This window comes from Meleagris gallopavo, chromosome 4, assembly GCF_905368555.1.
Source record: "Meleagris gallopavo chromosome 4, MGAL_WU_HG_1.1, whole genome shotgun sequence".
Taxonomy (NCBI): Eukaryota; Metazoa; Chordata; class Aves; order Galliformes; family Phasianidae; genus Meleagris; species Meleagris gallopavo.
This window is the reverse complement of record NC_139407.1, coordinates 4,666,061-4,893,154: the sequence shown is the minus strand read 5'-3', so window position 1 is coordinate 4,893,154 and position 227,094 is coordinate 4,666,061. Positions and strand designations below refer to the sequence as shown.

The following is a 227,094-nucleotide window of genomic DNA, read 5'->3' as shown; positions in this document are numbered from 1 at the left end:
ATTAACTGTTTTTTTAAATGAGTGACTAGCTTTGTTTTGGATCCGTAACCGTGTTGCATATTTACCATTCACTACATCCAGATGGTATTCCATAGGGTATATGTTTCTTGTAGCAATTTTATAGTGTAGATTTTCCCTCTCAGGATTGCTATACTGAGCAAGTTTGAAGTCATATCTATCTATCTATCATATATAGTATTCTATTATATGTGTGTGTATATATATATTTTAACTCACCAGCGGATCTGTTGATCGTAGTGAAACATATTCTTCTGAATACAGACTGAAATAACTGAAATACAGTTCTATCACGTTAAAAGAGACTCCTTGACTCTGTTGTGTGACTCATCATCTTTGTAGTAGGAAGTATTTCTAAACAGTTGGCTTACAATGCAGTTTAATACTGTTAGCACAATATTTGTTTGAGATTATCGGTATAAATGGTTTTCTTTAATTTAAATTATTATGGATTCGTAAAATTCCTAATGAATTTAGTAGAGATTAGCCATTGTGTGCACTGTGCATATTGGCTGGCTTGAGTGGTGTAGCATTTAAACTTTGCATGTAAAACATGAAATGGATGCCTTCTGAAACTGTCAAGCTGTGATAAAGGCACTACTTGAGGTATATTCAGATCAACATAACCAAGTGTAAGCTTTTATATGCAAGACATCTCACTTCAGGATGTCTAAGTGTTTAGAAGCAACGTTGCTTAGCAGATTTTTCTGTTTTCAAAATGAAAAAGCTCTGCTTTGAAGCTCAAGTCCAAAGAAACAACCACTTCTCAAAATATGAGATTTAGAGTAGGAAGTACTTTTAAAGTTAACTAAACATTAAATACACAATATAGAAAAATACCACAGTCATAAAACCACGACAAGATCTCATCAGAAATAAAAGCATTTGCCATAATTTGCTCTCCTACAATGAAATGAAGTTGCCATCATGGAAGTTATTCTTTCTTGACAGTATACATCTATGTGTTTTGGAATAAGTCATACCTTAGTCATTGGTTTCTTCCTACAAGCCTACTAGAAATGACTTGAAAACACAGAGAAATGTATACTAGTGCCATAATTTTATTAGATTTTATCAGTAATTTATAAACATAAAGCATGTTACTTAGCAATAAAGTTTTTTTAAAGATATCCAGGACTGTGTGTTTGCCTGCATTATTGGGCGCTTAGCTTAGCACTCAGTTATTCTCTGCATGTAAATGATCTCAATATTCGATATGTAGGAAAATGGAAATACTAGTAGAGGTACTTAAGAAAATAGGAAAGTGGAAAGAAGGATCACATACAACTCATGAAATCTTTTTAAGAAATCAATAATCGTGTACCTAAATAAAAGGCAGAATCCGACCTCAGTGCAGACACATGTATTTAAAGGCACAAGGGCATTGATCAACATAATTAGATGCTTAACTGGGCATGATAGTCCTTGAATGTGAATGTGCGTGCAATACACAGTGTGGAAAGGTAACCTCCTCTGTTTCAGAATGCTTTGTTTTCTCACTTCAGACGTTTTATGTTATTGAAGAGTATAGATTCTGTAACAAGGACAATCGTGGCAAAATTTCAGAACTAGATGCAAACAAAATTCAGTCAGCAGAATAAATAAAACAAAAGCCTAAATCTAGGTGATATGGAACAAAAAGAAGTAATGATAAACAGGATAGCCCTGAGGACCTCCAGTCACTTTTTCAGATAATTTATTCTCAGTGGTAGTCATGCATTTAAATTGCGTCCTGCAATTGCAGAGTGAAATTGTTCCTTATTTCAGCGTGCCAATCTACAGAAGGCTTTGCTCAAAGCAGCAATAGAACACAAAGGAATGGAAGCTGTCCTCCCCTTGACGTCTAGCACATTAGGAGGGAAAATTTTGTGACCACCTGGCAGCTGCAGTAGGGGCTGGAGCTCCTGTAGCATCTCTAAATGGAGAGCATTAAGCCTTAGGATATACTTAACGCATTAGCAGTGGATGTGCTGCTCTTCACCTCCCAGCACAACCTGTCTGCTAGCTGTCATGCTGCTGGGGAACCACAGCCGTGCGACAGTCAAGTGCTCAGGAGCTGCCAGAGGGTCTTGTCTGCATGTGGCCAGCTGTTACGGATAGCAGCAGTAGTTGTGTTTCTGACTGTCAGCACTGCAAAAACACTTAAATACGTGAGGAGTCTACCAAAGTTGTCTGTACATCCAAGCCATCTTAATTTCGTATCGTACAGACATCAGCTGTTGTCTCCTTGGTGCAGCCAAAGCATGTTGATGTGCAATTGCCTCCATCAGAAAGTATGTTAACTTTTGATGACTTTGATGACTATAAAGGCAATGTTAGTGAGGCTCTGTGCAGCTCATTTATTTGGTCAGAGGTTGCTCCTGGAGTGAGTATCTCAGGGATCTGCTGCTGAGCAAGCATCCTCCTTCAGCTTCCAGGAGGGACCCAGCAGCTACTGAGGGACTTGCATGGGAAAAGGAGAACGTTTGTTTTCTGTGGAAAATTATTGGGGTGGAAATTGCTGGGTTCCAATGGAAAGATGGAGAGATTTGAATTGGGCAGATAGCTGACCAGTTTGCCTTCTTCCCTTCCTTACTGTCTCTGTCCATACATTTTTTTATACCTAATAAATTTTCCATGAGCAGACCTCACTTTCTGCACTGTGTTCAAAAACTAGTCATGCTGGGTCTTTTGCCTTTCTTGACTGTGCAAGCCTGTGGATAGTTGCAGAGCAAAGTTTGCCTTCTGTTATACATTCAGTTTTAGGAGGAAGATCTGATATCTTTTCCTTTTTTCTAAGAGTTGTACCACTAGCCACAAATGTAGGAAATGCTTGATACTTAACACAGTGGATGTCCCACTTATTTATCTACTTTAGAGCTAACATTCCAATGTAGTAGTTTCTCTCCAACAGCAAAAGGAGTAAGAAAAGAAAAGAAAAAATTATACATCTTATATTAGTCTGCACTCTCACAATTCCACAGTTAGCAGCAGCAGGGCTCTAGCACAAAAGTGGCGTCTCAGAACGGTGGTGAGGCTTGCACGGGACTGGAGTCATGCTGTACTGCCACTTGCTAGGTGCACATCTTGGTTTATATTCCAAAGTGTGCACTACCAACATTTACATACTATTTAAGATAAAGTCTGTAAGCAGCAGTGGGCTGCTGTTATGTGCTCAGAATGCAGATAAGGAAGCTGCTATAAAGAAAAAAGTGTGCTTTTGTGTGTGTTAAAAAAAAAAAATCTAAAGGATGTTATTTTCATGTTTTTGCTTGTGTAATTAACATGGCTGTACTTCAAAGAACAACTGCAATTTACAAATCCTTTTTTCCTTAGTATAGCCAAATAATAATGAACAAAAGATGTGTAGAAAAAAGGAAATAACTTCTATTGCTTCTCAAAAAAGTGATTATGTATGCAGAGAAAAACAGAGAGACACTGTAAACTAATCACTGAATTTAATATTTTTATTCAGCTTAGATGGCTGCAAGGGTCCAAAAGAATACTTAACTTCTCTTTCTGCTGGGATCGTAAAACTCATGTAACATTGCATTTTTCCCCATATAATGTCAATATGAACTCTACTATAAAAATATCTCAGTGGTACTTGGCAAAAATAATATCACACTGAGCAATGTAAAGAACAATAAAGAGAAAAGTACCTTGGTGACTCTAGCCTTCTGTCTCACTAGCTCTCAATAATGCATAGGCATCTAAAAGTCTTCTCAAGATATGTAGAAAGACCTGAACATTAAAATGAAACTTAGATCATTTTCTAGCCCATGTTGCAGTTTAGAAAGCCCCCATTCAGCTGTCGCCTTCCACCCAAACTTCCCAAATCAAACAGGATCCCCTCCTTACCTGACCAAGCACTTGCCTCAGTTCTCACTTGATACACCCATACAGCTGCCACCTGACTTTCTGAACCCTGACAAAGATCCAGGATGTAGGTCAGGTGATGTTACATCCTTTAGGGGTCCTTCCCAGAACCTGTGCTCTAGGTGTGCTCCTTGCAATGCTGATCATGGTGACTCTCCTTCCTACTCCAGACTTGCCAGGGAGCAGATGAACGGAGGGTTGTGTTCTTTGTTGTTTACATGACAAAGCTGTCATGCAAGCAAAACATTTCTCTGGGAATCTAGATGGGTCCCTCTGCTGTAATTCTAGGCCTAAAAACCAATTTCATTTCCTGAAGTTTAACAGATAAAACTTTTCCTTGGGGGAAAGAGGGAGAAGGAGGGGAAAGAAAAAAAGCTGTTTTTTTCCTTCTTCATCTTCCTGTGAAATAATGAGGAGGAAGCACACATTTTCTGTAATTGATAGATTGCCAGGAGAGTAATTAAAATATCTGGATATATGGCACTGCTCAATTATTTCTAGTTATTGTGCACTTCAGCTCCCAAATGTTTATGATTTTACATGATTTGTTTTTGCACACACGTACATACTTTCCATTTTATGTGCTCAATCTGGGGAATCCCAGTACAGCAGCACAGAAACTAATTATTTCTTAAAGCTGATGTGGCATCATGCACAATTGATACTGATGGGTGATGAGGTTATAATTTTCATGTGATTAAGCTGATTGCAAAAGCAGAGTCGTCTGTCAGGGAGTAAGGGAATCCTAACATTATAATTGACTGACGGCCATAAGCTCATCCAATTGTCTTGTCATAATCATATTGGTTGTCTCTTTCTAGTAGGACTGAAAGTTTGATAGAAATTGATTTGTCTTTTTAACTTGCTCCCAAGCATAAACATGAAGTTGTGGTAATATGAGTGCTTTCTCAGGCAGTGGTGATAAAACTTCCTCAGGCCTAGTCATGTGGAAGCTGGATCTTTGTCATCAGAGCCTCTTCTGTCAGAACTTTCCTAGAATGGGAGGCTTGCACTGATACTTTTATATATCTGAGTTATTGACCTATTTTGGACATAATAGGAAAATATTTCCCCTTTTGGAAAATGCAAAGGTATAGAATGAGGAAAAGAATATGATAAAATGTGTAATGAAGCAGACTGGCTTTTCTGCATTTGTCAAAGCCTCACTTGGAGTATTCTTATAAGAATTTAACATTATCACTGGGATTACCAAGTGAAATACTCAAAAGAGTATTATATCCTGATGCCAGGATATTTTCAACACTGCTATTTTGAGGATGCAAGTTGCAACGAAGTTAACCTGTTCACTGCTTTTTCAATGTGCAGAAAGTGCAAGACCCACATCCAGCACTTGCAACCTTTAACCTTCAAGCACAGTATAAGGTGCTCAGCTTTATCCACTGTTCATTTTTCTAGCACTACTACAAATACAAAAGTAGTTCCTCTGTAGGCTTATCTGTAAACTTTCATTGTCATATCCAGGTGCACAAACTGTAATTTTCACAAGTCTGAGAAAAGGGGTATTTTTTCTTTAGTTCCATTTTATAGATAGAATATCTGGGATGCGGAACAGCATCAGGATTATTTCCTCCTGAAGCAGCTTCTGGCTTTTTATTTAATCGTCTTTCCAATAGTTAGCATGGCAAACTTTATGCGTTGAAAACACAGTTCTAGTGAGCTTTAGTCACAGTTGTGACTCTGCAACTCAGACTCCACAGTCTCAGGATGAATGTTGATATTATATATATATGTTGCTAACTGATCATGAAGTTTAATTTAAAGGACTAGTCAAACATTACACCAGAGGTGTTTTCCACTTCACATTAGAGCATTGCTCTGCAGTTATGTCTCCGGTCACTTAAATACCTAAGCCAGCAGATCTGCATTAGTATGTCATTCCCACTTTGGCTCACAAGGAACTGTTTTGTTTAGCTTCAGTGGAGCTTGATGTCATCCAGCTTAAGTATCTGTGCACAGTGTCGCATTGTGCTACGCAGATGTGTCCTGCATCAGATGCAGCAGCAGAATCCAGCTCTGCATGATGCCATTTAACTCCTGTGTTCACAGGAGTAGCTTCTGTCTCGTGAATGTCCTTGTCTTTGTTCGTTACACATATCCTAACCCTCATAATGCAAGGGCTGATAGATGGCATGTCCACCTGTATAGTTAACAGCGTGCATAAATTAGTTCAAAACGAGGTATAGGAAGGTTTGATTTTCATGCATTTCTGCAGGCATTTTGACTTGAAAATACTGACCTTGTTCAGTAGGGTTTCTGGAAGAAACCGTGCAGCCAGGAAGTTCTGATCCTTTTCACCCAGTTTATTCCTTGTTCTAATCCTCTTCTTACTAAAATCTACTTACTCCACTGCTTACTGTGTTAATGCCATCTTGCTCACGCCGTCTTCTCTCTGCTTCTTATGTGAATCCTGTCTCTTTCCTAGCAGTTGTCCCCGTTCCCTAATAGGCTAAAATAAATCCAAGAACATTTCTCTGAAAGGATGTGAAATGTAAAACCTTTCCAATGCATTCAATGCATTTGAAATACAACTTGCCTTACTTTGACAATCATTAATCTGAAGGTATTGAACTTTAAATATAATTATAGCACAAGCATCAAGCTGTGAGATTTCATATTTTTCTTTTGCTTTGGTTTTTTAAATATGTATTCTCAAAGAAATTTACTTGATCCTATAAACCCATCTTTGACAGGTCTGGTGTAGCTCTGTGCAGAGCCCTGATGATACATCAAGCCCTGGGAGGGCAGCCCCTGAAACAGAGCAGGGTTTAGACATTGATCCCCAACTCACTTGTGCTTAGCATCCAAGGGGAAGTAAATCTTGTCATTCTTATTCATTGGTCATCCTGTGTCTTGCTTCTTAATTCATTTCCGCTCATCCTTCACCTCCCTGTCTGGGAGCACAAGAGATTGTCCGCGTTAGAATCCCTGTGCTTCACAGAAAACCTGGTATTCTCTGCTCTGAGCACTTCAGAGCTCCTTTGCTTCCTCAGGTAGATGCATAGGTCGTCCCATGGTCCAGACAGTGGCTTCTGTTCACTTCAGCTCTGCTGTTGTGCTCTCATGAGTGTGTATTTGGCCTGAGTTTCTTCGTTTTGCTTGCTTCTTTCTTTAATTTTTTGTTAGATGATCTTCAGGGTAGGCTCTCTTAACAAATTCTTCTGAAAAAACAAAGTATATGATCTTTTCACATGCTTGCTGCATGTAGCATCTTAAAAAGATCCCCATTAAGCTAGTTAAGAGACCTTTATCACTTACCACTGTCAAAGCATGTTTTTCAAGACCATCATTCACTGTGATGTTTTTCATACATCCTATATGCTGAGAGCTGGTATTAAATTAACTAGACAATAACTGTGTGCTGCATAGTAGCAATCTGTCATCCTTCAGTGGTTCTCAACTACTTTACAGATACACTGAACTTATTTGTGTAGAGTGAAAATGACATTATTCTTCTAAGAACACTCTCTGAAAAGGCTATCTTCTGCTATTAGTGGGAGAGGCATTATTTTCTGACAAAGAAGATCTTAACTTACATAACCTGATCTTCTACTATTAAAATGCGCCTAACCTCCATTTACTTCACAATGAAAATAATAGGATGGCAAAATCAATACTGACAGTTCAAGGCAAAAGAAAATCTAGCTAAGGGCTTTCCTCATTTCTGCTTCCCCTTTAAAGGTAATATATGGTATGAATGTGTTTGCTCTTCAGTCGTAGGACTTTCAAAAGCAAAAAGTTTTGGTATCACAGGCTAGAGGTCAGTGCATGTACCCAAATCTGCTTCAGTAGTAAGTATACACCATGCTGACCCATGAGGTTTCTGATTTTTTGCACGTCTTTATCACCTACATTGCAAATACACACTTTATTGTGCTATTTCAGGCAGTGCTAGGAGCCTTACTCTCCAAAAAGTGATTTTGTTTTCCTGGCTCTGGTTTGAGAGATCATCATGATACTTTTGTCAGTCTGGGTAAAGTGACCAGCTATTCTCTGTGGCTATTCCATGAATAGTTCTGATATTCTAATATTTTAATCTTTTTATTTCTCTCAAAAAACTTTCTTCATTTCTGTCTTCATTTCCTTTCAGTCTCTTAGCGATGTATAGCTAGACGTAGTGCTGTGTCTATTTTAATATGTGACTAATCTTTTCAGACCCATTTCCACCTCTGTCTCTGCACTACAATTGCTAGATGTATTATACCGTGGAATATGGTATGCAGCAGTCCATCAATCCTCTTTAGTCATCTAAAGGCAAAATATATAGTAATTGCTTAATAAATCTGCCATTTCTTTATCTCAATCTCCAATCCTCTATTTGCATTTTTAGTAGTTTTATCTTTAGGGCTGGGTGGTCATCTAACCAGGTCAGGATGATGATAGCTAACTTTTATAGTACAGAAAGCAATAGGATTCTATGGTGAATTAATATTTTTTATTAATAATAGGCAGTAAATCTTGATAGAATTGTTAATGTCGTGCATAGCTCCAGCCCCTGAAGAGCTGCTCTTAACTAATTGCTTTGAAGGCACCTAAAAGTTTTAGCCAAGGAAAAGAAAAAAGAAAAAACACGAAGGCTCTGAGCTTGTTTATCACAGTCTTGTCTTATACTATATTCTGTGCAGCATCAGGTTAAGAGTATGCCGTTACTTCTTTGAAATTTAATTTTCTACTTATCATTTGCCTTCTGAACTGGCTGTCCAAGTTGTGTGCTATGGAGGTTTTGCAAGAAAACATTTATTGCTGATCCTACTTATATGTGCTGCTTTTCATTTCTGAACAGGAATTTCTACGGGTAGATCTTCAGATTCAGTAATGAGCATTTTCAGAACCATAATTAATATTTTATTAACTAAACTGTTTGTTTGTTTGTTTGTTTTTGTAAACACGTTTGTTGCATCCTGCTCACCCTCCTCCTCAGATGAGAAGGTCAAAGTCAGTTCCAAGTCCCCATCTTTATCCTGAGGGAGCTCCATAGCTTGAGCTCCTAGGTGTCTAAAAGAATTCCAAAAATTGCAGCATAAATGCTGTACTGGATAATTCTAAGAAGTAGCTTCCTCCATAGGATTGCATCTAATTTCTGATTACTATAAATCTCGTAAGGCTATGACAATTGACACTGGGACTTTGGGCCATCACAAATCTTGTAAAATCCTCTCCTTACACTTTGCCCTTGCTGGAATAACTACACAGAAATTAAAAAAAAAAAAAAAAAAAAAAAATCCTTAAAAAGCAAATAAGACACAAATTCAAATCAAGACAATGATTGCCTGCACTTCTGAAGGGCTGTTGTTAAATATTGTATATGTTTTCCTCTATTTACTTGGCTTAATAAATATCTAGAAAATATTAAGAGAAATCTGTGAAGGACTACTACTGAGCTGTTGGAAGGTATTGCTGCTTGCTACTGTTACAGTCTACAGCACAATCTTGGAAAGATATACAGTCCTTCATTTATTTTGAATTGTGTGCCAAAGCAAGAGGAATAATCAATTTAGAGAATGCAAGAACACAGATGTGACACACAGGCTCAGTCTTTTGCTGTGGGGAATCTGGGAGATTGTATTCCTAAGACAGCAGAGGTACATATGGGAATATAGAGTGGAAGAGTTACTGTTTTATCTTTTCCATTTTCAAAACAATGGGAAGCATATAAATAAGGCAAAAACTGTCTCAGTGAAACATGAACAAATGTTTCTTCGTGGGATCTTATGGTACTTTTTATTTTAAACATAAAATGGACCAAATGATGAGTGTGAGACACGAATCAGGCTTCCTGGGGTGTGTGATCCAACCCATGCTGGATGCAAATAGGGAGGCGACTTCAGATCTTTAAGGAAAATATTTTGATGGTGACAAACAAGCACAGCAAGGAAAAAAAATGTATTATGTACAGAGGAAAGAGATTCTAAGACTACAGATCTTAAAGCATATTCAAGAACACTTAATCTAAACTTATGACAGAAGTGCTGATTGGAAGGTAGGAAAGCCACAACCACTTAATGTACTGTCTCTTAGAGAACTAGGTATGCAAAATAGAATCCAAGGTCTTAATGCAGCGAGATTGCTGTGTGTTTATCTCCCCCTCTTACAACACAAAAACAGTCTCTTACTTTCTTCAGCTTGATTCTGATTCACATGGGGACCTCTAATTCCTTTCCATTTTCAGACTGTTCAAGTTTTACAAAAATTTTCATTGCTTCTACTCTTGATTATTCAATATTACTTGATAAAATTGGTCTCTTCTGCCCTATTTCTTTTTAACTTCAGCCTGGCTGAGTTCCAGTTATCTCCAATTCCCTTTGCACTCTCTTTTAAAAGATTTCTTTTACACTGTAGAATTTTGATCACATTTCATTATTTTACATTCTTTCAAAGGTACTTGTATTAAAAGAAATAACTTTGTTTCTTGTGATAGTGCTTGCACTTGTATTTGTGTCGAATGACAGTGCTTTATTTAAGCATTCCCGAATTTGAAATTTACCTGTTCCTATTTCTCCTCTTATATCCAAGTTTCTCATGGCTAACCTTCATCCATGTTTCCTAAGTAGCAAACAGAAATATGAGTTCTATGGTCTTTGAAAGCAGAAATCCTTCTGATTTATTCAGGAGCAGGATGGAAACTTTCTGTAGATGTCCCTGGATTTATCTCCATGTTCCACAGCTGCTGTTCTTCTCCCATAAACTCCCTCTGCATTTTTCACAGGTCTCCTGAAACTTCTCATCTTCTCCAGACACAGAATGGCATACATGATTCATCAAAGAGGCAAGGTGAACATGTAAGAAACTGCCCTGTATTTCTTGTTGTATATTGTCCTTTTCCGTTACCTTTCACCCTCTTCCTGCATTATCTTTTACTATGCATCTGATAAAAAGTGCACTCTGGTGTTTTTTGTTCCATATGACGTTTGTCTTTCAGTCAATCTTTGATACGTGCAGATGTATGTGTTTTTTTTTTTAATTTTGTTTATGTTCTTTAAAGTAGTTAGTGAAATGCTTTCATGGAGGAGAAAAGGCGAGCCAGTCTTTGCTATCTGTGTAGCAAGGCTGATGTCTGTAGATAAAGCATGAATGACTTCACAATAAAAATATGAGGTCTGTTAATGGCTGTGTTTCTGCAATGATGGCTCTAGTAAAAGCCTGAAACTGCTGTGAATAAAACAAAATAAAAATATATCCATTTTATTTTCTGTCCTGTACTGACATGCCATTTCTGGGAAGAGATTTAAATTGTTAGGTGTCAACTATGAATATGAAGATGGAGTATAATACAGAAGATTCAAGAAGTATTTGGAAATCTTTCTTTTCTACATGACCTTGTCTGAGATTGGTAAGGAGTATCTTAAATCAACATGAGCCAATCAGCATCACTTTGGGACAATTCTGCATTTGAAAGCATCTGTTTGGAGTTGTTTGTCTTCAAGTGGGAGCACCCAGGAGTGGTTTATTGACTGAAGACTTGGCCTGGCAGAAAAGGAGCTTGATACAGGAGATGGGGGGATTATACCATTGTATCCTGCGAAGGCAAGATACAAGATGGCATCTTCCTGCTTTCTCCTACCTGCTGACTTAAATTTTCAAGGCCTGGAAGACAGGAGTCTTGCTGAGATTCCAAAGCCAGAAGCTGTCACTCCAAAAGAGCAGGCTCGACTGCGTTGGACTATGAGTAAGGGTCATCATTAGTCAATCGTCCAGTGAACAACACAACCTCCAGGACCCAGCACTACAGAAAATCAGCACCTAACATCATGACATGCCTCTCTTTCCCCATTTTTTATATCTTTATCTTTTTTTTTTTTATTATTCTTTGTAGTAGCCATTGCCTAATATTGTCCTACCTGTAAGGCTTATTAATCGTAACTAGGAAATTAGCCAATTTTACCTCCAAGTCTTTGTTGTTAAGAAGGCACTTCATAAATGGATGTGTATTATTCCTCTGAGTCTCCAACGATTCCATTGTGGTAGTGAGCCCTACTGACTGTGGAGGCATGGCTCAGCAGACAGAGAAACATTCAGCTTCCTCGAAACCTACTGAGTGGGACAAGACACATCTTTGTGAACCAACCTAATTCTAGTTAACTCTGAATCTGTGTTGATTCTATTTATTTATTTATTGGTTGCTGCCGATGTTTTGTTTGCTCTGTGTGTGTGTGCGCGTGTGTATGTGATTTGCATTTTTTAGCTTTTTATTTTTTTTAATTTACAAAAAAAAAAGGAAACAACCAACTAACTGAGGACATGAAAATGTCACAAGAATCATAAACTAATTCAGAGATCAGCTACAGAAGTGCCAAATGTGCCAGGTAGCCTCAACATGGAAAGAAAAGTTGGTTCTAGTGAAAGGCAAGGCTTTCTTTGGCTTCAGCAGAGCCAGCATTTCACCTGAGAAGCCAAGTACCATTCCTGATTGTTCTGGGGCACCCAGAATGGGAATGGGACATTTATCTAAGGCATTCTTAGACACTGCAGCCAATTACACTATTTGATATATTAGCTTGCACTGTAGAAAAGTAATTCGGTGGTGAATGGTTATTATATGTAGGATACAGGTATCCTATGCTGGTAAATAAACTCAAATTATGAGTTTCAAAACAACTCGTTTCCATGGCGGCCTCAGGAGTTTGATTCCTTCTTACCAGTCTCATTGCTGAAAGAGTAAGTTCATTCTTAAGGCTTTTGAAAAGTGAAAGCACTTTGTATGGAGGTTTTCTTAAGCCTAGGAACACCTCTAAGAAGGCAGGATCCATTTGCTGACTGCTTGCTGCCATCCCTGCTGAGATTTTTCTAGACAAGCAGCAACAGTGGGAAGGTTCAGATCAGAAATCAGGTTGCACTCAGATCATGAGTGATTTAAAAAGGCTGACTTGAATGTGGTTTGGACACATAAATAAAATGTGTTAGCTGCCCAGTGTAGAAGGGATTTGAGCACAGAACACGCTGTATGCTGCCCCTGTATAATTACTGAAGACACACTACAGAATAGTCATTGTCACTGTACACTCTAGACAGTGTGTAGTATGGACAGAGTTGATGCAACTTGAACAATAGGGATGTGGGTTGGTCCTCATTGTGTTACCAGGATCACGTTGTGGAGAACACAGGAGAATGTAAATGTATTACAATGTTCAGATGTATTAAATCTAATATTCCATAGGCTGGGTGAGGAAAAGAATTGGACAATTATGAAGCATATGTTTCTTTTAAGAGAGCTTGTAAAACAGACATGAACATAGAAAATGGCATCCTTTAAGGATACAGATTGCATATAGACATTACCTTAACTGTGGACCAGAATGTCCATCTGGAGCATTTTTTACTTGTTTATTTCCAGTTCAGATCGTATATATTGATGTCTGAGAGTTTCTTTACACTTGTCAGTCTGTAGTGTCTCCTCCTGTTGATTTCTGGGTTTTTTGGTTTTTTTTTTTGTGTGTGCAGTTCTTTTCCAGCTGTGATTTGTGGTCACCTGCATGTTTTTCTGACAGGTACTAAGAGTAAGTCAGAACTTATCAAGCACTTCTATGCTTTCCTTTTGCTGAAGACTTCACTGATCATAATGACCTGCTTCTTCAGAAAGCAGAATACAATTTGGGTGTGCATGCCAACAATAATTGTACTTGTCAAAAGAAACAGATAATGTTATAACTACCCAAAATTTAATCACAGGAAATACGATAATTCATAAGGGAAATCATGTTGTACAATTTCTTTCATTTCATGGAATTTAGCGTAGATCAGGGGGAAAAAAGTATGCAGAATACTACAGAATGGCAATTACTTGCAGAGCTTTTAAAATGTCTTGGTGATTCCTGATGATGAAATTACTTGAGATTTCAACAATAAAAACAACAGGAGAAGTTGAAATAAAAAATGATTATAGTTAGTTATTGCATAACATACCTAATTTTATTCAATTTAGAAGTGCTTTATCTTTTTCTGTAAAGATATGTGCTGTTGGGAGCACATATAATGTAGCATTTCAGCTGTGGAGAATGAGATTCTGTTCTGTCTTTAGTACAACTCTGGACTAATCCATTAAATCAGATTTGCTGCTTGTTGATGACTGTATAAGTGAGGTCTGGATCTGGGCCAGATTATGCATACTAAAATCTACCACGATTTTTAATTTTGATTTACAATAATGACGTTCAAATTACTTTTTAAACAGCTGATCATCAGTCCGTTGCTCTCAAAGTTAAGTAAATAAGTGATCCCAAACACAACAAAAACAGTTAACTTACAAATAAATGAACAGGAAACAACAGTTTATCGAGGAACGAGTTATGAAAATAAGATTTTTTTCATTTTCATATTCTTAGCTGACATTTTCGTAGTAACTAAAGCATGTTCTTAAGGAGTTGTTTGAAGAAATGGGTTAATTCTGTGAAGCTTGTTCCTTATAGCCTGATTGCAAATGTGTGAGCCTGGAGGTAGGTGCAGAACTCTGAGGCTCACTGAGGGCATGAGGAGCCTGGGTTGGCACAGTGGCAACTCCAAGCCCCAGCTTGTGTGCTGCCTGTGAGCATCCTGGTGAGCCCTTCTCCTTCGCTGGTATCCTTGCACCTAGTTGCACTCTGGGTGCTGGACACATGCTGCTAATGATGCTGAGTGGTTCATTTAAAGCATGTATAAAAACTACCTGTAGCACTGACTTTAAGCATGGAAGAAGAGCCAGTACTTTGTTTATCATAGTGCTCCTCTTGCAAATACAAAGAAAATCAATATGTTGTTATGTCCTGGAATGATCTCCTTGAATTCAGTCAATGCATAACATGGTTATTTTCTGAGACTTAGGATAGAGAAGACAGTTCCAATTTTGCTTTATGTTTACTGATTTCAGGATTTTGCCCTGCAAAAGGGAAAACTGAGCAATCCAACATCCTCCTGAGATCTTTATAGTTAGCAGTACCTGTCTGGAAATAGAGAGCTGCAGGGTAGACGGGCAGGCTCTGCAGAAGAGAAAAGGGAAGCTCAAAGCAGAGGAAATGGCCAGTAGCAGGAGACTTTACAGTGAAAGGCTGTAGCAGAAATGCTAAGTCACAGCCTGAAGCAGTGATTGAGCACCTGGTGGGAAGGCAGGGCCAACCCAGGACTGCTCACATATAGCTGCAGCTGAGTGACTGGAAGGTTGGAGCCAGGATCCACCCCTTCCCAGACCTTGTTTAAGGTTTGGCAGTGGAAGTGAAGGTATCCCACTGGATATAGCTGTAGCCTAGGACTTTGCTACCCTACTATTGTTGCTATGCTTCCCAACACCTTATAGTGTTACACAGGCCAAGGCAATGGCAACCGCAATGTTGAAAATGAAGATTTTAATAACCACAGTTCAGAATAACGACAAAGAAGCTTATCAGCAGTGCTATGTAACAGTCATGACAGGAGGTTCTTTGGACTCAAGACCCTGTGATATATAAAGTGAGAAAGAATTCTGTGGATTATCTTACCAGATTCTGGTTTTGTTCAACACTGTCAAATGCAGAAGATGCAGAGTAGGATCTTTTTTCTAGTTTGATTTTTTACTGTTAGATATGAAATGTAAGCATATGTACGTAAAATTGTTCTGTTGACTGGTGTATATAAATGCTAATGTGATCAAAATAACCCACCGTGTTTAATATTTCAAGGGCATTGTACAAAGTGTCCTCTTCAGAAACAAACCCTCCAGCAGTATACAATGACTTAAAGCTGTTAAGATAATACAAGCCTAAGGAATCCAGCAAATCATTTTGAAGAAACCAGCTCTTTATATTGAAATTTCATGTATCTAGCAGTCATCTAACAGTTGAGAGCTCTGTAAGTGTACTAATTATCAGAAGAGTTTGACAGCTCTGTAAATTTTTTTCTTTGTGGGTCTCTATAGTGTATTAATAAGGTGATTCATAAAACAAGTCAGCTACGGATCTGGAGTTAGTAGTATCTGGACTAAGAGAAAATATTTCAATCACTTCCTACAGAGTCAGATTTGCTATTGCATTTTAGGGGATACTCTTCTCAAGATAAATGCTCCACTGTACTGTAGACTGTTAAATCAGATTGGTCTGATTTATCACAAATACATTTCACAATGCAATAGAATTTATCCTAGGATGTTATTTTATTTTAAGGTGGAAGTTTCTTCAGCCCTATGGAAATGTGTAGGAAGGGATTAGGAAGATTGAAGTTATGTCATTTTACTACTTCTCACTGGATTGTTAAGAACTCTTTTGCTTAATATTTAGGATCTTGTTTTGCAAATAGAAGTCTGTATTGCTCTATAATTTTTCCATAATTTCATTCAGCATTTGAGTACTCTAGCTTTAAGCTTGATAGGTAACATTTCTACTATTTCTTCTTTCATCATTTCAACCAGTGTTGGTGACTCATGAAATGGCTGTGAGTAATGCATCTGATGCTGCCATACTGTTGGTAGTGCTCATCTGCTGCAAAATTTGGTGTAGTTACTGGGGTGTAAAAAATGGAGAATGGAAATTGAGAAGAGTGTATCTGTGATTTGTAAATGCATTATGTGTTTCATGAACCATGCTCTATGCTTTTTAAATGGCAGCATTTAATTCTAGTCAAATACCACAGGAAACAGATCCAGTAATCAAAATGTTTTAACTAGAAACCTCTTTCCTGACTCAATGAGAGAAAGACTGTAGTCTTCCTTTGTCCTTCCAGTTTTCCTATCTGGGTTTGGAGAGGGAATAAGACCATCAAACACTGCAAGAGTATAGAGAGATCAAAACTGGTTTCTAAGAGATCTCAACAGTTTGGAAGGATATTCAACTGCAGCACTGAGAGACAAAGTGAATTTGGGACATCATCAGTGTATGGGAACTGTTGAGTCACAGCCTGAACCACTGATTGATCACCTGAGGCAAGCACTGAGTCAGCCCTGGGAGCACAGGTGAAGGCAATTCAGCTGTGTGACCAGAAGGGGTGGAGCCTGGCTGCACCTCTCCTAGACCCCAATTAAGGGCTGACTGCCATTGGGGAAGGGTCTTTTTCTGGAGATCCCTCCTTTTGAGTTTTCTACTGTGAGCCTAGGCTACAGGTGAGCATTTCATTTTTTATTGTTTTTGTTTTTTATTATCCACTACAATAACTTTTTAAGCTATAAACCTGTAAAATACTATCCTAACCGTTCCACTCTTCTGACTGTACATTTGTTAATTGTACAATCAGTTAATCCATTAAAACTTTCTCCCATCTATTACATAAAGCAACAGAGTAAGAGCAGCTCACTTAGAACTACATCTCCTAAATTCAGTAGTAAAAAGAGAAACACCCTCTTTCTTTTTTTTTCTTTCTTTTTTTTTTTTTTTCTATTCCTAATACCTGCAGGAAGTAGATAAGTGAAAACTTCATGTCTTCTCTGTCCATTCATATCTATCCTTCTATACCTTTTAATTGCTTTAATACTTCAGGAAATTGTCCTGCATTGAACGGTTTTTTCTTCTTTTCAAACTTCACAAGAGTTATATACAGTGTTCTCCAGCCTCTTTCGTATGGGAACTGGTTTAAATGAGACGGCATCTTTCTCTGGAGAATAACATATTGCTAAATGAAAGTGAATGATGTCTGAACTTGTCTAGAAGGAGTTGAGGGAGCTAAAGAGGAGTACAGTGTTTGAGATGAATGATCAGCACATTAGACCTGAGAAAGTGAGATGTAGATATGGTGGTATATTAATCAGGGGAGTTTTCTGTTTTTCCCCCCTTTGTGATAAAGATATTGAGCTCCTTCATGAGCGTACTGGAGAGAATCTGAAGGCTGTGATGTGATGAAGGGCCTGAAGCACCTCTGTAAAGAGGAAAAACTGAGATAGTTGGGTCTGCTTTTCCTGGAGAAGAGGAAGCTCAGATGAATCTTATCTATGTCTATAAATTCCCAAAGGGAACTTCAAAAGAAAGTGAAGTCAGGCTCTTTTCACTAGTGACCAGAGCAGGTGATGGGCTGAAACACAGGACATTCTGTCTGAACAACAGAAGGAACTTGTGTGCTATGCAGGCAATAGAGCTCTGGCACAGGCTGCCTTAGAAGCTGTGGGATCTCTCTTCTCCTTGAGGATCTCCAAAAGGCACCCAGACATGGACCTGGGCAGCTGTTCTGTGTGTCTCTGCTTGAGCAGAGTGGGCTGGGCTAGGGGTCTTCTAGCAGTCCCTGCTAACAACAGCCATCCTGCGGCCAGAGAAGAGAATAGGGGAGAAATGCAAGATGAGCATTTAAGCATGTAATAGATGTAGAAATAATGTTAAATAGTGTTAATGTGTATGTACATGGAAAGGGATGAATATGCGTTCATATTTCCTTCAGCATTTGGGAGTTGGTGATGTTAGTTAAAAGTTGTAGCTTTTGAATTAGGAATGTTTAGAATAAAACCAGGCCTCCAAACAACCCTGTACATTTTAGAAGTTCAGAATCGAGTCTTAATCCAATGTAATTCCATCTAAGATTGACTTGCACCTGGCCTTGAATCCCTGATCATCACCAGCCACTACAGGAGGAGAATTTCTTAATCTATATAATTCATGTATTGAACACCAAATCACTACGTTTATAGGTGGAAATAAATCACAGGAAAAAAAAAAAAACCTGATAGAAAAAATATCACAAAAGATCAAAACAAAACAAAAAAATAAAGACTGGAGAGTTAAAAACAAAAACTCTAAGGAGGTAATGGAAAACCCATATTTCAGGACTGTGGTTCTAAACCTTTCCATTTGTTGATGGAAAACCACAAGAAAGATAAAGCAAATTTTATAGTCTCATTCTCTAAGATATATTCTTTGCAGGTAGTATTAACCTAGATGAAGAGAGCCAAATGCAATTTTAACTAGACAAAGACTTCATTCCGTTCTAAGTGGTAGATGGGGTAGGGATAAGCCACTTTCCTCGATGTAGTGACAGAAGCAGCTCATTCTGTAGAACAAAATTATCTATTATGATGCTAGTTAGCTATAGACACTTAATGTGGTGTTTTGGGTAGAGCTGTGTGAAGCTTTGCTATCAGAGCTCTGTGACATGTTGCACGGGTTTAAATACAAAAGCAGAGCTCTTAAGTTGGCACTGACCCAGGACAAGCAAGGCCAGTGTTTGTTAGTCTCCAAACCTGCTAAAAGCAGTGCAATGGTGTGACACTCATGCACCAGGATACTCTGCACAAAAGCAGCCTTTCTCGAGCAAATACGAGAGAATCAGGTTGGACATGGAACAGGGAGATGTTAGCACGTTGCAGCATCAGCTCCAAGACTTTGAAGGATCTTCCTGTGCTGCTTTTGCTAATCTATGTGTTATGCCTTTGAGACCTCTGTGTTTGCTTCCACACGTGCTCATCATCCCAGCACGTACCACTAGGCTCCAGCAACTGTCCCACATGTTAAATGACATAAGTGTTCTGTTTTTTTTTCCCTGCTCCTCTGTTGTTTCTGCTCTGCGACATTGTTGTAGTCAGAGCTGTGCTTTCACATGACTGGTGTGAGATCCTCTAAACGTAATTTTTAATTGAGTGACATATTTTGGCATTCTTGAACATTGAATGTTTCTCTTTTTCATCATCTCAGCATACTCCCTAAACTCAAACTTGGTTTGGTAATCCATATCGCTCCTCTGTGTGCAGTGAATTCTTCTTGTATCTCCTATCAATATTTTTTCTTTTATTGATAAGTGCTATGTCAGGTTTCTAAAAAAATAAACAAATAAATAAATGGAGAAGAATTTTTTTCTTCGAATAGAAAAAGACAAAAAAAAAAAAAAGACAAAAAAAGTCAAATCACACTAAGTTATAAAAAATCCTGAAAATGATGTCCCATTAAGGGGCAAAACAAACTGTGCAAGACTAATGAGTTATAGTCTTTTCTTTCAAATAGAATATTGGATTTTTTGCTTGCAGATTTGATTTGCTGGTATGCATGTAACACAAAATTCAGGATAAACTCTTTTGTATGTAGCTATGTAAGAAATTTAGGTAATGGCTATTGGTCTTGAGATAAGATCTATGGAAACTTAACTTCAGAGATACCAATTTCTTTATCTATTCCGTATTTTAAAAAGTTCTTAGGTTTCACAAGTTATAGCAGTGACCTAACATTTTTATACATGGTTGTCATGCAAAGCAGGAACATTAAATGTTTGATTATATCTAATTGGTTATTTTGAACTAATGAATAGTCATTGAGAAGTTTAATTTCACAGAGTTCAATAGAGATTTTTCTTTGTCTTGACAAATTGAAGGTTACCTTTCTCTATGTGCCCTCCTATCCCTCAGGGCCCCAGCATAATTTTCCCATAACTTTGGTAAGAAAAAAATATTCTATGGTCCTTACACATACAAGATTAATATGCATGTTTAAATCATGATTGTAAACCATCATCATCAGGATGTTAAGTGCTCTTAAGACTATGGACTAAGAGAGGAATTTGCTAATTTCAGTCAGTTAAAATAGCTGGACAGCTAGGACAAGAATGAGAGGGAACAGATGCAATTTATCTCTCAAACAGATCAGTCTAATGCATGTGTAGGTTCACTGATTTAGTTGGACTTATTTCTGCTTAGGTATAAAGTAGTGCATGGAAATTAGAGTCAAATACAGTCTTTTACACTCTTAGGAAAGTTCTTTTTTTTTTAACTGAAGAAAATTAAAAGTCACAAGACAAGTTAGAAAAGGAGAAATAGAAGATAAAATCATACTAAGCACTCCATGCTCTGTTATCTTATTGTCCTGTTGAGAGAAAGAAACTAGAGCGAAGAAAAACAGGCTTTGATAAAGGAAAAAAAAAATGCAGTCAGAATAGAAAGAGATAGATGGTGTATATAGCCAGGTAATTGTCCATACTGGAAGGTACTACGCAATCTTTTCTTTGTAAGTGTTTATAAACCTTCTGATAAACATCCTTGTGTAGAATATCATCTCACAACTATTTATTAAACAAAACCTTTAGGATCAAATTGTTAGCTTAAATTCTATTATGAATTGAGAAAGATGGGACTGCTTTCTCTGCAAATCATAGTTATTTCCCAAGTTGACTTCTAGTTCCCTGAAGGAAAGTAAATTGTTTTGGATCTAGCCTGCCTCCGTATCTCGAGTGAACCAATTCAGTATGATTTACTGATCTAATGACTCGTTTGTTCTGTTTGGCTAAACTTCATGTTTGTCTTGGTGAGAAATTCCACAAGCTTTCACCTTTAGGCTTTCAGGGAATATAACCTGCTCACAAAATATACCAAGAACTGTTTCAAAATGAGTATTCCAGTTGTGCACAGTATTTGTTGATTTATCAGAGCAGAGACTGTGCGTTGGAAACCATTGTATATTGAGTTATTGGTCATTCAGTTGTGGAAAATAAAAGAAATATAGCATCTAACAAGTCTGGAAGAGACTGGACTGTGGGATATTATTATGACCTGCAGAAATAAAGCAGTTAACTAGCAATATGAAAAAAATCTGTTTTGCTCACAATCTGGGGGTAAAAATTGGGAGTGTATGCTTTTAGCGTAAGACAATATGCTGAAGCTCTTTTAAGCTTTCTCAGAATTGCAGATTCACAGGATGTCTTGGGTTGAAAGGACCTTGAAGGTCATTTAGTTCCAGCCCTGCTATCATGGGCAAGTTTGCCACCTAATAGACCAGAGTCTCATCCAACCTGCCCTTGAATGCCTTCAGGGATGGGGCATCCACAGCTTCTCTGGGCAAACCTCAGATTTTTTTCTCATATCTAAACTGAAGCCATTAACCCTTGTCCTATCACTGTGCTCCCAGATATGTAGTCCTTTCCTAGCTTTCCTGTAGGTCTACCTTTAGGCACAGGAAGGCCACAATAGGGTCTCCGTGAAACCACGTCTGGGCAGAACAAGCCCAGCTCTTTTGAACTGTCAGAGGTGCTCCAGCCCTCAGAATACTGATTTTTTTTTTTTTTTCTTAAAAATGATGCTGCATCTTCATGCATCTGTTCCACTTTTCATCTTAAAAATTATTTTATGCGATGTTTCTCTCTCTCACATTTGACTTTGTTGTGAGGAAAGCTATATTCTTTGATGTTCTGCATCTTTTGAATGTTCCACGAGGTACTTGAAATATTCAACACAGAGGAAACATTTTCAAATGGACTATGGAGGTGAAAAATTGCTTGTACTTGTGGCTGGGCCCAGTGGGGACCATCAGAAGACATGCCTTCTTATAAAGTAGTAGTAAAATGTTAATGGGATAAATGGGCTTTTAAAGACCAATGGTAGTCCTTTATATATTTTTAAAGAAAAAATAGTTTGTTTAAAATATTTTTACAAGAAGTAGTCTAACAAACATTGAAAATCAAAACTGTTTGGATTTTCCCAAGTGCATTTTTAAAAATTACAGCATTTACAAGATACGTAAAATGGAGGAAGTCACTTGAGAAGTTGAACCTAAGTGGATTTACTGAAATAATTGCAAGATATTAATAAAGATAATTAAATGTAACTTAAAGAATCAGATGAACTGCCTTGAATGAGTAACTTCTGACTGACAGTTGATTTGTTTCCAAATTATGCCCACTAATGTCTTAAGAGCAGTAACTGCAACGTGATCAGTGGTGCTTACATATTAAATAGAATTCACAAGCTCTTAACTTAATTTCTCTTGGGCTGTCTAACCAGGTTGGAATGCCATGCTGGCCACTGGCAGCTGCTGTAAAACTTGAAAGAATACAGATGGAAGTGAAATATTGTGACAATAAGAAAATATGGCATGAAAGGAAAAAAAAATACAATAGGCTGTTCAATTAGAACATGCCCAGTTCTAGTAGAACCGGTTGCCCTGAGCCAAGTTCAGTGTACATCTGGAGATGAAGGTAGTCTGTGGATGTATTTATAAGGGATCTTTTTAATTTTTAAGTTTAGATTCAACATAAATAAGAAGCAAACAAAATTTATCATTCTCATGGTTTCTGTGCAAATTATCCAAGATATGCCCAGTAATGACAGAAAGACTGGATTTATTTTTCAAGTGCTGAAATAGGGTAATGAACTAGTTTTACCTGAAATAATAATCACAGAAGACTATTGCCATGAAAGCATCCTTTTAGTAATAATTATCTTATTCAGTTAGAAATTCAATAGCCTTAGTGATAGGATTTAAACTTAAATTGCTCCTACTGCTGCCTACAAAATGACTTTCAAAATATCACTGTATATTAATATTGTATCACTATAATGTCACTCTAGATATATCTAGATATAATATCCCAAGACCTTACTCTTAAGTTAGACTCTTTGGTTCTGAAGTGATAAAATTCTCTGTGAAACAGATAAGCAAATATTAAAAAATAAATACTATGAAAATAATGAATAATTAATGTATTTTCAGATCTTGATGGCTTTACACTCAAAACTAGTTCTTTTCGTTTAAAATTCTGGTTTTATAGGGGGGAAAAAAGCACACTGCGTAAGTTCTAGCAGTATTCCTTTCATCTAGAAAACCTGAATAACTGTTTAATATTAATATGCATGTTTTATATGTATGTTATTGACTTCATAGTGAGTTACAAAACTCAAACTTCTTAAATTCATACCTTGACCACCAGACCAGTTCACATACTATTAATATAGACATGTTAAATAAGGAAATACTGAAACTGAAGGAGAAAATCAAACCAAACTTGGAAGTTAAACTGGCTAGGGATATTTCTACTAGCTTTAAGCTATTTCCAAATGCTGTATGGAAAAGAAAAACAGATAATGAAAATTTTCCTAAAATGTAAATAACTGTTATTATAGAGAGCAATGCTGTTCTGATATTTCTCACCATTTGATAATAAATGTTTCCAGTTATGGTAAGAAAAGGAAAGAATCAGATGTCTTATTTCTGGTCACAACTTTCCAACTTCCCTTATTCCATCTCTTCGCCGTTGCTTCTTAAAGGAGATAAATTACTTTGTCCTTGCCTTGCACATGACTGTTATCTCAAGCAGTGGCATACATGGGACTGCCCGTGAAAGTAAAAACCACCTGTATCAGGTGGTAGAACTGGAATTCCATCATCTTAAAATGAGTATTACTCAGAAGAATGAATATATAAATAGGCTTTAATGAGAGACAGAAAATGACCAAAGATGAAACGATGAGCAGTAAACATCAAAAATGTAAGTGCAGCGTTTCTCTAAGTTGATACTGCTTTTCAAGGTATCTCTTTTCTCTTTTTTTTAATCTTGATATAGCACACCTTATGTGCTGACTGTCCAGGTAAGAAGCTATTGAATGACAAGTCTGCCAGTGCTGAAACTGATCTTATGAGGAGACTAATGGAAAGAAGGCTAAACCGTTTTTGCTGTGCTTGAGTACTTCTGGAGATCTGTCATTTTTTCAGCTCTATTAAGTCAAATCTGGGAAGATCACTTAAAGTGTCTTGATCAGAGGGATAGGGTTGAAGGTCTGGTATTTTGGCACTAGCACATTTTAGAGGAGTGTGTTTAGCACAACTTCTTTGGGAGATGAAACAGCAGCTTAGTACCGGAAGTTGTTAGAGACCAATGCCTTCAGGCAGAAGTTGAACAAAAGACCAACGCTTTGGTGTGCCTCAGTTGGGGAACCCAGATTCACTCAATCTGCTTGCAGAACAAGTTTTTTTCTCAAGGATGAACTTGGTCTATGACTTTTCAACAGCCATACTATGTTCTCTAGGGATGAGGCACGCGCTAGATTTAGTGTTGCTCTTCTTTAGTTTTCCTTTTGGTGAATTTATGATGAAGAGTGAATGTGGTTTTTGCTTAAATTTTTTTGCTTAAAATACTACCTGGAGGAAACTGGCTAAAAATGTTCTGCCATTCTGTGTGAAATTTGCCAAAACCAGAAATAACGATGTCTGACTATATGGACTGCACATATTCTCCATTAAAGACATTCCCATTGCCAATAACATGGTTTGTTATGCACATAGATCTATTGATTTAGCCTGTAGAAGTAGTCCTGTTTTCTTGGTATCCGTGAAACAATTGTGCTTGCATTTCAAGTGGCCTACAAAGCTGATGAGTGCTCGTTGTCATTACTTGAATTCCAGCTTCTGTTGTCTTCTAAGGAGCACATTTGCACAGGAGACTGCGAGACTTGCATGCTTAGCATTGTGTTGCTGCAGTGTAATGGCACTACTTGCATTCTTACTGCACTGATATAGGAGGGAAATGAGGTGCTGGGAGGAAGTTCAGATGCAAATACAGACCAACACAAAAAACAAACAAACAAAAAACAACAACAAAAAACTTGTACTGAGATGAGAATGTTTATTGCTGTTAGAATTGACTGCCACCCTTCCCTTAGCTTCTCAAAGAACAGCAGTCCTAAAACTCACGAGCATCACACTGGAGTGCCAGAAGAGCTTTGGGTAACTCTAAGGGCATAATTTCTAACATCTGCAAGATTTCCAGGAGCAAGACTTTTACAGGTATTACAGTCCAAGAAACGAAGAGAAACACCCATTGTCAAGTGCCATCCACTTTAATAATTAATAGCTTAAGTAGAAGCAGAATGAAAACATCAATGCTAGGACACAGTGCAGGTATAGGAATGGAGTTTTAGAGCTGCAAGCTGAGTTATTACATCTTGACTGGTCTCAAAAAAAAAAAAAAAAAGATTTTCAGAAATCACTAGGGGGCACTGCTCCCCTAAATACATTAGGAAAAAGGAACTTGAAGTGCAATCCTATCAGGTTTTCTCAGTGATAGGGACACGCGCATGGGTCTGCTTGGAGTTTGCTGTTTCTTGAAGTAAATACTAAAAGGTAAAAGACACCGATAATTGCCCGTGCGTCACATTCCTCTGCCTGTTTGATCTGCATGAATTCAATTTAAAACTGATTTTAGAAATTCTGGTTTCTCCTTAAAAAAGGAGTTTTTCTGTTTGTTGAGGAAGTTGGATGTTTAATGTCTTTTTCTTGATTTCTTGTCAACCCAAGAAGGTTGTTATTAAAAATCTTACTCCTGCTTAGAATTCAGTGATGCCCTAAGCCTGCCACATTCTTACTCTTCGTTGCCAGAATTAATTATTAATTTTAGTCAATCCTTGTCTAATTCGTTATCCATATATTTTTGAAGAAAATTACTATGTAGTGTTTTTTTTGCTTCAAGAAACAAAATATAAAACTTTTCCAAATATTGAATATATGTTCATGGTTAACTCTTCAGATCCTAACTCAAACGTGTACTTCAATTCTTTGCAAGGACCTTGGCACTCTTTATAGGACAAAATATACTTAATTTATAGTCCATAAAGCAATTGGTAAGGCAATTCGCACAGGGCTAGGGAAATGGAGGAGTGAAGAAGAGGGGAAGACAGAGTGTTGACACTACAAAGCATGAAATGATATTATAAGTCAAAAGTAATTGATTGCAGTATCCATGGTTCAGTTTAGTCTGCTATCACCTCTTAGGAAAACTCATCCTATAAAACAACATAGGATTAGAACAATCACTTCAGTCAATATACACATGCTTTTTCAGGCTAGGAAAAACATAGAGAACAAATTATGTTTTAACTAACAAGTTCTGTTACAAGAAAAGCATTAACTGCATGTTCCATAGCTGCCTGTTTCTTTATACCTGTCCTGCACATGGCTTAGGATCAGGGATAATCGGATTCAAACATAATTCAAGTCCTCAATGATTAGTGCAGGCTGCTAGCATATTTAATGTAGCCTGGCATACATCAATCAGTGTACCAGTTCCTTTAATGTTCTACGTGGAAGTTATAATTTGATTCAGTTATTCCAATTCCATGAACTCTTTTCAGAACAATTTCTGGACAGGAAATGTCAAGATGAAAATTTCATATGCACAAGCTCTATGACACTGTCTGAAAACGTCTGCACAGTGTCCATCAAAATACCTCCTATCACCCTAGCTTCCATTTTGGTCTGAGAACTAATGTCAATTCAAAAACTGTGCAGCTAATTTTCATGCTCCTGAGATAGTTTCAGTGAAATGTCGGAAATTAGAAAGCTCTATGTCATTCTCTCTGCCAAGAGCACTTCAGATGACAGCATGATTGTTCTGAGTCTCTCACAAAAAGAAAGGATGGACTCAGCATCAGGACCCTGTTGACCACATACAGTGCTGGTTCATGTCAATGTAACGTGATGGGAGTGACCAAGAGTGGGGCTGTTCCTCATTCTTGATTAAGATGAGGTCTTCTGTCGTGTGACCAAACTGTTCCTATCCTGCAATTCTTAAAAATAACCTTGTTATTAGGAACAGATGGCTCTTTGATAGAGTGCTCATAAACACAAGGCTAGATGCTATGCAGTATTTTGGAAAAAACAGGGCAGTGTTTTCTTAGAATTTGGCAGTATTTGTATATTTTTAATAAACGTAGCGTAATCCCTCCTTCAAGGATGTTCATGTCTCAGGGGTTGGATTCTCAAAGATGCAGACAATTATTAAACTCTTCCTTAACTCTTCCTTCCGCTGCGAGTCAGGATTGCATATGAAAACTGAGTATCCACAGAATCCAGAGCTGTGCATATACCAGCAAGTGAAAAAGCCTTGGAGAATCATCCTTTTTTTTTTTTTCCCCTCTCTTATAGTTCCATTATAACTTCTGGTATTTGGAGGGACTAGGCTGAATATCTTAAGTTTCTCTGAAACACCAGCAGCCTACTGTAGGTGCACACCGGACCTTGGGGAGGCCTTTTATGTTACTGATTTTAACCTATGATATAGGGGAGTTCTGTGCCCTGTGCCAGGTCTGAAGGTAGAAGGAACTCTGAGATCCTTGGTGTTTATTTTGGTGACGTGAAATACAGAAACTTAAAAATAGAAAAGCCCACACATAATATCAAAGGATCAGCCTTACTAAATGTAAATAGTAACAACTGATTTTGGTGACACAGATATGGAAAAATTACAATTTAAGTAATTTAAATCTTTGAAAGTGCTATGGTGTTTATTAACTACTATTTTACCGTAATAAAATAGAAAACTATTGGGCAGTAAATATAATAAAATATCCAAACATGAACTCTTTGAGCTATTAATTGCGGATTAATTTGCAGTCTGGTATATAGCCTAACTGCATGTGGAGGGAGAGGTAAACAGAGAAAGGAAGGTTTGTTGACTGGGTCCATAAATATCTGCACTTCTCTTTAGCTTTGATGGTGTTTTTTGGAGGAAATGGGATCCTGTCTGCTCAATCTGGTCTGTAGCTCAGTGTATTACCAGAAACGTGACACAACAACTTCACTGCAATTTGGGGCAGCATCTCACCGTACCAAAACATGCTGTAGAGAAACTATAGCATCCCTATTCTAAACCACAGACTGTAGTAGAAATATTAAACTTGTGACCTTATTCATCTAGTCAAATCTACTTGGATTAAAGTCTGAATAAAGTACAAACTTTGAAGGACTATGCTCATTCACATGTATATGTGAAAGGGGAAGAGCTGAGTAATGCCTTCTAGTTTTTTACTGATTTTTTTTTTTTTTTTTCATTCATGATTATGGAATTTTTTAAAGGCAGCACTTACTTTTAAGGACTTTGAACACTAAAGAAGAATTGAAACAGTACAATTGATTTATAAAATCAGTTTTAGAACACGGACTTGAACCAATTTTAAGACTGTAGTTTTTTTTTTTAACAGACAAACATCTTTAATCCACCTTTTTAAAGCACATATTTAACAAACATTTATTCAAAAACAATATATGCACAGCTATTTGGTATAGTATAGGTCTACATTAAGAAGACATGGTTTCCTAAATACGTGGAGAAGTCACTGTATTAGAGGAATATAGATTTGAGATTGGATTTACGTAATTCTCCCTGTAGTATCTTGTGCCCTTTGAGACATGTTATCCTGAAGGAAAATCAACATTATGTAAAGGGTGTGCAAGTATCTAACAGATTTTAAATAAGGAAACTGCCTTCCAGTCTCCTTATTATGTGTATATAAAAAAAAACAAACCATACTTTTCACGTATTACTTCATGTCTAATCTACATGGAAAGTCTATGCCCTAGAAATTCCTACAGAAAATGTCAGGTCTCTGAGCAGGCTCTGTAGTTGAACTACAGCTTCTACAATCCATCATGATCTCCTTTGAGGTTTAGACGTACACCTGGTCCACAGAGACTGGAAATCTGATTAACTTGGTCTTTGAAATATAGCAACTATATATTGCAGACAATTAATTCTGACCAACCTGGAAACTTACTGCTCAGTTACTTTTTGACAAAATGGAATTTTTCAATTCGGTTAATTAAAGTGATTAATTTTTATTATGCTATATGAAAATCCACACTTCATAAGCAGAACTAGTATCCCATAGGAAAAAAAAAACAAACAGATTTTACAGAAAAAAAAACCTAACAACATCTAACTGGATTATCCCTAGCATGTCGTGTAGCTAGGTCACCCTTTCCTAAATTCCTTAGCTATGTTTTATTTTTCTTTTTATTTCTTTCTCCTTTGGACTGTCGTGTTTCAGACTTGTCCACGTACTGAAGGAGCTGAAAAAGTTAAAATAGTAACAAGAATGATCAAATAGCAAAATATTGCCTTAGTTCCTAAGTGTCTGATTAAAAGATTAATTGTGAAACACTGCTGCCTATTCAAGATGAGCAAATGACAGGCTAGATACAGACAGATTTGGCTGGATGCTGCAGTAACTTACAGTTATGAATACTGCCAATATGTTCCCTATGGTTTTACCAAACCCAGTAATCTGGAAGAAGAGATCTAGTCTACAGCAGTGTTGTTTGTGTTGTATCCTTCTCATTTCACAGCAATTTTCCACTTCTGAAATAGATCAAATATACGATTGATTATTTATTATGTTAAAGATACGGCCAAAGCAGTCAGCTGAAAAAAAAGTGAGGGGAGAAAAGAAGAAAGAGATCAAACTAAATAAAAGAATGACCCGATGTTTGTATTCTGGAAACCATACAGAGGGCAATGAATTGGAAGGAAGTAATTCTGAAAGACAAAAAGTGACAAAGATGAGAAAGGTATAGGTGGTTTTAATACATGATATTTCTGTAAGCAGGGCCCGTGAGGCAATAAGTTATTGAAAAGATTTCGTCCTGCAGTGACCACTCATATTTTAAAATCAGATGTAAGTGCCCAGAAGTTTTTCTGAGTTATATCATAAAAATCCAAGCTTAATATTTGCGATGATCTGTTTCATTTAAGATCATGTAGTAAGTTAAAATGTTGCAGCACATACTTGTGAGGGGAAAAAAAAAAAAAAATAGCTTAAAAGACCTAGACTTTATATCACAGCTATTTGTAAAGGAATTGCACATAATAGCCCTGTCTTGACTCTAAATGATTTAGTAATAAGCTAAGATATATAGCATGTGCAATAGTGCCTACAGGACTAAAGCATAATAATGTAATGGATTCCAATGTGTACTCTCATCAAATTAGGTGTTTTATTAGAAATGGTCTTGGCTCCAACTGGTTTTGAAGAAGAAAAATATGCCAGTAAAGTAAAACCATGTAATTATGAAATATCTTCTGAAAGTATAGAAACAGAGCCAAAGAATAGATGTGGTTTGTGATCTGACTGTAAAAGTGAGTAAGATTCATCCTCCTCTGTTGCAGTACAAGTTCCTTTAACACTTACACTTGCTCTTAAATATAATATAAAAGAAAATGATGATTTTTATTATTATTATGGTTGTATCAATAAATCTTCATAATAGCAGTCCCTAAATTCCAGTAAATTCCAGAGCAGATCTCTCTTGAATACATCTAGTCCTCCAGACTTACATCAAGGTAAAGGTTTGTTTTAAGTGGATGATGAATAGTGGGTTCAAGCAGACTGTAAACTGCATCACTGTTTCTAGCTAATTCCAAAGTTTAATTAATCAACCTACAGTTAGTCAAATAAAGCATTTCAGGTCAACCCATCATCTTTACAACATACAGGGTCCTTGCTGGGGAAGGCCTTTGTGCTGTTGTTAGTACAAGGAAATGTGCTTATGTTTGATCCATTAACGTTTACTTTTCTCTTTTTTTATTCCCTTAAATCTTATTTAAATTTGGAAGGATTTCCTTCTTTCACGGGCACGAAGCTATGCCAAATTAATATCTATTTTCTGTAGGTACTCATTTTTGTTCTCCAAGAATATTTTCCTAATTTATTTTGTTTAAATACATGTAACTTTTTCTTCGTAAATAGAATTGTGCAGAATGTTGAAAAAAGACAAACGCTGCAATGCTAGAATTTTATTTGGCATTTAATCATTGTGGCGTTTGTCATCTCATGTATAGGCTTAAGCCATTGTTAAAAGAGACATTTTAGGATTTTAAGAACCCAGCCTCTTCAAAATAAGATGTAAAAGCAGACAATGGCTTGTGGTCAGGGAGAGTAAACATTAGAGAGGAGATTGATTAGCATGCCAAAAGAACTTTGCTAAAATGAGGAGACTACAATGGGGCTGAAAATCTCCAGCTGTGAGAAACTGTCAGGAAGGAGGAAAAAGTAGTAAATGCAGAATCAAAAAGGACCCCCACCTGTTTAATCAGCCGTAGTGATTAGAATAATTCATGGATTTTTCAAATTGTGTGATGAGCAGGCTTTTCTTAAGAGATGCTAGTGAGATCCATAGTAAGGAAAAGCAGGAGAGGTGGTTTTGGAGTGGATCAGAGGAGAGAAAACGGAGAAAAAAAGTTTTCTGCGGATATGTCACGTGTGTTTTTCATTTTTATTTTCATTGTTATTGAAAATTAGGAAGACCTAGCCTGCATAATAACTACCTGGCATGGGATTTGTCAAAAAGTGTTTCATTATATACTTTATCCTTAAGTTTTGGTTGTAATAGCAACGATCACCTGGATAAGTTATACAAGCGGATTTTCAGTAGCATTGCTCAACTCCATGCCTCTTTTTCTAGCAATTTTATAATATATTTCAGACCCAAACATCACAATTAAAGGACTTTTTTTTTTAATGAATCTGGCAACGATTAACTTTTCATGTCATAGTTTCATCCACAGTATCAAATTATTATTTCCTATATATTATTTCCTATTATGTCCTACCTCTGATTAGGAAAGGATTCTGTTTTTTACAGAACTACTGGAATGGATAGGTGAGAAGTCTTCTCAGTTTATAATTAATAAACATTATCAAAAGAAATTTGACATGCAAGATCAATCTTGCCAGTGGGACATCATCTGTTACTATGCTCTAAATTTTAAAACACAATAAATTGTTTGCGGGATATGAAGAGCATTTTACATTTTTGAATATCTGAAAATACTAAATTTAATTACAGCTTTTCCTATAGATTTAACCTTAGCTTTTGCTGGCAATAACTGAAAATACTCAGTAGTTGAAGTAGGAAATGAAGATCCAGAGAAGGTATTATCTTGAATAGGTTCTGGTCACTGCTGCTGGGTTCTAGCTAGGTTGAAGAGGTTCTACACTAAATGCTAAAGTTAGTGTAGAAATTAAAGGATAAGTTTATGCAGTTTGTATTATATAAAAAGCGAGATCCTTCTGTGTTTAGAAGCCCTGGATGTTGAACTCAAAGTCATAAAAACTCTTCTGTTTGTGCAAGCTTGAGTTCCGTTCCAGTATACAGCTATGTGAGGCACTAATTCTTCCACTGATGGGGCTGTACAGAGTTGCAGAACAAAGACAAAAGATGTCAGGCAGAGTTGTCATCTCCATGAGCAGCTCTTCTCCTTTCCGTTTCTAAACTTTTGAGGAAGTAGCCCAGCCCTGTCTTGAGATGGTCTTGTGCCCCTATCCTGGACAAGCCTATCCATCAATTCTGACGGCTACATAAACTGTCAATAATACTGTATGGATGTGTACTTCATGCTAATCACCTGAGTTCTTGTGCTGCCTGGATCCTTGTTTGTGCTTTCTGACAGTAGTTGTGTCAGTAGAGATGCACAGACAGTTAGCAATCTAATTACATTCCTGAAGAATGGGGACCTGGGAGCATCTCAGAGCATTCACTCAAAAGGGTAAATATTAAGGATTAATTTGCAATAAAAACAGAAGAATAGAGAAAGTCATAGAAGTCTAAATGTATTAAATTTTGAGGTCTGCCTCGGTCTGAAATTGAAGATGTAAGTCAAAGAATATTACTGGAGATGAATATTTCACACGATTCAAGACAAATCTCACAAGCCAAGGTGAAGCTGAGGTGTAGCTGGTAACCTTGATTTCTCATCAAGGTTGATGATAAATCATTATGAACACTGTATTATTATAAAGAGGGCCAAAGAATGGGAAGTGCCCTTTGTGCAGAAGGAATGTAGCAAGCAGAAAAGTGAAGAAACAGGTATTTAAAACTTGCGTAACGAAGATCAAAGCCATGTAGCTGGTTAGCTCAGCTGTCACAGCAATGACAAGGAAAAAGGAGGAGTTTAAGGCTTTGTAACCATTCTGTTTTACAATTTTTATTAAAACGTGATCATCATTTTATGAACTCTTGAATATTTACACAACTCTTTGGAAGAGTCTCAGATTTGCTAGCATTTGCTTTTGAGAAGCTGTGGAGAACAAGTAGGGTACCAGACAACTGTCGAAAAAGCAAATTAAAAGGGTTCTTTAAAAAGTGCCTTCAGAAAGAATGAGGGTGGGTCAAGAGGGGACAAGAAAATTAAACTCCTAGAAATTGAGAGTTGGAAAACAGAAAACACAGGACTAGGTAATTCAGACACTATTTCTAAGCATCTGGATGGTAACAAGAAGATGCATAGCAGACTGCGTAGATTTGACACAAGAAATCATATAGAGCCAAACTATTTTTAGGAAGCAATCCTGCTGTAATCAACAGTGGGTAGGTATAAGCAAGGTATTCTAGTCTTCAGAGCACTGATGATGAAGAAACAGGAATTACTGATTTGAAAGGTGGAACAGAATAGTAGAGAACGGAGATCTCAAAACCATGGCGTAAAATTGAAAGAAGAGGGTAAAAATATGGTTTAAAAAAAAAAAATTACAGGGAGGAAATGTTTGATGGAAATCAAATAGCTTCTAATATGGCAAAAAATTCAGAACAAAGGAAGATAGCAATTTGTTTTTCATGTTTACAGTGAAGAGGATTCACTATAAGAAATTACAAGCTTAAACTGCAATAAGAAAAACTAATTTCAAGTATCGAAAACATGTCCTAAAGTTAGACTAGTAAAGTCACTGACATAGATTTAGTGTGCAGTTTCCATCACTGACAGACTCTGCTGACGGTCTAAGAATGGATTTAGATCGACGTATGCCAGGATTGACAAGTTTAAGCTGGTTTTGCTTGTGGGCTGTGGGATGGCTAGATGTTCCCTTGAGATTTTCTCCAGCAAAAAATTTTTACATCATTTTTATCGTCTGTAAGGGCCACATCATTATATTTGCATGAGCTTCAGGCATTAGTGCCTTTCATTTGCAGAAGGGGGGGGTCAAGCACTTTTGAGACAGTTTTCCAGGCTGCACATTTCTTTGTATTTCTTAATAATTTCTCAGCGTTTCCTCTGTTTCATTAAGATGTACGTATAAACTTTTCTTCCAGTGCAGCTCTTGGCATCCCAATTACAGATTCCAGCACCCTTTTACATATTGTGTGTATTCTCCCCCTTTTTCCACTCTCCATCATTTTCTACATGTGTTTATGACCATCACTAAATTTTGGATGTGTAAAATTGCCAGTGACAGCATCTCCCCTACTATCTCTCTGTGGACTCCACCAACTAGCCAGCTTTAATATTTGAAAAATCTGTCTTTCTGAACACTTGGAAAATATATGTTGAATTTTGAAATTGAGAAGACTTTTTTTTTTTTTTTTTAACTAATAACAGCGATATTTCTTAACAGTACAATGATGAAAACAGCTGTAACTCAGAGTTTCTATGATCTTAGCTTAAAATTATGTAACTGTTACCATTAGTATGACTCTCTTATCGCTACTGCAGAACTGGATTCCCTGTCAAATCTTAAAGATACCATTGTTAGGCACATCAGTATGTAACAACGCAGATGTACTTTCTGTGAGAATTGTACTTAGATTTGAAGTACAGGAAAGAATAACTCTCAAGATACAAAAATTAGATCTTTGAAGAGTAGTGAAATTATTAAGAAGAAAACTTCTTAGTTCTGCATCTTCAAAATGCCATTTCAATCAAGCATCATTTTTTGTGCGCTCGAAGAAATGGAATTACCAACTTGTCTTAAGTCCTTGATCAGAATGAGGCTCTTAAACCAATTATGTGAAGATCAGAGTGCTTAAAATTATAAGGAATACATTTAGAATTATTAAAGGCTTCAAATAGCTTGGTTCAGGCAAAATTACGTATAATTGATCACTTAGTATGTGTTGTCAGGAGAACCTGCAGTCATAGGTGTGGAAGAGCGCTTTTTAGACAAATCACAACTAAACTTTTGTAAAACCCAAACTGTATCAGAGCTTCCTCTTCTAGGAAACTTTACTGAAAATAAATCCCAACCACTTTTATTCCTGTTCTAGAGAAAGATCTACAGAAAGATGCACCGTAAGTTAAAAGTACTGAATAACACTGCCCTAACTGATAAAGTGGAATGCAGACGAAGGAAAACCAAAATGGATTACCTGGATTACTAAGTGAATGAAGGCACAAAATAAAGGGTTGGGATCTTCTTCAAAAGTTTTAATAGTTTAAAAAAAAAAAAAAAAAGAGAAATGAGAGAGGATAAATCATCAGGAGTAAAGAAATCTTTGCCAAAGGGCACAGGGACTTAAAGGAAATTAACATTAAGATTGACAAACACAAACTGGATTGTCAGAAAATGATTGTATAAGGGACTGACTCTATAACCCCCCTGAGAACAACATGAATGTTCTATTGATTCTTATTTAGCCTCTGTCCAGTCCTTCCATCCCTTTGCTTTGAATTTTATGATTCATTTATTAGAAAATATAATATTATTCTGGGTAGGTTGCATTTTCAGTCAGGCACATAAATCCTAATCTTGCAGTCATCCTCTGCATCTCTCTGGTGATAAGATTCTCATTGATTTCAGTGACACAGGTTTAGGAACGGAATGGTACATATTACGTAGTGTAAGATGCAGGCTAGTGGATTCAATTCATACTTCACTACCAGATTAGGACCAAACTAAAAATTTGGTAGGCTCAATCATAATCCCATATTCACATCTCTTCACATAAAGTGGCATTATTTCTGCTGATCAAATCTAAGAATGTCTTGATGGACCTGGAGATAGCTTCAGGTCTGAAAGTAGCTGTTTTTACTGTGAAGGATACTTTCAGATGCTGTGCTAGGAGTGCTGTATTCCAGTCATGTAGATCTAGCAGCCTTGACTTGCACCCAGTCTCTTACACATCCCATCAGCAGGACCAGGATACAGAGGGATGAGACAGTTCCTGGATTAAGGCAAAGTCAAAGAACTGCTTGCCAATTGCTCTTGCAGACAAAAAAAAAAAAAGCCCTGAAGAAAAATAATTTGCTGCTAGTTAAAAATGTTAATTGGTAATCTAGATAGTGAGAAAGAAGAAGATAAATATTGGTAAGGATGTTTCTTCCTTCCCTTAGCTAGGCTCCACTTCATTGAAAATGAAGCCCCAACAAGCAGAATGGGAATGGAGAGCAGTGCAGTCAGTCGTGGTTTCTCCCTGTGGTTCCTTTTCATACAGCCTCTCTGATCCTGCATGGCTTCTTCAAGGGCCACTGTTCTCCAGGAAGATGTACTCTACCACGGGTTCTCCTCAGGCCACAGTTCCTCTGGATATGACCTCTGTCATCTGTGGGCTGCAGTGAGTATCGTGGGGTGCCTTCTCCTTTCTCTGCCCTCGCATTCACTCCTTCCTCACCCTGTTTCCACCTTTTGGTACTATCCATGTGCTCCCAGAGGCCCTACCAGCCCGGCAGGTGGCTGGGTGCTGGGATGTGGGACGGCCCAGACACCCAGATACTGCTGCAGAACCCATTGCTGACGTGAAGAGAGGAGCTCTGCTCAACAAATGCGGGAAAGTCGGTGAAATAGGTCAACGGGCTGCAGATTGAACTCGAAATTAAACATGGAGTGAGCCACGCCGCGGAGGGAATTGAACTAGTTATGCAGCTGGCTCATTTCTAAATTAGATTTAAGTGCTTCGGGAAGAAAGAGAGACGTCCCTGCATCCCGAGTCCAGGCATGGCTGCAATGCGAAGTCCACACGGGCAGGGGAGAACGCACAGAGGATAGCACGGATAACGCAGGCAGCACTCAGAGGCGACTGGCGAGCCCCAACCACGGGAAGCGTTATCCCGAAATCACTTAAAGTTTATCAAGACCGTAAGCCGTCCAAGGACTGTCGCAGACTTAATTTGGGAAGCGAGGTACCGGCGCAGCTGGAGAAAACTTCCAGCGTCGCAAACCCGAAGACGCCGACGGAGGACAGGGGCCGGACCCCCCTCGGAGCCGGGAGCCGCGCGAGCCGCCCCGCTCAGCGCCCTCCCGCAGACCGTTAGCCCAGGCGCGGGGCGGGGAGGCGCGGGGCGGGGCCGGAGGCGGGCGGAGCGCGCGGCGCGGCGCGGGGCTGCAGACGGCGGCGCGGGCAGGGAGCGGGGCCGCCTTTCCGGCCGCGGCGAGGAGCGCAGTTGCGGGGCTTGCGGCAAGGTGACGGGCTGGGCGGCTGCCGCGGCCTCTCTCTCCGTCTCTCCCGCTTCCCGGCGATTCGGGCTCCCTCTCCCCGCTTCCCCTCCCGCATCTCTGCCCCTCTCGGGTGGGCGCGCCGTTCCCGTCCCTGCCGGCCGCCCGCGGGTGGTTAACCGACCGCTCCTCGTGTCTCCTCTCGCCCAGATGCTGAAGGCGGCGGCCCTGGTGTGCGTGTGCGCGGCAGCCTGGTGCAGCCCGGCGCTGGCGGCGGCGGCGGCGGCCGGGGGCAGAGCGGACAACGGCAATTTTCTGGACGATAAACAATGGCTCACCACCATCTCCCAGTACGACAAGGAGGTCGGGCAGTGGAACAAATTCCGAGACGTAAGTTCAGCCTTTGCCGCGGCCCGAGGGCAACGGCGAGGGCTGGGGGCGACCGCAACTTTCTCCCCCTTTTTCTCCCCCAATCCCCAGCGTTATTTTTGCGCCTGTGATGCCCGGTGATGCCCGGGCACGGCGGCAGTAGGGGGGAGCCCTGGCCGCACAGCTCCCGGTGCGCCGCCGCTGAGCGGGATGCGCCGTGCGGGGCGCCGCGCTCGGAACGGGGCTGCGTGCTGCTTTCGCCGCGTCCCCCGCCCCGTGCTGGGGCTGCTCTCCCGGGCGGGGCTATCGCGACCCACCCCCCCCTCGCCGCCGTGCTCACCTTGCAGCGAAGCGCAGAGCCCCGCGGGCGACCCGGGGGTGTGAGAACGGTGAGGTCAGCTGAGCGACTTGCGGGAATCGGTGTCCGGAGCGTGCGTGTGGAACCTCTCTGACCCGCTGCTCCTCGGTTACGAAAGCCGGAGCCCGCAGATGACCCTCGTCCTTGAGGGTGCCTCGCTGCCGTGCGTGGTTTGTGGCGAGTTTAGTAAAATGGAATGGATTTTCAAAAGTCCGTCTTGCTTCTTATTGTGAAAAACGTTTTCCCTTCATCTTCCAGTGCTCTGTGCTCCGGCGTGTCCGCTTTGGATATCTGAATTCCGAGCGGGAGAAGTAATTTTCTTCTCAGCCTCCTCGAGTTGCTTACTGGGATCCTTGGGTTTGGTTTGCAACTTCTGTGTCAACAGGTTTCTCGTGCTGCGGCTGCCGGTGGCCGCGGTTTGCTGCAGGGAGCTGAAGGCAGCGCCTCTGAGAAGCAGCAGTTCTGCTCGTAGAGCTGGAACACGCTTGTGGCATTCTTGTCCTACAGCTCTATACGTATCCCACGTGTGGGATGCAAACTTGGCTATTTGTGTTAGCTAACCGGGGAAGAAGAGTTACTGTTGGAGTTGTGGGAGAGCTATTCCCACAGTAGTTCGCATCGAACAGAATAATTCAGTGTTTGGGAACACTCACGTTAGTGGTCTCATATTTCTGTTTGCATCAGGTAGCTTGAAATCTAAAAATGCATGTGAAAAACGGTCAGCTCAGCATACTTTGGGACCATCCTTTTTTGGAAAGAAAGAAAAACCACGCAGCATGCAGTGCTACATAAATATTTTAGGATGAAACGGTGCTGCTGAAAAGCACCAAAATAAGTGCATGAGTTATGTTTTATAATTGGGTGAAGTCATTTATGCAAGGACTGCCCTGCAAGGCTGAAGAGGCTAAGTGCTGTCTGATGCCTGTCTCCCGGGTGCCCGCTGACATACACTGTAATGCTGGATATTAGCCAGATAATTTATTCTGTGACAAGTAGGTGTCCCCAAGGGCTTTGGGAGTGACTGCTCTGAGAAAGTGCTGCATACTGATTCTGCGGAAGCCACTTACAAATAGGCTGCCTTATTTATTTCTACGCTGTGGAAGTTTTGTTAGACTGGTGCTTCAGAGAGGAGTCAGCTTGTACTTATGCAGAATGCTTATATCCTATTGATTACTACTTGATCCTCATACTCCACAAGGTGATCCCTTTTACAGCATGGATGATTTTCAGTAATTCATAGCTGTAAAAAAAAAAAAAAAAAAAAAAAAAGAAAATTATGAGTGAATCTGCCTGCACAAGCATTTGCTCAAGAAAAAATATATTTCAAGATGTGCTGATCAATTACCATCTGTAAATATAAGATGGTGGAGACATTTTATTAACGTTCTGTAGTTTAGATAGTTAGTAAATCTTCATGTGTGGCTGTAATTTGTTGGTTTTGAGTTTGTGGGGAAGTAGCTGCCCTGCAGAGTTGCAACAAATGTATGCCAGGCCCGTGTCTGTAATTTATTCTCTGTTCGCTGAACAGGGTATTTTGTGGGCTTTAAGTACCCTACAGATGCACGGGTGAGATGGAATTCTGGTGTGAAAAGAAGTGTTTAACGGCTTAACTTCAGGCTTAGCTGACAAGACTGATTAATGTGGAAGATAATGACCCTGACTTCTGGCTCATTGGCTCAGTTTCTTAAGAGTTTTAGGTCACAGTGAGAAAGAATATAGTTATTGAGAAAGGGAACTCCTACAAAAACTAAGCCACAATATGATTACTTATTATGTTAAATTTAGAGCAAAACTAAAACCCAACAACCTTAACATTCTATAAAATGTCAGACTTACCAGCAAAGTTTGATATTAACGTGATGCTAATATTAGCAGACATCTCTTCAGTACTTTGTTCAGGCAAAACTGTAATGACTCTTCAGCTCTCTTGAAAGATCTTGATCATTCTGACAAATCTTTTGAAAATAATAAAACAAGTCTAGGCAAGGATTATGCTTTTCTTTGCCTAAATATGGATCAGTGGGAAGCTGGGCGCTCGTTAGAGACTGTCTTTTCACATCTTTAGACTTGGTGGGACGAGTGCAGGGGAAGTGTATTCGTCATGTCAGAGATCAGCTCCTCCAACTTGTACCTGTGAAGTTAACACTTTGAGTCCTGCTTATTTTTTGCTCATAGGTGCTCGGTAGGAAGATATTTTAACCGTATCTGCTTGTTCCTGTAGTGCAGTTGCTGAGTACCAGCAGCTCTTTAGTCTGTCACTAAACAAATAAGTCTCGGAGTTGATGGGTTTTCTTTACGACTTTTCAAACTGCCTGGTAAGGCTGCTTTGGCTGCCAGTCGGATGTCCTGCCTACCCCCTGTGCTTATATTCCTTGTTTGGATTTGAAGTTCTTTGATGAATGCTGTGCTGAGGGAGTCTTACTTCACGTTTTGTTATATCGGTAATTCTTTGTGGTCTCATCTACGAAGGCTGGAGTAGATACATATTTTATATTGAAAAACTGTGGTTTTTCTAAAGTGAAGATTATTCCTCCTTAAAATAGAATTGGTTAATGGTCTTGCATGGTGGCCCTGTTCATGTGTTCTTCAGGAAGATTGCATAATAAATATCCTACGTGCTAGATTTCACTTGCTGCTGAAGAGGACCATTCTTTCTTATTTGGCTGGCTTATTAGTGATTTATAGTTACTCGTTTCAGTGGGGAGATAATTTAAACTTGTGAATCAAAGATGTGCTAGGTATTTTGAAAGGAAACATGCTTGTCAGATATAAACAAACTGCAAAGAAGTCCACTGTGGCACAGTTACGCAGGGTGACTGGTACGTGCCTTGGTATTTATTTGACCAGTGAAAACTGGAAGCTTATTTACATTTATCCCTTAAAGAAGTTGCTTTTCTTTTAATAGCAATGAATGAAGAAAAGCTTCTTAAGAAATTTCTGATTCCTGTGACTATGGTAAAATACTTTTCTCCTGTGTAGTCCAGAGGCCTCCAATCTGGCTGAATGCTGGCCCTCAGTTTTCTTTTATTGTGAACAGTATTTATTGTTACTTACATATTGCTTAGTGATTCTTTATATATTACTTGTGAGTATTGACTTCATTTGCCGCATGTGCTTTGGTCCAGGTCTGTTTTTTGTCTATGTTTTTTTTTTTCTTATTGCTTCTATTGATCTTTTCCAGTCTGTCTGTGAAAAGGTAATGGTCTGTCAGCTTTTGATGCCAGTACGCAATTAATGCAGAAGGGGTTATGTCATGATATAAAAATGTTAGTTTCTTTAAAGGTACAAACTGCTGAACTTAGTTGTGAAACTAGCTGCTCTACAATCTGTTCAGTGATAGACTAGGGTGATAGGCTTTTTTTCTTTTTCAGTTGAAAGTAGATTTCAAAAAGTAGTTTTGCTGCTTCTGTCATCTAGGACTAAAATATAGCCAGCAGCCAGTTGTGGTCTTAAAGTGAGCTTTTGCTTGAAAATAAAAGGATTGCAGATAGTATGTAGGTCACTAATATGCACATGATAGAAGGGAAAGGAATGAAAAAAAGGATCATGAAAGTATTTTAGAGAAGGTCAGATTTCAGGATTGGGTAGTACAGCACTCATCAGTCTTTCATTGCTAGTATTAACTCATTCATTTGCTGTCAAAATTGGTTCATGAAGATATCTCTTCCTCTGTTAGTGGGGGGTGAGCTCTTATGTTACATCTTATTCTGTGTATTTATAGAAACATGGAAAAGAAATGAATTGCAGAGCAGGAATGATCAACTTCTTCATTAAGTTGCCATAGATTTAAGTTAGAGGAAGGGTAAAAGGATGAGCAGTAAAACACTTCAAGTTCCTTTTTGTATAAGGGCACTGAGACTCAGTACCTATTTTTTCTCCATGAGCCAGTTGGGTATTGGACAACTGGTTATCAGCTATTCTGAAATGGTGTCAGTCTTTGCGGGGTTTTGCTTTTTTATTTGCTTTCTCCTTGAATTTACTTGGTATAGACTTTTATTAATGTGGCAAAGGATGAAAAACTTCAGAAACCTTGGAGATCTTAGAGGAAGAGTGAGTGTTTTATACCTTCAGCAATGATAGCTACTTTTGAAATGGAACTCATAGAGTAAGAACTGACCATGGTTTTCTTAACAGTAAAATACAGGAACATATTAGGAATTTGCATGAAAGTTAAGGAAATTTTAAGAAGCTTGTTGACTGAACATGGGAAGTTGCATTGGAAATCTTAACTTTTGGTTCCTTATGCATTTTTAGATAAAGGCTTCTAATTTTTCTGTGTGTAGCTTTTGCTTGATCTCAAATACAGGTTGCTTTTTTTGTTTGTTTTCCTCTAGTCTTTTTTTGCTGCTTGTTTCTGGTAACGAGTGTTGTTTGTCTATAGAGTTTGCTAGCCTCAAACTATTGTTAATACTGAGCTCCGTCTCTTGGAAGGCATTAGCTTGGAAGCTCTTTATATAGCTAACATTGAGGAGTTAAGTAAACTGTAATGTGCTTTTCCTTAGACTGGCCTCATAATCTAAGGGAAAGCTGATAACATCGTTTCATCTTATCTTTATCTCCTTTCTGTGAAGAATAATCTTTATTTTATTTGCGGTAGGTTGTTTAGTGGGTATGGATACCCACTGTTCTCTTGTCTTACCATTAAATCTTATTGGGATTGACTGTATCCATCTGTGCTTATTATGGTGTAGTATAAATAGATTTGTAATACACTAATAGGTGGTAACAGTAATAGCAACTGCATGGGCTGTCTTTGCTTTATAATCAGGATGGAAAGATGGCTGGTGCAAGAGGTATATTATTAGGGGAAGACGAATGTAGAAAACAGCAGAATCTAAGTGCAATTAGAGTATCTTTGCTTTTAGAAACCATCTGTTCTTTATTTTTTATGTTTTTCCATGTCCTGTTACTTCATAATCTGTGAAGCATTTGAAACAACTAGCTGTGGAAGGGAAGAGTAATGTTTGGTTCAATTTCTTTACAGTTCTTGGCCAATTTTCAAGTTTAACTCTTTCTTTTACTAGGTACTTAAATTTAAAGTAACACCCACCGAGAGCTGCTGGATACCTACAATTCCCATTCATGAAATAAGGAAAGCAATCTCCTTCCAGTTAATAGATGATTATTTTTTTCATAGGTACTTTTAGAGCAACTCCTGAATTTTCAAGCATAAGGAGACTTTAATTCTAGGCAAAGTATTTATTTATTTTTCTTATCAGTACGTATACTTTTTTGTTCAATACTTTCAATTATGCTTTATGGATATCTTCCTATTGTGGGTATTTCTAATAATATTGAGTTGACAAACAGGTCTATGCTGTTGTGTAGATACATCTTTCAATCTGATGTAACCACCCTCCTTGGAGATACTCAAATGGTGTCTGGATGTGGTCCTGCTTGAGCAGGGGTTGGCTCAGATGACTTCCATAGGACCCTGCAAACCTCAGCCACTCTGTGAGTCTGCAATATCAGAATGCATTAATAGCCACAGATGAGCAGCTTATTTTTCTGCATCCGGTGCAGCCAATCTCACTTTCATTACATTTAATGCCGAAACCTGTCTTTTTTGCTGTAGACACAAATAAGAAGGCAGTGATTGTAAATAATGATATGTGTAGCTCATTCTGAAAGTAATGCCTTCTATTTATTTCCATGGAAACTTCAACAAATACAGAGAGCGTAACAACACTATTAAAGCAAATTCTCAGCTACAAAGCTTTTTTTTTTTTTTTTTTTTTTTTTTTTTTTTTTTTACATTATCACCACCATTAGCTATATATTTTTGCCAGAGATTAATGAGACCATGCATATCACACTTGTAACAATCTACACCAGCGGAGGTTTTTTCACAGCTGCTACGATGCCCTCACTGCCCACCACCTCACTGTGCTAATATAGAATCCATTTTTGGTCTCCATAAATGTTCAACAAGCATTGATGAATGTCAGTGGGTGCAGTTTTTTCCTCATTTCGTGTGTGCTTTCATGTCAGGCATGAATTTGTCAGACTGCCCCTTTGCTACCATCTGTAACAAGGCAAGAAAATGGAATGGAATGCTAATGGGAAGGTTCAGCCTCTACTGCTGTACCACCAACATTCACCTCTGGTGTTGCAGGCCAACGTAATAAAATAAGAGACATTCCTTTCAGAGCAGCCCTCATACTACATGGTATTAAGTGTTATTTTTGTATGTCTTGAAGTTAAATGTCTTGAAGAGAGACTTGTGCTAGTAATTTTGGTGATGAACACTCTACTGAACATCCTTACCTGGTGTGAACAGCCTTTAGTTGCTAGATTTTTTTTGATGATTTTTTGCTCTTGCTTTTTCATTTCTCTTCATTTCATACTGTTCCCTTACAATAGTTAAAATTACTAGGAGAATTAATGGGTTATGTGAGAAAGGTGGTGCAGTGTGTGGTGGGAGTTAGGGACAGAACACGAAGGTCTGATGTAAAATTCTAACCTATGACAAAACCTTTACATTTCAGTGAGAATATTTTCACTCTGTTGATAACTTCACAAGTTAAGAGAATGGGTTTAAAAGATACCAGAATGTTTGGATGGCTTGCGTTTTCCTGGATTATGGAAACACTTCTCTTAATATGCTGTATACTAAAGGCTGTCCAGACTTTGATTTTTTTTCTTCTTGCAGGAAAAAAAGCTATTTGTTTATTTTCTCAAGTGATGTGTAGTCATTGATTCGAAGTAGGCTGTTCATTCTCAGTCTGTTCATCATCTCTCTCAAAAAAGTCTGCAAGTCATCAAATAATTCTACATATTGCACTTATCCTTAAGCTTGCCTACAGCTGAAAATAAACTCCGTTGACATTTGTTGAGTTTGCACTGATGGTGAATTTCATTCTGTTGTTTGACCCGTGTAACAGTGATAAGGACAGAATTTATTCCTCTGTGTATGCTTCTGAGTATGGAAAATACCCTGTGTTTTGACAGCTATTTGTTGAAATTGTATTAATATGCAAAGTATAGGAGATATATTTATTGATGCTTGTCTCTTTGAGGATTTGGTGGTTGTGTTCATGACTATAAGATCAGTGTTGCAGAAAACCCAAACGATGATTCTTGTAAACAGAATCAGTCCACTGGTATGCAGAGTATCAACACTAGGAATCCATTGTATAATTTCAGCCTTAGGCAGAAGAATACATTAGCCAATTTGGTCACATTTCATTTGGAAGCCAGTGGGAAGCCAGTGTGGAACACTGAGAACCCTTTTCATTCATAAAATGTAGGGCCAAAAGGGACTATTGGACCTGATAACATGCCTATAATAGCTCATTAACTTATATCCAGACATTGTATTAAATCTGGAAATTCTAGTTGGGCAAATTCTAGTTAGGCTTTAGGAGGCTGTGTGCCACTGGCATAGATTAAGACTTGACTTCTAGGGGAAGTGGTGATCTAAGCAGCATATCTATGATGTTTTGCAGCAGGATGAGGGAGAATGACATTTAAATTCATGCCAGTTTGATCTGGGGTGTTTCCTCCTTTGGCCCAAATATGACAGTGACTTGAAATGGTGCTTCATTTGTCTTTCTTACACTTCACTTTCCTACCACCTTCATGTCATTGTCTTGTGTATAGTGTCAGTAATTCATGTTAAATGATGTCAATGAAAAAGAATCACAACAAATGTTGGAGTACAAACTGGTTTAAATCCTGAGGAAGATGGGGAAATGGCTATCAGATTGCCCAGTGTACTGCAAATAGGATGTGTTTTCTCATGTGAACTGGATTAAAGCACGCTAACTGCGTATCTATTTTTCAGAACCTTAGTAAATCTTGCATGTCCCTTCTAAGCTGTTAAACTTTTAAATTTTTCATCTTTGTCCTTATTTCAATTTACTTTCAAAGTTGAATATATTTAACTTAACTCAGAAATTTTGGGCAGGAAGTTACAGTTTTGGTACTTGGGGAACGTGTGAATAGGATTACTTCACACTGTTAAGAAAAAGATTCAGTTATGCTAGGAAAGCAGAGTAAGGGATTCTACTTGTGGTGTGATATTCCATGCCTGCTCAAAAGAACATATTATCTCAAAGAATGCGGAGATGCATGGCCAAAACTTCATTGAATTTGTCACAAGCAGTACCTTGATGAAGTTAAAACATAACATGATGATGGGACTTTGCTCTGAGATTTACAGTTGTAATCTCATAACAGAAGGAGAAATCACATCTGGAATTAGACTGATCTGTGTAGTTTTGTACTATGGACTAAACTAATACAGATGTAGAAAACTTCAAAGTGTTTCCAAGTTCTTCGTTAGAACAGAATGTGACCTAATGTATATGATGGAATAGATTGGGATTCCATACTGCCTTAATCTGCAGGGACCTCCACATTGTGTTTAGACAAAAGTTGTGGTACCTTTCTGTCTCTTTTTTCATATTCTGAATGCTTGCAGTTCTATTTTTAATGATCCTGCATAAAGATGATAGTTTCCTAGGGTGTGTGACGCTCTTGTTTCTTTTCCTTCAGATTTCCTGGGTTGGAGTTGCAGTATAACTTTGTAAGTTGGAGACATGAATAACATTTTTTTCCCCCGAAGATTTCAAATACTAAAGTTACAGAATATTTGAAGTTCAGTACATGGAGAGTTGAGCTCTCGTGTTTTTAAAATTAAATAGGAATGCATGCCTTGTTCATGTGCCTTCACGTAAGGTTAGGCCAGATTGGTGACAATTGATGGGAATTCTACTCTGTGTCTCATGTTGCGGAGCAAAATACTCAATATTAGAAGTGTTTCACAGATCAGCCTCATCGTGTCTGCTGTTCTTATCTTACCCTCAAGTTTTCTGTTGATCATGGAGAATTTGTTTGCTGTACACTGAGAGTGATGTGTATTTAACTAGGCTTGTGAAGTGCAGAATAAAATGGTAATTATTGGTTAATATCTTTGTTATGGGTCGCAGTTGTCTGAAGTGACTTATTAGTTGGCTGGAAAAAATACCTGATTTCTTTACATGTCTTTATGTATCTCATAAGAACATGACAAGTATGACTACAAATATCTAGAGATTTACAAGAAAATGTTTGTGTCAAACTCCAGTTTTCATAGAAAGGTAGTAGAAGGTATCAAACATGTCCTAATGAAATTCATCAAATTATTCTGTGAAGCAAAACTGGAGACACCAGCAGTGCTTATCTGTTCTAAAATGTGATACTGTCTTACATAGTTCATGTCAAGCAGGTTGGCTTTTAATTTGAACGTGAGGGGATCTAGAAGTTTTAGGAAGAGTTAGACTGTGACTTTCCCTGTTTGACTGTAGCTGAACAATTCAACAGCATGAATGTCAGGAAGCATTTATCTTAAAAGATAGCAAGCTACTATCATATGTTAATAGTAATAAAGTTCAACGTGCAAATAACACCCTTTTAAGATTTATTTTCACAACTATTTCTGCTTTAAAAATTTTATTTTAGTGCAGGCAAGGGGTAGTAATTCACACTCGTTTAAAGATCTGAAACGTTCTAGTACAGTTCTAGTGGCAGCTAAAATTCCTATAGGTGTAAAATTATGCACATTCTTTATACAACTGATTTGAAATATATCAGTGTTCAGCTTTTACTTATGCTGGTATAAAACATAACTTAGCTTGAAAATCAAGTAGATGTATTTTCAGTTTTGACAACTGATTTTTTTTCAGTTCCTTTAGCCAAACAGCTTGCTCATTAGACCAAAAAACCTGCCAAGAGTAATCAAGCATAGGGATGAAACAAAAGACATTGTGATTTACTGTTTTATGCGTGGCATTTATCAAGAGAAGTGCTTGAATGAGGGTAAGAAAAAAAAAAAGGAAAAAAGCAGGAAAAAGTCTTCATAATGTGGAATTAATGACTATCATAAAATTTGAATACCTCAATGACGTGCAGTCAGCTAACTGTATAGTGCATGAGTTGTTGTAGGAATTCTTTCAAATAGCATATTTTTAAGGAATTTTGCAGAATGTCCTATTAAATTGGACTAGAGTCCAGTTTGCGTGGAGTCTTTCCTTTTTCATTTGAGGTCACTGAGAACATGTTCACCAATGTTTGTGAGAGGTGGTGTATGTCTTTAATTATGCCAGCATGTTTGTTTAAAATCTTTATATCAAAACTGAAGCTACGAAATAGACTTCTGAATATATTATGCCACTTTGAAAAACAGAAAGAAATTGAATCATAGAGTCACAGAATAACCCGAGTTGGACGGGGTCCATAAGGATCGTTGAGTCCAACTCCTGGCTCAGCCTAGGACCACCCAAAAAACAGGCCGTATGGCCAAGAGCTTTGTCCAGATGCTTTTTGAGCTCCGGCGGCTTGGGGCTATGCCCGCTGCCCTGGGGAGCCTGTTGCAGTGCCTGACCACCCCCTGACAAAGAACCTGTCCAATCTGACCCTCCCTTGATACAGCTCGGTGCTGTTCCTTGAGCTCTGTGGCTGTCACACAGAGCAGAGCTCAGCACTGCCCTCCACTTCCTGTGAGGAGCTGCAGCTGCCATCAGGCCTCCCCTCAGCTTGTCTGCTGAGCTGAGCAAACCAAAGGGCCTCCATCACTCCTCGTACATCTTCCTCTCTAGATCCTTCATCAGCTTTGTAGCTCTCCTTTGGATGCTCTCTGACAGCTTTATGTCTTTTTTTTTACTGTGGTGCCCAAAACTGCAAGCAGTATTGAGGCTACACTAGTGCACTTGTAGATAGGAGCAGTCCCTTCCTCAGCTGGCTGGCGGTGTTGTGCTTGATGCGTTTCAGGCTATGGTTGGCCTTCCTGGCTGCCTGGCCACAGTGGGAAGACTGAAATTTGTTGCTACTTCTTGGAGCACAGTGAAAACAGTCCCACTTTATTTCCGTAAGCTACTGCGTTTGACTGGGGATGGGAGGGGGTTAGTTCTTTTTTTTTAAAGCAAATTACTTTCATGAGTAAATTCCTCACTTCGTTGCTCATTTGATAGAAAACAATCTTTTGATTTCACTGACCTGAATCAAAATATTTTGTTTGGGGCAGTTTGTCTGATACGGTTTCTGCATGTATATTTATAGCCCGTGTCCACTGCTTTGCTGCGTTGCTTCCTGGAGGTGTAGGTATGTGCCTCTGTGCTGCCTTACGCCTTGGTGCAGGCTTCTCCAATGAGATGCATATTGTATGACACACTCTGCTTACCCCTTAGCTGAATCATGTGCTGCAGTGTGCAAAACAGTGCCGAGATTCAATTAAATGAGAGGGTGGCAAATACTTAGGAAAAGGAAAATCACACAAACTTTAAAAAAAAAAAAAAGAAAAAGAAAGAAAGCTCTGGCATGCATTGCAAGATAATGTTACTGAGACTAGATTTTCAGGCTGGGTTAGGAAGACCATTTATATAGATAATATTATTAAAACTAAAGCTGAATAACCTATTTTGTGAGAGGTATTAAGGTATTTGCTTCATGGCTTAATTCTGTGGGAAATTAGTGGAGTTCATGGTAAAGCTAAGCAGTGGGAAGGATTTACCTCCTTTTTTTTTTTTTTAAATCTGAAACAGATTTATTTGAATTTTCTTTAGCGATCTGATTCTGGACTAGATTAATCATCTAACATAGTAATTTGAGATGCCTGAAGTAAGGCACAAAACTATGGGCAGTGCTTTATTATGGTTTGAGGAGTGTATTACTTTTTGTGTCAAAAATCTCTTGTGAACTTACTGGAATGTACCAAGAAATCAGAGGTCGAATTCAAATTAGAACCTTGACTAACTAAGAAATATCATATTATAATTCAGAGGGTTAAGTTCTTGGAAATCTACAGTCTATTTTCTGTTCTTATGATGATGCACTTAGTCCGCTTGTCTTATGAATTCTGAAGATTTGTTATACTTGTCCTGGGTTTATTTTCTTACAAAGTAACTGGGTCTCTTGATGTTTCCAGTGTTTGTGGTTTAAACTTCAAGGAAGAATTCAGAACTGGAATATTTTTCTCCTTTCTGGCAGTAGAAAGTGTAAATCTTGAGGTCTTGTTTCTTGCCTCTGCAAGTTCCTTAAAGGACTTCAATGAATGTTGTGCTTAGTTTAAGTCCAGCACCCATAACAAGAAGGCGTTCTTTTCCTTTGCTTCTGTGTATGTAGCCTTTTATGGAAAAACAAAACAACAACAACAACAAAACATTTTCTGCTTCTTTGTGTGTTTTTTCTTGTGGTTGTTTGTTTGTTTGTTTGTTTTTAGGAGTTAAATTGTTACAAATTTCTATTATAATATGCAGGGAAAACATCCTAAGGACAATGCAGGTTATTCAATGGGAAAAAGGTTTAAGGACTGATCCAGTTATATGGGATTAAGAAGAGGTTAAGGGCTCTGCTCCAGTGGTATAAAATTAGTTAGGGACCTAATAGTATGATTTAGCTGTGTGATGTTTAAATGATTTTGGCTTGAGCTACTTAGGAACAAGCATTTGAAATGACTGGCATCTCTGCTGCAAGTAGATTTATGCGACCAGGGAGAATCCTGAGATGATCTGCAAATACTATGTCCTAGTTTTCTAAGAACAATGAAGTGTTCTATTTGTTGAATATAAAATAGTTTTACCACACCTAAATAACCTTGGCTTTAAAGTTAAAAATAGATGCCACAAATATGAAAGAGGTAACCAGTGTTGTCTTTTGATTTACTGTTTCTCTAATGATTCGATACACATATTCATTTTACTCTTTTTTTATTTTTTGTTTTTTAATACAAACTGCAATTAAATCAACACTCTGGGAGAAGACTTTGAGAATAGAGGTCTCTTAGAGGAAAAAGTCTCCATGGTTTTATGATTGCATGAAAAGAACAGAATACCATGTTTCAGGATTTCTTGCTGTGAGCATGCAACAGCACGGTTTGTGAGAACAAGTTTACCCGAAGGCCTATCTTACCCTGAGTTCTTATCTCATCTGTGTCTGGTTTTCCTAACTAGACAAGCTACTATGCATGCTTATTTAGGAAAAGGAAATTTACTTGACAGATTTCAGGTTTGTTTCCAGGAGTCCATGAAAGCTTTTCCTTGAAAGCTTTGAGATGTTCATAAACTCCAACTCGTAGTTTTTACAGTGGTCATTAATGCATAATTGCCACATCCTTTAGCTACGAAGGATGAAGAGATCTAGATGATTGTTAATATAGCGTTTAAACATTAAGATTCATTTGTAGTCCAGTATCACTGATGGATATAATTGATGTCAATCCTAGTTCTGCCACTTGGTTTTCTGAGATGAACCGAACTATCAGTGTAATCATACTTGTTATTCTACACTATAAATTTGAGTTTCTCATGTCCTGAGTACTCTGTTTTTTTTATCCAGCAAAAAGATTAGGCTTGTGGTTACCGTAAGGTGTAGAGTTTGGAATCAGTTGCTCTGATTCCTTTTTGTTAAGACTTATTGTCTGGCCTGAGGTTTTGTTGTTGTTGTTGACTTCATTTGCATCTAGTATAAATAAAGCTGCTGTTGGTGGTCTTCATATTTATGTCTTGTTACTTTCCATAAAACCTTTAATAAAATCAACTTTTTTCAAGATAGGTGACGTTTAATTAAAAAAAAGATTATTTTCAAGTGCCAACATATTATGAGAATACGTGTGAATTTTTGCACATACTGTTGGAGAAAGATGTACAAAAGTGTTCATTTACTGAACACTTCCTTAAGACTTTGGTAGTGAATCCTGTGCTTGGAAGCTGGAAAGAAGGCAATATTGTGTAGTCAGCAGCACTTAGTTTTCCCATTGATACTTTTAAGGTTTTGCTCATTTTGACAGCGTTTAGATGGTATTCTCATCTTACAGCCAAAGGTTCATTTCTTAGGTGTTTTGGTGATACTACCAAGGTATGTGAAGTTTTGAAACTTGGTGTGTTGACTAAAACCCAACCTTCTTATTTTTTTGTTTAGGTTAAAAATGTATCCTTTATTTTGGTCGATCATTAGCAGAGCTCTGTGGAATATGTAATGATTTATTATTTCTTATTGAAATATAATTTACTGTGAAGATTGAAGCATTCTGTGACTTACGCTTCTTGAAATAGTTCAGAGTGATTTAGTTGGATTACTCATGTTTTGTGTTGTTGAACATAAATTTTAGAGCAGAAAGAAAACAAAAGTCGGAGGCAATGATCACGAGGTAGTCAAGCAAGCTAAGCCATTCTATTTTGGTGGTAGTAAAGATTGGTGTATTACTGTAGCTGTCCAATTGTGCTACTACTTTAATGTAATCTACATGGTTTTGAAATAACTTTCCAAAGATCAGCTCTAAATTAGCATTTAAAAGAAATGGTTGCATTTCTTTGACTTCCACAATAATTTCATTTACTGAAGAACAACAGGTTTTATCCGTAATTGTTAGTTGTGTGGGAAATCAGATATTAAATTTAATGGAACCAGCAGAAATATTCAGAATCATGTTCTTGGTCTGATTTTGCAGAGGCTTAAGATTATTTTTTTTCTGCACTGCTTGATGTGTATGTGTGCATAGTATTGTTTGTTACAAGATGACTCTGGACACTTCAGAAAGGTAAAATTTCCCTGCTTTGGAAAGATTAATTGTAGTGCCATTTTCTTTGACAACCTAGTTTATGGTTTAGTATGCTACAATAAGGAAAATAAACTACTTGAAAAGCAGTGTCTGAAATCTATTTATTTTTTTTTTCTTCTGGAAAATATTAGTATTATTGCTTTTGAGGATCAATGAAACTTGCAAATTTCTTTTAGTTCAGCTATATATGTAATGTAACTATCCCAAGCATAATTTGTGGGGGAATTTGCTGTGTAGGAAAAATATTGCTCTAGTGCTTGGTGATATGAGATCAACTGTTTAGAAACTAGCAGATTAAATTGTAGGTAACTATTTGTAGATACACTCTTCCTGGGCAAATGCTGATTATTCAATATTACAAACTTTATTCAAGAGGAATATACAAAAACAAACTGAAAACATATGCCTTTTCAGTAGTTGGTATAGGTCATCTTTTGGGACAGCTTTGAGAATTTCATGTTTAGAAAGAAACCTGAAAGGGAGATTATATTCAAATTTTTACAAATGCTCCCTCTCATATTTAACATTAAACAGCAATTTATGTTTTTTTTTTTAGAGAAATCTTTAAGTTCACTTGGCAAGCTAGCTTGCAGGACATAAACTTTTAATAACTTCCCTTATTTATGAACCAGCTTAAGCAGTTATTACTTTAGCTAGAGATTCCTTAGACAGCATTAGCTGTCTGTTGATATATGCAGAGGACAGGCACTCCTTGACTATGGAAGAGTGTGCTACTAATAAAAAAAAATAAAAAACTGCACAAAACCAGTCATTTGGGGAAAATTATGGTGGTTTTAAAAATGTGGACCTCCTTTGAAAGAAAGTTCTTTGTTTAGGGAGGCTGGCTTGAAAGGACAGAATTAGAGACTCACACAATATTTGAATTAATATATATTTTTTTCATAAAACGGTATTTTTCTGTATAGCTTGCAGCATTTTAGAGGGAATGATGAAACAAAATGACATCAAGGAACCATTCTTGGTGATGTGGTTGCTAACTTCTATTTGCAAGGTGTGAAGGGAGGGCTGAGCTAGTTGTAGAATTGTGGTTTCAAAAACAGATCTGCCCAGAAATGTAATGATAAGAATGAGAAACATAAGAGGGAAGTATTCAAATTAAAATTTAGTTGGAAGGAACAGCTTCAGAATAATAATGCTCTATAGACTGCAACTGTGCCCACCCAAAAACTGCACTTTCAGTGAAGGTGAGATGTTGTGGAACGTGGATGATTGACTAAGTTAGGGAGTTGTGTCCTGAATGCAGTCCTGCTGGGCATTCCCATCTGGAAGAAGAAAGAAATGGCTGAGACCCTTTTCAGACTCTCTTTGTTTTCCTGCAAAAGATGTTAAGGATACAGAAACGGTACAAATACAGTGCAAGACCTCTAAAAAAAACACTTTTTTTTCCAAAGCAGTCAAAGCAGAAACAGTGCAAACAAAATGCTTGCAAAGATAGTGTTTAACCTAATTAGGGCCACTCATTCTTTTATTTATGTATTTATCAATCTGTTTATTTTGGCATGGATATGGCTGTCTCAATATAAATGCCCTTTTTTTTAAGACCAGAAACATTCAATGTGCATTTTGGAAGTCATATATTCACCATGTGTCAAACTTGGTTTTGCTTTTCTAAAGATAGATTTTCATGTTTCTCATTCCTTAGGTCTACTGATGAATTCACCTGAAGATGAAAATTGACTTAAAGGCATGTAGGAAGCAATTGGTTTTTAGGAAATAAGCTTATCCTGTAGGATTTGTTTTGTCTAGTTATTTTTATTAAAAAAAAAAAAAAAGGCAAGTCAGGCATGTGTGAAGTCTGCACTGTAAAAAGATGATCGACACGGAAATATTTGAGACTCTAAGAGTCATTTTATTGGTCATAAGCAGTAGATATACTTGGTAGGAAAAGTTGCATGTTCAGAGGCTTAAGTGTTGTGCAGCAGCAACTGGAAAAATATCATCAGAGCCACTGTTTGTACCTTGAAGGGTTGTCACGGGTCATGTGGTAAATTCAAGGTAGAATGAAAATGATGTGTTTTATCAACTGGCAGAAAAAATAATGAAAAATACATGATGAAAGCTATTGAGTGAAAACGACATATGTGATACGTAGCTATTTATGCTCCACTAATGTTACGTGCTCCCAACTCTTCCAATTTTCTATCAAAGTTAAAATTTATTTGCAGTTGATGCATTTCATAGTTGTTTCTGTCAGTGTGCTTTTCCCTTCACTCCTCCCCCAGTATCACTGATTCAGTGATAGGCATATTTCTGGCTGCATTTTTAAAGTCAGTATCATGTGTTAGATTTACTCAGGAGTAAAATAAGAAGGCAAGTACGTGGCTGCAGCAGGAGCAGGGTGTATATGCGTGAACATGATGAATTTTTTTCAACATAGAAGTCCTGTGACTGCTAATTATAGGACTGGGAAATTATTATTCTTCTGTAAACTAGAAGAGAAAACAGATGAGGCCAACTGTTTCACTTTTTCTTTAATTCTCATTGTGGAGCTAAGTTTGAAGAAAGGATGTTCTGGATTCTTTTTATTGGATGGGAAGTACAGATGAAGCTTGTAGGAAAGTCAAAAGCATGTTTTATTTTATTTTTTCTGTTGCAGTTAAAATTTCTATAACACGTTACTATAGAACTACTTACAAGGACTTTTGCTTAAATAAATATTTCTTATTCCTTTAATTTGGGAAAGTCGTCAATGCTTAAATCAGCTTGTGGTAAATGGATAGTATGTCATCCTTTCCATCTAATTTTTAATAATAGGAGAGAGAAGTTTGGAATGACTTGTCTCCTTAAATTAAAATGGAAACTCCTAATGCAAGTCTTTGTCATTTGCTCAGAGAAATATTTGTCAGCAGAACATGAGTCACTCCTCTGGGTATTAATTTCTACTGAGCACTTCTTCTGTTAGTGATGGAAACTTATCTTGGGGTTTTACTTCAAAGAGTGAAATAAGCAACTGATTGAGGTGATGTTTTGTTGGAATCACAAACCATCTACTGAATCAAATCGTGATTATAAAATGGCTGTCAACAGTATGTGTATATGAACATTAGCGTAGTGAAAGTAGGGATGGGGAGGAAAGTACAATTCTGTAGCAGTTCCTTCTGATACCTTCCCTGTGGAAGGACTTACAGAGTATCTGTGCAGCAAAATATTCTCAGGAGCTGGATTATAAATGAAGAGATGGTGGTAAAAATGAAAATATAGACATAGTGTAGCTGTAATGCAGAACTGTAAGCAGACTGATTAATACTTCTTCTGAACAAAGCCTACAAAAAGCGCTGCATACCTACACCTTTGTAGTTGTAGTACTTGAACTTGGTATGCAGAAATTAGATATTTCTGTGGTACTTTGCTTGAAATACGTGGTCACATAACAGTTTTTTATGTGGAATAGCATAATGTGAAGATAATCATCAGTATCTCTGCTTGAGGTGTCCTTGCACAACAGTTAGCACACTTGCTTGTACACAGCAGTTAGTTAATTCAACCACAGTCATTGGGAAAAAAAAAGAACAACTGTCTGTTCTGGCCATCAGAATGTTTGTTAATGTAGCTTTCTGAAACAAAAGTTCCATGACAGTACTGTAAAAACAAATTGTTGGTGTTCAGTAGCTATGAGGCAAGACACTGTTTTTATCTGTAAGCTATGTAATTAGCTCACGAATTTTTAATCCTGAAACTTGAAAGTTACTTCAGTTGTTTATGTATCTATTTTCTTTAGTTGGTAACTATATTTCTAATTCAAGTAAAGAAGACAGAGTGGTATTTTATTTAAAAAGAAAAAGAAAAAGAAACCAAAGCAAAACAAACATGGCAAGTTTCATGAATTTTGCTTTCTCTTTCAAGAATACTTCAGAGCTGTCTGACTGCTCATGAGCACCAGAGAAAGAACCCAAGACCCCATGCAGATCAGTGTTCATTAATCAACTATGCTGCTGTAGCATTTCTGTTGTTTCAGCTGAGACTCAATTCAGGACCCCCAAGGTTTAGAAGTGATTTTTGTTCTTATTTCTGTTTTTTTCCCTGAGTACATTCTTTCTTGAATTACTTTTTTTTTTTTTTTTTTAAATATACCAAGCAAATTAGGTAAGAGAAGAAGGATCCATAGGACAAATTCCTTCTTATTCTTTCAGCCACAGTTAACCTGAGCTATTAACTTAAGGAGTAAGAGCAATAAGAAGGTTTAGATTGAGATAGGAAAATAAAAGAATATGTTAATTGAGTAACAGAGCAGAGAGATGGGTTTTTCCTAATCTATTTCTGACAGTGAGAAGAGACATGAGAAAACTTCAAACAAACTAAGGGGAAGCATTGTCTGAGATGCTGCTTTTGTCCTTTGCTATGTATGCATGTAGTATTTAAGTACCTTGCCTTTTTAACAGCAAAGTGAGAGAAGCCTCTTCCCATCCATATGCTGGTTCAAAGTTTTCAAAGGAAAAAACGATCTCTGGGAAATAAAGAAATGAGTTCAAATTCCTTTTAGAAGTACAATTTTTTGTACTGCTGCGTATTCTCTTTTCCTGTAGGGACAGATTAGGAGCTTGACACCAAAGTATTGAAACAAGATCGTGCTCACGTGGAAAAGCATGTGACTGGACATAGCTATCACTGCTGCATGACAGCTTTATGAAAATTATTTAAGACAAACTTCAGGTTCTTTAAGTATGTTTATAATACTTGTAATAGAACTGCAGTAACAGGAATTACCCATTAACGTTGCAGTTACCTTTCTGTTTTGTTAAACATGCTCCTGGATGTTACTTTTTTCCTCCTTCTCCACTGTGGCACTAACTGGAAACCGAGAAATTAAGTAAGACATTTATCATTTAAGCCTTTCAACTTTGATTAATGTGACAGTTGAAAAGGGAGAAATTTTTGGAGAAGTTTCTGTCTCCTGAAAGGTCATCCCTTTTCTACGTGATTTGAATTGTAATTAGAAGCAAGAGTTCTTTAAAAGGAGAGTGAGCTTAATGGGTACTACTTTTGATTAAAAGGGCAAATCTGATACCAGTACAAATTCTGCTACCCAAGTGTCTCGGCTTCCTTCTCAAGAGGCCTTTTTCCTTTCTTTCTCCTTTATTTTTTTAATTTTTTTTTCCCCTCCCATTTGAGCCTTTTAGAACCTTGTGTAAGTTGCTTTTTCCCTCCATCCTAATTGAGAATACAGTCCAGGCAGTGGTAAATTGCTAACATGATCATCAGAGGAGTGAAAAGCCTTCAAGCTGTGTAGATGACCATGCCGGTTTTGCTGACCAGCTGTTACTGTATCTGTCTTAATTCAGAAGCTGTGGGTTTTGCAGGGTCCGTAGTAACAATGCTGTGTAAAAACTTTTCCAGGCTGAATAACTGTAGGTAAGGTTTCCTATATTTTCACTGTAGATTGTTGTTGTAATTCTAGCGTTGCCTTTCTTCATTTTAATTGTTTCTGTGGATAAATTTCCCTGTGATCTAAATCTCAAGTACTTGGAAGCTTCATTAGATGGCTTTGTGTTAGGAAGAAAGTGTCCAGGGGTAGGGCAAGAGGAATTTTCTCTAAAGAATGTCAGGAAAGATACCTTGTTATTCCTCGTGACATGTAAATCTATCGCCTTAAGAATCAGACAGTGGAAAAAGTTTGAGGAAGGAGGAAAGATCTGTCTTGTACATTCCATGTATCTTTATATATTCATGGCTTTGACTAGACTGGGAAGACCTTTTAATGCCAGAGCATTTATTGTGATTCCTTTAAGCATCAGAAACTTCTTTCCTGTTCTTTCCCTCATCAATTCCTTTCATTACATTTCATCATAGAATCACAGAATGGCCTGGGTTGAAAAGGACCAGAATGATCATCTAGTTTCAACCCCTCTGCTATGTGCAGCCACCAGACCAGGCTGCCCAGAGCCACATCCAGCCTGGCCTTGAATGCCTCCAGGGATGGGGCATGCACAGCCTCCTTGGGCAACCTGTTCCAGTGCCTCACCACCCTTTATGTGAAAATTTCTGATATTTCTCTTCTCTAAGGCATCTAAGTTGAGTGATATTTACACCAGACCAGTGGAAAATAAACCTTGAATGCAGGATTTGAGACTGGATATATAAACTGGCTTTGCTTAGAATCAGCAGGTAATTTAAATTAGTTATTGCTGTATTGTAAGTGAATATATTGATGTCTTTTGCCTGCTTAAAACAAAATATTTTTGCTAGCTTGCAAAAATCTGATTCTGATGGAGTTGGAATTACTGTGATACTGCCTACCCACCTCTATTCTCCATGTACGTAGATTTGGAAAAGTTCAATTCTCTTAGGGTAAATTTTGCAATATGTAAGTAAAGAAAACCTGTTCATTACTGTCCATCAAGAATTACTTGCTTTATGTATCTTGAAAATAATCAAGGCTGCATTTCTTAACTGAATAATTGGATGCAAAACTGAGATACTGAGAAAGTTGAAATTTTTTCTTTACCAGTAATGGTTGAGAAGTTAGAAGCTCAGCATAAACTGCTTTTCTTCACACTTCCTCCAGTATAGATGGAGACAGATTTTAAAAGTTTGTTGTTCTGCTGTGGTGTTTGAGTTGCCCTTTTAAGGTGGTCACTTTTTTCCATCAGGAAAGCTGTCTGCCCTAGATGCTCTGTGTAGATCAAACATGTTTAGATGACTCAATTTATGTGTAGTTTTTCTGGGATAGATTAATTTATGCAGGAGACCAACATGGAGATTATAGATGTTTTGTACAAGTGGAGGTAGAAATAACTTTTTTTTTTTTTTTTTTGTGAATTAAGACTGTAATAAAGTAAAGAACCTGCATGCTTATAGACTATTTTAGATATTGTAATGAAGCGTGATACTTTAGGGGAAAAACTAAAAGCCTGATACGTCATGTCATTCTGTACTTAGCTGACCTTTCTCTAAAACTTGTTATTCCAAAGATCTACTGAGGCATGAAAGTAAAAACTCTGTTTGTTTGTTCCTCCATTAGGCGTAAGGTTTTTCACTAAGAATAAGGTAAACTTTAAAAGCTATACTCTGCAGGGACATTTCAAGATTGGTATTTCGTTTCTGTCTTCTGCTCTTAATAAGGTTATTGATAAACGGTACTCTTTTATGACCACATCTGTGTTGGAGAAGATGCATTGTGTACTTCTGATTTTTTTTTTCTTCCAATTATTTAATAATTTGCATATCTAGATGTGGAATATTGCATCCTATTTTCTGTTCTGTGTAGAATTGATAGAAGAAGAGTATTGCTTGAAATTCTTGGAAATCTGTGGGTTGTTTTAGTGGGCTTTAGATTGGACTTGGAAAACGAAGTTCTATTCAGTACATGAGTTGATAGGAAAGTATCCTATTCAACCCCCACTTCCCACACAATTACAGTACTTTCTCTGAAGTATGTTTATGCATATATATATATACATACATATATATATATTGGCAAGAATTCTTTTCTTGTAGTATTGCTGCAATATCTGCAGACCTGGTGCTGCTTTCTCCAGGGAGGTATGCAGTGACATTTTCAGGACAATATAATTTAGGGAAGTGTAGCTCTATTACCCTGAATTGCTCTCCTATTGCTCAGCTAACTACATCCGTTCATCCATTCATTTACAATAGTTGCAGGGAGAACTTTCAGGGAGTAACAGATTGCGAGATCATATGTAAATTCTACAGAAAATAAGGCAATGAAAACAGATGATGAAGGGAAAATTACAAAAATAGTAGTAAGATGCATGCATGTCCATGTGTAGGTAAAGCTGTTCAGCAAAAAAAAAAGGAAAAGTTGAAGATAAATTAAGCAAGCAAAACAGATTTTCATATGACATACAAAATGCCATATTTGTTTATTTAGGAATGCTGAGATGTTTTTTAAAATAAAGTTGCTGCTCTGTATACGAATTAAAAATGTGAATCTTGTGACTTTGCACCACAGCTGTTTACTTTTGAGCCCGGAGGAAAAGAGCCTGGCGCTGGATGTGCACATGCCTGCACACAGACAAGGGTTGGGAGTTCCCCAAATGCTTAAAAACACTGAGGAGATGGATACGATCACTATTTGCAGCCTGTTTTCCTAAGTGAACCATCTTTTATGCTAATAAAAAATATATTTTTTTTCTTACATAGCCTTACGTGAGAGGCAGTGACAGTTCAAAAGGAAAAATGTTCTGACTGTAGGATCCTACCTAAAATGCTTTGTTGTGGAATGAAGCATGAGACTTGAAAGGGTTTTTGGTGACTCGTCAGCACCTGAAACTTCTGGACATTCTTGATCTGTCAGCCAAAAAGAAGAGGCAGCTCTCTCTGAGTGTAACTAAAGTTCTCATACAAACATACACTGAATTTGTTTCTTCTAGTTTGCCAAAAAGTATTTTATTATGCACTATGAGAGCCTGTCCTCGCTTTAGACCACAGGATAGATTTGGGAAAATATTCTTAGAAATAAGAGTCATAGATGATTTTATATGAATGGTCTGCGTAAAATACCTTTTAAAAATCATTTAAATACACTTAATGGAAGCTCTATCTAATTTAATATTTGATGAAACAGTGCAAGGAAAGAAATTCTGAGCAGTTGGGAATAACTAAGTGCTGGTGGGAATTAAAAACATTGCTCTGCTTTGTGCAGAGGAATTAAGATAATGTTTATTACTTACTCAGAATTCCAGAGAATAACTGGTAGTGTACATTGGAAGAAAATTTTAGAGTTTAAATCGTTTTTTCTTTAATATTCCTTCAGATAAGTTGGGCACCTTCCATTATTTTCAGTGTCCCAGCAGCTTTTTAGGAAAGTTCTACTGCAAATTAACACCAGAAAGTGTTAAGTGTATATGAGGTTCAGTTGCAGCTGATAGTTTTAAGTTGCAGCCAGCTTGCTCTTTAATGCTGTTGGCACATCGCTTGTTGAGAGTAAGTATAGAATAGGTTCTGAGTAGATTTACTCCCATCCTCCTTTCGAGGGAAATTGAAAAACATGCTGTATCTGTCAGCAGTATTTCTTTCAGAACTCGTGTTTATTATTTTTAAAAACATCTGGTATATTTTCATAGTAATTTACAAGTAATTGAAAATACAATTGTTTTATTTTCGGAAGAGTTAATCCACCCTAACAAGAGGACTGTTCTTGTGTTTATCTGTTGTGTTCTAGAATTCTGCTGCAAAATGGTTTCACTCTCAAGTCTGGCTACTGTGTATTGAATGCAACTTCAGGCCTTAGACTTAAAACTTCACCTTTGTCAGCACAGTTTAATGTTAAATTTGCTAACTTTTGACAAGCCTTCAGCTCTTCTTGCAATCCATTTTGTCACATAAAGCTCAGGCATCCGTTTTTTTTCTTCCAGAAGTGTATTTTGTCCACTGAGTTTTAATTATTCTCTAATCCCTTTGAAAGTGTTTAACTCTGTTCTGAAGATTTCTGGAAGTAACTTCTATCTAGAATGCTCACATCCTCTTAACAGCAACCTGGAAAATAAAGTTTGCTTTGTTAAGATGGGAAGTTTTCCTTCTTTTCTGTATACCGAACAGAAACTGCCTTTGTGTATTTCTGTTTTGTCTTCACTACTTTGGATGAAAAACATATCCTGTATCCTCATTACAGCCAGAAGTCTAGTATGGTTACTTTGCTGCTCATGAAAGCTTTGTTCAAATTAAGCCACTTAGTACCGGTCTTCTTTTTTTTTTTTTTTTTTTGCTTTTCTAGGGAGCCTCTTGTAAAGACAATATAATTATGCAGAAAGTACACTAATGACTGGGCTGGTATAAAACTATTAAAGGGCAGCCTCAAATTTCTAAATGATCATAAACAGGACTAATTCCCTAATTATTCTAGGCATAATTACTCCTCTGTAATACAGAGCTAAATTATTTCTCTTCTTTGTAAATGTTTCAACTGTTGCTTCTTATAAAGGACAAAGGGGTTCTGAAATATCTCCAGTTTTATTGACACAGATTAGAAGTTTAATGATTAAGGACATGCAATGTGCCTCTACTGTTTACAATTGTTTCATTATATTGAGATTTTTTGTTAGCAAATAATCCTTGTACGCATGCAATGGCTTACCAGTTGAAGTAAGATCTTGCTGGCTCTAGTGAGTGTGTTTACTGTTAAACTGGACTACTTACTTCTAGATAGCAGAATTGAGAGTGTTCCAACCATGTCAATATAATTTCTTCATATTGTCTTTAAATACTGCAGAGAAGTTTTCTTGGGGGGGAAAAACCTCTGAAATTTATGAAATAAATATTTGGAAAAGCTTATCAAACCTGTGCCTCTTTTGAGTAAATTTACAGTAATGTGGGACTTAGTGCTTTGCACTCTTCTCTAAAGTATATCCAAATAATCAGTAATGCTGAGATGAACTCAGTACTACTTTTGTATCTCACTTCACTGGCCTTTTTATTACTCCATATTATTGTAAATGAGTATGAACTTTAAAGGAAAGAACAGATTACTTTTGGCTCTATGTGGAGGATTCATTTTCTTCAGAAGTTTGTATCTGTTCAAGAAGAAAACTTGACCATGACAAACTCCTAGGCAAAGGAAGGAAAACAGTACTGAATTTCTCTTGAAGTCAGAAAAATGTATGGATGATTTCAGCATGCAGTTTAAAAAAATATTTTTGTTTATGCCGGAATTCATGGCACACTCAAAAAAGCCTTGAATTCAGGACTAATTGAACAGTCTGTCCACCCATCATCTGTTAGGCATTTATGGTATGGAATTCTATATCTATAGATACTTCCATATCTATAGATAATCTGTGTCTATAGTGTGGAATTCTGAAGAAGGAGTTGATGATGTATTTATTTGTTTATTTATTTATTTATCTTGGTTGTTGCCTTTTTTGGTTCTCATTTTTTTTTTCCCAGTAGCTTTTGTATACATATTTTTACTACATGGAAACAAGATGTATTTTATATATTAAAAAAATATTACATGGAAAAGAAAGGCACTGTTAAACTTTGGTATCCAAAATCTGTTTTTCTTATGACCAAGGACTGTTTATTTTTTTAGAACATACACTAGGGTATCAAAACTTCTTGAGATAGAAATGCAAAATCCACAAAGGCAATTCTCCTGTCATTTCAAAATAAGAAAAAGTCACATAAGCGCAGCAGATTATATTACAGGCTTTATCAACATTGCATCAGTTCTTTCCTTCGTGAATATTTTACCATACAAATCAAAATAATTGCACACTGGTGAAAGTGATACAAGTGAAAAGATGCTGTTCATCTCCGATATACATTAAATGACTGCAGCTAAAGATAATTAGTTCATTGCTCTATTGATAATTCCCCAATTCATCTATAAAGCATATTCAGGAAGACTTTTGGCAGCATACTCATTGCAGGCTGTATTAAACTCTGTAATTGGCTCAGTGCAATACTAGTCCTGTTGCACTTCAGTCACTGCAAATCTTATTTTTTCACATAGTTGTGTGTAAAGTCCCTTTCCTTGGCTATATTATAATGAATACAACAAGCAAGTATTTAGAATTACTACTTTAGTTGGTAAATGAACATTAGAGTGTTACAGACATTCTCATCTTGCTTTTAGTCTTTTTCAAAAGCTCAGGCAGCTGCCTCTGTGTATTTGCTTTGTGTGCCAGGCAGAATTGGCAGCTTGAGTGTTTGCAATCAGAATACTTTTTTTGTCAGACATGGAAATAATAGGGCTGTGGGATTGCTAGAATATTCGCTGGATAAACTGCTAAGGTTAATGTCATTTACTGAAAATGCAAGCTTTATTTGCTGACTCTTGAAATCTTGAGTCCTTTTCAATTTTGCTATACTAGGAACTCTCTGTACTGAAGAAAGCCCTTTTGAGACTGTCTAGCCAATTGGTCTCAAAAAGGGACAGCATGCTCATGGGTTTGAGGAGAAGTACCCAGTTGCTGCATATATTTGTTTCTTACCTCTGGAGAAAATGTATGTATGTATATACATCTTGTTTTGTTGCATGCTGGTCAGCTTGATGTGCCACTTTTCTGAGAACTGTATCATCAAATAATGCTTAGTAGACCAGTATATATCTAAAGCAGAAAATGAGATTTGGTATATTGTGTGGTATTTCTGTGCAGCACAGTAAGACCTGATTCACTGCAGAGATATGAAAATGCTTCCTTCTTCATTTGACAATTCAGTAGCTGTCGTTTTTAATTTTTGTTCTGTCCTGCTGTTTGTTCCATCAAACTCTACCAAAAAAAAACAAAAACAAAACCAAACACCATACTGAATCAAATTCTCTGCACTTAGAAATGTTCAGGTGCAACAGTCTGCTTTGAAAAAGTAGATCAATCATTGATACAAACAAATGCTTTTGAGAAATTCCAGGAATTTTCCTTGGAGTTGTGTTTTGCTTTGCTCTGACTTGCTGTAGTTCACTGGCTAAAACCAGCCTGTTATGTCTTGGAAAACTGTCTGTCTTCCTTCCTCCTCCTTTTTTTTTTTCTTTCTAGAAAATTAAAGAAGTTACATTCTTAGGTTTGGAAAAATGTCTTCTATCTGGCCAAATTCTGATCTGTTCCAGTGGTTTATGAAGGTATTCTATATAACGGTGGGAACAGCAACATGAGAACAGCTGTAGTTGTATGTCACAATGTATGTGAAGGATGAAGAACTGAAAAAATATTAGTAATGTGAACCTACTGTGTTTTAATTTTACTCAGGCCCGTGTGTATTCTTGTTCCCTCCTCTAAACGTAGCTGGGGCTGGAGTTGACCACCAGGGGGCAAAACAAACATACATACTCCCCTTTTTATGTTAGTGAAGGTCAACTACAATTGCTCAACTTCGTCCCCTTAGTAATTGAAAACAGGTTTTCAAGACAAATATTTATTTTTGCTGAGGAAGCTTAGTTGTCTTTATTCATCATGCGGCCACAGTAGTCAGAAAAAAAACACTCTGAAACAGCGAATAATTGCTTTCAAGGAATAATAGAAAATGTGAACAAGCTAGTTGTGCATCTTACTAATGGCTGGGTTTCAGTGGCATGTGTAATCAAATCCATAATGTCTTACCTATTGCTTAAGGAGATGATTGGTATAGTCACCATTTACTAGTTTAAATTGCTTTCTGTCATATTGTATTAACAAACGTATTTTAATTTTTAACTTGGTTTTCCTTTAAAGAATTTATTTCCTATTTACCGGAACCGAATGATCAAATGATATATGTAATATGTAATAAAATACCTTTAATGTTGGAATGGAAACTTATAGCGATACACAGTTTTCTGTATACCTATTATTTACAGTAGGAATTTGTTAACAGTTCACATCCCTGTTTTAGAATAGGTGAGTCTACATTCTTGTGCATGTTTATGTTTAAATTTGGGATTTTTGTATGTAGTCAATTTTTTTTAATCAGACCTTCAGTATGGCCTGGATCAAACCACTGAAAACAGATTAGATGTTGCAGGATGGAAGGAAGTGTTTTGACAGGTTCTGTACTGAGTAACCTCTGACAAGCAGGAATCTTGGCATTCTAGTGTTTTCTGCAAAAAAATGATTTACGTGGTCAGTATTCTTATCATACAATTTATATGTCATTACTTGTCAACATTTCTAAAATGATTTTATCTCTTGTGTTTTCTTGGAGATTCATTTGATCTTGTAGAAAAATCTGAACTGCGTTCATTTAGAATTACCATTTTTTTAATAATGAAACCACTAAATAGTTGAAAAATGATCCTGACAGTAAACTAAGCATTAGACAACTTAAACTGGATGTGTTCTATAGGCTCTATGTTGTAACGTAATCATGTTTTCGTTCCGTCTGGTGGAGGAAGACTTTGAACTTTTACATCAGAGGCTGTGAATTTCATTTTGAACGATATATACATGTGCCTACTAATGAGTCTTATAAGACCATTTTTTGACCAATAACTTTGTATTTTAGGATTGACAGTAAAATTAGAAGACCTTGAACATCTGATAATTTAAAACAGATTGAATGCAAGTTTGGAAAATTATATGCAATGCATTTATTACTAGTTTTTTGTTTGTTTGTTTGTTTGTTTTGGTAGGGGTTTGATACTTTTTCACAACATCTTTACAATATCCTTTAAGTTTCACAAAGCTTTTATTTTGAAAGATGGAGCAGGCTGTATGAATGTGTCACTGTGTGGAGATACAGCCCTGAGTCATTAAAAGAGTGACCCAACTTGGTGTAGTCTGCAGACTTAATGGAGAATGAGTGCACCCTTAGTAAGTTTGCAGAGGGCACCAAGTTGGGAGGAAGTGTTGATCTGCCAGAGGAGAGAAAGGCACTACAGAGGGACCTGGATAGACCGGATCAGTGGGCCAAGGTTAACTGAGTGAGTTTCAAATAGGGCCAAGTGTCAGGTCCTGTATTTTGGCCACAACAACCCCAGGCAGCCCTACAGGCTTGGGGAAGAGTGGCTGGAAAGCTGCCTGATGGAAAGGGACCTTGGTATACTGATGGACAGTCAGCTGAATATGAGCCAGCAGTGTGCCCAGGTGGCCAAGAAGGCCAATGGCATCCTGGCTTGGATCAGGAATGGAGTGGTGAGCAGGACCAGGGAAGTCATCCTGCCCCTGTACTCGGCACTGGTGAGGCCTCACCTCGAGCGCTGTGTTCAGTTTTGGGCACCTCAGTACAGAAAGGACATGGAGGTACTGGAGCAGGTGCAAAGAAGGGCAACAAGGCTGGTGAAGGGCTTGGAGAATATGGCCTATGAGGAGAGACTGAAGGAACTGGGGCTGTTTGGTCTGGGGAAGAGGAGGCTGAGGGGAGACCTTAATGCTTTCTTCCAGTTCTGGAAAGGTGCTCACAGCAAGAGTGGGGTTGGTCTCTTCTCACTGGTGACAGGACGAGGGGAAATGACCTCAAGTTGTGCCAGTGGAGGTTTAGGTTGGATATCAGGAAACACTTCTTTACAGAAAGGGTTCTTAAACCCTGGAATAGGCTCCCCAGAGAGGTAGAGTCACCATGCCTGGATGTTTTTAAAAACCGTTTGGATGTTCAGGGACATGATTTAGCAGAGGGTTGTTAGAGTAGTATGGTTAGGTTGTGGTTGGACTTGGTGATCTTTAAGATCTTTCCCAACCTGAGCAATTCTGTGATTCCGTGATGCTATGAAGAAATCCAGCAAAGCAAAATACTAAAATCCTTTACAACGAGCAAAATTACAAGCTTCAAGAATTTATTTCACAAAGAAAAGATGTGTATTCTCTTTCTCATGCGTTCAAAACTGACTTTAAGGCTATTTCAGATGCTCTTCTGCGTTTCCTTTATGATGTGACTCAGGAGATTGACAGGTGTTCTGGAGCAGGTCAATTTAATGCTCAGAGAAGGAACAATCTGTGATAAGCCTATAAACCGTAAGCAGAGGAAAAAAAAAGATCTGTATTGTGTAACATTTATAGATTACTGCATTGCATCTTGTATGACAGAAATCTAATCAATAAGTGTTATTATTCAAGACTTAGTTACTGTTTGAAAGAAGTAGAATACTGCTCAGTCATTTGCTTTCCATTTTTTTCTTGGGAGAGTGTCTGTTTACCTGCATGCAAGTGAGAAGGTGAAGTTATCTTACAGAAGCTTATCTAAGCACAGTGGCTTCACATTTGTAAACAGCTAAAGTCTACCTTACTGCTCTTTAACCTTCCCCCCCACCCCCTCCTGAACAGAATAGAGGGAGAAAATGTGATGAGGAGAGGTTGATTAAAATAAGGACCAAAAAGTCCATCACAAGGTTACCTCCTCAGGCAAAGCAGGCTTGGTGTGGGGAGGTAAGTGTAATTAATTACCTACTGCTATTAACAATCTAAAGCAGTGAGAAACTAGCAGCGAATTAAAAGCACTTTACCCCATCCATTGGCCTTGCCAGGGCAGAGTAGAGGGGCAAGATCACCTCCCTTGACTTGCTGGCCATGCTTCATATGATGTGGCCCAGGATATGGTTGGCATTCTGGGCTGTGAGGGCACATTGCTGGTACATTGCTCCAACTTATCATCCACCAGTACCCGTAAGTTCTTTTGAGCAGGGTTGTGCTCAATCCTTAGATCCCCCAGCTTTACTGACTGTGGAGGTTGCTGTGCTTGGATTTATTGAACCTCCTGAAAGTCTCCTGGGCTTGGTGCTTGAGACTGTCTAGATCTCTCTGGATGACATCCTGTCTGTCAGACATTTTGTCTGCAGCATACAGTTTAGTGTCATCTGCAAACTTGCTCAAGTTGCACGCAATCCCACTACCAATGTCACTGATGAAAATACTAAAGTAGATTGGTTCCAATACTGATCCCTGAAGGACACCATTCCGATCTCCCTCTCAACACTGAGACATTGACCACCACTCTCTGGGCATGATCTTGCAACCAATTCCTTATCCATCAAACATTCTACCCATCAAAACCATATCTTTCAATATATTCAATTCAAAAAGAAAAATGTTGTGGGGGACCATGTCAAAGGCCTTACTGAAGTCCAGATCGATGACATCAGTGGCTCTGATGCAGTTATACCAACATAGAAGGCCTCTAGGTTGGTCAAGCAAGACTTGCTGTTGATGAAACCATGCTGGTTGTCCCTTATCACCTCCCAGTCTTCCACATGCTTTAGCATAGCTTCCAGGAGGATCTGATCCATGATCTTTCCTGGCACGGAGGTGATGCTAACAGGTCAGTGGTTCCCAGGGTCATCCTTTCTCTCCTTCTTAAACAGTGGTTGTAGTATTGTCTTTTTTCCAGTCGCCAGGGACTTTACCTGACTGCCATGGGGGTAACACCTTCTTGGACGTTCTAGTTGATGTACCTGCAGTCTTCCTTACTCTTTGTGTCCCTTGTCAAGTCCAGTTCCAGTTGGACTTTGGCCTTCCTGACTACCCCTACTTAATGTGGCAGCATCCTAGAGTACTGGAATGTCTTACACCTCTTAGTACTCTGTTTGGGAGGAGTACCCTGTCCCTGCTTCCACTGCTTGTGCATTTTCTTCTTGCTCTCCAGTTTGACCACCAGGTTTTGATTCAACTGTGCTGGTCTCTTTCCTTCCATTCCTGGCTTCCTCTACTTGGGGATGGGGAGGTCTTGTGCCCTAAGGGAAGCTTCCTTCAAGATCTTTCAGCTCTGCTCCACTCCCTTGTCCTTGAGGACAGTTTCCCAGCGATTCCATCCCTCTGGTGGGGCTGCTGGGCTCCAGATGTTTATCCTCAGTGCATTCCAGGAGCCTCCTGGATTGTCATATAGCTTGCTGTGCTATTTTTCTAGCAGATGTCAGGATGGTTGAAGTCCCCCAGCAGGATGAGAGCCTGTGATCGTCCTGCCTCCTGTAGCTGGAGGAAGAAGGCTTCATCAGCAGGCTTTGTTTGATAAGGCGGCCTTTAGTAGAAACCAACCACAGTGCTCTCTTTGTTGCCTCAGTCTCTATCACCCTTAAGCTTTTGCCTTGCTTGTGGCCTTTCTTCAAGGGCAGCTCTTCACACACTGTTTGTTTCTTGATTTAGGAGGTAAGGCTTCCTGCACTCCTGCCTTGCCTGTCCCTTCTGAACAGCTTGCAACTTTCAATAGCAACACTCCAGTCATAGGAATCATCCCACCCAGTTTCAAATTTGGCAGCTATGTCATGGTTTTCTACTAGCATAATGTCTTCTAACTCCTCATTTGTTTCCCAACCTGTGTGGGTATAGAGCCACTTCAGCTGGGCAGCTGGCCTCCTTGCAGGATAACTCATTAATTCCTTTTAAGTTTCCCTGTTGCCTTCTCCTGCTGCCCTATGGTAAGTGGCAGATGTGGTAAGTGGCAGTGGTAAATGTTCTGTTCACACCCCATCAGAAGAATTGATACAGATGTATTTCCTTTCTCAGCTCTTTCTATTCCAAATAAGAGTTCTCACTGCAACTGGATAAGGTAAATGACTGTTCAAGGATGGAATGGAGTGGGGCAGGAGGAAAAAGAGGAAAGCTTTTCAGTAATCTAATTCCTTATGAGATTACTCTAGTTTATAACAAATCGAAACTGCCTTGAATATAATATTGACAACTTGACCCTCGATGACTCAGAATGTGTATTTTGTCCCTGTGGTAAAAATCTATAAAAACATGATATTTTCAGATAATTCTGAGCTATTTAGTCTTCTGTCATTATGAACATATGTTTATGTGACACGGCATTTCTTCTGAAGGTAATTTTGTTTGTTTAACAAGCTGTCTTGTGTTCAGCATTATTTTGGTAATAGGCAATTAGTGCATTATAGACTGCACCTTAATGAATTATTATTATGGGGAAAAGAGTCTTCATTCAATTCACAACTGTCTTTTGCTTCTTAATGGAATCAAATTTGCAGTTATACTTGTTCAGCTGTTGTCTCTCTATAGTCTTCAAAGTGGATCATTTTTCATAAAATCTGGTTGGCCTATTTGATCTCATAGATCAAACAGGATTTAAAGTTTCAGATCTTACAGAAGAAGAAAGAATCCCATCATTGATGGACATACACACATACACATACACATACACAGGGTTGCCTATTACTTTAGTATAGTGCTGGCTATTGGCAGACTGTTTTGCTTCTACTCCAGTCTGGACTTTTTCAAGAGTCACTTGCAACTGATTTTCTAATAAAACGCTCCTGCACCTGATACTTCTGCAGAATAGTAGCTAAACTATCTGTAGTGATGTCTTTGGCAAATTTTCTCTAAAAGTAGCAGAGTTGAGTGAAGAAGAAAGATTAATTTTGTATCCTACTTTTTTTCTTGCCTGTCAAAGATATTCAATCCTAGTATCAAAGATTATGTTTGTATGTAATGTTTAGATTCTCATCAGATTGCTTGTAAGCTTTTGTATTTTGGTTTGTTCTTTCAGACTTATCTTCATCTTATAACCAAATTGTTAAAGTTATAAGAGGAATCAGATAAAAGGCATTGAATAAGATAAAGTATGTGACTTACATATGTCATATTGAAGGGCTCTGGAAACATAGCAGTACAAGACATCAGTGTTGAGAAATGGCTTTACTTGATGTTCATTACATGCACATTATAAAGCTGCTTACCTGTGTATATGTAAGAAGAAATATATGTTAGGCAAACAATATATGTATGCAGTTAAGATACTTAGAGTACAACTCAGCTAAGCACAAATATCTAGTTTCAGTTGAGTTGTTGTAAATTATTCTGCTCTACCTCACAGTGCAGGAGCAGAGATCTCCCTTAGATGCTCTGTGGTATGTGACAGTGCTGTGCAGATGTGTGGAATCTCCTAGGTAACACAATGTTTAGGCAGCTACATCCCACCTCAAGTGCTAATATGAACTTTTAATAAGGGAAGCAACAGAAGAGAAGTCTGAAAAGCAAACTTTAAATTGCAGTGGGAAATCTGAATATCATTTGTGCTTCTGTATCTAATGCCAAACGTACAGATTGAATTAAAAATAGGTGGTCGTTAGTACTTTTTCCTTGAAACATTCTGACTGGTTAGAAATTTCTTATACTTTAGGGTACTGTTAACTAATAGTATTGTGGCTCAATTTACAGCCTTCATTGGTTTGTTATTGAGTTTACAGAGGCATTTAATAGCCATCAATCAAAGGTTTTTCTCCTTCCACAGTCCTTAAAATTAGCTCCTGGTACCAGTGGTATGAAACAAATTATGAATCTCCTTGTTACTGCTTTGCTTATGGAATTTCTTCTGTTTTATCAATAAACTCCTGAATGTCAAGTCTGCTAGTTCTATTGTTTTTTCATTACAAATGAACAAGTTATATTGAGTCCTGTATCTTACAATGTCATCACCCTCTTCTTTATATATTCATTGATAGATATCCCATTTGACTAGAACTGCCCTTCTTGTTCATAGGTTCATGGCTTTGAATGTGACTTGATTGAACTAGACGCTGTCTGTTTGCACCCAGCTTACACAACTTCCATCTCTGTAGATGTGCATCACTGCCTTGTCTTCTACATTAATTCTTTCTTACTCTTGCTTCAGCTTTTTGTTTTATTTGTTTATAGATATTGAAAAGACAATAATTGTTTATGGACAGGAACATAATATCCATAACATCTTGCAAAGAAATAAATTGGATGGCTTCCTGAACGTAATTCTGTTTCTATATCATCACTTCATTGTTTGCTGTGTCACTTCTGTTCTATTGTAGTACCTCAATTAAAAGTTTGTTTCTCATATTGTGTACATTATAATAATTGAGATGTATGAAAAATGAGGAAGTGATACATAAGTCAAGCCAAATGTTTAACTATCTCAGCAACTTATTACAGAAGGTTGATAGTTACAACATATAGAACAGCAGATACGTGCACAGAAGTAAGTGGAGTTCCTTGAAATAGCTTTTCCATACTCTTGATTCATAAATTTTAAAAAATGCGTATTGTTGTGGTAACTTTTCTATATTTGTATATCATAAATATAGATGCTCCCTCCCAAAAAAGTAGATTGTAGTAGATTGGACTGGACTAGTAGTTTGCTCTTCTACTTAGGTTATTTACAAGTCTCCTTTGTATTTTTTCTTGATATCAAACTTTTTTGAATTGCTGTATTACTGCTACAATGCTCAGGATAGACATATGCAGCAAATCAGGTTAAAAAACAAAATGAATTTCTGTAGAAGCACATTTTACAGTGATCTTGTCCATTATACTTAAGGGTGTATTTCCCTTTTTCCTTTCATCACAATAATTTGAGCTGAAATTTTAAACACTGTTGCATGTTTTTAAGTGTTTTACTCTAGCTAAATGCTCTTTGTTCTCTTCACAGTTTCTTGATCTTCAAAAAAAAAAAACCAAAAATAAAGTGCTACGAAATTTTCCGATAATGTAGGGAGGGAGCAGTGAATTCAGAAGGGAAAGAAAGATGAAAAAATGCCAAATGAGTTAATTAAAACTAGAATTGTGATAGTTAAATGGCCTATTAAATTCAGTGTAAAAGAATCTGAAGTAATGAATTTATTAACAAAACCTTAGCAAATATAGTGGGCCTTCAAAGTGGTGAGCTGAAGATTTTGGAATAATGGTGGATAGAACTCCTTAAACTTAGGGATGACATGCTGTCTCTTTAGTTTTGTAACATACTGGATATGCATATGAGGCTTAATTTTGGAATGCAGTCTTCACGTGCTTTGAAATTATACCTTATTTAGGTTTGCTATAGAGGTAGTTGGAGCTGATGTTACAGAATTGCTTCGGAGATACCAAGGGGAGGGGAAAAAGGGGATATCATTTGGGAAGTGGGGATGGCTAAAAGAACATGCAGGCAGGTACTGGAGTTTTGGGGCTAACTGATGCTGTGTGAGCAGTGTTCAGTAACACCTAAGACACTGGTGTGTTATCAGTGTGATTTCAGTCATAAATGTGAAACACACCACTATACAGATTGCTATGAAGAAAATAAACTTCACCTGATCTAGTGCTTGATCTAGTGGTAGGCAATCTTGCTTGCAGCAGGGCAATTGGAACTAGTAGATCTTCTCATTCCCTTTTATGGTTCTTTGATCATGTTCCAGAATCAGTGAACCGTGTTAAAACTTCAAAACTTAAATGGCCTTGTAGATACAAGTTCAAGTTTTGCCTTCATATCTTCTCCTGCAGTAAACAGATTTACCTGGTACTGCGTGTTTTTCACATTTAAGTGTGAAAACCAAATCTGAATTTGCCCCAATTTAGGCAAATGACAAAAGATTAAACCCCAGAGGCACAATCACAAATCAGTCATATGTCAGAGCTATCTTGGACTCTAGTCTGTATTCACATACTCCATCAGAGGTTGTTTGTGATTAATGTCAGTTTAACAATGGTGAAAACGGAACCACCTGATACACTGCCAGCTTTTCTCCCCTGCCTCCTCCCAGAAAGGGTTCCATAGCTCAAAGAAGGACAGCAGAGCAATAAAAGTCACCCTCCTGCTTGTAATAATGCCACGAAAGGTAGAAGTATGACGGAAATGGCGATATAGCATGCAGAACATTAATTCCACCTCATCAGGGCCACAGAACACCAAAATACCTTCTTGATGATGATTCAGTTGTTTCATAAGAACACTGAACAACAGAGGGAAGCTCAAGTTGATATTATGCTTTGATATACTTTAATTTTAGGTAGTCTTGTCTGGAGCACAAAGTTGGATTCAGTGGTCCCTGTGGGTCCCTTCCAACTCAGTTCATGATTTTATGTCTTTCCTCAAAAAGGCTAAAGGAAATTTTTGAAACTTTGAGTCATTTTTTGTCTTCCTTGTTTCTTCCATGTTTGCTTCCTCAACTATGCTGAGATGAAACCTGCTGCAAGGAACAATACCTCCATTCTGTCTCAGCAGCACTTTTCAAACTTCGATTAGGTGCTGTGGTCATATGTTGCTCATAAATGACTGAAGGCAAAGATTGCTTCTTGCGGGCTACAATTTAACTTCTAATTTAGAAGAATTAGATGATGAATTAGTGCTGAATTGTTCTGCTGTGTGTACTGCTCTCTTAAAAGGACAGTTATCCATTTAATCAGTGTTAGCTGAGGTGAATACTTCCAGTCCTCTGTTTTACTCAGTTTGCATTACTTCTTTTCTTCTTTTACTACATGTTCTCTATATTTTTTGACCAAGACAGCTGGGGTCAAGGCAGGTAGCTTATTTCACTTTGTATATACTTAAATAAATTAGTAAAACAAGTTTTTGATGTGCTTAATTGTAGTGTAATCTTTTAAAAATGTTGTTATCCTTTTTCTATTGCAAAATAAGCACTTGGATTTGGTAAACTGGTGAAATGAAAATGTCTGAGCCATGTTTTGAATTCCAGTATGTCAAGATATGTAAAAAAAGCCATTGTGAAATAATGTTATTTCTGTATAGAAACTTGCTGAATACTTGAAGATGTTGAATTGAGAATGGAAGAAGTTCTGAAATTACGTTGTTGGATAAGACCAGAAGTTTTTTCCTTCATTTTTTTTGAAAATTAAGATATAATCACACCACATCTACGATGAGGTTTCATGCTCTTTACTGCACAGCAGAGTATAGGAGGAAACTTCAGATTATTTGCAGTACTTGGCAGATTCTTACTTTACATAAACTTTGCCATTACAGAGCTTGAGCTGTGAAACTTCCACCATGATGAATGGTGTGTTGCAGAGTCGTGTGTCTGATCAGGTTCAGGAATTCTTCCTTGCTATGTACTTACCTATTAAGGCTACTGTGTACCCTGGTTCTTTTGCCAGGAGTGTAATCCTAGTAAAACTGCAATTTTAGAGACTTCATTCTTTTCACTGTTAGCTGTGATTTATTTATTTCTTTGTTTATTTTGATGCTGTGAATTCATAATTCTAGTTTCAGCTGCTTTTTGTCAGTGAACTGAAAACACTGGAGACTCAAGGCTTTTGTTTATAACTGCAATTGCAATATAATGCTGTTGAAATTACATTTGAGCATTCTCTTGTGTTTACACTCTTCTTTCTCTTGGTTTGTGGGGTAATTCCACTGAATGGAGAAGGGAGGGCAACATAATGGGACTGCTTATTGCTGTGAATAAAGTTTCAGTTCATTTTGTTGCATATGTTGTTTTTTTTTCCTGCAAGTAGTCCAATTAACATGCATCCAAAATTCAGATTATGACTTACAGAACATAGACATGACTATCTCCTGCATCACACATGTTCATTGCATTGTTATGAAAATAACTCGTCTCAAAGCTATGATGTTTTTAAAAAGTAACCACAGATACTGATTTCTTCTTCTTTCTTTAAAAAAAAATAACAACAAGAAATTGTTTGACAAGGAAGATGTTAGTCTCTCAAGAGCATCAGTGAAACTAGTTTTTTATGAAGAGACTGTTGAATAAAATGTGATGCCGAAGATAAAAGTTTTAAATTTTTTTTCTCTGCTTCTTTTGTTGGTTAGTAGTCCTGCACCAAGTAACAGAAAAGTAAAAGTTTCTCCACCAACTGTGGTTTTTGTATTGGGCAGGCTTCTTCCAAAAGAAATACATTAAGATTGCTATAAAAATTTTATGTTAATTTACATCTAAGATGCTGGCTGACAAGAGAGAAAAAAGAAAAAAAATGTCAAATTATATGTTAGCAACTATTAAAAAGCAGTAAAAAGCAGTTTTAAAAGCAGTAAAATAAATTGAAAAACTTAGTTCCTGTATAATTCTATATGGTACCTTGCTCATATTGTCACTCTTCTTTCCTCTCGTCAAGATATAGTAGAAAGAGAAGAAATACTAAGAACAGAAAAATTAGTAGCCCACTGTATGAAAAAGGTGGATTCTCAAAAGAAGCTGCTTAATATTTTAGGACTCTCCATCTGAAGGATAAAACAGTGAAGAATGGTCATTGGTCTGCTTTTTTTTCCCTTCTGAAAAACTGAGCGTGTATCTGTCTGTGTAGCTATCTGTTCTTGGGTCTGATTGGAGATGGAGCCAGAAAACTAGGATTTTATAAGGATGTCTTTTTGAAGTTTAATGTTGTAGTCTTTATTTTATAATAACAATCATCTTCTGTAGAAACATGATCAGTTTCCAGTGCAAAGCATGCACATTTTGCCCTTACAAGAACTGCGTTGCCAGAGGAAGTTTGACCAAAGGCCCACAACTGTCAGATATGGCAGCAAGGTGAATTTACTAAATCCACGTTGGATGGCAGAAAGGAACTCAGAGCGTGGAGTGTTATGAGTTTTTATTTAGCAGTCATTTCAGTGATACAAAATAAAATGCAACCTTTCTTGAGGCTGTAAAAATTCCACAATTGGTGGCATATATTAAAAAACTATTACATAAATTAAGATGCAAAATTATTTAGGTTGGAAAAGACCCATAAGATCGTCAAGTCCAAACATCATCTGCCACTACCATTCCACTACTGCAGCATGTCTATAAATGCCACATCTCTTAAGTAACTCCAGGGATGGGGTCTTCACCCCTTTCCTGTGCAGCCTCTTTCAATGCCTTAACGTCTCTTTCTATGAAGAAATTCCTCTTGACATCTAAACTAAACCTCTCCTGTTGCGACTTCAGGCCATTTCCTTGTGTGCTGTCACTTGTCACCAGAGAAAAGAGGCTGACACTCTCATCACTGCAACCTCCTTTAGCCTCCTCTTCTCCAAAGTCCTCTCAGCTTCTCCTATTTCTTGATTTCTAGAAGAAATATGGTTACTATATAGAGATATTTTAAAGTAGTTTTGTTCCTTTTGCTTTGAATAAGTTTGTGCCACATGTCACCCTAATTCCTCCTTTCCTTCTTTAATGCCCTTAGAAGATTTTGCAAAAATAATGAGTCTTTAATATATCTGGAATCTTGGTTTGTATCTATTTGTTGGTATATAGGAGAGCTGACACTACTCCGTCATATTGGAGATGAATTGGAAAGTTTGGTGCCTATTGGGTGATACATTTTTGTGAGTGTTTCTTACTATTTACTTTCTGAAGTATTACTCTTATTATTCTGATACTTCTCTGGTAAAACTGCAGAAAAGCAGTTCTGAATCAGGCCAGTGGAATTTTAAGTGTGCATTTTATGCTCGTTTGCCTCCACAACTAAGATTACACCACAATGTAGTGCTGCTAGGTAGACTCATGGTAAAAGCATGAGGATTTGATGCATAATTCTGATAAGCAACTAGTTTATTGCAGAACTGAAGTGACAGAGAAGGAAATACTGCACATTATTTCTAGAGGTTAGTTTTATGGTAGATCAGATTTGACTAAGAAATGCCATCAGCATTGCTTCTGCTGCATTGAGCCATCATTTTCTACAAGGATAGTAGTTTTTACTACTGAAGGCCTGTTCTGTTATGTTCTTTCTAATTGATAGCTGTGAAAACTGTAAGATAAATCAGAATCAAATATTATGTCAACATTTCCAGAAAAGATCATACAAAGAGGACTGACTGAAAAAGCCTGATTCTTTTTCCATGTATATACTGTAGTTCTTCTAGAATCAAAGTAGAGTTAAACAAACATGACGAGTTATCCATCATATTTTTTTATTCACTGAAACTATTAGTATCTCTGTTTGTAACTGTGAGGCTGTAGCTGGTTTCTGCTTGAGCGGTCTTCTCAGTTCTGAGTTTTCCTTGGGCAGGGATTTTAGATTCGTACTGGCAATCAAATGTATGATATCTTATTGCATTTGAAGTGTCGTTTTAAATAAAAATTGTTTAGAAAAATGCTTCATTTCAATAGTGAAAGCATTATAGAATGAGAAACAGAGAAAGTGTGTTTTCAGTGTTAAAATTCAGAATAATATGAAAAATGTAACTAAACTTATACTGAATGTGTGAAAAGCAACTTGGTATATTTAGTTGTACTTTCAAAGTCTCTTTTCCTGCATATATTGTGTTCAATCATCAAGACAAATTTTATTTGTAATATGAGTAAAGAAACTAATGGTGAAGTCTAGTCTGAAGGTCAGGAAAATCTTTGGAAAACCTTTTATTGGCTTTAGCATAATGCTTTAATGGTACTTAAAGTAATAGATGTGAGATAAATGTAGGGATTGGTTTATAGGTACTAAAAAAAAAGTGCATTTAATTTGGTCTTTTTTCCCTTTACTTCAGCTTAGACTTTAAAATAAGCTTCAGTAAAGTACTGAAGCAAATTTTAGAGCAGAAAAGACAAAACTGCTTGGAGAGGAAGAACAGGTCAGTATAGAGTACTTATAGCAGCGCTTAATTCAGAAGCTAACAGAGTGAAAGACTAAGAAAAGGTTGAAGTTCACAAGTTGCCTTCTATTTGGAAAGGTACCAAAATACATTGCTCTGTAGGCTGTACAGATGAAACTGATCCCATTCTCAGACAGAATATGGCAGATTTTAGTGCTCAGTAGTATAATTCTATTTCAAGGCTAATTGAAGGTACTCACTGTACTTGAAACATAGCAGAATCTCAAGAATACAGAATGTAATTTCCTAATTGGACATCAAAAAAAGCTAATCTTCTATTTTTATATGGAAAGAGTTATTTCAGTTGTAATTATAGCTACCAAGAATTTAGTCAAACAGTCAAGGCTTCGGTGTTAAGTCCCATAGAAGAAAAAAGGCTTCAAGCAGCACAGTTCTTTCTAATACAGCATTTCTGCACAAGCTCTACACTGACTTTGTGTGTCACGTACTGAAGCATCAGCAGTTTCCTGCAGCAACTGGCATTATCCTTTGTCAGTCATCCTGGCAAGGACCAAATCTCCTCAGTTTGAGATTAAAGGCAATAATAACCTGCGGTAGGACCTGAGGAGCTGAGATAACAGTGGATTGGAAAGGAGATGTTAGGGTGCAATAAGGTTGTGAAAGTAGGACAACATAATTTCTTTAACTATTAGATATCCATTTATATTGTCTGGTGTTTCTAGAAATAGTTCTAAGTCATTACCAGAAATTTTATATTCATAGAATCCTTTCTGTAAATATCTTAAGTGATAAGGGACTCAAAGACACATGGCCAACCTCTTTCCAGTGGTCTATGGGGACAGGACAAGGGGAAGTGGCCATAAACTGGAGAATAGGAAGTTCCGCACCAGAATGTGAAAGAATTTCTTCACAGTAAGGGTGACGGAGCACTGGAACAGGCTGCCCAAAGGAGGTTGTGGATTCTGTTTCTCTGGAGATATTCAAGAACTGCTTGGACGCCTACCTGTGCAGCCTGCTGTAGGGAGCCTGCTTTGCAGAGTGGTTGGACTCAGTGATCTCTGAAGGTCCCTTCCAGCCCCTACAATTCTGTGATTCTGTGACTTCTGAAGGCCATGCAGCCCAACTCCCCCAGCAGTGAATAGGGACAGCACAGCTACATCAGGCTGCCTAGGACTTTATCCAGCCTCACCTTGAAAGTCTCCAGGGACAGGGCATCAATCACATCACTGGGCAACCTGTTCCAGTGCCTCAGCACCCTCCCTGTAAAAAATTGTTTCCTTATATCCAACCTGAATCTACCCTCCCTGAGCTTAAAGCCATTTCCCCCTTATTCTGTCTCCACAGACCCTGCTAAAGAGTCTATCCCCTTCTTTCCTGTAGCTCCGCTTTGGATACTGACAGGCTGCTCTGAGGTCAGCTCTCAGCCTTCTCTTCTCCAGGCTGAACAGCCCCAGCTCTCTCAGTCTGTCTTCACAAGATAGATGTTCCATTCCACGGATCATTTTTGTAGCCCTTCTCTGGACACACTCCAACAGGTCCATGTCCCTCCTGTGCTGAGGACTCCACATCTGGATGCAGTACTCCAGGTGAGGCTTCACCAGTGCAGAATAGAGGGGCAGGACCACTTCCCTCACCCTGCTGGCCACACTGCTTTTGATGCAGCCCAGGATACAGTTGGCTTTCTAGGGTTTGAGGGCACATTGCTGGCTCTTGTCCTGCTTACCATTCACCAGTACACCCAGGTCTTTTTCAACAGGGCTGACCTCAATCCTTTCATCGCCCAGTTTGTGTTGGTAATGGGGTAATGGGGTCTGCCTTGATCAGGTGCAAGACTTCACACTTGGATTTCTTAAACCTCATGAGGTTCACCTGGGCCCATTGCTGGAGCTTGTCCAGGTTGCTCTGGATGTCATCCCATCTCTCTGGTGTGTCAACCTCACCCCACAACTTGGTGTCATAAGCAAACTTGCTGAGGGTGCGTTCAACCCCACCGTTGATGTCATTGATGAACATATTAAAGAGCATTGGAGCCAGCACCAACCCCTGGGAGACACCACTTGTCACCGATCTCCATCCAAACGTGGAGCCATTGATGACTGCTCTCTGAACTTGATCCTGCAGCCAGTTCTTCATCCATCCACCCATGAAATCCATACTTTTCCAATTTGTAGAGGAGGATGTTGTGGGTTACCATGTCAAAGGCCATAGTGAAGTTGAGATAGGTGACATCAGAGGCTCTTCCCTTGTCCATCGATGCAGTGACACCATCACAGAAGGCCACTAGGTTGGTTAATTGGTTGTTTAATAAGAACCAAGCTTATTGATAAACCTAGCTTCTCAGTTTCATGTGAATTAAACTAATCCTTCAATAGAATGAATCAATAAATGGGAGTTAAATATTTGAAAAGTCACGTCTCTCTGAAATCAGTTAAAATACTACTTCTTATCTCCTCAATTTGTAAAGAAATGCTGAAGGCTGTAAAATTAGATCAGTTATTTTTCCAGTTTTGATAATGATTTTGATACAGTAAGCAATTTTTTTTATTAATTAGACCATAGGACTCACTGGATTCCCCCACTGTCTGGCCCTCATTTTCCTACCTGTACTGTACACCTCTTCACTTTTAAGAGATAGTTGCATGTTTCTCATTTTCAGCTCCACCTGAATTAGTGTACTTTATATTATAAGATGTGTGTCTAGTCTTCTGCTCCTGTATAGGGCCCATGTGATTTAATTGTAAATGTTTATACTTTAAGGAAATCAGATTTTTGGCAAAGGATCTGCAATAAGGGATAGAAAATAATTTAGGCAGTACTGATTACTTGATGTTACACCCAAAATTCTTTGGGTGTTTAAAGCTGAAAGTAGAAACTACTGCATTTTATTGGAATAAAATTTGCTAATGATGGTGCTGTGCTTAACAGACTCCTAGGCATCTAGTTTTAGATAACCATCAAAAGATATTAGCTTTTACAGAAAATAAATACCAGGAAAGCAGAGAGTATGGAGAAAGAAAGAAACATAAGATTAATGGGGCAGTGTGTCATAAAAATGAAATAAGCAAAATGTGCTTTTCAAATAAAAAATAAAAATGTTAAGGAAAATTCATTAGATGAATAATAACTTAGAGACTAGGTGATCAGTACAGTAAATTCTGAAAATGTGATAATGTCCATTTAGTGTTAAGGTGCTGCTGAAGCAGTGTTAATAGACTTTTTGTCTTTCAGAAGACTGATGTCAGTGTCAAATTTATAGCAGTTTTTCCATTAGCAGTATTATCCTAACAAAGGGAAGGGGATTTTCTTTGCTCACACCCGGTCTGCTGAGATTTCTCACTGCAGAACTTTGTCCTGTTACGCATTTGGAATGTCTGAAATTGGAGAGGATCCATTACAACTTTCAGGGAGCCACTTAGAAATAGGCTCTTTCTTGCTCCCTGTCTTACTGTTTTACAAGGGATGCATTGTGGAGCATCTTATGGTACAAACAGTCAAAGTTGATTGGAGTTTCCCATACAAAGCAGGAGCTTCATACCAGCCTGCATGTGAAGATGTCATATACTCTTTCAGAACAATGCAGTCACTAATGATCTACAAGAAGGTGGTCAATTAGTTTGAGTTAAATTGCACGTAAGAGTAATTTCTTCAAGAAATTCAGCACTTGGTGACATGCTTGTGCATTACAAATCTAATGAAATACAGATATTTCAAACTTTGTTTGGTGCTTAAAATTCCTCTGCTGAGCTGCCTTTGAACACGTTCAGTTCTTTTTTTCTTCAGGCTTCATCAGTGAAAGTTAGTACTTTAAGGGTTTAACAGATTATGTTCTCTTAGAGCTGCATGCTGAATTGCTCTTTTTCTGAATAACTGCTTTTCCCAGCAATAGGACTGAGGCCACAGTCTTTGGTCTTATCAAAAATGACCATTTGCTCTTATTTTCATTGGAGGACAGCCTTTTTGGAGAAAGTTCTTTGTTACTTTCCCTGAAGAAGGCTATTCATGTGCAGCAGCATTGACGATTAATATGTGGTGATGAAAGATATTAGTAAAAAGTGTACAATACCAGAGTGTGTTTTTGTCCAATCAACCCATACTCAATAGAGCGATGAAGAATGAAGTTAAGGGTAGGAACTGTATTACCCATAATAAAAGAAACAACTGAGCAAACAGAGAAAAGAAAATGAAAATAGGATGTGTATAAATAAAAAGGAATGAAGGGGCCAAAAACGATACCTGGCTGACATACAGAAGCTGCTTTAGGGCTATTCCAAAGTGCAGCTAGAATTTGGGCTAGATTAGCTGGTATGGAAATGAAAGGGCAGAAGGGGAGTCTGCATACATCACGTAATAAAGATTGTAAGCTATGCCTGGAAATATTAGTAGAGAAAAGAGCTGGACCTGAGTTGTTTTCTGATATTAGTAAATCTACTACTACCATTTGAAAGGTCAAGTAAGGTCACTGTATCTCAGCTATTTTATAGTTCCTGCTTATGTGTGTTAGGTGAAGGGTGTTCCCACTCCTTTATGTTTCACTGTGACACCCAGGTTTTCTTAGGAAGTAACTAAAAAAAGCTAATCAATGAAATTTAAAAACAAAAATCTTAGAAGTTTAGGATATAATGTGTCATGGGCAATGTTTACTTCATGTGAGGTTCTATTTTTAGTGCTGTCTGTCATGTCGAAATAAAAAGAAATCTACAAGTGTTCAGGATAGCCAGAGCACTTTAATTTTGCTCGGTGCTGTAATGGTGTATCAGAGAAGAAAACATCCGGAGTTTCTTTCAAATTAATTTTCTTTTGCTTGGGATATCATTTGTTTTTCGTCAACCTTTGATCTCTGGTTGTTTCACATGGGTTCGGTTTAAACTTCTTGTCTTGTTTATAGGTGTGGCATCATCACAATGCATTCTGTCAGAAATTTAAATTTTATTTAATTTCATTTGGAATAGTTGTTGTCAATGCAAAAAGTAATTAGACCATACAGTGTTAAAGTGCTATTTATTTAATATCTGCAAAGCAGGATGAAGGAAAGTCAGAAGACAAGTGTTTCTTAAGGAATGAATAGAAGCAATTAAATGAAAGTCGTGCTAGAACTAGTGTTTGAGAAACTGAAAAGCCAGAGAGATTTTTGAGATGGAAAAAAGGTATCATAATACTATATTAATTTATTAGCTAATACAGAACTTTTATTGGGAAGAAATAGGCAAAGTTTATAGTAGGGCAAGTAATTAGTGGTATCGCGAATTTTGGATTTCATTTTTAAGGCTGTAGCTGTGAAGTGCATTTCCTGTGGTGATTAAAACTAAAGCCTACATTTCTTGTTTGGCACAGGGGACATAGTTAAGCTTGCAAATATTTTCCTAAGAAATGATCTCTGGCTGAGTTTTCTTTAAACAAACAAACAGACAAAGGCAGGTATGAAATTCCTTTTCCAGTTGCAGGGTAACTACTTCTTTAACATGAAGCAGGAGATCTCCAAACTTACCTACCCAAACGATGGAACCCAATTCCAGTGGTGACATGCAAGGTTAGAATACTGCTGTAGAATGGATACTGCTCAAATTCAGTTTTCTTAAGCCACAAGTTACATCATTCAGATTGTATTCAATAAGATGCAATTCATGCAGATCTCATGATGATATCTAAATTTGCTAATTTTTTAGCAAATATAAAAATGGGAACAAATCAGAAATGGGAACTTGTTAATTGTTTCAGTTGTTCTGGACTTAAGTGATTGCAGTCTCACTATTAAGTTGCTTATATGATGCATTTTTTACTTTGTCATGAGCAATAAGATTACTTAATTTTTCAGATTCATCTAAATAGTGATAATCAGTTTCCTTTGATATGAACACACAGTCTCAAAGTCATCTGTGGTACATGTGAACAAGAATGTAGAAGATGTAGCGATGACTCTACTTTCTACTCAGAGCTCTGACTGCTTCAAATATTGGAAAAGCAGTCTATTGAGTTGGTTTTCAGAGGAGTGTAGGGATTATTTGCAGAGAGAAGGAAGCATAGTAGTGTTTTGGTTTTTTTTTTTTTCCTTCTTTTGCTGTCTGATTGTGTTTACTACTTTGCAGGAAAGCAAACAGATATTAATCCAGGAACTTTATGCTTGTATTTCAGCTGTCAAGGTCAGTTCCTAACTACGTTACAGCACTGTGTACCTTGGATGCAGCCCATCTTTCCCACCGAGAGCTCAAAAGATCTCAGGGTTTGAGCCAGTGGACTTAATAAGGGAGATCTTAATGCTGACTGCAGTTACTGATACAGATCCAGCCTTTAGCCCATTTTTTAACCTGCTTAGGGTATTCTTCATTTTCTGTATCATCTGGGAACAGTAGCTGTTCCTTAATAAGTATGGTTGTTGCTCACCTCGTTATTTTATTACTCACTGCAAGGGATGTATTTCTCCCTGTTCTGGCCTTTTTCCTGTAATGCCATTCTGCTACTGCAAGAAAAATCACTTTTCAGCCCAGAAGAAAACAGTTATTCATCAACCATATAAAATTTAGTCTCATGCTACTGAAATCAATGTACTTTGTATAAGCGGTTCTGGTTGGGGGAATTTCTTAGTTCAACTGCTGCATATTTTCTTTTGACTTCTCGTGTTCCTCATACAAGCTTAGGCAGCCAAAAACTCCAAAAGTCTTCAAAGCAATACTTTCAGACATGTACAACAGAGGCGTTTATCTGTTTATTTTGCTTTAATGCAAGCCATGTCTTCACAGTTTCTTGTGCTTTTCATTATACTTGCACTTCTGCGCTGTCTTAAGTCTAAATGTTTTGATAGGAAAAGTGTTGTGATTTTTGAGTAATACCTAATGCAATGACATAGTGTCTTGATTTGAGAGCTGCGGGAGAAAAATAGATTTAAATTTCTAAATGCTAAACCATTTTAGTCCATCTTTTAAATACTCCTCTTTGAACCTGTTTCTCTGGATTGTGAGTCGCTGACGAGGTTCAGTTGACTCGCAATTGGAGTCATTCAGTTCTAACAAAACTGGCTGGTTCTTTTGATTTCCTTTCATTGTGGGATCTGTTAATCAATTAAAACAGGGCAAATGGTCTTTTTCATTCTTTCCGTGGTTATTTATTGTATCAGTGTGTTCAATCTGTTTGACTGATATTTCTTAGTTGTATTGCAGAATGCTGCATCTTGTTTCATTCACAGAATAAGATGAAATAACACAGGTTCTTGTCATTGGGAACTATTTCAGATAATCCAGTCCATAGGTAAACCTACAAAGAACCAGAGATTAGGTTCTGTCAAGGAATATGTGATCTTCCGTATGAACAGATACTGCCAAAACAATTTTGAGGAAGCTTTTAAATTTTTATTAGTATTTTTTAAAGGTTTGGAGTAGCAGCATGCTTGACGTCGTAGCTAAAGCAATTCAATTTAAAAAATGCTCCAGTTCAGCATTCTTATTCTATCTAAATATGAATTACAAACTGAAGTTTTGGTTAGAGCTGTAGAGTGGAAATAGTCTTACATTTGTTCTTGCCCTGTTGCCAAATTAGTATCCTGTTGTCATTGTAGTAGTTTTACTGGAAATTAAGATATCACTTCTAAAATGCACAAGCAAGATTTTATGCACTTAGTGTTCATGCAGATACAGGTAGAGATTGTTTCTAAAAACAGAAAAATATTAGAGGTAAATATTTTATTAATACTGATCTGTGCATAAAATAGGAATGAGAAAATGTTAAATAGCATGTTTTGAAAAAGCAAGTACCAATAAAGCTCTGTATTGTTAGTTGTGGTTTCAGCAATGTACATATGCTTCACTGTTAAATAATTGAATGCTTATATTTAACATATAATTCTCTCTCAATACATTGTAGACATATATACATATTAACAATTCTGAGTTGAAGAAGAAAGAGTACACTCAGCATTCTGCTACGTCATGCAGTACCTGTTACTCTGGGTTTGTGCCAGATTGGTGGAGCAGAAGATTTTAGTAAGTTGTGAAATGGCTGTAGAAGGGATTCACAGAAAATATACCATTAGCTTTAAGCCCTTCCCAGCATGTCGTGGGATGACAGGATGTTTTTCCAGTTACAGATGTTGTAGATAAATAACTATGTACATTGAGAAATGCCATGTGTGCTAGTAGTTTAGAATGTCATTCCAAGTATCTTCCCTCAATCTTATGGAGAAATTTTGAACCATTCCATATATTAGTATTATTCTGTATTTAAACTATCTTATGATTTCACATGAATGAATAATATTTCCAGTATGATGCCTTGTTATCATGTTTGTGCTGTGGCTAGGAATTAGGAAAATTTGAATATCTGCCTCTATTTTTATGCAAGACTGACCAAAGGCAAAACACAGCTACCAGGTTATTCATTCAGATGTGTAAAGTATTTTGTACGCTTTATTCCTAGATTTGTAATTTCCCCAGAGCTCAGTAACAGGCTTTGTAACAAATGAGCTACAAACTGCTGCATTAGATGTAAAATATTTGCATTATATATAAATAAATTCTTCCTGTAGTGGGCAAAGATAGCAATGACTTCCCAAGTGAAACTAGCTAAAGTGGGCTTCCTCTTGCATTTTCAATGACAATTATTAAATTTGCATCTCTGTCTGAGAAAAGCAGCATTTGCAGATAATGAAAGAAATGTTTATATTCTTCTCACCTGTAAAGCAGTGCATATATGTTACTCAGAACTAGGTTCATGCTGTGGGATCAGATCTGCTGTTCTCTTTACAAGTTCTCAGCCGTTTGAGTAGTATGGCTTATCTGTCTTACTGATTCTTTATGTGGATGCTGTATAAATAAGAAGAAAATGTAATGGTGAGGATACGATGGCTTCTTTGAGGATTGTTTCTTCACACAGAAATTTTTCTTGCTTTATTCTACTTAATTACTGCATTGAAACTGTGATATTCAGAGTTTCTTGATCATGGGACTGTTGGTGGGAATATTAGCTCAAAGGTGCTAATGGTGCAAAATGTCTTTCCATGTATTCTAGAACTCTGTAATCTGATCCTCTTGAATTCCTTGTTTCACATATACAGCTATGCCTGTCAGGAGCAGTTTCTCTTATTTAATTTAAAAATAAATTTGTTTCTTCAGTAACAAGATAATGCACAAAAATTAATGAGGAAGATGGTTCCAGAAAGAGAAAAACAAATACATTAATGAACAAAAACTTCTTTATATTATGAATTCTAAGCTCTATTAAAGAGTGAAGAAAAATAATAGAAAAGATAATGATATTCCTTAGTTTGTCCTTAAATATGGAACCTCATTTCTTGTAACGGTTGGATTCTGTTTACCATCAACTCTTAAGTATGTACGTACATACAGAAGGTAATACTACTGTTCAGTTACCTTTTGCATCTGTAGCTCAACTTTGGGGATGCAGAAGTGGAATGTACTTACTTTGTACATAAGGATGTGACCCCAGCCTAGCATCTTGGGATATGCAGTAGCCTGCAGGCAGGGCTATGTACTTTTACCTCACATTTCACAGGTCCTAGACAGGATGGGGGAAGCAGTAGCCTTTGATGGGTGAATTCTGTAAAGAAATACAACACAATACTACCTTTCAGTAAATGCAAACTTGTTCTTTCTTTTTTACCCACAGTAGAAACTTTGGGACCAGACTGAGTGTAGCGTCAAAAGTTAAAAATGATAATGAGGTGCTCAGATACCTCATTTTCTATTGGAGTGATCGGGTAATTTTTTACAGCTACATATTGGGAGACAAAATGATTTTCCTAAGGACTTGGAGTAGGTATTTGTCTTTTAAATAAGATATATCAGAATCAGTGCTCTTAGAATACCTATGGTAACATTTTTCAATAACTGGAATTAGATAATTTAAGGATTATAATGGTATTTCAACCATCAAAATCTTGTTGCAGTATGTCAGTGATCAAAATTTATTGTTATGTATCTGATAATCTTGTGAAATGAGTTTATTTATCTCCCTAAAATTCTCAGTGCACTTGCATTTTTTGCTTTTTTTTTTCTTTTCTGTGTATTAAAAAATACTTTCTTAGTCTTATCTAACATAAAATTCTGTTCTTACACATCTTATAAACCTATTGCCAGTAGAATCAGTAAAGCATGCTAATAACTTCCATCAGAAAATACATCATTTTTGTATTATTGGTTTGGTTGCGTACAAGCAAAGCCATATAATGGCTGTTGAAGACAATGCGTGTTAAATGTTCATCCCATTTTTCATAGTCAGTTGTAATGACTGCTTTTTGTACACTTTTTGGTTTGTATGTAATCAGCATCATATACTCATCAGGCGTGCTGATTCATGGTATTTTTAAGCTTTTGTATCATTGAGGAGTCTTTACATAGCATAATTGGAAAAGGACCAATAGGGGCAAGAGGGCATAAAAAGGCTTTGAACTTGATGGTTTTATTGAGAAATTAAAATCATAACTCGTGAGAGTCCCTGTTTTGAATCAAAGAACAGTTCGCCTATACTGTGAATAACCTTGAGGTACAACAACTATATATATGCATTGGTAGGTAGGTAGATCTACACTGAGTATTTCGTCTTGAAAGTCAAGTGCCTGGAAGTGCATTCCAGGCAAGTGTTTTTCATTGATCTTTACAGGGACTGAGGTGGGACTGTTTGGCTTGTAGCTCCCTTGATCTACCTTCTTATGTTTTATTTTTTAATAAGCTAGATTTTGTTTTCTTAAGAACACCCTGACGTAGCTCACCATAGCTGATAGCCTCACAGTAATCTTGGCCATTTCTTGCAGAACAGTTGGGTCCATTGTCTTCACCCTAAAAGAAGTGATATGAACTCTCTGTGTAGTCTGTTCTTTATTGTTATACCACTGTCGTCTGCCCTTCTGCAGACTATGCCATTGTATACAGAACTCAGGAATAAGTTTTTGTTGTTGTTACCAATGGTTTGTGCATTAGTGAATAGACATCTGTGTCATCTATTTTCATCTATTGTCTCAACTCTGGACTTTACTCTTGTAGTACAATTAATTTAACGTCCTCCTCACATGTTGAATCTTGACAGCATAGCAGGACGAGCGCGACCAAAATTTTTTATTTGTTTATAAGGAAAAGGTGATTCTTATTTATTTAATTTTTATGTATAGTAATCTCTTGGATATGCACTTCTAAAGAAATAATGCTTTCTAATTTTTATAGGAATCTAGCAGGTTCAGCTTTAGTATTAATTCATTCCTCTTCAAAAAGTTTTCCAGTATTCTCTCAGTACTTGTGAATATAAGCTTTAGTGAGCATTTGGTATTTCCTGGCAAATAGTTACAAAGCTGTGCTGTAGAAACCTGCTGTTATTAATGCTGATAGTAGCAAATAGACTGCCTCCACAGAAATCCTTCTGAATGAGATCTGTGAAACAGAGGGAGCTGAAAAGTGGTGGCTCTTAGCCCAGCCTCATCAACAGTACTAGAAGTGTGAGGCAAAGAAAAGGGAGCGGGAGGCACATTGAGCACAGGGAAGTTGGTGCCAGAGTTGCTAGAAGCAGTTTCTGATTTTAATCGTGTTGTGCCAGTCCCATGAATGCAGGCCTTGCGGGTGGCATGGCCCTCAAGCCATGAGCAGCAAAGGAAGCTGACAGCAGCCTCCCTGGAGGCTGGCACTGAACGACAAACTAACATCCTTTCACTTGTCATTCCAGTGCTCTACTAGAGGCTAGATGCCAGAAAAATAGGAAGGGAATGTATAACAAGACTCAGTCTCACCTAATGGCATACAGAATTTGTTCCAGAGCAGCAGAGTCATGGTTGATCATCGTTTTGGAAATAGTTCTCTCATGCTGATTGTTTCATATATGGGCTGATCCTTAAGATTACCTGATTCGAAGGTATAAATATTGGATACGAATTGCCACTGCCATTATCTGTGTCTGAGGTGTTTTGTGCACTGAGCTGCTTCTTCTAGGTAAACTAACTGTATTTCTCGTGGGAGACACGAGACGTAAGCCACAGAAAAAGTGTCAAATCTGGCAATAGTCAGCTTTCTATGCCACCCTGTAAAAATCTTAGGTTTTTTTTTGTTAAGTCAAAGAATCATAGAATGGCCTGGGTTGAAAAGGACCACAATGCTCATCTAGTTTCAACCCCCTGCTGTGTGCAAGGTCGCCAACCAGCAGACCAGGCTGCCCAGAGCCACATCCAGCCTGGCCTTGGATGCCTGCAGGGATGGGGCATCCACAACCTCCTTGGGCAACCTGTTCCAATGCCTCACCACCCTCTGTGTGAAAAACTTCCTCCTGACCTATATCTCCCTCCCTCTCCCTGCTGGCCACCCCTTTTTTAATGCAGCCCAGAACACAGTTGGCCTTCCAGGCTGCAAGCGCACGCTGCTGGATCATGTCCAGCTTCTCATCCATCAGGACCCTCAGGTCCTTCTCTGCAGGGCTGCTGACAAGGGTTTCTTCTCTCAGTTTGTATAAATACCTGGGATAAATCCAAGCAATACATACATTTTTCTTTAAATGTTGTAGCTCTATCATCATGACCCTGACTTAGCATAATGCTTAAAAGTGCATAATTTTTAGACATGGCTATCAGCCCCGTGATACACAGCTAATATTAGTGCAGTGTGTATGCTTTAGATAGAGACTTTAATGAATTCCATATAGTTTCAAGAAGAGCACTAAGGATGAATTTTCTATTTAAAATACCTAGCTATCTTTACATAGGTAACATTGGAAAAGCATTATGGTTATTGTGACAAATTTGTGACTTTATTCCATATTGCTTCAATACCTTCAGGCCCTTGAATGTGCCCAGGACAAATCTAAGAAATCCCTGAAGAAAATAAGAAGTTAGACTCTTTCCTGAGAGGTTTCTTTTTGCGTTGATTCGAGGTTCAAGGATTGGCTAGATACTGTAACACTATTTGCCTTTCACTGTTAACTGTGTATTTGTTCATTCTGTTTTTAGTACTAATCTTACATTACAGTAATGAAAAGTGAGGCTTTGTAAATTCATGTTATTCCTCTGATGATATCCCAAAAAGAATATTGAACATTATAATAGTCAACATTTTATTACTGAAGGTCAGGAAAGGTCTGAATGTAACAGGAAACCACTTTTTTAGTGGGTTAAGTAGCTGTAGGAATATTTGTAAAAGCATCAAACTGAAATTTATTGAACCAAGTGCCTTACTCAAGAACGAGACTCAATTGACTACTCTCCCTGTTTGTAGAGGTGTGTGAAGGTTTTGTTTTACTGTAGTCAGTAGTGGATTTTGTTTAAGTAATAGGTGATGTGAAAATTTTAACTCTTCAGGAAAATCAATAGAGGTATGTGATATTTTTGTTTAGTATATCGAAATAGGTTTGTGTTGACATTTAATTCAATGTATTAAAAAAGACCTCAGATTTTCAAATAGAAGGTTTGATTTCTGTCAGTTGATACAGGGCAAAGTGACACACTTGAATGACATGCTTAATTCACTTGTAAAATAAAGAAGTGCTTGGATAGACATATTGGATTTATCCAGTTTTCTTCATTACTCTTCACATTTTTTATTTGATTGTTGCTGAAAATTCTGTAGCAGCAGGAGTAATGGAAAAAGTCGGGGAAAAAAAGTAGGAAAAGTGGGATAATAGGAATGGCATAGAATGCTTTTATAAACAGAAATGTGTCAGGTAGGGCTCTTGGTTCTAGAAATATCTGTCTGAGATTATGTTTGGGATTTGTGAATTTGCCTGTGGTATGAAGACGGTTAACAAGAATCGATTTATTGTCTTTTCCAGTACAAAATGAAGGCTAGTAAGAAGGCTAGTAAAATGATCTGAGTGTGTTACAGACCATGGGTGAAACCTCTGTCCTCTTAGTCTTATGTTCTACTTATGCTAACTTCTCAGCATTCTAATTGCAAGTAATATCTGAATAGGTTAATTTTGGGCAAACATTACTGCTTTAGCAGAAATTGATGGAGGATCCAGCTCTTTCTGAATAAATCTTACAGTAGCACTCTTTAGTCTAAACAAAGTTCATGAAGAAAAAAATGATGAAAATGATGTATTTTACTGTTTTAATAGCACTTCCATTATAACTTCTTTCTTTAAGATATACAAAATAAAAATGTATCTCTTTTTATTAGTCCAGTATTCGGCTATATTGTATGTAACATAACAATTGTAGGAAGAAAACCTACATAGAAACTTCATAGAAAATCCCAGTGTATTTGATGCAACAGAGAGAGGACTATCATGGCCATTTTGAGAAAAATCTGAGCTCCAGAGAATAAAAGATAAAGTGAAAATTATTATTAGATGCTTTAGAAAAACACAGAAGGAAGGTAACAGAAAATTGAGGATTTTCTGCTCCTACCCGCTATTCCTATATAAAGCAACTAAATGTAATGTATGTATTTCAAATTAAGTGAAAAAGAAATTAAACAATAGCCAGTAAAGATATTCACATATCATGCTTTTTGCAAGAATTGGAAGTTTTACCAATACAGTATGATTCATGGAGGAGCATTACATTAGAGCTGCCACAAAGCTGTTGAAACTACCTCTGTAGTTTACTATCAGGAGGAATAAAATTGGAAAACACTGTCATAATTGTGATTTCTACTCATCTCTTCCAGTGTTTTAAACTCATTTTATTTGCGGTATTTATTTACATAGTAATTAAAAAGGCATTTATCATTGTTAATCTATGCAGCATTGAGTAAAGGAATGCACAAGTATGCATTTATAACTTTGATTCTACTCTGTACTTCCAGATTCTGCTCATTTATCTCTTTGCGTTTCAAAGGAATTTTCCCATAAAAACAGTTTTTACTAATAAAACATAATCAGTGAAAGACAGCTTAGGATGCAACCACTTTTTTTCCCTCTTTGAAGTAAAATTATTGTCCCACTAAAAACCAAAGAGCTTTTTGTTCTTGTAAATGTACTTGCTGTTTGATCATTCTTTTAGCTGTGATTATGTGGTTTTGACAACTGTGTGAGCTCACATTTTCTCAGTAGTTCTAATTTTTGTAAACTGAGGTTTCTTGGTGATCTTTCAGCCAGTTGGATAGGACTCCTGGATAAAACACTAAGTGATCATGGTAGTTAGTGAAGCCAAATTTATTCATAAATTCAAATGAGTACAGTCTCACGTAATTAGAAGGATATTTGATGTTTAGGAAAATGATTTGTAGAAAATCGAGTTAATTAGAATTATTTAATGGCAGATTTTACAGTTGAAAATTGTAAAACAGAATATCTTTCTAAAATTCATTTATGATTGTTTAGAATTTCATTATATTCAATTAATAGCGATGTTGGAGCTTTGGGTTTGAAAAATTAATGATGTAATTAAGATTTCAATATCTCAGAGTACAATAAAGCTACTGTAATATTTTATAAGCAGAACTAGAAACATATCCTATATAAGTGCTTTGAGAAATAACTATTTTCAGTGTTAGCAAGTAGTGTTTGTGTAACTTTTTACCTGATGAGTGCAAATGACCTCTGAAAAACACTGTTTTATTCTATGTGTGTAATTTGTCCCATTATGATGACTGTAATCTTTTTCTCATTTGTTTTCACTGCTTGCCTTTTCTAGGAAGTAGAGGTTGGTATATATCTTGTCTTTTATGATCAAATGACTTTTGGATGTACATACTGATTTATTATATTTTACTAAATGTAGGTTGTTTCTCCTTCTCCAGGATGATTATTTTCGCACATGGAGTCCGGGTAAACCATTTGATCAAGGTAAGATTCTGCTACTATTTTATGTTTTTTTTGGATGGTTTAAGATTAAAATACTTACAAATGTGTTCCTGTTTTAGAATAACTCTGCAACTGTGAGTTTGTTATCTTCTCACTCTTCAAATGACTGTTATGAAAAGGGACCAGAAGTTGATTTGTAACCTAATTGTTTTACATCTATGACTTTTGCAAGCTTTTATTGATTAGAGGCTGAAAGAGGGCAGTAGCAGACTAGCTTAAAGTTTCTCTTATCTAAACAAGTTAATGGGATTTGGGTCTTGTTTTGTTTTACGCATATACTTAAAACCAGCCACCCCTCTTCTGATGGAGGCCTTCTGAGGTGCAAGAACATGCTGCTGGCTCGTGTTCAGTTTTTCATCCACCAGGTCCTTCTCTGCAGGGCTGCTGTCAAGGAGTTCTTTTCCTAGTCTGTATATGTGTTTGGGATAACTCTGACCCAAGTGCAAAACCCTGCAGTTTGCTATGTTGAACCTCATTAGGTTCACGCAAGCCCACCGTTTGAGCTTGTTGAGGTCCCTCTGGATGGCATCCCTTCCTTCTTACATGTCAGCTGCACCAGTTAGCTTGGTGTCACTGGCAGAATTGCTTAGGGTGCACTTGAGTCCATCATCAGTGTCATTGATGAAGATGTTGAAGAGCACTGCTCCCAAGACAGACCCCTGTGGGACACCACTCATCACTGGCCTCCATCTGGACATAGTGCCATTCACCACAACCCTCTGTCTACAGCCTTCCAACCAATTCCTTATCCACTGAATAGTCCACCCCTCAGATCTGTACCTCTCCAATTTGGAGATAAGGATGTGGTGGGAGACCATGTAAAGTGCCTTGCACAAGTCCAGGTAGATGACATCAGTTGCCTTCCCTTTGTCCACTGATTTCATCACTTTACCATAGAAGTCCACCAGACTGGTCAGGCATGACCTTCCCTTGGTAAAACCATGCTGGCTGTCTGAGATCACCCGTGGTGAGGCTCCCCAGCCTGTAGTTATCTGGATCCTCCTTTCTTGTCAATGGGAGTGATGTTACCTTTTTTTTTCTTTTTTTTTTTTTTTTGTCCCAGGAACTTCACCCAACAGCTATGACTTTTCAAATACAATGGAGAGCAGCTCAGCAACCACATCGGCCAGCTCCTTTAGGACCCTGGGATGATGTATGTCATCCAGACCCATAGACTTGTATACACTCAGTCTCATGAGGCAGTCTTGGACTTGCTCTGCCCTTACAGCAGAGGGGATTTACTCCCCCAGTTCCGACCTACAGGCCTAGGGATGTGAGGTTCAGGGACATGAGACATATATGAGAATCCTGGCTGCTAGTGAAGACTGAGGCAAAAAAACTCATTTAGTACCTCAGCCTTCTCCATATCTGTCGTAGCCAGTTCTCCCTTCTCATTTACCAAAGGAGGTACGCTCTCTGCCTCTTCTGCCCAACGTACCTATAGAATCCCTTCTTGTTGTTTTTAACATCCCTAGCCAAGTTCAGTTCCATCTTCACCTTGGCTTTCCTAATCCTCTCTCTGCAAGTCTGGAAAGCATCCCTGTATTCTCCCCAGGTGGCATGCCCTTGTTCCCATAGCCAGTACAACTCTTTCTTTTCCCTCAGCCTGACGCAGATCTTTGCCAAGCCATACTGGTTTCCTGCCTCCCCTGCCTGCTTTCTTATTCAGAGGAACAGAGTGCTCTCAAAAAGGCATCTATAAAGAGTGGCCAACGTTCTCCCTCTCCTTTGTCTCTAAGGACAGCTTCCCAGGAGATTTCATCCAGCAATTCCTTCAGCACACTAAAGTTCACTCTCCCAAAGTTCAGGGTCCTGACCCCACTCTTTCCCAGGCCCACGTTCCCTGAGATCACAAACTCAGCGAGGGCATAGTTGATGTAGCCTAGGCTGCCTCCAATCTTAATGCCTTTAATGATCTCCTCTGCATTAGTGAGTACTAGATCCAGCAGCACTTCACCTCTGGTCAGTCTATCCAGTACTTGAACCAGAAAGTTACCATCCATGGACTCAGTAATCTCCTGGATTTATTGCAACTTGCTACGTGGTTTTCCCAGTAGGTATCTGGGTGGTTTAAATCTCCCCATCAGGACAAGTACCTGGAAGTGGGATCCATCCTGCAGCTGAAGGAAGAAGGCCTTGTCAGCAAGCTCACCTTGATCAGGTGCCCTTTATTAGTCCTATCCCTAATTCTAACCCACAGGCTCTCTACCTGCTCCTCACCATTTTTCACGGGGAGCTCCTCACATTCTATCCACTCTTGTAACACAAAGGGCAACTCCCCCACCTTTCTTACCTAGCCTATCCTTTCTAAAAAGGCAGTATCCCTCTACAGTGGTATTCCAGTTACAGGAGTAGTCATACCATGCTTCCATGATAGTAATTTTCCAAGCACGTCGTGGTGTCCAACTCATCCTGCTTATTTCCCATGCTGCATACATTAGTGTAAAGACACTTCAGCTGGGCTTTCTGACATGCCGCCTCCCTCAAACCCCTGGGAGGAGCCTGAGATTTTCCCCTGCTGCTTCCTAGAGGAACAAGAGAAGATTTCAGATGAGGGGTTGGCAACATTACTTCCTCTGAGGAGTCTCTGCAAGATCCCACAGGACAGTTGAGAGGTTTTTCCCTGTAATCTCCTGGTATGACAGCAATCCTAAGCCCTCCTCTGGCCATCTTGACTCTCTTCCCCTGTTGGATCTACTTTCTCAACTCTAGTGAGCCTCATTGTATCCCTTTCCCCCTTCCTATCTTGTTTAAAGCTCTTTCAATGTGCGCTGTTAGCTCTTAGAACTAGGATCTGTTTCTCTCTTAGAGACAAATGATGCCTGTCTGCAGCCATTAGACCAGTGCCAATAAATTGTCCTGTGATCAAAAACCCAAAGTTCCTGTGGTGGTACCAGCCTCTCAGCCACTTCTTCATTACCTGGATTTTCCTAGCCTGCTCTGTGTCCCTTTAAAACCAAGAAGCCAACAGTAAAATCAAAACAACTGAAAAACTTTGAAGCCTTTCTAAAATGAGAAGAACTACAGCTATGATATGTAATAGCAGGTATTGTAAAGAAATGGCATAGTAACAAACTGTAAGTACTCTTCATCCATGTTTAATTAAATTCTAGTACAAGTGGTCGTAGCATTGCCCAGTAGCTAACTACCTTAGTAAGGAAATGAAGCCCAAAGCTGGCTTTCCACAAGGTGACTTAAAAAAGGAAGTTAAATTTTGACTGTATGAGAACAAGAGAGAATGTTATTACTGGACAGACTTTGCTTGTCAGATTCTAATTGGATGGCAGTACTCTTCTGTTGAGATTGTCTTAGCTAGTGCCAATATGGTGTGGAAAAATAAAACCCTGAAAATGTATTGTTTGACTTGTTGAATAGTTTTGATCTTTTATTGGCATTTTTCAATTTTTTTTTTTTTTTTTACTTGTTTGATAAATTATGACCATGTCTCTTACAGTAGGACTTCCCACCAGGTTTGTCACTTTGAATTTGTCACTTCAATTCAGGTTTACTATTTGAATATAGCAGGCTTGTTTTGACGGCCTGTGTGGGAGAGGTAAGAGAGGAAGGGAGGACAGGTTTGTGTTATTTATCACTGCTTTCTGAATTGTGGTGATTTTTGTCTGGATTGGTGGAAATTTATAAGTTTTTAGTTCAGATCTGTGGCAGACAGATAGTGCTGATTTCACAAACTGTAGTTCTCTCTTCACTGTATGCTAATACATTAGGAAGGTTCTTGATTTTGGTCCTCCGACTCCTCAAAGAAAGATTTGCTTTCTCTTGATCAATGACTCCTTTTCATTGAAGGACATTCATCTCAGAAGCAGGCTTTTCACTTCACTAGAAAGTACCTTTGGGCTTTTTTCTTCTTCTTTGGCTTTTGACAGGGAGGTGTGGTGTGTGGATTTGCTTTTTGTGTAAGAACAGTAATAAATAATACTTTGATTAATGATTTAATGGTAGCAGTGCCATTGATCAGAAGACACTGAGTAGAATGCACTGTAAATTTTGCTAGTGATTTATTTAGTTATCACATACCTACTATTTTTTTTTCTAACTGGCTGTTGGTTTTGCTGAAAATGTTGAAGATGGAAGCTTCTACATGCTCAGGTTGTTATGTTACTCTGAGTTCTTTGGGAATCCTGATGCTAACATTTGTAGAATACTTGCCTGAATTTAGCAACAGGCCAACTAAGAAGACATGTTAAGGTTATTTTCTATACTTTGTTAGCAAAATGCACTGTATATTGGGTGGTGAATATTTCAAAAGCATGGCTACAGATTTCAGATTTCTGTTTTCATAAACTTGTTAACTGAAAATTAACACTGAAGAACAAAATGCAAGTGCTGATTTATTCTTTTATCTACATTTTACTACCTGATTTACAACTGAATAATAAGCAGTGCTAGCTGGGCACTGTTTTTAATAATAATAGGTATGCCAAAATTCTGATATATAAGCAGTTTTGTCTTAATTTTTCAATCTTTTGCAAAAAGATTATCAGGTATTTTTACCTGCCAGCGCAGACCTTTTCAGTTTTAATAACATAATAGTTCTCCTACAATTTTTGTCAGTGAATTAACCTCAGCAGGAAACACTTAGCCTGAATTTAGCAATTATGCTGAACTGAGCTATATGTTAAAAGATCTGCAGTTTCTAACAGTTTCCTATACTCTGTCACACAGATATTCTTTATGAACAGTGGCTTGTGTGGTGGTGGTGGTTGGTTTTGGTTATGAGAGTGCATAAATGACATCGTGCCCTTGAGTAGAACTGGGAATAGTACTGAAAGATAGAAGGTTTCCCAGTCAATATCTTGTTCTCCATGTTGTCAGAATTCGCTTCCCTGTACTTTTGGAAGCGATTTTTGGAAACACAGCAAAACACAGAAAACAAAATATACAGTTACTATATACATGTTCGCACATCTGAAGCTCTCTCTCTTTAGATGAGAAAAATGACTGTGTGGTGTTTTGTGGGAAGAGCCATTCGTACTTTGTAAGTGAGGGAACCTAAGGAATCAGTGGCTTAGGAGTGAATGTAATGTTTATGGCTAAAGAAATCATGTCTCTTAGGATTCCCTGTGTTTGCCAATAAAAGAAATACGACAGTGATTCTCAGCACATTTCTTAGACTTGTATCATGAGACAGGGAGACCGTCATAATGAGAAGTTTTTGTAGTCTACCAGCACTCGCTTCTTCCTAAGTATTATTCCAGGACTGCGCTGTAAACAAGACTCCACTTGTCTAAAGTTTAAAGTTGACAAAGTTTGAAGTCAAATAAGATCTAACTATAAATTCTGTTTTTCACCTCAAGAACCAGGCATGTAGATGGGATTTTTCCATCTTTTGAATGAGACATCATGAGTGCCTGGCTGCGGAGTTGTGTGCTCTGCTGGGGCAGGTTGCAGGCCCTGCAGTTCATGGGGCAAAATCTTCACAAAGGGCTTCCCCTTGATTCTCTTACAGCTGTGCAACTCTCCATCTTTCTGCTACTCTCCATCAAGTGAGAGTATTCCATGAGAAAAGTATTCTCCCAAGTGAAAGCATGAAACTCCTGAGTGCAGAAACATTTTTTTTTTTCAAATGTAAACTTACAGTAAGAGACTGGAATTGCAATAAAAAACTACGTTGAGACAGGAGCAGTAACAATTTCACTAAAAGTCTGCTGCATCACAGTTTGAAATAGTAATGATAGAGATAGATGATACAGGCAGTGTGTCAACATGTTATGGGCAGACAGGTTTTCTGAGGTTAGAAATAGTTTCCTAATCTTCTCCATTGGCTTTTGCTTCTTTTCATTGTATTGTGTCAGTATCTGACTTTTCAGAAGCTTGCTATAAGTCTGTGAAAGCATTGAATAAGCAGGTCTTCTTGAAATTGAAGCTCTGAACTCCAACTCTGCTTTCTATTTTCTGTGGGGAAAAAAAAATGAATTATAGGAACTACTGGTGCTTCTACAGATTTTTTTTTTATTATTATTTTTTGATGCCTTAAGTTTTAGCAGTTTTACACAACGAAATTACAAGTCGAATTTAGTAATTGAAAAACCTAGTCATGAAGAAGTATGAATACTTTCAAACTGCATAAAGCCCTGCTGCCCATATGTAATAGGGGCAGTGGTGGAATATTCAGCTTTCTATGCGTGTTTTCAAATTGTTGCCGGTTATTTTTAAAAGACGTTTGATCTGTTTTCTCTCAACCCCACCCTTGTCTTTCAGGCTTTGGTGTAAGTTTTTGGTACTCATGTGCCTCCTTGTCAGTGTCACCACTCATCATACAAATGTCTTCTCATTAATCACTTGCTGTGTTCTATGTCTGTGTTCTTATCCAAAGCAACAGTATACTGGGATCCTTTGCAAATGATATTCAGCCAACATTCATTAATTTGGTAGCAGTATATTTTTTTAGGAAATAGTACTTTTCGTACATACACTCATAGGTGCTCTGAAAGTAATGCCTCTGTCAGACTGCCCTTCTGCTGCAGCCTGTCACACAGCAACAAAATGGGATGAAATGCTGGTGGGACGGTTCAGCCTCTACTGCCATAACATCATCATCTGCCTCTGGTGTCGTGCACCAACATGATAACGTAAGAGGCATCACACTTGGAAAAGCCATCCTAAGCTTTTCTGATATTCTCCTAGACTTCTGGTGTATGGATAATATGTCTCCACGGTTTTTTGCAAAACACATCCTTAATCTGAGCCCAAGTTTCAGTGTTAGTATGTTATGATGTTGAAAAGGATGTAGTTAAAGGAATCAGTACAGGTCTGCATATGATAATGAAATGGCTGCCTTAATGGTGTTGGGATTTATTCCTTTATAGTTCGGTATATATTGAAAGGCATTCATATGTTAATCTGATTTAAGATGTCAGAATTGTTCAAATAGACAGATCTGTGTAATTTTATGGATATTAATAACTGATTATTGGAAGTATCCAAGCATTCCAGGGCCTCTTGCTCTGAAAATGTGCACTGATATTCAATTTGTGTTGCTGCAAAGTCTTAAATTACCATAAAAGATGGGAGAAATATTATTAGCTGAATTTCAATCCACCAGCACCTGTCCTTAAAACATTATTTGACACTTATTCAAAGAGTACTTGTTCCCACTGAACTCTTTTGGTTATATACATATGCATGTAGATGTATTTAAGTAAATGTTTCAATTCTGTATCTCCTATTTAAATAAGTATTTGCATGAGTATAAAAATGTAACACTGGTTTAGAAAATAATATGGAACAGGTATTATCTTTGAAAAAAATTGAAGTATTTTATTAATCACATTGAGTTGCTCCTAAAAGGTGCATTTTATCCTTACTGTTATTTTAGAAACAAGAGGTTAGTATGATTTGTGTTCTTTGGACTATTTGAAGTTGAATATTTTTAGTAGCTTTACCGTATGTTTTATCAAAATAAATAAACCGTATTTTCTTCATATTCTACCCTTACGTCAGATAAAAATATAACATACTGTATAGTACATTTCATTTTTAGACTGCAGATATAAGTAGCTTAGAGGCTGTGGTTATTGAGTAAAGTTTCATACTCAAAAACACTGGTGTATATATCTTTTTTTTTAAGTGCAGAGGATGTTTTCCTTTGCTCAGCAGAAGTATTTGGTGGGAACAGTGGAGAATTTTCATGTAACGGAGGAAACCTGAAATGACATTTCCATGGAGGATGAACACCCTGAAGATTGTTTGCAACAACCATAACATTTCTTACAGACCATTTCACTGAATAATTTTTGGCTTTTATCAGATTAGTTTATATTGTTTATCTATTTACAGCAGAAGTATTGTGTATACAATAGTACAGCAGAAAGAGATTTTGAAGCAATTTCCACCATGTATTTTTGGTTGTCTTTACCTTTTAGCTATTTCATCTACCTAGTTTTGTAGCAATTTGGGTAACCAAGGATATGCAAATACATGCACATACATCTGTGTAATTTGTGAATACATTTCCGTACAGTGAATTGAAACCATTTAGAATCTTGTTCAATAAAATTGTTTGATTTAGCTCATTTGCAAGCCCTGGGAAATCATGAGGGATTTTAATGGAGATCTATTAGTTGAATACTGTGACAACAATTATGTTGATCTAACTTTGTTATATTTGCTACAAAAACTGAAACATCAGCGTGTGTAGCAAAGTTACTGATATTTTAAAACTAGAAATATATATCCATAACTTTCAAGACAAATTGTCATACTCTCAATTAAGTTATATCACATATCTACTTTTGTCTTAATAATAGATGAGCACAAAATATTTTTAACAGTTTCTCAGTCCTCTGGTTTTTTGGTGTGGTTTTTTTTTTTGTTTGTTTGTTTTTGTTTTTGTTTTAATTCATAATGTTCTCCTGAAAAGGCAGTGTTCCTTTATATGAGCCATCATTTCAGTCTGGTGAACAGTACCCAATTTCAGATGTCCCTGCCTATAACAAGGGAGTTAGAACTAGATGATCTTAAAGGTCCCTTTTGACTCAAACCATTAGATGATTGAATGGAGTCTGAATTCTTAATTAGCTGTTTTAAGAAAGGCTATGTGACAGCTTTTTAGTACCTAACTTGTAGTGAAATCTTGCCTTCGATAGCAGTGCCAACTTAGTCCTGTTTTCCTGCCACCCTGCTTTATGTCCTGATGCAAAGTCCATAGTGCCAGCAAATCCTGAATAATCATAAAACAAATTTTAAAAGTGTATGATTTAAATTTCATTTTAACACAGCTAGATCATGCATTCAGGTAACCATTCAGACCCATAAAATGGTTATGTGGAAGTGAAAATGTGACAGAAGGCTTCACTGACTTGCTAGAGGCAGAGAGCAGGACTTTTAAACGGGCAGTATACTGAGAAAATGGTATAGGGAACTGGTTGATTTTTATTTTGCAAACCTGCATAACTTTTAGTCTGGTATGTCTCTTCTGAGGAAGATTTGTCTTTAAAGCCTTTCTTCAGAAAGAGATGCTTCAGAGCATCTCAATTCTCAGTGCTAAACTGAGCTTAGTGGTATAGAATGCCAGAAACAGTAGTGCACCTGAGCATACTCCTGATGAAAGGCTTTACACAGTTGAGCCTGTTAAATTAGGTTGGAGTTTTCCTGAGCACTCTAACGAGAAGATGCTTCTTGAGTGGATGCAACCGTCATACGCGCAGCCACCTACTTATTGAATCATTTGTTCATGAGCTGAAACTTCTAAGCTATTTGTAACCTTCAGAGGTTCTAATCTAAGCTCCTAATTACTTAACCACCAACAGAAACACCTTCTCTCTATTCTTCTTACTGAAGTTGTAGATTCATTGGATCAGATGGAAAAAAATATATAGGAAGATTCTTTGCATTGAAGGTTCAGCTATAGCTACCCATTCTGCTTTTCATGTTATCTAATGTACGATGCTCAATGCAATCCCAGGAAGAAGAAACAAAAATTCAAGGTTCTTCTTTCCAGAACATTCCTATCGAGTTACTGAGGAAGACTGTTTCTTATTATTTTCTTATGTTTACTTGTGAATCTCAGACTGGTAGCTGTGCAGTGGTTCCTTTTCACATGGAGACATGTTTACTCTTAGGTATATTGCATATCAAGACTGGGATCTCTCTTGGAGTGTGGCTGCACAGGTAGGCGTCCAGATGGGTCTTGAACACATCTGCAGAGAAGGAGAATCCACAACCTCTGGGCAGCCTGTTCCATTGCTCTATCACCCTCATCACGAAGAAGTTATTTCACGTATTGGTGCAGAACTTCCTATGCTCTGATTTATGTCTGTTTCCCCTTGTCCTGTCCCCACAGACCACCACTTCTACCTGAAGTAAAAGCATTGATTAGGTTTCTTCAAGAATTAGATAGTTTATCAAAGCAGGTAATATGAATAACTCAGTTTGGGTGTTTGTTTGCCTAGGGTTGTAGCTTAGACATGTGACTAATTATTGGTGTTCTAGTTGATTTACAGTTTTCTCCCCTACCTCTTAAAGTAGAGGAATTAAACCACTCAATGGATGCTCAAAGCATGTCTTAGGTTTTGGCAAGTGTAGTTGATCAGAAAGCGCAGGGTGTTTTTCTACGCGTCAGAAATGAATCTTGAACTTTAGAGGGGGAAAATAGAATTCAAATGTGAAAACTCTGCCCTTTAACTTGTCTTCCCTATTTGTTTTTGCTGGGTATGGAAAGCTCCGTATGTCTGATTGCAAAATATTGGTCCTTCACTGTGATTTCTACCACAGAGCTTCTGTCAAGAGGATTACTGTGTTGTCTTGCTTTCACTCGATTTTCTTTTGTGTTCCCAGTAAAAATGATCTGGCTAATGTCAGTTTCTGGCAGTGCTAGCTGTAAATTGACTTAAAGAAGAGATTATGAGAAGCTTTCCTGCATTGCTGTTCCAAATCTGAATGATAAATAAATAGATCCATTAGTAATAATTGAATCAATTTTTATGAGTATTAATTGCTTCCTCAGGATGTGAGGATAACAAATCCGTATCCGTCTGTAAAAAGTCACCAAGCGAGCCTAATTCCATTTCAAATATGCAAATTATTTTTAATTAATAATGCAAGTTCTTAGAGAAAGATTAGATGGTACAAATCATTTTTTTTTTTACTTAATAATTCTTTTAGTAACTCCGATATCCATTTTTCTACTTACTGAAATTTAAGTAAGACTGCATTTAGTGTTACTTTAAGGAAATACGTGTTAAATAACATCATAGAATGGTTTGGAAGGGCACTTTAAAATCATCTAATTCCAACCCTCCTGCTGTAGGCAGAGACCAGGTTGCTCACAGCCCCATCAGCCTGGCCTAAATAACACATGGCGAGCACTTTTATTTTCCTGTATATTATGAGCTAAATAGAGTTGGGTATTATCAAGTTAACAAAGCTAAGGTCAGGCCTGTGTCTTTAGAAGTTGGTTGAATCTGACTTCTTTGGAAGTCAGCTGATACATTATAGGCACTGAGAAATGACTTCTTGTGGGCTGGTTTCCAGTATGAAAGTATCTGGTTTGTAGGTGTCTGTTGTAGCAGAAAATGATAGCGGTGTGATTTGTTGCCAATGAAAGACTACGTGCTCAGAATGGGAGTAATGCAGGCATTTTTGATCAGTGTTTACCAGAAGGTACAGTGAAGAATTAGACTCAATTCTGCATCTTTCCTGAGTTAGCTTGTCTGAGTTATAGACTTACATTGTATCAATAATACTTTCCCTGGAAACAGGAGTCAGTCAGATATGTCTTTGAGGTGTAAGGAGAGTCTAGTTCCTGCAGAGCATGAAAAGCTTCAGACTGGAATGGGAGGGGAGAAGAGGGAGGGAGGGAAAGACTTTCACTGTTTTATTTATGCAACTACTTGAGGTGTGTGACGGAGTTTCAAAGGTAAAAAGTCATGAAGAAACATTAGAAAAATATGAGGGCTGAAAGCAATGCCTGTGATTTTATGTTGGCCCACGACACCTGAGCTGGATGTCGGTGCTATGGCCGTAGGGGCTGAAGCTCCCCACCAGTGTTTCGTTTGTTTTGTTGCTGTGAGACGGATGGCAGCGCAGGGGCAGTCTGACAAAACGATGTTTGATGTGGAAGCGTGTATGAAGCAAAGCTGTGTCATTGAATTCCTCCCCATGGGGAAGAAAAAGGAGCACGTTGGCATTCATCGACACTTGCTGAAAGTTTACAGAGACCAAATGTTATTTTCAGCAGCATTAATTTCTGAGCAACCTATGTATGTAGAAATGTATTTCTGTTCAAAATGGAATGATGTATAAAAATACACACAAGGAGAAAAATAGTTAAGGAAAAAAGATTTAAACATCTTAATTACGTATTCTTCAAAATAAAGTATTAATTTATTCTCTGGTTATGTGTCTGATATAATCTGATATTTGTATGTGTACATATGTATTTCCATAGATTGTAAGAAGACACTTGTTTGAAAGGACCTGAAGGTGAACAACTTTAATTTGAAATTATCTACATTTTACAAATGCAGAATATATATATAGAATGTGTTTCCATGTCCCTGCCAATTGTTGGTAATAGTCTAGAAGTGAATTTGTTTTTAGGGGGTGTGTTACTAGACCATCTAGACAGCTTCTTGTAATGGAAGTGCTTTCAAAATGTAGCTGTAATGTATTTCTGTTTCCTACATATATTTAACCACATTGGTTGATTTACCAACAAAAAAAATAGCTCTTTCCCTGCAACTGTCACTGGTGTGAAAGCATGAAAGACATTTGGAAACCTTTGTTTTTATTTTTCAACAAAATTCTAATTACAGTGGGCTATTACTGGATGTGTATGCCAAGAGAAGCACAACAAAAAATTGAGGTTCCTAGCCATCAGGAAAAAGAATTAAATGCAAAGATGCCCAAGCCTATGCACATATAAAGACACAAAATTGCCCAGAGAATGAGTTTATCAGATTTACTCTCATAGTTAGCAGTCTTTTACAAGATCGTAATAAAATCACGTTCTGCAAACACAAAATAGAATTCAGATATAGCATTCTAATTTGAGTCCTGTTTACTTGACACAGATTAGGTTTTGAAGTTCCGCTGTCCAGATTTACAACTCTTTACTTGAAACTTCAAAGATGAAATTAGGGTCAATGCATGAACTATCTGGACTTGAATCTGGTTTTCTGAGTCATCTGGAATAGGTTGCAAATGTTACAGTAATTGATAATCACTTTTGCTGATGATTTTTGCTTTTGTTGCCTGGATTTCTAGGATGCTCATGTTCTCTCACACAATTTAATAACAGCCAATGAAATTATCATTTGCTGACAGTGATATGTATGTTTTATTACTAGTTTGAAAGGTACTAATTTAAGAAACCAGGATTATTCACTGGGAACAACAGGTTGGAAGCCAAGAAAAATGGCTGAGATCTTGCACCCCTCCTGATGTGAAACAATGTGTACTAATGTCATTTTGAGATTAGTTTCATCAAACACACTGAACATCAAAAATGAAGAAATCTTTCTAGAATGAGACGAATGGGAAGAGGGAACCAGCCTTCTAATGCTGTTTTTTACTGATGCCCAGTGTGGCTTTGGGCTCATTGCTCATTCCCCATCTGTACAATGGGAACATTGCACGTTTTATAAGCAGTATGATTGCTGTATGAGAATTATTGTCAGCTCATTGAAAATGATGTATGTCCATGCGCGTGACAATTAATAAACAATAAGGATCTACTGAGGGTAATTAATGCAAGAGTGTGATGTTGCTAGGTACATGATACTCATTTCACAGTCACAACGGCATACAAAGGATTGAGTACCTTTTTTTTCTACCATTCTGATGTACAGCTTTTACAAAGACTTCGTATGTGGGAGACATGGCAGCCAACATCTGAATGATGTTCGTTCTCCTGATAAGTGTTATTTGCCTGTTTTCTTTTTAAGTTGCTTTTTGGCATATCGGTTCGTAGTGTTTTCAGATACATTACACATTCAGAGCTTTAAAAATCGCAAACCTGATTCTGTTCAGAAGTGACATCGCTGAAATGGAGAACTGTTGGCAGCAGAATCCAGTTGAAAAGTGTTTCCTTTTCAAAGTTAGGGCTTTGAATGACTTAATGGTTACGCAGGAGTCCTAAGTCTTCAACAATTTATAATATCAGGAGTGTTTTAATTGCAGTTGCCTTCATTACAAATGCTGACCAGGAGAGAGTTGGATGGGGTACTTCGTGTTTTTGTAAATAAGTAACAGTGGTAACATGTGAAAAAATACATGAATGCACGTGTTTTGTGAAGATCCGTTTTCCTTGGTAAGGAACTTTATACAACTTTCTTTCACCTTATTATTGAATGTCCTGCATTTTATGCTGATGGAAATCAGAACCTTTCCTTTCGGTGAGCTGTAAAAACAAGAAGCCAACCCTCCCCCCATACTTGGTGGGTTTTGTGTGCAGTGTGTTTCTTTTCTTTATTTAAGTGCCTGTTTCTAGATAATCGTTAATAATTTTCTAAAATTGTTTTTAGCTTTAGATCCGGCTAAAGACCCATGTTTAAAGATGAAATGTAGTCGTCATAAGGTCTGTGTTGCACAGGATCAACAAACTGCTGTTTGCATTAGTCACCGAAGGCTCACACACAGGTAAATACTTTAAAAGTTAATCCTATAGACTTTTTCACTAATGTTCACGACTGACTGTAAACCATAAGTATACTGTAATTAGTTATGTAGCAACATATAAGCAGCGGATTTTAGAAGTAATTATGCATGCATAATTTGGTTAGACTGTTTAATATTTGATTTTTTTAATGGCTGTTAAGCTGGAGGGTGTACATATTTAAAAAACACAAGCTGATGATCAGCTCCATTTAAGAAAATACCAACCATACTAGTACCAAACCAATCTAATGATTGTGATAATGTCCTGCTGCTATGCATTCATCACTGCTTATATATGAAACAAGAGGTCTTTAAAACTGCATGTTATGTGATGCAACTTTTTTCTTTTAGGGTTCTTTGTATTCCTTTTTATTTATTTTTTTTATTTTTACTTTTCTTGCATTGGATTAATTGAATGTAAGGAGCAAACATATGGAAAAGTTATTCAGAATCAGAATGCAGATTATTTTATTTTATTTTATTTTATTTTATTTTATTTTATTTTATTTTATTTTATTTTATTTTATTTTATTTTATTTTTTTTTTTGTAGCAAACAATTCCAGGTCCTCTATTTATGTATGTCTCAGTGTGGCAAAATGTTAATGCACTGTTGTGGCTTTATTTGGGGAAGACAGTATGTAGATAGGGGGCACGATTAGTTGAACTGTGAGATTATTGTCTGCTCAGGAGTTGGAGTCAGATTGAAATTTTGACTTGGAGTTGCTCAATTTGCTGCACTTCACTGTGGGAAACTTAGCATGGTGGAAAGAACAGAGCCCCCCTGAACTTCAGTAACATGATTGAGCTCAGGATTTGATAAAGTTTCTTACTCATTAAACACTGAAAAGGATAAGAAAAACAGTCTTGTGTAATGTAAAAAGATAATTCCAAGCTGTTAGCGAGCCAGTACTGTGTAATGAATGATATAGAGAATGTTCTTGCTAGCATGTAGCTACATTTAAATACATCCATCTGTATCTTTTTAAACAAGCAGAGTAGTACACAGTGAAAGGAGAAGTTTAAACTATCTAGATCTGCAGCTGCAGTTAATTAACAAAAACTTATTTGTAGAGGTTTGCTGTTCATATCAAATAGTCTCAGAGTACAGCTAGTCATTTTGGTTTAATAAAATGTTACGTATTATAATTTGAAAGAAATATTTCAGACAAAGGCAGGTATGTTAATTTCAACTACATGTGAACATTTCGGAGTATGTCAGCATTGATTGTTCAAAATTCCTAGGGCTTTACACACACTGTTGAAAGCAGTGAAAAAATTATATCTTAATTTTATGAATACATGAAGTAGGTAAAGGCCAAAAACCTTTTAGATTAGATGAAACTGTATACGATGGTTGAATTAATAAATATATTGACATCTGCCTTCATACCCATATTATTCCTCCCACAGTTCCTGGCACTCATTTTGGAAGATATCTTAATATCTTAACAGGCAAAGTCTCTGAATATAGTACTAAGTCATAACAGGAAACATAGGCTCTGCAAATGTAGCCTTGTGAGCTAGATTAAGCAATTCACCACCTACTTGTCCTGAGCCAAGATACGGATCCACAGACATAGATATCACTGTTCCCCCAGATTATTAAGCTCAAAGAGAAATCAGTTGCTTTGTGCTTTCTTTCTAATGAGGTTTTCTTCCTGCAGTCTTTGACCTTTATGTGGTATAATAAGATAAGTATATGAACAGCATATTCACAGGCAGTCTTGTCTGCTGGTCTCTCTTTGTCTGTTAACTTCTTTAGCCCAAGGTGATATTCGTTCACTAAAAGCTATAATTTGCATATTGATTTTCATCATACCATCTGTTCTTCCAAGTTCCCAAAGAACTGGTCTATTCAGTTATGTGTCTTGGTAAAATATTAAATGAGAAAACAATATATTATCAGCTATCGCTTTGTTTATCACTTGTATTAATTTCTGATATGTCAGCTGTTTGTGGTTGTTGCTAAGTGGTTAAACATTCACCAAATTTCATCTCAATAATTTTTCTCTTTCACTTCCTTCATCTGTTTGTACTTGTGGTATTCTTCAAAGATTTGGTACTTTCAATAATTTCTGATTTATTTTATTTTTTTTTAATTAAAAAGAAAAAAAAGGCAGTTGGGGACATCTTCTAGAAAATAATTACAACATTTTTAATGGATTGCAGAGAACTCTTCAAAAAAGAATTAGCCAATTGGATGTGCTTGGCTATATTTGTTGTATAGAGTTGTAGATATTCCAGAGATTATTCTTAAGACATCTGCACATGAAAATTTGTTTTAAACATGCAAGCTAATGGAGTGGCAAAGGTTATGTTCAAGAGACAGTCAGTAAAGAGGAGACTGCATAAATGAAAGATTCATAAGCACTTTTGGGCCTGAGATGTGCTGGTATAGCAGAATAGATTATTGTGGAAAGTTATCTAGTTGAAACTCTCTGACTTTCCTATTATTAGAAGCACTGCTTCCAAGCAGCACTTTACCTTGTTAACTTCATGTATTAAAATTTTGTCACTCTTTGAGATAATAGTATAGGCAAAGACATCTGCCGTACCCTTGGGATCCTTGAATTCATCTCATCAGATTCCATGGACTTGTTCACCTTCCACTTCCTTAGGTGGTCTCAAACCTGATCTTCTACAGTGGATAGTTCTTCATTTTTTTCCCCAGTCCCTGCTTTAGCTTACTGCACTGTGGCTAGAGCATTTGCTGGTGAAAACCAAGGCAAAAAAACTTGCTGAGTAGCTCAGCCTTCTCCATGTCCTGACTAGTCAGATCTCCCTTCTGAAGAGGGCTCACCTCCCTGCTCTTCTTTTCATCGCACTGACATTTACTTTTTAGTTTTTCACGTTGCTTTCCACATCCCTGGCCAGATTTATTTCTACTGAGCTTTCACTTTCCTGGCTGCTTGGACAATTTCTCTGTATTCCTCCCAGGCTACCTGTCCTTGCTTCTGCTCTTCACCCAAACCATCTTTTAGGACATGCAGAAACTTACTGTTTCCTCTCCACTCTCTTAGTTGGTGCTAAGTGATTTTTTCAGCGAATATCTGCTGTGACTGAGTTAGTGGTGTTAATCCAGAACCTCTTCAGAAAATGTCTTTTGAAGTCACAAGCTTTGGTACGATCAGGAGATTATCATGGCATTCTGAATTACACTGTTGTGCTGCAAAGTTTGTAGGCTTCAGTTGTCAATGAGATTTTTTTTTTTCAACATTTTTATCAGATTTACCAAATTAAATAGGATGACTACAGCACTGATTTCCACAAGGTGTTTTTAAAAAGAAAAGTTTGTTTCTTGAAGATGCCTAAGATGAGACACTTCTCTTTCTGCAGTACCAGCGTATTCACCTTCTGTGCTGATCCTGTTTAAAATGGCTGAAATATTTTAGGAGTGATATATATATATATGGGGTGTTGAAAGGCTTTTGTCTGGTAGAGAAGGTTGAACATTACCTGCTTGACATGACAGTGCTTTTATTGCTACAATACCTCTGAGGGAATGAGGCAGTCAGGAAAACACTGAGAACCTTGTGCCAGACAAATAAGGCTTACTTTTTTTCTGCTAAACAGTTCTTTTAGATTCCTTGTTATTTGATTATTATAATAGAATATATGCGTATAGTTCTTGCTGCGATGAGTGTTTCATCACACAGTGAGTTTTGAGGGAGCTGTTTTTAAATCAAGTGCCTGTGTTTTACTTTAAAAATTGCTCATCTTTATGCTTTATGTAATTTTCACTTATTTCATTCAAATGAGGGAAGAATAACATATTGTTAAATATTTAATAATCATTTTAATGAAATGCCACGAAAATTAACTACAAGTACTATTCCATATTTTAACTCATTTGTAATTGAATTTTAATTATTCTTAATGACAAATCAAGATGTTAAATATATTATTTATAGTAAGGCTGGCAAAAGAAATGATTTTGCTCATAAACTTAGCAAAAGGGCAAATGTTGGAAGAGAAAATATTTTAAATTAGTGAAATTTTGATCTATAAACTGGAATTGAATAATCTTCTCCACATTGATCGGAAATGTTCTCAAATTGCAGTTCTGACCTTGCCGCTCACAGCAGGATTTTTCTACAGGCTTTCTTGCTCTACTTTCTTGGTTATGTATTTGAAAGTGTTACAGAAGAGCCTCCATATGGGCCTATAGAACTCAGTTTCCTTAAATGTTATGAAGCGTAGATGATGTTGTGTTGAGATGTGATTGCCTTTGTAGGCTTTCAAAAGTAACCACTGCATCTCACTGTCCTTTTCATGGTGATGTGTATTGGTCAAGCCCAGGTTTACTATTCATTCCATGGCAGCAGAGATCGTAGTTTTCCCTCAATTCTGAGTTATTGCATGGAGGTCTTGTTTCCATGAAAGTGGCAAATCCTCTTCTAGTGAGATTCTACAGTACAGCATCATCTGATGCAAAAACTGTATGTACTCTATTGTAAAGATGGAACAGTTTTGGCAAAAAGGTCAAAATATGTTTTGTGTATCATTCATTATGAGAGTAGCTTGAAATATCAAAGCTTTAGAAATTGTTGAGGCGTGATCAGAGTCGTCAGGTGTTTGCTGATAGCATCTAATTCTATTTGCATGTCTGCCAGTCATAGATGTATTGGAAGTGGTATTCTATGCTCTTAGCTGTGAAATATGGGGGGGGAAAAAAAGGGAATATTTCAAAGGGGAAAACATGCAGAGTGTATGTTAATATTATTCATTCAAATACTTCAATGTGAATTACTGGGGGAAGGGATTAGCTGCCTGCCCTAGAATGCATGATAAGCAAATAATTCAAAATCTGGTGTGAAACTGAGTTTTTTTCATTCTTTCTTTGAATTGCTGGGGATTGACATTGACTTCTATCTTTTTGCCTAAGTGATGCTTTACCGTTCCTTCTTACTTTCACACTTATCTTTATTGGTTAAATGATAAGCTTTATGGGAGTGAAAATATAAAATGTCTGCATTAATGAAATGCTCTGGAATGTACCTCATTCAGCTAGAAATCCAGCTTGTAGAATATCAGAATGCAATATTGCCAATACTGTGAATATGGTGATGAAAATTTTGTTGTTACAAGCAGGATATTCATAATGCTAGTATAAATTTGCCTACTCATTCTGGTTTTCAATTACTTCAAGGAGAAATCTTTAAGGAGATTTAATTATTTGAATCTGCTGTAGTGAGAATGGCTGGAAACTGTGAATTAAGCACTGTGACCTTAGGGGAGAAGAAACAAGCTTAAATATTCAACCAGAAGAGGGTTGAGCAGGAAATAAAAAGGAATGAGTCAAAGTAGGAGGGCAGTTATGTGGTAATGGATATTTCAGAATACCTATAGTGGAATATTGTTCTCTATTTACTCAGAGAAACGAGTGGTAAAAATAAATCCTAAAATCTTCATGTACTTGAGGTTGCCCCGTTGAGCAAAGAAAGAGTTTGTAATGATATTGCAACATGTAGGAATGCACTGAGACCTTGGAAAGCTGTTGCCTAACTGGGCTCAGAAGAGCTGAAAAGTTCGTCCAGCAGCACGTGTCATAGCTTTGCTGGTTCTGATAAGTAGTCTATGAACTCCATCTTAGATTTGAAAAAGGCATTTGTAACACTATGTAATTTTCTTCAAGAAAAGGAATCCTATGAATCATAGGCTATTGTACTAAACTAAGCAGTGTATAAGTCAAGTTCTGAGCAAACAAGTTAGCTGCAGGTAAAGAGCAAGACTCTAGCACCTGTGGTCTCAAATTTTACTGAAGTTCTTCTGCTGAAATTCTTTTTTGGTACTGCCTGTCAGAATGTTTAAGCCTAATGAAAGAAAAAAGAGAGGAAATACCCGTTTTCTTCAAACGTTTCTCTGCTTTTATATTTAGTCAATTTACAAGTGAGGTGAATTCACTTGAAACCTAATCATTGCACAGCCCATTCCAAGATTTCACTGCTTAGTACAGGGAAGTGATGACTTGCTCAATAATATTTAGAAATGCAATTTGTGTAGCTTTGGAAATGCAGAGAATTGCAAGGCGGTTTTGATCCAAAAATATGTTTCTAGTAATTGAGTGTCTTTGATGTGTTGGAAACCTGGTGGCTATCTTTGCACTGAGTGATCCTAATAGAATCTGATAAAACAGTATCTTTCTCTTCCTATGTAAGGAATGTACTGTGTAAAATTGACTGGATACATTTAATCTATCAATATTTTTTTTTAATTCTACTTATTACATATAAGAAATCTCTAGAGAAATACTTAGAAATAAGGGCTCTTTCCTTGAGTAGCACATTTATTTATGATTTACTTTCCTCTCTGTTTGCATATTATGCCTTATACTCGTTTACAATTCCTTCTTTGTCTTGTTTTTCCTTTTTTTTTTTCTTTTTTTCTTTTGTTTACTTGCTTCTGTATGGTAGCAGCCTATGTGTATGTCATTTTAATAGAATAGGGAAGGTGTGCATAAGACAACTAGGATTGCCTTATCATAAGGGAATGCAGGTTTTTTTTTTGTGAGTAACAGATAATCAACAAATACTAATGTAGTAATAGATTCTGGTCTTTCAATTTAGGTTGTTTTTAAAGCTTAATTGGTTTATAGTCAAGAGTTCTGGCAATTCACTAGAAATGGATAGGGAGTCATAAGAAGTAAGCATTTTAAAAAAAGGTAAGCCAAAAAAATTATAATTACTCCTCTTGAATTACAGCTCTCCATTAGGCATATTTCAGTGAAATCTGCAGACTGGACCTCTGTAAAATTTGGACCTTGATAGGGGATGAGTGGTATAGAGGGCCTGATGATACAGAATTAATTGTTTCAAAAATTAAGGAGAAATGATGGGTGCTGTTTTGGTCAAACACTTCTCCTAATGTTACATAAGAATTCTAGAAAGGGAGGTTAGCTTTAGGGAGAATTATTCCCTATCCCCAAGCTTTTGGAAAGTATGTATGTAGTGATTAGCAGAAGGTTTCTAATATACCTACCTTTCCACATGCATTCACTATTAATGCCTATTAAAAAACATCACTTTATTAGAGACTCACAGAAGCCAATGGTGTTTAAAAAAAAAAAAATTATCACTAAATCTAATGTACTAAATCAAGGCAGTTGGGACAGTCTGATAGATTCTGTGCTAATGCTTAATCTTATTACAACTTCCTTTAGGCTTTTGATGTAAATGACATTTCCAACTGCAGATTCAGTTCAAGTCCATTATCTTGCCTTGGACTCCTGCCCTCTTATAGTATTTTTGAAGAATATTGAAAACAGGGATGATGAAAATTCAATCTAACTACTTCTTTATGTGAGTTGGATCACCAGAAGTTCATCTTCCCTGGCTGTGTTCGCCTTAATGTTATAACATGAGGAAAATGTTCTTTCTCGACTTAGAAGTGATGAGTGTTGGGCCCTGAAGCATGAGATTGGTTAACCTTTCCCTGTGATGAATGATGTGACAGAAGCCCAGTGTAAATTTCAAGTGCTGCAGAACTGTAACATCGATTCTGTTGCAAAAGTGGAAGTGGAACTTTTGTTTCCACACTATGGAGCTGCGTGGCTGAGAAGATTCTGTCCCAGTCATAAAAAAATGAGCTAGTCCAAGGAGAGATACCCAGTTTGTAAGAAGAATGCACATGCTTACAGACATGCATATGTGCTCAGACATGCATGTGCATGTATACATGCATGTGCATATTAATAAATCTACGCTCACATACACGTTCTTCTCTTTATGCCATGTGCACATATCTCAGGTTTCCAGAGCACCATGCTTGGGATTTGTTTTACGACGAGTCTCATTTTACAGATCTGGAGATAATAGTTGTTCACAAGTGCTAATTTTTAAAGAAAAAGAATTGTTTAAAGGTTAAATTTGGCAGATGAGAATCCATCTTTTTGAAAATACCAGGTGCTCCTGAAGATAAATACACCATGTTTCGTATAACACTTGCAGTATTTGAGTCGCGTGTAATGACACTGGTATTCTTGCAGTAAATATTCTCTCTGGAGATGTTTTCTGTCCCCATCATAAAACTAAAAGTGAATTAAATGGTGAAGAGGATGTTTGTTACATTCAGAGCTGCTCTGAAGAAATAGTAGTTTTTGCTGTTTCATTCATATGTGCTGATGCCTTTGTTAGCCCCTAACAGTTCCTGTTAGATACGAATTTCACAAAAGGGAGGTTTGAGTTTGGATTTACAAAGTTTGGGATTTTAAAACAATAGCTGTAATTCAAATCTGTAGTTGTTTCAAGCAGTTGTGAAAGATCGTGTTAGGATGGGGAAGATACTGATGAGGAGGGTTTTTATTTTTATTTTTTCTAACTACAACTTGGAACAGTTCAGGTCTCTCTTAAATCAGAAAAAAAAAATAAAACCACAAAAAACAATGCAACATAGAATAAGGAACAGTACAGCCTTATAGCTGCAGCATTTTTTTTGTAACTACAAGGTCTAAAAGGATTTGCTTTAGGCACATTGTGCAAAAGCTGCAACACTTTGAGGATGTCATCATTTTACATTATAATGTTGCTGAAGAAAGCCAGCTGGTGTAGTTAAGTCTCTTATTGGAAATTTTAGTCTGATTCATTACTGTGATTTGTGGTTGTACAAAGAAACACTTAATCATTCTTATGCTCCAAGCTCTGTTGAATCTACTGAAGGTTTTCTGTTTCTTTGCATAATTTGAGTTGCCAGTCTGCCAGCTTGGCAGTGTTTCAAGCTTGTTGCGTTATCTGTGTTTGTTTGCTCAGGAAGTGATGCTGTACGTAGGATGAATTTACAGTAATTCTTTTGTAATGGGTTAATGAGCAGCGCTACTTCATTCACAGTGCTCATGCTCACATTATGTAGCTTTGATTAGTTCAGTAACTGTGCAGCTCTGCCATTGTGATCATACCGACACTCTGTGAAGTACTGAAAAGGAAATTTTCTTTGCTGTAGGTTAATTAAACTTGCTGAGAAAATAATTTGGACTTTATGTTGTTAAATAAGAGGTGAAAACATATGTATTCTGGAGATTTTTGTATGCTCCATTATTTAATTCATTAAAGGAAAATAGCTGCTTAGTTGCTAGCTACTCCACTGCTTTGGAACAGAAAAAGATGCTCTAACAACTGTGTGTGATGTTTTGCATGTCTTGTGAGAGACTTCTCTTTCTTCCATTGATTTTGATGGGACTTAGGGATACGTAGAGAAAAACAGTACCCTCTGATGTTATTCTCCATTTATAAGTAACTTCTGTTAACAAGAACAAAAGATATGCTTGGAGATTTCAAGGATGTACGCTGCCTTACCTGTATTTACCACAATAGCATTACTGTTTATTAAGATTGCTACCAAGCCATAAATTATTTATGCCTTCTTGAGCCAAACTTCTAAACTCAAAAATGCTTGTGCTTAAGGACAAACAAAACAGCTCTCTAGAAATGTAAAATAAAAAATGCTTTGTAGGAGATCAAAGGGAACTTGAAATAAAGGAGATATAGGCTGAACTTATTTTCTTTACTCATAGAACACCACCTTCTCAGAACATTTTTCCCTTTCAAAATCTGTGATATGCTTATTTTTAAGAAAAGTACAGATCTAACTCCAGAATGATGCAGATGGACTTTAATTTAGTAAGTCGTAAGCCTACTCATGTTGTACCTGCTCCTTTAATCTTGTTCAGATTCTCAGTAGCCTGTGGGAGCATTGAATAACTGGTCAGAATGATGAGGTTTTCAGTGATCAGGAGTGTCCTACTTTCCACTTCTGCAATGAGTTTTATAACTTAGGAATTTTTTTTTTTGCGAACATTTTGGTGACAGTCATTGAAGGCACACTCAGCTGAACCACCTCCTAAATGGTGATAAATTAAGATGGTTTTCTTCAAAATATAGGAATGTGAAATCTGATCTGGAAAAGCATTACTGCTAGAAGAGCGTAGAACTTGCTACTAACGCAGAGTCCTATTAATCAGGAATGGTTTCTGATCTTTTTTTTTTTTTTAATTTTCCTTCACAAAATTCCTGAAAATCTAACCAGTAAAGATTGCCTTTTTTTAATAAAAATAGGGTTAGTGAAAATGGTGCTTACAAAAGGTTTTTTTCTTTAGAAATGAAGTCATAATTTTACTTCATAGCAGTAAGGTTCACTATAGACTTTCATGTAAACATGGAAATAATAGAAAGTAATAGAAGTAAAATCTTTCAATGAGCATTCCTTCGTCAGAAAATACATGTAAAATGGATTGAAGAACTTTTCAGTATCCCTTCTTTTATCTAGCTAAAGAAAAGCACTTTTTGTCTTTTGGTGTTACTGCAATATCTTGCTATAATGGAAAATAATAAAATGGGGATGATTATGAATGGTTCTGTGAGAGGCTTAAATATTTTCTTGTGGATTTGGAGCTGATTATACTGAGGTATTCTTATTATTGACTAGCATCAGTAATAATGCGTTTCATTTCAAGTGGAGGTCTTTCTTCGTACGCTGTGTGTTTATAAGCCTTGTGGTGAAAAAGCTGATAAATGTTTGAAATTGAGTAGGGAAGGCTGTATTCAGATAACAGAAGTCATTCCACTAATTTCCATTTGGGTAAAACAGTGCTTCTAAGGTCCAGTGGTTAAAAACAAATTACAGCTGGAAGTGTTTGTCATCATAGTGTTGTGTCTGTATATATATTGACGTTATTCATTGAAAAGTGTACTACTGCTTTTGGAAACCAAATAATTCAACATATTTTATGATAAATAAAGGCATGTCATGAATTACTAAATGTTTATGTTCAGTTTTTATGGCTTTTTTTTTTTCATTTAGAATAAAACATTAAGAACTATTTCATGTGTCCAGATTATCAAAACTATGCTCTTTCTATAAAATGCTGTAGTCTCCTAGTAAAGAACAGTAGTATTAAACTTACAGATATGGCTCCCCCCACAAATGACAGCACATTTGTTATCAGATACTTGTTGCCCGTAAATTTTGTTGGCCATTTTGTAGTTTAACCAAAGTGTTGGAACACTTGCACTATGACTTTTCCTATAACCACTCTGCAAAATCTGTTAATGTAGCAGTAATAATAATAACTAACTATAATATAATATATAATAATATATAATATAATAATATATTATATTATAATATAGTAACTATAATATAATAATATAATATAATAAATAATAAATAACTTCTTTATGATCCCAGTGTGTTTAAGGTTTGATCTGACGTTTCCTTCATCTGTGCAGTTTGCTGTCTCAATTCAAGCAGTTATCTGTCTGGTTTTTCCAGTGAAGCTGTGAGCTGATTGCCCATGTACAGACCATCCACACGGTGCATGAACCAATGCATGTCCCTGGAAATCTCAGAAAAAAATGCTGAAATTTCATATAGATGAAACTTCTGGATGAAAGGAGAAAAAGGAGGTTACAGCTTAGGAAACCTGCTCTCGTAGGACTCATGACTCCAGAGTGCTCTGTTTCAGTTCCTTGGAGGAAGACTCTCAAAGACAGACCTTCAGTGTTATGGTTGAACATTCAAACGACATCTTCCCTCTACTCTAAGGTTAGATGCAAGGATTGAGGCAAAGAAGGGGAAAGATTATCTGAGAAGAGAGTCAATTAGCTGGAGAATAGAGGAATAAGCATGCCACTCCAGGAAACAGATATCCTGAGGATATGAATGGTTGATTTTAAATCTTTTGGGGCCTGCTAATGAAGTCTGTAAAAGGCATGAATATACAGGTGAGATGGTCTGGATCAGAACTAAGTCCCTTTTTCATAGTGGTTTTAAAACAAAGTTCGGTGCTATGAATTAGGATAAAAAGGCTTGCTGTCCTGTCCCTTTAGTGATTGCTCTTAAAGCTAAAGCTGTGCTCCCATGTACTTCTGACACCTCAACCAGCCAAGTCCTCTTTCACAGAGAAACAACAGTATGAACAGTTCTGAGATGACTCTCAAGTCTCTCCTGTCTCTCACACATGTGAGGAAATTTGAATTCCCTTTTATATACTAGAATTTTACTAACATCATATAAGCAATTACTTCACAGTACAAATCCAGAACTTTTTTAACTAGTGCAGTACTTCTGTCACACATGCTAATCTGTTTCTCCCATGTTAAAATTGTAAAATAAATAAATACATGGCACACTGAATAGTGCTTGTATGTTCTGCTGAGAACCAAGCCCCAAGTATTGTTATGAAGAACTCAGGGAAATGGTATAGAGATGCAGTAGTTATAAAAGCAAACAAAAAAAAATAGGAATGGTAAAGTGATAGTCTGCAGATATTACAAAATCATTTTATGAGTGCAGTCTTGCCATTCATTTGTGTTAAGTTCTGGTCATTACTGACCACGGTGACAAACAGCACATAGCAGAAACAGAAACACTGCAGAGCTGTTAAAAATATGGTCAAAGACCTGGAGAGACTTCTGGATGAAAAGGCACTGAAAAAATTGGCATTGAGAGGAAAGATAATTTAATAAGACTATGATGGCATTTTATTTCTGGAACTGTTGCTCAGTTGCTTTCATTTACCCACTCAATTGCAGCAGATTCAAAACAAATTTTAGGAACCTGTTTAATTTTGACATGGCACTGCTCCCACCAGAGCTCTTGGTCAGCACTGTGGTTAAAAGAAAGATTTAGATATTAGTGTAGATAGCTGGAACAGGCCTTTAAGGTAGTGCACAGATGAGACAACTGATTTTTCTGACGTGCAGCAACCTCTTCTTGGCAATAAAAAACTGTTCAAATTTTCCCGTGTCTTATGGCCACTTTCTGGCTGCTCTCTGAAAGGAGATGCCTGCTTCATTTCATCAGCATGCTGCGCTGTATAGTAGTCTAATTAAATACTGCAATATACTTTTTTTCTAAAGCCACTTAGGTATACAAATAAATCTGTATCTTCATACGCTTGAAGCTAGAACAACAGCAGTAAAAGTAAAAATTGAACTAGAAAGTGCCATTGCTCTCAGAAGTTTTAAGAGAAAAAGACAATTAGGATTTTTTTTAATGACAACAGATGTTTTCCCAAACAAATTATGAAATCATTCCTCTCCCACGCAACTGTTTGCATTTGTCATCTTTTAATAGATCACTGCAGTGATCCTTTTGCAGTGTAACCATGGCCATACTCATACTTGTTACGCTGTAGTCTTTATACGTGAAAGTTGGATTTGTGATTTTTCTTTTAAAGGAATATATTTGGAAATCCATTTAACTCCGAAGTGAATTTATTGTTTTGCACAGTCATGCCTTTGAAGGTGAAATTAGGGAGATAACGTAGGATATGTGTTGTGCTTTGGTATGCATAATACCAGGGCCCCACAGCTGGGACACCAGCAGGGGCTCAAGGCAGAGGTAGAGTCTCTGTGAACAGCAGAGCAGAGCAAAAGGTGAGGCCTAAGGTATTTTATTTTCCTTCAAGAGCTTAAAATAATTTTCAAAGTGTTTATGGAGAGTTTTCCAAATCTCAGATGATGCAGAATGAAATATGGCTTGGAACTACAGTCCAGGTTGAAAGAAAACACTGATATCCAAACTGCATATTTATGGTTTTGTTTCTTTCCTGGTTTGATCCCTAGACATTTTTCTTCTAGTTTTCCGTAATGTTTTTATCTCATTGAAAATTACTCTTCTTTGTTTTTGTCTATTACTGTGGCCTTTCCTGCTTTGCTTTCACTTATAGCATGGATTAATGTTCATGCAGACACACTTTCATATCTAAAGTAAGATCTGGTATGAAATACTTCATGGAGCCTAGTAGATTATGTATTGTCCTGTAGGTATCACTTTATTGAACCAACTTTATGACAGCAGGGAAGGAAGAAAGGAAAAAAGGGTGATGACTGAGGATACATTCGTGCACTAATGGAATAAAAATCAAAATAAAATAGAAGCCTTAGCTTTCTTAACTATAGATGTGGCTACCAACATGCTTTGTAGAACTCTTTTTTTTCCCTAAGATACAGTGAGGAATATAATGCCTCATACATAAGAGAATCTCTGTCATCTTAAACAGAATGTGAGACAACATTACAGGTTATAAAACTTATTTTGGCAGTCATAGTGACAGTTAGTTTCTCTTTTATATTCTAGCACAGAAATTTTATCACAAGCCTGTTTTTTTAATTATTTCTAATGTTCATCTTTAAAATAACCTATTTTATGTATGCATGTGAATTAGCAGGCAAGAAAATGTTGTACTCCTAATCCATTTCATTTTCTCACCACAAGCAGCAGCACTAATAATATTACATGTTTTAAAAATACCTTCATATATAGATACTCATAGAAGTAACAGGATTTTCTGATGTTATTAGACACCATTGGTAAATTTCGAAATACCATACTGACATCAGGATGATAGGAAGTAGAGAAGAAAAGAGGTGTTGACATGTGACCCTCCTATCTATATAGAGAGTACTTAAAGATTGCAGTGCAGGAGGCTGTCAATTAGCTAGATCATCTTAGGGAATTCTGCTTTTCATAGGAATGTCATAGCTGTCAATGAGCGTCAGAATATAGAAGTTTAGTTTTTGTGAAGCTCTGTTGTGCATTATACTTGTAGAAACTTGTGAACTGTTTTTGTTTGCAGCTTGCAGCTGTTTTTTAACATCTGGTTAACAGCATTGTCTGAAAACATCATAGACTTTGGCACAAATGAGTTAATCTAATCATGCTAGCAAAACCAGTTCAAGTTGATACCATTTTGTTTTTTATTTAAATATGATACAGGTACTACCTGTAACCCTAAGGGCTGTCACATAAGGCAGTTCTCTCTCTGAGTGTGTGCAGTGTCTTGTAATTCATAACTACAAGCATGATATTTTGGTATTTTCAAAATTATCTTAGGAAGATGAAGCATTTTGGCAGTAGAATTCAGTACAAGTAATGCTTGTGCAGGAATTACCAAGACAGCTGGTTCATTTCAAGCCCTATTGCTCCTCAGCACCAGACAGCAAATAATGTATGTATAGAGGCTTAGTTCTGTTTATTACATGATTTTCTTGTTCAGCAGAACTATTTCTGATTTAAACTAGAATGAGAGTAGAAGTGAGTTCAAAGTTGTTTAATTAGAACAGGTGTCCAGGGTAGGTAGAATTATTTAACAGAGTATTTGTAATATAGGAGGTTAATGTAAAAAACGTTACTACTGTTTAAGTGAAACAGGTATGATATTTCTTGTGGTGGGAGATCAAGTAATTAAAACTGCCAGGTGAAGCTGTCAAGTAATGGGAGCAGCACCAGCCTGGCAGTGGAGCACAGCGATGAATGGACTTAAGTATCATAGAATTAGAAGCAAAGCAGGTTAGGAGCAAAAAAAGAGGAAGGATTGCTTTAAAGCTGTGATTCAGAGCAAAGAGCATCCAATAAAAGAAATGGTTGGCGATGCAGTGTGCTGTATAGATTCTAAAGGAATCCCAATCCACTCATGCGTTCAAGGGATATTCAGACCCGTGAACATGACTGTTCTGGATTTCTTCTTTAGAAAAGTTGCTTTTTTACTCATCACAGATGTAATGGAACTGCTAAAAGCAATCTAGAGAGTGAGGTGCTCTCCTTGCATTTTGCAGTTTACTCAAAATGGTAGTTACATACGCATCATAAGAAAATCACAGAAAAGCAGAATTGTAGGGGTTAGAAAATAAGCTACTAAACTTGAAATACACTGCTGCAGGTGGTGTTAGAAAAGAATTTCATGAAAATTTTGCCCTCTGAAAATGGGTTATTTTCTTTTTTCTGTGTCTTGGTTGATGGATATGTAATTACAAGTGGGAAAGTTGGGGAGATTCTAAGAGATGCACAGTACTACCTGTAAATAGGATCTTTGCATGCTTCAACATCTGAAATCATATTTTTTTCCAGCAAAAAAGCCATGAAAAAAAGCTTCTAAGCTTCCAGTAGTTTACATAATCATGTGTAACACATTGCTTCTAGAAATGCCTGTATTGTTTGATTTTAATAAATAAATAAAGAAAGAAGGTTGGTGCAAAATTCTTCATTCAGGTATTCGTATATTAAAATTCCTTTCACTTCTCATGCAACTACAGATAAGTTAAATAATGAAAACTCATTTCTGTGTTGCTGTGCATTCAATGCTTTTCCATCTCATTAAAATGCTATGCTAGCTAGCTTCAGACAGTCAAAATGGCAGAGGGCAAATTTCAGCAGTGTTACTTACAACTTTTTAAAAAATACACATGCATTTTTTAAGGCTTTAATTATTTTTTTTTTATACGAGGGCTGCTCCAAAAGGAACGCCTCCTATTTTATTATACTGGCTCACAACACCAGATGTTGGTGGTATGGCAGTTAAAGTTAAGCTTTTCCGTTACGTTTTGTTGCCGTGTGACAGATGGCATCTGGTGTGGAAGTGTGTCTGAAGCAAAGGTGTATCACTGAATTCCTCCATGCAGAAAAAATGGCACTCATTGGCATTCATTGGCACTTGATAAATGTTGGTGGAGACCAAACAGTGGATGTGAGTACAGGGAGACAGTGAGTGGTGCGATTCAGCAGTGTGACAAGGATGTGAAGCCATGTTCCAGCAGTGACACCATGAAATGAAGAACTTGATCAGCTCATCCACAAAAATCAGCAGGTTATGACCAGGATACTGTGCACAGAGCTGCACGTTGGCTTCAGTGCATTGGGAACGATGGTGGCAACACTGGAATATCACAGAGTTTGTGCCAGGTGGGCCCCTAGGATGTTGATATAGGAACAGAAAGAGGACTGCAAGTTTGTTCGTACCTATTGGAGATACTAACCAGTAGGAGGCTGAAAGTGATAGTGTCCTGGATCACATCGTTACTAGTGATGAGACGTGGTGCTGCTTCTATGGGCTGGAGTCAAAATGGCAGTCCATGGAGTGACAGCACGTGAATTCCCTGTTGAAGAGAAGGTTCAAGACGCTGACCTCAGCAGATAAGGTGATGTGCACTATCTTTTGGGATAGGAAAGGTGTGATCCCTCTGGAACAGGGATAAAACATCAACTCTGATCACCACGTCACGATGCTGGCTAAGCTGAAGGCTAGAACTTCCAGAGTCAGGCCAGAGAAGACAACAGCATTTCTCTTGAAACACAATAGCATCTGGCTCTATTTCAAGACCATGGAGCACACTGCCCATCCTGGCTGGGCAGTCTGATCACATCCACCGGATAGTCTGGATTTGGCACCTTCTGACTTCTGTCTATTCAGACTAAGGAAAGATGGACTGAACAGGCAACGCTTTCCTAGCAGCAATGCTGGTGCAAGTTTTTATGAGCACAGCATGCAAGCTCTTGTTCACTACTGGCAAAAATGCATAGCTAATCATGTTGACTGTGTTGAAAAATAGTGTTTTGTAGCTGAGAATTTGCTCTATCAAATAGTGATAGTGTCTTCTTTCTATCTGTTGTAGTTTCCAAGGAAATAAATAGAGGGCATTACTTTTGGAGTGACCTACACAGATATTTAGAATAAAATAGTGATTTCTTTGCTTTGCAAAAGTATGCAGAATACTGCTGAAAGTAATGAAACTGTAACAAGGCAGGAAGCTGTATTAAAATAAAAACATATTTTGTTATTACAAGTCGGTGGAAGGAGATAATAAGAGTTGAGACAAATTCTTCTTGAATGTGTTAAAAATAATGCAAAATAATGAAAAAGTGAAAATAACGTAGAGACAAACACTCAAGAAATGGCTATGTGTTCTGATTTTAGCTGGGACTGAGTTAATTTTCTATACTGTATTTGTTAGCATGTTGTGTTTTGAGCTTAGGAGGAAAACAGCGTTGGTAACACACTGATGTTTTAGTTGTTGCTGAGCAGGTGCTGCGCAGAGCTAAGGATATTTCAGCCAATGCAGGGTTGGAGGCACACAGAGAGCTGGGAGGGGACAGAACAGCACCTGATCCAAACTGGACAAAGGGGTATTCCATGCCATATGGCATCATGTGGTGTGATGAAACTGGGGGTGTTGGCTGGGACCACTGCTGCTGCATGGGACTGTCTGGGCATCAGTTGGTGGGTGACGAGCAATTGTGTTGTGCAGCACTTATTCTCTGTGTTGTTTTATCATTGTTATTATTTTCCCTTCCTTTTATGTCCTATGAAACTGTCTTTAGCCTATGAGTTTTACTTGTTTCCCAGTTCTCTCCCTGGTCCATGTGAGGGGAATGATTGAACATCTGTGTGGGGCTGAGCTGCCTGCAGTTCATCACACCGTATCATCTTGGTTGCTTTTGTCACTGGAGAGAAACACTGAGAGCTGTAGTTTTATTTTAGGATGCTTCCACATGAAAAAGGAATTTTGAAGGAAATTTAGTCAAGTCTAACAAAAACAAATTGGATTTGGCAACGCAAGTGCTTTTTCTAATTATGTTAATCTGACACAGCCTGATTGTGTCTCCCAAAGGCCGCAGCAAAACGTAATCAGACAGTCTCTAAATCAGGGTAATTCTAAGAATATCTAAGAAATTCAAATATAGCTGTCAGAGGAAAATTGCAAGAGTTCCTTGAAAAATTAATTCTTTACTAACCCAAATTTGTTTCTATCAGTCTGCATTTGAAGACCTGTGTTTCAGGATTCTCAAATCTAGCTTTTAACTGTTGAGTTCATTCAAGTGAATTGGACACTAATGCATTTTATGTGTCATTAAAAAAAAGTCACGTTATGAAAGAAATAGTAGCTTGCAGCTAAATATTCAGAGTTATTTTAAGCATTCTTGAAGTAGTTGGAGGCGTGATCACTGTATACACAGAAAGGTAAGTTTATGTATGCAAACAGGTACGTAGGCTTGAGTAATTGAGCAGATTGCCTAATTATGTTTCCAGACATGCAGTTGCATATGCAGTCTAAAAGTATATGTGCAATTTGGTGTATGCAAATTAATGTAATCACAAGTGTTGCTGGTGAATTAAAACCCATAGATTGAATATAATCACTAGGTGTCAGCAGTATCGAAGGGGCAGAGCTTCTCTATTTAGTACTAGCTACTTTTTTGCCTATATATAGAGAGATCCCCAAATGCTTTTTCAGGAAATCAAGAAGTATAAAATGTGTGAGTGGAAGAGATCGTCTTGTATATGGCTTCTTATTTTTATTGTGGCAACAAACTAACAGGGACAAGAAGTTTTTTAGTGAGTGTAGTGGAATCACAAAATTAAATGGCAGAATTTTAGTAACTTCAAGTTGTGATGATCTGGATGTTCTTGCTTATCAGATGGAAAAAAAAAACAACAAATACAAGGAAGAAAGAAGAGTTTTCTCACAGTGACATAACTGATTTGTTTACTGATTATTTTCCTCTAACATTTTAAAATATAAAAATACATTGCTTTAAATGCATAGATAAGTCATAACGGAAATTTTTTATGTTGTCTTTAAGCTGTTTTCCTGTATCCTTACATCGTGTTCATACAACAGTGCTTTATAATTCAGGGCGATTTTTATCATTATAATCATTTCTTAATTATTTCCATGTAAGAAATCTGTATGTATGGTCATTGCCTAAGTGGGGGTAAAAAAAAAACACTCAAAAGAAAACACCTGTAAAAGCACTAACAAATAGTCAAAGGAAACAAACTTGATAGAATTAAATAAGGGAGAAATGAAATGTTAGGATACATAAGTTTAAGTCAGTACTGATAGATTTTGCGAAGTGTTTTGAATACCATAACTGGTATTAAAAGTATTTTGAACTGACTTTCTTATTTCCTTGCCAGGACATCGACTGATGGTCCAATACTTGAGCAGCTATAATACAGAACCATTTTTCTTACTAAGGCTTCTGAACATATGTCTATCGAGAGCATTTGCATGACTCAGAATCTCCGGACTAACATGATTTATAGTTTATTTATCATTAAATCATTTATCTAGAGTTTGGAAAACACAGATACTTCTGTTTTATAGGGAAGTTATACTAGTTACATGGAAACTAAGAACATGAGAGTGATTTGCTGAAGGTCTCAGGGGAGCTGTTTGTAGAAGAGGAAACTTGACTTTTCAGCCTTGAATGAATGACCTGGGATAGCTCGCATTTAAAAGCTTAAGTCTGAGGCTGGTTGAGAGAAGGTGATCTTTCTGACTATGTTCTTCTCACCACTCTGCTTGTCTTCACAGACCTGTGGTTTGTTTTCTCTGCTTGTTCCAGTGTCCAGCACTGTAGTGATCCTTTCTGAGACATCATACTCTTTTCTTCCTTTAGATGATTTTACTCATCCCTTTTCCTCAGTTCAGACATGCCTTTCTCCCACCCTATTCCCATCTTTATTTGTTCTGTAAACTCCACTGAGGGCATAGATATAATTGTGAGGACAGATAAGCTAAAAATCTGTCATCTCTACTGGTCTTGAGAAACCATACGCAACAGCAGCCTCTGTGTAGCTCAGAAGTCCTGTTTCCAATTTCTGGTTTTTACTTACATCAAAATTCTTTCTTTTGATGTCTGGAATTTTTGCAATTGATTTATGCAGTGTTTTACAGTTACTTTGACTCAGATGAACAGAAATTACAGTGGGTTGATAGCTGGGACTCCATAATCCCGTCAGTTATCTCAGGCTTCTGAGACACTTCTGGAAATATGTAATTTACAGAAGAAACAAACAGTAAGAGAAAGATGCAGCCATCTCATTAGGCTGGAGCTCACGTGGATCCTTGAAAAAGTCAAGTGAGAGGAGCCACAGTAATGAGAGATTATTGCCACATATTGTATGTAACCAAAAGTACTGTTCAACTGTAGCTTTCTTTAATTGAAATGAAATGGTGTGTATTTAGCCTTCAAACAAAGCAATCCAGCAGAAGGGATTGTTAGTTATTATTAATTAGCAGTAAGTCTTTGAGTTCTCTCCCTTTCGTGTACTTCCCATACAGATTTTTATCACTCATTATGCCGCATGTAATTGAATCAGCTCGGAATATAGTCACTACAAAATCTGATTGTAAACATGTATATGTAAATCACCTGATCTTTTTCTTCTTAAAGACTATGTTTACAGACGTAATTAAGGATGGCGTAAAAACATCAGCGTAACCAACAAACGATGTTTTGTTTTTGATCATTACCAGTTTACCATCGAGCTATTTGCTTACATTTACTCTGTGCATCAGAAAAACAGAGGACAAGTTGTTTTTTTTTCTCATTTCATTTCATTTTATTACTCTTGACAAGTTCTTCTCCGGAGGTAGTTCGTGACTAATTAGCAGAACAGTTGCTGATGATCTGTAGGTGAACTAAAGTGAAAGAGTTCTGCTCCATTAAAGATCTGAGTTTAATTTTTTGAGTGTGAACATTTAACTGCTTTGTTGTATCCTGTATGCTGAGTCCTAAGCATAATCATTTTTAGATTTTTGATAAGATTCCTACAGGAAACAGAATGAAAATAATTATTTTCTTATTTATATGGAAGCCATTAGTATAAAAGGCATATTGTAGGTCAGTCTGTGAATTAGGCAGCTCTCATAAAACAAGTGTTTCAGGACAGAGTGGTTGTTGTATGCTTTCACAGGTGCAAAAAGCATTTGGAAACATCATGAAATAACTATTAATTCAGAACAACCAGAAGAAAACATTTTTCTCAGAGAGTGGCTGTATGATATGAGCTTCTGAAGGCTGGGAGAATATTTTGAGGAAGTGTCAAAACTTAGTTCACATTTGAGTCTTTAATCTGGGCCAGTATAGTTTTTTGTCTGTGTTAAAATCTGGTTTTGTATGTTTGCATATGGTTGGATGCATGCATGCAAGCATATATATACAAACACGTGCAGTTCAAATCTGTGTTCCAGCAAGCTGCCTCTGTTTAACTTTGAACTCTGCCTTTGATGGTGGAATCTGAATTTTGAGAAGTGCAGTCTGTGAAAGACAGTTGTCAGAGTAAGCTAAAAGTACTCTGAAAGACCACTTGTTTCTATTGAATTTCTTACAGTAACATCTAATAATATTTAAATGCTAACTCTTTGAACTCTAGATATAATAATAGCTCTCTTCATGCTATTTAATAAGAAAAAAACAAGCAAATACAACACAAGTCAAGCATCATCTTAATAATCTTTTTTTACCAAGATGTCTTAGAAATTACATGCAGATACCAGGTATAGCTACAGTGAATATGGTATGATAGCAAACAAGCATGTAGCAAAGAGTAAAGACTGCCAGCACTTTACTTAATGGCTGAAATAATGTGTGGCTTACTGTTTGTAAAGGCTCATTAAAATACCCTGATTATGTTCTATTTTTACTACTGCTTATCAGAATTACATACTTTTTGTTTACTTACAGTATGAAAGAGGCTGGTTTAGGCCATAAACAGTGGAGGGGTGGTCCCATTTCATCAAACTGCAAGCAGTGTCCAGTAGTTTATACCAATCCTGTTTGTGGATCAGATGGTCACACATATTCTTCTCAGGTAAGAATTAAATACAGAACTGAATTATACTTTCAATGTTCACTTCAATTCCAGCTCTTGGAAAGTAAAATACTGTATAGTTACACAAATCTACGTTTATTTGTTTTAAATATATTCCTCACTGCAATCTACAGCAACACTCGCACGTCTTAAGACAAAAAATCAAAATGGTGGCAAATCTCAAGCAACACAGAACAGCAGTACCCAAAGAAGCACAGTGCAGCAGTGCTCTGCAGTGTAACAGAGCTCCACTGAAATGTATTTGCTACAGACACCAAGATGTGGTTTTTAAAGAGGAAGAAAAGTCTCGTGTGTCCTCAGTCTGGGGTCAGGTAGACCTCATAAATCAGATATTCCTGTTGACCACTGACAGGATGCTTCATATTCCAAGCCCAAAGGCATAGATGTAAAATATGCAGAGGAAAAAAAAGTAGTAATTTAAATAATTGTTGGCTATCATCACTTTTTGCATCAGCACTTCGTGTGTTTTAAGAATTTTCTGTCATACCTATTTGGAGACAGAATAATAATTCAAAAACGCTATTGTCAGTCTAACTTGTTTTTTGTAGAGAAAAGATTTTGGTCGCACTGAAGTTCAAAAAGCCATGAGCCTGCTTTTGTACAGTGCTCAACTCAAACTTGCAGGTGTCACTGGGAAATTGGGAGACTTCAAAATGCTGAAAACAAACGGATTGTTTTAGCATTTTCCTTAAAACTTTGAGTAGAAGAAAAAAAAATAATCAGAGTATAACTAATATTTTCTCCACCTTAACAGTTCTTGTGCTGTTATCCTGAACTTTGTATTAGAAAATGTTTTTCTTTAAAAACCGTAACGCTTAGAGAACAGTGCGCATGAATCTTAATTTTAACTGAAAATTCTGCCTCTCAACACCAGGTATCTGAAGCCCAGTGAATTTTGGACACCCTCTCTGGCTTAACAGACATTCTGGCTTTTCAGAATCAATAAGAGTTGGAGGTTTAATTTAAGTATTTGAAAATGTTCTTATTTTAATTCACAGTAATTTCCTGTGTTTTGTCAAGAGCTTGAAACGTGCTTGCATCTTGCAACTAGACATCAGATTATATTTTTACCATTTCTTTTGCTGACTCGTGTGAAGTACCAAGTCTAATCTTTACATAGCTATAAAAAACAAGGCAGTGCCTGTGATTTTGTAATTTAAGTACACAGGATTAGTAATTTGGGATAAATATTGAAACATAAGTGTTCTTTTTTTTTTTTTTTTAAGTATTGTCAACTTTATCTATCACAGTCTCTCCCTACTGTCTTCACAACATTACACAAGCATCACAACTGTTTTTCCTGTTTGTTGGGTAGTTTTGTATATTATCAATTTTCTGTCTCACAGAGAGCCTGGAGGAACTGTTGCTGTCTTTGAGGAGAACACAAGACAAGAATGAAAGCAGGCTTTAGTTATCGTAATGTCGTGGGTTTCCTTGTCCTTGCCTTTGGGAGCTGGCATATTGTCTGGAGGAAGGAACAAAGCAATTCTTTGTTACCTTTCTCTGACCACCATGCTGAGGCACAAGCAGTTGCTGATCACAAAAAGAAGTATTGTAAAGGAAGGAGTGTTTTCTCGCAAATGAAGCTGAAACTGTAAAACTAATTTTAAAAATCTTAAGGGCAGTTATCATAAAGGAAAAAAAAAGAGGGGGGGGAGGTTGGGGGAGAGGGTAGAAAAAAAAAAGCAACCATGTGAACAGGAAAAGACAAGGATGCCCCCATTTCTCTTAATTGAAGAATGAGCTTCTCTAGCTGTATTTATTGTAGAGGAGGAAGAGGAGAAGCCAGTAGTTCTGTATTTGCACAGAAATTGTCTCTGTAGCTGTGAAGCAACCTGTACTCATTTTTAGAATCAATCTATTGCCCATAATAAATTATTGTTAGATGTGCAGTATCTCACATTGTTAAACCATGTGTCATTTTCAAACTCTGATACGCTAGCAGAAGAATCTGAAAATTAATTCATTTTTTTCAGGAAGTGTGGGAAAAACTAATCAGGAATAATTGATCCATTTTAGAATCAGGTAACTTCATTAATGTTGCATTCTGAACAGTCCTGTGAGTGAAAAGTGACCCTTATGGCTTCACTGTGTCTGGTCTGGAGGAGATACACAGAAGTCTATAAATAATGATGAGTTGCAGACATTTTTACATCAATTAATGTACTAAAGATAAGGTGAGGATGTGTTGCTTAAACAGAATGATGAGAAAAGAATGGAATAAGTAGATGTACTCTGCTTCCCTTCCAGTGCATTGTCAGAGCTACAGTCATTCTAGTAGTACATATTATTCGATCTCTGTGCCCATTGAATGGATGTCAGACAAAGGTAACATGGCATCAGAGTGCATTTGCAGGGCTTTTCCTTTCATATTTCACTGCCTCATAATGGTAGAGTCTAAATTTACAGCAGGAGAGTGCCTGAACAAAAAAAATTAAAAAGTTAATGACCACAGTTCTGTGTTACTGTAAAGATTGTATGTTTTTTTTAGTGACGTTATGTTCTGAAATTCAGTGGTGGAGTTGCATCAAAGTAGAGCTCTCTGCAAAGTTATTTCAAGAGCAGTCATTTTTAAAATTGATGTAAATATGAATGTTTTACTCCAGGCAAAGTTTATTTTCATTGTGTCATCAAGCTCCAGCAAGAGTTTATATAGCAATTTTCTTTTGCTTATAATGCATTTGTCAATGACCGTGTCAAAGTGTGCAATACATTTTCTGAAAATAAGTACATGGTAAGTCTGCCAGCAACTTGCAGTTGTCTGAGGGGGACACTATGTTCAAATAATCTCCCTTTTCAGACCAAAGCCATGCAAATGATTTTATAAAATTAGACAACTATGGATATTTTATGATTTTTTTTATTTTATTTTTTTATTTTATTTTTAATTTTTAATTTTTATTTTTTTGCTTTGGAATGAATAGGCACTGTAGAAAGTAAGGTTAACTTCTGAATTGAGCTTATCCGAGGTCAGGTAAGGTTGCTGTGTTTCACACTGATTTTTAACAGGCCATATTAAGGCTTTCCGTGCTCTCAAACCACAGTTATTCACCAGTAGTCAATATAGAGGAAAAAAAGCACTTAGGAAATACTAATTATTAACAGTACAGGAACGCTGAAATAAAACATGCATGCTAAAATGTTGAGTTATCAAAGTGAACATTAATTATTATGTGCGAAGAAATTCAGCATAAAGAGACCCAACAGTTTTCTTGCCAGGGTGGCATTAATACACAGCTTGTGGTTAATAGCTTTTAAAGAATATGTGTGTTTTAAGTTTCCTTAGTCTAGTTTTACATTCTGAATTTCTCTATTCATGCACTGAATGAAGCTGGTGTATCTGTGGATAAGGTGACAACTGAGATGCTTGAAGCGATTCCCTAATGTTGTAGTATATTATAAGCAGGACTTTGGAAAATACCACAAGGAAAAAAATAAAGATCACACATCAGAATAATAGGCTGAAGCTATATTTCTTAGGCTAAGGTGATTTGCAAGTAGCCCCACTGTGACAAAACTGATCCTTAAAAAAGATCTGTGAGCAATGATTTGAGTATTTTGAAAGGAAAATATCACATTAGTGATTTCATTTAAATATGCTAGTTTCCCTATGATTTTATTATATAATCATCTTGGCAGTAAGTTCTAGGTCTTCTGCCAACAATTTGCTTCAGTTGTTTTCACATTCACAATGAGTTTTTTATGAAATATTTTCTCTCCTTTATATGAACACTTCATAATATCGATGACAATGCTGTGGGTATAAATAGCATTAAAAAAATGTTATTTTACAAAAATAATGAATCTAAACTTCCTTCTCAGACTGAGATAGAAAAGATACAGAAGAGCAAGCAAAAGGATATGAATCCTTAACTTGACAGTTGTGGATGTTTTATTCAGGTACTTCAGTCTCTCAAATTTTGGTACCTCTGTTTTTAAAGGGGCAAGAGTGAATGAGAAACAGATGGTCTGCAAGTTTGGTACTGGTTCCTTATTCTGTGCAAGTTTCTGTACTTAATGCTTGTTTGTTTGTTCGTTGTTTTTCATAAGCCTAAATTCTAAGGACATCCCATTTTTTATTATTTTTTTTAAATCGATGCTGTTTATATTGACTTCAGATGTGTTTAAGACTTTCCTTGATCTGCACGTCTGAGCTATGTGTTAGGTACAAGAGCTTGTTTGGAGAGAACGTAACAAGTATCAACATTTTAAATCCTTGCTTTTACTTTAATCATTACCCTGTTATGAACCTTAAATCGATTGATTCATTAGTTAGCTTTTCCTGAGTTTTCAGGACACATGCCTGCACTACTGAAAATTCCTTCCTACTTCAGAAGCAATTATTCTGAAACCATAGGTACTCTTTGTCGATTATGTGTCTATGAATATTTTATTCAAATTACTCCCAGTTGTTACCTTGTGTGATCAGAATGTTATCTTAGGAGTGATCAGATATTTTAGTGACTGATCTGATTTGTTATGGTAAATTGAAGTAATATTCACAAACCTGCATGTTTGTCAGACTTTTTAAATTGAGCTAATCTAATACACCAGCTATTTCTTATCTGCATTGTTACTCAGCTGTAGACTTACATGAAACACAGCCAAAAGAAATAAGTTTTAAGGTTTGCCTGCTATCCTTAGAAACAAAATAATGTAATCTGAAATAAATCTCTTTATAACATACTGGTCCACAGACTTGCAGTTGGAAAGAGAGAGAAAAAAAAGCAATTTCTTGAATATGATTCACTACTAGTCAGCAAAATAAAAGGTATATTGTCTGATTGATGTAAGAAGTAAACTTCATCAGGTTAGACTGATTTTCACAGAAATGCTCGAAGCTCCATGTTTATTATTTAAATGTTTAAGAAGAAAGACTAATGCTAACAAATCAGATGGAGATTGTGTGGTTTTCCAGTCTTTGTAATCAATACTTTTTACCATTAATGCTTGAAGTTTTGTTTGGAACCAGAAGTGATAGGATATGATATTTTAAAAAGTCAGAGAAGTGTCAGAAGGGTTTGCTCACTTTATTTAGTCATTTTTTTCCAAATAGGCTGATGTTCTAAAAATCCCAAATTATATATTAAATGATATCTTCTTATCAACCACATTCAAAATAAATAGCTGCTAAAGCTGTAGGAAATTGAGATGACACCTTAGATGACAACTTAGATGACAAAATACTTAATAGAACATTCAGTGTTCTGAAATTCTGAGTAGCTCAGTATTTCTTAGATGAGGATGACGTGTTATACTGCCAGTAATGGAATTTGGGTCCCTTTTTTCACTTCCAGGATACTATGTTAGTTTAATATAAAACTATGTACTGCACGTACATTACAGTGTACATAAACATTAATACTTCAGCTAAAAAAAATGCTGCTTTATGGACTGGAAAAAATATTCTTAAGCCTTGCTCTATGTAATGCCTTTAAGTTATTTTTAAAAACAATATTGTGTTTTCTGTACTACAGAAACAATCTAGGCTATAAGCACAAATTAGTAAAAGAGTAGGATAAGTTGACAGGGGAAAGTGAAACCTCTGTGAGTGTTAAATATTTTTCATATCATAGCAGCAAAATAATGAATACAGAAGGAGCTCAGATTCAGAAATTATTCATGAAAATGTAAATTTTTACATTTGTACGTAAACTGACAAAAAGGACCGCCATTAAAACAAGAATAAGCAGATCACTTAAAGTGAAGATTAGATGATAGTTCAGATTTCAGTTTTCTGAATCTGCTAGATTGCATTGGAGACATCCTGAGCAGCTTTTAACCAGCAGCAGTTCATCTTTGGAAAATAGTATTCAAAATGGTGTAATTGGAATTACAGCTGAAATAAACAGAATAGTTTTGCTCCAAGACCTTATTGCAAGAGAATCTATACATCGTACAGAAATAAATGAATAGAGGCTGAATGTAGGAATTGCCCTTGGTGTTGTTACACTGGTGTGGTAAGTGATGGTGTGGAGCAGATAACAGTTTGGAAAGCAGACCAGTGGAAGGATGGATCTGGAGCATTAAGATACAGTAAATAGTGTTTATATGGCCGTTTGAAACATTTATGCACCTGGAGAAGGAGTGGAGATGGCGGTGGTGAATTGCATCAGTTACAAGAAGGGAATAGAAAGAGGGAAAATGTCTCCAGTTTACCAAGCAACAGTTCATTAGTGGGCTTAGAATCAGTGGAGAGAAGGAGATAAAATTGTAACTGGAGAGGTAATTAGGTGGGATTAGAGGATTTTTGTGATCTTGGGATTTTTTTCTTTTTCTTTTTTTTAAGGGAAAAGAGGGAGCACTTCAGGGCACTGAGGATCAAGCAAGGTGGTGTCAACCTAGGGCACAAATTTTGAGCTTTAATAGCAGACAATCTATGATAAGAATGGGATTAAAGGAAATGAGACTGAAAGTCGCAAATGACAAATCAGAAAACCACCATAGGTCTCGGCCCAGTGAAATCGTTTAAATATTACAGCAATAATTCTTTGAAAGAAGATCTCAAACAGTGTGCCCAATGTAATAGAGGATATGTAAGTTGCTCCAGAAAGGTAACCTCATATTTATTTCCATGGAAACCACAACAGATGCAAAAAGCACAATAACACCATTTGGTGGAGCAACTTCTCAGCTACAAAAAACATGTATCAACGTCATCACCACCATAACTATGCATTTTTGCTAGTGATGAACAAGAACCTGCATGCCATGCTTGTGAAAATCTGCACGGCCATCCAAAACATGGCTTGTCTTTCACTGTTACCACTGGTGGAAATTGTCCTCTGAGATAATGCAGATGCTCCAAATATGCAATGAAATGGAAGAGATTGTATCAGCAAAGAAATTTATCATTTAGCTATGTGTTACAGAAATAAGTAAGTTTAGGGTTTAAAAAGTGTTCATTTTCCAAATACTATATTGTAGACACAGAATAGAATAAAAAAAAAAACTGTCTTATAAAGAGATCTAATAAGTGTTGCTTGGCTGCAATTTATTTCGCTGTTCTGAGCAATCTTTAATTTTCTTAAAAATTAATTCTGTTTTTCCCTATAAGAATGGTTTTGTAGCAATGTGTAAGTAGCAGGCCCAAAAGAAGTTACGCTAACTTAGTTATATTGATTTTTCTCTGGCAATTATCAGAACAGTAAGCATTCGAAAAGCTGCAGAACTGAAAAGTAAAAATGACTGGAGAAAGTGGAATTATTCAAATTAAAATTTACTAGAACTTCTAATTAAGCTTAGTAATCAAACAGAACAAAGTGTTCAGCTTCTATCAAAAATAATTATGCACACTCTTCACGTAGGTCATTCTAACACTTAGCAAGGAACTGAAATAACTATGTGTTAAGTAATAACATCAGACAGCATAAGTAAAATTTAGACCAGCAGTGCTGTCGGCTAGTTGTGCTGTCTCGGAGAAAAGACTTACACTAAATTGGTAGGACTATCTCAGTGAAGTATAGTATCAGCAATAGTCTTCTTCTAAGGATCAGTATTTTTGTGTTTGTAATTTTGAAAAGCACGCCATGAAATATTGCAGACACGAAGCTACATTTCTGTTCCCTCGTTTGTTTTTCTACATTAATCTTGATCCAAGTGAGACCAAGTATTTCTTAACAAACAAATGCACTCTTGGGTGAAATCCCAAGTAAATCAGAAGGAAAATATGCAAGTAAAAGAATTCTAAAAAACCAAAGAACAGATCTGAACACTGATGTACACCACACAAAACTGAGAGAATGGGATCTGAAGAATATGACTGAATATCAGTGGTGTATCCTCTGTATCAAAGGAAAGAATGGAGAATTCATAGATCACCATGGACTCGCTGGGAGAGTGTTAGAAAGACTTGCTGCTCTGTCTCTTCATTTGGATCATGACTTCAGGCTTTGTGTCCTAATTTTAATTAGTATATTTGATGAAGTTAGAACATGGAAAATTTTGCATATTTTATAAATGAAGTAATGACAGCAAGAAATAGAAAGATTTAGGTACAGTTTTGTGTGGCTCTGTGCAAGAAGTATCTCCATCAGTTCAAATGGAGATGCATGTCCTCTAGAGAAAAACTGCTGTGTTTTACACAATCAACTGCCACCTATACAGCAAGGCTGTTTCTTCCTGGACAGGATGAAAAATAATAATGAGCCATTATGGAATTTTATAAAGGAATTTCCTTTAATTTCCTAATATTTCAGGCAGAAGTAAATAGTATAAATTTTAGCATACATTCTTATGTGGTCAAAATATAGAGAATAGAGATTTGAGGTGGCAATATGACAACAGGAAATCTGAGAATACCTAATTGAATGGTATGACTGAAAGGGGATGATACTATAATGCACAGCATTTCACTGGAATATAAGTACATAGATTTCTTTTTTTTTTTTTTTCTTTTTTCTATTGACACAGTATAGTTTAAATTTCTTAGACTTGGGCAGTATAGCCTAACATGGATTAATCAAGTCTGTACATGTTAATTTAATTATATTTCCTGTAATTGAAGACTAATGAGCATACTCTTCAGATGATATTTTAGCTCACATATAATTTTATAAATATTTCAACTTAGACATAATTAGATAAATTCAACTTGTTTAATTAGTAATGTAATCAGCCAGTATAGTAGGAAAGTATATGATATTAAAAATACAGTGATTATGCATGCTAATGAACTATGAGCAGATTTTTTAAAATAAAAAATAAAATCCATGCTTCCTCTGTACTCTTACTTTGTTATTGCTTTTACTCAGAAATTTGCATGTCACCTGAGGATTGCTGAAGTTCTTTCTTAGTAGATTTTCCACCCAAATTTTCAGCTGTTTCAACGATAATTTGGGAGAATTAACTTGCACTATTATCTTTTCTTTGAATATTCATTTCCATTTAAAGTGGGATCTTGTAAATGTAAGGTTAGTTTTGTCTAAGCATTATTCTTTTTTCAGTCTCTCAAGAGATTTTTTCCAAATTACAAAACTGAATACGAGAAAGAAGGTAGACCAAGAGTCTTCTATACTTGTTGAGTGAATTGAGTGAGATTCCATGGATCTGTAGCTTGTTTCTGCTAGAAAATATGACGAATTTTCAAAAATGGAGCTTGTTAGATGCAGGAATTTGAACAAATAATAGGGACAAAAGCAATTCAGATTAGAGATTTAAGTAAATAATAATTAGAAATAATTCAGAAAGTGAAATTTCTCATCTCAAGCATGTTTATTTATGGTAGGCTGTTAGTCTGTTTTTAAGCTCTCAGAGATTATAATCGAGACTAAGCCGTGGACAGAAGAAAAAAATATAGGTGGGAGTAATATAGCTATCTGACTTTGCCCCTTTTGTTAATCATTAAAAAATAAGTAAAAACAAAACCACAATTCCAAATATTTTTTAATGCAGATTTGAGAAATCTTGTCTTTTACAGAATTTTTCTTCAAGGAATATTTAAATGCTAACATGAAAATTAGGTAGGTAATGTATTGTTTTAGGCCAAAAATGAATATAAGGATAATGAATTGTGTGATTCTGATTCTGTGAATTACAATGAAACCTTTCAGTATATTTACTGGAAATAGCATGTTTTAAATTGGGATATCATATGGTTTTGTTGTTTAGCATTAAGCAAACTTTATGTTCTTATTTCAGAACGTAAAATGAGCCCACATGATTGCAAAACATGTAAAACAAGGTGGTGAGGTGTCTATAAGGACTGATCCGAAAGTAATGCCTCCTATTTTATTATGTTGGCCCACAACATGAGAGGCAGATGTTGGTGGTATGGCAGTAAAGGCGAAACCTTCCCAACAACATCCCATTACATTTTGCTGCTGTGTGACAGATAGCAGCAGAGGGGCAGTCTGACAAAATGACGTCTGACGTGGAAGTGTGTATAAAACAAAGGTGTGTCATTTAAATAGCGAATTGATGCATAAAAGGATTTTCAAATGCTCCTAAGCAGCATCTGTCTCAGAAGCATCGATGAAAGCAAAGGCAGGTAGGTATCTAATTTTAAATAATCACAGTAGGCATCTGTCTGCTTCTTCCTGTGAATTAATATTTTTAGGGAGTCCAAAAAAAGATTGAGTAGTTAGTTGGCTTAATTTTATGCTTTTCTTTTTACACTGTTGCACTGTATAGTGCTGTAGAAAACAGGCAAGAGCTATAGAGGTGTAAAGAAAGAAAACTATATACCGATTTTCATTTTGCTATCCAAATGGCTTTTTTTAGTTCATAGCTTCAGAAGTAGTGTATCGACAGTTTTTTCAAAGACAGAAGATTTCTTTTGCTCAGGGTCTTGGTTCAGCAAGTATTCGTCCTTTTGTTCTTTGTTGAAAACGCTAGTTGCATGTTTTTATAATTGGTGCTTTTCATGTTAGTTTCATTTAAACAGTAATTTATTGGCTGGAAAAGTTTTTTACCCAAACTCCTGTTACTTGGGTAAGTAACACACATAACTAACATGTTGTTATAGAAAGATCAGTTGCTGGCAAAATAATTTTAAAGCATTTGTAGATCTGTGTTTGACACTTGACAAATAAGTTTTCAGGTTAGTTTCTAGTTTCTAAAGCTTGAATTACTTGAAAATATTGCATCTTAGCATTACATCTAGCTGATTGTTTTTAGTTTGAAGCTGTATGTTGCAATTACTTGTGTCTTCTCAGCTGCTCTTCCTAGGGAATTACAGATTTGCACAATAACAATTTCCATGTTGGGCCTACCATTATAATATCACAAAATCTGGACATGTTTTTACTTACATTTTCAGATAACCTAATGTGTGATAACACAAAAGAAAGAACCAATATCAACCGTTGCTTTGTATCTGCCACTTGAGTATTGAATTTCTTTACCCCTCTTCCAGATTTCATATCAGGTAACACTTCATGTTGAACTGGATCTGGAACATTACCAGACTAATACACACTTTTTTATCCCTCTCACCCCATTTGAGATAACAGCGACAAATCCAGTTACAGTATATTGTAGTTTCTTACCTATTTTACTTCAGGACATTCAAATCTGAGGCCGTAATTCCAAATAGAGATTTGCACAAAATGCAGTAAAAGCAAAATTTTGAGAAAGTGTAGTCTTTCTGAAATTGAGATAAAATGGGAAAATAGGGACCCTGGGGGTGAAAAAAATTGCACAAAATGAAGTTGAAATAATGCAGTACTGCTTACTGGTATGGAGTAATTATCTCCTCAACTGACAGACATCACGTTCTAAAAATGAAGAGAAAACAGATCTCTATAGGTGGAATAATATGGAGTTCTGTGGGAGAGATTTCTATTAGTACGAGACATAATTATGCTGGAAGAAATATTTAACATTGCATCCTTCTCTTCAGTAGCTTTCTTTGTTGTATTCCAGTAAGAGATCTTTTCTCAGAGATCCTGTTGACTGCATAATACTAAAATCTCTTTCCTACCACCTATTCATATTCATTTACAAAATAAGGAAAGAAGAACTGTAAGCTTTTACTGTAGGAATGTGTAGATATTCTAAATTCACTCCTTTCAGCCACTCTATTTGTATTGTAACAGATACGTTTCTCTGCTTGACCCATGGACATTCAGTTGATGGGTATTGAGTGCTGTGGTCTACAGCTTGTAGACTACAGTATTAAGATCCTGGAGTTCTCCAGTCCCTACTGTTAAGCCTAGTTTCCCCTTATTCTTTCCTCTTGTACTCTAAAAATTTTGGTTAGATCTGAGTGAGTGAGAGTGTGGAAAAGCTGAGGAGTCAGAAGTAGGGCCTTTTATGTTCTCCTCTCTCAATGGCTAGTGTCAGAGCAATAATCCCTGACCGTAATTGGTAGTAATAACAAAAAAAATCTATCAACTTTTTTTTTTCCCTCTGTGAGTGTATGTACTCAGGTATTTCTAGCATATGAACTAACTAGTATCATATGAGTCCGAATTTAATTATTCACCAGTGTATTTTTTCTTAGATTGCACAACCTGTTTAATTTTACATGCACTGAAGAGTCGTGGACTTCTAAAGAGCTCTTATTATTCATATAAGGTACAGTTACAAGTGACAGCTATCTTTAAAGATCAAACATTTTTTACAGTTGTGTGAGCTACAGGCTGTCTAAAACGTAATTTACTAAGTGCTCAGCATTTAATGGAAGAGTATTGTAGAAAGCCTTTTTATAAGTTATATATGCTTCATTACATCAAAAAAGACTTTATATCCTATCCTATGCTGCAAATTTATGTTTATATTCTAGAAAAGGGTGTGTTGACATAGCTAACCTAACTTCAGGCTTTCAGAACTAAGGACTTACAGCAGTGTTGCCATGGCTTGAAGCGTGTAATGGATGCAATGAGTATAGGTGACCGAGGTGAATGCTCTGGCAGATGACATCAATGAGTTGGATCTTATGCTACCAGTGTGTCAGATCTGTCTCTAGCTGCCCAGTGTGTGTAAGGTGAAGAAAAGGAGGAGCTGGTGGGAGTATCTGCAGACCACTCTAGTGCATGAGCTGCTGTTCCTTGCTTGCCAGGGCAACTATATGTATTTTTAATAGTCGGCTTTAATTAGTTTGTTTAAAAGCTGATAGATATTCTTAAGAAAACAACGTTGTTGTGGAAAAATACATTATCTTGTCACTGAGGAAGTATTCTCAAAATGGACAGAATTAAATCAATGAGAAAAAGCTGCTTGATAGCAGACTGGGAAATGCCGAAATTCATGTGCAAGCACTGCTTGTTTTTCTTCTTGGATAGACATACAATGCAATCTTACCTTAAGTTGTTATTGTTTCTTTTTCAAGTCTTTCCCTCACTTAAAACAAAGAATAGACTTGTGTCTCGTTATCTAGTCAGTCATTTGTTAGCTCTGCTTTGTTCAGCGCAGTCTAATATCTCTTACCATACAGTAGCTGCACAGTTAAACTACATTCCTTGTAATATATCTCTATTCTCTGTAGTTTTTGAGAGTCTGCAAATAGCAACCAATGTACTCTGTCTCATCGTAGTCCCTCTGTGTGATATGAGTGTTGTTTTACAGATAGAAGACTGTGTTGCAGATAAATGAAAGCCAATTATTCGTAAGATTAGGCTGTCCAATTAAACGATCATTTCCTTCGCGTTTCACACCAAAAAGAATTTATATATTCAACTATTATGTTTTTTTAGTTGGATCTAAAAATATTTAGTGTGTTCTCAAATCATATATTGAGTTTCCAAGAGTCCAGAAAAGCAAAAATAAACAGACTTAATACTAAACAAATCAATTTTGCTGAATTAAATTATCAAACATCCTTGGACCAGAATAAATATTAATTTAGTTAATTTAGTTTAATTTAGTGCTTCTTTCCTTCTTTCCTTGCGCATCATGCAAGTGTGTCTCTTGGTGCTGAGAGCAAACCTATCCTGTGCTTTCTCATTCAGTAAGCTTTGTGTTGTCTGGTTGATCCACTTTTTTCAAAGCAAGGTAAGCTACACAGGTGTCATTCCTGACAGATTTATCTAAGCCTGGTTATAAAGATTCCAACGTTTAAGATTCAATAAGCATTTCCAGCAGAGTATTTTAATACCTCACTGCTTTATTATCAGAAAGTCTTCTTGGTATCTAATCTAAAACTCTACTGCATCGATTTGAGGCAATTATTTCTTGTAACATTTTTATCACGGTGCTCTTTTCAAATACCTTTCAGATGCCTTTTATTTGACAGCTATTACATGAGTCCTCTTTTCTCAAGACTGAACACCTTCACTGCTTGAGCTGGTTTCCCAGTTACATTTTTTTCTAGGCCTTTGGTTTTACCTGTTACTTTGTGGGGTTTTCTTCTGACATTTTCATGTGGGCTCATCACCTGTTTGAAATCTTGTCACAAAGCTGCAATAAGGTGCATTCTTTTAACCTTTACCAGGCTGTACAGAATTGTTTCACATTTTGTAGGCTACAGTCCTGTTTATACATTATAGCATGACATTTTTCTTAAAAGTCCATGCAATTGTTGACGGTGATCACTTGATTCTTTTTTTTCCCTTTGGAATGGAATTCTAGCCAGCTGCTCTTTAGTTTGAGTGTTCAAGTTGATTACTATGTCTGCTTGAAAGAGGAATAGCAGTTTTCTGAATTACATTGTATTTTCAGCCTTTTTCAATATTGCGAATATTTTTTATTAAATTCATGTATTCCAAAGGTATGAAAATGTATTGCATGTTTCATAGGATATCTCCTAAGCCATTAAAGAAGGGACAAAATAGTTCTAGGGTTGTGATACGCTCTTGTGAAAATCTGCTTCCAGTGCAGCCTTTCATGACTGCAAGTCATTGATTGCTATTATCTGAAAATCACTTTAACTAGTTTTGTCATCATCGTACAGCATGATTATGCAGTGAGTGTGCTTTCTGGTGTGGCTTACAAGGTTGCAGTGCAAGAGAGCATGACAAGTGCTGGCAAAATCAAAGTGCTTGAATTCTATTTTATCTTTGTTTTCTAGAAATGCTTCCAGAGAATGAAGCTAGATCTATTACTATTGGTCTGATAAAACTCTGTAGCATTGTTCATCTCCTTTCATCTTCTGAGTGCTCACAAGTTATTTGAGTATTTATTTCAGTGTATTTCCTAGAAATCATACTATACTTTCTGAGATAACCTTTTCCTTATTCATTTCTTTTTTTTTTTTCATTCATTTCTGCACTAATCGTGCATTTTCCACCCTTCACAGTTTCTCAGCAGCTTCAGGTTTGCTCAGACAGTTCAAATTCAACTAAGTTTCAATGTTCTAAACAATAAAAATATTCTCAGAATATTCTTTTTTCACTCTACAGAGAGGTTTTATCATATTTGATATTCATGCTGACATTAATACTCCTTTCTGTGGAGATTTCCTGCAGTCTTTCAGTCAAAAAGTTTTCCCAAGTCACAGGTTTTATTACAGTCTTCCACATATATGTGCATGCATACTGTCATTCACACTTGAAAATTACATCAGTTGGTCAGAGGAACTTGATTTGGGGATATTCTAAGGTAAGTAAGTACATAAGGAAGTATGTGCTATCTACCTGGAACTTCATTGACATACAAATACAAGAGAAGGTAGGATTCTTCAGTGAGCACACTGTAAAAAAATGTATGTTGTTCTTCTGTTCATAACAGTTGAATACAAAAATACATGTTTTTTATTTTATTGTTTTTTTAATTTCCATGTATATCCATGATTTTATAATTTTGCCATGGAAAAGAAAATACTTCTTTCCATCTTGGGGGCAAAAGTAGTCTTTTTATAGAGAACATACAGAGATTGGTTTGGCAGCTGTTGACAGGTAGCTCTTTGGATTGGAAGGCAGCACAGCTTAATGAAATATATTACTGTCATTTAATCTTCCCAACTCTGTAGGAGTAGTTATAAGAACAGAGCTTATGTATATCAAAATAACATACATAGTAATTGTTCCAGAAGTATAACTGTTCTCATCTTTACTGTAATAACAGTAAAGCTGCATGAGTCACGTCTAGAGATGACACACATTCTTTGATGTTCTTCCCACGGATTTTAATTGCTTGTCTCTAGTTCACCAAACAACTACTTAAGGTAAATTTAAGAATGTTGGGTCCATTTACTACCAAGCAGGTTTTCAAACAGACAGAATATAAGTAAACAAATTGCATCTTCAAATGGGAAACTGAAGAGTACAGAAATGAGGCACTTTTCATTCTGAAATACACTGCCATGAGACCCTGGCATGGTACTTACACTCCATCTGTTTCCAAAGCTGTATGCTGCTGCACAGTGCTTACAAGTAAGAAATAGCTATTATTCTGTCTTGAAACAAGATATACAAAAACTCAAACAGTTGAAACAACCCTAAAGTCAGACATACAAATGAGACATACTGAAACTCCAGTGCAGAGAATCAAGATTAAAAGAGAAAAAGCTAGATATGTTAAAATGTAAAATGGATTCTTTTCACGCATTTGAAGGGTTGTGGTGAAAATAGCACAAATAGCCAACTGTTCATAAAATCAAATTAAGTAATTCTACAAAAGATGAATTCCTTGAAAAATGTGCAGTGATAAATTTTCCCCATATAAACGTCAATATTAAAGATGAATAAATTAAAATCATTTTGATTCCCCAAAGTCTCGAAACAAACGATTTTGTCATGTTCCTAATAATTCCTCTGCTGGTAGTGCATCTGTTTTCACTGTGTGCTCATATTCTGTATGCCATAAATTTCTTCTTCTATGAAGTTTTTCAAGTGTGTTTCCTGCTTTGCTGCCAATTTATTGAGCTGAACACTGAGCGATATCTAGCCTGCCTTTGCTTTACTGAGCTATCTTTCTAATATCCCAGTGCATTGTTGATTTAGAGAACAAAGACAAGAATTTTGAACTAGAATCATACTCCTGGAGTCACTAGCTGCTGCTGTTAAATTGTCGGAAAAGCCTATTGATTTATTTCTGGCTTACACAAGCACTTTGATTTTGCCTTGTTACTGGAGATGGAGAGTGTAACTCTGTCTGCCTGTCCATAGAAGGAGTTCAGTGCATGTGAAATTCTGATATAGCTGTGAATGGGAATACGGAGTTGGAACTGTTGTGCATTGAACTTGCACTCACTCAGGTATCAGTATCCATGATAAGTGTGAGGCACTGTTTTTCTTTACGTTTAAGAGGGCAATGTTACTTTCAAATAAATTGAAGCAGGCACCTTTAAAGAAAATTAATTCAGGGGACTAAACTTGTACTTCGTATCTATCATGTTGGCTGGGGCAACTTTGAAGTGCTTATTAGTTTCTTCAGCAACACTTGAGTGAAACAAAGTGGAAATACTGGAGTCTTAAACAAAAAAAGCATCAAAATGTATTTCTTTGTTTTGTACTCCTCATGTTTGATTGCCAGTATTTTAAATAAATAAATAGAAATAGAATTTGTATGCCCGGTTTTAAATGGTCTCATTGAATTCAGTTGCTGAGTGACTCCGTGCCTGACGCATTTTTTGTAAGCATCCTGAAAACAAGGTGTTTATAGATTTGACTCCCTAATCTACTAAGACTGGACTGTAAAATTCTCAGATCTTAAAGCAGGGAACAGAAATATATATTAAATTCAGACTATGATCTATTCCACTGACACTGCAGATTATTTCATGTATTAAAATATGAGTTTTACGTCATGTGCTGTCTGGAAGGAGATCGTGGTACCTTCCTGTACAGACAGGACAGTTGTCCAGATACACAGTAAAGTAGCCAGTTTTGTCAGAGTCAGCTCCTATAAGGAAGTACTTTCAATTGGAAGAGATCTGTTTTAGTGTTTTGTTTTGTCGAATTAAAGATTATTTTAGCCATGCTGTCTTCAAGCGTGCCTTTTTTTGAGTAAAGGTAGCACAGTCAGAACTGAGCTGCGATTATGGTTTTGTGTAGATGCACAACATTTGAGATACTCTCAATTTTCTAATGTGTCCTCTCTTTGATACTGGAAGTGGTGCAAAAAGATATTTCAACATGGTGAAGTTCAGGTGGAGAACCTCATGGCAGTGTGACAAAATTAGAAGTGCAGCAGTGTTAAAAGTTGGTAAAATCACAGGAATGAACTGCGTTCAAGTCATTCTGTCTGCATACTAGTGGAAACCTCATCAGGCCATTCAGCAACATCTTTTATATAGCTACAGTGTGTGCCCAACTCCTTCCTCATTTTTGGGCAAGAGAAACTTCGACTTTAGGATTTGCCAGAAATCCTGTTATTTGTATGATATGATTGCATTAAACTGATGTTACACACCTAAACAGAACAGGGAATATAGCTCACAAGCTCTTACATTTTTTTTTTTCTGAAATGTTGTGGTGCGTAAAACCGATTTCATATTTTTATTTGTCACTTGAAATGTTTTTCTGACTCCTACAATTTTTTGTTATTTGTCTTCTATCTGACCGATGAGGCATCTTCAATCCTTTGTTCAAGGATGAAGTGTTCTACACAAGCACTTTGCTCTTTTCCTTTCCTTATCTCTGAGCATTTTCAAATACTACATTTTTTTGTTTGTTTTCATTTTTCTTGATAGTATGCTGATTATCTTACAGACAGATCTGTATGTCAAGAACTTGTTTTGAAATAGAAGTGAAGTTTTTTGAGAAGACTGACAAAATATAATATTATTTTCTGTGTATGTGATCTTTACTATATTAGTTTTATATATTTCAGACAATTCCATTTCCTGGTTAGATTTAGTTTATTTTTGCAAGGTTTGTGAATCAGAACTCTAAATCCACAGATCAGAACCGTACAGATGAATCTGTTTCTATATTAGAAAAACTGCCACCAGAATTGAATCAGCCACAGCTTTCTATTTTACTTGTTATTTTTTACTAGAATAATGCTGTCTTAAAAGTAGAAAATAAGTCATAAATCCCATAATAGATCCCTCTTAATCCCTTCCTATTGATAGTGAATATTGATGCCTTGTTTATTTGCTCATGTAATATAAATAAAACCAACGCAGCCTAATTCTTTTTGATATATGTACTCAAATCAGTCTAAAACCAGAAGTGCACTAATGCCTGAATTGAGTTCAAAACTGTAGGCAGCTTAAGGAGCAAAACCTTTATACGTTTATCTAATCAGACTCTTTAGCATACTCTGCAGAAATTTTTCCTTGCAACTGTGTCTACGAAAATTTAAGTACTTTACGAAAGATCACTTCAAAATATTTTAGGAGCTGTACTTTTTGCTGTAAAAGATGTTTGTATTAATGCCAGTCGTTCTCTCCTCTTGCAGTGCAAATTAGAATATCAAGCTTGTGTCTCAGGAAAACAAATCTCAGTGAAATGTGAAGGACGTTGCCCTTGCCCTTCTGACAAATCCACAAACGCAGGCAGAAGTGATAGGAGAGGTGAGTGATGATCATTTTTAACGACTCATGTCTAGAAGGAAATCAGATTTTGTTCATACACATTGTGTATTTTTTAATAAGAAGTCTTACTTTATTCAAGGATCTTTTCTTTTGAAATTGTGCCTACTTGAGTGCACCACTGTAATTTTCAAATGCAGTTATTTTACTGTGAGTTATTGTTCTTTTGTTACTTGTTAATATTCCTCAAGATACCTGTGGCAGTGCTTAAGACAAAGAAAAAATTGTTCTGTGCTCCTTAACGTTTTCAACTGGATTTGCAAGAAAATGTAGTGTGATTGGGGAAAAAAAAAAACAAAAAAATAACTTAAAAAGTCCTCATTAGAGCTTATGGGAAAAAGCAGTTGCACTTAAACTGTGGAACTTCTGGTAAAGACTCATGTAAAAGTGAGCTCTTTGAAAAATGGATAGAAATTTATCAACTTTTTGGTTCATGTGTGAGTATGGAAACGTTTGGTTGCTTTGCTCTGCTGCTGCTTAGCCACTGATGCAGCTGATGAAAAAATTTCTGGCTAAGCACATTTGTATTTCAGTGACTCCCTTTGGAATGTTGTTGTTAAACAAAACAAAATTTGGTGATCCTGCAAGGAGAGCCATCGTAGCATGGTATGTTAAGCAACTATGGAGCTGAATTTGCCAAGAAGAGCAAGACTGGAGGTCAGCCCTGAACTTTGCTAGGTGTATTTATTTTTTGCTCTTTATATTTAGTCACACTAAATTTGTGAAGCACAAGTATCCTGTATCCTAACTGGATAAACACCAGAATTAGTGTTTGAAGATTTGTTGTTTTTTTTTTTTCCTATGGCAGTCTTCTGAATACAGAAGAATCCAGAACTACATTTCTAACTTATGTTAACATTGTTGGGTTTTTTAAGCTTTTTTATTAAGCTTGATGCAGCATTGTAAATTTATTGAGAAATTCATTGTTATCACTTCCTTTACAAGCTCTAGCTGCTGCCAAAAATTGATTTTTTTCCTCCTAGTTTAAAATAAAAAAAGGACATTCTTTGAACAGGGAATGAAGGTGTGAGCACTGTGAACACTGGGCTGTGTGCAGTAGTCAAGCCAATCAAAAACCTGCTCTGAAACATCCCTTAAGGCCATTCATGGTATTCTGTAATACTACTGATTTTGTAATTAAATATTATTAAGTATGTATAATTAAATTTTGCCTGTGCTGTAAACCCTGAAAAATGACACAGCCTTGGGAATTTGTAAAGCATTTATTATAAATTTTCATGTGGCAGTGGTAAAAAATTACATACATCTGTTATTTGCTCACATTGCCAGCACAAATTAAAACTTCAGTGGAAGAGACAGTCATGTGTGGTTAATGTGATCCCATAGAGTATAGCATAAGTGAAGTTTGCACTAGCAGCAATTTCTGGCTTTCCAGCCCAGAGGTAAGGATATTAGCCTAACAGTGGGTAGGAAGTGAAATTCAGACAATCAGCTGAGAAACATCTCTCTGAGTTTTAGGCCTGCCATTTTCTGTGTTAGTTTTGGAATATATCACTGCCTCCATTTAAAAAAAATAAAATAAAATCAGCATTGTCTCTGCTTTAAATTGTTTCAGCTGATACAGTTTCGTTTTCTTCTTAATTTATTCTTATCTTAGTCTGTGTTTTCTCAAGCGGACTATTCTTTGTACTCCTCTATGTAAACATTGAAAGCAACCTGTTTTGTTTGTAATTAGAATTGTTTGTAATTAGTACTGGTAGGAATGAACTCTTCTTGAAGATTTGTGCTGCCAAGGGAACAAGATTACTTACGCTTAGTTATGTAAAAGAGAAAGCAGAAAGAGCCTATTTGAGTATAGGAATTAACACTAATCCTGTCCTGACAGATTGTCAGGGCAAGCAAAATCAGGGCTTTTCCACATGCTACATTTTACCAGAACATTGAAATTTGAATATAATTTCCTTACAAGGCCAAAGGCCAGGGGACGTGAGAAATACTAAAGTGAGTTGACTATCACTGCTGACATTTCAGCCACTATTGCAACTTGAATACAAATTTTGTTATAAGTGCTGAAAAAGAATCCAGTGATTTTCTTTAAACTGAATTCCATTAAGTGTTAGCTGTGTGTGCATCTGTGAATTGCTTAGAAATTTTGACAAAGCCAGAGACAGAGGAAGATTAGCACTCCAGTTTCAGTGATAACTTAAATGAAGACTTCCTAGGAGATATGTCCTATCCAAAACATTTTTTCATTTATCACTTATTCCTGTTCACAGGTTCTGATTTTTTTTTTTTTTTTCCCCTCCCTTTTCATGTATCTAGGAAGCAAGTACATCTACGAACTTATCCAAAGTATTTTTGGTATGAAATGCCGTGCTCCTTTGGGAAGCAAAATGAAATCAGTATTCAGAAAAAAAAAGATTTGCTTTTCAGTAGGTATGCGAATCTATTCATAAAATCACACCAAACTTTTAGTTGGAAGGAAACTCTCAAGCTTATCTAGTCTCTCTGCTCAGTATATGAGGCAAGTGAGGGCGTTCAAGCTTTTCTGAAAGCTGGCTCAACCCAGTGATACATTCAGCTACAGCGAACCTACCCTGTGTGCAAGGATTAGCTTGAATCCAAACACAAAATGGCAGAAGACTTGATATTGACTTAGAAGTACAAGTTGGTGACAAAACAAGCAATAAAAAAGGGCAGAAAAATATCATCATGCTCATCTGTCTTTATTTTGTTGTGGTTATACTTTAGGGAAACCAATCTGAGTATTATACAAGCTTAAAAATAAACATAAAAAAGGTGCTTAGTCTATGGCCATAAGAGTGGGGAAAATGTGAAGAAGTGGTGTTAGAGGGAAGGGACACGCACAGAAATGTGGATGTGAGATATGGAATAGTGGGGTGCTTTAGCAGGTCAAGAAAGAAAGGTAAACCAGAGTGAAAGAGTGAAAGGATGAGGCACCATCACTAGTGACAGAGGTGTTAATCAGAAGTGAGGAAGCATTTACAGGGCTCAGTCCTTTCCCGGCAGATCCATTGCCACGTGTCTCACTTTCACCCTAATCTTACTGAAATATGCGCCAGGATTTGGGGCATTCAAGTCACAGTGGCTTGTGCAGATGTGCAGATAGGGATTTCACTGAGTTGGAATCTATTGGGCTTCATTTCTGCAAGCTCTTCAGAGTTTTTTTCCCCAGCATTTAAACAGGACCAAAAACCAGAAAGAAAACAGACACTCTCTGCTTTTTATAATACTGAGGAGACTTTGTCCTCTTGGCAGTATCTGGGCCCCATTTTTTACTTAAGATGCTACTTAGAGTCTTTTGCTCTGATGCAGTTTGAGGCTTTTCCTTTCTCATCATAGAAGACGAAGAGCGTTTTTGCTAGACCTTTAGTCTAGCAAAGAGAGAAGGAATATATCAGTCCTTGAAAGAAAATTGTTTCATGTTCATTCGGAAGTTGAGGTGTGGAGTGTTTACACAGAATTAAATGAGACCTCACTCATCAGTAGGAATTCTTTATTTAGTTAGACATTTCCTTCTGTTTCTCCTTTACTTCTTTTGAAGATTACGTGGAGGTCTACTGGTTAAATAAATTTAAAAAGAAAAAGAAAAATAGTATGAAAACCCTACAGGAGTGATACTTTTTAATGGGCTTTTTTTGCCTGGACCAAATACCTAAATACTTAATATGTTTTGAATGCTAAGGACAGCAGATAAGCATATGGATGACGGCTCTAACTCTGAACAAACTGCCTTTAGAGATACCTCAGGAAAGCAGTCCATTGTCAGTTGGCTTGAAATTGCTATACTGGAATTTGCTCTACAGATACTGGGGAAGGTTTAATTATCCTTAAATCCAAAAAGCTTGGAAACCAGAGACCTAGACAGAGTGCCTATCTTCTGTGTCTCTGTTACGCTACACTAACACTGATAAATGTGCCACAAAACGCTCGGGATCCTGGCCTCCCAAAGAGTCTATATTAAGAATTTGACTGATGTGTGCTATAAGTTCTTCCTGGTTTCTTCTTCCTGGAAACAGGGTTGGGATTCTGTCCCAATAGACAGTCAAGGTCCAGAGATGAGACACATACTCGCATCCAGAAGCTCAGTATTAGTTGAAAGTCCTTTGATTTAGACAGAAAAAGCTAGAACACTGTGGGTGATATATTCAATATCCATTTTCTACTGAAATAGAAGAATTTGCTCTCAAATTTTTCTTGAGGGAATTTCAAATAAATCTTGTAGTAAGAGATCACTTGTTATTTTCACTAAAGTAAAAGAGGTAGATATATATGTGGAAGAGTGGGCTTCTCTGTTTCTGGCCATCTAGAGAGTACAACACAGTAACATAGGAAGCTGCTATAAATGCCATGCTCTTCAAATCTATGCTTTTGCTGGAAGGAAGTAAAAAGGCAGTGCTGCATGCTGAAAATATTTTCAGTTAGCATATTACAAAGCATTTAATCATAGAACATAGCTGCTTTCTCAGCTGCATCCTATTTTACGCTGAATACTGCCGAATTGTTAATTGCTGTGAGGAGATGAGGGTAAGTAACAGTAGGATTAAAGACATTGTAGAATGTCAAATAACAAGACTGCACCCCCCAAAATCCTTTTATTTTATTTACATACCACCATCTTCTCAATATATGACCTCAGCCACGCTTCATATGGTAAAGGTGTAGGTGCCAAAGAGCTTTTGTTCTCTTTGCATTCCAGTGTTCACAAATACAGAGATTTAGGGCCAAAAATAACATTCGTGTTAACTCCTTAACCTCTCCTTTTCACTTGCTGCCCTTGAAAGCTAAAAATACAATTTTTTAATTGGCATTTTTTCTTCAAGATTAACTCCAGGTTATCAGTAGAGTAAAATCTTTAGTCAGAACGCTGTATATTGGACCAGTTAGGCCTCATAATATCAGTGCTGAGATATGGAGGAGCCAGAAGCCATTTATAAAAGACAATAAGCAAAATTGTCTTCAGAAAGGTGCAGAAGTTCATGCCGTGTGGTCAGGATTAAAATGTAACTTTCAAACTTCAAATGTGAGAAAAAGAACCTTTCTGAGAAACGGCTGACAGGTTAAAATGCACTGTAATGTTTTTTTGTTAATATGTTGTAGTGTTTGGGATTCACTCAGAAATAAATGAGTGTGTTTTAAAATATTTCACAAAGCATGTAATCACAGCATCAGACTTCACACTGCCTTACCTGTTTCAGAAAATAAAAAATAAACTTAATTCCCTATAAAAAGAAGTACTAAGAGAAGTGTGCTGTTCATAATGGACAACCTACTCTCAGTTGTTAACTGTCTCGGAAGCATATATATACAAAAAATGGAAGGTTTTCTTACTAGTTTTGGGGTATACACAGTGGAAACATTTCATACATATTAATTAAATTTGCTTTAGGCAATGGTCAGATTTCTAGTTCACCGTTTTTAACTGCGTTTTTATATAGTTCAGTAAAATACTTTGTTACGTAATTGCTACTGCAATTCTCTAGAATGCAACACCAAATTAATGAAAACCTCTATACTTCTTTAGTTGCTTAATTTTCATTAAACTTTGCTGATTTTTCTCAAAGCGATTTTAAATGAATCCAGAAAGACAAGTGAACAACTACTATTGGAGGCACTCAAAACCAGATATTTGTCTCAACTAGTCGTGCATTCACTGTTTGAGAGATGTGTTGCTTTGTAGTCTAACCACAAATATCGAATCCTGAGCTATTATTTCTGCTCGTCTTAACTAACATCACCAGTGTGAATGTTACCGCTAATTTAAATGTAAATAAGCTCTAACGCTGTGACCCTGTTTCCTTTTTACTGGAAAATATATTATTTGTAGGTGAGCATTCTTCGTGTGCCAATGATTCTGAGTTCTTTTGTGATTTTAAACAAACTACAGAAGTAACATTACTGTACGTCCATTTTAGTCCTCTAGAAAGTATTGACTTAGCAGTAAATGTTCATTTTGCTTTTATTGCTTTTTACGTGTAGTACTCACTTTTAAGTCTCAAAACAGTTCATCTTAGACCTACATTTGTCCAGTTATGTGACCAAAAATGCTATTTTTTGTTTTGCTTATTTCATCATATAATTTATACTAATTGTGAGCTGTAAGCATATATTATATACACAGCACAGCCATTAGAAAGTAAAGAGAAAATGGAGGCATTGTAGATCTTTATGCTGATACACTGGGTCATGCAAATTCTTTAAGAACATCTTTTCTCTTATGTACATCTGATGTACATAAGCTGCATTGCAGACAATTTTTACTTGTTCTGTAACAAGTGTTACTGTTTAACCAGATTTCATTGCATTAGTATCTTCATAGTTTATAAATGTTGTTTTTTTTTTTTTCTTAACACAGAATAATAATTTTAGCAGGAATTCATTTGTATCTAGAAATGATTTACATATTTGTGGTATAATATAAACTGAATCTCTTGGCACTGTAATACTGTATTTCATCTCTAAAAGACTTGTTTCATATTCATTACTGTATTTGTGTAGTAACAAAATTATTGGCGCAAATTTTATTTCTTCAATGCTAAGATGAATATTCTGCATGAATCTTTTGTCGCTTCTTCAATAGCATTTGTTTTTGTTTGAGTGACATTGAACTGATTGAAATTGTCAGCAGTATCTTCTATTAACTCTATATTAAGAGTTCTTAAAAAGAGGTATTTCTATCCCAATTAGTAGTAATGTCATGTAATGTGAATAGTAGCAATATCGTGTGGAAGGAGAGAGAATTTATTTGGAATGAAAAGGTGTTTTCTCATCTGTAGGCTGACAATCTCCTGATCGCCTTACCTAGCTTGTGCCAGAGAACACCACTTTCACATGGTTCCTTCCCCTGTAATTCCCCTGTAACATGTTAAAACTTGACAGTTAGAAGAAAGAAGTGAAGGATTAAGGGAAGACTGTCCGTTTGGGTTGGAAGAGACTTTTAAAGTACAGCCTGCTCTGGGACTTCTTAGACTGTAAGCGTTGCTCAGAGCTCTGTCCAGCCTCACTTTGAACACTACTGATGAGGCATCCACAAATTCTCTGGGCAGCACTCACTAGTAACATAAAAAAAAAATTCTTATATCCAGTCTAAATCTCTTTCAGTGTAAAACTGTAGCCCCTTGTCATGTCAATACAGTCCCTGGTAAAAAGACTTTATCCTGTTTCCTTTATAAGCCCCCTTTATATATTGAAAGTCCGCAGTGTAGTTTCCCTGCAGCTTTCTCTTTCTTTCAGCTGAAAACCCCCAGCTCTCTCAGCCTTTATAGAGAAGTATTCCATCTCTCTGATCATTTTCATTGCCATATTGCGGACCTGCTCTAACATGTCCACATCTTTCTTGTGCTGGGGACCCCAAAACTAGATGCAGTACTCCAGGGTACTCACCTCTTCTGACCTGCTGTCCATGTTTCGTCTGATGTAGAGAAGGATATACAATTTGCTTTCTGTGTTCAACACACATTGCAGGGCTGCTCTCAATCAATTCCTCACTCACTCTATACTTACGTTGTGGATTACCCCAACCCAGTTGTAGGGCCTTGCACTTGACTTTGTTATCTTCACGAGGTTCAAATGTGCACACTTCTCAAGGCTGTCAAGCTTGATGTCCTGCTAGATGACATCCCTTCCCTCCAGTGCTGACCACACCGCTCAGCTTGGTGTTGTCAGCAAACTTTCCAAAGGTGCACTCAATCCCGTTATCTACGTCATTGATAAAGATATTAAATAGTAATGGTCCCAATAATAGTAAAATTTGTATAAAAGAACCAAAAAAAAAACCAAGCCGGATTCCAAGATGTTTATTGTTGTATTTATGAGAATAACCTCCATTGCACTACAGAATGTGAGAATGCTATGAAAAGAATACTTCATTGTTGCCAGGATTAAGTGAAATCCTTAGAAAAGAATGCTTGCTGAGTGCTTGTTGTCAATATTTCAACAAGCTAATACTAAAGGGAAAGCTGAGATATTACATACCTACCACTGAAATAATTATTTGCTCACAGTTCGAAGCCTCTTTGCAAACAGCAGCCTTCTTTAGAACAACTTCATTGTTGCTTTTTCTTAAGGCTGCTTTGTTATTTCTGAGTCCCTCCACTCGTTATGGTTGCTTTTGGCAACCCTTGATACTCAAACCTAAACAGCTTTGTCAACTCCAGATATATCAGGTTCTAAATTTACATTTAGAATCATAGAATCACGAGGTTGGAAAGGACCTACAGTATCATATAGTCCAACCATCCTCCCATCACCATTGCTACCACAGGCACTAAACCATGTCTCGTAGCTCCTCATCCAGACACCTCTTGAACACTACCAGGGACAGTGACTCCACCACCTCCCTGGGCAGCCATTCCAATGCCTGATCACTCTCTGAGAGAAGAAGTTCTTCCTTATTTCTAACCCAAACCTCCTCTGGTATAACTTGCGGTCCTTTCCTCAGTTCTGTTTGTTGCCTGGGAGAAGAGGCCAAACCCCTCCTCATCACAGCCTCCCTTCAGGAAGCTGTAGAGTGCAATGAGGTCTCCCCTGAGCCTCCTCTTCTCCAGACTGAACAATCCCAGCTCCCTCAGCTACTCCTCATAAGACTTGTGCTCCAGACCCCTTACCAGTTTCGTTGCCCTTCTCTGGACACGTTCCAGGGCCTCAGTGTCTTTTTTGTAGTGAGGGGCCCAAAACTGAACACAGTACTCAAGGTGCAACCTCACCAGTGCTGAGTACAGGCAGATGATCACCTCCCTGCTCCTGTTGGCCACACTATTTCTAATGCAGGCCAGGATGTATTGGCCCTCAATTCAATTCAATTTAAATGGAAAGTTCTTCAGGTGTTGAAGCTGTGGAGAACAGTCCTGGGGAAAACCTCTCTGTCCTGTGCTGCACATTGAGATACATCTTCCATTAACAGCAAAAGGATGTAACTTTGGATCTGGTGCTCTGTTAAGTTTTGGAATAGTATGCTTTTTTTTCCTTTCTGAGTGCCTCAAAGAGTTTTTGCGGCATCTCTCTTCACTGTGTGGGTGTTTTAATTCCCAGATGCCAACAGCATGTCTGTGCTCAATCAGATGGGGCTTTGGCAACAGATGTATGTGTTTGAGGACATAAGCATTGCTGGAGTTACTTTGTGGCCTTGTCCACCACAGGGAGCGATTTTGGACCTAAACTTTGCCTTAGTTGAAATTAGTCTTATTCCAAATGACATTTTAAAGTATGTGAGAGTGAGCTAACATACTTGGAGTGGACAGTATACTTGTGGCTTAGGATTTATTGCCTTGGTTGTTGTTATTTTTTTTTGTGGACAGTTCAGACATGACCATTTAGGCACTCCGGTGCTTTTGAGGTAAAGACTTATGTGCAAGATGAGTAATTAGTTGTTCAGAGTTGCTTTCTTCTCTACTTAAAATAATCTGTGCTCTGTTCATACACTTTTCACAAAGGAAAACATCTCTACAGGTTGCTTTAAAGTCATCTATAAGGAAAGTCGTGTTGATTATTTTTTTTAAAACTTTCCTTCCTCTTTTTTCGTTGTATAAATTAAAAGGGGAAATCTCATGGTGAATGCCTTGACGAAGACAAAGGTTTTAATTTCAGTGTGTTATTCTGTTGTAACCAAGTATATTGTTTGTATGTGCTGCTGCAGTTTTCAGAAAGAGATAGGCAAGCCATCATAATGAAAGTAGATAATTAATGCTGTTTAATTTTTATAAAGGTCATTAAACGTTTGATGAGTGATCTTAGTATTAGAGGTCCCCCAAACATCCAGATTGTTAGGAAAGTTTAGCCTGTGCTGCACAACAATCCCTATAAAACTATGTTAGGCAGCTATAAGAGCATGCTTTTTTTAGGATACGTTCCTTATCTTCTTTTGTTCTATGCCAACCAGCATTTATGGATTATAAAGCTAGAAGCTTAAATATGGCTCAAACCATTAATATGGTGTTGCATTTAATTGTAATGGCTATAATTGCCTTAATTATGTAAATGAAGGGGCCGTGACAGTCTTATGATACATTAAAGGCTTTAGAAGTGTGTCGCAATAATTCTATTGAGAATAAATAACCAAAGAGATGTAGATCATCTGCTAAGTATCTGGATCAGCGTTATCTTTCTGTTCATGCAGCGCATGAATAAACCAACAACATGCTGCTATGTTTGTGTCTCAATTACTGATGTGATTGTAACATTTTCTCACTGATACTATTTTTATACTATCAATATGCAGTTGCATTTAAAAGGGATTCATTGCACATCAATGGGAAATAACTGCCAGAAAAATACTTTCTATATAAGATAATTATTTTAAACTAGGTTATTTACCCCTCCTGCTTATTTTTGGAAGCTAAAACTTATGGTACCAATTGTGCTGCCGAGCTGTTTTGTGCTGTTTTGTGCTGTCATCGTGTCAAAGCTTATTGGGTGATCAAGAGAGCATTAGGAAACTCAGGCATGGAGTGATGTTTTGATAGTGTTCTGAGTGAAGGTTGGATCAGTGGAGTTCAGAGTGGTCTTCAAGTCAGATGCAAACCCACTATTCAAAGAATGTGTGACTTCCTATTTGCAAATAGTTCTCAGGAAGAGGAATTCAGTCTTTAGTAGTTTAATTTCGTTCTTACTTCAGAACTTCGATTGTGTCATGCATGCTTGCTGTTAAGTAGTTGGAGTGATTGTTTTAGTAGCTGGAAGTTGTCTTAGTGACAAACAGCATTTATCATAGAGAAGAGTTTAAATCTCCAAAAAATACCGTGCTTCTAAAATATCTTGTGAAATCCTGATCATTCCAAGCCTATTCTCTCAATGAAACAATTAACTAATAGTTCCACCAAGATGTATGTAGCTCACTGTTATTTTCATTTCATAAATATTTGAACTCAATTTAAGAATTGAGAAGTGTTCTTTCTGTTGGTGCAGTATATTGAGGCACTAACAGAACAATTTACATGGCTAGAATTTCTTCAGTGATGCACTGAAAAAGTTTATCTGTGCAGTGACATTTGATTACACTTAGGCTGCATTCATGTCATCTGAATATCCTATTAATGTCAAGATGTTGTAATTTGTCAAAGTTTGAAAAGATGTTGCAGTGCAAAAAAGAGATTTAACAATGTGTTTCCTCTCCAGGGCAAACCTGACGTGCCTCTGATTGTTTTTTCTTTCAGAATGTATCTTCCTCTCTCCTTTTGGTTCCAAAAACACACCCAACTGTTCATGCATAATTGCCATTTGAAAATGTTATCCAAATCCTGCCAGCTTTAACTCTTCTTAAAGGTTACTGTATCTTTACTCAAATTCTTGTGAAGAACTAAACAAATATGCACTAATTTTGACATTGTCTAAATCTACTTTGAGATACGTATTTTTATATCTGCATGAGTTTCACTATCATGAAGGCAAATTTTCTTTTTAGAAAAGGAGAAAAAAAAAAAGTGTGCTCTGATGAATCAGCACTATGAAAACATACATTAGTAAAATAATTAGGTATTTTGTGGCTCAATTATTGTAATTACCCAACTGTGGTGCTTTTTTCCTGCTTCATGAATTACAGTATTAGTTTTATTTCTCTTTCTTGCTATCTTAATTTTATATCCCAGATAGAGACTACCTCACATATCAGAAACCCACTAAATAAAACATTAAAGTCTTCATGAAAAGTAAAAAAGCCAACTCCAGCCCCGAAGGCACAAAGATCCATGTAATTAACTGCAGTATCTGTTTTAACTGTTGTTCCTGCTGACACTGCAAGATCAAGTGCTATAGTCACCTTGTATGCAAGCATCAGCAGCTGCTCAGTTGTATCAAACTGTAAGCTCTGGCTCATTAACGTGGTGGCACTGTTACGATGCTACTAGTAAATGTATGATGAATGCTAATAAGAAGGACTCAGTGTTAAAAACATAACTACCCCCTACATTCAAGGGGCTTTGAAAAATGGGTTTGTATTGGGATTTATTAGTGCTTGTATGGGAACTGTTGAGTCACGGCTTGAACCACTGATTGATCACCTGAGGACAGGACTGAGTCAGCCCTGGGAGCACAGGGGAAGCTGTAGAACCCATTTAAGGGCTGACTGCAAGTGGGGAAGGGTCTTTTTCTGGAGATCCCTCCTCTGTGAGGTCTTTCCTGTGAACCTAGATCTTTGGATACAAGTGAGCATTCCTTCCCTGTTTGTTTCTTTTCATATTTTCACCATGATTATCTTTCCAGCTGTAACATCAACCATTGATTAAAAAGTGAGAAGAGATCAGGTATTTATACTGAATAGTAATCTGTCAGAAATGTTAACATTTCTTATCATGTTTGTAATAGAGATCTGTTGTAAACTCCTGTGATTTAAAAAGAGAAATGTAAACCTAGCTTTTGGTGAAACTGAGCACTGAAGGGTTTTTTTTTTTTTTCTATTTTGTCTTTTCAGTGACACTGTCCCCTTACCTGCATTTAGATGTAGATGAAAGTTTTAAGTAGGTTTATAACCCAGTTTACTGTGTCTTAAAGGATTTTTTTTTTTTTCCCTCTACATTTTCTTTTAAGGTTAATATTTGAAGTTGATCTCTTACAGTATTTTTACATGTGCAGTAAAAGAATGTTAAAAGATACTTCAGAGACAATTAACATACTGTTATTTAGTTAACTTCTTTCTGATGACTTAACCTCAGAAATGGGAGGACAAAAGGCAGGTTGTTTGACAAGTGAATAGGATATTGTCATAGCTCAGAAAAACAAAATCAAATACACATTCTACTCTTTTATTTTAAAACAAAGAAAGCAGTGGAAAAGGGCATCAGAGTAAAGTTTCCAAACTCTGGCACAAGAACATCTAATATTTTTGTGTCTGGCAAATCTAAGAAAGGTATATTCTTCCTTTAACCAAAACAGATGAGTAAGAATACACATTGACCTTATTTTTTAGGTCATGAATCGAGAAGTGTGTGGCTTAGCATGTAACATAAAATATAATCGTAAAAATGTGACTTACAGCTCTGAATGTATTTATCACAGAAAAATTGCTTGTCATCTTTTAAATGGCCATCTACATCTGAACTTTTCCTAGAAGTCTTGATATTTATGGCTTCCTAGGCTTTCTAGCCTAACAGGAGTGACTTTCAGAGGAGTACATTTAGGCTTATGAGAATTAATGGAGTTAATATTTAGCTGTAGGTGTCCCTGTTCTTTGCAGGGAGTTGGACTATATGGCCTTTGAAGTCCCTTCCAGCTCAAATGATTCTATGATTCTATGCACAGCTCTTCCTTAGAGAATTCCTCATACAAAAATCCCAATTCCTTCTGTTTTAAGGGACCAGATTTGTAATTGCCTCTGAATAATGGAAGGATTTAGATTTGTAGTGGAATAAAGCAAAGTATATTCATGAATGGGCATTTAAAAGTTATTTTTAAGATTACAAAGAAACAATACTTGCTTACCAGCTTAAGGAAAGTAACAGTATCTTCACGTTAATCACATTTTGTTTATCAGAATCCTGTCTCAAAAATACATGCTCTTGCTAGTAAAGTCCACCCTGTTGTTATACTATTTGGGAGATAAGAAAAACAAAATTGTTTTTTGTGATTTAAAAGTATTTTTAATCAGTCTCTAAAAGAAAACCCAATTATTGTAATCTTTGAAGCTTTAATGTATGTTTTGTTTTTATATTACTATACTATTCACAATTGCAAATGAAATGTTTCCAGTTCTTTATTCTTATTGTAAATTCTCATTTCAGCTTGGAACTGTTATGATTCAAAACATCATATATACGATTTAAAGAAATCGATTGTAAGTGAAGTTACTGGCTAGCTTCAAAAATTAAAGTTGAAGTTCTGTTGTGCTTTCTTATACGGGATGTTACACTAGGCCATGGGAATCACAGAATGGCCAGGGTTGGAAGGGACCTCAAGGATCATGAATCTCCATCCCCTGCCACACGCAGGGCCACCAACCTCCACATTTAATACCAGCCCAGGCTGCTCAGGGCCCCATCCAACCTGGCCTTGAACACCTCCAGGGACAAGACATCCATACCTCTCTGAACAGCCTGTTCCAGTGTTAATGGCAACTGTTAGCCATGCTGCGTTTTGTCCTGCAGCAGACTTCAGTCTTCCCTTCTCGTTTTTCACTTACTCACGTACATTTATCACTAGATGACACTTTCAGCTCTCTTTGACATTTTAACAGGTCAGTGGTGGCAAAAACCTTAAAGTGGCTATAATGGTTTTGCATACACTGTGGTTCTATAGCACAGAAATAGTGGTGATGTTCTGAATATGTCTGCCTTCCACTACTGCTGTCAGGGGTGAGCTAGCAGAATGAATGTTGTGTTCTTCAACTGGGTGTTCACCTGGACTGAGGAGCCAGATTACTTTTGCTAGTTATAAAAATTCATATCTGGCTTCAGAAAGGCCTTATGCACAAGTGGTTAGAGATAAGACAAATGTTATGTGCTCAGTATGTTATACTGATGTAGCTGAACCTTTGATATGACATACTGTTGGCACCGTTACATTCTTTCATAATTAGTCAGTTGTAAAGAAGCTGGTTCCAATATTTATAGGCCATACCCAGTTCACAAGAGGAAAATGATGGGTTCAGGTAAACAGTAGTGTCTTATAAATAGTGATGTTTTATCACTGGGTAACGAAACACTTTCTTAATGGGATTTGCAACTCGTACAGTGCAAGTTTACCCTTATGAAATAGTGAGTAAATAATGAATAGATTGCAGGAGGATCTTTATTGCATAGATATATATATTTTTTTCACTTATCCTTTCATAAAAATAAAGTCTGTATTTGCTTAAAACCTGAAACATGCATAGTCAGAAATAGTCAGATTATTCACTACTAACTTAAGTTGGGTGAACTCAGTATGTCTATGAGCCATAGTAAGCTTTCTCCCCCTGCTTGATCCACAAAAATATTGCTCTGCTCTCTTTCCAGAGCAGTTGTGATAATTTGCTCTTGCAGACAAATTATCTTGATAGAGTTTGGTCTGACCTGAAACTGATCTGAAGCCACTCATGCTTAGCAGACATAAAATTGTCATTCATAATGATGGAAAGCTACTGTTTTACTGCAGTCAGAATTTCTCTTCTGCTTCTACAAAACTTGTTCTCCCTGCAAGAAGAGGTTAAAGAAGTATGTGCATTTGGAGCTTTGAAGTTGCCATTGCAAACCATGAGCTCTCTAATGGCCTTGTGCATTAACTTCATTGTGTGCTTGTATTTTGTTAAACTTACATGGGATGTTTTGCTGCCGACACACAAGTCAGTCTGTCTTTTTAGTGTCTCAGGTGAGAAATTTTTACTCTCTATAAATGCTTAAGACGCACCTTTTAAAAGAGTTGAGATTTATTTGACACAGCAGGTCAAATGGCTAATGTCTTTTTATTTCTTCCCTTCCAGTCTTCATTCACCTTGACTGGAAAGACTATATAAACATCTTGTTTTGTTGCTTACAGACAGGATATGTAAGGGCAGGATATAAAGTTTCCTAAGAGCATATGCTGTTGCTGGGTTCAACTTGACTGTAAGTACATGCATGGACTCTGATCTGTGATGGGAAAACAGCAATGTTGTTAGAATCCAGTCTGCTCAGACAAAACCTATAGTTTCTTAACCTACTAGACAGAACAGGAAAAAATATATATATATTTTAATGAAAAAAGGAAACATTTAATGGTGTTTTTTTTTCTTTTTGTTAACTCCCTCTTAAAACTTTCGTTTTTGAAAAAAAGGTTTCCAGCCTCTGGAAGTCTCGTTTTCTGTTCTGTAGAAAATTGTGTGCTTTACTAAGGGAAAGCTTCTGCATATTTATTTCATAACTGCTTGATAATGAAGCAGTTTATTTTGATAGCCAGTTCATCTTCATTTCAGATCAGTACCTCTCCTGAAGAATGCTGTTAAATCTGTAAAATCAGAGAGCACCCATAGGGAACATCTTTTATGAATGCCTCGCAGAATGGATTGTTAGCTTACTGTGCAACCATTTCTTATGCTGAACATAACATGGTCTCCATTTCTGGGACAGAGACTTGAGGTGGAGGAGCACTGGAGATCACAAAAGGATGTATTTGCACTGTCAGATATTGCAGCTTATTGGTTTTCTCCTCTGCTCTTGTCCTTGGTTTGGCTTGGGTTCATTGCCAGACTCCCTGTTTGCATGAACTATCTGTTCCACTTTCAGGTGTGCCTCTGGGAATAGCTGTCTCCACGGTCTGCTTCCTGTAGACTGGGTGAAAAGCAATAGTTTTATGGTCCTTTATTTTGTTTCACTGTAGTATCCTATCAAGCCCTGTGCCCTCCAGTATTTTCTTACACACACACACATATGCCACACCAGTACATGCTTTTCGTATTCTTTTTTTTTTCTTATAAAAGAATAAAAAGAATATTTTCAAAAAGTTTCCTTTCCCTCTAGTTCATTATTAGTAGGGCAGAATTTCTGGATTAGAAATGATACATAAGTTGAAAGATAATAGTAATTACAAAAGCTAATATTCATACATAGCTCATAAAAATTCTTCAGACTACATCAGATGTTGATGATTGAGGAGGCCTTTGGTGTTCAGTACACAAACTAGCAAGACGTAATTACTCTCTGCTAACATCTTTTGTGTCTGCATGTGTGAGCCTTTTGGATATTTGTACACTAATCATATATTTTAAAAAAATCATTGCTTTCTTCATTTCTCCTTCAACTTTTGAGTACTAAGTTTGCGTGAAGTCAAAGCTGCAGATTACGTTTACTTAACTACAGTTCTGTTTTCAGTGAAGTGGTGGAACAGTGTAGTAATTTTTGCATCTTGTGATGCATGTGATGGAAGTTGGCCCTACTGTTATGTTGTCAACATAAGGGATTCCTTTAGTAGTAGGGCAGGAGCTTGTTTTATCAGCCCTTGATGGCCTCAAACAACAGAGTTGCTGCAATGGTAGCCTTAAATCTGTCTGACATTAGTGAGGTCCAGTGTGATATAGAATTCCTTTATGACAGACACTTGCAGAACAGAATTTAGTTAAGGTTTCTATTACTTGTTGATTGTTTAGCCTCATGTTCACTTGTGCTGTCTTTCCTTGCAAGAAGAATAGTACAAACCAGTGGGCAGTTCTATCAAAGTGCACTGTTAATTTCCCATCCATTCCTTCTACCAAATATGGTAGACCTTGGAAGCCTCTTCAAGCACAGAATGCATCTGATTTCAGAAAATTTCTGATTTTCAGTGTAGGATTTTTTTTGTTTTCTTTATATAATGTCATTGTCCAGTCATTTTTTTATCCTTGTCTGTTTCTTGGAATGACTTTGTCAAATACAAAAATCTCATTATAAGACCCTGTCAGTCTTGTTCTTGAAAGGAAGAAAATTTCCTGACTTCATCTTAGTGTTGTGTAATGCTTTCAGAGAGACTTGAAACTAAATTTTAAAAACTACATTACCTTTAGGGTAGTGTTGACTAGAAAGCTTCCAGTACTAAGATGATTGATATTCTATCCTTTGAAACTTTTTGTGCCTTAAATGATGAAAAATACTGGATTTGGGAATGAAAAGGTCTTAGAATATAGCATGTTATACTGCAGCATTACCTGGCTGTCTAATGCTTTTTTGTTATCTAGCTACATAAGCTGCAGATCAATAGCATCATCTTCATCCTCAGAAATTAGTTGTTCAAAATACCAGAGCATGATGATAACCATCACTTAAGGTTAGTGGCAGTTAGCAAAGGAGGCCACATGTAACAACTGTCTACAGAAAGTAAATTGGTTATGCAACAGAGCTATGATACTTGTGACAGATTAAGGAAGTACTATTGTCTTATTTAATTATGATGCTTTAGAAAGCTTACATGTTTTAAGTGGAAAATAGTACCTTAATACATAAATTCTGTATGTTACTACTATTTTTCCTGCACTCGGAAGTGGTCTTTGTATTTAAATTTGTAGAGTCTTTAAAACTGTGAGGAAACAGAAATGTAAGTTTTATTTTTTGAAAATGTAATTTAATTGAAATCATTTTAAATTTTATGAAACATTAATCATGAGCAGAATGTCTGTATGGAACATTAATTTGAGACAGTAGGACTAAGCAGCTGCAGTTCCCTGATACGGTATCTGCAGCATTTATATTAATTATCTCATAACACAGACTAAGTGAAGTAGAAAATTCATTATGTTTAGTTAAATAGTAAGGAAATCAGAATGCCTTTATTCGTTAATTTCAAGGTATCTTCTTAAAATCATGGGCCCTGGAGGTACCAGATGGCTAATAAACTCCATCGTCTTGTAAAAATAGAAATTTATATATGAAGTTTTTCAATTTACATTTTTTCCAAAGTTCTGGTTATACATATGGGACTGTGAAAAGCTGACCTAAATGACTGTCCTATTGTTTAGTCACACGTTTGAAGGGCTTTTTGTCCTTCAGGCAAATTGTTTTTAGTGAACACATTTATTTTTGCCATACATAATGCTTCCCATTTGTGACAGAGCTAGCAATATTGCTATTTATTGCAGGAATTGTTAGACCATTTGCATACAACTTTTTAAATGTGTGCTTAGATGTTTGGTTACCTAAATGAAGACTAACCCTCAGTCAGAGGCCTGGACTTTTCAGTTTGAACGTTCCTTACATTTAAATTCCTAAACCTATGCAGAATGGCAGCCTCACAGAACACCAATTCCATGTAGCTGTCCTTTATGTTATAATCCACTTTAATGCATGCTGTATTTAAAGGCAGCACTGCTCTCCAATATTAGGGTTACCGTATTTTCTTGTGCAGCTCTCCTGAAAAGAAATACTCTTACATGCACATGCTGGATGTGCAGTTAATTAGCGCAGCAAAGGTATTTTAGACTGACTATGCAGCCATACAGTAGTATGGCCAGGTAGTAGATAAAATATTGGACTCTCCAAGCACCAGATCTGGACTGTTCTAAATGAGCATTCTCACAATTGAATTGGAATGGCTGCTGTAGCCAGTAGCTGGATGTCCAGCAATCCTGGATGCACGGGAGCAGTCTTCCCTTGAAAAAATGGGAAGCCTTATAAAAGTTACGAGATGGTCACATACTTTTAACATGAGTTAGTTTTTCATAGAGTGAAGAACCTTCGTGTGAATGGCACAGTGATCGCTCAGGACACTGCCCTGGGCAACCTGGTGTAATAAGGCTTTTTGACTAAAGACATCTGGAGGCGCAGAAGTCTGAACACCTCTGGAATTCACTTCCAATCTATATTATTCTGTAATCATCTGTAATGATTCCAACTCACTGAGGAAGCTGAGATGTTAAGTCTTGCTTTAGCACACACTTATTCTTAAGTTAGCTGTCACAAGGAGTAATTTGTTTGCTGGAGGAGGTGTTAGATGTTACCCTGCTTCTCAAGTTTTCTATAAACTCTGTGTATATTTACTTCTGATTATTTTTGTATTTACGTGATTCTCTAGTTACAATTCTGCTTGAATGCATAATTGGTAGTATGAGCTTTTCTGCACTTCTAACTGTTCTGTGAAATACATGATGAAGTCACGTGGTGGACAGAACCCATATCATGGGATATTCTAGTACCACGTTGCATTTTGGAGGTCTGCCTCCTTGCAGGGCAGGGTCTTCGTGTCTCACTCTGAAATAAAGCCTGTTCTGTCTGCTACAACATAATTCCATTAACCAGTAAAAACATTTGGTCAGTAAATCATAACTTTTAAAATAACTGGCCATTAGCAAATTTGGAAGTGGAAGAGAGTCACATTATGTTGCATTATATGAAGTCTTCAGAAAAATTTTGTCTGTCGGTCTCTAAAGAAGACACATCAGTGGATCAGTCTTATACTCAAATTTACATTAAACTGTATGCTATTAATTCCTTCAATTTTGTATAGCTTCCTTCACAGCTGTCAGGTGATCTGCTCTTAGGACTGAGTTTGTAACTAGGTATGCTATGTTGAAAATTCAAGTGAAAGTACGTCTTCCTAAAGTAAATAGAGGCAACAAGTTCTGTCTCCCAGCTTTATGGTACTGCGTCCTATTGTGAATGATGCTAGTAATGTGGGGTGTATTTATCATATTTTCTCCCAGATTGCTTTTGGATTCTTAACAGAAGTTTATCTGTAATATAACAATATTTCAGTGTGCATTTTTCAATATGATAATGATTTATGTTTGAATTCCAGATAGTTTTATATATATGCTTATCTATCATATAAAAGTATACACTGTTAAAATACCTTTTTCTCTGCTGTTCAGAAGGCTTAAATCCTTGAGGTCTCTTTCAACCCAAGCCATTCTATGATATTCAAGTTCAAATCAGTAAATTATATTTGAATGTCCACACAAATTGTAACTTTTACCGCATGTGAAAATAAATGGAACAATTGGTTCCACATAATGTTTAAATAATACTAATTATAAAGATATTTCTGGACTGGGTACCTACAAGTTTTCAAATCCCTTCATGTTTTTGCTTAGTTATGTAAAATGTTTTTAAAATTCAGTCAGTTTTTAATACTTCAGATGACAGGGGACTCTAGTAACCCCTGAGCTGGTGGCTTCGTTTTACCTCATACTAATTCTCTTAATGGCTGCTAGAATTGATTGTAATAGCAGGAGTGCCTTGCATTGACATTAGACAAAAACAGAAGTACTTCCTGGCAGGTTCCTGAGTGAATTTGTGAGATTTAATATGCATTTTCTGATTACTGTCTAACCTTCTACAACCTTTACTGTCTGTCTTTCACCATTAAAGATTCATCTCCCAGTCTATCAGGTGAAATAATAGTCTGAATAAATCTGAATTACCTCATTTTGACCTATTTTAAATCAGTACATACCAATGCATACAATAATTTCAGCAGCATGCATCTCAGGAAGCTGATCACTGGGACAGAAAGTCCCTAAACATATTCTCGAATGCGTTAATTAATAAAACTTCTCATGGTATAGCCTAACCTTGAGCAAACCTGTTTCACTGGCAGTATTTTAGCAGTGAGCAAAGCATTAGGCTGATCTTCTCTTACAGAGAGAGCAAAGTTTATTTACGTTAATCCTTATGATTAAGTTGGAGTACTGTGACTGGTACTGCACTGAGACAGGACACAAATAAAACCCCACACCAGTGTACATGTTTTCAACAACTATGCCTGATTTTTATTTATTTATTTATTTATTTATTTTAAGTAACAAAGATTTTAATTAAGCATAGCTTACTTTGTGCAGCCCAACTTCTGTGAAAAAGAATTGCATTTGTAATTTTGATAATGTCTCATGTTGTTCTCCTCAGGACCTTCAGAAAGCTACTTCTTAGCCAATTTTTTTTTATTTTTTTTTTAAGTCTGCTCTCTATTAATCTGAATGTTCTTGGAAAGCTAAAGAAAACTTACTGATTTGATTCTGAGTGGGAATTTATTTTGCAGTTTTCAAGATTATCTTGCTGCTTCTTTTTACGTGTTAGAACCTTAGAATGGTTCTTACGTGTCATAGAATCATGGGTTGTAGAAACAGGAACAAAATGTGATTGCTTTTAGAAATGAATAAGAATCTTCAATTTGTCTGTCAGCCTGGGTGGCTAATATTCTTTCTCCCAAAGGGATATAATAACCTGCACGACTCTAAGGATCTGTTTTCTCTAACTAGTACACTGTGTTGGACTTGATGATCTTTTGAGATTTTTTCCAACCTGGGCTGTTCTGATTCTATTGAATTTTTATTTTTAATGTGTTCCTTACATATTTATCTAAATCTGTTTCCTGCTCTGTCAATGCAACACCATTTTCTGATAAGGTTTTTTTTTTTTATAAATGTTATAATTCTCATGTTAGAGTAGCCTTGGCTCTTATTTTTCCCCAGTTAGTATGATATAAATGTATATATTTTCATAAGATTGTTTTATATTTCTGAAATGCTGAGGTAGTCTTCTGAGATGTTACTAAATTAATGTTGATTTAAAAAAAAAAAAGAACAAACACAAAACACCTGTGATAATCAAACATTAAGATATGAGATATTTTTATAAACTCATGCTTGGTGAGAGCACACTTTGACAATGTAAATTATTAATTGTCCATATCACTGTAGTTCTGCTGCATCTCTCATGTATATTTCACTTATAGAAGACATCTGGTTTTACTTGACATATTAGAAGTGTTATGAATTGAGAATTCACTGTGCATTTAAATTGATAATAGGGTAAATGTAATTACCTGCTGTGTTTGAGAGCTAACTTCAGCACTTGAGTAGTTATGGGGTGTAAAATAATCAGATGATAGTTATAATCAGCTTGTTTTGCATTGCCTTGATTTTTGAACACGATCTATTCCTATGATCAAGATACCAAAATCTGTAAAATTAACAGCAGCAACAAAAAGATTATAATTTTCTCAATCTTTATTTTGGTCTAGAACTCATAATTTAAAATTTCAAGCAAAGTTTGGGAAAAGAGTTGTTAGAAATTGAAGTTGGAAGAATACTCCCAATCTGAGAACTGATACAGGATGTGTCTGATGTCCAGAACGTGCCATATGTACATTCCATTTTGAAAGGGAGATAATTCACAAGAGCACAGAAAATGCCATTTTATGTTATATTATAAACAACAGTGGCAAGTGTCAGATACTGAAACTGTGTACAGTATCTTGTACATAGTAGTCAAAGAAGCACTGTTGCCTTTTCCTAACGCTTCATTTTCACGTTGAAATTGACTTATGAGGTGATTAGCTTAATTATGTCTATTGGACTGCTTCTAGAAAGTGGAGAAATTGTACATCTCTCCATCATGCAGTTGTCATGTGCTTCTTTCAGTTAATATTATTGAAACAGAACTTCTTGCTTATATCCAGCACTCCTTGAATCAGAAATTAATTAGATGTAGACCAAAATAGCCAGGCTCAAGTGCTGTATTCCACATCCTTTGGTTCAATTCTAAAAGTTCTTGTGATAAACCTAGGAAGGGTAGTTAGTGGAGACCATGGAAAATGGAAGGGAAAATTAAAGAAGGTCAGCGTTCCAAGTCAGATTCTTTATTCTGGCCCGTCAGCTGATGCAAGATTTAGAAGGGAAGATGTCATTGTAGCAGGATAGGAATCCCAGGAGCTTGACATATGAGGTGGATCTTGGCTCAGGAGATTGTTTTAATCTGGTTGTCACAGGATGACATCTTTGAATATATGTGCCCATAGATCATTAACAATTCTTTCTCTAGTGCTCTGTTGAATTATCCAAGGGGGAAAAAAAAAAAGAAAGACAGAGGTATGTGCTAGTACACAAGAAAAAAAAGCACAGTATAAGTTTTAATAGATAATCAATTTGCACATATTCTGCATATGCGTTGCACCTAAATCTTTCAAGGAGAGAATTAAAGTCTGGATGTTTTAAGCAAATTATAAATGAACAAAGTGCAGCGGTGCCTTCTGTTGTTGACATGGTGACTTGTTTCAATCTTAGTCGAATAAAATAGGTGTTATTTGATTTATGAAAGTGTGCTGAAAGTTATGTCACCAAGTATTATAGATTGCTACGTAATTGTAGGAGTTATAAGAGATAATCACACAACACCCCTCTCTTCCTCCCCTCCAGAGAAAGGAGGGGGAAGGAAGAGGGGAAAAAATCTGAGATAGGAGAAGCTAATTTGTTGACAGGAATGTGAGATAATACAGAATAAATAAGAGTTGTAAATCAAAACACCCCAAAAATAAATTACTTAGAATTGGAAATTGTGGGGAGGCTCTTGGAAAATCAGTACATTCCAGTGTATCTTCTTCTGGAGAGTCAGAACTTAGATGAGGCTGCTAGAGAAACATAGCTGTGCAGTGCACTGTGCCTTTACACCCAAATAGCCTGTTGCATGATGTCATGATGCAGAATACTGACAAAACTGGACAGTAATAAAGGAAAAGCAAGCTGAAGGAGAGATTTATTTTCAAGATCATTGATGTGGAGCCTTGATGCCTCAGGTTGTAGCTTAGTCAGTTACTGGTGTTCAATCTGAACTTCCCCTTACACAGGTTTGTGCTGATATCACTTGGAAATTACACCTGTTGATGAGGGAAACGTATACCCAGTTATTGTCAAACGCTTGAAAATGGAAGGGCAGAGTTCTGGAAGGGACATCTCCAAGCACGGATTCTCTTTGCCACCTTCTCCAGCAGCTTAATAGTGAAGGGACAGGCCTCATCCATGCAAAGCTGTGTTGTGTTTCTTCTACAGTCCTCAGTACGACCATTACTGTACAATCCTCAAGCCAGTCTGCTGCCTATCTCTTGCTCTCTGCTACATTGCTCTCGTGCTACAGATTGTCTCTTTAGTTTTGTGTGCTTTCTCTGTCTTTGCTCATCAAAGAAACCATCCTTTCAGTCACCAAAGACTGTTGCCTTTTGCAGGTAAGCGTTCATGATCCTTGGCTTTTAAAACTGAATTCAGTCAAATAAGCTTTCGGAGCATTCTTGAAGCACCTTCTCTGTCAACACCATTTCTTTTTTTTCACACTTCAGCATAGAAAAGCTAGGGGAGTGTTCCTGCATTAACTATATACATCTTCAACATCTTTTGGTAGGGCTTACTGTACTATTGCTCACTGAATGTAGAAATAAACCTCTAAAAGACTGTCCTGGATTTATCACGCAGTTTTCTAGAGTAAGATGTGAGAATATCTTGCTAGGACTGTTCCAGCTCTTTGCAGTAGCTTGCAAATGATTTTGTCAGCTTATAGGTATATTTCATACATCTTTACACACAAATATTTTTACACTTACATAACAATTTTATTTCTCAGGATCCTAATTGGGCTTTGAGGGCTGACTTAAGTAATGAAAGTGAGTTTTGTGAAGGAAAGCAAACTCTGGAACGTATGTGTCTGTACTGTTTTACATGTTTTACTTGAAGAATAATTAATTTGAAGAGTTCTATTTAGCATACAGGAAGAAAAAAAAAGTTTAACATTTTGCATTTTGTTTTTCAGTTTGCAGTGACCTGGAATTTAGGGAGATTGCAAACAGGTTGAGAGACTGGTTTAAGGCACTTCATGAAAGCGGAATTCAGAATAAGAAGACTAGGATTGTTCAGAGGCCTGAAAGAACCAGTAAGAGATTTCTACTTGCATTATTTGATGCTCTCTTTGATGTTTGCTTGTAATACTTGCCTTACTATTGTGTTTTAAATGGGCATGTGCATGAAGCCGTAACTTTGTGCTTTTCTAAAGTTAATTTCTTATTTATGAAGCAGAGCTGTATGACTTAGTTCAGATATATGTTGCTCACTTGGAACTTCAAAGCTGTTTGGCTGAACTTTTATTCGTAAGAATATAGGGCAGCTGCCATTCATGTTGTAGGGATTAGTAAAGCTTTAAAATGTAATAATATTTATTTAATAGCAATTAACTGTGCAATAATAGTTTTATGAGTGATGTCCTACTGTGGAGGACAGTCAAATTAAAGTCTTAAAATTCTATCTTACTTTCATATGAAGAGCAAACTTGGATTCCACTTAAGTTCAGGTTTCACAGAACTTGACCACCATGGTCTGCCCAGCTTAGTTTGTTCGTTACTGATATTTTCAGTGTTTCTTTGTGTGATTTTTTTTTTTTTTTTTTTTTCATGATAAAATAATTCTGCAATGAATTAAAGATGATTCCTTCATGCCTGGGAATACTTTTCTTACCACTGAGAAATACTCAGAGGTACAGTGGAACAGAGGAATGTTACTTCCCTGATCCTGAGAAAAACATAACGTATATTTCAGTTGGTTCACATAACTGCTGTATGTTCTTAACTAGGAGTAAAAGCAATGGAAAAAAAAAATTGTGGGACTCTTCTATAAGCATTTATTGTATGGTAACACACGTACATAATAATATAACGTCACCACATCACTCAGTTAAAGTTCAGCTCAAGCACCGTGTGGAGTTCTGTTTCTTGCTGAATAATCACTTTAGTGAAGGGATAAAATGATGATGGGTAAAAAAAAGTCAAAAATGCAGCTAAACTGTTTAGGAGCCTTTCATGGTTTTGGCTGGCATTGAGTTTATTTTCTTACTAGAGGCTTGTATGGTGCTATGTTTTGGATTTTGTTTAAAATAGAGGTGACAGCACACCGATACTTAGATGTTGCCAAGCAGTGCTTGCACAGAGGCAAAAGCATTTCTCTTCCTTGTGCTGCACTGCCTGCATGGGGCTGGGGAGTGCACAAGGAGCTGGGAAGGGACAAAACCAGCACAGCTGACACAGACTGATCAAAGGGATGTCCTGTATCATGTGGTATCATGCTCAGCAGTAAAAGCTGTGGTGAAAAAACGAGGAGGGGGAACATGGAGAATGATGGCATTTGTCTCCTCAGGAAGCTCCTGACAAGTCATGATCACCTGTGTCCAAAGTGGTTGGTTTGCTTTTGAAATCAAGTGGTCACTTAATAGTTTGGAAGGAAATATTGTGCCTCTGTGTCTTTGTAGAAACACAAATAGGAAAGAAAAAGAATGATAATAATTTAATATAGTAATGTAGTTTCTGATACTATTAAGAAATTCTTACATCTGTTCTTCAAGATGTAAGCTCTGGATAAGCTCTGATCAAGTCCCTCAGAAGTTGGTCTCCAAAGTCTTATTAGGTTGAAAATGTCAGGCATCTTAATTCCTAATGATGTCAGGATTAAAAAGTCCAGCCCTTATTTTAGGCGTGTGTAACAGCTACATCTAGAAACAAATCATGCAGAGAATTTGTTGATCATATGTGGAGACCTTATACTTACTACTTGAGTTAAGGACCTATACATATCAACAGTAACAAAACAAAACAAAAAAAAACCTGCTACTTGAATGCAGCCTCCCCATTCATAGTCCTAATTATTTCAGCAGAACCCTGGACTTGTTCACTACCATTGAGGAGTTAAAAATTTGTCATGGCACCCTCTCCCTCAGGCTTTTATTCTTGTCAGTGTCCCTTCTTTGCTGAGAAACGATTCTGAATTTTAAAAAGCAATTTGTGACATCTTTTCTGGATGTCTGTTTGCATTTAGTTTTTTTCACCTGTTTCAGTCTCTTTTCTGGCATTTGGGACAGGATTTATTTAAAGTCTTGGGCACAGTTCTTCCGACCAAGGTAGAGAGGGTGAAAGTTGATAATGCTATTTGGAATTATTTCAGCTGTTAAATAGTTCACATTGATGGTTACATTCATGGTTGCTACTTCAGAACAGCCTTAATACTTGTTGTTCTAGTGGAAGCTTCAATATTCTGATACTAAACTAAAAATATAAAGTATCTACAATGTTGTGTTTTTACCAGGAGTTACGTAGGTTGTTTTTAACTGACACTTTTTTTTTTAGATCTTTATCTTATTAGTTGTGCAATCTAGAATGTTTGTAGTAATTGAACAAATTTTATTTCCAGAATCTATTTTCTGCTCAAATGCATTCAGATTGTATGTCCCTAGAAGTATCATTATTATAAATTCTGTATAAGAATAAAATATTTTCCCTTTTCCCATTGTGATGTAAGCAGGCAAAGAGTGCTTTACCCACATTGTACTATCATACTTGTTAGGTCCTTCCTTTGTGCATAGGGAAGTAAAGAGTTGATTTTACAGATCTATTTAAAGATTTAAAGTTAATCTATTTCTGTATTAATTTTGTGAGATAAAACTCTGTGGAATTAATGCATCAAACGTAAAGCATAAAAAATACCATCCCATAAATATTTGTGTTAACAGTCTGTTTCTGAGGAGTACTTGTACACCTTGTAATGTTGGGAACTGAAAGACCATAGACCAGATAATAGAGAATATTCTTAGGAGTTGGTCATAATGTGGTTATTTGGTTAAAATACACAGAATAATTTTAAGTAACAACAACAAAAAATCTGAAAGAAAAATATAACTGGTTTGTCTAAAGCTAGTATGAAGAAATATTGTTACACTAAAATTGCCAAATACTCTACAAGCTCAAAGCAAGATCTGACTAATTTCATATAGAATAGTGAGATTAGTAATTTCAAGATATCTGGTTGGAGGTCTTTACTTCATTTTAACTATCTGAAGTTCCTTCTTGAAGAGGCGTGATACAGTTGGCATACAGAGAAATTAAATTTCCCTGGACCTCCTTGCTGAAATGTATTTAAGAACTCCAATAAATAGGCAGAACTGGTAAGCAGACCTGTAAACCATTGTTTACTACTTGGTTGTCTCCCATACAATCATTGTATAGTTCTAAGAGATGAGGAGCTTTTAGTTTTAAACATTGTTTTTGATGTCTTGAAAATACTGACTTGCCTGAAAGCTTGCCTACTTTCTGATGTTATCTTTGACAATATCCTCTAACTGCAGAGCCACTGAGGCTGGTGAGCTGAATCTGAGTTGCAGTTAAGTTTCCTGGAGGGAAAAGGTTCTTTCAAGGACTTTCTGCATTGTCAGATTCAGAAGCCCATCTGAATCAGAATTTTAAATTAATGCATGTTCGCCCAAAATCAAGAATCTAAATGAACTAAATTTGTTTTGTTGGCTGGCATTTGTTTCAATCATGTACAGGCAGGATTATTCTTGTACACAGCGGAACAGATATAGATGTTTTTTTGTAGCACAGTTAATTTTATTCCTCTCTTCTCAGGTACCTTTTCCTTAACAATCTGTTTATTTAGAATGCAGCCTTTGCAGAACTCATTTCATCTATGCCATCCACGTAGTAGCATGTTTACAACTTTCAGCAATAGGCTTCAGCTTGAATTTTATCTTTTCTATGTAAAATTCTCTAAAACACTTCCTGGAAAAAGAGAGAGACTTCAGGATTTCAACTTTCACAAATGTTTAAAGGACTTTGCAACAGTGCTCTATTTCTTTTCCATCCGTATTTTGTTGTAAAATGAATCAGTGCCTTTGGTACCTTCCCAGTGTCTTACTTTTATCCTGACTCTGCTCCCACCTGTGTAATTGTAGTCATCAGGAATATATTACAATTTTAGACAGGCTACAGAGAGTGCATGCCTAATGCTACCACTCGGTGCCAGGTGAGCAGCATTTTTTGTGGGCAGCAAACATGACGGAAAGCCTTCACATCTGCTTAATTATCCCCTGTAGCAATTGGACAGATCAGTACAGTGAGAAAGGAGTTACAACAGAGGTGTGATGACAGAAGGACCAGCATGGTAGAAAGGTGCCATAAAGGAAGGGAAGAAGATTGCTCACCCGTATCACAAGATTCTAGGTTTGCAGGGGGAAAGCTCCACTAAGAAGGTATCTCCAACCAGAGCACCTTCCATGGTTTGGCAATCAGCTTATAATGGGGTCTAGGAGAGGTTCAGCAAGGCTTCACCCCTTCTGGTCACACAGCTGAATTGCCTTCACTTGTGCTCCCAGGGCTGTCCCCATCCTTTCCCCAGGTAATCAATGAGTGGTTCAGGCCGTAACTCAACAGTTCCCATACATCCCCTAAGTTTAGTCCTTGCTCAGATCTGTTCTGGTAAAACTAGATTGGGAAGGAAAACTTGTTCCCAGATTGTGCAGTGTAGACCTCAGCTCTGAGGTACTATTAAGTTTTCTCATACCCTATATATGATTAAAACAAACAAACAAACAAAAAAACCATCACAAGTACAGACCTTGCTATGCAGCTTGCTAGCTGAACAAGACTGTGGTTTAGGCAGTAGCTTGCTCTCAAGCATAGAGCACATTGTGTTTATTCACTTGTGTGATTTGGCAGTGCTTTTTACCGTGCTGGACAGTGAGCTAGTAGCAGAAAGAATCACGCCTTTTGCTTCCCTTGGCACAGATAAACAACTTTACATAATGCACTATGTGAGCCGTGTGTACGCTATTTTGATTGCCACATAAACAATCACAGAAGCTATCTTCCTCAACATACACAAGGTTTTATTTCTTATGAGCATAATAACCAAGCAAATAATATTTTTACATTGGAAAGCAGATTATGATTACCGTGAGTTGAAATTCTCTCCTGAAAAATAATCAGAAACGTAGGATCATTTTTTGTTGGTTCCTTTCAAAATAACGTTTTGGATGCTGATTTTTAAGCCATGAGTGAGGGGTATGCTTGCCAGTAGTATTTCCCTTGGGATTGTTTTGGCTGGGGAAAGGAGCTTATGCTAGTACTTCCCATTTTTTTTTTCTTTTTTTTTTTTTTTAAATCAAGTTCTTTTGCAGTATATGCATTAGATGAAATAAACCCTTAATACTTCTTTTGTTCACTCTTACTAGATTTACACAGTGTTCAGAAATAGCTACATAAAAGCCCTCTTCATTATCATATATGGAAATAGATTTCAAATAAGCACTTAAAAGGAGAGAGAATTTTTCCACTAATTCAGGCATCTGAGCAGCAGTTTTGCTCTCTTCAACATGATATTCTGGAACATTAACAGGAACAAATTACTATCCTTTTGCTATAATAATCCTTCCCCTTTCTTCAGTTTGTTTTTTTCACAGCTGCGATAAATGTGTAGGAACAGCATTCCACTTGACTCTTGAAGTAAAAAATATAGGTAGTCTGTGATTTGGAGCAATTTATTTCTCGTTCTGGGTCACTTAGTGTTAATTTACCTTGCGTCAAACCACATCAGGTGTTCTTAAGTGCTTTGACTTTTTTTTCTGAAGTCTGTCACCTTTGAGAATAAGAGGTGTATTGATTTCTCAATATTATAGTTGAGGTAGAAAATCATTGCAGAATGAAATGATCGTCCCAAGTTTTCCCAGTTGCTTATTTGACAACATAGTAATCTTCTTAAGAGTAGATGTTATGAACACCAAACTCAGGTAATGATCTTTGTGTGGTAGAACAGTTCTAGAGTAGGTGGACAGCTTGTTTTTAAGTTGAAGTCATTTTTTTGTCTCTGTCAACACGTGCCTAGTCGACTTCTAAGTACTTCAGCCATTTTTAATTATTTCACCTACACTAATATTTGACACAGACTTTAAACATTTCTCTACAACATTGCAATGCAACTTGCTGCACTCAGCAAAATGAAAGCAAAGAAGAGAGGTGATTTTTCTCTATTTAAAATGCTACGATTGTAAATACCAAGGAAAGGAGGAATTTTAAATAATAGTGTACAGCTACCTGAAGGGATTTTGTAACAAGGTAGAGGACAACACCCAGGTAATAGCAATAGGATGAGAAGTAATGGGCTCAGGCTGCACCAGGAGAGGGCACTGGAATGGGCTGCCTGGGAAGGTGGTGGAGTCACCATCCCTGGAGGTGTTCAGGAAAAGGAGAGATGTGGCACTGAGAGATGTGATTTAGCAGGCATGGTAGGTATGGGTTGATGGTTGGAAAATATGATCTTAGAAGTTTTTTTCAACCAGATACTAATGAATAAGTAGGTTGTGACAGCTTTAATGTAAGTAAACGTTATTTTTCAGGCTCTGAGCTAACTTAAGAAGTTTTGTTATACAGAATTTTCTTGGAAAGCCAGAGGGACATCACTACTGGACACTTTTTTTTAAATATAAAAGCTGCATAGAAGAGAGAAAATTCTGAGAAATTGGAGTAGAGAATGAACTGAAATTGTTAGCTAATGGAAAAAAAAACCTCCAGAATACAACCTTTTGAAGACATGTAATTTTATCCCAAACCATAACTTAGTGATGCACTAAACCTTTGAAATTTTAAGTGGCCTTCCAACGTACCTCAGACAAATTTATTTCTTTTTATAATAAAAGTTGAAATTAACTGCTAGAAATGAAATACCCAGAGTGTTTGGTTGTTTCTCTTTTCCTTAAAAGAGTTTATTTACATATATAACACTTGCTCCTGGTATCCTAGAAGGCAATATACTCAAGGGTGTACTTCAGTGAATTTGTTCTTCCAGCATGGACCACATATACTGTGTACCAAACTTGGAAATGATACCTCTTTCACTAGACTGATGCTGGAAATTCCACATACTGATGTACTTTTTTGCAGAGTTATCTAGTTTGACAACAACGTTCAACCCTGAATACACATTTGGAATGACTTTTGTCTTCTATTCTTGCCAGCATCTTATTCAGTAAAGCCTCTGTCTTCTCCTCATGGTTGCTCTTATTCTGCAACTTTTCTTACAGTCTGGTGAGCTTGAAAGAATGCCAAAATCAGAAAAATGTTATGAGCACAAGAATAATTCCTCCCTTCATACAGGTACACAAAAGGCAGGATAGGAAATGGTATATTTTATATCAAGCACTTTCTGAATCCAATGTCTTGTGGAGGATCTCTAGCTGAAAGCAGGACTAGCAGAGGAAAGAGAAGTATCTGGGAAGTGTTAAGAGGCCTTCAGGAACAGAACCTGAAAAGTAAATAATGTTATACTGAAAATTCATCCTTGGAAAAAAATGTTTTAAGGTGGAAGAACGTTCTGAAGTTTTCCAAATTGGAACACTTGTTAAATAATTTTGATGTCTTCTACAGATGAAGGTGAATAACACATGTACTGGTATATCCTTGTACATTTGGTCTGGTCTTGTTTGTCTCTGCTCTCAGTAGTCCACAGAAAAATAAGTAAGTTTTGTCAGAAGCTGGGGAGTAAGGAAGAGTGTCCTTTTCTTGGATGCTTCACAGTTATTTTTACATTGCTTTAAACGTATCAATGTAATCAGTACCAAAAGGATTGTAATTTTTTTTCCTGTCAAGCAGAATGCAACAAGCCAACGGGGAGCAAGATTAACTCAGGCAAAATACATCATTTATTTAGAATTTTTAGGGAGAGGGAGTTTATGCGTTCGGGCATTTTCCTTTCTGAAATGGTTGTTCTGCCACAGCCTAAATGTTTCCACATGCGTATATATCTAAAGAAATATAAATTGATTTCGAAGTCAGGTTTCTGAATTCTCCAGTTTGACTCGTTTTAGAAGTATATAGCTATTGTTCAGATTTCTTTATTGTTTTCAAAACAACGGCTCAACTTTAACAGTAGTAGAAGCTGGGAATTTCTGTATGCTGAGTGCAACTCTCACATCAACTTGTCTATAGCCACAGTCTCGTCTCATCTTTTCATTGCTTGGTTTTAGCTGAAGAGCTATTCAGTAAAATCTTGTAATCAGCTAAATCTTGTTGTCCATTAGGATATACAGTCAAGTGCTTTACCATGTTCGCCATGGCACATAAATACGAAAAAAAAACTGTGTTAAATGCAGCTGGCATCTATGTGAGAGGCCTGTCAGTTAATGAGTTTCCCTTCTGTGTCCATATGCAAGTCTGCTTGTATTTCACAACTGATAGAGTACATGAAATCTGAGATCTGGCTACAGGAGTAATTAACTCAACCTCATCCTGGTGGCCTGGTTACCAAGGAGCAGTTTAAGCAAGATGTACAGGTAGATCTTACAATGAAAACAGCCTGCTCTTAGTAGTCCCTTTTTGCATGCCTCCCCTGATATGCATCACATAAAGCTAGGATGTCAGAACTTTTTAGGCATTGCTGAGACCGTATGAAGTTCCATTTTCATTCAGCTGAATATACATTATAGGAAGAAACAAGCGTACTCCAGTAAGTTGCTTGGTATTTAGTCTTTTATTAGTTTTGTGAACTTTGCATGCCACTTCAGCTTTGCTTCCCTCTCCTGATGTATAACATCACAAAAATTCTCCAACAAAAATTACTTTACAGGAAATTGTAGATCGTTCATTACTATACATACTACATGTGCTATAGGTGTAATATTTGACAAGAAGGCTCATATTTTTAACTGCTTTGAGACTGATGACAGGATTTATTTTAAGCAGATTAACTCAGTGATTTTTTAAAATGAAGTGTAATTTATACATGGAATTTCAATGGCATACACTGCTTATGTACTGTATCCTCGTAGCACCGGAGCAATTTCTGTGATACAGCATGCTTTTGTGGAGGCTGAGCTCAGCGCCTGCTTTATCTTTCCTGTTATCTGATTTATTTTTATTTTTGGCTCCTAGGATTTGATACCAGCATTTTGCCAATTTGCAAAGACTCCCTCGGCTGGATGTTCAACAGGCTTGATACGAACTACGACCTGTTGTTGGACCAGTCAGAACTTGGAAGCATTTACCTTGACAAGAATGAGCCATGCACAAGGGCGTTCTTCAATTCCTGTGACACATACAAGGATAGTTTGATATCTAACAATGAGTGGTGCTACTGCTTCCAAAGACAGCAAGGTAAAAAGATGAGAACAGCCTACGTATTTGTATGACTGATCTTACTGTGGTGTTCCATCTTTTCTTTAACATAGGAAGATCATTGCAGTGAACTACAAGCTCTTTAAATGCCATACTATCAATCTGTGTACAGTTTTTTGATCTAAAATACCTAAAAAAAAAAAAAGGGGGTAAAAAAAAAAAGCTAAATGGAAGAGTTTGATGGAAATTCAAGGATAAAGTACAAAGGAGTGGCGAAAGCTTTTACAGCAATATTGTTTTACGTTCTGATTTCCAGTATTTATACAGAGGAAGAAAATAAAATAAACACAAAATAATGAACAAAATTACTCACTTTAGTTCTTTCCCTATCTACTTTGCCTATGTTATAAAATATTTTATTTCCATATTTTAAAACCCATCTTAGTGGGGTTTTTTTTATAAGCCTATTATAATAACTGAATTAACATCATGGATAAAGTTTTCTTTCAGTCATTTGAACCTAAAACCAGTTGATTTTCACTGCCTGGAAGAATCTTCTTTTTTTTTTAATGTCCTGATGTGATTTGTTTAAACAAATAAACACAGTGCATAAGTATTGATTTTTAGATTTGGTTGAGTCATCACATGAGTTATATTCAAACAAGTTGTGAGGAATTACAGAGTTTACTCAGAAAATATTGGCTGAAACTGGACAGAATTGCCCATTCAATTTTCTTGCTAATATGAGGGAGATTTTTCGAAGGGATAAATAGCAACTCGGATCTCGGATCAGATATTGACTGTAGAGGAGGGAAGATTGATGATATGATGGAAAACTTCAAAAACTGTTCAATGCTTTTGAAATTTTTAATCTCTTTTTTAATATATCTTATGCTTTTAAAACTTCCATGATAAATTCCCATTAACACTCACTATCTATGGTTTGGCTCTGATTTCTGTAGAAATAAAGATGTATCAGGCAATGTACACCAGGTGTGTAAATTTGAGCAAAAATAAAGCTGCACTTCGTTAGATATATAGAAACTGCCTTCTTTTCTTTGGTGGTTTTACCACTAAAAAGTTAACAATCTTCCAAGCACCTTGCTTGCTTTATTGTAGAATAATACTCATTTCTAGAAGTAGTGCACTGCTACCAAAATTAATCAATAAAACATTACCCAAGCAAAGTTGTTCTTAAGTAGAGAACATAGAGTATTTTGTTTGGTTGTCTTTAAAATAAACAAAACCCCAAATCAGCCTAATAAATAAACATCTTTATTCTCTGCAAGGCAACATAACTCTTTTTAATTAACACTCAAAATCTGTCTCTTTTTTTTGTTTTCTGAAGGTGCAAGGAGAAAAAAGTGCTTGTAGTCTTTTGTCATTTCTTATTGTCTTGTACAACAGTCAGAACTCCTAGTGTATATGACTTACTGAATTCTCTAATCGTTATTTGTAGCATTGTAGCATCTTTTAATATGTTCAAGTTTAACTATCTTTTACCTCGCTGAATAATAGAAATAAGGTCCTTTGCTGCAGATAGTAAGGAAGTGGGTGCGTAGAGAAATTCATTATCTTTTTTCTGATGTTCACTACAATAAGATGAGATTAAGATGGCTTCAGATCATGAAGGCAGTTGTCTTATTCATTGAACTTAGTAGGTGTTTTCTGGGTACATTTACAGTTTTACAGAAGTATTGATTAACCAAGTTTGAAGTGAATACAAAATTTAGTTAATGATGCATATCAGACTGGGATAGAAATTCTATTTTACTATTTTTAAATTCCATAATATTTGCTTAAGTCATCATTTGAGAAGGCCTCTTACTGTGTCATTTAATCTATCAGTTCATGACTGTTGGGTTCAGACAATTACTTGCAATTCTTCGTGCTTTCTTTTTGCTTGAGGTTTATTACAGTGAGTCCAAGTACACTAGCCCCGTTACTGCACAGTTCTCACATCTAGTCAATACAAATAATTTTTTACAGTACTCAAATCTCATCTGTCTTGCTCTTCTGTAGAAAGCTGTCCCACTTTGGCTACTGCTTAATTTCTTACATAGGGCTCAGTGATGCGTATTCCATTTTTTCTTGGCCTTATCCTGCTGCAAATGCAGCTTAGCATTTCTGCAGTACTTCAGAATCTGGACTTTGCTAGTGTTCTGCTGTCTTCCCACCTCTTTCGGTCCCTTTTGCCCTCTGGTTTCAACTAAAATTGATGCAAGTGATTCAGAACTTTTTTTTCTTAGGTCCTTGACATTAATTTAACACTTCTTTCTTGTCTAAATGCTGAGGCATTTCACTGTTGGCCTTTTTACAGGTTGGTTATTTCTTCTAGTACTTCATCATTATTACAAGCTTTTTTTTTTGTTGCTTTGTCTTTGCATTGCTCCTTGAAAATAGAGTAGGAGAGTAGCCACTTTTACTGGGAATATTAATGCTTGGAACATAGGTATTTATTTACTGCAGGCCTCTGTATGGGTCTATTAGTCCAGCATTTGTTTTGGATGTCTTTTTCCTACAGGCTCTTCTGCCTATCAGGAATAAAAAACTACTGTGTGACTTTAAAACTAGTTTGTCTTGCAGAATAGTGGTAAATGTTGTGATTTTTATTTGTTGCTTCAGTCTCTTGAGACTGCAGGGTATTAAATATGATCGTAGGTGGTTCAAGAGAAAGATACAATGTGGGCTATATAAATGAGGTTCCCTGGTAGGTTTCTTGAAGTGCAGTATTGACTACTTCACATCTCTGTAGCTAGAGCCTCAGTTGTCCATGATCAATTGTATATACTTGACTGCAAATGGAGACGAGACACAATGTGACAACTTTAATGTCAAAAATTAAGGGCTCTGCAAAATATTATCTACTTGATACATGGAAAATCTGTTTTGTAATTGAATAAGATAGAGGATCTGAAAGCTGAAGGCTCGCTATTTGAGCAGCAGCTCCTTGAGGTATTACTGTTAAGTATCCTAGATATTCTTTGTCAAATCTATCAGTTTTCCACCCATTGCTCTGAAACTACCTCTTTTTGTAAACCAAAGCTTTATCGTACAAGCCCTGCACCACTTTTTGACGTAGCTGAATATTGATGTCTCAAAGTCCAGTATTAACAACATGAGATACTCTGGTGTACATCAGTACTTCAATGACTGAATAAGTGTGGGTGGCCAGTAAGTGGTTCATAAATCACTCAGAACAACGCAGTGATATTGTCAGAAAATTCCTGTCACGTTGCTGGAAATAGGTAAAGGATGGAGATGATGAGGTCTCTTGTTTGTATTCAAACTTTTCTGATGTCAGATTCATTTCAATTTCAAAGGAAGACTCAACAATTTTTGTACAGAATAAATCTTCTTTGGTCATGACTCCCAAGGCTGGTTTTCCACTGAACCTGCTTTGTATTGAATTAAGTTCAGAAAGCTAAAAGAAGGCTTTTCCAAAAATCAGGAACTAAGTGGAAAATGAAGAGGGAAACATTATTATTTGGAGAGGGTTGAAAAACGATGAGCTATGAACTACAACAAACCAGTTGAGTTTCCAGCCTGCCACTTTCTTGACAGTTCTAAGCACAAGAGTGTTTTTAATATTAATTGCTAAGAATGTTTTGCCACCTTTATACCAAGAAGCAAATCTTAAATGTGTATCTTGAAGACTTAACTTCTGTAAAGAATTTTGGGTAAGTAGCTTTCTTATATTGCCTTGTTACCTTTTGATTAGTGGTATTCTTTTCTTCTAATTCTCCCGACAATGGTTTGTAGCTGTAACCGAAGGGTTTTTGTAGGCATAGCTCATCACTTTTATAAAATATATAAACACATTTCTAATTTAAATACTTTTTTTTACATAGAACACAGTAGATGTATCTTCTTGCTAGACTAGTTCTTCATCTGCACGTTCCCACCTTCTTTCATAAATCCTTCTCATCTGTGGGACTTCTTTGTGTGAATGGCTGTAATCATTCGAGTTGAGGGCAGTCTAAAGTTGTATGCGTCTTTTAGTGTATGAGATATGTAAAAAGAATTTAAAGTATAAAGCCAAGGAAAGTTAACAAATGGATCTTAATGAGTAGTTTTTGATGTCTTGCAGTTTATATTTATTCTGTTAGATAAGATGTCGTTAATAGTATCAAAAGCCTGTTGGTATATCCAGGCTGTGCCGATCATGAGTCTCTGCATTGACCATAAATTTATTTTTGATCCAGTTACTCTATGTAATTATCACTAATGTTTGAGCATTCCCAGAAGAAAGATTTGTTTGGATATTACATTTTCGTCAGTCCTTCACCCTTTTGTGAATCCTCTGCTTTTCCCAGCTGCGTCCCAAATTCTTTCTCTGTTGACTACGTGGTGAAAATTCTTGTTTTCCCTTGGTGGAATTTAGGAAAGGCTGCTTTGGACTTTGACCACTGAAGTGGTTTTTTTGTTGTTTTTTTTTTTGTTGTTTTTTTAGCTTACACAGTGACTGATTTCTGGTCAGAAAGTGTTTTGCTAGTGTGTCCAAAGCTAAGCCGATCTTATCTTAGAGTAACTTAGATTTGTTTTCTGTGTGCATGGACAGAAGTTGTTTCACGAGGAAGCCTTGAGTAAATTAGATGGAAAAGATGTATTACAAATAACCAGAGTATCTTAAAATGAAAAATGAACTTAATAGCATGTGAGATTCTAGTAGAGATGTTATCAGAATATAGTCTGGGAACACTTTAAGCTGAAGACACACATGTAAGTAAACCCACTAACATTAATACTGATTCAGAGTGAGAAATACCTTTGTGCTAGTGGTGCAGTGTATGCAATATCTGGATTCAAAATTTATTCAGCAGTGATGGACGTGTATTTGTGTCTTATTTTCTTCCCATTCATGGAATGTACTCTGACTTTAGGGAAAGTAGAAAATTAAATGATTCAGAGCTATAGCTCTGACCAATGGAAAACTTATTACCTCTTCTGCCTCTTATCTGAAGTTTGGGCACAGTTTTAAACTAGATTGCTAAACAAGGAGCTTCATACCCATGGAATTCTGTCTTTTATTGTTGCAGTAGAACCCCAATCTTGCAAATTTCAGTGAAGAAAATTCTTATTTAGTTAACGTGAATGTGACTGCTAAAGCAAGATCTGTGTTTTTAAGATCAGCAGTTAGAGAATGTAGCAAACCATGAAAACTTAGTCATATGCTTTTCTTCCTAGATACCATGTAATATGTTCAACATTTTTCATGTCCTTTTAGACCCACCTTGCCAGACGGAACTCAGCAACATTCAGAAGCAGCAAGGAGGAAAGAAGCTCCTAGGTGAGCCATAGATCATTCTTTTGAAGGTTTTATTGCTTACATAAATAATCCTAGTGAAACAGCAACATAAAATCAATATTAATCCAACAAAGATAGAGAACAGTAAATTCTAGTAACGAAATTTATGAAGTTTTTGAAAGCTATTAAACTTAGTTTTATTACCATACCTACTGAAAGATATAATGTCTGTTCTATTAACCTAATAGAAAGTATGTTTTTATGGTTATAGAGTGGAGAGTCAAAGGCACTCCTAAATTAGTGTCTCTGCTGATCCTTGTATCCTCCTTTAAGCAATTGAAATCTTTGTTGTTAATCAGTTTATACTGTATTAATATCACTAAAATGTAAGATCTTCGTTTTGCTCTTGGCCTCAGTGTGAAAGCTGCAATAAAAGGCTTGACCCAAAATAGTCAAAACTGTATTTCTGCTAAGTATGGTTTCTAATAACTGTATACTTCTAAATGTTTTGTACAGTGTTGTTTGCCCTTTTTTTTTTTTATCTTTCTTTCAAAAAGATGTCTTTCCTTCCAAATTAAAAACGATGACTTATACAGCCTTAGGAAAGCCAATGCCTTGCAAAATAAGTCCATGATTGTGTCCCTACTTGTCACTGGTTCTTGGGCTGGTTGGTCCCAATTCCTTGAGTAATGGGTTGGAGGGACCAACACCCTGGGAGAGGGGAAGAGAAAAAGGGGAGAAGAGAAGATAGGGAGATTGGCCTAAAAAGAAAACAAGCAGCAACAAGCTATGGGAGAAAACTAATTTACTAAATATGATAGTGGAATGTGAGATAACATAATATAGTACATTATAATCGGAATTGAAGCTAATAAATAAAATGAGTGTCCAACATGAAAAATTTTAGGCAAGACTAACCAGTCCAAAGCTGGTATCCGCTGTTCTCTGTTGTTTATCAGTCACTGCTGCTTAACTGAATCTGGGAGAAGAAAGTAGAGTGGTCAGTGGAGATTCTGAAAGAGGAAAGAGCAAAAGGTAGTTGTTTTCTGCTGTAATTGTTACGTTGGTCAAGGGGCATTTATGTCTGTATCTGATATTTATGTATTCCAGGGCAGTACATACCCTTATGTGATGAAGATGGATATTACAAACCAAGTCAGTGCCATGGAAGTGTAGGACAGTGTTGGTGTGTTGATAGATATGGCAATGAAGTAACAGGATCCAGAACAAACGGGGTGGCAGAATGTGGTAAGTTAAGAAACTTCTATGGACTTGGTTTGGAGATGTTAGGTGCTTTGATGGCCAACCAGGCTACATTTCTTGACAAAGAACAGGCAAGGGATGCAACTACGTGGATTTTGATGTAAATATAATTTGTGATTTTTATTACTTAGTTCTTTGTAACTCCTATGACTGTGTCAGTTGTTAATAGACGTCATATACGTGCTTTTCATAGTGTAGGTAAATTTAGGGAAAATTAATTACCTATAGCAGTATTAGACAACTACCCTGAAATGCTTGGTGACATCTCTTTGGGTAATCAACACGCTAGATTTTTTGTTTTGTTGGAAGGAATTCCCAAAAGTTTTTAGCACATTAAATCTTCCCTTTTTCCCCTAAAAAGCCCTGCAACTTCCAGGAATTCCCACACTACCTTTATTTCATGTCCAAGACATCAAAAATGGCAATTAAAGCCTGGCATTTCTCCATTTCCCTTCCTTTGCAGAGGAGTGTAGCCTGAAATACTGGGTAAATTAAACACATATCAGTGTCATAGCAATTGACATACCTGTTCAGGCCAATTTTCCATCTAATCCAGTTCTGGGTAGTTGTACAGTTCCAGGTAGTTAAAGATTATATATAAGAACTGAGAAACAAACTTTATTTTGTCACTAGTCCTTATTATGAACTGTAAGTAGGACTTAAATATCTTTTTTTTTTTTTTTTTTTTTTTTCCTGGAGCTTACTATATTTCTGCAAGTCCATGACATTTATCTCCATTTGTTAAAATTGAGAAATTCATCCCTACTGATGTGGATTTCCTGTAAGACAAAAAAAAAAAAAAAAAAGATAGTGTTTATGTCTTATTGTGTAATTATATTCTATGTGATAGTTTTTTTTTTAATTAAGTTGTTGTCCTGAAACTAAATAATTTGCATTTCTTTTGAATGCTTATGAATATTACATTATAAATATGGTACTTATTATTCTATGAGTGTATGATATAATTTGTGTGTCTCTTATATAACTATCATGCCTTTTTAGCTATTGATTTAGAGACGTCAGGGGATTTTGCTTCTGGTGATTTCCATGACTGGACAGATGATGAAGATGATGATGATGAAATAATGAATGATGAAGATGAAATTGACGATGACGATGAAGATGAAGGAGATGATGATGTAGATGATGACGATGATCATGATGGATATATTTGATGATATTAGGAGGGTCGATGAATTGTACCTTTCTAAAATTCACAATATGACATTTCACAAAATCCCTTTACTCTTCAAGATCAAAAGGATTCTAACAAATGTGTATATTTTGTATGATTATTTCAAATGTTGCAGCTGGAGTCATAGACTTTTTTGTTTAAATAAGAATAATTATATTATGTGCTTTTGAGTTTTTAAATGCCTTTGCGCTGAAGAAAACACATCGGAAGTGTAGCCTGAAAAAGAAAATGTTATGTGCTACTGAACATATAAATGATATAATGTAGAAAAGACACTATTAAGACCAGTCCTTCTAAAACTTCTGTGAAAAGTTATTTGCCCTTACCTGGACCTGTGCATGTCCTCTTCAGGACACTTACTGTAACTTCAGTTCTGTCAGGCACAGCAGGCTTTGCAAGTTGCCCACTTAATACAACAGAAACACGGTGCAGGAGAAAAACTTTAATGCACAAGTAGCATCTTACCAGCCTTTAATTAACCAAAGGTAAGGAGAGAAATTAACAGGAGGGAAAAATGAACAAAGTCCTCATTTGTGTTTGCATTTGGAGTTATGCTTTTTAATAGGACACGGCTAGGTTCTTGAAAGGATCTTTCAAAAGCAGTCTCACAGACGAGCACTAATTCTGTAAATTAAACATTTTCTTGACCTACCTTTTTTTTTCTTTTTTTCACGTCGAGGTTGTCTAGGCTTTATGGTTGTTTACTCAAACATTACTTCACCCTTTGTTTTTCAGTATGTCTCTCTAATCAGATTACCATAAAGTAGTTAACATGGGGAAAAATTTGAGTAAAATTATATTACCTTTATATATGACTGTATTTCAGAGTATTGACAGTTGCCCCAACGTAGTTTTTTAAAAGTACATAATTATACCTTTTATTTTCTAAATTCAGGAAGTAGTTCTGCATCTTTATCTCAGTTCATGTTGTTTTCTGTTACTAGTGCAGAAACTTAGAGAAAGTATTGTAAAGGTGCCTTGCAAAATAGAGATAGAGAGAGATTTTTAGCATGCATACCAGTATAGGTCGTTAGGCAATAGCTAAGCACACCCAATTACCAAATTAATGCCAGTATAGATACTGCTGCTGGAATGAAGAAAACGGATTATTTTTTTTCCTACTGTTATGTAACTACCATGTGGATTAGATCATAATTATTGTGTAGAGTAGCACTTAAGATTTGACTGTAGAGAAAATTTCTTTAATCACTGTATTTATGTTAGCATGTTAATTAATTGTGTAGGCATTTTGGGACTCCACCATCTTCATATCACATCTGTTGCTTTCTGCCCACAATAAAGTTGACTTGACCTGTATAATGTAGTACTACAGGTTGTATGATTTCAAAACTGGATTACTGGTTTCCTATCAGTAATTAAAAGGAAAATCAGTTTATTATTTGAATTAATTTTTACACATTAAGTACAAAATTTAATGTTTATCCTATGTGATATTGAAAAGTATACTGCATTTTATTTTTTACTGTTTCTGTATAGTTTGCAAAATAAAGACTCTTGTAACCAACTTTTTTGCCAACATAGCCCATCATTTGGAATTTTTGCATAGTTTGAAATTTTGAAACAGAAAAATTCATGTTTCAGATACATTTCATCTATAAAAACATGTATTTATTTATATTAAAAAGCATTTTTTATTATTTTATTTCCAGTAAATAATTTTGGATTAAGGCAAAACCCATAATTCTATTTTTCTGTATTTTTTTCTGAATTTTCTATAGATTTGTTATATACTTCTATGACATTGTCTTCATTATGTAGTAAAGAGAGACGTACTTTTGTTTAAACTCCATCATAATTTGTGGGGCATAGGTGTATTATTTTCTTAAATAAAAATAGCTAGGGGTTTGCCAGTCCAATACAATGGGATTTTATCAGAGAACAGTTTCTTATGGATGAAATTAACTGATATATAAATTGATTTTAAATAAAGAAGCTAAAGATAAATTGTTGTCATTATTGGCTGATGTAGCAAATCCTGTTGTTTGTTGTTTTTGTTGTGTTGTCTTTTTTTTTTTTTTTTTTTCCTGTTACGACCAATCTTCATTAGATGGCAAAGCAAAAATCATTTCTTTAAATCCCGTGGTTTTGGGAATTAAAGCATAAAAAGAAAAGTCGTAGTTTATTTAGCTAATGAAATTACAGTATGGAGACTGCAAATGAGCTGTCGCACAGAAGAGCGTGGAAGAAGTTTGTGTTCTTTCTTCCCTGAAAATTCCACATTGAAAAGGAAGAGATCAGCCTGGATTTTAGTCCTTGAGTATCATAACTACCTGTCATACAAATACGACTTGGTAAACTAAATTTACTAAAGAACAGTAGAGCTTGGGGGGTAATTTTTAAGAATTTTTGTGGTCCAAAACTGAAGCACTAACAGCAAAAATCTGAATTTTCTCATTCATGGGGGAAGCTATATAGTTTGAGACTTCCTTTGAAGACATCTTTCCTTCCAGGGTGGGGGGAGGTAAATGAGTCTATGAATTAATGTTACGACATTGATTTTGCTTTTGTGAATTGTAAGCTATCACACTGCATCATGAAAGAAATGCATGAAATCAAGAGCAGGTATATAACAAATGAAGGCAGAGAGTGAAAACACAAAGTCAAAAGCTATTCAAAAGCTGCTTCCTTCTATCGTACCCAAGCAGCATATCCCTCCAAGTGCAGTCAGGCAGAAATAGGGATCCCTTGATTTTTAAAACTTCATAAATAATTTTTATGGTGTCGTTGCCAGTTTCTGTGGTTTTTCTTTTTTTTTTCTTAAAAATGTGCACAATTGTATGTACATACAAATACGTAAATATATATATAAATGTGCACATTTTTATTTACATACAAATATGCAAATATATAAATGTGGAGATTTTTCAGATAGGGGTTAATCTTTCTGCTTTTCTAAGAATGTGTGGAAATATAATTCTCATATTCATTGAAAAGGAATACTGAGTTCGATTAAATGATTATGTAATCACCCAAGAGAGTGTTATTTTTTCAGGTCAAGCTAGATATATATATGCTTAGTTTAGAAGCAAGGGAATTACTGTCATTAATTCACTTGTACAAAACCAGATTACTGTGCAAGACTGAGAAGATGAACCATAATGATAATATGAAACTTTTTACAAGAACTGGATTTCTTTAATAATTATTAAAGAATCAAGTGCCCTGATGGAATAATAACATTAGAGAGTTATTTTATGTTTCATAGGAAACTTTAAAAATGTCCGTATTAGCAGGGTTTCTTCATTAGAATAACGCATATGTTTTTTTTATTTCCTAATGCTGTTCAAAATTGGACTTAGAGCTGTGGTAGCACAAGTTTACTTGATATACAGTAATCATTTTTACTCTTTTTCTACCAACTTAAACATAGAATTAGCAAATAGTCCACAATTTTGATTCAACTGGTTTAGTGGACGCTTTGAAGTGGACTCCATTTGAAGAAACAGATCTGAATAAAAGTGAAGAACAGTCCAATGGATTGGAAGAATCTCCAGCTTAAACAATTAACAATTTTGTCATTTATGATATCTGAAAAGTGAGCAAAACAACCAAAAATCCCATTCTTGAAGACAGCGACCAACCTACGTGCTGCAGTAACAGGGTAACGTTTTGTGGTGGGTAGAACTCCACTCTGATTGTACTCGTACAGGAGTAGATGCAATTTGCCAAGTTGTTTGTTGAGCTAGTGAAATGGCAGTAGAAAGAAATGACTCTTTGAGGTTAAGGATCCAGAGCAAGAAAAGAAACGTTATAGCTTACACTAAAGGTAATACCTCGCCTTGAAATCTTTGTTGTATTCCAGATTGAACTGCTTCCTGAAAAGAAGACTTCAGTACACATCTGATGTCTCAGAGGTGAGTTTTACGAATGAAATGCCCTATTTTTAAAAAAGTGTCCCTATTTTTAAAAAGAATCTCTATGCTTTATTAGCAGTATAAAACAGTTTTATATCTCTTCACCTGTTTCCCATATGACCCCATAGAAAATTACGATTAAAACTTCAGAGAGTGGTATCCATTTTAGTTACCTGTCTGAAAGTAGGGCAAGTTAATTATTTTTTCCAAGACTGCAGAAAAGCCAACAGCACATTCTGTTGTACTATTCATCAGGCAAATGCAAATTTAAAAGATCTGGCTATACCCATCAAGGCAGAGAGGGTGTGCGCTGTAGATCTTTTTATTAGCATGAGATACCCATTTTTAGGAGTACTCTCAAATTCCTGTTTCATTGTTTACCTCACCCACTTACGTAAGAACAGGTTTTGGGGAGGTTGCATTGTCTGCTGGGTTTACTCTAACTGAAGTAGAGAAGACTGGGTCTCTTCCATGGTTCTGTGATACTCCTGATGAGTTTCCAGTTGCCTGATGGGGCTGGAGGGCCAAGCTACAATTTACCCAGTTTTAAGTAGTACTGAAGTAGTGTTGGACAGAATACTTTGTTGATTTTGTTTCAAAGCTAGCAGAGATTACTGATGTTTTCTTTCAAAACAGTCAAACAGAAATTGACAATAAAGCAATAGCTGTAACTAAGAGCACAGTTTTACAGACATAATGCTGAACTATTTTTCCTACCTGGTGGAGAGTAATGTGGTTATTTGGAAGTGCAATGTGATTAAGAATCAATTGCTTTGAAGTATTATGTAAAACTTATTTGGGGCTCACTCAGTTTTACACTTATATTTGTATTCCTTAGTGCTTCTTGGTGATAAGGAACTAAAACTGGCTTTAAGACAAAATCTGTGTTCTGCATGTGTTGAAGTTCATCTGTTTTCTGGTGTAAATATTAATTCTTGATCAAGACAAAATCTATAGTTAAATATGTCACCATGATAATTTCAAGTCAAATCTCCCAAAGCAAAAAATGACTATAAAATTAATCTTGGTTCATATGAGGCATGCTTCTTCTTTTTTTTCTCACCAAGGAAGAAGTGGTTAAAAACTAAGAATCTTTAGTGCCTCATCTATGACAGCTGCCTGGCAAGTAGAGCTGTATGTTTGTTTAAGTTCATTTATTTGTTTTGTCTTGGGAAGCTTTCATGTTTGCTCAATGTGATGAAAAGATTTGTTCAAAGCTGCAGTCACGAGTTACAATTGACTGATCAAATGGATTTTACAAGTTTGTATGTTAGTGCAAACTCAGATGAGAGGCTGCTCTGTGTGAAATGGCACTGCAACAGCACAGGATGTTAATACCAGTTTGCTGATGTGCAAGTGAACTTGAGTGAAAAAGCACAATAAAGCAAGCAAGAAAGTTTGAGGTTTCAAGTAGTATAGTGACCAGCTTATGACTTTTAAGCTGTGTACATAAATAAAACCATGTGGGCTATCTCACATAGGCAGCCAAGAGCTTGTGTGACTTCATAGTCTGAGGAATGGAGAAGGCCAACTAAAGGGCATTAGCCTGGTCTGTTGAGCTTACCTCACTTCGTCCTAATCAGGAGTAGGAATAACCAGAGGGATTGTGACAGGTTTGCCTTCTCTCTGTGGAACCTATGTCTCTGAAGACTCCGAGTAAATGAGGGGTTTGTTATTTTGCTAAGAGTATACATCCTAAGAGCCATACAAATTTTGTAAGGCTTTGTAGCTCTGTAACATGCCGTTCACATCAGGAATAGCACGTGAGTGCTGACACCAGTGCAGCTACCACAGCAACATCGTGGCTTTGACTGCTTCACTTTTAAAGTGTTCTTGGCCCAGCTGTTAGAAAAAGGAAAAAAGTGACATAAAAGGGGAAAAAAAACAAGGCAGAAATCTGAAAAATAGTCCTCTAGTGAGGGTGTGGAACCTGCACACTGTTTTTCTTAAGGGTTCTGTTAGTCCTGTGATCTGTCTGCACCAGTCCATAGCCAATGCTTTATTTCTGGAATGCTGACATTAGAGCTTGTCAGCTGCTCCCTCAGAGAGCTCTGATTTTCGGTAACTTCCTTTGCTTGGATCCTGGAGCCAAAATATTGATCTTGAAATGATTACTGCATCAAAACACTGCAGAAAAACTTCCAGAGCTCTCTGAATGTCTTCGTAGTTGTGTTGCTAAAACATGCACACTGACAAGGTGAATTTAAATTCAAAATTATCCCAACTGAAGCTTAAGGGACGTTTAGTAAAAATATCTGCTGCATTTACATAGACATATGTGAATCAATTCTTTCATGCACTAACTTTACACTCATGGCAAGATCTAAATTAAACATTTCTGATTCAGAACTGGATAACGAGTTAGATCTGTACACAGAATTCATTAGGAGTGTTATTTGAATGCTCAATGACAAAGAAAGACTGTATAAGGAATTATTTGGGAGGGAATGAAAAGAAATGAGAGCAAAACCCAAATAACAGTCTGTTACATACTGCTTCTTTGTGCTGATTTGCAAGTCCTCCCTGTTACTGAAGGATGGAGTGGGTCTAAAAAAGTTACAGGTAAATTAGAGGTCAGTCAAAGGTAGGAGGTGTTTGTCTGTAGAAGACAAAAATAAGCTAGCACACTGAGTCCTGGTGTAAAGGTATCGAAGTTGGAGTTGTGTTAGAGTATGGTAAAGTCATAGGTGAGTTAGAGAAAGTGGATGTAAGTTTTTCAGATCCACTTGAGTTTTGGAGGAGCAAATGCAGTTGGCACTTAGGATACTTCTGGGCGCACTGTAAGAATACCAGCATGTTTACATTGGGACACAGCTGATCAAAGATACCAATATTTATTGAGATTTTCCATTACCTTATCAAAGACTGTAAAAAAAAAAAAAAAAAAGCCATTTAGTAAGAGGCATAACAACTAGAGCAGTACTATCTAGCAGATACTACCTTGCAAATAATAAAGAATGAAACAAATAAGAATGATTAATTTTTATGCAAATAGATCATTTTTCTATTGTCTGGTGCAAAAGCATGTTATCCAGCGTATGATCTAATTTTGGTGGTAATCTGAGCCCTTCCCTCTGAATTTTATAGACCAGATTCTGTTTTTAGAATAGACTTTGTCATTTATTCCCTGAAGGGAGTTCAGAAGGTCAATACATGGACTACAAACATTAAAAAATATGCATATTGAAAACTAACAATCAAACAACAACAGCAGAAGCAGGCCGTTAGTGGCAGTAACATTTCTGCCTCTTTTTGCAGAAAATGAATACTTACAGTTATGCTTCTAGCCTCTAATCAGGTGTCCTGCACCAGTAAATGGCTTCCAATCTTTGAGCTGTATAAGCCTATAGCAGATGCTAGCTGTTCCCCTTGAAGCTGTCTGAGAATCAAGGGAGAATTCATGCAAATCCTTTCTGTGCTAGGAGTCAACCTTTTGGTGGCATCTTCTGAGAAGTCTTGGGAAGCGATCAACGTGTTTTCAGAAGCAATAGTCTTGGCTACAGAGGGAGCAGGCATGACTTTCAGCTACATCTCTTCCAACTACACCAAACTGTAACACATTTTTCCTTCTTCAGAAAGCGACTTTACTGATGAGACATGTTTTTCATTGTAAAGACTATTCACTGTGCTTCTATTCTCTTAAGTTATTATTCCTCATAACTTCTAGTCATCTACAACACAAGTAAGTTTTCCATGCTTTGGGCTCTGCTTCCTCCCTTCCCCCATGTTACGTCTATTTTTCCACTAAACATTTTCAATTTTTAAATAATTACTACTGCAATCAGGAAACTCCTACATTACTGTCAGCCCCATTATTTCATATGCACAACAGATCTCTTTCTGCAATTCCCCTAAGACCCTTCACATAAGATTTGAGCAGCAACAGATGGCCAGCTACATCCTCAATGGGAACTTGCAGCTGACTCAAAAAGTAAGTGTTCTTACACTTCACACCATATTTTTTACCTCTTACTCCATCTTTCCTTTGCTATCCTGCTTGTTCCTCTGGCTTGTTTCTTGAAAGTAGTCTTCTCTAGTGAAATTTGTCAGACATCCAAATAATCAGGTCTTGCCTTTGTTGACCCTCATTGCAAATTCTTGGAAGTCACACACAGAGTTAGAGAAGATCTCCTGGGAAGTCTTCTTGACCTTTTCTTTTATTGGCTGAATATCAGGACTGAAAAGCCACTGGATTAAGAGGGAAAAAGAAAAGCATGACCTATTGGCTGGAATTTGTATTCTGTGTAAAATCTTACATAAGTGTTGCATCCATTGGAATTAAAAAACTTATAAAAATTGTAAGCTTTCCTTTCAACAAGTTATATGGCATGCGTAGCACTTGACAGACATAGAGGAATCAGTGGTAATTCATTCTATCATGCTTGTGAAGAATGAAGCCTTTATAGTTGTTCAAATAAAATATATTCTTTTCATGAGTAATCATTTATATCCTACTCCTTTTAAAATCTGGATTTTTATTTCAGTCTCAGTTAAATGTTACAAGTTTTGTTGAAACTTATTTACTTGACTTTTTATTACTAGTGGGGGAAAAAAAAAAGTAATTAAAGGCTTTTTAACTAAAGCAGTCTTAAAAGATTTTATTGATTTTTCTTTCTGCCACTTTTTTTCCCCATAAGGCAAATAGAGGCATACAAAAATGTAATACTTGATTTTTGGTTTTTGTTTTTTGTTTTAAATCTGTGGGTAACTGGGCTTGCCATCATCTGCCAGGTCCCATAATGGAAGTATTATAATGCCATGGTGACTGTGCTGGCAAAGTTAGAAATAACTTCAGTTTACTGTTAGCCTTGCTAATAGTAGGAAGCACTGCAGGTCTCATCTGCAATGAGGGAAACCTTCTTGTGCAATTTCCACACAAAACTTTTTGCCAAACTTTTTGACTTCTTAGAGTCAAATCTTTAAATTTCCTCATTTGGCTCTTACTTCAAATTCAGTGCATTTCTTTCTTTGGTATATACAGCATGTACCTAAGGGCAAGGCAAGTTCAGCCAGGGTCAAATCCTGTTTATATCTTCATGTTGGCCTTGATGAGACAGGAGAGAGGAGACCTAGAACACCTGTGAGCTTCAGTGCATGAGAGAAAAAAAAAATTAGTAGACCTTTCGCTTTTAACACAAGCAGTATTTGTTTGTTAATGTATCTGTGCAATAGCTTGAAAAAGCCATATTCTGTTCTATGTGACAATGTATAGACCAGTAATCTTATTAAAATCTTGGGCCTAGTAAACAAGTTATTAAATGCCTTGAAAACAACCAAACAGCTGAAAAACTTACAGCAAAATTTGTTAAGAGACAGTTAAGAAAGTATTTGGGAAACATTTCCTTTCTAGAGCTTTTTAAGAATTAATCATTACATGCTGTCAGCAGAGAAAGTTATTGTGGCTAAGCAGTAAAGAGAATCAGGGTGTGAGCAGCTTCACATTTCGGACAGAAATATGGCTGTTAGTGATGGCTGGTGCTGGGATGCACTTGTGGCTCGAGGGATCTCTGATTGATTCTATGGGTCTATACAGTGTAATGTACCGTAAGGACAAAAAAATGCTGCAGAATGTGGCCAACAACTTTTCTTGTGAAATAAGTACTGAATATTAACTTTGCTGTAAGATCTGAGTCCTTCACTTGGGGAATTTTTAATGCCAGTCAAAACCTGAATCTTTTTCATGGCCACTTGATGAGTTGCTGTTGGACAGATAATTTTTTTACCACTTGGGAAAAAAAGTCCCTTTCTAAGGAACTCGCATGTGATTTTCAGTAGAAATTATAAACATATAAATAGATAAAGACAAATTAATGACAGCACACGCTAAACACCTCACAGGTTTGAAGCTCCTTTGCATGTTGACTGTAATCCCCTGCACACACAAGAAGTATCGAGTTCTCACATCTTTACATCTGTATTTATGTTAAAAACAAAAACAACAAACAAAAATCTGAAAGTGGCCCAGAAAACATTTTGAAATCACTATTCTCTATTTGGAAGTGCCATCTAATTCAGTTATTGGCAAAGGAATCTAAGCTGGGTCATAATATATATACAGCGAAGCAATGTATGTCCATTCCAGGAAGATTTATATTCATTCCTGCTGTGGCAAAGTGGCTGTGCTGGAAAATTATATAAAAAATGAACATTAACATATGTGATCCACATCTGTTATCACACACCACTTCTGGAGCCCATGGGCACACTGTGACCCTTCAGCAATAAATCAGTGCCGTGTCCTCAGCTGTGGATAGCTAACAGGACTCAATTGTCTTTTTATCCCCCATGCTGCTCTGCTGCTGGATGATGGAGCTGCATGACACAAGGAGGTTGATTCTACTGCCCTTTGGAGCTAACAGGAAGCTCAGGAAACTTTTCTGGCTTCCAAATTCTTCCTGTGTAACTGCACTGTGGACTGCAGGGGGATGGTGGAGCAGTACATCTGGGACTGGGCAGTGATGTGGAAGGAAAGAAATTCAAGACAAAGAGGGTAATGACGTGTTTGTTGTTGATATAGTAAAAGGTTTCAGATATACTGATGTAATTATAGTTAAATAGCTAATGTGAGTGGGAAATCATTTAAATTCCCTAAGCCAGATGGTCTAATTCATCTCTCATTTAAAGCGCTTTGGTTTGAAAATTCTGAAAGGGACTAATGCTCCATTTTATAGAAAGGTGGGAGGGCAATGTATTTCACACTCAGGACTTTATAGGCTAGTTCTGTGAAGTGGATACTAAACCACAAGGACAATGCCAGTATCTTGCTGTTTTAACAGTAAGCTGGGCAAACTTTTATTTGTGCGTTCTTAGTGCTAGAGAAGCAGCAGATGAAAATCAGTAGGAAAGACAAATAGGTTTGCTATTTGCTAAGGAGGGCAGATGAGTAGCTGTCCTCTTTCTATAATGTATGGATCTGCTACAGTGGTCCTGACCGGTTTGGTTTTTCTCTTTTTAAAACAAGTGAAGTAGGAAGCTTCAGTAAGACAAACTTGATGCATAGCTGTACTCTAGTGACTGGTTAACTGGCCTTCTCCAATGACCAGGAGAGGTCTGGAATGGGTCATGTCTGAACACCCACCAGGCCTTTCCCCACTGGAGAGCTAAAAGCCTACTTAGCACTGACCAGCCTTTTCTCTGATCATTTTCTAGTGAGCAAAGTTTAAAGTCCATAGAGATTAAGGCTTTAATCTCAAGGCTGAGGCTTTTATTTTCCCCCCAAACGTGCTGTCATTAACATATGCATTTATTTGGAAAAACACCATCAGAGTAAAAGAATTTTGTATTTTCTATTTTCTGAGGATTGTGGAAGATTTACCAAGGATGCCAGCAAAGGGGTTGCTTGAAACTGTTGAAATGAGTTTTCTATTGTTGTTTATTTACATCAATTTTATATGTATAATAAGCCCACAATAAAGAACTATCATTAGTTAATCAGATCTCTTCCACTTCCAATCAGAGGTAATGTATTATCTGAAAGAGATTGTGTATTCAGTTATACACATTCTGAAGGAAGAAAAATCATGTCTGCTTCATGCATTTTTTTCTTCAGTTACTCAGACTTTGGTACTGAATATTTGTGCAGACTGTGTCCGTTGCTTCTCAGTTGCTTTTCAATATGGTTGACTGTGCAGCTTTAAATTTTGTGCTATTATGACAAATTTATAAAGATATGGGGACAATTTCACTGGATTATTTTTTTTTTAAAGAATTACCTGACCTTGGTGTTTTTGGGCTTACCACCTAATAATTTCTTTGATGGTCTCAGTAAAAACTTTCTAAACTTTTTTCTAGTGGACAGTCAGTGCTCCTCACTCAGATTTACTGTGGAGTTCAATAAGAGTGCTGCTTTCTGCTTAGCTTCCTCCTGTGACTGATTTGCTGGGGAGCTGCATTCATAATACCCTGCTGTATCAGCTTGACAGGCTTAGCACCTTTTTCTCTTCCTCTGAACTTCCTTAACTGCCGTTCTGGCATATTTCAGGCTTAGATACTTATAACTCATTTTAAAGGCAAACTTATAATGACGTCCTGGGAAAAATAGTTCTCAGCAGAATTGTCAGAGCCAGTGGCTGGAAGAATATATGGATCCTTTTAGTAACAGGAAAGATGGCATCAATCTGAATGGGGCTGACAGGGGTAAAAATGAGTTTCGCACAGAGAGCTCTGCCCTCGTATTCACAAGTACTTTTCTCTGGATCTGTGCTTTGTCATTGATTTGTTACTGATCAGAATTATTTACTATCGACGGCCCTGATCCTCAAGGGCATCAGCTTGGCTCAAACTATACTTCTTCCTGGTGTGTCTGTGAGAAATACTTACCTGGGCAGCGTCATGGAGAACACAGAGAAGTGCATGGGGACGTCAAAATGAACCTTCACCATACTGTGGTCCCTTACATTGTGGATTACTGTGCTGCTGATGCAAATACTTGAAAATTGTTTTAGAGAAACGTAACAGAACAACTGCCAGCCTGATCCTGTGGGCTGTTTTGAATGCCAGCTGAGGGGGCAATAATGAAAGTGGAGCCTTTAGCAAACAATTTTTTCACCTGCTTTAGTGTTCCATGTAAGAAGCAAAAAGCATTTAGACATTGTCCATCTATGATATTATTGTCATGTGATTTCTACTTCTTTTCTAGTCTAGACATACTATCAGAAAGCAGAATAAACATTTATAATCAAGATATCTATCCGTAACACTAGCAGTGAACAAATCCTTCAAGACTGATTTGTAATGGTGTGTCTGGCCAGTGGTGAAGTTATCTGGTGCTCTTCTCAACAATCTCTTGCTAAGAGATTGGGATGAACCTCTAGTAAACACCCCAAGCCAGCATGCTGGGGAGCAAATTTGCTCCTTTTCTAAAACTAGAACTATATATATTGGACTATATGCCTTTAGGGTGCCCTTAGAAGAAAGGAGGCAGAAGGAAAGAGAGGTCTTTCTAATATGAAGTTTTATACAATATTTACTTTATGGCTTTCAAAATAATTCTTGCAATACGTTGGTACTGACTATTGAAAATATCACTTTCTATAAGGACAATGAAGACTGAGAGGCTGAAGTGTATTTGAAAGACAACTAGGCCATTTTCTTTAAAAGCACACCATTAACACATTCTGGTAACAAACAGAAGAAGAGCAATCAGTTTTAGCCAGATGGTTTTTTTTCCCTCCTAAAATAATTTGCAATCTGTAATATGCTACATGCTTTGGGTAAGAGACAGTGGGTAGAGAGGCAAAAAATCATTTGCAAATATTTTACATTTGTTTTGCTATTTGTAAAGTGCCTCCTGTCGTACTTTAAATGTGGAATCAATTGTCCCTGTAGGCTGAGGTCAGCTGCCGCACTTCTCCAGAGAAGTCAGCCTACCTTTCCTCAACTAGATGAGGCATGTAATTGGTGATGGGTTTTATCACAAACCATGGAGCCTGAATTTTATTTTTATTGCTGGCTCAAGGCAGGATAGTGTCTGAATGTCAAAACAAGGAGTTTCCTGCAGGCACCTTTTTTTTTTTTTCTTTTTTTTTCTTTTTTTTTCCCCCAGCTTTCCATATGCAGGCATAAAAAGAAAGGGGATTCTTTGTATGTTTGAAGTCTCCTTGAATATTTTCTACTCAAATGTAGAATATCTCTGACTCAAGAAGAGACCAGAGGAAGTTATGTTTTCTGTTTCTGGATTGCAAACAATCTGCTAAAGGAGATGCTCATTCAAAATAAATCCATCTGCATGGAAAACTCAACTCCCTTCACAGGGTTTTGTTAATTCCACTTGATCTGCACTCCTTTGGGATTTACAGATTCCAAATATTTACAGTATCACAATATGCATCCTTGAGAGCATTGTGAAGTCCTAACTTGGCCTCTGGAGTGCCAGCTCTTTCCATGTTGTTCTTCTCTCTTTTTTAACAATCAACCATACAGGCTACTCTTCTCTAATTGCCTTTCGCTTACTAAAAAATTTTTATAATTTTTTTTGTATGTGCATGCCCGGAAAGGAAACATGATATTCTGCTACCATCAGATCTTTTTCTTATTGGCCAATGTGAGCATCTTGCATCTTCAAACAGAAATTCTTTCAGCTACCATTTCATTCAGCATTTGTGTTCTGTTACATTTATGTTACTTTAATGGAGTATGTTTTCTTGATTTATCTGAAGATTAAGTAGCTTGCATTTTTAAATATTCAATTTACTGGTTTTGTTTGTTTGTTTGTTTTCATATTATTGACCATAGTTCAGTTTTATTGTTTTGATTTTCTTTTGTTACATTTTGCATCCCCCTTTCACTTTAGCTTAATCCTTATATATCATTTTGTGCTGTTCATTACCTCATTGTAATGATTAATGAAGATGGAGACCTACACAATATCCTATATTGATTTCTGTGAGCTATCCTTTCCTATCTAGATTAACTAGCTCATGATGCAGCCTTTCTTTGTAAGTATCGATCTGCAAGACTTTTGTTAAAGTTTAAACCTTTTATTAACAAATCAGTCAGTTAATGCCAGTCTGCTTACTATGGAAATAGAATATTTGGAGGAAGTAAAAGAGAAAAGAAAGATGGAAGCATACTCTTTAGCTGTATAACACTCTTCCTGTAGGTAGGCTGGATGGATTTTCTCTTACTCAGTTCATTTCTCTTGTTACTGTTCAATTTCTGTAATACTTTTTACTAAGTCTTGTAAGATGACCAAAGTGCTGACACCCCTTTCATTGTCTTCCAGGAAGAGAAACTGGCTTCTGAGAGTGATGCAGAAACTTCTGTTTTCACAGATTCATATGCTAGATTATTATAGCCTCTATGGCCTATGAGATCTGCCTTTCCTATGAATTGCCACCAACCTTAAATATCCCTGTCAAACCACTCCTTACAGTAAATGGAATGGAATATATGGGAAATACCCACATGACTCAAGGAAAATTGCAGCAGAGAAAATAGTCTATAAAAGGTTAAAAAATGACTACAGTAAAATAAAAGCAAACCTTCCCTGTTCAGCCTCAGTGGAAGGTAATCCTTGTTTCTCTCATAAAATATATCACATAATAACTTCTGTGAAACTTAGGAAAGGTTCACTGTGATATTTCTGACAAAGCAGAAATTATTTTCTGTAAGCTACAACAAGTATTCTGACACACAATATCAGCTTTCACTAGCCCTCAGTCTTCCCTCCTGCTTGTCTAACTAGACTGGTAAGAATACAGTTTCTTTCCCTATAGGGAGTATGGTGGTAGTGCAATGGTACCCACTCCTTGCTATCCTTCTCACCAGAATGCTTCTGTACTGCAAGAAATATGCTTTCATTTTAACACCAGAAAGCTCGTTTCTTCGTTAAACATTGCTCTTCCTTGGATAAGGATTGTTGCTTTGGTAGAACAAGTACAACTGCACTTAAGACACATATACTAAAATGACCTATCTGAAAAATGAGATGTTCTGTTGTAAAAGTGAGACTTGGTTAATCTCAAGAAGTTTCTTGTATTTTCTGGACACAGTTACAGTTTGTTCTAAAAGAAATTTAGGAAAGTTGCTCATCTATACACAAGTGTATTTTTGTTTGTGTGCATGGTCTGAAACTCAGATCTTACTGAACACAGGATCTTTGTCTTATCACCCAGAAAAAAGACCCGGCACCTGAAAACCTGATGTTCTTAGTGAGCCTGTAGCATATCACAGCAACCCATCAAGACTGAATCGGTTAGGAAGCTGATTGGAATAATCAAATTAACATACTGATTATATAAGTTTTGATATCTTGTTCAGTTGTGAACTCTGTGGTACATTACAAGCTGGAAATAATCTTTCTCTGCTATTTGCTGTTTCACTAAAGGGTGGTCTATTTGCCTGTGTGATCTAATATTTCAGATATCTGTAGAAATCCTTATCTTAACTGCATATCACTGTTTTTCTCCCTATCTGTTGAACCTGTATGGCATTTTTTCTACCCATTCTGCACTTGCTGTTTTTGAGTGTTTAAAGCTGGTAAGCAGGAAATGTGACTTTACACCTATCAAGTAGCTGACATTTCTTGCAAAGCAAATGGAGGGCTTTTAACAGATTTTACACATCTGCTTTTTGAACTGTGGTGCTGTATCTCAAAATAATGTACGATGAACACAGTGTACTGCAAAGGGTAAGGTTATGTTTCAGTCTATACTACCAATATTGATAATCACATTATCCTCCATAAATCTGAAATTCTGTTGATGTTTTGCCATTTGTAACTTTACTCATTTCCCTATGGTGTTTTACATTTGTTTTATAAACAGCATATGTGCAAAGCTATGCCATATTCTAGAAGAAGGGGGGGAGGGGAGGAAATCTAATATTAAGCCCTAAAGGCATCTGTTCAGTAACCTGTATCTGAGAGTAAGGCAACCATGCTGCCATCTGTTATATTTTCTGTGTGATGGCTGTTGCCCTCATTGTAGGTTATTGCAGGTCTCAACGGGCTACATTCACTTTGCCTTTGAGCTATTTTCTAGAAAATAAAAAATATCTTGCATTTTCTCCTGTCACTGCACAAGCCGTATTGTAAAGATTGCTTCAATTACTAGATCACTTATGTTATTTCTAAGCAGAATTGATTTTGTTTTCATGTTATATAGATGAAAGTGAGCTCTGTAAAAGGCTTTTAAAGTGCTATGTTCTTGTACTTTCAAGTACCTGAATGCTGTGCACAACTTTGCATAATGGTAATGACACTATTTACTATTTATTTCAGATATTTAGTGGGAAAAAAAATTCTTCTGAGAAGCCATCTGCCATCTGTGTACAACAAAAGGAAGACATTCCTTAGAGTTGAATGTTACAAAACAAAAACAGAATGCAACATATATAGCTATTTTTTCTTTCCTGTTCTCTTCCAGCCGCTAATCTTCGTCAGAGTAAGTCAGATGGAGAAAAAAGTGACTCTCTACAGTCAGTATTGCTCATGGTTCTTCTAAGCGTGAAAGGTGCAATGCACTGCTGTGATCCTTCTCAGATAGTCACTTCATTTCTTTGCCAAAACTAATGGGCAAGAAAAGTACCCAACACCTTTTCACCTGCCAATACATGGATTTAAAGCTTTGGCTTTTCTCTGCAGTGGAATTTTCCTTGCTTTTGTGGATGCAAGAAAAAAAAAATATAGATCTGCAAGCGTGTGACTTTTATTTTTGAGGAAAAAAAAAAGAGCACAGTCTTTTCGGATCTTTTCCATGGCCCCTAGCTCATAAATGGCAAAAAAAAAAAAAAGTCATCTTCCCTCCCCCCTCCTTTCTTAGTTTATCTGTAGGAGAACAAAATCACATTTTCCCCAACATGAAAGATTTATCAAAACTAACAGATCTTTGAGGGAAAATAAGCTAGATCAAATAATAATGTTGAAAGAAGCTAGAGTGGGAGTAGGGCTGTGAGGGCAATGTATTAATAGTATTCTCTGTAAGTATTTTGGGGGTTTTTATTTATCTGTTAAAATCTGAATTGTTTGGATGGTTAATTGTAAACTGAATACATACAACTCATTGATGTATTAAGTAGGAGGGATGAGGAACAACAGACTTTTTCATCCAAATCAGACTTAAAATGGCAATCTTGTACCTGAGATTCTCTGTTATTTACCAACAAATGAATTTCTGCAACAATGACTGCACTTTGAAACGTCATAATGTGAAAGAACTCACTGCATTTTTTAGCATCTTTTAATGTGACTTAACAGCTCTAAAGAAAGAGGGTGGTCAGCATGCTAGTAGGTAGCATTTGGCAGACTGGATTTATATATGATAACACTGGAAAATACTCTCTGAAATGGGGCTTGCTACCAAGTAATGCAGGCTAGCTCTTTGCATATTTTACTTTATGATCTCCCACATGGAGAAATGAGTTGTAAATATGCTGTAATAGTTTCTGTTCCTTGAGTATGATTAAACAAAAGCAATTGCAGTAAAGCCTGGCATTTCTTTAACCAAGATAGGCAGTTCCTGTGAGCTGAAGAATAGATTAGATTAACCAGTGTCTCATTTCAGGCACAACCCTTATCTCTCCTCGTTTCATTGGCTGTAAATGCTTTCCTGTAATTTAAAATCATATTTCAGGATTCATCTCTGTGAAGAGCAAAGGAAAGGAAGAAGACTGGGGGGGGAAAAAGATAGTAGAGAATCCCACAATAGGGTTTTGAAAAGAGGAGTGGATCTGAGAGCAATTGATTAAGGTGAGCCAGCCACCAGTGTGCTTAGTCTCAGCAAACCTACGTAAAGTGTTGCACTTACAATTAGCTGTAGGTTTGATTTAGAGTAGTTATAGAGGCTGGTCTCTTCTGAGACAGAAAGAGGCAAAACTCTGCTAGTCTAGATGTATTGAAAAAAAAAAAAAAGTCTAAAGGGTCTCAGTCACTTGAAGGAACAAGGTATGAACCTGGTTTCTGAGATACTTCCCTGTATTTTTCTCTGAGAAAGTGGTAGATTTGGGTTCCAGTTCCATCTTAGCAAGGTGTTATGGTGAATGTTAATGTATCAAGATTTCTTCTATATCAAGAAATGATCTGTTGGTTCTGAGACTCATATTTTTATTCATGGCTGTACAACTCGGTACCTAATATAACAAATTTCTTGCTTGCTCATCCTTTCTTCTTCTATCTTAACAGAAGCAGGAGAGCATGTCCATAGTATGTTTGAAAAATATTCTTCACAAGGTTCTCTTTAGGTTTTTTGTCTGCATTTGTTCAAGAATAGGGTGTCGAGGCAGCTGCCACATGCTATCAAACCCTGCTCTTTCTGTCCCATTTTATATGTAAAAAAGAAAAATGTTTTCTAAATGCTACCAGATAAGATATAGAGTCCACTGTTACTACTCTAAAATGCCAGAGGAAGAAAAAAAGTTTGACTAAAATTGTCTAATCTAAACAATAAACCATTGTCTTCTGCATTACAAATATTTAGCAAAGTCTTTCTAAAATAAAGTTTTTGAAAAGGGCTAAGAGTAATTCTGATCTATTTGGTGAAGTCTTCCAACTCCACGTTTGGTAATTAATTTATTATAATTGTCCATCTGTTTATCCGCAAACTCATCTTTTGATGTATTCCTTCTCCTTTGGCCTCTTATATTTTGCTTCTAGAAGCTTTTTCCTGGCTCTTTTTGCTATGCCTACACTACTTGGGAATTTTTCTTCTGTTTATCCACCTGTGTTTTTCTCATTTTGCAGTAATGTGTGAAGCTGTTGCTCTGAAGATTTGAGCATTGAGACTGAAGAAGATATTTGCGAGGGATGGGAGAAGAAACCCCAAAGAGTCACCAAAACTGTAGCAAGGCAGAGAGAGAAAGCTAGATGCTTTATGTCCTCAACGCTTCCTCCAAGTTTATATAAAAACCCTTTGAAATATATTACTCCTTTTTCTGCCCTGTGGTGTCAGTGAAGACAAGGAAACTTCTGACCAAAGGATTATAGAAACCATGGTCCTTTTGTGAAATGTGGAAATTGGTTACTATGACAACTCAGAAAAAAATGAAGTAAAGGTGAATACAGGTACATAGATGTGTGTCTCTGTGTTTATTGATTCAGTGTAGTTGCATACAGTTCTCTCTGAAGTACCAGCTGCCATAATTGTGACACCATTTGAGTTGTTGCCACATTTCTTAACCAAACCATCTGTCACTGTAAGATAAACTCAAGGATATTTTTTTTTTCTTGAGATAACAGAGAGCATCCAAAAATCAACAAACCTGAGTATTCAGTGTGACAAACCCAACACAAATATCCTTGGGCCAGGATCCTATTTGATATTACATAATGGAGGTCAAAGTACAAAGTGAAAAAAGAAATCTTCATTGCTGCCCTCAGAATCATTTCCAAAGTTAAAAGCATTTCAAGCAATTGAAGGTGGGAAAATAGAACCTTTGTCAGAGGGTGCTATTGTCTCCCTCATCATTGTCAGGATTTGGGATCAAGTAGAATCAAATCTCAGAAGCTGAAAATACTGAATGATAGTATCTGGTACACCAATTGCTGTGACTGACGCTGGACATCTCATGTCTTTATTGAAGGAAAATCACTTTTCTATAAAGCCTTTCTAGGAGTCTCAGCACGCTAATGCCTCTTCTAGGTGTTTTTGAAGTTAATAAAAGATACCCATAATCAGTGGGTGCAGCATTCAGGAATCTCCCCAAACAATGAAAAAGCAGTAATAGAAAAGAGTACTAGCATAGTCCTTCAAATACTAATGCCTTATTGTTTCACTACCTTAAACTTCCCCAGTGCCATGATGATGATGAAGAAAATATCTAAAAATCCATATCAGGTCTCTTCTGGATTTTTTAATAGCTTATATTTAATTTAAAGCTGCTAAACGAGTGTTTAAAATTACTTTGTGTGACTGGAAAAGTTTCTGAGATGTTCTTGATTGCACTGCAAAACTGTTAATCAGAAGATCTAGACCAAGAGCAGAAGTGGAAGATTTCCTGATGGTCCAGTAGTCTGCTGAAATCTTCAATGAATCATAATTGTAACTCATTTGAACAGCTTTGCTGCTCTATTTAGTGAGTAAATGAACTCTATTGTTTTCTTAATGGGGTAGAAGACTAGGAAATGGCCTTCTCCAGTTAAAAGAGGGAGCCTGCCCCTTATTTTTCCTTTCTAACTGTACTGGAAAAAAAGTTATATTTCAGGTTTCATATATAAGTCTGCATTCAGTCACTAGCATACATTTCTACGTAGCCATTCACTGTTAAACATTTTTCTTGCTCCTAGCTCTATCAATACTCTTGGTCTTTCTATTGTTTGTATCTTGCCTTTCCATCTTGAGAAATCAAGGAGGTAGTCTCTCTTCGTTCCCTTTTGTCTCCTATGTTGAAGTGCTGAGATGCTACGCTCCCATCTTTCAGTAGAAGGCTCGTATTAGTTCTAAACAGGCACTGTGAATACACTATTCCTGGAATTCAATTCATCCAATAGGATTCATTAGCTATCCAGCAGCAGAATAAGAGGGCATTCATTCTTAAATCAGAAAACACCATATAATCTTCAACTTCTTCTGTACTAGGAGAATGACAATGGAGTGCCCTTTTTATTAAATAATATGTATGTGAGAATAAAAGGTGTGAAAAAAGAGGAGATAGACTTATGGATTTAAATCTGTTATCATAATAGCAGACACTGAGATACTCCATGAAAGAGTACCATAACCAAGGCTAAAGAAAAAACAAAAAATTCCATTTATTATATACATGTATATTTATCTATAACAGTGAAGACTTTGCAATGTTGCATGCTCTTTTCAAAGTTAGGGAAAGGGTCTTTGCCTTACTTCTTTAAGAATTAGGAAATATCAGATGTATTCTTTAGAAGCAAACTATGAAGCATCGTGTTGTCGGACCATTCTTTTTCTCACTTCCTGCAAACACTTAGATGCACCATTCAGAACTTCTCTACAGGTTTTCCTTTGAGTGTCTCAAAGCAGATTTAAGAAAAGACAATGCTAAACAATACAAGTGACCTGTAGAGCTTATGCCAGACGTGTTGTCATATGCATCTGTACGCATTCGCTCTCTACTTCGTGTCCCCAGTAGTTCTACCTTGCACAGGAAGATATTTGGACATTTCACCCAATAGATGTATTCGTTTTCAGGTGCAGATGTTATCCATTTTTATAAGCCAGCATTTGTCACCTTTGAATTATTCTCTACAGTTTGTCAGCAAGTGGAAGCTCAGGAGCTCTGAAATAATAGATTCTTCAGCTGAAATGACATTGGCCCACACTGAAGTTTCTGTGCCTCTTCTTGCATTACGAAGTTCACAAATGTGTATCAGGAAAACCTCTTAATTCTGTAAATGAAGCTCTACCCAAGTGACAGCAAGAGTCCTTGTGTTCTGAAAATAACAACAGGAATTAGTAAGTGCTACACTCAAGGAGTCCATAAATGTGGAATAGGTCATAGACAAAACATCTAAACAGGACTGAATGAAAACCGATCATCAGATACAAATACTCTGAAACGTCGAGATTGGTGGCTAGGAAGGTGCTTACTACACATATTTACAGCTTCTGCATGCAGCGCCTACATAGATGACATAATTAAAAGGTCTCCATTAATGATTAGGAAATTAATAATGATGAGCAAAGTGTTGTGGTTATCATTAGTGATATTCCTGTGTAATGTCTTTCTAAATAATGCTTTCTTGCACACTCTCAAATTTATTTAACATTGCATGTATTGCAATGACATATCTTTCAGTAATTAGAATGGGATAATGACCTCCTTGCTTTCCCACTTTAATTTTTTGCAAGTCCTTCAATTCTTGTTTGATATTCAGTGACTATGCTCTGAGGCATTATGTTTAACGAGTGTTTGTTTCTTCAGTGATAACTTTCAAGCTCAAGAAGTGTTAAGTGTCTCTAAAGCTCAAAAACAAAACTCCTTCTAGAAGGAGTGAAGAAGTAATTGTTTTGGCAACCACATCTTGGCTGTAAGATACTGGAAATTATTCCAAATCCCAATGAAGTTGGTGGAAATATTTTCACTCTGAGTTTAAGATCAAGCAAATTAAAAGCTGTCAGACTCAAATTCTCTCCCTAGTATCTGTAGTGCTTAATATCTGCTCACTAGAAACTACCTCTGTTTCTCTCTTCTCTGAGCTTTCTTCCAGATGTTGCTATGAGCACATGCTGTGTTTCTTCCCTCTGAAAATTGAAATTTCCTGAAATGGTAACCGATTTCTACACAATACTTGCTTTGACTCTAGGAGACTACAAGGGATGCAGGGAACCAAGAGAACTTTGCATTTTTGAATTACCTTAAGGTTAATTCTCGTTAATTAAATTAATTTTCCAAAATATTTCTTAGTCCTACTACGGTGGTTAAAAAATTCAAATTTTGTTATTTTTTTTGTACTAGATTTCTTTACCTGACGATGTTTTATTGTCTCATATGCAGAGGAAGAGATTATCCCCTAATGGGGCTTCACTGTTGGAAAGCAGAGATTAGCTTTCATTGAAATAACATAAGCAGGGAAACACTCGAGGGATTTTTTTCCCATAATGATCATGTATTCCATTGTGATGTTCACAGCACTTTGTTAATAATCTGTTTAGACACAAGTAAGTTAGCTGAACTAGTTTTTAATGTAATTAATATATTATTTTGATCATCGGCTTTGCTGCTGAGACACTCATCCTTTCTAAATTGCAGAAATGAGAGATGAGTCACAGATGCAAAATTCTGTTATGTTTCCCCATTTCTGCAGTAATTCTTGCCTCAAATAAAATTACAAATGTCTGGATCCAATTATGTCCCTTCTGTCAGGGGTAGAATCCTTATTTTTTTATGTAATATTAGGGATTCGGCATTTTTCTCTTAAAAATCTTTCAGAAGAAAGTCTGACTGGCATTGACAACTTCATTTCACTTAGAAAAAGGAACATATATAATTACGTGCACCATGGTTATTGTGTTTTGTTTTGTCTTGTCATGGAGTTTTGCTTAACTGGCAGATCTTTCTTCTCCACTGATGATCCTATAAAATCAAGCAAGCAATGCTTACATCTTGAAATCTTGAGTTAAAAAAAAAAAAAAAAGAAATTGAAAAAAAGATAAATATTTTGATTTTAATTATTTCAAAGTAAAATAAAACCTAAAATCAAATACAGCACAAAATGGGGAGTGGAAGCTAGGATTGCTCTTTTCACAGAGCTCCTTTCACAGATAAGCCAAAATGATGCAGATTCAGAAACCTCTTCACTATTAACGAGACCAGTTTGATGATAAAGTTTTGATATTATTTTTCACTGTTATACTGAAATAAGAAGTGTTGCGTATTTTCAAGTGACTCTACCAGGTTTTTGAATGGACCAACAAGTAGAAACACTATCTTTGCAGATCATCTATGTCCAGCTGCACATATCATGTTGTATCACAAAGAAATTTTTGCTAACAATTGGGAAGATAAATTCTCTCATTCTGAATGTTTCCATATTTTTAGGGTTTTCTGGTTTATTTTTGGAGAACAATTTGGAAAACCGACTTTAAATTGTAATTCTGTGACTGGTTGCTTGATGTTTCCAACCTGTATGTAATCACTTTTTCTTCATCTACACTCTATTTCTCTCCTGCTCTAGTTCTTTCTCTCCTCATTCTTTTTTTTTTTTTTTTTTTTTTACAGAATAATTTCTCAGAATGGTTCAAAGAAAAAGGTAAGTTTGAAAAACCTGAAAAAACAGGGTCTTAAATAGTCATTCAATAACTTTTTTGGGGGGGATGTAGGAGACAAGGAAGTCGCTGACATTTATGGAGAAAAGAAGGATTGGTGTTTTGTGATTTTCTGTTCTATACCTACAGCCTTTCTTTGACATTCAGAGAGCATCCTGACAAGTGGAGGCCCTGTATGTACCCAGAATGACCAACTTTCTGCTTCATGTTCCAGTCATAGATAGCTCCACTTTAATGATAGTTTCAAATACTCATAGCGTCAAATTGTTTCAAGTCGGTTTTTCTCTGACCCATTTAATTTTGCCTTTAGGAAATGTCAGGTCTGCCTGCTAAAAACAGAACCACATTTCAGCAAGTTTTATACACCATGAGATGAGGAAAAATATCCCCAAAGCCGGCATTATTTCACATGATTGTGTGGCTTTAATTAATATTAATGGGTGCAAGCTGGAATATAGGAGGTTCCACATAAACATGAGAACAAACTTCTTCACAGTAAGGGTAACAGCACTGGAACAGGCTGCCCAGAGAGGTTTTGGGGTCTCCTTCTCTGAAGGAGAATGAAGACATTCAAAACCCACCTGGACATGTTCCTGGGTGACCTAATCTAGGTGTTCCTGCTCTGGCAGAGGGATTGGACTAGGTGCTCTTTCCAGGTCCCTTCCAATCCCTGACCTTCTGTGATTCTGTGGTTTTGACACAGATGCAAAATATTAATACCCTCAGCATTTACTGAATGGCTATGGTTATTGTTGTTATCTCCAGGTTCTTAACTTTGCTAAGTGATATTGAACATTTCTTATTGCCACCAGAGGGACAATTTTAAGGTTGCTTTGAAGGAGAACGAGTAACAATCTTGGATCTTCAATGTAATGACAGAAGGAAACAATTGCTGGAAATATTATCCTATGTATATTGACGTGTGTTCATTGCCATAATAATTTTTGCATTCCTCCTTTTGCAAATCAATTTTAAAATTATAGTAGAAACCTAAAACCTCATCATTCCTCAAGTATTAAGTAAATATATACAAAATAATAGAAAACAGCTGCATCTGTATGGGAAGCTTTGAATGCATAGATTCTGCTGGCTAGAGAAAGAGTATCTCAGTAATTAGAGAATGGCTTCTGCTTGTGGTTTTCTTCAGCATTTGTGGCTGTTTACCCTTAGTTTCTCTATGACATCCCAGACTATCTTAATTCATCTCTATTGTGATATTAAAGAATCAGATTTGCAATGGCAGTCACAAATGATGTAGATTTTTGAAAAGGGCAAAGTTTCAGTTTAATCCTGCTCCTAATGATATCAGTTACCAGAGAAGAATTTTTGGAATCCCACCTAAATCTTTCATAAAATGTGAAATTCAGATTTTGAAGTCTTTTTATTTTTATTATTATTATTTTTTTTCCCTTTCTTTTCACATCATATTAGACCTTTTGAAAGCGTGGGAAGAAAATAGTACCCATAAGAAAAGAGAGCCTACAAAAATCTGTCTTGTAACTATGGTGCCAAAAAAGATTTTCAAAAACTCACTGCATAATGAGAAAAGAAATAATACAAATGTGATTAAAAATGAAAGTTGAACATTAAAGCAAAACAATTTTACATTGACCTTCACTGTATAGTTCTTTGAGGCATGGCACCATGGCCATTGGTTAGGTTTTGGCAGCAGCACAATCACTTTGGTCTGAGTTAATCAAGGCAAAGAAACACTTTCTTCCCACTAATTGAACAGTTTCCTCCCTTGGGCACAACATAAGTCAGTAGATTTGCAACCATTACAGAGGGATAACTTAGCTTAATAAACGCTAACAAATGTTTTCACTGAGGTGCCAGGCAGTTCAGTACTTGATTCTCTTTATTGCAAATGTTTTGAATTAGTGAGGTCATGTTAAGCTATTTTAACTAGTTAGACAGGGAACTCAGGATGATACTATAAGGTAATGTCACAAAAAAAATGCAAATACCAGGAACAAATTAGAGCTTAGCACTAATTTCTACATGAGTTCATTAATCACATCAAGGGACACTTCCACTCTTAACGGCATTATAATGAGAAAAAGTCTAGTACTCAAATAACTCTAGCAATTGATAATGCTTGTGGAGAATTTTTAATGCATTGGAAATGCAACATTAATTGCTGGAAATACATACAGTAGTCAATTGAGATTTGATTTTTCTGGTTTCTAATTTTATTAGCTACAAAATTCTCAGCTGTGATAGTAAGAAAGGCCAGAAATCAGTATGTTCTTCAAGACTCATTAAAAATATGTATTTTACTAGTATACCTTAACTTGCTGCTGCAAGTTTTACTGGGTAATTAAGAGATTCTTCTTTAGCATTTTTCTGCTTTTGCTGCTTTGCTGAATTGGATGAAGCCTGATTTTTCAGGCAGTGATCTCCAACTTTCACATGCTAATAGGGTGCTCTGAGCAACATCACTCTATCTTTCCAGTCAGCCTAAGGGATCACATACTTCTGGAAAGGAATGTACAAGCAATATCAGAGGATCCTGTGGGCAAAAAACTGCTTGTGAGTCATAGCTTGGGAATCACAGATCTAAACCGGGCAACCATATTAATGTGATATTGAACTGCTACTCTGAATTAACGTGGACCTTTGATATGTCTTTCTTTATTGCAGGGGTAAAGATGTTGAAAAAGTCTGTGATGCTCTTTTCATTTGTAAAGCTAGTTAAAATACCTGCATAATTTTAATTAGAAGTGACTTTTTACTGAAAATTCTGGGGCAGAATTGGCTAGCTGATCCGGAAAATTGCTTCATTTGGTTTAAACTATTTGACTTTGTCAAGAGTTAATCATCAGCAAAGATCTAGTGCTGAATATGCTATAAAATACTATTCTCTTGCTGTGTACATGAGGGAGGAGTACTTTGTATGAGGTTATCGATGAAATTCAGTAAAAACATGAAAGAAAATATTTCAGTCACCATTTGGCAAGTGACAAATTGGTTTTTTGTTTGTTTGTTTTTCTTTTGTACAACAATGTGACTTCTTATGCATTTTGACATACAGATATTTAGTACAAATAGATGTTTTACTCTGCATCAGAGCTGAATGTATTTGTAAACCCAACCTCATTATGCCTAGAGATTAGACTGAGATTAGATACAATGCAGTATCTTTGCTCAATTCAACCCAGAGCTAATACAGAAACCCTAAGGTTGGTTTAAGCAAAGACCATGAGCAAAGTGTCATAATTTCTCATTAAGACCAAAGAAGCAAATGTTTGATCATTACATGTTCTTTCTTTAATACTCATGAAGATCATGAAAAACCCCAAGATGGCTAACACATGTAAAAGGTGCCATCTTGGGAAAAATCTGCATAAAGCTCTTTCTTAAATCTGTCTCTAATAACTCAAAGCAGCTAATGCATGAATATTTCCCAAGACATAATGCTCTATGCCCTTGATTAAATATCTATTACAGCAACCTGTGGCATTGCTATGATCCCAGTTTCACAGTTATCTTACAAGTATTTTACGACATTGCTCAGTATGACAAACTCCTTATTAAATTACTACTTTTGAATAATTTCAAAACATCCCTTTTTTTTTTCTTTTTTCTTTTTTCTTTTTTTTTTTCTCTTTTTCTTTTTCTTTTTCTTTTCTTTTTTCTTTTTTTCTTTTTTCTTTTTTCTTTATTTTTTTTCTGATTACCCATGGAACACCAAAGCTGCTGCATATCTATGGGTATGTCTCTAGACACTCTCTTATTTCGTGATATTTAGAACTGAGAAAAAATGATGCTCAATGCAGTGTTCAAGTGTTCAATGCAGTCAGCTGTGATAACAAGTGACTGAATTAAAAACATCCCTCATTTAGCTTGAATTTTGATATTCTGTTGCCTGCTAGAGCTTAACTTAGGATTCTTCACATGAACAGTATACATATGAAACATTGGTAAGAGCACTTCTGACTGGAATACAGGGACTGAATTTCTTTGCATGGGAAATGCAGAGGGAGGAAGGTTGAGTGACTGGTTTTTGCTCTACTATTGTGTGGAAACAGCTGAGATATGCATAGTGGATGTGTAATTGAGATGCATTATTGGCAACAGTGACCCCAAAAAGAATAAATACGGCTTTCTCTGTTCTTCTCTTTGTAGTAAAAAGAAACACATGGAACAAAGTGCTGTTTAAACAGTTTTGAAGGCACAGAAGTTGAAAACTGAAAAACTTCATGCATATTAAGTGTAAAACAAGTTTGATCTAGGCAACTCAGAGCATGTAAAGATGAGATTCTTAAGAAAATCTTATTCTTGTAAATGCTAAAAAAAACTCACTGAGAAATTATCAGATGCTTTTATTAAGGATTAAATAGATGAAGTTTAAAAATATTGCTTGAATGCAAAATCATTTGTTTGTGTCTAATTTACTTGGAAATATTTACTTTAGAAATAATTAAAATTCTATTTTGCTAGAAACAGTCATGAAACTGTTTTGTTTTGGTTTTGTTTGTTTTTTTTGCAGTGAATAGAGGTTTTTAGACATACTGAAGAATTGAACGTATTGGGTAGTTGGATGTCTCTAAAAATCAGTACTAGCAGTATTATGAAGTTCCACCTGATGGCTGACCAAGATATCTTTTAGGGGAATTGTTCTTTGCTGACAATGGAAATATTTCTTTCAATCCACAAACCTTTGTGAATGATTTCTTTCAACGGTATTTGTACCATTTTTGTCATTTTTAGCACAGGAGCTTGGAGATGGATCTACCTTCTGCCTCACCACAGAGGGTTGTGCTACAGCTGAGGTTGAAGGCAGCATGGGGCAGACATGAATGAGGGCAGGATGAAAAGGATTGCTCTCTGCCTCCCCGTGATGTCTTTAACACTGTTGAGCATGAACATTTCTCAATTGCCAAAATCACACAAAAATGAAATGGATTTGCCACTGGCACAACACTGTGTATAACATGCAAACTAACATCTCCCCATTGTGCAAACAGTTTTATAGTCTATCTTTCTCAGTAAGTCTTGCACGGGGGAAGCTATCTTGAATGAGAAATCACAGCAGTGCAGCATTACTTATGGGATTGTTTGTACTCTACACGTGCTACAGAAAGAAAAATACTACTGTTCCTGTTATAATATGCAGTTGTATTTTTAATAATGTGCATAACTCCCAGGGTAAAGTCCAGAAACAGATATTCTTCATCTCTTTTCCATTCTGAAACTTCATAGACTCTACATTTATTTTGAAACACAGAGCTCCCCTCAAGTTTAAAAAGATTGAAGTATATTTACTGTGCAACTTCCTGTTCTTAAGAACATGCATGGCATTTATTCTGACAGCTTGTATACCTGCCTTGTGTGAGTAATTCTTCATGAAAAATAATGTATCACAAGTTTTAGTAGAATGATTATTCAAGATCAAATAATTTCTTCAGTCTGTTAAGCAGTTGTGCAATGGAAACATGAAACTAAGTCTCATTTTTTAAAAGCTTGGACTGTAGAAAGACCCTGAAATGCTATAATGGAAATGGTAAAATACCTTTTAAGAGGCCAACATTTTACTTAAAGGGGAGACTAACTTTATATTAATAATAGAGGCTGCCACGAGAATTGAGAAACATTAGAGAGTGCAGCTTGTCACCAGACACTTTCCCAGCAGGGCATGTTTTAGGAGATGGAATTTTTAAGAAGTTCCTATACATCACATCCTGAAGCTTGAAACTCTTCTGTATTGCAGAATCTGGAAAGGGTGAATTTTATGGTAATGTTATAAGCTGAGAAACATGTGCATCAGGTACTGAAGGTGACTCCAGTTAACATTTATAGCTAACAGCACAGAATAGAGACACCCAAGAAGTAAGACCTGCACTAGCTGTCTTTGGAGGCGCTGAGAGTTCTCTATAACGGATTGTCTGTTCCAGTAAATGAAAGTAAGTTCCATGTGTCTCTTCATTATTGCAGTTGCCAGACTGCAGAAAAATACAGCAAGGTATTTGAATGGCAAATGATGTAGTGGTAGGAAGCACCTGATCATTTTTCTTCAACAAAACAGGAAGATAAAAAGGTGATATTCAGACTTAATGGCCTGTGCCATTAGCTTTGTGGAGTGCTAGCAATTTCAAATTCCATTATTCCCAATAAACAAAGAGGTATAAAAATTATTTGAAATAGATTTTGTATATATGCTTTCTACAGATCTACAGCAGTTTCAAGAGAAATCAGTGACTTATCAGATTATTCAAGATAATCAGATTAATCAAGGCCAGATTGGATGGGGCCCTGGGCAGCCTGGTCTGGTATTAAATGTGGAGGTTGGTGGCCCTGCATGTGGCAGGGGGTTGGAGATTCGTGATCCTTGAGGTCCCTTCCAACCCTGACCATTCTGTGATTCTGTGATTATCAATAATTTATAAGATTATACAATTATAAGTTTATCAATACTGTGTACACTGCTTTCTGGCTGTGATTGTTTTAATTTTTGATTTTTTCATTTAAGGCATTACTTTATAAAAGATTAATAGATTTTTTTTTTTTAAAGGAGACTATAAAAAATATACATAACTTCTCAGCTTCATTTGCATGTCTGTTGTAATAAGAAACATTTAATTGCTCTTGGCTTGTCACGTTTTGGACCTGTATCTGTTTGATGACTTGCTTCAACAGAACAAAAAAGTTATGAGATGAAAGAGAAAAAACGAGCATTTCCTTGCATGATTTTTATTTGCTTTAGTTTAATATATTTATAGGTATGTATATACTCATCTTCCATTTTCCAATAATTCTGTTTTTGAAATCTCATATCAGCCTGTATGGATAAAAACTTGATGAAACTGGATGATATGAGATTATTTTCTAGGAAGATCTTTCAGAGATTGAAGATGGGAGTTGCATGCAATGTTGCTGAAAACTAATTGTAAAGTAAGAGCAGCCAGAGCTGAGAGCTTTGCATATGAAGCAATAGTGCCAGAATAACATCTGAGAATCTTCAGCTCCTTTTTCTGCTGCATTATTGTATGTACAAGCCCCTGGCTTTTGTGACATGACTCAGTGTGTCTGTTGTATGCACTGCCCTGGACTTGACAGCTCTTTACATACACTTGCAAAACAATGATAAATCAGACTAGTTCATCTTTCCTTTTACTTCATAGTCTTTTTCTTTTTCAATATGACAGTTTTTTTAGGACATTTACCATGGAGTTCAGTACCATGATCAGAGAGATGGCAGACATTTCCCCTAGTATGTTCTTGCCTCACTTATGGCTTTCACTCAACCACACTCAAGCTAGCAATGAACTGGGGGCATAGTTCTTAACCTCCTTAGTGAGTGAAGCATTTGCATGTTTTATGCAACACAAGCATCTAACGTAACAATTTTTCTGTAACTATAATTTACTGGAAGTTCTGTTTGGCAATGCAAATATTCACAGCTAGTTTGGTAGGGTGTTAAATATTTCCTAGACAATATTAGAAGGCAGAAAGAATTTAAGTGGATGTGTCTTTCTAAAGTATGGATAATTATCAATGTCACTCTTGATGCGGCTGAAATGATGATAGATTCTAATTTAAGGGGAGAGTCTGCTCCATACGCTGACAATTTTGAAAGCTTTAGCATCACTGTGGAAAAGCTGGTGAGTGTAGATTCTTTCCATTTTATGTTGGAACAGATATACTATTAGATATTAGGCAAAGCTAACTAAATCAATATTTTCTAACCAAAAAAATAGTGTCTTTGATTTTCTAAAGCCTTATTAAAATTAATTAAATATTCAGGACCTGTTTTGTGAGGAAATCACCAAGATGAAAGGTTAAAGTTTTTATATTAGTATTCTCTATTTTAATGAAAACATGACAGTTGTTTCTATAAAATATTCCCTTAGAAAACAACTGATACTGCAGTCAATACAGCTGTGATTACAGAGCCAACACTTTGACAGCTGCCTATTTTATCTATGCACATCAGCTTCACGCCTGTACTGACTGTACTTAGGTTTGTAACCAGGCTTGACATGGACAGACTATTCCCAAGTATCAGTTGCTAGAGTTCTTAAAACTTTGTTTCCTACTAGACTAAATATTGAGACTTGTCTGCTGTTTTGGAGATGGAAACTTTTATCATCCTTTAGACAAAAGACACAAAAGCTCTTGCAGACTTGTGCCAGGTCCCTGGCACAGACTTGTGATTTGTTTCTGCTTTGGGCAATTATGTGATCTCTTGTCTATACAGGTGCTGGCTGGTTTTGCAAAACTTATAATGGTGTGTGACATGGCAGCAGGCAAATAGAATGCCTGGTTACCAAAATCCACCTTGCAACAGAAATGAGAAAACTAGATTTGGGTCCTGGAAATGCTTGCTCAAGGATTTTTGTTATGTAGATGATAATCATAGAATCACAGAATCATAGAATGGCCTGGGTTGAAAAGGACCACAATGATCACCCAGTTTCAACCCTCTGCTATGTGCAGGTCGCCACCCACCATTCCAGGCTGCCCAGAGCCACATCCAGCCTGGCCTTGAATGTCTCCTCAGATGGGGCATCCACAACCTCCTTGGGCAACCTGTTCCAGTGCCTCACCACACTCTGTGTGAAAAACTTCCTCCTAAGATCCAACCTAAACCTCCCCTGTCTCAATTTAAAACCATTCCCCCATGTCCTATCACTATGCACCCTCATAAACAACCGTTCTCCCTCCTGTTTACCTTTTACCTCCCTATTACCTTCTAACTTGAGTTGAAAGTTTGAGTTATATTATATTTGACACAACAGTGTATATGTAACAGATGCTAAAAATAATACAAGAATGTAGTGAGTACTGAAAGATATTTTTTTAAAGTCTGACATCAGTATGGAGAGATAGGTACAATTACTCTCTCACTGAATTTCCTGCTTACTGCTAACTTAAGCTGTAAACCTTTAGAGTGATGCAAACCGATTTAGTAATGCTGCTCCCACTTAACACTAATAGGACATTTACAGATAATTTCCTGTGCACCAGCTGGAAAATCTGCCACTTGATATAATCTAAACATGTATTTATAGCTTAATTATTCTCTGCCATTAGACAAAACGCAATATTGCATAGTTCTGTAAGTTTTATATGATATTCGGTAATAATATGTAATTGCTCTTCTTGGGGAAAAAAAAAAACAACAAAAAACATTCAAAATGTTTTGATATTGGATCTTTAGCATTAAGATAAACCTGGCCAGGTTATGTTTATGTAATTCATTAAAAAGTAACAACAATGAAAACGAAGGAAAAATGCAAGGAATGCATGACTTTCAAGTTAGGAAAACATTTTTTGGAAACTGATAAGCAATTCTCAAGCATATACTTGAATCTGAACACACTGGGCTCATATAAAATAGAAAGAACATATAGAACTGTTACACTCTTGGTGTAAGTAGTTGAAGAGAACAGACCTGTGACTGAAACATCATACCATCCCTGCTGTTTAAAAATAAATCTATACAAGTGATGAAAATACATCTTCCCTACTTTTAATGATGTTCAAAGAGGCTTTCGTGAGTGATCACTGAATTATGAAAAGCAGAAAGCTTCACAGCTGCAGTAAAAAACAGGAGGCTTTTTTTGTTTTCTTTTCTCTGTCTTCCCCAGGGTGTGCTTGATCAACCAAAGTCAAAGGAAGGAAAGAGAAAATTGCAAACTCATGAAGTGGCCTTTGAGATTGAATGTAAAATGTTAAACTATTGAGGCTGTGTTTAAGACTATAAAGGCTTGCAAATTACTTAGAGGAAAAGCAGTATACAAGAATTCACAGTAATTGTGCAATGGTTACATTTGATGCTGTATATTGGTTTTCAAAATATTTTCACACCAGAGCAAAAAAAGGTAATGCTCAACTTGAGAAATCATTGAGAAACTGTAGGCCTGTTGTATTGCATATGACTGTTGATCAGAAAAGGCAGTTGCTATGAGCTGGTAGAAGTTGCTAAAAATGAGAATAATTTAAGCAGGCTGAACTTTCTGTTGCTTAAAGAAATAGAAAGATTTCTGCAAGTCAGGAAAGAAATGATCTTCCAAATGTCATGTGGCACGACTACTAATGTTAGGAATACCAAATTAATCTGGTATCCACCTAGTACAAACATTAGAAGAACGTGTACACTGAAACAACCAAGGAAATCACAGTGAGAAACACACATTCTAAGACTGATGGAGCCAATGTTATGCAATGAATATGATTCATAAAGTTGATTAAATTTCTTTTTCTGTACTCAAACATACTGTAGTATAAGTCCTTATTATCATAGCAAGAAAAGTGATTAATTAGATGAGTGATTGTTCTCAGTATTTTAATAATAATGAGGCAACATCTTCAGTGATCTATGTTGCTTAAGACATTGCAAACATTTCTAACACTGGGTGCTGAAGTCTAGTCATATAGGCTTTTATACCTTCATTTGTGTTTGTTAAGATTATTTAAATACGTTGATTTCATTTCAGATTTGAACAAATAGCTTTTATATTTTGGATTAATTACTTCTATTTTTAATCAAAACTTTCACATTTCCTGCTTGTTTAGCTGCAAAAGACCAACCCAAATCCTCCTTACCTCTTCTTGAGGCTCTCTTTGTGTTGAATTTTCACACAGTGATGCATCAGAAGGGTAATATTCTTTTCAGTCACGACATTTCGAATGCATTTTCTAGACATTCTTTAAAATGTCTAAAAAATTGGCTAAAAATATCTATACCAAAACTTTTCTATTCCCCATTCCTGAAGAAACAGATATCTACTGCCTCTTATAAATCAGTTCTATCTGAAATAAGGAGACCCTATATGATGACTTAAACCTAAATGTTTTTCCAGTACAATACTTGATTCTTTATGGCTTGTAACATCCTTCACTGGGGAAAACTACAGAGTTTTAATATTTATAATACAAAAATCTTTATTTATTATCACTTTTAAGTTCTAACAGCAACTGTTACTGAAATCAGACCTTACTTGCCTTGGTTCAGCTGTCCTATTCTGCATTTCA

The 227,094-nt window shown here is 36.6% G+C and overlaps 1 protein-coding gene across 1 annotated transcript; it reads left to right on the top strand.

Annotated features, from left to right (window-relative positions):
• Positions 1 to 37,319: 37,319 nt before the first annotated feature.
• Positions 37,320 to 194,030, top strand: SPOCK3 (SPARC (osteonectin), cwcv and kazal like domains proteoglycan 3). The gene is made up of 11 exons (XM_085222043.1): positions 37,320 to 37,444; positions 37,628 to 37,807; positions 94,914 to 94,959; positions 108,963 to 109,077; positions 131,342 to 131,468; positions 150,216 to 150,330; positions 175,251 to 175,370; positions 184,177 to 184,398; positions 189,587 to 189,649; positions 190,718 to 190,855; positions 191,873 to 194,030. The coding sequence occupies exons 2-11, from the start codon at positions 37,628 to 37,630 to the stop codon at positions 192,043 to 192,045; spliced, it is 1,299 nt and encodes a 432-aa protein (XP_085078169.1). The 5' UTR covers positions 37,320 to 37,444; the 3' UTR covers positions 192,046 to 194,030.
• Positions 194,031 to 227,094: the final 33,064 nt, after the last annotated feature.

Excerpts from the sequence above, each read along its gene's own strand:
- SPOCK3 (XM_085222043.1), top strand. The coding sequence starts at position 37,628 with ATGCTGAAGGCGGCGGCCCTGGTGTGCGTGTGCGCGGCAGCCTGGTGC. Across the intron at positions 131,469-150,215 it reads GTCACACATATTCTTCTCAG|TGCAAATTAGAATATCAAGC; the intron begins GTAAGAATTAAA and ends CTCCTCTTGCAG. Across the intron at positions 184,399-189,586 it reads CTGCTTCCAAAGACAGCAAG|ACCCACCTTGCCAGACGGAA; the intron begins GTAAAAAGATGA and ends ATGTCCTTTTAG.